At 40.9% G+C, this 288,358-nt stretch overlaps 15 protein-coding genes and 1 non-coding gene across 19 annotated transcripts in view; 8 read left to right on the top strand and 8 right to left on the bottom strand.

Moving 5' to 3' along the window:
• Window positions 1-3,714, top strand: part of LOC111237786 (T-box transcription factor TBX5-A-like) — an 18,580-nt gene extending 14,866 nt beyond the window's left edge. For both annotated transcript variants that reach the window (XM_022767014.1, XM_022767015.1), the window contains exons 7-9: window positions 440-531; window positions 2,167-2,399; window positions 3,122-3,714. In XM_022767014.1, the coding sequence (XP_022622735.1) occupies window positions 440-531; window positions 2,167-2,399; window positions 3,122-3,714 (918 nt within the window). The remainder of the gene's footprint in view (window positions 1-439; window positions 532-2,166; window positions 2,400-3,121) is intronic.
• Window positions 3,715-39,559: 35,845 nt separating this feature from the next.
• On the bottom strand, window positions 39,560-47,297 carry ddx54 (DEAD-box helicase 54). Its single transcript, XM_022767023.1, has 20 exons — window positions 47,178-47,297; window positions 45,745-45,871; window positions 45,531-45,601; window positions 45,246-45,434; window positions 45,088-45,137; window positions 44,950-44,991; window positions 44,770-44,865; window positions 44,545-44,666; window positions 44,319-44,380; window positions 43,738-43,869; window positions 43,429-43,639; window positions 43,184-43,315; window positions 42,828-43,049; window positions 42,582-42,655; window positions 42,279-42,479; window positions 41,524-41,666; window positions 41,281-41,394; window positions 41,051-41,158; window positions 40,794-40,930; window positions 39,560-40,408 (listed from the first exon to the last, which is right to left on the bottom strand). The coding sequence occupies exons 1-20, from the start codon at window positions 47,295-47,297 to the stop codon at window positions 40,146-40,148; spliced, it is 2,616 nt and encodes an 871-aa protein (XP_022622744.1). The 3' UTR covers window positions 39,560-40,145.
• Window positions 46,951-47,022, bottom strand: trnac-gca. The gene has a single exon. It is a non-coding gene; the product is annotated as a tRNA-Cys (tRNA).
• A 15,420-nt stretch (window positions 47,298-62,717) lies between the features above and the next one.
• On the top strand, window positions 62,718-75,360 carry rab14 (RAB14, member RAS oncogene family). The gene is made up of 8 exons (XM_022767010.1): window positions 62,718-62,819; window positions 68,072-68,130; window positions 69,502-69,555; window positions 70,254-70,431; window positions 71,387-71,453; window positions 72,926-73,013; window positions 73,460-73,490; window positions 73,612-75,360. Exons 2-8 carry the CDS (start codon window positions 68,079-68,081, stop codon window positions 73,787-73,789), a joined length of 648 nt encoding a protein of 215 aa, XP_022622731.1. The 5' UTR covers window positions 62,718-62,819; window positions 68,072-68,078; the 3' UTR covers window positions 73,790-75,360.
• A 928-nt stretch (window positions 75,361-76,288) lies between these two features.
• abl1 (ABL proto-oncogene 1, non-receptor tyrosine kinase) lies at window positions 76,289-109,575 on the bottom strand. 3 transcript variants are annotated; one of them, XM_022767008.1, is made up of 12 exons: window positions 109,036-109,575; window positions 107,913-108,280; window positions 86,623-86,784; window positions 85,328-85,623; window positions 82,610-82,882; window positions 82,288-82,372; window positions 81,768-81,945; window positions 81,067-81,251; window positions 80,727-80,879; window positions 80,543-80,632; window positions 80,239-80,367; window positions 76,289-79,768 (listed from the first exon to the last, which is right to left on the bottom strand). In XM_022767008.1, the coding sequence occupies exons 2-12, from the start codon at window positions 108,037-108,039 to the stop codon at window positions 78,093-78,095; spliced, it is 3,354 nt and encodes a 1,117-aa protein (XP_022622729.1). In that variant the 5' UTR covers window positions 108,040-108,280; window positions 109,036-109,575; the 3' UTR covers window positions 76,289-78,092. The 3 variants fall into 3 exon arrangements, with proteins under 3 accessions (XP_022622729.1, XP_022622728.1, XP_022622730.1); XM_022767007.1 differs by having other exon boundaries at window positions 86,623-86,787; XM_022767009.1 differs by lacking the exons at window positions 107,913-108,280; window positions 109,036-109,575 and adding an exon at window positions 92,558-92,642 and having other exon boundaries at window positions 86,623-86,787.
• A 748-nt stretch (window positions 109,576-110,323) lies between these two features.
• exosc2 (exosome component 2) lies at window positions 110,324-113,914 on the bottom strand. Its single transcript, XM_022767011.1, has 9 exons — window positions 113,780-113,914; window positions 113,138-113,239; window positions 112,971-113,016; window positions 112,792-112,881; window positions 112,561-112,626; window positions 112,396-112,464; window positions 111,916-112,092; window positions 111,502-111,630; window positions 110,324-110,707 (listed from the first exon to the last, which is right to left on the bottom strand). The coding sequence occupies exons 1-9, from the start codon at window positions 113,893-113,895 to the stop codon at window positions 110,627-110,629; spliced, it is 876 nt and encodes a 291-aa protein (XP_022622732.1). The 5' UTR covers window positions 113,896-113,914; the 3' UTR covers window positions 110,324-110,626.
• Window positions 113,915-114,863: 949 nt separating this feature from the next.
• ric1 (RIC1 homolog, RAB6A GEF complex partner 1) lies at window positions 114,864-148,251 on the top strand. The gene is made up of 27 exons (XM_022767016.1): window positions 114,864-115,081; window positions 120,412-120,519; window positions 132,221-132,300; window positions 133,516-133,623; window positions 135,685-135,830; window positions 136,084-136,220; window positions 137,083-137,174; window positions 137,874-137,962; window positions 138,996-139,140; window positions 139,269-139,317; window positions 139,801-139,971; window positions 140,089-140,301; window positions 140,545-140,583; window positions 141,176-141,286; window positions 141,687-141,776; window positions 141,882-142,042; window positions 142,855-142,993; window positions 143,091-143,207; window positions 143,412-143,819; window positions 143,955-144,266; window positions 144,472-144,630; window positions 145,116-145,252; window positions 145,415-145,695; window positions 145,843-146,055; window positions 146,254-146,431; window positions 146,528-146,716; window positions 146,966-148,251. The coding sequence occupies exons 1-27, from the start codon at window positions 114,941-114,943 to the stop codon at window positions 147,279-147,281; spliced, it is 4,329 nt and encodes a 1,442-aa protein (XP_022622737.1). The 5' UTR covers window positions 114,864-114,940; the 3' UTR covers window positions 147,282-148,251.
• A 2,146-nt stretch (window positions 148,252-150,397) lies between these two features.
• ermp1 (endoplasmic reticulum metallopeptidase 1) lies at window positions 150,398-170,184 on the bottom strand. Its single transcript, XM_022767001.1, has 15 exons — window positions 169,849-170,184; window positions 167,376-167,680; window positions 165,415-165,542; window positions 165,131-165,236; window positions 164,518-164,664; window positions 164,239-164,331; window positions 161,650-161,862; window positions 161,258-161,478; window positions 158,289-158,463; window positions 157,795-157,985; window positions 157,325-157,477; window positions 156,509-156,711; window positions 156,254-156,369; window positions 155,605-155,768; window positions 150,398-155,066 (listed from the first exon to the last, which is right to left on the bottom strand). Exons 1-15 carry the CDS (start codon window positions 170,121-170,123, stop codon window positions 154,890-154,892), a joined length of 2,667 nt encoding a protein of 888 aa, XP_022622722.1. The 5' UTR covers window positions 170,124-170,184; the 3' UTR covers window positions 150,398-154,889.
• A 4,396-nt stretch (window positions 170,185-174,580) lies between these two features.
• Window positions 174,581-180,958, top strand: LOC111237776 (ornithine decarboxylase antizyme 2-like). The gene is given in 6 exon segments (XM_022767002.1): window positions 174,581-174,777; window positions 178,541-178,592; window positions 178,594-178,680; window positions 179,089-179,261; window positions 179,603-179,688; window positions 179,832-180,958. Coding segments are annotated over 6 exon segments (654 nt in total). The 5' UTR covers window positions 174,581-174,652; the 3' UTR covers window positions 179,963-180,958.
• A 1,340-nt stretch (window positions 180,959-182,298) lies between these two features.
• On the bottom strand, window positions 182,299-213,180 carry uhrf2 (ubiquitin like with PHD and ring finger domains 2). The gene is made up of 16 exons (XM_022767012.1): window positions 212,926-213,180; window positions 204,452-204,847; window positions 202,480-202,799; window positions 193,635-193,853; window positions 193,229-193,338; window positions 192,938-193,124; window positions 191,841-191,964; window positions 190,015-190,122; window positions 189,721-189,825; window positions 189,482-189,588; window positions 188,836-188,998; window positions 188,431-188,568; window positions 187,923-188,157; window positions 187,471-187,619; window positions 187,045-187,143; window positions 182,299-186,944 (listed from the first exon to the last, which is right to left on the bottom strand). Exons 1-16 carry the CDS (start codon window positions 213,076-213,078, stop codon window positions 186,798-186,800), a joined length of 2,760 nt encoding a protein of 919 aa, XP_022622733.1. The 5' UTR covers window positions 213,079-213,180; the 3' UTR covers window positions 182,299-186,797.
• Window positions 213,181-217,030: 3,850 nt separating this feature from the next.
• On the top strand, window positions 217,031-227,389 carry kiaa2026 (KIAA2026 ortholog). Its single transcript, XM_022767018.1, has 9 exons — window positions 217,031-217,632; window positions 218,092-218,292; window positions 218,417-219,122; window positions 220,249-220,299; window positions 220,479-220,568; window positions 220,699-220,814; window positions 221,026-221,231; window positions 221,877-223,940; window positions 224,671-227,389. Exons 1-9 carry the CDS (start codon window positions 217,031-217,033, stop codon window positions 226,671-226,673), a joined length of 6,039 nt encoding a protein of 2,012 aa, XP_022622739.1. The 3' UTR covers window positions 226,674-227,389.
• Window positions 227,390-227,480: 91 nt separating this feature from the next.
• mlana (melan-A) lies at window positions 227,481-230,218 on the bottom strand. The gene is made up of 5 exons (XM_022767022.1): window positions 230,013-230,218; window positions 229,085-229,177; window positions 228,818-228,914; window positions 228,407-228,514; window positions 227,481-227,763 (listed from the first exon to the last, which is right to left on the bottom strand). Exons 1-5 carry the CDS (start codon window positions 230,159-230,161, stop codon window positions 227,695-227,697), a joined length of 516 nt encoding a protein of 171 aa, XP_022622743.1. The 5' UTR covers window positions 230,162-230,218; the 3' UTR covers window positions 227,481-227,694.
• Window positions 230,219-234,037: 3,819 nt separating this feature from the next.
• LOC111237789 (nipped-B-like protein) lies at window positions 234,038-254,871 on the top strand. Its single transcript, XM_022767019.1, has 46 exons — window positions 234,038-234,101; window positions 234,707-234,872; window positions 235,257-235,357; window positions 237,764-237,872; window positions 237,964-238,112; window positions 238,691-238,848; window positions 238,931-239,020; window positions 239,142-239,664; window positions 239,774-241,267; window positions 241,511-241,624; window positions 241,856-242,038; window positions 242,333-242,404; window positions 242,513-242,602; window positions 242,700-242,800; window positions 242,894-242,980; window positions 243,094-243,325; window positions 243,718-243,869; window positions 243,974-244,054; window positions 244,198-244,298; window positions 244,413-244,542; window positions 244,639-244,721; window positions 244,928-245,060; window positions 245,152-245,295; window positions 245,404-245,490; window positions 245,801-246,018; window positions 246,119-246,215; window positions 246,305-246,403; window positions 246,564-246,710; window positions 247,188-247,322; window positions 247,418-247,516; window positions 247,617-247,670; window positions 247,771-247,879; window positions 247,994-248,130; window positions 248,351-248,491; window positions 248,613-248,706; window positions 249,028-249,182; window positions 249,307-249,397; window positions 249,554-249,727; window positions 249,878-250,068; window positions 250,238-250,345; window positions 251,366-251,566; window positions 251,842-251,988; window positions 252,133-252,497; window positions 252,606-252,780; window positions 253,069-253,257; window positions 253,906-254,871. Exons 1-46 carry the CDS (start codon window positions 234,038-234,040, stop codon window positions 254,263-254,265), a joined length of 8,130 nt encoding a protein of 2,709 aa, XP_022622740.1. The 3' UTR covers window positions 254,266-254,871.
• Window positions 254,872-255,715: 844 nt separating this feature from the next.
• nup155 (nucleoporin 155) lies at window positions 255,716-269,581 on the top strand. The gene is made up of 34 exons (XM_022767004.1): window positions 255,716-255,841; window positions 256,073-256,239; window positions 257,077-257,214; window positions 257,356-257,452; window positions 257,648-257,718; window positions 257,800-257,892; window positions 258,237-258,500; window positions 258,593-258,666; window positions 258,781-258,872; window positions 258,976-259,073; window positions 259,182-259,349; window positions 260,003-260,103; window positions 260,371-260,541; window positions 260,657-260,767; window positions 260,887-260,981; window positions 261,073-261,158; window positions 261,408-261,549; window positions 261,690-261,756; window positions 261,846-261,961; window positions 262,589-262,692; window positions 262,938-263,071; window positions 263,252-263,443; window positions 263,727-263,865; window positions 264,001-264,136; window positions 264,237-264,390; window positions 264,479-264,583; window positions 264,869-265,023; window positions 265,247-265,376; window positions 265,475-265,588; window positions 265,736-265,856; window positions 265,960-266,070; window positions 266,427-266,563; window positions 266,677-266,783; window positions 268,171-269,581. Exons 2-34 carry the CDS (start codon window positions 256,098-256,100, stop codon window positions 268,307-268,309), a joined length of 4,104 nt encoding a protein of 1,367 aa, XP_022622725.1. The 5' UTR covers window positions 255,716-255,841; window positions 256,073-256,097; the 3' UTR covers window positions 268,310-269,581.
• A 612-nt stretch (window positions 269,582-270,193) lies between these two features.
• LOC111237791 (rhodopsin-like) lies at window positions 270,194-271,342 on the bottom strand. The gene has a single exon (XM_022767021.1). The coding sequence runs from the start codon at window positions 271,340-271,342 to the stop codon at window positions 270,194-270,196; it is 1,149 nt and encodes a 382-aa protein (XP_022622742.1).
• A 1,280-nt stretch (window positions 271,343-272,622) lies between these two features.
• On the top strand, window positions 272,623-283,118 carry LOC111237779 (palmitoyltransferase ZDHHC5-like). Its single transcript, XM_022767006.1, has 10 exons — window positions 272,623-272,899; window positions 278,688-278,809; window positions 278,906-279,063; window positions 279,591-279,763; window positions 279,871-279,973; window positions 280,062-280,153; window positions 280,260-280,380; window positions 280,495-280,609; window positions 281,210-281,322; window positions 281,416-283,118. Exons 1-10 carry the CDS (start codon window positions 272,796-272,798, stop codon window positions 282,730-282,732), a joined length of 2,418 nt encoding a protein of 805 aa, XP_022622727.1. The 5' UTR covers window positions 272,623-272,795; the 3' UTR covers window positions 282,733-283,118.
• The last annotated feature ends 5,240 nt before the right edge of the window (window positions 283,119-288,358 follow it).

Below are 288,358 nucleotides of genomic sequence, written 5' to 3' on the forward strand. Positions count from 1 at the left end.
ATAAATTATGCAATGAAAATATGTCTTATTGAGACACGCTTTTTATTGAATTGTTTAGGACCCCTCAGAGCATCTTCGGTTTCTGGAAATGTGAGCTATCGTTTCGTTCTCCTGGGTGACTCGTGAGCAGTTAGATGCATCCAAAAAAAACTTCAAAACTCAGCTCCACAAAAACATTTTGTAATACTGTCATTATATGAGCCTCAAGCTGAAGAGGACTCACTGTGAGAGTCTAGCAAATACTGAAATGTTGCATTTAAATAGCTGCTATTTTTGGACAAAAAAGATTTGTGTGAGTTCATTTTTAGCGTGGCCATACTTCTTTTAAAAATGCTTCAAAGCTGAAGATCTTGTATTGACGAAGCGCAGCCGGCGCAACAAGTGGTTTCTATTGCACTGTATATGTTACTATAAAGTCAAGTGTGTTTTGCTGTTTCAGATAACCCAGCTGAAGATTGAGAACAACCCATTTGCGAAAGGTTTTCGTGGAAGCGATGACATGGAACTGCACAGGATGTCCAGAATGCAAAGGTATAGTTCAAGAAACTTATATATTCGATGGGCCCTCTTGGAGCACGTGCATATCTATATTGTGTTAGCGACCTATTCCTTTAATTGATCCTGGGCTCTGATACATGGAAATGCTGACACAAACTCAATGATGTCAAATGAGTAGATAAACGTTAACCGCAATTAGGCAGGCATAGCTGACATCCTGGACACACTGTCACTTAACAAGCCCCACTTTAATCCTTCAATCGCCCCTGTGCGAGCTAGTTATGAGTGTTATTTTCAGTGATGTAAGTGTAGCTCTTGATCGTCGGCCAGTTTTCATGCCGAAGACTTTTATGGCTGATCTGGCAGAACCTCTGAAACACAACTGCAACATCTCCCTTCCTCACAGCTCTTTCTAGCAGGATGTTCCAACTGCTAATGCGTCTGCTGCATATGTGTGTGTGTGTGTATGCGTATGTGTGCGTATGTGTGCGTATGTGTGCGTATGTGTGCGTACATGCATGTGTGCTGAATTGGTGGTATCGCTTGGTCCAGCAGCCAAGGCAGTACACAACCACATTGCTCTCTCTCTCTCTCTCTCTCCCCATCTCTCTTTCTCTGTTATTCAGTCCAGATGAGGGATGGAGTCCATACTGCGTGGAAAACACTTTTTCAAAGGACAAAATCTGGTTTTGAAACTCACAGCCCACCAACCCCCCCACCCCACCCCAGCCCCCACACCCCCCACAACCCCGCCACCCCTCTTTGGGCAGCCAATCACAGACGTCGTGTGTATGTGTTTTCAAATGTAGAAAATCCCAAACCATACAACACTTGAAAAGCTGCTTGGCGTTTCCACAAGGTGCTAAAATCCCGCTTCCTTCCCATAACCTTCATTCAGAGCCACAGAATAAAGGTTTTGGTAATTAAGCATTTCAGATTAATGTCAGGATTTATCCTGCAGAGAAAAATCCCTGGACAGTGGTTAGATCCCTGTGCTTTCGAGTAGTTTTTTTTTTTTTTTTTTCTAAATTGCTCGCTTGATTGCATCAGACGCACGTTAAGTTACTTTAAGTAGGTGCGTGCCACAAGATAATACGGCTTTTTAAGTGAAATGCATTTCACCTATCAAAACTTGCAAATATATAGATCTTGGTGAAAGTCCAAACCACACTATCAATCTTGCATGCCATTGTCCAATCCGGCCGAGTACAGTAAGCCATGCACGTCTGCTCTTGGTTACAATTTTGAAGGGAGAGCTTATTGCAAAACCAGGTCACTGTTTCAACTGAAGCGATCCCGAAAATCAAAGAGGCAAAAAGTAGCAAAATGATCTATTGACGGATCCTGAGGATTAATAGGAGTGAAATACATGCTGGCATTTTTACTGGAAAGGGTTTCCCCCAGAGGAGAGTCTCTCTGTGTGTCCCGAGTCTGTGTGAGTCAGTCATGGTGAACGTAGCGGTCTCTGAGAACAAATAAGGAAATGAACAGGATTAAACTACAAGTTTTGTTGTTTTTGTATTTAACTGTTCACGGCAAGTTCACTCTTTAATGTGCACTACAATAGAATATAGTATGTATGCAATAATATTTCAGGTCAGTTCAGGATAATTACTAACAACTGTAACTCTACTCTGCGTGTGTGTGTGTGTGTGTGTCTGTACACAGCACTAAGGAGTATCCAGTAGTGCCTCGCAGTACAGTGCGACAGAGAGTGGGCTCCAGCCAGAGCCCCTTCAGCGGGGAGGTCCAGGGCATGGGCACCCCGAGCACCCTGAGCTCCCAATATTCCCAGTGTGAGAACGGGGTCACAAGCACCTCACAGGACATGTTGCCTCAGTCGGGCTCCTACCCCCTGCCACATGAGCACAGCCAGGAGTACCACTGCATCAAGAGGAAAGGTGGGAGACTCTGCTCTACAAGGTTGCAGTAAAAACAGTGATGGCGTGTGAGGGATGTTGTTTAATATGGGACACATTGATATGGATGACAGATCAAGTCTGCTGCTGTTAATGCTCTTGAATGATGCTATTATTAAGCTGAGGGATATACTGAGTGATAGACAAAGAAAATTATTTGGTCAAAAACAACCGATAAGTCAGTGTCAGATCTGTTGTAGAGTTTATAATTACCTCCTATGTATGAATATTTCTTCACATAGATAATTACCACTGTCATTCAGGTTTCATGCAAAATTGTGATCTGTGTGTATTTTTATTTTATTTTTTTAGAAACAGTACACAATGATCAAAATTAATTAAAATGTAAATATGCCTGAATTTGGCAAATGACAAATTTACATGTCTGGTCTCTTGCCTGATAGTTTTTAGTTTGTTACCACAGACTTATACAGTATTAGCAAATAACATATGTGTATAAAATCCAAGCTAAATATATTCAAACATAGTGTGCTTTATATGTACAGCATGTAAATGTACATTTAATAACACGTTTTTTATCATAGTCATTTAATTAGTGGGAGAATAGTGGATTTAATCATTTGTTTTGGTCTTAATAAACAAAATTAAAAGACAATATTGCATAATTTGTCATTTATACATTTTTTACTTTGCATAAAGAGATAAATTGAGTAACTCTGTTCTTTAACTCATTCTACCTGCAGTGGAGGACGACTGCCACTCAGGTGAGCACAGCTATAAGAAAGCCTACCTAGAGAGCTCGTCCAGTGAGGAGGACCATTACTACCGCCCCGTCGGCTACGCCCAGAGCCTCGGCCTGGCCGGTGGGCCCTACCGCAGTGAATCCAGCCAGCGGCAGGCCTGTATGTATGCCAGCGCATCACAGGGCGCTGAGCCTGTTCCCAGTTTGGAGGACATCAGCTGCAACACTTGGGCCAGCGTCTCACCCTATGGGAGTTGTTCTGTCACCACCATGCAGCCAATGGAGCGGCTGCCCTACCAGCACTTCTCTGCTCACTTCACCTCAGGGTCTCTGGTGTCCAGACTCGGCGGGGTTGGGGGCCACGCCTCACCGCAGCTGGGCGAAGGCCACCACGCAGCCATGTACCAGAGCTCCATGACCCACCAGACTCTGGGCCGCCAGTGCAGTCCTGGGGCTGGGATCCAGTCCCCAACAGCCGGTTTACAGGGAAACGAGTACCTCTATACACACGGCATCCCACGTACATTATCGCCACACCAGTACCACACTGTACATAGTGTCAGCATCATGCCAGAGTGGAATGAGAACAGCTAAAAGCTTTTTTTTTTTTTTTCACCCTCAACAAGTGAAAACATTAAAAGGAAAAAAAAAAAACAAAAAAGGACCAAAATAAGGCAGGGTTTAGATGAACTTATATTTATATTTTTAGAGATGCTGTTCATCTTAATGAGATCAATGTTGGTCCACTGAGACAGCAGTGGATACTGGTGAGATGATGTTGACTAGGAGAGCAAGCATCTCATCACTTAACCTGTTGCGATAGCATCTGCACTTATAAGAAAATGACATAAACTTGAACAAAGAGGAGCCGGACCAGAACTTGTGCAAAGACCTCTCAAGTGCAGAACAAGAGAACACAGTGTGGAAACGCAGACACTGATCAGAAGAAGAAAAACGCTTCATGCTTTGCCACCAGTCCGCTGGTTGATTGTGTCTTCGTGCAGTGGTGTTTTTTGGATGTCAGTGTTTCAAAGACAAGGGAATATGTTTTCATCATTTTTTCAGTACAAACGTCTTTTGTACTCATGTCCCAAATTCATGTAAAAAAAAAAAAAAGAAAAGAAAAAAAAAAGACATTGTCTTCTGTCACGTTAGCCTGAGTTCTCATTTTCTTTTTAAGTTTTTGTAGTTAAACAACTTACTTTGTAGTAAAATTGCTATGAGTTTTAAAAAAAAAAAAATGAATAAGCAAATGGGAGCTTTTGTTGTGGCTCTCTGGTGAATTTGCTTGCTCTTAAGTTTGTTACAAGGGTTATTTGGTTTCCTAAAACCACGCACGTCACAAATCTAATCTTAATGCCACGAAAACGGAAACATGACGGTAGAAGTCACAAGCAGGACAGCACTTCAAGTAGACCATTTATTCACGCACAGACTCTTCGGCTAAACGCTCTTCTTCAACATTCAAACTGGCAGCGGTGGATTTTTAACCTGGACCTTATTTTCCCCACTCATTGCCACCTTGAGCCAAGATTTACAGCAATGAACTAATATAGCCATCAGTTTGCAGGCTGCACTGCAATTTTCCCTGCCTACATCCAAATCTCCTGTCAACCTTTAGGTATATTCAAAGTAATATAATGAAACTCACTTACAAAATTGAGACAGATAAATACAGATTATTGTTGGATGCGGTCATTCCAACAAGTAAAATACAACACTTTGAAGTTGTAGCAACTAAGTCCTAATCACGCATCCATGTAGTACAATGTATACACCACGTAATTGCGTAGTGCATGGATTTTGATTGGGTAGTGTTGTCTCGAATCAAACACCGCCGTCGTGCACTAACTGGAAATGTTGATCGCTGCCGTTAGCTAGCTAGCATTCGGGTTATCGTTCACGGTACCAAATCATTTCAGACTGCTAAACTAACCCAATAAAAACATACTGATGGTTTTCTATCCAACAACAGTATTGTGGTACTAAGAAAAGAAAAAAACACTTGTGGTGCAGTGTTCACTGCTGCAACCAAACAGCTGCAGCTTCCTCTGCCACCATTTTCACAAGTTTGAAAATAGGTTGGTGCATTCTTGGAAGTTCAGAAGAACGTGAAATGAGACACGCTGATAGTCTTGTTCCTCCAGTATTGAAGAAATGACAGAGGACTGGCAGCCAGAAAAGTAAAGCAGGAAGTATGTAAGCAATCACAAATGAACTAATGATTATTTCATATTAACAACGATAATAATGAAATTACAGGTGATTATATGATTTAATCAGACCTCAAGTCATAAGGCGGCCAGAAACACAACACCAAATGAATGTAAATGTTTCTCTGTGTCTGCTGGATCTGTAAATAGGCAATGGGTTGCTAACACAACTTTATAAGGTGATAATATGTCATGCTGTGGGTTTGTCACCTTGTTGTGGAGTTCCTCTGCCCCCAAGTAGCCAAAATAACATTAAGGCGGCTTTAAATGTCATAATTACTCAATCACAGCTATATAATGATAAGTAGTTAGACAATGTGACTGTCATTATGGTGGAAGGGCATCATGTGTTGATCACTGTTTGAGTTTGACTTTGGTTTCGCTTGATAGTGAGAACAGCGCTCCCTGCAGACTGCGAGGGTGTGGGCTCCGCAGCACAAACACTGATGAAGTTCTGATGTTAACGGGGGGAAACAAGGAAAATAACACCCAATGTCCCACTTGGAGAAATGGGTCAACAACTTAAATCTGTTCCTTTTGGTTTATTGATTTATTTACAGGTCGGTTCAGCACTGGCTGTCTGCCATCAATAAAGAGAGCGTGCAAAATTACAAGAATTCTGTGATTTCATACTGCCCTCGTTCTGGTTTTGTAATCCACAAAAAAAAAAGCTTGATCGAACTAAAGTCATATTGCAGTAAGAAAGAGCAACAGTTTTAACTGTAAATGTAACACTGAGATCTTTTATTCGGATTGTAGCCAGTAACACAATACTTGACTTTAACCATCAGTATACAGAAATCCTGGTCATCCTTTGTGTTGTGTTGCTGCTCTGGATCATCCACATCTTATTTTGAAATATAGAGATAAACTACAGCCTTGAGGAATTACATTGTAGTTTCTGATAAGTTTAACAATGTTCTTTGCATCTAAAACACCATGAAAACTTTGCCCTCTTTCTGACATAACAGCCCTGCGATGTTTGAAGGAGATTTTTTTTTTTTTTTTTTTTTTACCTTTGTGTAAGCGCTGGTTGTGTGTTTCATGCAGTCTCATGTTGTACCCAGTGAATGTGTGTGCTCTCATATTTTTTAAGTATTAATCCTCAAAATGGCACTTCTCTGACAATCAAATCAAACCACCACGTAAAGTAGCAGCTGGACATCACATAGAATGTAAATTTGGAAAACGCAAACTAAATTTACTCTGTACACGTTGTAAACAAAAAGTCAGTTTTACCATACAAACGAGTGTATGTTAGAGGTATGTTTTACATGTGGACAAAAGCTAATTTTTAAATGCTTGTAGTCGATAGAATGTTATTTGTCAATAGTATTTATTTTTCAACTATGTAAATCAACCTGCTTCTGCATGTATCAAAGATAGAAGGTCCAATTTCTTTTTTTTTTTATAGCCTGTTTTTTATGATTGTTTATAGGATTTTCTATTCATATCAATCATATTTCTAATCAATCAAAACAGGAGATTACTAGACAGCTGTCAAAAAGTATCAAAATAAGATTGAAACACATGAATAACTTTGTAAATAAACATGTACATAACAGAATACCTGCAATAAATTTAAAAACATGAACACATTGTTCTTTTGTCTGTTCTTGCTGAAAAGTGTATTTCTCCTATCAAAAGGTGATTTTAATTATTTTTGGCAGACTTGGACCTCCTCTCTTGTGTTGGCATGTCCCGACTGAGCTCCACAGACATTTCACTGACTCGCCGCTTCTTATCTTTATCATTATTATTATTGATAGACGGAGTGTGGTGACCTATCTTCTCCCACCATCAACCTGAGCAAAGGTCTAATCAGAATAACTGAAATAACAGTAAACTGAACAGTGTGTATGTGTAAACCAAACATTATTTGCCTGTGACATGCGTGAGTTAACATCAGTTAAATACAGTAGTTGGCAGTAAGTAATTACACTCTAGCATCCCTTTACCCTGTAGATAATCCACAGGATTAAATGTCTGCAGTCTGGACAACCTCCTTACCCTCTACACCTTGAGAGCTACTACCCCTGATAAATCTCTTGCATGTGTGTGTGTGCGTTAGTGTGTCAAACCAAGTGTCCAATGTAAGAGTCAATAAGACTAATGCTGCACTTAGATTTGAATCATGAATTATGTTGTATTTCTGGCCTAAAACTAATTATTGATGCCACTGTTTTTGACAGCTGATGGGACACACCTGCTGTGACATCACTGACCGTGAAATTACAAGTCACTTTCCTCATTTGAGTCATTTCGTTTAGCTCATTTCACAAAGAGTTGTGGTGACTGACTACATAGTTCATTCTCTTTCAGCTAAGCAATCAAATCATCATTCAAACACATGCGTTACTGAAACATGATTGTTTCTGTTTTCTTTTATAAGGAGGTAATGAACTGTGTACCATGGCTAAGCTAACAATTGTGCTCTAAGTCACCAGTGAAAGGAGCTCCACTGCTAAAAGCTTCTGATTTGATCTGTGACAGTGGTGACTCAATATAGTCATATTAAAGTTTCAGTATTAAAAAAATTGTCCATATACTGTATGTACTCTGCACCCCTAGTGGCAGCAAGTGCAACATGCTAAAAAAAAAAAAAAAAATCAACCCACAAAAAGCAGCAGTTGTCTTCCACATGATGTGATCAGACGACATTTCGCCAGGCAAGTAAATTCACTTGTGGCGTATGGAAACAAGTAACTGTGACAAAAAATAGCATGGGTAGTGTTCTAAGCATAAACTGAAGGAGCTAGCAAACTCCTACTGGTCTTAACTTGTCCTTGCGCTCGCGGAAGCCAAGCAGCATCCTTCCTTTCCTACTGCTTATATTATTATTTCACCGCACAGTTTTATTAAGAAGGACATAAACAATATTACCTGAATGAGAGGTCAGTCACACTCCAACCTGCACCAATGCAAATGCCGGATCACTTTGTGACCAGAAGCAAATATGACTCTCCCTGTTCCCCGATGACATGAACAGCGTGTGAACTCTGGTCTGACCTCACTTCAAGAGTGGATTTTACCCTTTATTGCTGAAGCTGCTCATTTGTTACCTCAGAGGATGCTTTGTATAAAGAATTCTTTCTTGGTTGCTGATTCGCTAAGTGACATTTACTTTTCATGAGGAAAATTTCCTTTGACAGTGTGACAATGAGCTGGCGTTGCAAAACACCACAGCTCTGTAACCAAAGCAGCTAAATGCAATTCAGCCATCATTATTTTTTATTATTTACACATGTGTTTTTCCAACTGTGACATGTCAAAATGTCTATTTGAAAAAAAGAGCCTATTGTGTAACAATTAAGGAACTTTGGCATTCACCCTTTTACCCATGAAGTAAAAGCTGAACTGCCTGCATCAGGGGAGGAGTGGCAGAAGCCAGGAGAGGTTTTCCAGCTGGGACTGCTACTGTCACTGGTAGACTAGAAGGTGAAAGTTATGCAGCTACAGGTGCGTCGAATTTGTTCACCCCCGGCCAGCAAAACCCACAGTAATACACCTACAAGGTTTCACAGCGTCAAAACTCTTCTTTTCAACACAACAGTGGTATCATGTATTATGAGACTGCATTACAACCTTCTTGTATCAACTCCTTTATCTTCGCTCTGTTTGTGGACATTTTCAAGTAGTGCAGAAAGACTTGTGAAAATGAACAATGTACGGTTTCACTTTCCCCTATTACTTGACCCTCACAGTCTCTCTTCTATTTGTCTTTCACTGTCTCTACCCATCCCTCTGCCCCTTCATCTCCTTTCCTCCCCGTGATCCTTTTCCCAATCCCTCCAGCTACCCCTCCACTCTCTCTACCGCCCCACAGCCAAACACACTGACCTAGACTCCCCAGCCCGCTTTGATGTGAGCGATGTGACCCCTGCGCTCCAGATGCCCCTGCACCGCCGGTCTTATCCTCTCCGAGAGAGCCGACACAGCCCAGAGAGAGAGAGGGCCAGTCATTAACCCCGTACAACCCGGGCCTCCCATCCACTGCTTAAACACATGATGTATCACAACACCCACCCCCATGCATCCCCCCCTTCAGATTCACCCAAACATGCATGTGTGGGCGAGGACTGATGATGCAATAGGCTCTTTAAACATTTAAAGAACGGGTCAGCTTTTCAAAGGGAGGAGCTGGAACCTTTGGCCACTGCTTCAGTTATCATGGTCAGCGGCTGAAAGTCTGGTGATATGTCAGAAGGAAAACAAATGAACGTCTAATGAATGGAAAGCCTGGATGATGGATGAAACTTCACACTGGTACATTGCTGGTTTATTTGGATTATGAGTGTATATCTTTGCCATACCTGGGCTGATAGGATTAGATAGGATGAAAAGAACCAATACTTTTTTCTACTGACTAATTAAATATGATGAAAAGTAGGGAAAATGTGTATCTTAGGAGAACTGTTTACTACAATATGCTGAAACTTAAATGAGTACAAGCACAATGAACTGAAATCCTTATAATCAAGAATCTTTCAGTAAACCCCACATTGTTTTGTTTCTTCAACAGAGGGGAGATTAAAACAAGTCATCTCAGAGTAATGATGAGTCATGGCCTCAGTCAACCTTAAATCTGAAACCTAAACAAGTCATAGTCTGGGTGCCCCACATGACAAAGGAGAAGAGTGCAAGAACAAGAGCATTCCTGGGGGTAGAAAAACGAGGGAGGGGGATTACTTTATTAAGATGTACTGAAACACAGATCACCACAGATGGATGAGCGCCTCGCACAAAGAGGGTTTTCACAGAATCAAATCCATCTCATGCAGGAGTCGCAAACATCTGTTTGAAAAGTCAAACTGTTGCAACCTTAGGTTACTTTCATTAGAAGCTGGGAGTCCACTTTTGAAAACCTTTAGATGACAGGCTAAGGCATCAATGTCATAGGGTTCTGTCTAAGCTTAAAAAGATGAAGAGAGGAAGTGACAAAGAGTTGAGCTCTTCTAATAACCACAGGATTGTGATTAATTCATGCATGCAATTCTAATAAAGAGGCACCAAATGTGGCCTCAATCGACAGATCATCTGGGCCATCCACATAAGGAGTCAAATGCTAATATTGCTCTTGCAGGAAGATAAAACAAAGTCCAGTCTTTTCTTGACGCATTCCCAGGACAGATGTTTGATGCCGGGCCCGAGGCTTGCGGCGGGATGGCAGCGGAGGTCACTCTGGAATTAGGAGAGCCCTCCATCAGATAACACATTTTCTGGTTCATGTAAAGACGTCCACCATATCAACGGAGACATGCATCACCATGATGTGAAATCTGCATCTGTGCACTGCGGACGGTTTTTGCCCTCACAGCCGGTTTGGGACAGGAGCGCTGAAATGGGAGCACAGACCCTTCCATCTCCCACCATTCAGTCTTTCAGCACCACTCCTGGCCAGAGTCTTTGGAAGAGAGTGGGAGGAGAAGGGGGAGGGCAGGGAGCGTCCTCTGGGGGAGGCAGACAGGGATGGTGCAGTGTTGATAGGGTGAGAACGAGAGAGTGTCTCAGGACTAGAAAGCAGTGTAAAACCCCTTAAGCCGTGTCCATACAGTAGCAGGATAACTTGCTGAACTGCTGCCTGTCCAATTTTGCACATACAGTATATACTCTTGTGATTTAAATTATTGTTCGCCCTATTCTAATCTGTCCTTCACATAAAATCAGCTTCTTTGCATCATTGCTGGTTCAAATCCAGATGGTTTCCAATCAAGTCCTCAGATGGACGATGGTGTCCCACAGGGATCAGTATCAGGGTCCCTGCTATTTAATATTTATATATCTGCTAAAGATATTAGAATGACATTTACTTCCAACAAAACATTGAAACCTCGCTGTTCCTGCTGATGATACCATGTTGTAAACTGCCACAGTCTGGCAATGTTAATACTGTGGAACTGGACAAAAATAGCTCAAAAACTAAACATACAAATTGAATTTTTATGCCGGAACAAAGTTTCTTTCTCCTTTCAACAGAGAAAAATCATCATACAATCCACAACACAGGATTTACTGATGGAGATATCCTGTATGGTCCTGCTTAAACCACTAGAGGCCATTTAATATAGTGCCATACAATTCATACACAAGAAAACTCACCACTGTAGGCTATATGGAAAAGTTGGATGACCATCACTGACTTCTACATCAGTATTTATTTGTTTTCCTCTATTACTGGAAATGACAATGACAATGTTAGCTTAAAAAGTTCATCATAGCAACCCTGAACTATGGAGAAAAGTTTTATGTTACTATGCAGCTTACCGCTGAAGTGAACTGTAAAACGAACTGATGTGTAACTACATGGCTTTGAGACAAACGCATTACAAAACAGACTGGTATGAAGACAGAAAGGAAATATGAGAAGGGAAAGATACTCAATTCCTTTTCATCTGACAAGAGGCAGATTATTTTACTGGTGAGAAAAATATTTTTTTATCATGTAAAACAATATTGAGAAACCCTGTGTGATTGTGGGCCAACTCAATTTACAGTAACAGTCTCTCCATGACAGGTAAATTATGACTGTGCAACAGTTCTTATCCCAAAAAGCCAGTTAGGTTGAGTGAAATATTGTGCTGTACCAACCATGCTATCCAGTTTAGTGCAAAGAACACACATCTATTCATCAAATACACGGCGGACACTTTTTAATCATAGCCTGCATTAATCAGGATTTGATTTTAACATTATGTTTTCATCGGGAAAAAAAAAAAAAAAAAAAAGGATTCAATGTCCCCCAATGACAGATGATTTTTAACCAAAAGGCCGCTCTCAACTTCAGCTCTCCATGGAAGATAACCAAGAGTGAGTGAAATTATAGCATTTGCTCAGTAAAGCCATCATATCAGATTTGAATGGATGGTTAACATCGCAGAAGTCCCATTCATCCTTGTCATGGGGAGACTCGGCAGGGTAGAGCATAAGTGTTTCAATGTCAAAGCTGGACCCAGCTGGAAAATGGCCTCCAGCTTTCTCTTCATTAGAGCTGATAAGGCTATGGCCAGGCTCCCTCCATTCCTCGCTCAGTCTGTGGGAATTACAGGTACAGACTGTAGGTAGAAAGCGATCCTGTCTCTTTTCCACCTGGGTAGTAGTTTCCCCATATGGAACACATTTAGACTTGTGTCAGTCCTTTGAGGTCTTGAGCATGCTGGTTTGTTTCAATATAAACATCTCTACCTGCTTTGTCCTGGGAAGATCTCTACAATGCAGCCAGGGGATGTTTAAAGTTGGGGGGGCTGTAGTGGGAGGAGCATTTTACCCCAACCCATACAAATACAATATAGGCCTACAATACTACTACTACACACACACCAAAAAGCAGCAGTAACAACAAAAGCAGCCAGGTCTATAAAACAGACTCAGTAATGCTATTACACAAATAGCTCACAATAATGCCATAACACCAATACACATGTCCAAAAGCCCATTGCGCACAACACACAAGAATATATCCAAATACGCAAATTTTTTTTCAACAAAGGTATGTCAGTGTCATGTTAAAAGTAGTTGAAAAATTGAATATTAAACTTCTCGGCGGCAGCTCACAATACTACACCATCAAATGTATTCCTCTATTGTAACGAACAGGTCCAAAAGCCCATTACGCACAGCACGCAAGAACATATCCAAATACGCACATTTTTTTCAACAAAGTTATATCAGTGTGACGTTAAAAGTAATTGCCAGCTGAATATTAAACTGCTCGGCGGCAGCTTAAACTAAATAACTTACCTTGAGCTGCAGACGATGCTGGTGGAGCTGCTCTCCCGGGAAGGCTGGACTTCATTTGTGCTCTCTTTAGCTGGTGGTTTGCCAAAAAAATCTGCCATACGCTTTTCCTCCATTGTGATTTTATCATTCGATTACCTATCAATGCTACAGCACCCGGATGTAAATTCACGCACCTTACCTTAGAGTTGACATTACCCGCCCTATGCTGCCTCTGATTGGCTAACGATCGTTGCATTCGCTGGTTGGATTGGTTAGGGTCAAGGTCAGAAGTCATTCTGAGGCAGAGCAGAACTGGCCATGTCAACGGCCGTGAATGCAGCCACAGGTCACATTGTAGTCACAGAATACAGAACAGATAAAACACACTGAACATTAATATAAAGAGCAATAAAATGGTGAGAGAAGTCTTCTGACAGTCACTAACATAAGAATAGTTTGGTTTAAAATGACCATAAAACCATCTTAAAGAATAATTCTGATTGATTACAGCTGTCGTGTTTTCATAGGTTTGACCATCCTTTCCATTGGTGATGATAACATTGTACAAAACAAATTAATTGCTAGGCCCTGGAAATGCTGCAACGTCGCTAAAACAACTCAAGGAATGTGAGAAGTCAGACGATCACACAGGTTTCAAATAGAGACTAATAGAGATCTTCGGATACCTTTTTTTCCGTCCTCCTACCATTTCCGATACCTGAACTTGTGTATCAGCAGATAATGGCAACAGGTCGATTCCATTGCATTAAAAAAAACATTTACTAGCTGTATAATACCAACCTTGTATGGATATGATATGATTGCTATAATTGTTGAATGGCATGGCTCGGGTTAAAACTCTTTACTTGAATGCCATATAATTTAGGAATAGATAGCAACACGTACACAAGTTGTCCTAACTAAAATTAAAGCCTTGTATACTGTACATGTTGCCTTTTAATTGGTGGGACTTTCCAGCCTAACTGCAGGCAATTTGCTTACAGCTAATGTTACAACCATTTACTAGAAATCAGTTCCTCTTGGAGTCAACAATAGTAAGCTAAGACTGTGAAATGTTGTTTCAACTTACCAAAAGAATACTTTACTTGAATCGACTCTATTCCCATTACTTTGGCAGTTACTGAGTTCATTTAGACACGACAGATGGCCGCATTGTAAATGTTCAAATCGATTGGAGGTCTTGGTGAAGCAATGTTGCGTGAACACTGATCACACCTAATCCAATACCAGCAGGACATAGTGGGCGTAAATATTCTGGTCATACAAAGCTGTCGATTGAGCAGCATTGCGACAAGAGTGTACCACGCCCTCATGCAAAAAGCGTGCAGCGTATTGCGCACCAGCTATGGGATACCGCTGCCGTGATCACAGCCATGGCTCTATAGGAATACTCAACGGGGAGCCCTGTAACTGCTGTGGGATCAATACCATGCCCACAGAGTAACTGAACCCGAGGGTACTGAGGCAACAGCCCTGCCTGACCCCTCTGTGCCTTCAGAGACAGTGTGCCAACACAGCAGGTCAATACGTCTAGAGCCAGCAGTATGGGGCCATCACATATTGGGACAGCAAGTTGACTTATCAAGCGTGCCACAGCTGGTCTCCCAGTCATTTTGTGAAAGTGGCAACTTGTGTTATATCTTGCGTACAGTTAAATATGTTATACCACAATATTAAAAAAATGCAGTTGTTTGTGCTTTAATTACAGTTTCAAAGACATTTTTTCTATTTTCATCATTTGTTTGTTAATTGATTACAAACTACATCACAATAAAATACCATTGACCTAAATGCCTCAACATAATTAATACTGATAACAGTGTAACAATTACACTACAAGGTGACAGGAATGGTTGAGTCTCTTATGGGATTACTACAATTTTGCTTTGGAAACATAAATAGAGCCGAGTAGAGCCGAGAATATCAGAGATATTGGCTCTTTCTATTAACACCAGTTCCACATCAATAAATGTTATTCTCCTGAGGCACTCTTAGCTGTTTGTGGCAAGGTATTGATCCTTCTAAATGCAGGTGTCTGCATGTTGCTCTTGGAGAGACACTGTGGCCTGTCTGTGTGCCAGTATACCCCTCCCTCCTTCACCCCCTTTGCCCTTTGCTTTCTCTCTCTTGCTCTCTCTCTCTCTCTCTCTCTCTCTCTCTCTCTCTCTCTCTCTCTCGCGCCACCCAGGCTAAGCAGCCAGCGTAGCACCTCCGCAGAGGCCGATGTGTGACTTGATGCCATCAATAAAACCATCATCTGAGATGGACTTCCATCGCGCCCCACACAGTTAGTCAGGCCCTCTGCAATGAATCACCTTGATAGAGGCAGGCCCTTGAGGAGACAAACACTCAATATCTCACCAGTAGGTTTTCTCAGATCCATACCAGTTCATGTTTCTGCGTTTTTTTTCTGCTTTTTTTTTTTTCTGCTTTGTACTCTAGGTCTTCAGGGTTCTGGGTTAGTCAGCAACAGCACTCACCGGATAAAGGAGGAGAGGGTTTGAAAAGTATTAAGGTTTAAAGTGAGCAGTGGATGAATGACAGGTAAAAGTCAAGCCAAAGATGATTCCCTCTAAAGTGGAATAAAGAAAATGGATCGAGAAGTTATTGCAAGAGAAATATCTGGAAATTGAAACAGCCAATCAAGGCTGTTAGTGTGTTGGGAAGTTCAGAGTAAGTGAGCACTGCACATTACCAAGCTGCTTTTCGTGTCTGTGAATCAGCTGTTCTGTTTTTATCTTACCCCTGACAGGTTGTTTGGTTTTTGTAACAGCTTATTATCTACGCATGTGAAAAAGGTCACACTTTTGTGAGTGTGTGTGTGTGTGCGTGCGTGTGTGTGTGCGCTTGTGTGTGTGTGTGTGTGTGTGTGTGTGTGTGTGTGTGTGTGTGTGTGTGTGTGTGTGTGTGTGCGTGTAAGAGAGACATTCTGGGAGAGGCTGTGATATCATGTAGGTGGTCTTCTTCTTTCTCACACTTGAAAAACAAACTGGCCCTTTGGTGAGATCAAACCTCCATCTATGAAACTTTTACAGGATCAAGCATCAAGATGCCACTGAGACAGTTTTTGCAACCTATAGTACATGGTTTTCTCCCGAGACCGTGAGGCACAGTTTTCCTCTCTATTGCTGAGTATAGACACAAATCAAATTGGGAACAAGCCAGCACTTCATTTGTTGTAATTACAATTCATTTTCATGTTGAAAGCACTGCTTAATGGTTCGGCTAACACTTGACAGTTGACAGTAACAGTATGGAAGACACCCCGTGGTCCCATATCTTAACAGAGGGCTTTATCACGACGGATGGGTCTGAAAGGACACTAAATGGCTAAACTGACTGATAGGACAGCAGACAGACACCAGTCATGATAGCCAAGTCTTTAAGTGCTGCACACAAACATAACTGTAATCTCAGAGTGTCAATTAGATCATTTTAGTCTTTTCTCTGTGATACATGAGCCACCAGTTTTCATGCTGCAAGTGGCCAAAGAAGTAACCTCTGGAGTCTTTTGGAAGAAATGTGAGAAATTAAGTGCTGCAAATGTAGAATCTGGTGATTTATGAAGTCAGCCACTGCCATTAAAGACTAAAGCAACAGAAATTCCCATCATAGTCACTGCTATGTCTATGTATACCCTTGCTGGTGTAGTTTATACAATCTTTTTTTTTTCTCTCCGTCCAAGATGAACACTGAAGGTAACCTACTTCTGCAGTGTTTGGGCTCTCAGCGAGAGAACTGCTACTCCCGGCGTTGGTCCAGAATGTAGCCGAGATGGATGAGTGTGTGACAGCACTCTCCCTTTACTCTCTCTATGGGAGGCTCGCATTGAGCAATGCAGTGTGTGTGTCTGTGTGTGTGTGTGTGTGTGTGTGTGTGCACTGGCTGTATAAACTCACCCAGAGGGACCCCAGGCTTGGGGAAGATAAAGACCTCTCCTAAAATGTAAACACTCTCTGAAGTGGCGAGCGGGGCAGCTGTAGTTGCGCACGCACGCACGCACACACACACACACACACACACACACACACTTAGAGAAATGGAGTCCCAAGGTCAAGGTTAAGCGGTACACTCTTTCAAAGCTCACTTTCCCTCTTGGCCCTCTGTCTTGCTGTTGGATCTGTTCTGAAGTTTGGGCACTGAAACATGGGCCACTTTGACAAAAGAAAAAACGTGCAACAGTGCGAAGGGCTGGTGCTACAGAACATGTGGGTCTGTTGGCACTAATGTGACACAACACAAATTCTCATTTAGGTCCACCTCTGAGTAAAACATTAAAGAAACAAGGAAGCCGACACTGAGCTTTAAGATGAATACATATGTCTTTGAGCTACAGGTGGGTTAAGCAATGAAAGAGAGGGCTTCATTTCTAAAATGATTTCATGATCAAATCCTCCTCCTTATACCAGGAAAATTAAGCTAGAACCATATTCATCCAAAGTAAATTTTCCACAGTGTAGTGTATACAGTCCCAGTTCCACCAGGCATCAGAGTTCACAGGTTCTGCATTAGCCATGTACACTTTGTAATGAACTGCAGGTACCAACTGGAGCGCAGACCGTGCAGAGAAGAGCAACCACAGAGTGGGTCTCTAACAACAATCATTCTTCTAAGCATCACAAACAAAACCTTTTTCCACAGCTTGGCACTCAAAGGTTGAGGGTAGTAGCTCATGACAACATGAAAAAATAAACAGATCAGGAGTTTGATAAATGACCACAAATTAAGACCTGCAATGCAAAAGATAACACTGTGGCATCAATGATAACCGCCATTGTTTTTATTGACGCTCATTTGTGATTCAGTGGGTAATTTTTTTTTCAATCGACAAATTGTGCATGTTTAATTTCCACTGACTGTACCACTTGTGTAGTATCATACCGTAGAAGTTTGACTTTGTGATTGCTGTGTTATCCAAAGAGCTTCTGCATCAGCACACCAGTCAAAGTATGCGGACCAGAGGAGAGCCTTTCAACAGTTTATTCCATTCAGGCAGGCAGTTGACTGCTACAGGTGATTTTAATGGCTGAAAGGCAAATGAAAGTATAATCAGTAAACAGTGGTAATGAATCTAATCAAGGCACTTTACTATCGAGCAAAAGAATGACAATAACTATAACAAATATCAATATTTTACTTAATCTAAACAAAGAAGCAGCAATAACTTTATCAAAAATCATGGACTTACTCAAATAATACATCTTAAGCACAGCCAACTTCAGCAAACACAATTTCAATCACATTCAACTCAATATGCTACAAAGCAACAAAGGGAGAGGCTTAGCAAAGGCCAGGCCTTCAACATGCTGAAGCAAACAAAGAGGCTGAGCTAAGGCCTGATCCAGGCCTCTTATCAGCTCAGGCGTGACCTGATAGGTTGAGGGGGTAAATCCTGCCGTCTTGGGACCTGACAGAAGTCAGATTTTCAACACATGCATTAGGCCCGGCATTAATATTAAGTATGCATTATTTTACACTAAAACTGCCATAACTGAATGAATCCCTTTGCATCTCAGTGTCATGAAGTGGAAAGAACATGAGTCAGCTTTAAAAGTCGGTATCAACAAGTGTTTGACTTGCATGGCTCTGTGCATAGTTTACATGTGCGTGTGCAATAGTAGTTCACAGTAAATGTTGATCATCACACTCATTGTGATGCATGAAAACCCAAATGAAGTTGGTAAATGGTGTAAAGGTAAACTAAAGTGTGCTCTCACAGGTGCCCTCCAGAATAAAGTAGCATGGCTACATGTAATGCGTCTGAATAGAAGTGTCCAAACGATATGAAGATCTTAATGCATAAATATACACAACAATACTCGCACAAAACCTTCCAGTTGTGTGTGGGTGTGTGTTATTACCAGGGTGATGTTTATGTGTACAAAGGATAACACACTTAACAAGTACTTAACAAAGTACCTTCTGCTCAGTGAGAGTGCTGTGAAAAATGAGGGGGGCTGGCGGGAATAGCTGGTAATCTTCGCTTGAGTCCATCTTTATTATCTTGGTCAATGGACAGAAGTGGATCCTGAAGTAAAAATACCCAAGCCTGCTTCTCATCAATGCGATGCTCTTATCTGACATTTGAAATACATTCAGCAGGATGAGCGAGTGCATGATGAATGGAGCCACGGCTGAGATATGTCCACTGAATTTATACATGCTCATGTTATATGTGAACATATCACAGGCCTTTTCTCGTTTAACTTTCCTGATCATTCTCTCTTGAATTTGACATTACATTCATTCAAACTGCCTGTTAATTCTGGATACAATTACTCTGATATTTTACTGATACAACTCAGAAATTATAGAACATAGAACATAGAACACAGAGACATTTGCAGACAGTTGTGCTTTATTTGTATTCAAAGCCAGTAGATTATAAACACGGTGGGCGCTAAAGTCCTAAACAGTGGATTTTAGAGGTGGAACTGTAGTATAATAATTCATATTACAAATTACAATATAATCGCTGTAATTTACATACTCACACAGCTTTGATGATGGTGTTTTAAAGCTTACGTAGACAATATATTTCTAGGAATTTGTTACTTTTTGAGAAGGAAATTAAATAATTAAAAAAATCCTTTTTGTTGGTGTTTTTCATTGTGCTGTATAAATGGGGTCAGGGCGTACGTAAAGTTTATTTTTTTGACTGACAGACAAAGTGAAAGGGTTAATAGGAACAACCATCTCTATCTTTGAAGTGCAACAGATATCAATCCAGCACAGGGAGAAGACAAGAGGGAACATTAGCTGTGTTTCAGAACGACAAAGTGAGAAATTGCAGTTCACAGTCTACAATAGTTCCACTCTAGTGAGCTATTGATTTTGTCCCCAGTTTTTCTAAGGCTCTGGACTCTCTGCGGGCTTTGGTGGCACTCTCTCATCCTCCTCCGGGATGCGGGATGAAAGGACGCCGCCACTGAACAAGTAACTCAAATGTGCGGCAAATCGTTCAGGGAAACACCTCCGGTGATGGCTTGTCCTTGTTTTTAAACTGAGACAATAGTCCTCTTGGTTTGCTGGCCCCTTCCCTAAGCTGCTGAGGGATGTGAACACTTGCTTTGAGTCGGTCAAGTGCAAAGAGAAAGAGACAAGGACCTGAAAACAAATAGGAATGAAGGGAGGACAATGAAAAAGGCAGTAAGTGCACCTTGTATATCTGCACACATGAGGAAGAGTCAGTGACATGCAAAGGACTTTCTATAACAAAAGGCAATTCAGATACCTGGATGTAAAAGTACTCAAAGAAGTTTTAGTAGTTTATGCAAGTTAGTAGTTTACATATACAGTATAGAAATATGGTTTTCCTCACTAAAATGCAAGAGTATTAAGGAAGGCAGCTGGTGTGAAGTTTAGTGTATCATTCTTGAGTCAGTGCATTGACAATACATGCACAGGTGCCATCATGACAATAAAACATCCCCTTATCTATCTATCTATCTATCTATCTATCTCTCTGATATAAAGTATATCTATCTATATGTATATAGATAGATATACTTTATATCAGAGAGTTTTAATACAGTTATTATGCTGTTATGTTGTGAGGTTCTGTTTAAACTGTATCATCAAGACTCGTGATAGTATTTTTGCTCATATCTCATAATGTTCGTCTGGCCCCTTGTTGCTTTGTCATGTTTATAAAGTCACTGGAGGAAGTTACCAACAGTCACTGGAAAGAAACCGGGAACATTTCCTATACTTGCAGATGGAAATGTCAAAACTGACCCCATATCAGAACTAGTGGGGACTTTCATCTATAAGGAAGGATTTGTTCATTTCCTGTTTCAAAACAAATTACAAACAGATATTCGGCACAACGACAGTGATACCAGCAAATACTGACAAAGAAATAATTATTAGCACATTATCATTGAAGAGGAACTTTGACGTGTCTTAGCAACCACTGCTACAAATAGAGACAATGTTAAGATGCAGGTCCATTATCAGTGTTTGTCAAACTGTCATACCCATTTTGAATTTGTGACCACTGTCGACCACTTCGACATCATGATTTTCAGGACCAATTCCTCAACATCTTAAATCATCTGTTTGATGTCTCATCTACCTTGAAAGCTCACATCAAAGTGGCTGCTGCTTAAAATGTTCGATAGCTGTGTCTTCAGAGCTAAATTAATTTTCCCTGAAGTGTTTCAGCTATTTAATAAGAGTCTCTGTAGATGAAGTTGTCAAGGATAGCTTAGCTGAAAAGAAGGAATAATCAGTCACAAGTAACAGGCATGATCATCAGTGTTTCAGTGCTGCACCGAAACTAGCAGCAAAATGGCAGCAGGAGCAGTGAGGGCATTAAGGCACCAGGCAGGCAGACGGACGGGCGGCAGATAAAGAGGACTCTATTAGTCTCGGCTCATTGTGCCACTCTGATTTCTTTCTACCTCCTAATTGGCTGGCTTCTGTAGGCTTGGCAGCCATATTTCAGTTTAAAGGAGAAGGCTCCATGGGTCACGGGAATAAAGGGGCCCATTTGACAGGTCAGCAGGCTGATGTCTACAGCATAGTCTTAGGTCAAAGGTCAAACTAACATCAAGATAGGCCGTGGCAGTGTGGGTCAGCTCCTACACCGGAGAGCCCAATAAGTACGTGAGCAGACTGACTGGAATGTTGTATCGCAGCATTTTACCAGAGGAAAAAAAAAAACGTCTTAGTGTGAGCCATAGTTTAGACTCAGTGTTTGATTTCTGAAGGAAGATACGCAGGTTTGAAACTGCAACATAAAAAAAAAGTATAACTAAAATACTTTAGAAAGTCTTGTTGTGCCCACTGCCAATAATGCACATCATAATCAATTACTGAATTAATGAACTTGAAAAGATGAAATCATTATGATCCTCCAATTCTAAATTCATTATTTTACTGCTATATTATGTCTCCTGTTGGTTATAATCCGCTGAAAAATGTTGACTTACTAAAACATGCAGTTTAATGAATCAGCCTTTAGTCCTCCCAAGTTGTATCACCTCAGCTTTAGTATTAATCTACTAGCTAATAGCTGGTAGACGAAGATGAACCCATGTTCAGTGCTTATATTAGCAAACACACACACACACACACACACACACACAACATTTACAAGATTTTTGACAGTATCTCTGCAGGATGCAAGGAGCTGACAAGTTGTGTACTGCTCTATCTGATTCATGTAATTACAAAATTTGACTTGCAGCTGTAATACATTGAGGGTAGAAATAATAGCACTGAGACTTTAGGTTCAACTTAGACATGGTGAATTTAAATAAATTGTTGGGTTCACTCTTTTATTCTATACATAACCGGAGCAAAGTAAAACAAAAAAAAACTAAAGTAATCCAATTATGAGTAATCTATGAATGGCAGTAGTCGGAGAGCTTAAGTAACTGACAACAGTCTTTAGGAGGGATTTGGTTTGTTCAACAGATCACATTGGAATCAGCACCCTCCCAACTCGATTAGCATTAACGTTCACCTCCAGGAGATGAGTAGCCTGAAAACATGCACATTTGCACACACATACACACACACACACACACACACACACACACACACACACACACACACACATAGACATGTGCACACACACACACAAAACGCAGGACAGTCTGCCTGGCACCAGACAGCAGTGCACGGCCAAATGAGATGTGTGAGAGCCCCCTGCTGCCAAGAGGCGGACAGGAAGAAGAAACAAACCCTCTCTAATGGAGACATGACATGCTCGCCGGGGCGGAAACTCAAACAAACGATTAATGGGCCATGGAGCCCTCAGTACAGCAGCAAAATCCCCTCCACGGCTCCCCCTCTCTTGTACTCCCTCGCTCTCACTCTGTCCCATGTTGGCCGAGGGGGTCCGACATTTCAAGACCCAGGCCTCTACCCCGAGGCGACATATTTCTGCCACCCCCTTACCCCAGTTCTACTGAGATCCCTGCACTGAGGTAAGTGAACAACAGGACATCACTGTCGTTAACTTCTCAGAAGAACCTCACGCACCAAGGAAGAGTGATTTAGCAGTATAGGTCAGACTGACCCCTGCATGTCTCTTTACTGTCCTCAATCTGCTGCTAGTCTGAGTTTTAAGTTTTTGTTTTTTTTTAACAGGCCAATATCCAACTTATCACTTATGAGCTGGGTCTGTTTCAATGAGCTAGAGACGGAAAAGTTCAGTCCCTAATCTGGACAAGACAAGAGTCCCGTGATCACGTCTCCTGGTAAAGAGCAGCTCAGCCCTGTTTGGCCCCCACTGGAGACGGTGACCTAACAACGGTGACGCAGCACCAAGTGAGACAACAAGGCCTGGGAAAAGATAGAGAGTAAATATCCACACAGAGGTGCACATCCCCCGGCCCCATGTGACACAATTCCCAGCCACAAGCACGTTGGAAGGTGTTGGTAACTTGTTAAATGACAGAAGGAGAACTGAGAAAATGGGGGTCAAAGAGTTATAAAGTTCAACTTTTAGCTTGTAGCTTATCAAATGGGAATGTAACACTTACAGTGTCGCGACAGTTTTGTAACTTGATCGGATTTATCTCCCTCTCCGAACCTTTTAGACATAAACTAGCAGTATTTCATCACACAGTTAGTTAGCGGCTGCCTGAGTGAGTCCAGGAAGTGATAGAGTGTGAGGAGGTCCTCCATTTTCATGGGGCCATGGAGGTCCATCCAGTCCAGGAGCTGGTGCCGTCTACTCCTTTGTCTCCCCTTCCATCTCCTCGAAAGAGTAGCGAAAGAAGAGGGGAAGAAGGGAAGCCCCTTTACGTTCATGTGTTTTGATTAGCAGGTAATGATCTTTGATCTAATGCGCTGACTGGGAAAGTGCGGCTCCCATTGAAATCCGGTGGATGCTTGGCCGACCTGGAGCCAGTGTCACTTCTCGTTAGGGCCTGCAGCTCCATGACCTCCCCATTGCCAGTCCCTGCCCCCTCCTCGCAGCATGAGCACCCTGCGTAATGATATCAATAGCAGCAGGGGTGCAATGAATACAAATCCGCGTGCAGAATGTTTGGACAAGAATTCACTCCCAGCCCTCCCTCCCCCTGCCGCCCCACTCACCACCGTTCAACCTCTCTCCCCCACACAAAGGGCTAGGTTAGGCTGTAATCTGGATGGTTGATTTCACACAAAATAGTTGGCTACTGCAAAGAACAAATGCCCCCTGCTGGTTGGCTATAACTGTATATGTTTTCAAAATGTACCAGAATGATGTCTGTTCTTTGAAAGTTAAACCACACTGAGCTTTAAAAAAAAAAATCAGCGTGTGAAAATGTGTGTGGTTGCACTGAATTGTTTAAAATTATTCATGCATGCAAATAAAACCATTCAAGCTGCAGAGTATATGATAATGACTATTACATGCTTAATTGAAAGAAAACAAAACTCCATTTGCATGAAATAGGGCAGTTCACCAAAATCTTCTATTGTTTTTTTCACTCAGTCTCATGACAAACTGAAACATTTATAATCCATAAATTGATGTTACGGCCTTGCTACAGCAACATCTGTTCTCATTACTGCATTTTCATACCATAAAATATACAACACCGACTTGCTGTTGAAAAAAGAAAACTACAACTTAGTTCTGTGAGCGGGCACACAGCCATCACCCTACCGCACACTCTGTCCAGTGTTGGACCTGACATGGCAGCCACCTGACTTCCGTCTCTGGTATTGACACAGCCGTTTAAAGCAGCCTGGCCACCAGTGCCCATAACAAAGGTATGTTCATGGAACCAGCCAATGAAAACCTCAGTGAAATCAGGGGGAAAAGAACCAATGCATTTCTTTTCTGAATTAACAAGACTGGAAAAGCTATAAAATCCCTGCTATGAGACCTGTTTATTATCAATTACTGCGCCACAATGCAGCCACACTGTGAACATACATGCGTACGCTGCAGCCATGTGCCTCTCTACAGAGATTGCTTGCTATGTGCACATGCCCGCTGCACACAGAGTCCTCTCTTCTTCACTCGCCTGCTTCATTTACTGCTGACTGAACACACCTCTGTTGGTTTCTACAAAGCTCTCGGTTACATGATTCAATGTTTAATGTGCTGTGAAATGGAGCAGTGTCAAGAACAATGTCCAGGATGCCTTAGCTTTAATTATTGGTTTGGAAGAAGGGATAAATGAAGCAGAGGAATAATCCCAAAAAGGCAGACCTCAGCGGTTGCTGAACAGCAGAGTCATAAAAATGGCTAAAATTCTTCTGTCAAATTATGATGGTTTAAAATTTGGTGTTAATTATAAGTAAAAGTTCTTGTCATAAAAAATAATTACAATTATGTTTCAACGTTAGGTAGAAATTACACTCAAACTAGAAATTTGCCAGTGTTTCTAATCTGTTTTGCCATTTAAATACCTGCACGTTTATGAAAAGTCTTTCCTATACCAAACCAGTAAGTTATAAATACTGCATAACAAGAGCAGCTGTCAGGAGTCACTGACTATAGCCTCAAAAAAAAGATGTAAGTGCTTGTTGCCAGACAGTTTTGTCTCTGCGCTGTCAGTGTCAGTCCTCTCTCTTCTTATATTAGGAGTGAAAAGCACATGCCAAGAGATGACACTGCTCATGCAAATTAAAGAGCAGGTTCGCCACTCTTTAATTAAGGCGCGGTTTGGATTGTCATGTAGCACAGAAACAGCTGGCGTAAATGAATGTGTGCAATCTCCATATCTGAAGCGTGCACTCTGCCACAGTTTGACAGAAGTTTCATAGCTTGCGGTCTGTCATCACCGAGGATGACACTGTCTAAAATCTGTTAATTATAAACACACAAGTGTGCGTGCTGTCAATCTGTGGTGCAAGAGGCAGATGAATAACGTCTTGCAGGGATTGAAGCTTGTTGTGCTTTGACTGCCTTTTATTTCTTTCCAAAAAAGCCCTGTGTAAAAATATTTCTGGTTAATATCTTTTTTAATTTTGGTTACACTTTCATTTGTGCTTTATTAATAGAAATATGTTTGTTTGTTTTTTTTAAAGGTTTGTTTCAGATTTTAGATTTATATTCAAGGAGTCACAATACTGTCAAGAAAAACCACAGATGTGTCAAATGTGGCCTGTGTTGAATATTTAATCATGTAATATATAATGACTTAAAAAAAATAAATAAAAAAAACCCAGCATGACATTTACACCGGTGTGAGGAGCCTCATCTCCACTGGCCCAACACTCAGGGCATCTTTGTCAGAAAAGCTTTTTATTCAAGTACATCTCAAATGCATTAGCATTAATACGACTACAGGAAATTAAATTTTTATGTGTACATGAAGAGGCTTCCTGGGGTCACACATTTTTTGTCATACAGTGCGTCTAGAGTGTTTAAGTATAGAGTTATTACTGCACAGATTTTCCTATTATTTTTGTTATTTTTATATGCAATGCTGACAATATACTCAACACTTCCAGATTATTTTCTCATGACAAGATGTCCCTCTAATGTTTGATAATGTAATGAAAAGTGAAATGGCCTCCAACTACATCCAGACTAAATGAGAGGAAAGATTAAGATAAATAGCTACATCTGGCTCTCACTTGAAACTCTAAAGGAAGTCGAGATAACCAAGGAGGGTCTGGCTATTCATCACCATCCAGACATGTGCCCGTACACAACTGTAACGGCTTAGAAAAACAGACACAGACAGACGGAAACTCACCAGCCATGCATACTCGAAAGCAGCACCTGACTTTAAAAAAAAAAAAAAAAAAAAACATTCAGGGAGTTTTACTGTAGAGGAGCAGAAGGGAAAGCGATGGATTGACAGCTGGGCCAGGAGGGCACCTGGTTAATGTCACCTATCATCCAGACCCTTAGTGCCCCACACATCCCCTTACATCCCTCTCTCTCTTTCTCTCCACTCTGTTCCTCAAGGGAGCAACTTTTCCTCCAGATCCTGACTGACATAAACCTCAGAGGCTCAGACCCCAAACAGAATTTGCTGCAGACCCCGGGCTGCTTGTCTTCTTGTCTGCTTCATCTATCTCTTTTTTCCACGATTTCCATTCCCCTTAACCATCGCTGCCTTTGTTCTCGCAGTCGATCGATGCACCATAACTCACGTGGCCTCTGGTGTTTGATGTCTGAGCTCTGGATATCATTTCAACCATTTTTGTTGAACCAGTGAACCACTCTGATAATACCATGTCTCACGAACACAGGCGCGCAAATGACGTGTGCATACACACACACACACACACAGATGTTAACACACACACATTACACATACACATACTAATAAAAAAAAAATAGATATTCAGACAGAAGGATAACCTGAGTGAAAAAGAAAAAGAGACAGTAAGCCTGAGAACAGTAGGTGATGTGTTAAAAGACTTAACTTTAAGAGAAGAATAACATCAGGCAGACTAAAAGCTGAACCACTTGATGGTAAAGTGATGAGTATGAACTTTGCATAGAAAACCATATGCAAAGAAAGGGAGGTGATCAATTGCTTATGGTTCGGTTAAGTCTCCTTTCGTCACATCTGAACACCAAAGTTGAAAACGTGGCTATTGCAGCTACACTTTAAATAGTTACTCCAGGATACTTTTATCTAATGGTCAGTGCATTGCTCATGGGCACTCCAGCAGTGAACAGCAGTGAGCAAATACTTCTATGTCACAACACTGAACCCACGGTCTTTTGATTCCTCTTCACATCCGAGGATCCCAAACCTCCTGCGATTAACTTTTAAATTGTCCTCACTTGCTGAAACATAACCAACAGCTAGATACACCTCACGTGAGCAATGAGCGAATCGGTGGGTGTGAGCTACACTGATGGAGAGATGTGCCCCAACGGTTCACAGAACTACAGCACAATTCACCTGCGTTATTTTCCAATATTAAGAAATGTTTTCAAACTGTGTTTTTGCACGCAAAGCTGGAAAATCTGTTTCTTTGAAAGAACTTTATCTGCATCAACAACAGAAACGCTCAGTTATTTAGTTATGAATGTGAAAGTTATGAATATCCATGTTAGAATACTTTAGAATGTTTTAAAAATAATTTTCATCAAGGTTTTTGAAGTCTAATTATTATTTTAAAATTATTTTTTAAATGAGTTTCATTTTGACACATCGCCATACTTTTTTGTCTTTCGTCATAAGTCTCGCTGAAGTAAAAGCCGGATGACTTTTCTTACACACTGTCTGTAATATGTTACAATAGCAAGTATTGAGTGGCTCTGAACTTTAGCCAACTAACAGTGTTGGACTTTCCAAATCACAGAAAGAAATATACCTGTTAACAAAAACACCAGGAAGTGGGTTGTTGTGAGCTGGTTTCTGCTTGCATCCTGCAACCACGTTATTCTGCAAAAGTGTTTTGAGCAACTGCGGCACCTTTAGAGCTCCAATCATAAATAATGATACACGTCAAACTGTGGGGATTTACAGGGAGGGTTGGGAAAGTACTGACATTCTCTTTATCTAATAGGGAGGGAAAGTTATCAAGTAGCCCTCTGAAAGTTAGAATTTCTTTAATTTTCTTGTAAGTTGTGCAGCATTTTAATATTTGTACAGCATTTACATTTAGATCTACATTCAAATCTAAAATTACTTGTCTTTCATTTATTTTTACAAGTATTAAGGATTTCCACAATGCAGAGCACAACCAGTAAGAAGGTTAGTTGGTGCTTAAATTAACACAGTTATAATCACATTAGTTCTGTGTGGAAAACCATGAACCAAACATACTCAAGAATGATTATGTACAAGGTGCAATTTGATAGAAATCAGTAATCTATACAACTCCTACCTCAGCTCCCTTTGTCTTGAAGCAGGCTGACTTACCAAACCGTAGCAGTGAGAGATCTGATCTGACCTATCATGTCATGAGATAGAGGAGTGTGTTCAGGTGCAATGAGCTGGGAGGGAGTGCAGTTGTCATGTTCCCTAACGTGTAGCAGGATGTATTGCTGGCAGAAGCAGCAGGGGAGATCCAGAGTCTCTCCTGAACACTCACAGCCTCATGAAAGAATGATGGTTGATTACCTGCATGAGATGAGCTATACGCGGGCCCTCCAGAGTCACAGGATAGCACTTTAGCTACACTGCTGAAGATGACTTAGAAAGGAGGAGGGAGAAAATCCATCTTTGTCCTGTTTGTTGATTTGACTGAGTTTTTTTTTTTTTTTTTTTACTAGATGCATCCAGAAAATAAGACCTCACGCATTTAATGAGCTCATATCAGTCGAATTTCTTACCTAATGTAGTCATCATTTGATTTAAAGCATGATTTCACATTTTCATATTTGTTATGTGTGCGTCTTTGCACACATGTGTATTTGTTTTTGAAAGTAATTTCTGAAGTAAATGTGCTTCAAACAACAGGTTTGACCTAAAAACAGCGCGGTGTGTATAAACCAGCAAATGAAATGAAATGGCAGCTTTCTTCAGCAGGTTATTCGTGAATATGAATGCCTGAGCCTGTTAATGCTACACCGATCTTTACTTTCCCAAACTTTATTACCTGTTTACCATCAACACCTGTCAACACTGTTACCTAGCGCTGGTTTTCTTGGTTTTTAAAAACACGTCATATTTAACATAGTCATATTTTCCTTCTTAAATTCTTCTTCAGATGTCGCTGATGATACCCCCTTTTTTGTGCCACAGCCCCGCTCTCTGGGAGAACAAGGTCCAGATGGCTTGGGGGCCCCGTCAGTTTCCCCCCACCAGCCACTCTGCTTATCGGCAAGTTCACTTCACTTCAAGGAACCACTGACAGCTCTGTTAATTAGCACCTTTAGCCATTTTTTCCCAGACACGGACAAGACATTCATATGTCCTTTAATACTTGTCCTCTTTCCCCACATCTTTAGCTTGTTGGCCTGTAACTTTACTTTGATATTCTGTTATGTAAAAATGACCAAATAGAGAAATCTGACAACAGTTTTTTCCACATATATAACATCATATAATTGTCTATTTCTTGTTTCTAGTCAGAATTGAAGGAGCGAGTTACGTAAAAAGATGAGCAGGAATAAAATAAAATCATTAGGTGCAACTAAAGTGTAATCACAAATAGGGAAATCAGAGCTTGAGTTATGGATGATTTGTTCTTTTTTAATGATAAAAAAAAAATTCTTTCTCCCACAGCAACAGCAACACTTGTGCAAATTAGTTTTTGCAAACTTGAAGTGAACCCTCCATTACCTCCAGATGTTTGCTGTGATCACAATAAAGGAAACATTGACCATGGCAACAGTTTGCAGCACAGTTTTCATTTTGACCCCTTTATTGTCAATATTAACAATGATGTGATTATCACAGCATTGGATCCTAACACTGACACAATGCAGACAATAATAGGCTAAAGATGAGTCATTACAAATCCATCACCTCATCATTAGCATCACTACCACCGCCATGTGCACAGCACCACTGAACAAAAAGAGCCAAAATCAGACAGACTGCTTTGTCTGAAACTGAATGCCATAAGACACAATTCGCAGCAACGTGGCATCAGTCCAGGGTTAGTCCCGGACCCTTGGCCTCTACCCTCAGCGGAACTGAGTTCCTGACCTGTTGGTCATTTGTCCAGAGTGCAGGTTCGACCCTGGACAGCCTGCAGAGGAGGAAAATCAACCCAGAGCTTTGATCTGCTGTTACCACGGATTGGGAGTAATGAAAGTGCCCCTGCTAAATTACAGTGGGGTTCAAAAGACAAATAAATAATCATGTCCACCAGTTACAGGTGACTGGTGCAGATCTAGGTCACATTCTATAATTAGAGGATTACTAATGGATTAAGATTATTAAATTCATCAAGACAATCCAACAATAACACTCACACTGCTTCAAACTGGTAGAAATATTTTATCCAAATTGAGAAAGTAACCGTTCTTTTCAAGGTTTTCTATTAATGAAATAATAGCAAGATCATTTTGTGTCTTTTGTTTTGTTCCTTTTCTTTATTTTAGAAGAATTGTTTAGGTCATTAAGACTCAGATTCTTATTGACAGTGAGTGACCCTAAATTAATTTGTTAATTTATATAAAAGAGAAATAAAAAGAGCTGGTCATGGGTCTAATCCTCCCTTGTGTTTGAAGTGGTCGTTGGAGGCGGGACAAAGGGTGTTGATTGATAGCCACTTGGCCTATAGGGCTGGCTGAGCTTCCTCCAGAAGGTCACGTCCTGTCTGGCCCCTGTCCACTGCACACTTCCACAACATATCCGGGGTCTCGGCCCTCCAAACTGGCTGACGCACACACCATACACACATACACACACACACACAAACTCTGTACCCCCTCGGCGCCATGCTGCGGTGGTGGTCAGGGCCTTGCGTGCCATCCAGGGTCTGGTGTGAGGGGGGAAGGCAGGAAGCAGGAGGGAGAGAGATGGGAAAATAGTCCTCAACCAATCACAACCCTCAATTCTCCTTATGGAAAAGGTTACAGCACCCCACCCCACCCCCCCACCCCCCACCCCCACGCTCTCCAGTCACTTTAACTGTAATTTTAGGTCATTCTGCCTTTCACGTCTATATTACCCAGCACACCACATGTTAAAGTATATAACCTGTTGACTCTGCACCTGGCTGTATATGTAAATGTGTATTATATATTAGCTTTCAAGGGGAACAATCTACAACCACTCAAACCTACATGATGTCACTGAAAACTTAGTGGCCACTTTTCAAAGATGCTGCATCTTGGTAATTCGGAGCGATCCCTGATGAAGGGCTCTTTACACAAACTTTTCCACATTGACCAGTTCCGACATTACAGTGGTTTCAAACCCGCTCACAAACATTCAGGAGTCAGACCTCGATGGGAGGCCCAGAGCAGCTTGCTGGCCTTCAGGCTTGCCAGTCCGACCTTGGACAATGGCTGTAGCTCCATCTTTTGGGAAGTAAGTGAAGTGCAGCAGCAACAGAGGATGTGTGAAACAGCTTTTCTTTGGGCTTACACTAAAAAAAAAAGTTTTAGAAAAACTTTAAAGGTAGTCCTATAAAAGAGAAAATTCTTGAAAAAGTACTGCAAGGAAGAACATCTGAATACATACTGAAAATAATACATGGAAGTAAAGCAACATATAGCAGCAGATTTATTGGATGATATAAAAGTTAAGATTATGTGGCCTGAGGAAATAACATCATTTCACCTATTTATAAATATATATATATATATATATATAATTTTATAGCCACATATATATAAGGTTATAAAACTATATATATTTAAATTAACTCATTCTGTGTTACGTTTTTGGTAAAGCTGACAGGTTGATTAAAATATAATAATAGTCTAATAATAGTCATTGGCATTGTGAAAATAGTAAAATGTACTTAAAGTTTCCTGAAATCCTGGTTAAATGTGACTAAACAAAAGAATTGTTTGGCATGGCAAGCTTCTCAAGGGCTCTGTCTTAACAAGCTTTGTCATCTTGTTATCCAGGGTTTGTCTTGAACGTCCTACTACTTCACTGTCCAGTGATTATTTTGATTTTTTGTGTTTCTCTGATCCTGGGGAAGATGAATGAAGTGCGTAACCACAGAGAGACAGAGCGCTCACAGAGGGTGAAAAGAGAGTCTGGGAAAACATTCCTTAGACAAGGAAAGGAGAGAAGGGCATATATATATAATAAAAAGTGGAGGAACGGAAAGATGTGGTAATAACATTTTTCAATATGCTCAGACTTGTACAATATCAAATAAAATTTTATAACCCAGATTAGGATTCACTGAAAAGTTAAAGTGACTATAAAGAGTCTCAGACCTTATGAGCCAAGGTTTTTTTTTTTTTTGGGTATGACACATTCACTGCTGTAATACAAATGAGTGATTGGTGTTGTGTATAATCAGAGGTTTGACATTGTACATAATCACACTTATTCTGAATGTGCATATCGAAATAAGAACAGCGATTTTAGTCCCATTAACCCCAAGGTGTTGTCGTGAAAGCAAAACACATGTAAAACAGACGAGAAAGGGGAGATAAATAGGGCACAGAACAGTTTGGGGAGAGCATATATATATATATATATATATATGGATGACAAAATAATTATAATTGTATTTAGTGTGAAATTGAATAAACTGGGATAAGACGTAGTGGAGCACCAGCGGAAACGTGATAGAAGGAGATTTATTTAAAAGTGCTCGGTAAGGCCAAGGGTCGCTTTAGGAAGCCGGGGTCAGATCTGTGCCAGAGAGGGGCGGAAGGTGTTGACTAGATGCAAACGAGTTGGCCTCATCGAGGAGCGACAGTGAGACTGATAACCCACTTTCCACCCACCCAGAGAGGACCTCTTTATAAGGGCTTTCTGCAGGGGCCCCAGGCACCTGAACATCCCCAAAAATAACCCTCTCTGAGTCCAATGGGCTGCGGCTCCGTGCCAACACGTTCCCCCTGACGGCACAACGCTCTCCTGTACTCTCAGTCCTCTCATTTACCGTAGCTTCACTTAATTGTGGATTAATTATATGAATTAGAAAGAAGAAGTGTTTTGATTCTATAAATGTAACATCCATGTGTTTTTAGTAGATCTTTAGGATCACGTTTTCAACTTTCAAGAGACGTTGTTGAACTCTGCCCTTTGGTTGTATATTTAACCAACTTTACCACATACATATACATTCATGTGCAGTTCCATCGATGGGTCCATTTATACACACATCAATCCCAACAACGTCTAATTTCGGCGCATGCGGTCACAATGACACAAAGTAGAGAGAGAGAGTGTGGGAAGATGCGGGTAAGAGAGTAATAAAAAAGAAAAAGAGGTGCAAAACAGAAAAAAAAAGGAGGGGGGGAGGCTTTGCGTGCTGACTGTATTTCACTTTCATGGCACACAGGCAAGCAGCGGAAACACTGTCTTGCAGCTTGCTTTAGACGTAATAGTCCCTGCTGAAAAGCCTCTTTCCTTTCTCAGAGGGTGCATCCAGATTTACAGCTTGACAGCAGCAACAGATCATAGCAGAGAGACGCAGCTCTAAGGCCATGAAAGATGTTCTTTACATCACAATTGGCAGGTTGTGGTTTCAGACGGCATGTTTTTTCCTGTTTGATCAGAAAACAGAGAATTGGACACTTGGAGGGGATTATAATAAAGCAGCTGTCAAACATCTGTGAATTTTAGGTCATCTTAAATTGACCGTGACATTGTCAAATCCACATGGCTGACATATTAAAATGATCATTACTGTGGTGCTGGTAAAAAATGTTTTCTCAGCATTTCAACCTTTTACCAAACATCACAAAGTAATGATAACAGATGAGAAGGCCATTTAAACCCTACAGGTAGAGGGCATGTCAACATGTAGTTTGTTTAGCCAGGGTAGGAGCGTGCTGGGGGTGAATTTGACCAATTATCCGGAATTATACATATAAATTCATACATTCGTCCAACACATCAGGTTAGGTTTTTCATAGCGTGCTATACAGAAAGTGTAAACAAACATTACAGAGAAGTAGAAGACGGCCGCAGCAGGTTTACATCTGAACTGCCGTTTCAGGTTCATCACACTTCATCACAGAAATGTAAAAATTTTCAAAGGAATTCAGATCGGTGTGATCTTTTCCCCAGTCTGGTTCCTAGTCGGTTTACTGTAAATGGCCTACAGCCCACACAACCCCAACAGACATTTTCATTTCTAATTAGGAAGTTTCTGGCCCGAGACAGCCCCAGCGACTATGAGGTCCCTCCCTTGTGATCAAGCTAATTTAAGGTTCCTTTAAAGCGTCTGCATGGCAGGTTGTTCCAAACATCTTCATGAGCTGCCTGTTTCCAAAACAAAGCCGCAGGACTGTAATTACAATATGACAATAAACCGAGCTAACCAGCGTTTGACCCAACAACATCTCAGCTCCACCCAGTCTGAGAAAGCAGCACTGCATGACCTTTGTAAAAAAAAAAAAAAAAAAAAAAGGAAAAAAAAAAAAATACAACAAAAGAAAATGCAATTGGTGGTTTTCAGCTGGTAATGAGTTTTCAGCAGTTTTCTGTGTAAAAGAATGAAAATTGCTGAGGCGAGAGCAGCTAATGTCAGGGATGTTGGCCCTGTCATTCCTCAAGTGGCCTTTTGCCTCGGAAGCGATAGCCTGAGAAAGGGCAGCAGTCTTATCGTCGGACGGGGGGCATAGAGAGGAAAGGAAAGAGGGTCAGGAAAGAGACGACACACACACACACACATATCTGTAAACAGATAAAATGCGTGATAATAGATTCAGATTAATGAGATAACTATGGGGGAAAAGATCTCATTATGTTGTTCAGATAGGCTGCATCTAGAGGGCAAGCAGCAACAAAGTCACTGAGTGAAGTGGGTGGTTTTTGGATTGAAAGCATGTGTGCTTTCCCAGATTTAAAGGACCATACCGCTTCTTACCATGTCTTGTTCGCCTATTAACTATGTAAAGGTTTACATGATTGCTGACATTTAAGATTGGATTCAGCCATTAGATTCAATTTTTTCTTGTGTAGTATATATATATATATATTCCAATTTTTTTTTCAATTTATGCCACTTTCCATTGATTGTTCCAGACTGAGAGTTAGAACGACTCTCAATCATGCAGATCACAACCACCTCAATGATGAGTGTGTTTGTGTTTAGTGGTTGTTCTGATGTTTATTTGATGAAGATATCTGTGAGATATTCTCTGTTAAATTCAATTTACATGGAGATCTCAGGACAGTGTGTGTCTGACTTTTGTCTTTGTGATCTTGTACAGGTTTATCGGATGCGTGTGTTTTCACAATCTGTTCATTTTTCTAACTTTCTACATTGATTTTTCAATCCTCCAAGCAAACGCTGGTTATAGTTCAATCCACAATATTATGAAAATCTATTTGCAGAAAACCTGAAATGTTATTGGTGTAGCAATGCAGTTGCATGGGTGGGGAGGCTGTTTCGAAACTTTCCCAGCTTGGTGCGCTCTGTGACAAGCCGCCAAGTGTCAAGTAGTCAGCTCATGAGTGACGCCATCAGAAAAAAATACGAAGCAAACATGGATGATTGTGGAGGGTGGAAAAAAGCAGTGATATAGTGATATGCAACGTTTATACAGATTGAACAAAGAAATTTAGAACTTTATATATTTAAAAAAGAAAAAAAGAAAAAAGCTTGATCAAATATGTGGACAATGCTCAGACATTGTCCTCTATCACTACATACACACATATGTAACTACTGCCTATAGCATTTCTATCCCACTGTTACGACAGCAGCGGTGCTCTGATGCTCAGGCTCTTCAGCATATCTCAAGTGGATGCTGTGTCAGTCCTGGGAACCCTAAACAAAGATAAAGCTGCCGTTCCTGGTGATTGGAGGGCTGCTGTAGCACTAAAGAGCGCTGGGACGGGGAGGGGGAGGGGCAGAATATGAGGTAAAGGCAGGCTGTAGCTCTCTATCTCAGCATGAGGATTAACTGATATCGTAGGCAATATAACCCCCTACACTTCAGCCTGTTCTCGTCCCAGATAGTTCAGGGACAGACAGTACGAATGCTCTCTCTGGATGTTATTTCCCACAGATAACATTTTAAAGGTTTAGCCTGTAGTACACTCAGGTGTGTATTTCAACAATCAGTTGATATACAAGCCTCCGTCACTCACAGAAAGGCCTCTCCTGGCAACGTGCTCATAAGGATTAGAATGAATCAACTAGAAATATTTGTTTTTGATAAAGTCAAGTGTTTTCTTCACTGGCCTTATGTGCCTGTCTTTCTTTATGGTCTCTTGTCTCAGTCTCACAATAAATTGTCTTTATTGTTGCTCGATCAGCAAACAGTGTGCTGCTGAAATCTGATTTAACTTTAAGATAAATATACTCTAATCAGATGTCTAAATATTATATAAGGAAATCATTCACTCCAGTATTCAGGCTTTCGGGTGTGAACATAAACTGAAGATTCAGTCTGTCCTTCACTGGGAATAACCCACTTAAAAGAAGAAAAAATATTTGATTTGGATATTTAATATAAAGTGGCACATAATCAGTTCTTTTAACACAAATGTGGAGGAAAAAAAATCCAAATATTCTTGTTTGTAATTGTGAATATAAATTATTAAGTACTGGACACGTAGATTTCAAAATGTCAGTGAAAGCAATGAATGATATATCCTGGGAACAGGTTATATTAATACTCACATTTAGATTTAGATTAACATTAAAAAAGAAAAACAATAAATGAATTCATAATTTTTGGAATAAGCTCATATTGAAAAAATATTACACCTGCAGTAAGATATTGTGTACTCACTTCAGAATCCATCATTATTATACTATATTTGTACATTTATCTATATTTTGAACTTTTGTGGGATGTACTGTATGTACATATATGCAAATGCAGGCATAATACATGAACCTGTAATTCCTCTATATATTGTATTATACTGTATATTGTATATATATACTGTATGCTATATGCACATACATTACATGATAAAAATATACATGTGCTGATATAATTTTGAATTTGTTTTGTGTTGTTAATAATATATTAACAATATTATATATATTTCTTTATTTTTGTAACATTGTGTAGCTTTGTTTTTCTGTAGTTACAGTATATAGGCTAACATAAAACAACACCATAGTTATTAGTAGCAGAGTAGCAAAGAGTTATGTAAATGGGTGAATAATGCCTATAATAAGACATATGACTACTTTGGGAATATTGATACAGTTGTGGCTTTTATTGATCTGAAAAGTCAACTGAAACTTTATTTGCTCTACCCCCTGGATAGACTAGCTGCTTTATGAATGGATGTTATTTGGAAGATCCCCCTTCTATGAAATATGACAGTGCTCTGGTTTGTGTCCCGTGACAATCTCCATGGTGACTCTGCTGTGTTTGGACCAAATACATTACCCACCTACCACCCATTTTCTTCCATCTGTAGCAGCATTCACACAGACGACTGGAAGCACAAATCTTCATGGAAGAGCCTCGGCCCATGAGTAACTGCGGCCATGAATAACCTATGATAGCATGTACGCATATCATCAAAAAACAGTCAGCAACGTAACCACATCCAGATGGACTGAGCCACTTGTTTCGTTGGTGTGGTGCTGCTCCTTCCTCTGAGGCTGCTGTGCATGTGGTCATGTTTTGCACCTTCTCAGCAGCTGAGGAAATAAGAGAAGTCTCCTTTGCTGGATGATCAACTGCTGTATCTTCTGCAGGAAATAAATTACATGATCATTTGACATGTAGCCAGAGAGAGCAGTTGAATGTGATGCTTCTCAGATGTGAGAAAATCATTATTGATGACAGAAAAAACTCAAATCTTGTGTGATATTTGTGATATTTATAACAAAGCCCAAGATTATCGTTTTAAAGAAAGTTACACAATTGCAATGTACAGTATTTCTCAATGAATATTAAATTAACAAGACATTTTGTTTAACTTGGTTTCAGTTTAGCTTGGTGAATATTTTACCATGAGCCCTTGATATGAATCAAATATTATTAACAGACAGTATAAAAAAGTGATTGCATGTCATAAGCAAAATACAAAAAATGTAAACTTGAAATAACAATAACTCTTCATGCCTCAATCATAACACTTATCTAATATAAAACTTATATTAGATTTTTCTTAAACATGTCTGTCTAACTATCTTTTAAATTCCTATATTTAGGACAAATGTGGCTATCGAGTTCAGACTCCAAGTATTTGGACAGTTGCCGTTTTTGTTCTCCTGGCTCTGTGGGACTATTTTGGACGAAATCTCCAAGATAGGCTTTCTCTATATTGATGTAGACCTACTTAAATTAAAGCTTAGACTTAACACAAAATAAATAAATGATGTAAAAAAAAATACAAAAAAATGATGTATCAAATATATTTCTTGACTTCATGTGTATTTGTCCAATTACCTTTGAATCCCTAAACTTTGGGCGCTATGTGTTAAAAGGCTTGTATCTCACATATAGCTCTTTCAATATCGACGTAAACAAATCAAAGATGAAACTTGGCACTTCAGTGTAGTATCCATTATTTTCTTTCAGACTGAACACACTGAGGGACAGACTCTGAAGAAAAAAAAAAAAAGGTGCAACTGTCCAAATGCTCACTGTCTGACACTGACACTGTGACGAACAGTGAATCCCTGAATCAAGTTAACAGTTCTGTAGGGTTCAGTTTCCTGAATCTGGATACTAATAAATTGAGGCACGAATTGTGCTAATCACATTGCATCTTATAACATTAACGTATATAAGCTATGTCAGTTTCTTCTTCTTCTTCCCAATGAAAGTGACCTACCATGAGGTGTGTTGAGTAGAAAGCAGCAGTCCTGAAAACTCCTGGGACACTTGGTGACACACTCGCCGAACTACTTTCCCACCGATAGAGCGCAGTATTGTACCATTTAAAGATTAAGTTTCGACTTCTATTTCAAACCTGCAATTATGGATGGAAATTTTACAGAACCAGCAGTTTCAAGGCTTTTTACCAAAAACATTAACTTAATGGACAATAACATTGTCTTTACAGAGGAGATGAAAAATGAGAGGCGGCATATCGACAAACATGAAGGCCTGAGACAGTCACATCAAACAGGCTTTGGTGTTTGTGGTTACACTGACTGGGCACCACAACACCACACAGAGACCACAGTGCTTCTAATAATATAACCCCATTTTAATTGAGCTGTATTGTCGTCCTATATGTGGCTGGAGTTTTTCTCAGATGTGGTTGTCTGTTGGATCAGCGTGTAACCAACTGCAAATAAAGACATGACACAGAATATTGCCTCATTCACGTTTGTATTTTGCCATCAGTTAATAATGTGTATAGACATATTTTAGTACTTAAACTGATTTAAGAAGAGTATTCTGCCAAACATTTTTTTTTTTAAAAAAGAAAAAAGAAAATCCAGTTCAGTGGATCGTTCTTTACTTACTCTGTGACAAATATAAAGTTCAGTAAGTTATGAAGGGAAAAGATGAAGTGCATCTTTAGAAATGCTTTTCTCAACTCTCGTCCTCCTGCAATTCACAATCACACAACCCAGCATGAAACTCAAGGTGGACCGGGACAAAACCTGTATTCGTCATTCAAGCCCCTCGTGGTGTCCTTGATCTCCAGTCTCTCACAGAACCAAGCGTCCTCCTCACAGTCTCTTCTTCATCTTGCCTTTCTTTTGTCCGCCCCGTCCAAACCCTGACTTCTTAACTTCGTCGAGCCACTGTTTTTTCTTGGCACGGATATTCTTCATCCCTCCGCTCTGCAGGAACTGCTGCTTGTCCCTTTTCTTGCGCTGCTTCAGGATCTGATCGCGCGTCTTCAGCTCGGAGCGCACTCCTCTGCCGCCGGCCGTCTGCTGCGGTCGCACGGGGCTCTGGAAGTTAGGGCCGAGACGACCACGGCCGCGACCTGACACACGGGTGACAGGGAAAGGAAAGAAGAAAAAAAAAAAAGAGAAGAATTTATGACTTGTAATTTTTGATGGTACATGTACATTTATAGAAAAGATTTATAATGTAGTAAGAGACTTTCTACTTGGAAATTAAAGCATGTCTGTATGTTAGCTTAGCTTAGCACAAAGACCAGAAACTACCAATGAGATATAACATGTTAACTAATGATCTTTACAGAAGCTGGTAGGCGGAATTGGTCACCACTGGACGAAGCCAGGATAGTTATTTCCTCATGTTTCCATTTTTTATGCTAAGCTAAGCTAACTGGCTAACTTGTAGCCTTATATACAGTCCATCAGCTGCAATTCATTAGTTATTAGTGTTCAAGTTGTGACTCCTACCTCCTCCTGGCTTCCTCCCTCCTCGTCCTCCGCCTCCTCGTCCTCCTCCTCTTCCTCTTCCTCTTCCTCCTCCAGTTTCTCCGTCTGAGCCAGATCCTCCATCATCCACCTTGTATTTTTTCTTCCACTCCTCGTAACTGTCACGTCGTTAAGGTCAGACAAACTGTCCACAACACAGCCAAACATTGTCAAGAGTGCGAGGGAACAGCAGCAGTAACAGTAAATAAGTACATAGAGACATTTTGTTGGAAGGATACAAGTTCTTCTTGTTCTTCTTACTGATGACCTGACCAACATCTGTTCTAATCTTCTTCCTCTGGTCTTCCTTTCCTGTGTCCGTCACAAAGCGTTTCCTCTTACGGTCCCTAGAAGTGATAAGCGAGACGCTAAGTTATGGTACGGAATGGCAAAATAAGAAGCGTCTGATGTCGATAAAGAAGAGGAGAGAGACAGATTTAGAGTGGGTGATGGATTTGATAATTTTCACCATTTCATTATTTTTTTGTGCTGGTTCAACCGGTCTCCCTCATCTCCCATGAGGTCCAGGACAGCAGAGGAGGCCTGCTGCTCAAAAGCAGTGCCGTCTCCGGAGAGACTTAACCTAGAACAACACAGAAAAACAGTCACAGGTTAGAACACACAGATAATATATTTGAATTGCGTCTGATTTTACACACATTTAAAAAAAAAAAAAAAAGGAAGAAAAAAAAAGCCATGTTTCATGCCTCACCCTCTCTCAGAGTCGAAGTCTTTGGGTCTGTAGGGGATGTAATACTCCTCATCTTTACCCGTCTGTCTGCTTCTCTTTGACCGTTCTTCCTCATCTTCCCGAAGGCCTCTTCTCTTTCCACCTACCACTGCAGAGAACACCCCCTGGTGGAAACAGGAAGTATTACACTTGACTAAAGTCTTCTACTGTAGGTTGGCAAAACGAGGATTTGCCATAATCGACACACAGGAGAGATGCTGCTCTGTCTTATTAAAGTCTGTACACAACATCAAGTGAGTGCAAACTTTTTACAGTAAAAAAAAAAAAAAGCGTCTTTTAGTGGTGAAATGATTAGTCACCAGAAAATAATCAAGTATTTCTACTACTCCATTAATCGTTTAAGTAATTTTTCAAGTAAAAATGCCATAACATTCCCTCATACTGGCGTCTCATTTGTGTGGATTTGCTACTTTCCTTTTTCTTATGAGTTAATAAATGGAATATTTTTGGGTTGGAGAGAACTTGTGATTGTGAAAGCTTATTTTAAAAGTCTTTTGACGTGGAATTGATAATTAGCTTTTTTCCTTGTTGAATGTGGGACAGCGGTAAATGACATTACTTCCACGTAAAGACCAATGCACTAAATGTCGATCACCTGCGGTTAAAGAAAACACACATGCTCCCGCCACATGCAGAGCGCGTTCTGAAGAAAAAACAAAACTGTAGATGCTTAGTTTTTTGAATCAAAACGCCACACAGGCACGAGAGTCTCTAACCTTTAGAGTGTCCTCGTCCTTGCCTGTGTTGTCATCATCGTCAGCAGTGGTGGGGTTGACGGGCTGATGCAGGCGGCTGTCTACAGCCAGGTCCTCTCTATGTTTGCTGAACTTGTCCACCAACCGTGTGTCCTTGGAGCGTTTGGCGCGCATCACCTCACTGGCCTGAGTTTTACTGTTGGAGTTGATTTCAAAGATAGTCTAGAGGAATATGAAAAGAGAATTTTTGATTTAGGTTTTATTCCAGGCTAGCGGGAACTTGCGGCACTAGAGATATCTGCATTATTATCTACTGTTACTCACCGACTTGGATTTGTAACCCTTGATGGCATCAACTATTTGAAGGCGCTCCAGTTCCATTTTCTCCAAACCTGACCCTGAAACAACATCAGTTAAACACCGTTACCAGCTGCTGTCTGAGCATCATCAGCATCAGCATCATCATCATCATCATCATCATCATCATCATCATCATCATCATCATCATCATCATCATCATCATCATCATCATCACTGATCTCTTCATTGTCCATCCAGCTCTAAACTGACCGAGTAATGGATGGACAGCCATGCTGGACAGATCTGTGTTTTTGACCCGTCTGATTGACTCCGGTGAGGGGTTTGGTCGGGATTTGAGGTACTGCTTGTAGGCGTTCTCCGAGACGCGATGCAGGTTTTCCAGGTCCATGGAATTTTCGTGAGCCGTGACGAGATGAGAGCCTTCGTCATCCAAGATGCTCTGAGGGACCCGGCCGAACACACCCTCTGAATCTGCAGGAGAGGGGAGGTTTGAACGGCAGATAGCGATAGTGAAGACAGTGATAAATAAACTTTTTACGATTCTACTTGCAGCCTCAGATGGGAGGTAGTAGATGTGTAGTAGAGTTAATTCCTCAGTTCAATACCTTGTGCGTGTTCAGCTGTGGCGAACTGAACAGGCCTTCCGAGGAAGAGGTGAAGGTCGTAGACAAAAGGCATCTCATCTGGACAAACCATACTGTAGGCTGTGCCGCTGCGACCAGCACGTCCCACACGGCCTGATGGGAAAAGACAGATGAATATACTAATGCCTCAAATCAGTCTCATCACTTATTAAATGATCTTAAATTAAAAAAAAAAAGGGATATGAATTCGTGTATAAGCCACTCACCGACTCTGTGCAAGAAGAGCTTGGCCTTAGGAGGGAAGTTGTAGTTGATGACGTTGTCCAGCAGGGGGATGTCTATACCACGAGCAGCGACATCAGTCACAATGAGCACCATGGCTTTCCGATGCACAAACTTCCCTATGTTGATCTTTCTGGCAGTCTGATCGAGGGCACTGTAGATGTAGGCACACTCCAAACCTTCTGAAGAAAGCAGCTGGAGATCAAAACAAAAGAGGTGGATTTATGTGAGGGTTCGCCCAAACCTCACAGAGAGAGGGATGTAACCGACTTATTCCTCTGTTTGTACCTCACCTCCTTGATATACTCTACATGGTGCTTGGTGGCTACAAAAACCACCGTCTGCTCCTGAGGCTTCACTACATTTCGTAGGAGATGAAGCAGCATTGCCGGCTTGTTGTCCATGCGCAGATGGAAAAATGACAGCTGATGAAAGACGAAGTGACAAAGTGAGAATTTAGCTCTGATCTTTACATGCACATTTATGAGTCATTTCTGGGTAAACGGCGTGCTAAAGGTTTTGTTTACAGTTGTCCCACTCATTACATGAACAGGGGATCACCCCTGAGGGCATTAGCTGTTTTCAAATGCGTCAACAAATGCATGCACTAAAAATACAAACCACTTCTTTGTTTTTGTTAATAAAAAAAAAAAAAAAAAAAAAAAAAAAAAACATACATCGAGTAGAAGTTTCTCATAGCACAGTTTTGCAGTTAAATGTTATTATAATCTGCTCCAACAAGTACATTTGTCATCCTGTATTATTCTTATTATACCATGTAAAAAGAATAAAACGCACATTTTCCCTCTCTCAACAATCCAGAATCATTCATTTCCAGTTTTATCATGTTTAATAAGCAAAGTCCTGTCTTTACCTTAATCTGGTCACTGAGCTTAGAATCCACATCCAAACGAATCAGCACTGGTTCTGTCAGACCTGGGAAAAAGGTTAATTTAGTTAGCCTGGGCCTTAAGCACCAACACGCAGATGAACCCGAGATGTAGAGCAACACAGATTGGAAAACCCTCTTCAATCACAATGGATGCACGTAAAACAGAACTGACAATAGACAGGATGAAATATGTGAAAGTTGATCTCACCAGCTCTGGCGAACTCCACCAGCAGTTTGGGCAGAGTGGCAGAGAACAGCAGAGTCTGTCTGGTGTCCGGAAGCCTCCGGATGATCTCCTGAAGCTGGTCGGCAAAACCCATTTCAAACAACCTGAGCGGAGGAGAAGCACGGATACATTAACGCATACATGCACGTGAGTCTGTGCCGTGTTATGAAAATATGACAAATGTAAATGCACGGTTCCACTTCTCACCTGTCAGCCTCATCAAACACCACGTACTCCACGTTCTGCAGCTTCAGGTTCATCTGCGTGATGACGTGCATGAGACGACCGGGGGTACCCATGATTCTGGAGGGGAAAAGGAGTTAGAGATACAGTGCACGGATTGGGCACAAACAACATCAAGAGTCAGGACGACAGCGAAACACTCACATGTCAGGGTTTTCGTGAAGAGCAGCAAACTGATCGTCCATTCTGGAAAGGAGCAGAGGTGTTTAATGTAAATTCATTCCAGATTTAAAAAGGACAACTGTACAACAGTAAAGCTGTAAAGTAACAGGAGTCACGTACCTGTCTCCACCAAGGATCAGGGCAGTCTTGAGGCCAGTGAATCTTCCCAACTATAACACCAAAACAAAGGACAAGCATATTAATTCAACTATAAATTACACCAGCCACCTTGAACTCCTAAAAGCACAATAAGCGCTCATCACTCTGCTCGGTCTGACCTCTTTTGTGAACTTCATGGTCTGCAGGGCCAACTCTCTGGTGGGGGTCAGGATGAGGGCCCTGGCTCCTGTTTGGGCTTGAGGGGCCTTCAGCTTCTCAAACATAGGAACCAGGAAAGCAGCTGTCTTACCACTGCCAGTCCTGGCCATGGCTACTATATCCTTGCCATCCAAAATCACTGGGATAGTCTGAAGGCAGGGGGGGGAGAAGGGTTGGGCATGAAACATTGTCCATCTAGCAGTAAGAATGTTTGATTACAGGATCGTGAAGTCGCACTGACTGACCTTTCTTTGGATTGGAGTTGGGACTTTGTAACCTTTTTTCATGACCCCTTTGTATACAGGGTAACTGAGACCTGAAATCAGATGTAATGTAGTCAATTAAAGACTTAATATAGATTTTTTTTCAGTTCAAATGGATATAAACAGAAAGATTCACATGCAGTGAGTAACCAGTGGAGGTGCAGCCCTTATCTGGACACTCCTCTCTGGCTCTTACCCATGGATTGAAAGCCTCCGGACTTCTTTTTCTTCTTGTTTTGGGCTCTGACCAGCTCCCTGGTGTCAGGCTCCACATCTGACATATGGTCTGATGATGTAGGGAACCGCGGCAGTTTCCTTCCTGGCTGTGAGACCAATGAGAAAACACGATGTTAACAACATGACAGAGGTAAGACACGACGCCTAAAACAAATTCATGTAGAATCCTAATCTCTACGCAAGTTGAAAAATCTTTTTCCTTTTGGGGTAACGAATTATTTGTTTAATATAAATGTTATGCAGTGTGCAAGATTTTAAGAATGACTCAGGGGATACATGTACTACCAAAATAACCTGTTTAGCCAAGGTGGTAAGCCACGCTCATCTTGATGCATCCGCTCTCATGATTTATTCAAAAACAACAGTGACACAAATTGCAAAACAGTTCCTGTGCTCTTGCTCCCTGAAGGTGAATGTTTTATTTCATGACAGTGTATTCATTATTATGATGTTAGCAGAGAAGATCTTTGTTTCAGCTGATGTAGTTGACGTCTACACAGTGGAAAACCCTGCTAAATAAGTATTGATATATACTTAGGCTGGTTAACAATAAGTAATATTTTTTTGTTTTGTCTTTTTTCATTATCTATTAATTAACTAATCTGCCAAGCACATGTTCACATTTCTGGCCATCCAATTTAACTGCCCTGACATAACATCAAACAGTACTAAGTGAAAATTCAATTATATGGTAATACTGAGGTCATACTTTAAGGTGGTGTTGTACTTGGCTACATTATACTGAGAGGTGTTTCTAATTTTTTTTATCCTCCCTATTTACATGCATGAGAGGGGCAGAATATTAGAAACACCTTTCAGTATAATGCAGTCCAGTACAACACCACAACAACACACCATGACCTCAGTGTTAAATCATATCATTTAATTAACAGTATTATGACAGTATCAACAAAAACTCTATGCTTCAACTTTACAGGCATCAAAAAAAGTCGGTTTTATGGAAGAAAAATTGGACTGAGTTGCATTAGACTGATATAAAAATTAGTTCCTATATCTAAATCTTCCTGTGATCGCTTACTTGCTTCTCTTTCTCTCATATGGTGGGAAACTAGCACTTCAGTAATGTAATATGCGTTAGTGCAGAGTGTCTAATCTATAATCCATTATATATTGTGTATCATGTGAAGTTTGTTAAAGTATTTACAGGGGGCATCCGGATTTGAACCGGAGACCTCTTGATCTGCAGTCAAATGCTCTACCACTGAGCTATACCCCCAGCTGTATACACTATACATATATAAACCGGTTCTCTTACATACCTGTTACAAATACTAGTCTTATTTAACAGATTTAAAACATGTCAATAAGTCAAACGTGATAACCAGGAACAGCAGTTAGCTGGGTAAGTTATGTTAAAGTGTTGTTCCTTACAGAATCATCGTCCTTAATTTCAGCAGCCAGTTCAAAGTCCCCGCTGTCTGAGTCAGCCTCCGGCTCTCTGCCCGCTGTGTGTCTCTTCTTCTTCGTCATTCTCTTCTTTCTCTGAGCCATCCTGAACCTTTAACGCTCTTTTTACCTGAGGTCGATGACTTTACTGCGTAGATTAAGAAATAAAACAGCTCATGGCATCTCAACGCACAACAACACGGTAGGCAGACATGTTGGAAACACGTGTGCGCTTCTTCTGGTTCTTCTTCTGCTTCCGTTTTTGTGTGACTGCTGGTATTCCGTCCAAAGCTCAACACCGCCACCTACTGCAACGGAGTGTGAGTGTGATTATATTGTAGGGTGTTTAATTTCTCTTCAACTCCTCACAGCGCCTTACTTGTAACAATATAGCATTCACTGCATTTACTTTTTTTTTTTGTAAAAATGGAGTGACAAAACTTTTTAGATCATTTATTGCACAAATAGAACCAGAAAAAATGTTTTGTTTATATTCAGTTCCATAGAAATCAACATTTTTCAAAGATTTGTTTGGCTGGCTTTTCACCTAACACATGAGAGAGAATGTATAATACAGCATCCTCACCCCGTTGTTTTCTATGTTGGCACAGAGAATGAAATGAGTGTTAATTGCACCCTAATTTCCGCAGCAATGTCTGTGATGCCAAGATGTCACACAGCCACATACGTAGCCCAGTACTGATTTAATCACAGTTGGCCCTTTATTTCTCTTCCTTAGTGGACACAAAACTTTTCTTACTTGCCATGATCATTTTCTCTCTGTCCCCTTTTAACCGCACATTAAACAGAACTCTGTGATATAGTGTATCTGCAGAAAGAAAACAAGTCAAGCTAATAACATAATAAGCATAATTTGTCTTATCTTTAAAGTGAAATAAATTATTTATGTTCTTTATTAATCCCACTATCTGCATTTATTCACAATTTACATATAGCCCTGCAGTGCATGATGAGACAAGAGAACAGAAGGATTGCGTGTTCATAAGTAGAGGGTTAGTGACAGCACTTGTCTTGCAGTTCCAGTGTGACATTAAGATTTTTAGGTTTCACATTTTGCAGAAACAATCTCAGTTATTGTCTGTCTATCTTAGCTTCTGGAAACCCATGAAGTGGCAAACATTTCTTCAGGCATGTACAAATGAGAAAAGTAAAGCATAAAAGCATTAACCCTAATATGCCTTTATTCCAATGACTACATTATGATGACTATATATTTATATAACTCAAAACCCATGGGGCTGAGAACAACAATCAGTGCATTTCTTTGTGTTGCATAACTTTTCATGAAGTGAGTGCATAGGACACTTCGGCAGGCAAAGCTTACCCATCCATGCAACAACTGTCACACTTATGCTACTGGAATCCTGAAATATGCTACAAGATTTCTTCCAAAAAAAAAGAAAAAAAGGGATTTTAGTCCACTGCACAAATATAAGCTCAGAGACAGAATCTCTGTGTTTCAGCAGGCATCGTGTACTGAATCTGTCTTTAAATGCCAAATTTATTACATACACATGCACTAAGTAATTAGTAGCATATTAAACACGAAGCTGTATTCTGTCATTCCTTGTCAAATAACAACATGCTGTTGCTGATGACATAACAAAACAGAGCTTTCTGTCCATTCATAAATATTGCTCTCCAAAAGCTTTAGGAATATCCTCATAGCCTTGAATTAAAATTAGTCTTACACAACCAGTTGAATCTGTAAGGAGATCAAATATGAGATCCAATATGAGTTTTTTACTTCCTCGCTCATCCAGATTTAGCCTAAAATGGTTTAGGATAAGTCATTTTGTCAAATTTTGTCCCTGGTCGTCTCCAGTAATCTGTGCTTTTACTTCTTCTGCACATTGATTGTTGGGTAAATGTAAAAGTCAGTGACATATCATACATGTGGTTTCATTGAAATGTGAGGGCAGCCACTGCTCAAGAAAACAGCCGCTCAGCTTATTATTCATTAGTAGTAGTAGTAGTAATAAATATATTTTGAAAAACAACATATAAAAGTGTGGATTTGTTGTTGGAAAAAGGGGATAAAAATAACCATTGTCTACTGGTCAGTATGTCTTCAGCTTGCATGACTTTTTGCATTTGGTCACAACTTTCAGTTGTTTCTCACCAGCCACAGTTTAATTTTTTTTTAAACCACTCAGTGGAAATGTGTCCTTTGGATGATAACACTGACACTAATATGGCAGCCAAAACGTGTGCAGCGCTGTTTGAAGTCAGTGGGCTGATGTTCAGTAAATAAGTCAACACCATGGCAACAGCCTGGAGCTAATGCCATTCATATTCCCTCACAGAGCTTGGCTGCGGTGGCCTGGAGCCAAATCTGTTCAGGGAGCTGAGAGGGATGCAGGGGTTTGCGCGCAGGCAATAGGTGCAGAAAGGCCACCTATAGGATCCGCTTTTGTTCTTAAAGGTGATTTAAGTGATAAAGCCTGAGGGGATTAAGATATGAAGCTGGCAGGGATGAGAAGGTTGTGGTGGTTTCGACTTGGCATCCAAATAAACAGGGTGTTGGCATCAGTGTGCTATCAGGTCAGCCTCCAAAGCTCCTGGCAGTGTCTTAACTCTCAGTTTACCCACTAGTGTAATGTCAAACTCTCATGTTGAAACCACGCTCCTGACTCACCGCTTCATCTCCACACGATGCGGTTCAGGCAATTTATTTTCTGATGTTGCTCATTATTCATGCGACAAAGCTTTTAACGTTCCTCTCGATGCGTATCATGGACTACATGTGAAAGAAAACGGAGGAGCATGTTTTGATTTTCCTTTTGGGAGCATGGCTAAATAACGCCCCCACCTCTTACAAATCCCCCGAGAGCCCCGACATTGATTTCACAAACTGTGAGGATAAGATCTGTAAATGACAAATATAAATAGATTTATGTAGGCCAAGCTAAGCTGCATCCTGAGATATAGGGAACTTACAGCAGAGTGTCTGACCTTTAAAAAAATCTGTGGCGTTAAGTTGTTTCAGTGATGACATGGCTTTAGTTAGTGCACAAACACGCCGGTTCACCAGGCAGTCAGAGACTAAATGGGCACTAAATGAAAGTCATTAGAGAAACAGATGTCAGCATGTCTCAGGTTGGATTTTTATAAAGATGTTCTCCAGCAGTGTGTTTGTGTGTGTGTGTGTGTGTGTGTGTGTGTGTGTGTGTGTGTGTGTGTGTGTGTGTGTGTGTGTGTGTGTGTGTGTGTACACGTAGCAGATGCTTCCACTAAGCCTTGGAGATTGAAGGGAATGTTTAAATTAAGAGATTATTGAGCTGATGGTTTGTAAAGCTAAGCCTTTAAATGGGGGTAGCAGTTAAATATTCTTCCATCCTATCTGTGTCGATTTAATTATTTATCAACCAGCTCTTTAAAAGGCTGGACTTGGGTTCAGTGGACCTTTTAAAAATAGTCCAAACATCCAATTAGTATTGCGAGTGATGTGCTGCAGCATATCAGGCAGGCATGTCCCTCCAGCACGCCTCCAAATGCTGGTTTGATTTTCCATGCCAGACTCTGTACATCCAAAGAGCGAATTAATCTCAGAAATCTGATAACAGCTCCTCAAAAAGTTTGGGATGGCCATGTGAGAGGAAATAGCAGCTTTGGAGTTGCATCCCGTGAAATGATTACATCAGAATTGTGAAATGTGAGATTTAGTGTGAATGCTGAAACTGTGAAAACTTCTGTTCTTGGTGCTATGGAACTACTATGGTGATACTAAACAAATCACCATCCATAGTCTAAACTAAGGTCTGTGTATTGATTTACGAAATGCGTAAAAACAAATCCTCAAACATTTTGTCACTCAGCGGGGTTGTGCACAACACCTTATAATTTGTTCTTAACAATGAATCCTGCAGAATATGCCTCTGGATCTGCAACCAGTGTGCATCACGCAGCCGTGGGTAACCTGATGAGGAAGACAGTATAGGCCTTGGGGCAGTTGAAGAGAGGGTCACAGCCCGGTCTTGGGCTCTCTGGGCTGGCATGGCACTGTGAAGGAGGTAGTGCCACCCTTAGTGACAGCGGCAGATGGTGAGAGGGCCCCGGGCTTTAGCCCCAGGCTCCTGGGCACAGAGACAGAGCAGCCATGCACAAAATACCCGGCCACTGATTGGACCCGTGCCTCTTAAGATGCCATGGGGCGATAAGACGCTGAGAGGAGCAAGCGCTTACATGCTTGAGAAGACTTATAATTATGTTCACCCGGTAGTTACTTTGGACCCTCCACTCACCCATCATGGTATTGTAGCTTATCAGGTCAGTAAATAGTGAGTCTTACTTGGACACTGGCTGGATTGCAATCTGTAAAAAAAAGACAGGAGATAACTAATTCTATGATTTTTTATTCAGGGGATCATCATATGCACAAATATATAGAGCATTTATGGAATTATGCGCTCCTATATTGATTAGACACATGCAAGGAAGCAACTACAATTTGAATATTTTAATTCATGCAAAGCAAGAAAATATATAGTGCTGTGTTTTTTTTTTTAATAAATAAAATCATTACATTTCCTCAAATGTAAAGAGTGTAGGCTATTTTTTAAATTAATGCAGAAAATCAGCACACTGAAACCTGAATATACACAACTCATATAAAAATGCTGGGAGCCATAATTCAAAGGGCAATAAAGCAAAATGCTGAAGTGCTTACATTTCCACAACTGATGTTAAGCCTTGTGCTGAGACTTCTCCTCTGCTGTATAAGGAGAATCCGGCTTTGCGCTCCCTTTAGTGTAAAACTGCAGAGGCACATACATTCGGTCAAACTTTCAATTACTTGATATTCTGGGTGCTAAAAGGCAGTTTCCCTTCAAGGCTCCAGTGGTTAATCTTGCAGCAAGTGCCAGCATTAAGGCGATAATCATGGGACATGTGACAAAAGCACAAAAACTGTCCCTTGAGGGAAGCAAAAGAGACCCCCGAGGATTTCTCCAACCAACCAGCGAAATTGGTGGGGTATCAAAGTCTCAAACCTCATTGCTCTACATGTTTCTGGATTTTTGTTTTGATCTAGCCACACATAGCCTGTAGAATATCTTTCCATGTTGTGGAGTATTGTGGTCAAACACTGCTGGATTACTGCTCATTAACACTGCAGAGAACCCGCTGGGCTGTGGTTAATACACGAGACTTAATGGCCATTTTCAGTTTCATCTGCCCTACACTTTTAAGGGAGGGTTATATGCAGTGACAGATGCCCAGAATTAAAGCCCACAGAGCAGAATTAACTTTTCATGTATTTCCTCCTCACATCGTGGTTGTTTTTCTTTTTGGTCGTTGCTTGCACGGCCTCGGGCTCACTTCTTCTTCTGGTGTCTTAATTGCAATTTCATCAAGAATTTAAAGCCATGTAGGCATCCCTATTCTTGTCACTGTCACTCCAAACTAGCCACCGCAGGGGACTTCAAGGGTATTTAAAGCAGCTATTGTGTGTCATAAGATAAGTCAGGAGCAGCTTGGGGAAGACTCACTTTCATCATTGTAGTACCGCCGGACACCCCCCCTTCGAAACCATCCTTCTCTCACTCTCTCTTTCATGGCTTTATCACTCAGAGGCTCAAGCAGCTCAGCAGAATATAAATGAACAAGGGCTGTAAGATGGGGAAAGACGGAAAAGGTCGTGGCAAAAATTGCATGTGCACATCAGCACTCGGGCTGTTACAAGGACTGCTCTTTCATGCTTCACACCACTCAGTTCCGTCGCGTTGATGCAATATGACAATTTGGCATTACAGATTCATCACCCCACGTCCATGACAAATGGGAATCTCTGGATGTTGGGACATGAACCGAGATGTAACGTGTTAATTAGTAAGCTTTAAAGGAGCTGGTAGGTGAAGTTTGTCACCACATGGACGGAACCGGGGTAGCTGTTTCTCCTCTTCCGATCTCCAATCTCGACCGTCTTCTGGCTGCAGCCTCATGTTTAATGCACAGACACGAGAGCGGCAAGAAAAGCCCGAAATGTCAAGCTACTCCTTTAAAGTCACACTTCACATACACATACACAAGAATATTGATTATAGCTAAGGTTGAAACAGCATCTTTTCCTCTCTCACCCCCTCATACACACACACACACACACACACACACACACACACATACACACACACACACACATACAAACGCACACAGCTGTCCACATGACCCTCTCTACCTACCATATGCTTCACACAGATAGTACACACAGCTGGCATTTCTTTTCTCTCGCCCTGTTTTTCTTTCACACACACTCACACACACACACACACAAGCAATGACTCATGAATAAAAAGCACAGAGAGGAGAGGCCACTCACACACAGCTGCACACACTTACAAATAAAAAGAGGCACATGTATGTGCGTGCGGGAACACAGCAAAACGGTGAACTGCAGGCCACGGTTTCGAGGAGGCATTTGCTTGTTTTGTCAATGAGCTCTAATGAATAAAAAGCTTATCCTGCATTCCACCGTAATCAAAACATATGTGGAAAGATCTGCACTTGCCCCTGTAAATATGTCTTAATATGAATGACAGTGATCATTGGCAGCCATCTCTCAGGCCGGACCATATGTTGCTTTGGGTGGGGAGGGAATGAGGGCTTACTGCAAAGCCTGCCTTATCCTCTGGCATTACAGTCTCTAAGAAAGGATTTACTCTTTAATTCTTGATTAGATAGAATTTTCTCCCCAGTGTGCGGGCACAGTGATACACCGAGCACAGATAACCTGCCCTATTGGGGAAGTGTGTGCATGCGTTTGTGTGTTTGTGTGTCCTTTGGCATTGCTCCCTCTCTGAGAGGCACACACATGCACACGCTCACATACACACTAACCTGGCCCCCCTGGTGTGCCATCCCATTTAGTGCCTGGGCTTTTAACACATTGTGATAGGGCTATTATTAGAAGCAATGGATTATCAATCAGGAATTAATCCTGATTGATGTGGTTGCCCAAACTGGAAAAGGACCACACTCACAGCTACACTGTTTGTTTTTATCTCTGTAATGAGAGAAGGTGGTTCTTTCCTCTTTTTTTTTTCTCCTTCAGGAAGTGACATGAGAGATCCTTTTTTTTCTTCTCTGTGATCAAACCCCTAGTTCTCCCAGCTTCTCCCTCTCAGGACGTGAGGAGACCGCTGAGGAAGACATTCATTTATTTAGTTCCTTCGCTGGTTTATCTTCCTCCCCCTCGCCTCTTTGCCTGACTGGCTGCTGAGCTGACTGGCTGTCTGGATGGTTGGCTCCCTCTCTCACTGGACTCTCACTGGCAGTTCACTCACACACTGCGTGAGCTTCGCTGAGGCTGTGGTGGAGAGAGACAGTCGGGTTGCTCAGGCTTTGGAAAGTGGGATCTCTGCTAGATTTCTCCCTCTGTCTGTTTTGGTGGACTATTAGATGAGAGTAGAGGAACTCTTTGGATCTCTCTCCTCCAGCACTGACCACTGACAACCACTACTGTGCTGCATCCATGACTTTACATACCTGGCTGGTGTATGGGCTTGGATTTATCTTGGTTTGGGCACTCTTCTTGACACAAGGTAAGTGGGATGTATTTTGGCAGTGAAATGTATGGAGAATTTTGTAGTGCAAAGAGGCATATGAACAGGCTACGTGTGTGTGTGTGTGTTTGCGTGTGCATGTGCATGTGTAGCTTTGTAAGTAGGCTTAGCACTAATGATATCACAAATACAATGGTCAACAGCCTTTTGCAGGCAAAGTAATCAATAATAAATGCAGGTATTATATTATCTATACTCCAGGGTATAAATACAATACAAGTACAGTAAAAGTATTGAAAAAAAAAATCAACTTTAAATGTTTGCAAAATGCTAACACAGCAATAGAATTACAGATAATAGACCTGTGAATGTTCCAGACAAAAACTAACAAAACGGATGACATCATTATAATGAACGACTATGTTCAAAGGTGACGCCAATAAATATGCCTTTGTTCTGCATGTAATTGACCTGGGAATTCAAATCCAGGTCTCCTAACAATAGGTGATATCCATAGGTGGCAAACTAAATTTCCCTGTAGAGCAATAACGATTGACCTGACTCGGCTTGTCTGCAACCTTTGTTTCACTGAGGGGCCGAACATGAGGAAAACTGGGGTGATGTTGTGCGGTGAGATATTGCTTTGCTCGATTCATATCTCAGTGTTTGGTCGGAGTCAGATCACCTCTGATCCCAGCTCCAAACCAGCGGGTGAAGTGAGCTCCAGGGCAGATTAATGATATGGCCTTTACCAATAAGGCAACGTCCACAAACAGCTGGCCATAGATCCATTGTTGTGTATTATAAACAGTGTCAGATTTCCAGATTATTGTTATTTCTGTATTTCATGATGAGGATAAAATAATATTATAGTCATGTGATGTAATCCACCCGAATGTAATCCAACAACTGTGGTTTAAAACATACAATATTCAATAGGATTCTAAGTGAGATGATTGTGTTTGTATTAAATGTTTTAATCAACCATAACTGTCAAAAAACATCAACAAAGGACAATGACCTTAATACTATAATTGCACAATATCTATCGCCTATTAAGTATTATATCCTTATTGATTATAGTAATCATACTGCATTCAGTTTTAACATAATAAGACAGGGAAACAGTATTACCTTTCCTAAATTAAATCCAAATGTTCTTATGATACTTCTTAAAATCCTTTTCCTTTTTTTAAAAATGGCTTCTCAAAGAAAATCTATAATACATATAATTATGAATATAATTGGCTCCATGTTGAAATGCTGATGAGTTCATCATGAGCTCAAAACCAACAGTGCTTGATATTAAATACTACATCAGATTTAGGTCACAATACATTTTGACGTATTCAGTTAATCAACATTTGCAATGCATAGTGGGAAAGCTTGGTGTATACTCATAACAAATCGCATTGAACCATGGGAGCCCAATGTCTTTCCAATATGTCCTCATTATGTTGACAAATGCTCATACCGGGTTGCTCATCAATGTTTCATACGTGTAACAACATTGCATCTCAGTGAATTGTTAAATCAGGTCGTTCTCCAGATGTAAATGGCCATTCCGCTGCTTTTCATTTCCACTACCATTACCCCAGCTCTAATGAAATACTCCAGTATTTATGAGAGCTCTCACTGCATAGTGTATCACCAACAGGGGACTATCCGGGGACTATGACACATCCCCTAAAGGCTGGCATGTGCTCTCTGTCCCTGTGAGGCTTTACATTGATTCCAGCAGATTTCTAAAGTGATTTTTGTAAGAGCATTTGCCTGGGATTAGTTTGCTCCTGAAAGCTCCATCAGAGCTTTTGGTGGGCTATTTAACAGAGCAGTGGCGGCGAGAGGCTCGCGTCCGCTCCCTGCCCTCGTTCTGAGTCCACACAGGGCTGCACAGATAAAGAGAGAGGATTGGTTTCAGCCAAAGCTGATCGTCTATCTTGTGTGTGTGGGATTTTGGAGGTCAGGCACAGGTGTGTGAGGGGTCTGAATTTACAGATAATCCCTTTAAGCTCTGGTGGATTTGTTCTGTTTAGGCTTAGCCTTACTTTCTTGAGAGAGTTAGACATTTGGGAAGTGAGAGGCATGGGAGGAGAGGGAACTTGAGATGAAAGCGGTCTTTGGAGGACTTTTATTTCTGCAAAGATATCGTTTAAAATTCCATTGTATTGCGATACAGTGTGTGCCAGTGTGTCTTCTTTTAACTGCACAGGGAATAAAACCTATTTTGGCAAATGATCACGTTAACTGAGTCTATCCATTTTAGACATGAGTTGAGAAGGAAAAGTAAACAGCATTATCTGGCTGCGTGTTGGTTTAGTCCCTCTCAAGTCCTCCTCTGTGCTGTAGCTTCTACCACTTATAGGGTGTTGAGTGGTAGAGACACAGCTTTGAGATCACAAGCTGGAGCTGGCAGACAGACAGCTTGGGATGGGGTGTACTACTCAGGGTGAGTCACCCTTAAGCGCAAGAGAAGAGAAGAGAAGAAAAGAGAAGAGGTTATAAGTCAAGATGAGAGCAAATATCAAACTCTGGAACAATGTTCCTTGTTGGAACAGTGACATGTTGAGAGGGACTCTTAATGCCTTTGAGATGTACTTCTCTTGAAATACCATGTAAGATACTGGCTTCAGTTGAAGGTTCAGCTGAAGGCAGTATTTTTGCTTGAAGGGTTGTCTCATTTGCACCATTTAAGTGCTGCATATAGCTTCAGTAAGAAGGAAGATGATGATACAATTTAAGTCTAATTCTCATCTTCCTAAGAAGATCATTCAAATTTGAATCAGACTCAATGCAAATGATGTAGATTTTCAGTCAAAGTCAAAGAGGCTGTTTGGGTGTAATTCAGAACTTGGAAAACTGCAGCTCTGTAGTAACAATATCACCATTACCAACACTGCTGAAAAGGAGGGTCATTTCAGGCCAGCAGTGTACCAGCACCAAGAGTCTTAAAAAAAAAGTATGGCAGTTACGACACACACACACACACACAGTGGAATTATCCAAAAAGGCGAGATTATGTGCAGTCTTATATTCAGATGTAACAGTTTTTTTAATTTTTTTTTATTTTAAGTCAAATGAATGTGTCGTTTAATGTGTAAATGGGTACATAAGGAGAATAGTCTTCAAAATGAATGAGAACAAATTAGCATTATTATACAGTTTAATGGTATTTTGCTAAAGATAAGGTTTAACAGGCAAACTGCATCAACAAATCAGTCATGAATTGAAACTGGGATAAGATACAGAGAGGGCTTATGAATACCACTAATTGGCATGCAACCTTATGTGACCCTCATAATAATCAGGGGTCACCATAGACTCTCTCAAGATCTCCTGCCTGCAGTGCATACAGGCAAATATATGTGTTGATAAGGCTCACACGTGGTGTTGCTGTGTCTTCCCACCCTTTTCTGCACATACATTTAATTTATAATAATGATTCTATTAAGGTGATCTGCATATGTTGAATACTTCCATAGCCCAAAAGTAGCAGGGAATATGGTATTTCTTACGTATCCCAGTGGTGTCACACAAACACGCCATGTTGAATTGGACCCACAAACAAGTTGTCATGTACTGTGTTTCCCCTGCAGTCCAGGGGCTGCAGTGCTATGGCTGCAACATCATCCAGGGCCAGAGGTACGTGGACGTGGGCTGCTCCAACCCAGAGGTCATCACCTGCACCCACTCACACAAGGGCTTCAAACACCGTTTCTGCATTAAGACAGAGAGCAGTGAGTAAACCCCTGTATGAACAATACTGAGTGACTAATGAACTGAAATCTTTCTTCTCTTCTCTTCTTTTCTCTCCTCTTCTCTTCTCTTCTCTTCTCTTCTCTTCTCTTCTCTTCTCTTCTCTTCTCTTCTCTTCTCTTCTCTTCTCTTCTCTTCTCTCTTCGCATCTGTGTATGATACTTATTTGGAGAATATTTATGGGGTAGCAGATTAATAAATGATGAATTCACTCTGGCGTGCCACTGGACATTGGCATAATCATTTTTAATCATACTTTCATGTAAATGTTCTTTGTTCGCTGACGGGAATATTCTATTTCTCCGTGCACCGAGGATGGTTACATAACCCTACTTTGGTGTGCTTTGCTGAGTAAATTATAAGTCACTCATTGTTTGATGTTAAGCCAAATGGAGGATGTGGACATCCACGACAGGATGGTGATGGTCAGATGAGTAGTTCTGCTGATATCCATGGAAGCGTGGACAATCCAGCTGTTTGCTTGACGTCTCAGGGATCTGCTCGCGTTGAAAGGGCTGATGAGGCACCTTCGTCCATTTGCAGTGAAACAACAGGCTCAGACAAGGGCTGACAGCAGCCTGTCTGACACTGTATGACAAGCACTTTGTCAAAATCTTGAAGCAGTGTCTTGGTAGTAATCTGTGGCCAGTCAGCCTGTTAATCTTCATGTGACCCTGCCAAACCAAAATCAGACAGATGCTGGTGAAGTTCCATTAGGGTCTTAGAGTTCTAGCCTCCTTTGTGCTCAGATACAAGACATCTGTCCTTAACCCATAATCAGTCCTTCTCTCCTGAGCGATGTCCTCTCACATCTCAGTGGTCTCCAACCTAAACTGAAGTGAGGTCTCCTGACAGGCATAAAATGCCTTGATGAATAAGCACTTTATGTGATGCGATGTTAAGAAAGGCCAGACTAAGAATCATCATCACAATTTAAACTAGAATGGCAGAGCACATATCTCTGCCGAGGCCTAACATTTTCTTCGACCAGGTCCGATTCATTATCCAGATCTTCACCCCGTTGTACAAAGTCATAGATCTCAACACCATAAATGACACAAACAAACCAACAAACAAACATAGGTGAAAACATAACCTCCTTAGCGGAGGTAATGAAGAAGCCAGGCTGATCTTCTTAGGTTGGCCCTGCTGCCCTCACCTAGAAAAACGGGTCACTCTTTTGTTTTCAACTTGGATTTGGAACAACAACCAGTGAGCTGAGCTCCTGTTGTCTGGGGATGTCACGTTTAGATGTTGTCGGGTTCTAATCAACCGCAAGAGAGTGACCAGTAAAAAAAAAAAAAAAAGTTTAGAGAAGCTGAAGTAGGGCAAAGATTTCCATTTATTTATAATTCACTAATGCCAAGTGTTGCTGTTGTCACATTCAAATTATGCATTTTAATTCCACTGGTTCTTAGCTGCAGGGACTCAGAACACTCAAAATATCAAACAGGCTGCAATACAGTAATTATTGGATGCCAGTTATCAGTCCAATGCTTTTCTTCAAGACTATATATGACAACCAAAAGTGAGAGAGACTCCAGTGGGTTTGCAGCTCTTAGATAAGTATGGATTTAGGAGAGGCTAAACTGTCTTTGTTTGTATTTTTTTCCCTCAGTATTTGCAGTTAAATAAAGATGTTACAGATTTTTAAATACAGCCTTTAATGAGATATTCAGAAATCGGGGGCAGAATACAGATTGTATTTGTCAAAGTCTTGGTTTCTCATCTGTGAGGAAATATCCTATGGAGTGTGCCTTTAAGATCTCTAAGTGGCTTCCTCATTACACACTTGCAGTATTTGGTGCTTACTTGTGCTTTTTTTTTTCTTTCTTGCTGAGCCAAACACCAGCTCGTCACTCTTCGCTGACTGACTGACTGACTGTCTTCCCTCCTCTGTCCTTCCAGCGGCCCTGGGTATTGTCCTGACCAGTGGTTGTGCCACATCCAGACACTGCCAGCAACAAGAGCTGCCAGGGGTGCGCATCCACTGCTGTGACTCAGACCTATGTAACAGCGCCCCCTCCTGGCACCTAAGCACACTCCACTATATCTGTGCACTGTTCAGCCTCTTGCTGCTGAGGATGTGGTTGTGATACGGAGTCATTCTGGAAGAGAACATAACACGAGTGGACTATGGGAGAAACATTTTGTATGAGAAACTCTCATCTGTTCTCTTTGCTGCTGATGTTTAGGGCTGAATGGGAGTTTGACTCAGTGTGGTGTTACAGGTGAGCACCTTGAAATAGTAGCTTTTGTCACATTGTTAGCTTGGACTTGCAGTCAGAGAAATGGCAAAAATCATCCTGTGAATATGTTTGGTCAAAATAATGATGAAGCAGCTTGCAGTCATCAGTGAATTCATTGTGCACATCCACTTTCTCAAATGTAGCTTGAAGTATATGGGATATTATGGGACATTTTTGTTGCCAAGAAAGGAATATGTTCTTTAGAGTCACATGTCAGTTCATTAAAAAAAAAAAAAAAATTTCAGTAAATCATCCATATAAGCAGAAAAAACACTGACTTCAGTTTTGTAAAGGCTTAGATCCACATGTACTGTAAGACATAAATCCCTTGTCTCTGTTAAGGAGTTCATTATCTTTCTCAAGATCAAGTCTTTGTGTGCGGTTTGTTCTTTTGATGTCACAGGCTGTTTACTTTGCAAAATGAAAGATATTTTTTTAGTTTGCTGTCCAGTTCTCCAGGCTGAGCTTGGGAAAGCACACTGCATGTGGTTCTATGTATGACTGTGAGAAATATTGTACAGTGAAAGCATGTAATGTTGTGAATTGCTATATTAAATTATTTCATATTTTTCAAAAGAAAATCACTTTGAACTCTGCTATGTCTTTTATTCCAAAATGCACCATGAATGTCCTATACCACTCATGATCAGAGAAATCTACAATTACTTGCGATTCACATGATTATATGTGAGATAATTCAACAAGTGACTGGAAGAGTGCTTTCTTGTACATATGAAAATATGTAAATCTGACATGGTCATCATACAATAAATAGAATAAAACAGAAATGAAACATCCCCGGTAGGCTGATATATCATTATCATCATATAAAGAAATCTAATACTCACCAGTCGTATGGGGCCTTCACTAGTTTAGTGCCATGTACTTAAAGTGTATGAGCTTTACATCACAAATCTGCCATGTACAAAACATACTGTGTATTACCCAGTACCAGGCACACAAATTGGCAGTGGCAGAAAAGCCCCGCTGGAGCAGAAATTACAGTCTTACACAGGGATAAGTTGGCAGAATGGATGCTGTCCAACTCCAAATGTTTAATAAACAGCTTATAGCCCTGCTTTCCTTATTCTGATTGTTTGCATGAGACAAATGTCTACTTCCTCTGGATAGAACACAAAGGCCTTTTTTTAACACATTAACAGATGTCAACCTGGGCCTCAAGCTGTCATGCAATGAAAAAAAAAAAAGAAAACAAAAACACGTATAGAGCCATAATCTCACTGGGAATGTTTGCCATGCTTTATATCTCAAGAATCTACAAAACATTTTTGACAAACAGCTAAAGATGTTATTCTTGAATGCAGGGCTGCAAAATAAATAAGTAAAATAGGTTTTCTTTCTTTTCTCTTGCAGTATAGATGTTAAAATGAATTGAGATTATTTATTTTACCTGTCAAGCCATTTAAATTGTTTTATCAATGGTTTGCCTATTTTAAGGGGTTGCGGTTTTGATTAAGGTTCACAAATGGGTGCTATTGTGGTGCTATATTAGGCTACTTATTGTAGACTATGTAGTGTACATGTAAACATCTGTTTGTTTTATGTATTTTCTTTTAATATGGACCACAAGATAAGTGTTCTTGTAAAAGCAACAACTAATGGGGATCCAAATAAACAATAAATAATTTTTAGGTCCTAGAATGGTTATACAAAGCTAAAACTGACATGTCAGAATCAGTTTGATATAGGTCTTTAAAGTAAAAGGATGCTGAAACAGTACCTGAACCCAGGTCAAGCAGGAGCCCCTGAACACTCAGTCCTCTGGCTCATGATTTCAGTTAAGTGATGAATGTATTATCTGATGCGGCACTTAATTGGTGTTAAGTACCATGCCAGTACAGTATGCATGAATACACCTGTGCAGGTGAGATTGCCTTCCACGAAGGGGTGCACTCTAGTGGTGCTCATACCGCAAACCGCCGCATACGATGCTCTTTGTCCCAGAACCCATTGTACACAGCGGAGGAAACCCTGTGCCGCGAGCAGCCATCTTGGATAGACAGATCATACTTGAGCCAGGATAACCTGCAGACCTCCTCTGAGCAGATCAAGAACAGACAGCTCAAAAGACTTCATTCCTGGTAAGGACAGAAATTTGGCAATATTTGATCACACTCACACACACATGTACAAAGTGTCTAGTAAACGCGGAGGCACCGATATTCAAAGTATTAAACAGCTGGAACAGTTTAGCCAGCCTGTGTTTGTCAGGAATCAGCTAATTGGAAAGCTAACGAAGCTAGCTAACAGTTGGCTAACACTAGTTTGGTGTCTATCGTTAGTTTCCAAGAATATGAGATATTACATATTGAACTGTCAGAGATTACTAATGTGGACGAAGATGGGACTTGCTCAGCGATGACTAAATAAAGTGTGACAAGCAATCGAAGCTACGTATTTACCATAATCCAACCCTCGCAGATAGCTAGCAAACTAGCATGCTAAAGCCACCGCTAGCTGTCGTTAGTTTGGTGTATGGTGGCTTTTGTTGAATTATGCTGAGGCCAAATTGTTTTCCGACCGGGTTATGCTAATAACATGATATTGGATTGATTATCTGTGTGCTGATAGAGGCAATCAACTTACGTGTTGTGATTTATGTGATTTGTTGTCAAGATACATCCACTGATGTCAGCAAGCAGGTAACCAGCTAACGCAAACTTAGCTGTCAAAACAGCTAAGATAGGGCCGTGATATTTACTAGTCACGATCATCCAGCTAGTCAACCAAGTAAATGTCAGCTTTTACTTCTTCCTCTGCTTAGTCACATTTCTAGTCCTTTGAGTGCTAACTAACAGCAGAGAATTAACCTAACCGACCCTGTCATTTTGCCGGTTGTTAAGCTAAGATAGCCACCGTCGTAGGGGAGCAGGCGTGACGTTACAGTATCAAATTAAAGAGTTAACATGAGGCACTCCAGTCCGGTTTGTTTGGATTTGTGTGTGCTTTTAATTGTGTTTTGTGGTAAGGAAGTGTTGATAATACCGTTATCATCTGTAATGTAGCGTTGCGTTTAAGGTCCCATGCTAATTCCTTAGCCATTAGTACGTTAGCCTCCCCTTTGGTTTTTATTTTTTTTCAGACAACAGTTGTGTATAATTTCAAAACGGAATCTGGCTGCAAAGGAGACAATTAATGTCTCCAAGTGTTGCACAATTTGGATAGATCTTCCCTTTTCCACCATAAAATGCTGCATCATTTCTGTTTCTTGTGCTAGTGCTCTCTGTGTATTTGTAGGCTCGATTAGAAACATAACAACGTTACTTGTTGTTCTTTTGTATTGATTTTCATGGTATAAATGTTATAAATCATCATAAATTCAATTTGTATGCATTGTGATGGTGTGCTCTGCCTTGCCTGTAAACGGTAGTGATGATCTCATTATATTGTTTTCTAGGGTTTGAAAAGAGTCACATGATTTGAAAAGTGGGCCTGAACATCATGGAGGCACCGTGACTGTGTCAGGATTTCCTGATTGCCCAGATTTAAGATACACACAAGTCATGCGTCCTCCCCTCTATGGGAAGTGGTTGTTGAGCAGAGAAAAGGCTTTGACAGTGTGTCTCTGGAGAAAGATTCAGTTAGTTGAGAAGTAAGGCAGAAGTGCTGAGGCTGCAGCCTGGTCACATGGTCTTGACTTGCCTTCTCCTTGATAGATACTCATGTGGTTTATTTGTACATAATGAGCACAAAATGAGGTATCATAACTAAATCACATTTTGTGGCTGGTTGGTGATACTTTCTGTAACACCTTACCTTCCATAGCATTGAAAACTGTCCCACTGGGGGTAGAGGTGCCACATGAGGGTCATGTGACAGCAGGCAGCTAAGAAAAAATCCCTTAAATGTTATACCCAGATTTTGAGGGATATTAATGGTGTAATTTTCATGGTCTGTGTTTCAATTTGAAACTTTGGAAACCTCATTGATGTGTGGGACCTGCTCAGTGAAATTTCTAGGACTTCCTTCAGTCTTATCAGTCGGACTTAGTAGATTGAGAATTAATGCATTAAGTGATAGAAAAAATGACATATTGCAGTGTCATCCTTCACATTAGCACAAGTAACTTTGTAGTGTAAACAAGCTTGTGATAGCATGTTTACTGTTGTCATTGTTGTGATATCAGAGTTAGCCATATTTTTTTTAACAAAGTAATAAGTATCTAAGCTAGGTATCCAGATAGTGCATGATGTAAGTAGCAACTTCATACAGACTGCTTTTAGATTCAGTTATCCAGTTGTTGTTAGCCTAAGTACTTTTCAAATGTCAGGTCAAGTTGCAGTTTGTGGAGGACTGCAATGTGTGAGCCAAGTCTTTTCTGAGGCCACCAACCAAAAAACAGTTACAGCTTGCTCTGGTAACCCTGCAAGTTGTTTACATAGTTTGAAATTCAGCAGCTTCCTCTGTTATTAAGTCATATTTTGCTCCAGGAAATTTGAAATACTGAAACATACTTTGAGTTATTTAATTTTTCATCTAATTTATTTTCATTTAAGGGGGTTGTACCTGGAGTCAATATGAGTGTCAGCATGTGCCATCATGAAGGTACCTGAGCCAAAGTTTTCATTAAAACAAAGGTTTATGACATTGACCTGAATTAACCTCGACTATGTAGCCTTGCAGGCCCTCTTTATTTCCTGTCTAACAAATTAGTGTCTCCAATCCTCTATATTTCACCCAGTTACTCCATTTTCTTATGCTACTTTAAGTCTACTCCCCTTATCAGCTTTTTTCATCCCTTTTTCTAAATTACTTTTCCTTTTACTCACTCGCTCTATCTCTGTTGCTTGTCTCTTAGACTGTCTTATCACACCACATCCACATTTCTTCTGGTTGTGTCAGCATTAATCTGGCCAGTCATACATGATCACCAAACTGCAGATGCAGAAGTAGGAGCATAACACTAGCACTGGGCTCTGATGTGGCCCAGTGATTTCAGTTTCCAGGAACTGCTTTAACTGCAGAACAGTTTTCACTGAGCTTCAGACGGTTTAAGGCAGACTATCTTTGCGAGGGACATAGAAACCATCAGGCTGCTGAATGATTATTCTCCTGATTGTTATGCCTGAATTATTTACTTCTCTACAGCAGTTAAGCTGTATAGCAGCACCTCGTTACAGAATTATAAAGCAGCATTTATTCAGCACAAGTACAAAATAGCCTTAATGTCAGGAAATTGCTAAGTGAGTTTTACATTGACATTGATCATGAGGAAAACTGCCTGCTTTCCAGATCAGCTTCACTGATGTCGTACATGACCAGATCATTTATTTATGAATAAATCTGAACAAGTTCCAAAAGAGCTTCTCCCCATGGCTATTTAACTGTGTATTTGTGTGAATGCTCTTTTGATTTAGTAGTAGTAGAGGTGGTGATATTGTGTGGTAAATCTGATGGATTTTCCTTTGTCTATTTGCTGTGAGTGGAGTGTGAGCACTGAAGCATCAGTGGATATCAGATAGGTGTCGAGGCTATTTTTAGCTCTAAGCCTAGGATGCTGGAGGTGTTCTTGTGTACATGTAAGTGCCACACTGTTAACGTGTCACTGTGTTACAGTAGAGACAGCAGGATGATGTGGTTAGTGCTGTATACTGACCACTGTGGAGCTTTCCTCACCCCTGTGTTAAAAGTTATCCATCACCTCACTTGTCTACATGCCTACGACATGCCGTCGTTCTAACTCTTAATACCACCAATGGTTCTTCATCACTCTCTGAAGTGATGATGTAGCTGCATACAGTATATTTAATGAATGAATGTCACTTTAAAACTGGACTTGGATTTTTATTTTATTTTTTATTCAGACTTTTGATGGTTTGGTTTGTTGGTTATTATTGGGTGAAGAAAAATAAACTCTGACTCCCATGTAATTAACATAGACAGTATGGGTAATATTGTTCGGAATACTGTAATCACCTAGGTCCAGTGAACACTGGTGCAGCATGTGAAAGCTTTTTTCTTAATAGCTGAATATGAAGCTAACTTAAGCTGTAGTGATGATAGCTTACACAGTGGCTCTGCATCACCTGAGTCAGCTTGGACTAGGTGTAGGAGTGGTGGATGATATACTAAACTTAGTAGAAATGTATGTCTTGTGGATTGTGTCCACAGTAGCATAAGTTAGATAATGGGTATTACTCCTCAAATTTAAATCGATTAAGTCTTTGTATAGTAATTTCTGACTAATGATTAGTAGTTGCTTGTGCGCTGGTTGAAAGGACTCAATAGAATAAGTATGTGCATATATTTGCTTGCTGATGAATATGATAAGTTGAAATATGACTTAATGCCAACCAGTTTGTCACTGATCACCAAACTGTAAAAAAAAATACATGGCTGTTTTCTACATTTATTTATGTAAGCAGAAATGTTAAATGTGTGGGAAGTGCAGTCACAACACCTCCTAGTTTCTTACCAGCTGAGAAAGTATTTGTGTTCGATTTCATTTTTGGTTACTTGTACAGTCCCAGCTGTTGCATTGCAGGACATGGGAATGATTTTGAGAAACATACGCACATTTTTTCTTTTAGCGTTTTGATCAAGGTCATACTAGCTGGTATTGATGAGCACTGTTCTTATAGTTGGGTAATTTATAATTGCATAATAAAATTTTGTAATTACTCGAATGGTGTAACTGGAGTGTTTATAGAATGTATATAATTTGATGCGTTCAATCACATCCCTGCAGAAGATTTTATTGCTGTACTTCTAGTGTGCAATGATGATGGATGTGGCTGGCCTTCTCTGTCCTCATCACTATGGTCCTGTTGGTCTAATAGGATTATAGGTTTGGAGAATAACATTGACCCCAAGATGACAAGTGTAATTAAAGCGTGTACAATATTTATTGTGTTTTTATTTTTCATCTACACATACTCGGATTAGGGTTTAGCCTATCCTCTAGTATAGTATGTTTGTTTTTTTTTTGTCATATAATTGTGTGGAAATTAGCAAGATGTATGTATACCCTGTGTGCAGCATAAATGTCTTTTTTTGTCTGTTTTTGTTGTATTTTTTCATGTGTGAGAGAGAATATGTCCTGCTGCTGATATACAATAGCCCAGCATGAAGAATGAATGTGGTCAGCCATGAGTAGTAGTGCTTCACTAGACTGTAGACACTGATTGGAAGATAAAATAATGAACTTTTACTTAAAAAAAAAAAAAAAAACTTTTACTTAAAAAAATAAAAAAATAAAGGATTGTAATCCACATTCCACATGTAATTGTTGCTCTTACTTGCATTACCTGGAATTCCTATAGTTGAAAAACAGCAAATTGTCCTTACTGATAGTTTAAATGCCTAAACCTCCCCTGTCTTTTCTCTCTTTCAGAGCCACAATGGCCACTGCACCGTACAACTACTCCTACATTTTCAAATACATCATTATCGGTAAGTGAGCAATGCCAGCGACAGCCAGTGTGCAGTCTCTGGAGCAAGCTATGTTGATGAGACATATCCCCTTTTCAAATGAAGGTCTGATGAATGATCATCCATATTTTTTAATATACATATGGGATGCTACCCTGTACACTGAGTGGATCCAGCATATTTAATTTTTTGCTGTCTGTTTTAAAGCACCAAATTTTAACTGATGTTTCTTCACAACTGCATTAATTTGCTGATAGACAGTGATAAACAAACACAGTGACAAACACGATCAGTGAAATTGACAAATGCATTAGTCAAAGAAATCCAATGACTCTTAGTCCCCTAAGATTTTCTGTGATGAGAGTCAGTGTCTTGTTTTCAAAATTATTTGCTAATATTTTAGTGACATACTACTCTGTGTTGCTTAGCAATGAAGAGTTGAGCATACATTGTGAATATGTAATGCATTTTTCAATGCATCTCCACTTTTAGCATTATGTTCCATGTTTTGCTGACATGCTTCTCAACCCGTGGCCTAGAAGTAAACACATTGCTGCTTAAACTTGTACATAGATTCACAGCCATACATAAACACACACGCCCATAGCTCTGGGCTGTTTATCATCTTCTTCTGTCAAGCGTATTACACCCTGCCTGAAAGTTTAAGCAGGTGTTTGAATGAGTCTGTAAGAGCAGCCTCGAGGGATAGTGGCTTGTTACTTTACTTTTTGTTTATTCTTTTTTCTTTTTTTCTTTTTTTCTTCTCTCGAACAGTGAAGTTTTTAAGATCTCATGATCGTGTTTGTCAGAGTTGCACACAATTTTCGAAGCTACTTATGATTGTTTTGGCTGAGTAAAATAAACAGTGAATGCCTCAACATCAGTGCTGTTTGGTGTTTCTCAGCATTTTCTCGTGAGTATCTCCTGAAAACACCAGTAGTTAGATCCAAAATATTGGCACACTTAAAATTTCAAGATATTATGTCAAAACTATTGATTTTGTCGGTATTGCCCAGCCCTAAAACAGATGAATTTGTTTAATTTTGTTTGCTTGCAGCATCGTTTTTCTCATTTTGTTGAGCTGCAAATGAAGGGTTCATCACAGATCATAGATAATTGCTCAAACAGGATCGAGGCACAAAACAAATGCACCATTGGTGTCAAAATGGTTCTAAGCATAAACAGTATTGACAAACTCTGTAGGACACATTAAGGTCTTTCTGTCATTCTTCCACTACTCAACATGAAATTTTAAGTATCGTCACTGACTGTCACAGAGGGGCTGCTACATCATGCATGGGGGCAACACTGCAGGCCTGAATAGAGAATTGTTCTTCTGTTATTTCCTTGGTTGACCTGAGTTTCTCTCTGTCTCTCTCTCTCTCTCCACAGGGGACATGGGGGTGGGGAAGTCATGTTTGCTTCACCAGTTCACAGAAAAGAAATGTAAGTGCTGCCCTGATTTTTGACTCCTTTTCATCTGTCTGTGCGCCACAGTGTATACAAGGTTGCCAGGTTCAACTGGAGCGCCTAGACCACTTTAGATTTCTTTGTATGCCAGCGGAAGTCAGTGGCATAGAAGTCGAGTGTGAGCTCAGCAGTGAGACTCTTCTTCTGTGCGTGAGTCAGCTGCAGCCTCCCATTGCCATTCAGCCCTGTTTTGTTTAGCGCTACTATTAACAAGCCAGATGCTGTATTCCTCATTCACTCATCTACGATCACATCCTGCATACACACACTTACACACACACACACACACACACACACATACACACACATACACACACATACACACACATACACACACACAAGGGTGATTTAGAAAAGTTTTTCTGTGTCAGCTTTGAAGACATTTGTCACATTCTTAGTGGTGATACTTTCAATTTACTGAGTATAATGAATGTGATCAATTATTGATGCACCTGCTGCAGGCTTATAATGGAGATGTGTGAGCGTGTGTGTGTGCATGTGTGCTTTGTGGAGACCAAAATGCAGGAGGGTTTAGGGCGAGGTTAAGGGTTTTGGGTGAGGCTTTCAGTTGAGGGGAAAAATGTAAGAACATTCAGGATGTGGAAAACTAACAGCGGTAAAAAACTAATTGACACAAGAATTGAATTCACAGTGGCCTCACTTTCTCTCCCCAGTCATGGCAGACTGCCCCCATACGATTGGTGTGGAGTTTGGTACAAGAATCATCGAGGTGAGTGGCCAGAAGATCAAGCTGCAGATCTGGGACACGGCAGGACAAGAGCGCTTTAGGGCCGTCACCCGCTCCTACTACCGCGGAGCTGCAGGAGCACTCATGGTCTACGACATCACCAGGTACAGGCACGATTGTTCTGTGGTGATACACATTAACTACATGGTTTCCACTTTACACCGAAGCTTTCATGGATCACGCGATAACAAGTCTGGTGCATGTTACAAAAATATGTAGGAAGAAGAAGTTAAATGAAAACAAAAGCATGTGACAACTGCAGCTCACAGACTCCTTTCTGAACAAACACCAACAGGTTTACTGCTTGTGTTCAACCTTTGTGCCCGAACTGTTAGATAGTATCAGTGGCCTGCCAAGTAAACACAGTTCAGCATTTGGAATGTCCACACCACACCCAACTCCAGTAAGGGCCCCTAGGGTCCCACAAACAGTCAACTGGAAAAACTAATATGAATTGTTTACATTTCTGGCGATTTGCCTGCCCACAGCTGGTCTAATGGGCAAGAACGGGAGACTAAGATGAGTGTTCAGTGTCGTGCATGGTTGCTTTGAACACAACTGGTAATTCCTTATCCATATCCTGTAATTAAAGGGTGTGGCTTTAATAACTGGTTTTTTTTTTTTTTTTAATATTTGTATTCTCCAGTTTAGTGTACAGTGTCAGTGCATCTAACTTTGGACCTGTTCCTCTGTTACTTTGACTCACATCACATGGTGATTGTCATTATGATCAAACTGTAATGTTGAGGAAATGGGACATTTATTGGAAAATGGAAATTGAAATTGAGGCTGTAACTCGGAACAAATGACAGAAATGACCTGTTACAGTATTGTCAGATACAGAGAGAAAGCTGTTCGGTTGAGTTACTACACCAATATAAATCTCACATGTATCCGTAACCCCAAAATTTGTCGCTCTCTTTAATGTTCTGTTACACCATCCTGATGCTGCGGCAGCTGCCAACTCTTTTCTGATAGCTCCTCAGAAATGGCATGATGTTCTGTTATGCCTGTGCTCGTCGTCATAGTAACCTCTGCCCTTCTGTTTATGTCCCGCAGGAGAAGCACGTACAACCACCTCAGCAGCTGGCTGACTGATGCTAGAAACCTCACCAACCCCAATACTGTAAGAACACATTAACATCATTTCACTTTGCACACTGGAATTATTCTGCATACCCTCTGCTCTCTGTATATCTTTACCTGTGTAGTTTTCTTTCCCTCTGTGTCATCCCTCTTACTTCATCACCCCTGTTGTCACTTCCGCTGCTTTGTTTCCTCTCTATCCCCCTGTGTTGTTCTCCCTCTCCCCTGAGATTGTTTGAAGCCACAGAGCCCTGTCCCTCTCTTAAATTGGATTTCTTGGTAAATATGATTAGCTCTCAATCATACTGGTCTCATTTACTGAGCTCTGTGTTTCTTCAGAGAAGTGGGTTTCTGCAACATGTCACTTCTATTCCAAATTGAGAATGTTTTCCTAGTCTTAAAACAAAAATATTTCATGCAAATATAGGGGCCTCTTGTGGAACTATGTTTTCTTTTGCTCATCTTATGGATACATAAGACCACAAAGTATGAATATTGTTTGAATAATGAGTCTGTGTATTTCTGTTAAAATCCACTCTTTCTTTCATAATTTCAAAGAAGTGTTTATGTAAACATTTTCTTCAAGTGATGTTCATAGAAAACAGAGAAATCCACAGCAGTCTGTTAGTGGAGCCTGTTTTCGTGGTGATTGCTGTTTTTGCTGAAGCATCTTGTAGCACCCATGTGGTGGCACTGTTGTAGTCCAGTCATAGCTTGAGCCCCAGTTGTCAACATTTGCAAGTGATTTTTTTTTTTTTTTTATTCTGGCTGCTCAGCTCGAACTGACACAATGGTTGTCAATTGAGTGAAAAGTGTTATGTAAGACTTTATTGTTATTTAGCAAGAGCTTCTAAAAATCTGGACCTCACTTCTCCCAGTAACAGCCAACAATTCAAGGCGAAGAACTTGAAGTTTAATCTTTTGTAAATTCTATGTGAACATCAACATCAAATCAGCAGTGCTTATGTTTGTCTTAGTGAAATAATATTAATAATTGTGTTTTCCTTGTGTGTGCACTTCCATGCACGTCGTACTTTTGCTCTATGTATTCTGCCTGTCCTGGCCCGTGAAAGTCACTAGCATATCACAGTCGAATTTTCACCTCAACGCTGATAATGTGATAATGATTAGCTGTTAACATGGTGAGGATCTTTTTCTTTTTTCTTTTTTCTTTTATTTTTTTGAGCACACAGCAGTTCAGTGGAGAAGAGTCTGTCTCTCTGGTACAAAGAAGCTCATTACATTACACCAGTATATTACAAGTCTAATTACATCACAGTTGCTAAGGGGCACCGAATAATGTGCTCATATGGGGGTGTCTGTTCCTCAGTGTGTTTATCTATCGATTCCTTAACACACAAGTCAGTGGTATAACAGCTGATTTAGGAAGTCTTTCAATACTGCCCTTGGCTCTCTTATCTCTTGGAGGTTTAGAAAAGAGACTTCTCCCTGAAAGGCCATACTGTCTATCGGTTTGTCTTACTCTTCCTCTTCCTGTGTCTGTATTCTCAGGTGATCATTCTCATAGGAAACAAGGCAGACCTGGAGGCCCAGAGGGACGTCACGTACGAGGAGGCAAAGCAGTTTGCTGAGGAGAACGGTGAGCCAGACACAGAGCAATGCTTGTTGGGAAGATGGGAAAGAAGGTTTTAGGTGGAGGAGTCAAATAAGATGTTGAACCAATCATGTTTTCTGAAAACACATCTTCCAAAACTCTTGACTGTTCCATCCTCAGTTTCAACAAAACAATAATCACAGGAATCCTGACAAAATATCCAAATATTTAGAATTTGAATGAGAGTTAGCCTCCCTGTTCTTTTCTGAATGTTTATAATGAAAGCTCTTGTGGTTGATTTCAACAGACAAAATTGAAGATGAACATCCTTTTCTGTTTATATTACTAAGACAGAAACTAGGAGAAGGTGACTTAAGGAAAGATTAAGTGAACAGAGATTAATTGAAGGAGGGGGCAAATGAGGACTTGGTATGTGAGTGTGGAACAATGTTTTACTGACGCCATCATCGTGTCTGTTTTGTGTTCTGCAGGTCTGCTGTTTCTCGAAGCTAGTGCAAAAACGTAAGTCTGCACAACTGCAGTGCGTCAGTGACAGCAGAGTACGAGATATCCCTTTGCTTACTTTCTTTAGCTCCCATTTGCTTCCTTTTCTCACGCTTGTGTTTATGCTCTGTGTGTTCAGAGGTGAAAACGTTGAGGACGCCTTCCTGGAAGCCGCTAAGAAGATCTACCAGAACATCCAAGATGGCAGCCTGGACCTGAACGCCGCCGAGTCAGGGGTCCAGCACAAGCCCTCAGCCCCTCAGGGCGGCCGGCTAACCAGCGAACCACAGCCCCAGAGGGAAGGCTGCGGCTGCTAATGACCAAGCAAACCCCCTTCGCCCTCTCTTTCTCTCCCCATCTCTCTCTCTCTCTCTCTCTCTCTCTCTCCCCCTCGCTGTGTCCTGACCGCCCTCCCCCAACCACCACCACCCTTTTCCATCCATTTCTTCACCTCCGTACGTTCATCCACCCTCACTGCACCAGGAGCTGCATGAGAGCAGGGCTGCGGAGGGAAGGAACGGGGGACGGATATTGACTTGGGCCTGACTGAGCTGGGCTGTGTGGACTACATCTCTCCCCTCCTCCTCTCTGCCTGTCTGTCTCCCGCTGTTGCTGTCTCACTTCTCCTCTTTAAACTGTCAAGTGTGTTGTCGTCCCATAACGCTCCTCTTTTGCTCCCCTCCGCTCCTCTTGCACCATTCAGTGTAGTCCCCCCCCCCCCATCGTAGTATCGTAGACACCACCACGCATTACACGGGTTACTGACACTTTAGATAGATGTAATGTTCATACGATAATGATAAACTGAGACTGTTTTTTATGTTTGGTTTTATAGCTATATATGACATGTAAACACTGCATTAAGTTTCATCCACCACTGATAATTTCGTTATGAATCAAATCTAAATTATATTCCCAATCTCCTGGCAGCCTCTCCTGCATGGTTTACCAATCCAGCATTTTATCGAGACATGCAGGTGCGATATCTCACACGCGGGTCATTTTTGTGGGATCGGGCAGTGAAGGCAATGAAGTAGTGTATCATGCAGCCACGCAGGTAGAAGCCCACAAGTGTTGTTCAGAGAATGTGAGCTTTTTCAGCAGGTTTCAACCCCTGCTTGTGGCTTTTTAATTCTACTCCTGCTGCTCAGCACAAAGCAAATCCCTTTGCCAGATGTGGCAACACTGATGTTCTCAGGAGAGAGAGGAAAACATTTAGAAAACTAGGAATCACCTACAAATTCCTTGTGGGTGATTCCTCAGTCTCTCCTGTGAGATATCATAGGGAGGAATATTGGATGTTTTCCAGTTTGTCTGTGTGTGTTTGTGAGTGTCAGTGTTAAGAAGTTGGATGGGGGTTTCTTTTGACACTTAAACAAAAACAAACAAAAAAAGAAAAAGAACATGGCTTTTCTGTTTTTGATGGAAAGATTTATTCACATCAGTTTCTTTGCACCAGCTCTCTCCCTCCTCACCTGTCCGACCCCAAAACTCTCCCCCAGGTCATATCAACAGATTCTGTCTTTACCAGCATTGTCTTTGTCATTGTTTGTTGCCTTATTATAATTAATATGTTATTACTCTTTAATCTTTATAGTTTTGCTGCACTTGCTCTTATCACTGCTGTTGGACTCACCCCGACTCAGTAAATGATCTCTTCTTAGAATAATTATTGCATTTAACTGGAGAATAACATAAACACACAAGTGGTGGCTCACATGGTCAAAATATCAGCAGCATGGTCTGAAGCCCACATCTCGACTATTCAGATGTAAAAACAAACTCAAAACTTCAAGTGTAGCTGCACTGAAGAGCTGATCTGTTCATAAGGACAGTTGGTCCTCTTGTATAATACAACACCAAGCAGCATGCCCCCCTCCCCAAAAAAGATGAAATTCTAAAAACCCAATTGTTTTTTTTTTTGTTATGTTTTTTTGAGTACAATTTTTCTGTATCATAGTGATTCCCTGATTGGACAGCTGTATATATTGCTTCTTAACTATTGGTGATGACCTCGCTACTCGGGATTTAGAAATTTATTTGCTGGCTCTGCCAAGATCTGTACAGTTGATGTGCTAGTGGGTTGCCTGTAATTCATGCTTGGGAAAATTCTGTAACATAGTTTCTATTAATAAATGTATGTAAAGGACAGACACCTAAATACCCCCACCCCCCCCCACAACCACCCTGTCTGCACACTACTGAACCTGCTGATTGGTTGAGGGGAGAGGAAGTGGATTGAGATGATGTGCAAAGTAGTATTTATGTCTGCAAACTTTTGATTCCTGTCATTTCTGAATGGAGTGGAGAATGGGGCACTTTCATGTTTATATTCTGTTTTCTTTTTCCACCCCATTATAGCCCCTCCACATGGGAGGGGCCTGCATCGCCGTCTTAACTTTTGGGGAGTGGGGATTGGTTTGTTGTCGTGGGAAGTTGGTGGGCTGGGTCTTCCTTTTTCCTGTGTCCCACCTCTTTGCAGTCTGAGTGACCACTTCCTGCTTTTGTCTGTCCACAAGTACAAAAAAAAAAGTACATATGTATAAATTTTTAAGGAGCTGTGCTAACATTTAAATGCGTTCTTGCGTGTATATGATTTTAAAATGTTGACATTTTGATTTTAATGACAAAATACTCTAGACAGAAAAAATAAATTATACATAACCTGTTGCTGTGTGTCTGTTTTTTAAATCTGTTCATGTAGAGAAAAAAAAAAAACTGGCTTTGATAAAGTCTGGAATTGATTGAGAAAAAAAAAAAACTATAGGATCATGTGGAAAAAGCACCAGACTCATTAATGTATTTCAAGTAGCACAACTGCTTTGTATTTTATTGCAACAAAAATTGCACCAAGGCTAGAGAGAGAAACGGAAAGGAAAAAGGAAAAAGAAAACATATTTACAAAGGAAAGCAAAGTTTGTCTACAAAATTGGTGAGGAGGCTTAGTCACAAAGTGTAGTGGTATGGTTGATAAAGGGGAGGAATAAAAAAAAGAAAAAGCCAACACTGACAGTACCATGTTGAAGTCAAGGCAGCTTGCGGTTGACTTGTGTCCTCAGGCATCGCAGTCAGACAGGGCACATGGGGTGAGACGACTACAGCACAACTAGTGAAAATGTCCAAGAGATGCAGACAAGAATAAAGGAACGTATGATGTTTCAGTGGAATTTCATGGGTTCTTTTAGTCTATAATGGTCAGCTTCTCACTTATACATTATTTTGTAAGACAGCAAGTGACAGATCAATAAACATTTCAGTCCAGTGTTTCCCCCAGGATATATATTTTTTTTTTTTGCTGGGGTGGAAAGGCCTCTGAAACAGCATTTAGACCATGTGACAAACTCTCCATCAAAGCTAATTCTCTCTGGCAAAGAGGCCCTTCAGTGGTCAGAGAAACACCGTGTCAGTCCATGATCCCTCTTTACAGATCAAACAGCATGCTGCTGCTAGGCCAAGCTGCTACTGATGGCTTTTGTGACTGGCATGTAGAGAAAGTTGAATTAAACCTATTTAAAAAAAAAAAAAAGAAAAAAAAAAGAAATCCAGTCTAAGAACAACATAAAACAACAGTCAGATCCACTAAGTTGCAGATCACCCTGGTCCCTCTCCAGCACAGACTGGAGACAAAGGTTTTTGGTATGGCAAACGTTTCAATCCAATAAACAAATCAACACAGCTATTCTTGGACACTTGGCACAATTCAGCCAAAGCCACATTTCTGCACTTGTGAAGTGAGAAGTAATTAAACAGCTCCGTCAATAGTGTTTAAGGCACTATTTGTTACCAAAGTGTGCAGTGAAGCAAAAAAGGGGAAGGCCGGAGGCTCGTTCTCCCTCATTTGCTTGCTCCCATTATTATCTTATGGCACATGGTTGCAAATACTGCAAAAAGCATTCATACAGAACAAACACTGACACATTTTCATCACTCAGCACACAACCAATCACTGATGACACGGTACAAAGCGATGGAAAATGACGGGATGCATTGGACACAGGCATCAGGCTATAAACACTGTGCTTTCAGAAACCCCCCAGTTCTTATAGGTGAACAATATGGACAATATGACATCAGTCGTTTAAGTGTTAGAAGGTATCCTAGAACAAGATGAGGTTAAGTGTTTTGTTTTTTCTCATTGTCATCGGCATCAATGGAAAAAAAAAAATCAAACACAAACAGTGATGGAAACAGATATCACAGGCCTTTTTTCTACTAGTGTCATCGCTAAAGGGGAAAAAAACTACTAGCATACATAAGACATGATCATTTCAAAAATGATTGCTGAAAGGTCATGTTGATCAAAAGTTGGCCCCTCGCCCCCTCATTAAGGCCAAAAGACACTGTTCATTCATAGTTAAGGCTTTTCAATATTGCAAACTGTCTGACAACGTCTACAGACAGATTCCTTTGATTCCATCCACAATAACCACAGGCTTAAGTGTTTCAGAGTGTACTGTAGTGTGAACCTACACTCTGCTGCTGTGCTCCAGCAGGCTTTACCCTTAGCTCTCCCACGTGAGCTCAGGATGAACCGCGGTTCATGCACATGCTCAGAAAAAAAGGGGGTAGTGTAAGTTACAGTATCAGTTTTATGTCTTGGTATTATAAGCTTTTAGGGCGCTACCTCTGAACAATGTCACTTATTTCTTTGACAGAGGACAGCAGCTTGCTGAAGTCCTGCTGTGCATTGGCGCCCCCTGTGGCAGTGGGGCAGATTTGCAGCTCACGCAGGCTGCTCTCAAGCTTGTTGATGGCCTCACGGAAGGCAAACTTGTTCCTCATCTGTTGGATGGAGTCAACGTAGCTCACGCAGTATTTCGACAGGTTCTTGCCGGCCTCCAGCACGGCGCTATGGCTACCCGTCTGCTCCGAATTACGGCAAATGGCTGCGCGGAGCAGCTCGGTGCCCTCCAGCACCATCTCGCGTGTCACGGCTGAGTTGGGGGTGCGCTCGGAGGCCTGGCGGGGTGCAGTCTTGCGGAGGGAGCGTCGAGTGTTCACTAGCGGGATGAAAGCGGTGGGCGAGCTCTGATCGCCGGGAGAGGTGAGGGAGGAGGAGAAGCCTCCTAGACTCTGACTGGAGAGGGAGGTGGTCACTGAAGTGGAGGAGGTGGAGGTCTTCAACGGTTGAGGTTTGGAGGTGGAGCCCAGGGGCAGCTTCTTGGAGCCCTCACTGAGTGGTGAGCGGGCTTGGTCACTGGCAGTGGTTGTGTGGTGGGGCTCTGAGACAGAGGGGAGGCCCTTAGCTTTGATGTCTGAGGTGGTGGAGGAGGGGGAGGGGAGTTCTTGGGTGGGGCTGCGGGAGATCTTGCCTGTTTTGGCATTAGTGGGTGGTGGAGGTGGAGCCGGCTTGGGTTTCTGCAACTTTCCTCTTTCCCTGACAGATGAGGAGTCCACGGGGTGCTTGTGTCTGCGGGCCCTGCACTCCTCTCCAGCTGCCCCCAAAGCAGGGAACACATTGGGCTTGAGAAGCTCAGCATGGAGAGCACTGGTTTTGGAGTTCTCCAGCCCCGGCACACCTGGTCTCCTAACCGCCTTAGGTGTTAAAGCCTGGGGACTGGAACCAGGACTGGGATCAGTGTCTTTGCCTAAGAAGGAAGAGGTGGCATCTGATGAGGTGTTTAGACGTGGCGGGGGTGTCAGGGTGCCCATCCGAGGGGCGCTCTCCCCTTTCTGCTCGCTGGTTCTCTTGCGTGGCAGAGCTGGCTTTCCCCCAAAGGTACCTGAGTCAAAGTGGCGCTGGCCCAAGTCTCGTGGCAGTGTGACGGACTTCCATTCATTGCCATCCGAGCCAGAGGGCATGCTAGAGGACCAGAGAAAACGCTTCGAGTTGGACATGGATTCCTCCTCACTGGGTGGTGTGGTAGCTGCTTTGCCTCCCGGGCCAGGCACTGCAGGAGCCCCCTTCTTCCTGGGGAATAATGGCCCTGGGTAGGTAGGAGCCCCATTCGCGATGCCCCCTGCCCCATTATTGTTAGTACTCAGGAACCTGGAGGAGTCAAGGCCATGTGTGTTGTCATTAATGGCCAAAGATGCACCATTGTTGAAGCCATCACTGTCTCGAGGATCTGGAGTCACGCCTCTCCTGTCAGGGTGGACGTCCATCTCTCTGAAAGAGGAGCTGCGTTTGGGCGGAGCGGGTGCATTCTTTTTCTTTTTCTTGATGAGGCTGAGAAAACTTCGCGTCTTGTCTTTGGGTATCAAGCGGTCATCCTCATTCAGGTTGTTGTCCAGGAGGGGGCGCTCTTTCCTGGGAAGCATGGGTGACGACACAGCTGCCTCTGGCTCCACTGGATCTGTGGAAGTGCACAGAAGAACCAGGGAACCATTAGTGATAAAGAAAAATAAAATACTTACAATGCTTTGACACACTGAGAAAAAAAAACAAAACAATGGAGACTATTGTTCAAGAAAGGTTTGGGAATGTTTTAAAAGGAGACTGAGCTGGTTGGCAGATGTTCCCTGAGCCAAAGAAACCTGAGGGCGCAAACTCCACCAGCCTTAGCATGTTATGTGGTTAGAGTCAGATCTCTGACTGCAATTGATCTTAAAGGATTTTAAAAGCTCCTAACTCAAAATAGAAACTAAAAGGAAGTAAGTGACGAAGTTTAAAGTCTTTACAGTCCATTTTATCAAGTATTTGTAAGTGAAATTCAGTAACAATAATTCCCCCTGCATACACTATTCATTTCACATATTCCTGTAATTATAATAACAACTGTTATAAAGTTGTAGCAACAAGGGCAGGAGTGTGAGTGCGTCTAACCTGGACTATCTCCATCCCGGTTGTCCATGTTTTTGCGGAGGGTTCTGGTCTTGGTGGGCAGCTCGGGAGCCTGCTGGATAGAGCCTAATGTCGCCTTCTTCCCTTTCTTGCCCAGCTCCTTTTCCACCTCTGAAAATACACACACAGTCAAGATCTAACAGTTAACCAAACATGACAGTCCCACATATTAACAACTGCGAGAGGAGAACAGGTGGTGTGTTCACTGAAGGAGGGTATCTGTGGCTATCACAGAATATTACCCACAAGAAAAGATGCTTTCAGGAGAAAAGAAAGCAGCACTGACCATCAGAGATGCTGGACTCCTGGAACATGGTTTCAAAGGCTTGGTGCGTTTCAGCAAAAGAGGGACGTTCTGAAGGATTCCACCTCCAACCTGACAGGAAGACAAAACAAGAATAAAAAAACGTCCTTCTAATAGAGAAGAGTGCCTGTAATCATATTCTGGATAGATGTGTTTCGCTACTCACAGGCCCTCATGAGCTCATAGACCTTCTCGGGGCAGCCCTCTGGTCGGTCCATACGGTAGTCTTTCTCCAGCAGCTCGTAGACCTGGGACAGGTCAATGCCGGGGTATGGAGACATGCCGTAGGTGGCGATCTCCCACAGCAGCACACCGAATGCTGGAGGCGCAAAACAAAAAGATGTTCAGAACTCAATCTATCGAATGTAAAGTCATGGTACGAATATGTGCGATATGAAAATGAATACATGGTTTTCCCCTTTTTGAAAAAGAATGAAAGAAATTAGTTGTTCAATCAGGAACATAAGGAATAAATTTTAGTACCACTGAAACAAAATCAAACTTACCCCAGACGTCAGACTTAATAGAGAACTTGTTGTAGGCCAGACTCTCTGGAGCGGTCCACTTGATGGGGAACTTGGCTCCGGCGTGAGCAGTGTAGGTGTCTCCTGTCATTAACCTGCTCAGACCAAAGTCTGCAACCTTCACCAGGTGGTTCTCACCGACCAGACAGTTACGGGCAGCTAGGTCCCTGCAGGATGTGTTACAAAGAGGAGTATGACAGATGAACAGGAGGCAAAAGTGAAATCCTGACTTTCTACCATCAAAAATAGACAGTAAAATAATCCAGAAAATGCATGAGCTGATTTGAACACAGATCCTTTTGTAAGAAAAAAAAATATCAGCAAAAATATCAGTCTTGTTACAACATTCACTGAAGTGTTGGATTTCTACAGATGTTTTGTGTGGAGCAGAGTCACAAGCTGAGTCTTGTCAGGTTTAAAAATTAAAATGCAGTTTGGCAAATATGAGAGACATAAATCATCTTGTTGCCTCTAAAGGACCCTGTTAAACGTGCCAGAACAAACTAGCAATGTTACAACATCGACTTTTCTGAGATAAAAGTCTGTCCTCCTGTGAGAGCAGACGGTGGAGAGAGAAAGAGGAGAGCTGCTCAGAAAAAAATTTGTTTTCTCTGGTATTCACACAACTCTGACTGAGGACTCAGTTTTATTCCAAAAAGGAATTAGAAGATTTTTACACCCACCTGTGTATAAAGTTTTTTTTCTCCAGGTACTCCATGGCAGAGGAGATCTGTGTGGCCATGTGAAGCAGCACCACAGCGTTGACCTCCTCTCTGTTGCACTCTCTCAGGTAGTCTAGCAGGTTACCGTGGGTCATGAACTCTGTGATGATGTAGAACGGTGGCTCCCGTGTGCACACACCTGCGATAGAAACAAGTTTGCAAAAGAAAGGAATCGTTATTCACAAAATATTTTCTGTATGTTGCTTTCATCTGCAAATCTGGTTACAGCTTTTATACAGAAAAAAATCCTGAAAACATACACTTTACCTGGATTATACTGTATCTGTTTAACATGCAAACATAAGGACATCTGCATAACAAACTATCTTAATCCTAAAGAAATTCTCTGTTAATTAAATACAGGATTAGATGTTAGAAATTAAGCAATATTTTTATTATTATCCTATCCTATTCCTGTCAGCCAGATTTCAGTCTATCCACACAGACAAAGGGACAGACTTTTAAAAAACAGTTTACATACCCAACAGTTGTACCAGGTTGGGGTGTTTGATCTCTTTCATAACAGCAGCCTCCTTAAGAAACTCCTCCACCTCCATCGTATCCTCCTGGGCACAGTTGTTGGCAAAAAAAAAGTCAGCAAATCCATAGACTGGTTGCAGTTACATCCATATATCACCAGATGGTAGCATTATTCAGCCAAAATAAAGATTTATAGCCGATACAGTGTAAATATTTGACAACAGTAGGTGTCGAAAAGTTATTAAAATCCATCCTTTCCTCATACAGTCAAACACATAGGATTAAAAGCAGAAATAAATCCGATTTCCTTTTTCTTTTCTTACCTTTAGTGTCTTGACTGCCACAGTGAGGTTGTACTTCTTCCAAACACCCTCATACACCTCCCCGTACTGGCCCCCTCCCAGCTTGTGCTTCATGGTAATGTCAGTGCGCTCCATCTCCCACTTATCGTAGTTGGGAGAAACTCCGTAGATGGTGGGCTTGTTGCGCTTCGGCGCCGGGTAGTGCAGCGTGGTGATGAGGCCGTCGGCCACCGTGGAATGGTGGTGCACCAGCTCCGCCAGTGTGTTGAAACGGCTTTCTGACGAGACGTACAGCTGGGGGGGACAAGAGGTTCTTTATGTGAGTCCATGTACATGAGAAGTCAGTTCATCTTGGGATATTGACAGAGTTTATAACCAACTGTGATAACACTAATTTATGCATTCCATCAAAATACAAGATGAAATTATGTCAACTATGGTAACGTAGGTAGGTAACTATGTCAACCACTGTCTACGTATTTTCCAAAATAAGACATACAAGTTAAAAGTAACTTTTCATTACGTTTACATGACAAACAGTACATGGTATTATATCCAGCATTAACTGAAAAACCATCAAAAACAGACCATGAAATAATCCATTAAAGTCATAGTGATACAGAGAGGTCTCAGGCGAGTCACGAAACCCACAAGGCATTTGTCAAGAAGCTGGTGGAAGGGAGGATATTGGTCAGGGCTCAGTGGACACAGTCTTTTTCATTGTCCAAGTCTTACATAACACTAAAAATGATTTGCTCTACAATCTGCACTTTGCATTGCTTTACTGTTGAACGGGCTCTTTACGCAAGTTGAAGGCATGTGGAGGAAAAAGTAAAAAAGAACAACCTTGACTGTGGTGAAAAGACCTTTGAGATCTAAAGAGGATTTAATGGTCAGTTGGCTGCTCTCCTGGCTCAAACCATGACCATTTACGAAGAGGAAAAAAAAGAAAAAAAAGAAAAAAGAAATCAGTTTTTCTTACAAACAAACTTTAGCTATTCAGTGAGCGTGAGACAAAGCTGCAGCTTGGGGGAGTGCTGAGGTAATCTCAAATTATTGGAGAAGCCTATCATTCCAGACTCTTGAGTTGTAGCTCAGTAGGAGAATGGAAAACAATATGAGATGGGGAACCAAGTGTGTGTGTGTGTGTGCGCACTGTCGCTGTCTGTATCTGTATCTGTGTTCATCCATTTGTTGTGTGCGTGTGCGTGTGTGTGTGTGTGTGTGTGTGTGTGTGTGTGTGTTTGCATACTTGGCTGCAACTGTCTGTGCTAATGCATGTCTTAGCATGGGCGTCAGTGTCTGGCCCGGCCTCGAGTCTGCTGGCCATTATGAGCAGCACAGTGGTGGTTAGAGGCATTCTTGTCATAGCTAGCGTTCCTGGAGCTAGCTCACCTCGCTGCATTACAGACAGGAGGGTGACCCAGCCAAAATGGCAGCGGCTTCTTGACTGACATAGCAATTTGGGGGAATCCCACACCAAGATATTCAGCAAGAGTGAAATATGGCCTACACTAATCTATCATGACCATCGGGATGTGATACCCTGCACATTATTTAAAAGCTCTTAATCTAAATGTGTTCCAGATCACCTGCCATCTTTACCCAACCTGAAGCTCTTCACACTGATGGTTTCAAGTAATTCATCATGCAAAACCTCATTACATTTTGAAGGATTTTTAGGGAAAATAACAAAATAAAAATCATAATGTCAAATTCTGTCTTTGTGTTGGAGGTCTGTGAATGATGGAAACCTGTGCTCTAGTCAGCTTTAAGAGAGAATACAACACTGCGCTGGTCTGCTCTTGCAGGCATGTGTCACTTTTTCAGTGTTTGATACTTATTTTTTGCTATTCTTTGAATGACTGTATCTGAAAACTATCTTTAATGTAAATGAGCTACAGAAGATACAAAATAATTTAGAAGCTTTGGGCACATGCTGTAAGCGAAGTCCTGCCTTTATGACACAAGCAAAAAACCACAAAACCACATGATGGAGTTTAGCCATTAGATTCATTTAGACTCCAACATGTGTGAAACACAGTGTCGTAAAAGTATTGAACTCAGTTCCCTCAGAAAAGACCTTCAAAAGCATTTCCATTTTTGTTTTTCTTTCTAAGATAGTTACATTAGTTACAGCCTTTTTTTGATGTGGTTGCCAGTAGATGTTGGTAGATGTTACACATTTATAACCTACAAGTGAGATCAGTGCAGCAGTAGAATGTGCATGCAGAAGGTTGCTAGGCAAATGTCAATTTTAGCAAAAACTTAAATGGATTTAAATTACTTAATCACTTTTATAAATTGATTAATGTATCCACCATTTTCTGAAACATATCTGTGTCCAGATCATGTTAATTGATTCAATAGATTACTAGGATTATTGTTATATACTGCTGGGAGGTACTGACAAAAATGTGATATAAATGTCAAAGAAATTCATGTGCTAAAATAATTGTAAGTCTTACTGTCCCTACAGATTTTCTGCCACTGTTTGACTGGCATGACCATGGAAACTGTATGAAATTGCTTTCTACGTCCTTAAAAGTCTTAAATGTAATTTGATGAATACTGAAGAAACCCTGGTAAAAGTATTTTAAAAGACATTTATGAGTTTGTGTTGGGGTCACTTTGACAAAAAGTCACCAGTATTTTTTCAGATGTCTCTGCTATTTGATGAGTAGAAACCATTCCTGGTGTCTATATGCAGTGTGTGTCTGTGTTTGCACCGATGCCTACCTTGCCGTCAGACGCAGTGTTAATCCTATAATGGTAGACTCTCCCCTCGTACCGCAGAGAAATGGACCTCTGGCCGGGGCTGCTCTCACTCTCGCGAACCAGAAAGCTCCCATTGATGCCCGAGCTGAGCAGGTACTCTGCAGCGTTGCGTGATACAGGTCCATGGTACCAGCTGTGCTTCTCCAGGCTGTTGACTGGTGTGATATAGTTGGATGGCACCCAACCCTGGCCGTTCTTGGTCTGTGCCTCGCACCACTCGCCATTGTGGTTGTAACCCAGCACACGCAGCTTCTCTCCTAGTCAACACGTGAGATCAAAATGAATTAAAAAAAATATCCAGGCTAATTGTGGCTAAAGTACCTGGTTGGCTGCATACACATACTTTAATATTATTTCTAATGGTTACAGCGCATTCCTGCTGATTTTGAAAAGAATATTTCCACAGCTGGGACTGTTATAAAGCTTCCATATTCTTTGAGTAACAGGCTACCATAACATGGACACTGTACAAGAGCTGAACTCAGCATGTTTTGAGTCAGACATGCAGGAATCCACTGTATCTAATGTCATCTTTCCTAAGAACAGGAACTCGGGGGCTTTTCTTTTCCACTGGTCATTTGGTGACCTAAACTCAGGAAATTGTTTTCTTTCCTTTCAGTTTGGACTGGATACAACAAAAAATAGCCTTAAATGATGCATCTAAATTAAATAAATAAAACTTTGAATTCAAATAGTCATGTAATCCATGTTTTTTTGACAATAAAGACCCAAAGTAAAATGAGCCTTTCATGTGCAATGGACCATCTTAGAATGAAATGAAAACTAATGTTGTACAGGACATTTTCTTGTTTATTCCGGTGCATATGTTCTCTCCTTCCTTCCTCTGTTTGTCTGTGCGATCCATCTGTGGTATTGTTTTACAGTCGGTTCAGTGGAAAAAACAAAACAAAAAAAAAACCCACGGGTGAGACCATCGTCAGGAAGTGAGAGTCAGACGGGGATAAGGACAGAGAGGGAACGAGACAGGATGGGAAACAAATAAGCAGATTCCCAGTAAGATTCATAACCTTATCGAGACTTAAATGTTCTCCCGAAGTGCGTGTGACTTTACATGTCATTGCCAACATCCACTGATAGTGACAGTTATCAAATCTTTTTGGGATTACTGTCATATTTGCTCAACCATACCGTTAAACCCTGTTGCAAAATTTTCTGAATAATTCCTAGTTGTACTCAAGAACTACTCTATAGAAATATATCAGAATGAATGGCATTATTTTTTCTCTTTTCCTCACCTTTGGTAATGCTGAGTGTGTTGTCACCACTGGCAACGAAATCATAGAGTGCCACAAACAGGTTGGGGTCATTCTCGCTGGGTCCAGCCAACAGGTTCTCTTTCGAGTTCCACCGGGCCGCTTCTGTCAGACCCTGACCCTCAAAGTCTGGTCTTTGGAGAGCTTCTGAAAAAAAGAAAAAGACAATCAGAAAATCACAAAATCAGAACACGTGTAGGTGACGAGAATATGAGAGAAAACATCAAACAATGCGTTTCTGAAGGGAGACTGAGGGAGATCTGTAGGCGTGTGTTTGGTATGCAGCGACATTGTGAGGCCGTTTTCCCATACAGCTTCACACATGGTGAATGATTCAGCAACAATGTCAACCCTCAGCCTCTCCATGTGTCATTTATATTGTTCTGCATCCCCTTCTGCAGGTCATCAGCTGTGATCCCACTGTGGCATTAGAGTAATAAACCTGATCATGTGACTTGCCATGTCCCAGCTGTCTCTACAACTTTTCATTTCCTGGATTATCCTTGCCTCGTTTTCATTTCTTAAATGCCTAGACATCTACCACACATCAGACCATGAGAATGCATCCCAGCATGAATCTTTACTGAAAGTGTAAAATGGTTGTGCTTGCACTCACATGCATTGAGTTCAGAGAGCTTTAATTCATAGTTATGTTAATTACAGACACAGCAGTAAAACTAATGGCTAAATTATAAAATGTGAGAAGTGGAAAGAATGAGGAGAAAAGATAAAGACAGTGTTTAAGAAGGAAAGAGAGAGAGAAAAGGAGAGTGAAGTGATGAGAGAACTTTTAACCGTTCAGTTTGGCCTAAACATGAGCTCGGCTGCGTGGTTTGCTCAGCTGTTGTCACACATGTTTGAGGCATCTTCCATTTCAATCCCCACATGTATGTATATATATATATATTTAATTGATGTGATAAAAAAAAAGTCATTGCGAATGAGAAACACAACCAGAGCCTAAAAAAAGTGATGTGAAACTTAATTTTCCAATTCTCCACAATTATATTATGACTGGAAAAATTAGGGGCTAGCTGCTGAGTATTACTGGCCAGGCATAGCGATGCATATTCAAACATTTAATGCTAAATCAGCATTGGGCCATTACATTCCTTTGACTGCTTTGCATTTTGTCCAAATTATGGCATATGTATGTATTAGTCCTTTTAGGAAACTAGGCAAAATGCCCTGTTCAAAAGTTGCTTCAACAGCAAAACACAGCCAGACAGACAAATAACTGAAAGAGACATCCTGTGACCTGTGGAGTCTGGGGATCTGCTAACACTGGACAACAAATACTCACTTGCAAACAACTGTAAAACTACTGACAAAAGAACAACACAATCCAAAAACGTCTTTGTGCAGAAGTGACAGTTGAAGTAAGAATGAATTTGCAGTTGCAAATATGAATTTTTCACAAATCCTGATATAAATAACAAAAATAACACATCCTATGACAAAATATAGACTGGGCCTAGGAAGTAAACTATTCCCCAACATAAATGAATCATTCAACCAGGAAAAGTGGTCTGAGGAAAAGTTTTTGCTTCAGAGGATAAAGTTAGTGTGATTTATAAAATTGGAAAAAACCACATTGTGGGTTATCCTAAAGGCTAAAATGACAATTTATTTGATTATCACCCCTATTGGCAATTAAAGAGCAAACTTTTGTTATCCATGGACACGACGCGACACTGACTGGCTGTGATCTTTGTAGGTGTGGGTGTGTGTGTGTGTGTGTGTGTGTGTGTGTATTTGTGTTTGTGTGTGTGTGTGTATTTGTGTTTGTGTGTGTGTGTGTATTTGTGTTTGTGTGTGTGTGTGTATTTGTGTTTGTGTGTGTGTGTGTATTTGTGTTTGTGTGTATAATTAAAATTCCCTGGTAACAGTGGAGACTCCAGCGAGAGATGAGGTTTCACTCAGAGCATCCTCCTGCTGTCACAAACAATGAGTTTCAACCTTCACAAAAAAGGTATTTATTCCTAAAATAGAATGCCCAAATTGGAGCTAAAATGTCCCACTGATATGTTGAGTTTCACAGCTCATTACATTTGCAAAGATTATAAGCTTTTGCTGAGGATAGCTCAGTAGCATACAAAAACAGACCTTTACCAACATGACTGAAAACCAGTTGTCAATGACAGTTGAGTGAGTGCATTATATCAGGCCATTGGTGCCACAGGCAGGAAAAATGTGACCAACTTTAAGCATTTCCCACTCCACTAGACACAAACAAGAGGTACAGGCTATCTATTACATCATCTCTGTCAACTGAAAACCATATATCTCTTCTGTTTTCTTCTACCTCTTAAGCTCATAAAACCTACTGAATTCACGTGATTATGTCAGAAACACGTGTCACTGCTTTTCAAGGCTGCTTTTGTGAAAAGCTGATATATTGGTTTACAAGCTTTTCATCATATACCAGAAAGCACTGGAGCAAAATCAACCCCCGGCCACAGATCTTCAATGTGCCTTTGCAAGAAATAAGAAGTGAGATCACCTGATGTATCATGATAGACATATTTTGCCTGTAGAAGATGCTCTAAGGTCTGTCTAGTCTGAAGGAGACCGAGATGTAAAAGCAGCCAGAATTATCAAGAACCTTGACTTTGGGGGGAAAGGACAATGTGTACTAAGTGATAAAGACACAGCTGGTGGAAACAAAGCAGAGGGCTGATTGAGCATGTACAGAAGAGTCACATGCACCCTCTCAAGATGATTTTGATTGTTGTCAAATACAGAGCTGTGAGCAACTACCACTGTAGTACAACCACAAGCTTTGAAAGTGTTTGTGTCAACCCCAGATGAAGGGGCCTAAGCGTTCGAACCATAAATTACTTAAACTAGTATAACCCCAAGGAAGTAAACAGAACATATGTGGCCCACAGCCAGTCACATGACACTGTTGACAAGTTGCAGGCATCAATGTATTTATTAGTGGCTGGTGAAAGGCTTTCACACAGCGTCTTCTGCCAAGCTAGCTTCGCCAGCCTTAACACAGTGAGACAATCGAAGCCAAATACTGTGATTCTTTTAGGTCACAAACCTGACTGTGAGAACATGCCAGATTTGATTTTGTCTGTAGCACACTGCCCAGCTCAAACTCTCATATTTATGTGTGCTCCAAGCCTAAGAAGAGAGACAGACCTGTTGCTTTTTGGAGCTACAACCAGGGGTGCTTCACACAGTTGGCAAAGATATAGGCATCTAAGTGCCTCATGCAAAAATAAAGAGAGACTGTAGTCCCACATTCACATGGTTAAGAAAAACAGCACAACATGCCACTCTTCATTAGGTACTAGATCTAAGCCTGAGAATGTAGCCATGTAACAAGATCAGTTTTATAAGATATCTGTTTGAAATCAGAAAGACAAGCCAATAATATTCAATTCAATGGCATCTCATGATGTGTGACAAGGTTTTGCGTCATCTTCTTGTGCTAATTTAGCCAGTTTCACAGAAAAAAAAAACTTTGACTTGTTTGCATCCTGTCTTGAAATTGCAGTTCAGATTTCTTAAACATATGATTCATGGTTCAAGATAAATACTGGTGAGAAACTCATAGCACCTCATGGTAAAAAAATTTAAACTATCTGTTTAAGTGCTATACAATCATTTAATCCTTGTCTGACATAGAATGAAAACTTGTCAAGCACCCTCAGCCATTTCTTCATAATTACTAAGCCCAATTTTAAATTTAAAAAGATTACAATTTTCCCAATATAAAATCATATAAATGAGTCAAAAATTGTAAACATGGTTTCAACAAAGCTAGTATTGGTTTACATTGCGAACGGGCTTAAGATATGTTCACAATCACATTTGTGAATAAATGGCAAGAAAAATAGCAGCCAAAGATTTCCACTTCAGTGTATCCCTAGGTTACATAAGGAAGAGTAGTATGTTCCCAGTGAATATTTTAGATAGAGAAAAATACAAATAACTATGGATCAAGTCAAAAACACAGCTGTGTTTTGTCAGATTTGGGCTAAAGCTGAGGAGAGAGATTGAGCAAGATATAAAAGAACACTGATACTCAAGACCCAGACCTGAAAGCAAGCTAGACATACCATATGTCCAGAGTTTGGCCTGGTCATAAAGTGTGTGGGGAGCGCATTTGAGCAGTCCATGCCACACATGTCCACTTTACGGGCCACAAATACCACAGCTCTTTGTGAGAGGGTGACAGCACACTGACACATGGGCCAAAAAACACACAGTCAGAGAGAGAGGAAAAGAAAAGTCATATGAAAAAGGAAACTCAGGAGGTAAGTGAGAAAGAATCAGAAAGAATGAGAAAGACCTTTATCGAACTGCAGTTCTCCAGAGTGGGTGCAGTGGGAGAAATTACACCATGTCCTGGATGCATCACTGAGAAGACACTCAAAATGATTAAATATGTACGGAACTTGCACAAAATTCATAGCTATGACTGCACCAAAACTGACACAGTGATGCAACACAGGACAGAAAATTCTTCAAAAACCAGACTACTTAAAAAGAAAAAAAAAAGAAAACATCATGTCTGGTTTCACTTGGTGCTGGTGCTCATGAGAGACAAGAGAGCCCTGCTAGATTTGATTCCAGTCATTTTAAATGAGCTCATTTACACCTTGGATGAAAGGCAAATGTGGGCCCAACAGAAACCAGCAGCGAATCGTAAATCTACACAACAGCGTGGCGTTCACTTCCATGAAGTCAGCCCTTGTCCCAAACCACATATTTCTCAGGGTTGAGAGAGGGAAAACCTCTAGCTTACATATTTCTCTTGCATCACCTGTCATCACCTGAGTGGGAGGTGGTGGAGAACAAGGCGATCTGATTCCAATCTTGTGATATGGTTCTACCCGCTGTGGGAGCTATTATTTTAATGAGAGGATGTTCAGATCAGAGCCCTATAGAGGTGGAAACAAGGTGCAGGTGAAAACAAGGCAACTTAACATCACATAGAATAACTAGAAGATGTCATACCATTTTCCTGCTATTAAGCTTATAGATTTTTATTCTAAAATCTTACTAGTTGGAGCCAATGACAAATAAGGCCTCCAGCTCTAGTGGAGTATTTCAGGGCAGAAAATTAAGTGTGGAGTGGGACATCATCTCTGCATGAGATTTGCTATGCCCTGTACCATATGGTCTGAAAATTAGAGACTCTTTATAACTGTCATCCACTTCAGTGGAGAGCGTACCAGGACCATTATCTCTATTAAATCATTTGGTTGCACAATCTTTGGAACACATAAGACTTCACTGAGTTTTCCATTACGATTAAATTGCTGTGTTGATTATGTACAATGTGCCCTGGATTTCTTTGAATTACCCTCGTGTTTCATACATCATGGGCAAATCAATTACACACTTTATCTGTGACCAGAACAGTCTAATTAAAAGTCATGGAAAATAAGTTCACTACAAAGAAACATGAAATAAATATATGTACATCTATATCTATCTTCTAAGTTCATTATGGAAGCAGTACACAAGAGCCAAGTATTAGAACATGGCAGAGAACTGAAAAGGAGAGTGCAGACTGAGATTAGATCCCCTCTCCTCATAAACAAGAGTTAAGTGGGACACAGCCAGGAGTCAGATTTCCTTGTATTCTCTTCTCCGTCTCTTTTTCCACTTCTTTCCTCTGCAGCTAGCCAGTGTGTCTGGCCTCCCTCGCCCTCCCCTGTGCTTACTCTCCTCTTTCTCCTCCCCATTCTTCAGTTTCCACAGTCCAGAAATCATTGTTCAGACTTAACTTGCTACTTCATCTTCTATCCTTCTTCCTTTGTCTCTTAAACCCCAGAATTCCCTTTCCTGTCTGACACCTCTACTTTGATTTTTGTTTACATTTTCCCAAAGTAAACTTGAAAGTCACAGCCAATGCTTAAGAGACAACACTATAACCGTCAATAAATATTCTTACCTTCCAGGTAACAGCTGGAGGAGGACGAGAGGCCTTTCTTAGATTTACACCCCACCAATTTCAGGCATATCTCCAACATTTTCATTTGTTTTCTTTCCCTTCCCGCTTGAAAATTTTGTTGCTTGTTCAAATCAGACGTCCCTCGAACGTTTCCCCTCTACATGTGTCCAACGGAAGAAAAATTCAAACACAAGAAAAAAACCGGAGAAGAGGAGAAACAGCACCAAGCCAAAATAGGTGATGAAATATGCTAGCTTTCTTTTCCTCTGTCCTTTCAGCTGCTGTAAATCCTCTTCTTCTCCTTGCTCCTTTCTGAAACAAAAAACAGAGTCCACTGTCCGGCAAAGTCTACCAACTTTCTCTTCTGAGCGTCTCCATGTTTTTTTTTTCCCCCTCTTTGGCTTTTGGGCTTTTGGTTAGCTCCACTTCTGTAAGGCACAACAACTATCCAAAAGCGTGGGTCTGGTCCAAAAGCTTGCTAGACTTATAGATGTGTCAGTTGAGTGGGCAGAAGGACAGTCTGAGCGGTGCCATTCCTCTCTCCTGTCCCCTGTGTGAGTGTGTATCTGAGGCACAGGGACTACTCGTGCTACAGCTGCCAACAAAGGGCCTCTTTCAGGCTCAGCCTGCTGCACTCAATGACATCAGCTGAGCCGTCCCACCTCCAGCAGCAAACACACAATGAGAGGGAGAGACCGCTACCACACACACACGCACACGAGCATTCACCAAGAAGAATACAAACAACAGCACACCAGCACCCAAACTTCATGCCAACACTTGACATGAAAACTCCGGAGGTCTTATTTAAATCTTTGATTGAAGTTAAGATTCAGTATGGAACTGAAACAGTTCTCCTCTGCTTCTGTTGAAGTCATGAGATGATTACAAGAAGCCCCTCCCCCAACTTTTTAACCCCCCTTCCCCCCTCTCTCTGTCTTTCTGCCCCTCTCTCTCCTTCTCAGCCATGCTTTTTCCCTCTCTCCAGTCTGAAATGTTTACAGGTTAAAGAATCACTTCTGGAAACAGGCCTGTGTTGTTAAAGACATAGCTGAAACTCTCAATCATTGGCAGCTAGGAGGGACCAAAGTATAACCTTCACCAGTCCTCTCTGGACTTCACACAAGGCTCATTTGCCACAAGCTATTTCAAATGGGAATGAAGTAAGCAATATATTTTAATTCATCAAAATGAGAGTGTTTATTTTTTGATCATTAGAGAAACATGTCTAATCATGTGATTTTAGATAGCAGCAGTGGGTTGGCCTTATCTGTAGGGAACAAATAATCCTTGGTAGCAGGAAAACTCATATTGACATATTATAACTTCATATCCATCTCTTCTGTCTTTTATCTGCTATCTCCAAGTGTAGTGACATTCAACTTAGTCAGAAGGTGAGTCATAGCTTTGAACTAAATCCACTGAAAGCAAACCCATTGAAAAGTTTGAAATTAAGACAAAAGCAATAAGGACAGTTGTGTAACTATAAATGAAATTATAAATGTCTCTGTGTCTGAATAGATTGTGAATCAAAGCGAAATTCAGGCATTATAAAAGCACCTATTTTCCTTTAATACTGGCACTCTGAGGTCCTTTCTTCTCCCATTCTTTCTTATGGGACAACACAAGTCCAAATTGTGTATTTCTTTAACTTAATTAAATTATAGTAGGCCATCTACTGGGAGTCAAGAACACCCATACACCTAATGCAATTCAAAACAATAGCCATGCAACAAAAGCTTAATTTGTGGACCTCATGTTTTTATTGTCAGAGAGCTTATGAAACCCTTTAATAATTCATGAGGTGTGCTCTCTGTTTTACTGCCGGATACACTTGTGCGTTTCTGTTATTTTGTCCATTCGTGTTATATATATATATACATAAATAAATAAAAGGGGATTCACGATCATTATTACACTCAAGACTGAAACCAGAATAGACCGAGGGCAGCTGTAATCTACTGACTCTGTCTGGCAAATATTTCTCCATTTAAATGACAAACATCCTAGTCTGTGTGTACATGTTTGACTTCAGAGATAAGAGGTCCAGTCAAGTGGGTAATTACATTCTGGTGGGAGGCTGGCTTGATGACACCATGCAAATAACATGAGTGCCAACCCAGTTTACTGGCTGACCAATTCATTGGAATTTACGGTCAGGGAGCAAAAGCACTGACGACAAATATGATCCATCCAGGTCACAAGGTACAGTGGCTTTTACCGTTTTTAGCTTCAGTTCTCAAACAAAAAGTGAAAGCAGTCACATCTGAATCTTTATCTATGTCTGTAGCTGTTTGGTAAACTCCTGGTGTGTAATAGAATTAATTCTGAAAGTGAAAACGTAATATTTTCTCCATTCCATTTATATCAATCAGGGTAAAGTAAGTATAAAAAACACTTCTCTGTATAACAATGCAATTCAAGCAGCGTGACAATCTGCAGCCTCTAAAATGACCATAAAGTTGAATCAACACCTCTCATTAGAACATGAAGGTAAGATTTATCGAAGAACTCAACATGCATGCTTAAAAAACATAATGTAAAATTAAGTGAATTCATGGACTGGTTGATGCAGGAAGAGAGCTCTTATTCTCATTTTAACTCAGTAACTGTTGTAATAACGTAGAGTATGCAAACCTGAAGTATTCACACAGCTACAACAGTGACAGATGCAAATGAATGAATGTGGGAAGGCATGGAGTTTGGAAAAGGTGCAAATCAGACTGTCAGAATGTGCAGCCCACCTCTGCAGCAACAGGCTAGATGGAAAGATGGCTCTTCTTTACACAACAACTGGCAAGCTACTTCATTTCTGGTTGACACCTCACAGTTGTGAATAATCGAGACAAGGCAATAGATGTAAGGCAACAGGTTTGGAGGATGATTTCAAAAGCACAGTAGATGATGTATAATGGAGCCCTGGAACAGATAGTGATGACCAGAGATACGGCTTAAGGGAAGAAGTTTTGCAACTGTTCACTGATTCAAAGCTGCTACAGTCAAGACAAAAATATTAAAAACTGACCACGTTCACAACTATTAGTCTTGAAACTTCAACTTTGTACGCTTGTGTGTTTGGTGCTGGCAGTGGTGCTTTTGTTCGCATCTATGGGCATTCTTCAACATGGCTCAGTCTCAGTGGCTTTGTAAGTAATGACCTCAGTACCCTGACATCCAGTCACATGGCACCAGGCCCTACATCATTGCTGCAGTGCTGGTATGGCAAACATTTGTGTTCCTCTCATGCGCCACCCCAAACACCAATTAAGAAGAAATGCAGGCTTCCTCGAACTCTGAGAAAGGCCCATTAACTTACCGCAGTCGCAAAGTGTTGACGAGATGAGAGGATGAGGGGAAGAGGAGAGGGGCTATAAAAATTGAGGAGGGAAGAGGAAAAAAGGTTGCAGATGGAGAAACATGAAGCACATTGTTTGGAAGTGAGCTCATAGGAGAATCGCTCGCTCGCGTTTTATAATCCGGGCCTAGTATGTTAACAGTTAGCTGACGTACATCCACCCACGGGATGATTTTTGGCCCTTTTCCTCTCATGTACCCCCCTTCCTGCTTTCCTGATCCCGTTCTCCAAAACCTTAAAGCAGAGGACAGGTTGTATTCCCAAGCTCTTGACTGAGGCAGCAACAGTGTTATGATTCAAACTATACTGGTGTTACACATAATGTTGACACGAATCCATGTATCATATTTCATATCCTAACTATCAATTATGATCTGGCATTACTTTCACACTTAATAGTTTTTCACCAGTGTCCACTGGGCAAGAATGCACCTCAATAATTCATACCATTACATGATTAACTGCTGCTGACATCTGCTATTAACATTTTGACTTGTGGCAAGGCAGTGAAGGCAGAAATAGGCCATTAACTTGTATGATGAATTAATACTTGGTCTTGTTGATGCTGGAATGACAGAGAAATTAAGGAGATGGTAATAGGATGTTGTCTTTGAGTGTGTCTGAGGGATGCTTGATTTCTTCCCTACTTGCTCCATTCATGAGGGCGCACACACAAACATAATCATACTGTCTAACAATGTTAGAAATGTGAGCCAACCAGTGCTTGGCATAAATCCTGTTCATCTAAGTAATGAATTAAGAGTTATTACACTTTTAAACCAAGCAAACTTTGTAATTACAGAAGAGGAAAACAGTGGGAGACGGGGAGAGAGACAAAGCTGTGTTAGTTCCTAAAAGAGTTCATCCCGTCATTGCTGTGCCTCACTCTGCAGTCGTCGCAGCAATCTGCAACAGCCAAGTGTACTTAAATATCAGACACTCAAGAACCAGGTACCATGTATCTGGTGTATGTGTATGTGTGTGCATGTGGCTGTTTACTCAGGGCCCTCTGGAGAATGCAGCCAGAGTGTCTGGGGCATGCAGACCAGCAGATGAGGTTAAGGGTTTAGGGTTCCACATAATTCTCCACTCAGTGTTGTCCACAGGGAGAACAGACACAGACACTTAAGAACAAAACAGTGGCTGACCTGGTTCAAGGTTAAAGGCTCCGGCATCAGCCTGTGGTGGTAATATGTTACCAATGTGGATAGTAGTGAACATACAGAGGAACATAAGTAAACTTGAGAACGCATTCAAATATTTTCTTAACCAGTAAATACATACAGACAAAAGAGAAAAGACACAAAAACAACTTTCATTACGTTGATTCTCTATGCGCTTTTTAGTAGCTGTTCTCCCACTGTATTTTACATGGAAATAGTGAAACTGACCCACAGGTCATTAAACATAATTTGTGATGAAATCCATTTTATATGCACGCTCTTGTGTATCTGCTCACACACAATCTCTCTCCCTCTCGCTCTCTCTAGCCAAATCCCTCTCATTTGAGGTGACCCGTTAACAGTCCACTGTGTCAGCTCAGTTTTACAGCAATCTTTAATACAGACGGGCCCGGCAGACCTGCTAGCACGCAGAGCTGAGACAGAGGGAGTTAAACCCAGCCGACCTATTGGAACAGGACTGGAGGAACCATTTTACCATGATGACAGACACAAAATAGGGCAACACAAACCAGGTGACTAAGCAGAACCTTTGTTCATTTCTCCACACGATAGACTGCTATAGGCCCAGACAAAACTATGTAGTGCAAAAAAATATGCGAACCTGCAGAGAATTGAAATGTATGGATGTTAGCCCAGACTTAAAATTTCATACTTTGAGAAAACAGACAGGCAGGTCGAATGCACACAACTATTCCTCACTTGTCAGGGATAAAATGCTGTGCTAATAATCAGTGTTGAAAAGCTCTGAGAAAATTAGGAGGGCAAAAGAGAGAGCTCTACTCAGGAATAGCAACCTGAGTGTGTGCGTGCGTGCATGCGTGTGTGTGTGTATGTAGGGGAGAAGGTGCTAATCCAGTCATTTTCAGAATTTTAACTACTCAATTTGACCCAGAGTGCTGGCATAAAAGCACATCTTTTTCTATTCCATTGTTTTATGAGTGTGCAGACTAGGAGAGCCAAACTCTTTCAGGAGGGAAAGGGAAAGAAGCAAAGAAAAGTCTGCGTGTATATGTATGAGTGGGTGGTTTGCAATTCTACAGCAACTGAAAGAGAAGGTTACTTAGTTAGCACTAAAACCTCTACTATTATTTTTGGCTAACTTTATTAATTGAACAGCTTAAAATGACAACACTATGATGAGAGCAGACTAACAAAACAAACAAACAGGCCAGTAAATGCACTGTCGGCTTTTACAGACTATCAGTGTCACTATCAGTGATGTTATTTAGATGCCTGGAGAAAGACCCCATTTGTCTGTACGCCCATTGGGGTAAAAACAGAAACAGATACACAGAGGAGTGACTCTGGCTATGAGGCTCTCAAGCTGCAGCACTGGAGCTGCTTGGGCTCTTCTTTGTGTCTAAGTGAATCCAGATGCAGCAAGCATAGCAGGCACCCTCGTATAGCGCTATGAAGAGGAGCTTAATACAACACAAAAGGCAAAAGGACAGGACGGCATACCAGTACAGTATGGACTGGACTGGTGAGGGAAAAAAAATGAACCAGACAATAATGTAATGGCCAGACGACGCCTTGGTGGACAGGATTTTGCCTATTCTTGCTCAATGGACATGGAAAAGCGTAAAAGAAAAGAAACTGAGAGAAGCTGTGACAAGTAAAGGAACATCAACCAAACGCCCCCATGCAATACCATGGCCCCATGGACTTTATCCTATAATCTACAAGGGGACAGAGGCTTTCTGAACAAGGGGGGTCCATAAATGGCTGAAACTTTGAAACTTACAAACAGACAGAGCTGGCATCCTAGGTAGCAGGTTGTCAGCAGAGAAAGCAACAGCTGTGTCTGGAGCTAGGGCTGCCTGCTTGGGCATGGAGTGGGGAACTGGGGGTGTTTTTTTTTTCCCTGTGAATGTGCGCGTGTGTGTGTGTGCATGCAGACCCGGGTGTCGAAGAGCTCCCACGCTGCATTCCTAACTCAACTCGGAGGTTTTCGACATGCATGTGAGCATTGTACATACTGTATGTTTATGTGTGTATACAATGGAGGGATAACCACCAAAGAGAAGAAAAGGAAGTGGGTATGCTGGTGGCCTCTCACTGTGGGGACTTAACCTTGACAATTAAATGGAACATAACAAATATCGGCCCCGTGACTGGAAACAATATGAGGATGCCCACATAGTTAACATGAAAAGAAGGCAATGAAATTTTAAGCAGTATTTCAGTATAGAAAGTCTAAATTACAAACTGATACACAAGCTTTAAGGGTGATCGCAGGCCCAGATTTCAAAACATATAGAGTTGCAGATGCTGAAATGAATCTAAGCAACGAAAACCAGGGTGAGACTGGAGAGAGTCAATGACTCAACAGGACTGTTTGTCCTAAACCAACTGCTTACACTTTCAATTGTTCTGTGCAAAACACTGTGTACCTTATGTATATGGAAAAAGTTTTGGTTTAAGCTTTGGTTTGTGCCTTTGTGTTTCTTTTTCTTCCTTTGTTTGCAGTTGACATTTTTTTCCTTCAAATTAACTTAATTATAAGTGGCTGGTAATTTCTCAATTTCAACAGTTTAATGTTCATGCACAAGAAGCAGCTTGAGAATAAAAACACACCTATGTACTGTCAACTTCCACACTCTGAACAGTGATATACTTTTGCTACCGCCTGATGTTTATGTTCTGTTTACTATTTTAAACTGACATTTTTGAGTGCTCATTATTGTCTGCTGATTAATTTAGCCGGTTGCCCATTTTTGCTATTGTTTTCCATGTCTATAAAAATGTTCTATGCAATGTAAAATCCACTTAATAAAGCATTACAATGAGAGCAAGACAAAGAAATAGAGACACAACAACAAAGATAAGGGAAAGACAAAAAGAGGAAGGGAAAAAAGAAAAGAAAGAAAGGAGGTAGAGAGGGAGGGGGATTGCACCAGTTATTTGAGAGAGGAATGCACAAGAGGTCACATTCTTCACTCCACTGCTGTGGCTTGCCCTATGTTCAACTCTCTCTCTTTTTTTCTCTGTGCAAAATAGGCAATATTACTCAATACACCTCTGGTGCAACAGATCACATACAAACATATGTGATCCACCAGAAAAATATGAAGAAGCCATAGGCCAGGCATCCATTATTAATCTAGTCATACTGATCACATAACATAACACTACAGTAGGCCTTTTTCATGGATGGCATTGTGACGTGTAACAGTAGAAAGAGTAAATAAAAGTCTAAATATAATTAACTAACTATTTACTAGCTGAATTTCATGTAGTTATGCTTAGGCTTAGTGGGTCAGTTTTCTCCTAAAATGTCCTTAAACCTAACTTCTTATCAGAGTGATATCACAAAGACACTCAACAAAAACACTGGTAATGTTGAAATGCTTGAGTCACCACTGATAGTGTGAGCTTACTCATTAGCACAAGTCTAAAACCATTAAAATCACAGTGTAAACTACTCCTGTGAAGACAGAAAAATAACTGAAGACAGAATAGATGAATCTGGTTCATATAATATTTTGTCCAAACACCAATTTCTTTAAATGCTTCACAACAAATATAGCTTGAAATGACACAAGGTCTGCATTTGTAGGAAATGTGTGGTCATAAGTTTATTCGTGAAGAATTACGTTAATTTCATCTTTAAAATTTTTTGTCCATTTCCTGCTTCATTTCAGATCTGCACAAGATCAAATACTGTACATTTGTCATCCCTTTTCAGACTTTGTACACCAGCACATGACTGAAATTAGTGTCTTGAATTCAGGTCCTTGTGGACCTCGATTAAAGGGGGAAAAAAAGAGGGAACTTGAGGCATAGACTACCTTGATTTATAAACACAGCTGTTTTGGCTAGTCATCAGCTAGCATGGTAATAAAGCGGACTCCTTTCCAGGTGGTCAAGACTTGATGAGAGGGGGGAAACACTTACTAATCAGCAAGGTGTCATCCGGGAAGGGACAAATGTGTCTCACACACACACAAAAAAAAACACATGCTTTCTAACACAGCATTTAGACATTAGCACTAAATTTTGCAGGTAAACCTGTGAAAGTGACATGACCAAAGACCATTGAGCCACTATCAAGGTTAAGTAGTAAACAAATTAGATAAGGGAGAAGTCTTTTCAATTGAGTTTCTCCTGGTGTGTGTGCATGTGTGTGTGTGTGTGTGTGTGTGTGTGTGTGTGTGTGTGTGTGTGTGTGTGTGTGTGTGTGTGTGTGTGTGTCGGTGTACCCAACAGTGTGGACACATGGCCAGGCATAGCGAAGGACAAGCCACCAGGGACCTAACAGCTGGCCTGAATGAGCATTACTATGAGGCGCCTGCTGCGTGGGTATGTACGTGGGTGTGTATGCGCGCACACGCGCGCACGCACACACACACACACACACACAGACCCCCCCTCCTCCCATCTTCAGGACCCACAGGGATCATGGGAGGAGATTTGGTGTCTAGACTGTATAGATTCCTCGAGTTCCAGCCAAGAATGAGCCAGTTACAGACTAAAAGAGAAATGGATTCACTTACTGCATACACGCTGAACACAGATGCTGCAGGAAACACACACACACACACACACACACACACACACACACACACACACACACACACACACACACACACACACACACACACTAAATGATGTCACTGGAAGGCTATATTAGAGGAGGGGTTAGGAATACAACTTTATAAAGTACATTAACCACAATCACTCAAAAACTAGGCCTCTTCATTTGCACTGTCATACATAGTAGATCAAGGAATATCAACCTGTCACACATTAATGAGCAAGATGTCATCTTAATATAGCTCTAAGATATAAGATAGCTCTATCATTATTACAAGTCTGGCTTCAAATTAAGATAGTTATATGGACATTCATGCTATGTTCACGCATCTAAGAGCTAGGCTGCAGACGTTTATTCTAGTTTCATTGACCATGACATCATCGCGACAAGTTCCAGAGGTCATACAAATGAAGGGGAGAATGGAGATACAAGAAATGGAAGTGAAGTGTTGCTCTTACGCTCTTCCTGTTTTCTCCTCTGCACGTTACACAAACACCCCATGGCCCTGAATGGATATCAGCGAATTAAGACAACGGATGAGTGGGGTGTCATCTTCCTTCATCCCCACATTATAATGTGCCTTGAAAATACTTGAAGCTTTGCCAGGCTAGCTTGCAGGCGTCAACCAGAGAAAAATTGTGGGGTGAAGCTTATGAGTAAGAAGAAAAGGCCTGTTGTGCCCATACTGAAACCTATCCAAGCAAGAAGCGACATGCCAGAGGTTCCTACATTTCCTGCAACACAACTCATCTGGCTGATAACCAAAGGTTGACACTGTTCTCTTTTTGTTGTCTATAAGTAAAAGCTGGCTTGTTAAAATGTGTGACAACGAGGACAATCAGTTGCCAATCGCATGCCAAAACCGCCATCTTACACCGTTTCTAGCTGTCATTGCTTTCCAGTAGTTCAGTCGCTTCAAGGGGGATTCACAGCTAATAGGTTAAGCTTCATACAAAGACATATTTTCATGCACAAAATGACTGAAAAAAACAGTGCACTACAAACTACTCTTTTAAAGGCCTGTAATGATGTAATGCATCTACGATCAGAACACTGCCGTATGGTTTACATTACATGTTATATTACTGAAACTTGTCAGGACTGCATTTGTTTTGGGGTGATATAGTATTATTGTGTCAGAATGCACCCCTAGTAAGTCAAATTTCCATTTGTTCGGGGCACCAGTGATATACAATGTGAAACCGCGATCAGAGCCGATGATGATGTCTTCCATAAAACAGGAGTGGCACGGTAAAAGATGCAGCTTATCTTTATTATATGTTAGAGGTTTGATGTTTGCCCTGTGGTACGCAGCTCTTGATCTAACCTCTGATGTATTGAACAAAGGATGAGGAATTCCAACATGGCAGCCAATTCATTCCAAACAATGATGCTCACCAGCGCATAAGTCAAAAAAAGCTTCTACTGTCTCCCACCATGGACGCCAATCACACAGGCCCATGAGTCTTCTATATATGTATAATGCTGGTTATAAGTATTCTATACAAAGAGACTGAATGAGAAACACATAACATTTACAAAAGTATTCTTCTTGAATGAAAATGGTATCATAGCTTCGATATACCTTTTTAAAACACATTATCCCCATAAATAAATGTAACCACCAGGGGGCAAATTTTCCTTTTTCTACCATCAAAATGTGGGCACTGCAATTACCAACTTACCTACAAATCAGATGTTGTTTTTAGCCTTAAAAAAGTAGATCCTCTTTCCTTTAAACCCTAGAACCACCAGATCCCGCTCAGCTTTTCTATTTCCTTTTTCCTTTTCAGGGGACGGCAGGAAAACAAATGAAAGGCATCACTCTTTCATTAAGCACTTTTACACAGCAATTCCACTTCCTGGGGCTAGTCAAACTTGCTAGTCATAGGGTCATGGGACATACTGTTGTCCTATGTAATTAAAAATAAAATTCAGGGAGGAAGGAGACTGTCACATATTTGACGGAAGTGTAAAAAAATTTGCTTCACTAAGTGAAATAAGAGTGGCCACTAAAACATCTCCAATGACACCAATCACAGGTACACCACTTTTGCATTTTTTTAAATTCAGTTAAATTACTTTAATTGAATAATTACCAGCTGAATACACATTCCATCCATCCAGGATGTATTGTGGTAACTACAAGTAAACATTATACACAGGACGTACATTCATATGTTGTGCTCAGACCTGTTTTTTTTTTTTGTTTTTTTTTGTTTTTTTTTAATCAGGCCCGGTAATCTACTGTATCTTGTAATTTACTCCATAATCCATCGAGTTGCATGGTCGGTTTTTTGAACCACACACAGAGAAAACAGGTGAAAATGCAGCTCTTGAGCATTGTTTCCAGAAATCCACTACCGTGCTCTGTCCTTACAATTTGTGCGAGCTAGCCAGTGAGATCATACCTCCCCCACTGTACAGTACACAGAGGTGCCAAGAGCAGAGACAGGTCTTTGCTTGCCCTTCACTGCCTCTGTCTCTGTCTCTCTCCCAGGCAGCTGCATGCAGAGGTCTGAAACTGACTGTTGAGACACAGCATGATGCTAGCTAGTCGAGTGTTAACTAGCTGGGGCTCACCAGGAAGAAAAAACAACAGAGACGTAAAATCATGCGTTGATATTGCCCTCCTCTTGCACTATGACTCACATCCCCTCTCATGGTCTAACCTGCTCATCACAGGAGGAGAGGGGCAGAGAGGGAAAACAAATACGCCCCATGTCACTGACCCTTTGCCAAATTCGATCCATTTACCGGCAAAGGCTTTCATTCTGTTTTTCTGACCTTCCCTGTCCTGTCCCCCTCTGCGTTATGCAAGACTTAGAGTCAGTGGAAAGTACTCCTGCCAAGGCAATCACAGCCCTACAGACACATTTGGTAAACTTATCAGTTTAGCTGGATGCATGGCATGCATCCGTTTCAATGGCAAGCGATCATTTCAAAAGGCTAAAAAAGTTCAGCTTTAACTTTCTACTGATCATTTTTGTCTAAACTGAAGCAATTCTAACTGAAATTTTGTTTTGCATTAATAAATATATTTTGTGTTTACCGCACAAATTCTTTCCACTGATGTCTTGAAGTGGAATTTTATAATCTAAATTTTGTTTTTCATTGTCCTAGCCCTAAACTGAGTATTAATTACATTATTAAGCATCCAAACAGAAGCAGTTCAAATTCTATTAGTTGTTTATATGCATAAATGAAAAAGACATTTCTATCAACTTCTTTATTGTGATTTATGCTAGAAAACAATCCTCCTTGTATCTTGGTTATATTGTGTGTTGTACTATTCTGGACCATAAATTAAGGGACCACCACAAAGGCATTGTCATAAGCCAAACCTAGTAAATAACAAACCACTGACTATAAAAACAAGAAGTGAAATACACAATGATGTCACCGCTGGTTTCTAAAGGTCATGTTTGAAGCTACAAAAGTCAGCTTTCTGTGCACTGCCATGCTTTAAAAATGCTATTCAATGGGTGACTCAAAGGAACAAACGGTTCTAACCAGGAAACAGACACACTGCTTCATGTGGTCATGGACTTCAAGATACACAAGCCAAGAGAGAAATATCACCAGGTAAGACATCTATCTCCAACACCACACACTGGATAGTGGGTCACTGATTTGCAAAGCATATAAAGGTAGAATGCCAGCCCTTGCCCTGAGGCAAAAGAGGCTCCCTGAGGAGTGCAGTGAGGATGAAGTGAGAATAGTATCTGAAATTATTCACTCATTTACTATTAATTTCAGTTTTCCTTTCATCTGGCAGTCACCTAAACTTGCCTTTTCTCCATGTCATTTCATCCTTCTCAATTAACTACCAAATGGTCTCCCCGAAACCATCCTGTCTTATAGGTGTGCCCCTACCATCAGCCACAAGATGGTTTACAGATATTTGCAACCGAATGGAGGAAAGGAATGGTTGATAATACCTATGGCCACATATCAATATCATATGTATGTTTTGTTTCACTTGTCCCTGTAAATGTTTCAACACTGCATGAATAGAAGTTATTGAAGAATCCGTCAGACAATAACCTGCTGAATGAGGTCAAAACCGGTAAGCGTTTTAATCAATATACCCAACTAAATAAAGGCTTTTAATACATTTCCTCTCCTTGCTGCCTAAGAGGGAGTGAATAATGTTTTCTTTTCTTCACTGTGATCAGTTTTTCATTTTCAAGAGCACTTTAATGCTTCCTTGATTCAGTGCAACACAGTGATCCACTAAGACCACTAGACCGCTTCTTTTGTCTTTGCTTTGGTGGATTATTTGAATCCACTTTGTAGGGTACAATAATTTTCACTAGACATTCAGACTCTTCAAAATGCCAAACAGACTATATAATGGCCTATACAGTCAATGGTGAACGATTTTGCATACAGCCTGTATGTTTTCTGCCAAATCCAGGATATCTTATAGCACTCTGTAGTACCACACCACACACCATCCTGTACAAACACAGGGGGAGGCACTGTTGAGCTCCGCCACACACTACAGAAGCACACCACAGATGTGGAGGTTCTTTAATGAATGTTTCTGATTTCTTCTCCATCTGTTCTTCAGTCCAGGTAGGCTTAGTAAGAATAGGGGTAAGAAGTGGGAAAGACTAATCTTTTGCTTTGTACCCTATGCTCAAAGCTGTCCCTCATCTTTCTCTGTCTAGATCATCAGTCATAGTGGCCACACAGTACACAGCTTCATGGTGTAAAGCCTCAGTGCACCTTTCTCCACAAGACTCACCAGGCTTGTGATCTTACTAAGTTGTATTCTGTTCATACATGTTTTCCTGGTAGAGATGAGCACCCTAATGTAACAGTCTCCCAAGACGTATCTGTATTATGGAACAACAAGACAAGTCTGACAGAAGCATCAAATGTCAAAAATACACTAAGAACTTTGCACTGGAATTATCAAGAATGTTTAAATGTGGTGTTGTGGTCTCAAATGTTTTTTATGAGTCCCAGTTGCTGCTGTTCATTTCTATGTGACAAGCAAAAGACTAGGAAATCTCCAACCACAGGATCAAAAGCCCAAGCAAATGTGCATGCATTAATATCAAAACCAGTATATAATTCAAATCACTTTATATCAAAAACCACCCGTTTATATAGTAAACTAATTTCCAGATAAACACAAGAATTAAGTAGGGCTGCACAATATGCAAAAAAAAAAAATTTCATTGTCACTGATAATGTTTCGATTATATTTCGATTAATTGTGCAGCCCTAATTAAGTGTAATCAGCAGGCAACAAAATTCACACAAAAGTTACTTCTATTGACTTTGCTTAGATTTAACAGGCTTTATGAAGTTAGTTACTTTTAGCTGGTACCAGAAACTAGTAAGTCACCCTGTCAGGGTGTTAGTCAGTTGAAAATATTTTGTACAACATTACAGTGGATGTACCAGTAAAGAGCACAGCAACAGAGTGTGAACTGAAGCTCACTGTTGCATCACTGTGTCATGCATCACTGAGAGTAACTCAGTTGTTAATCAGTTTACTATGCCAAAGATACCAAGTGAATCAATATAACACCACAGTGGTTGCAGTCAATTGCACATTATATGTCTGATTAAAGTCTTCCTTGCAAGCAACAGTAAGTCATGAGTTGTTGTTTAACATAAACAAAAAGGAATCACACTTTCTATTGGTCAAGTGACAGACGACCAATCACGACAAAAACCAAGCAAGTGACCAATCATAGATACTGATTCCTCAAACCATCTCTAGGGTCAACCTGTGTCAAGTTTGACAGCATGGAATGGATCTTCAAGATGCTTGTGTTATCAACACATGGTAGGTTGAATTATAAACTATTAAAATGTATTATCGCATGCTTTAAAGTGAACATTTTCTCTTCTCCAGGTTGTGCAATCGCAAGTCTGTTATTCTGCCAGCAAGCTGCATTCCCGATGATGCAACTACAGTTGTTTTGATACTGTCTGTACACTCTTACAATTTTTATGTTTGCATGGTAACATCTTCCGCATTTTGAATCATTGTTCTTACTCAACTTTGCCACGATCAACTTTTTCCTTATCAATTTGACGGTCACTCCAGTCTACATTATGTGATTTACTTCATTGAAAAGTAAAGTGACATACAGACTAAGGGAAACAAGTCAAAAAGATACATTGGTATTTGATCCTAGGTCAGTGGGGGGCGCATGATACTCAAAAATATGAAATGCTAATCCCTCACAATCTAATTAAAAAAACCTATACAACTAATCAAACTGACTGCAGTGTGTCAATGTTTGTTCTTACCGTGCACAGCAAAAACGTTGCAGGGCTGGGTCCCATGGCGTGATGACTCTCTCTTCCCACCCTTTATAAAGGCTGGCAGACTGGGTCTCCTCTGGTCCCCGACAAACTTCCCCGGCTGCTGCCCCATAAGGGCAGGGTGCCAGGCCGCAGCCGGGACTCTCCAAGCTGGACTCAGTTGCTCACCGTCCAACCGTTGGCCCCCCAGGCAGGGAGGGGAGCCCCTTTCCCTGACTCCGTCTGTCCTCTCCTGGAGTATGGGTGATGCAAGTCACCTATGCAGATCCGTATTACTCCAGTATGTCTCTGTTTATCATGCATTAATGGAGCCTGAGTGCATCAGAGGTCAAAAAAAGGCATTTCACAGGAATCTAAAGAAAAAAAAACAATTATGACTCAATGATGATCTCATTAAGAGCGATACGATACTTTCAAACAGAATAAATGCATTTGAAAACTTTAAAAACAGTACAGGTGATTCTGACATTTTTAAACTGCAAACAACACTCTCACAGTGAATCAGAGGTGACTTAAACATGTGCATGTTGAAATAAACATTACAACTATTCCAAGCAAATTAATCAGATGTTTACGTGTCAAATAACTAACCTAAACTGGCTCTTACTTGTCCTACTTCAACTAGCCTATGTTGTCAGTACATCTGTATTATACACCATTACACCATAAATGTGTTTCCTAGTGTATACAGCCCCATTTCCCTCTCTTGCATCTAGGATGCATGTCCTCTGAATGTCCTCTTTATAACGTCAATCAAGCTCTTGAAATGACAAGCTAACGTTGTTGAACCTCAGTGTGCTGCAGGTTGCACGCATAACTCCCAATACGTTCAGTGCTAATAGGGAACAACAACAAAGTGGCTGATGCAAAAACTATTACATGGAGGACATACAAAGGAAGGTCACTGAAAAGCAGCAGAGCGTTAATTATTGTTATCATTAACCCCATTGTTCTTGGGCAACTTTTTATTACAAAAGCGATGTCAAAAACATCAATTCATGAGTAATAAGCACTTAAATAAAAAATGGCAGCTTTTAGACAACATTTCACAAACTTGTATCGTAGTCACAAACTTATGGAGTAAAGATAAGTGTGAACAGAAACTTACATGTCCAAGGAAACATTTATATTGATGGTTAGCTGGCGACCTCAAGCTAGTGTTGAAGGTAGCCATGGAGGCTAACTAACGTTAGCTGGTGGTAAGCAGCGCCAGACCCTTAAATGCACATCGAGCAGTCAACAGTTGGCTCTTGCTGGGTCGCTGTGAACACGCTGGTAATAAAAGTCGGACAAGTGCACTTTAATGCCTCACAAAAACATTTCTGGCCACCTCAATTCAATACTTTTGCAACTGTGCTTTCCAAAGCCACATAAATCAGTTTGTTTCAAACTTCCGTGTCCACTCTTCCCGTCTTTCGGAGCTTCTTCCCCTGTGGTACCCGGACTAAAGGCACTTCTATCAAGGAGGCGAAGAGAAATCGAGGAAACTCAGCCGGCGAGAGACCGACGACTCTTCCTGCAAGTCCTTTCCTCTGTTTACAGTCGCCGAGCTCTTCGTTACCGACTCCTCGGTCTCTGTACTTATTCATCGCTCTCACGTGAAAATCTGAGCAATAAACTTTGGCCGAGTAGTAGTTGTGTGGCTGGGGCCGCCATACTTCATACGCAAGGTGGTTTACAGAAATATGTGGGTGGGGCAACGTGTGACGTCACGTGCGTGCGTGGGCTAGTACATGGGATCAGAGCAGAGGTTCTATTATGCTGGGAGAGCAAGAGGAAAGAGTAATAATTCTACAACTCCACTGAGACAGACAGCATTCAAAGACAATGTGAAAGTACACACACCAAACCTTGCTTTGTTACTTTTTTTTTTTAAAGAATCATCTTTACTCTCTTCTTAATTACAGTGGATTTTGTCTAAGCTGTGTTATTTACAAGATAATGTTGTCTTCTAAAGAAATGAAAGCTTAAGATTTTTTTTTCTGCTTTGCCCAAACATATATGTAATGATGACACTGTAAAGTACATATGATGTTTTTCTACTAATACCAGTATAGGCCAATAATTTAAAAGTGATATATCAGCTGTGTTTGTTTAGCTTACTTTATCCAGTTCAATAGTAATAAGTTAGTGCTGTCTTTTGTATATAAACATTTTGAAAGTGCGCATAAATTTATGCTTCTACCGAATCAATGAGAGCAGAGAGCCTGCTACACTTCTGTACACTTCTTGTTATTGCTAATGGGGAAAGTTTGCATAAAATACTTGAACTAAAACCCATTGTGTAGTTTGAATTATCCTGACGTGCATCTCCTTTCTTACTGCTTCTCTTGAATCTTGTGTCTTCACTATTCAACAAAACATACCACACTGAGTACTGAAAATCATAGAAAATTTATTGCATACAACAGTTTTTGTATAACCTCCCACAGTATCAAAAGTGTTCCACTATACCTCTGTAAAACTTAAGAAGAGCTGCTCAAGTGATTTCTGCAGTATTTTGAAAGTTACTCATACTTATGATTAGCAGTCAAACAATGATCAGCAGTTTTTCTGACAAGACCTGAACTACCCATCAGGCTGTCACAATAGGGAGGATTCTGTGGAAAAAAGCCAGTTGAGTCTTTAGGTAGGTGGTCCGTCCTTGACATAGATACTCGGCATGATTTTGGGACAGGGTCAGTTTGGATTTGTGTTGTCTAACCTTCCTGTTCAAACAGCTTCTGTTGCGTCAACATTACAATCTCCTCCATCACCTCTGGTTTCAAGATGTCCTTGACCTGCAGAGAGTGTAAGGTGTAGAATAGTAGATCAGCTGCACTGAAATAAATTGGTTATTTAAACTACCAAATCTTATGGATTCTGATGTACAATATTTACATTGTTACACTGACAAAATGTAATAAAAAATTATGCATAATGCGCATTTATTCTTACACTTTGTGAATGCAGTATTTCCCCTCAATCCTCTTAGTAATACCAGTAAACATTTTTGTTGTTTTTGGTTTTTGTTACTGGGACAAACAAGGAACAAGAAACACAGCAATAATGTCTACTACTATGAGTTGCAGCTTCAGAGGCGACTGCTCAGTAACTCATACAACAGGTTAGTTTTGGTTAGGTACTGTAATTAGCAACCAAGAAACCATTGCAAATTAATATCTACATTGATAACTAATCAAGTATTGCCTGTGCAATGTGTTAACAACAACATGCTAATAGGAGATGAGCTGATATGCTGTTATATTACATAAGCGCAACATTTATGAGAAGCATTAGCGATTAAGTCATCAGTTCCCCACCCCAAAGATAAATAAAATAAACCATGTCTGTTCCACAATGTTACAACAGCAGAGTCAAAGTTGAGAACTGCAATCAATTGTTTACCTCGAGTGTTACCCAGGAGCTGTGGGTTTCCAATATGGCCACAAGATGGCACAATACATCATAGACATGTCAACTTTTTTATTGCAGTATCTTTTCATTGCTTTTGCTTTACATTTGTGAGATGGCAGGTGCAATTCAAAAACAATTGCATACTGGCTTTACTGATTGTCATTACAGTGCTTCTTACCTGATGTTGAAGTGAAGATTCATAGCAATAAAGAACACTGGTGTCATACAAAAGGACCTTGTGTGCAGCCAGTGCCAGCAGACAGTTTCTCAAACGGGAAATCACCTCTCGGTCTGACAGGTTAACAGGCTGAAAGGACAGAGACAAGAGATGCACAAAAAAAATGATCAGAATGTACACAAAAATAGAAATATAGACACAGTAAATTCAAATTAATACAAACCAAGTGCTGCATCTTTACAGTTCACTTACATACAGTACTGAAAGATATTCAAACAAGACCAGATACATTTCTCAAACAAACTGTGGATATCAATAAAGTTAATTTTCCCACTGTTCCCACCTCCAAACTAGTTCACAATTAGCTTCATAGTATAAAGATAAAATATTGTTCTTTGTGCATCCTGTACACACCTCCAAACTGGTGTAGAAGCCTCCAGCCTCCTCCTCCTGTTGACCCGGTGTGGGATACAACCACACAAAACCATTATTCCCGAGGATGATGGATGCACCACACGGCAGGTTGTGGAAATGTGTTTTCTGCCTCTTGATCAGAGAAGGGGAAAGCTGTACCAGCACTCCTTGACCCAACTAATGGTCAGAGAAAATACAGAAAGGATATCAGGTAATATGAAGACTGTCTCTAAAACAATAAGAATAACTACTGATTTACAGTATTTTCTTTTAATAATACAGTTTTACAATCCACATTACGTATTTAAACAAAGTGTAATCGCCAAGATAATCATTTCTAGGTTATAGGTATGTGATTTGTTGTGATGTTCACAATTATGTATAAGTTGGTTACTGAACCAAAAACAGTGAAAGAGTTTTAGACTAATCCACAATCTGGGTAGATACGCACATGTCACTGTGTACACTGGCATAACTTACCTTTCCATACTTTAAACTACGGGTGTGAAGCGACAGGGCTCCATCAGAGAAGACAGACTGCACCTCTGCCTAAAAGCACAGGAGAAACACACCAAAGACATTATGGATAAAAGAAAAAGAAGATTGATCAGCTTTTGAAAGATCATAAAAAAAATGATTAGTTACACTGATGAGATCGCCCTCCTGAAGGTATTCTCTCATGGTGAGCTCATCTTCTGCTGATCTTCTCCTCTAAAAGACAAAATCAAATAAAATATTTGAACAATAACTAAAAGTTGGCTTTTAATATCTTCCTGCCCAAACCAATTCCGGTATCCTTCCGAATAATGTTAGTTCAGCTAACAATGTAATACACGGACCACTTCTAGAAGTGAATCACATTTTCTAGCATCTCACCAGCTCTCCTCCAGGCAGATTGACGGAAGACAGCAAGAGGACAGAGTCCAGCCGGGAGTTGGTCTCCACCTTCCACCGTTTCTGTTGTACCTGAACATTAAAAAAGTCTTACTGACCAAAATATCATGTCAGAAATGTCTACCACCACACAGAAGAAGTGACATGGAGAAGCACCTTACCTCTGTAATTCTTCCGACCACCACATCTCCAACCTCACCATTGAATCTGCAAGTCAATAAAATACAACAGAAAAACAATTACATCAATTCACAAAAGCAGCAGTAAGTAAACCTATTAAAATCCGAGCACACATCAGTTTTTTTTTTACCTCAATTGAAACACTTACCTGGTCTTAAGTGGTCTGACACAGATCAGCTTGTCTACTCTCTGCACCTCTCCAGCGACTGAAGCCGTCAGCTTGTCTTCATCAACATAGGTACCATGACCCCTGGGGATAAATGGTGTATAGCACTGTTAATGAGTGATGCAGCCAAACACGATTGTTTTAAAGAATAAGCTGGGTTAACAATGACCTCCAGATGGTGCTCATAGACAACACAGCCCCTGTTTTAAAGGATCAAATTATGATTTTGTTCCTGTTAAGTGTCCATAATCACCATTTAACTTCAGAATTTGTAAATCAGCCTGAAAATGGAGGATTTACCCTACTCATTATAGATGGCACACCAGACAGGCTGAGTATAGGCCTATGTTTTAAATCTTTCACAAACTCGTCACCAGCTAAAGCAGTGTTATTATGGAAGGAGCACGAGTTTTAAAGAGATCAAGGCGGTGCAGACAGTAGGTTTTAGCTGTGTATGAATACTTTTATTTGCTGTCAATCTAAGACTAACTTTCTTGTCTTTACAAGCAAGATACCAAAGATCAGCAAGCTATTCAGTTTGATTTCCTTCAAGGGGGACATCATGTGGCAACCGTAGACAAAACAAGCTACCGATCAATCACCGGTAAACCAACCGGTACCTACCTCATGAAACCAGTGTCTGAAGTGATAACATCGCCGGGGACGACCAGATCTTTTCGATCGAAAGCAGAAATTGACACTGGTTTTCGAATAGTTGGTAATCTCATGTCAGCAGCCATGCTTACGTTTGTTCTTCTTCTTCTCCTACTTCCCTCTCTGGCAGTTGACAAACAGCTACACGTGTTCTACCGCCACCTATTGAAACAGGAGCCTCAATGTTTTTTCCTACCTAACGTTACCGGTACTTTAAACACTGCCTGATAACGCCATCAACACGGAAGAATAGAAGATATGATTAAGCATAAATCAGACAGCTCGCTAAGCTAGGAAATAAACAACACATAGACAGCAAAAATCATTTTGTCGTGTTCTTGTAAATACAGTGGTGATGTTGTTGTACCAAATTTGTTTACAAACGTGGAAGATAGATTGGAGCATGACTAGTTCAGTAACATTTTGTCAGTTTGTATTTATTGTTCTGCTGTAATGTGCTGGTGAAAATGTGTCTTTCTTGCAGGGTTTGAAGACATTTTATTCTTACACCACCAGATGTCAGTGACGAGCCACGTTGGCGTCGACGCAACCGTGGTTTCGCATAACGGTGAAATGACGTCAGATGTCAACACGACGCAAACTTCTTCATTGTAGCCAATGAGCTTAGAGTCTCGCAGACTCTTGTAAAGATGGCGACTGTGAGATACAGAGGAGTAAAAACTGGACGCTTTGCTGTTATTAAACATCGCTGGTGCAGACACCGTAAGGATTGATACGGCAGCGGGAGAGAAAGTTAGTCGACCCATCTGCCATCCGCAGCACGCTTTTTGGTGCTATATGGTGTCACCACGGGCCTGGTTGCTTTTGTTTTCGGTTACACTGTCGTTGCCTTGGACAGCTCATTAGCTTCAAGTTGGAAATTCGGTGCTAGCCCGGGGCTAGCTGTATAGCTCCGTCGGCTGCTTGGAAATTTCTGTATGGCATCTATGGATTGATAGCCTGACCAGGGTAAACGGTGAACTGCCTATACTTATTTAAAGTTTTGTTATTTTCACAGATAGAGGCCTCATGAGTCACTTGGATTAAAAATACATTAGGAGGAATAAGGGGCACCGACGATCTGGCATTGCGACACTGTTTGCAGTGCCGAGGCGCAGAGAGTTTGCCGTCATGTATTTTCTAACCGGCTGGCCCCGGAGGCTGCTATGTCCGCTGAGGAGCGAAGAGGAGCCATTCCACATCCAGCCCAGCTCCCAGAGGTTTTACTTCGCCGTGCTGTCAGAGACGCAGCTGAGCGTATGGTTTAGTCGGGTAAGTCAACCGGCTGCAGCTTCACTTCAGTCATGCTCACGAACTCAGCTGCACAGTCAAAAACAATGCGTGTAGCGCTGCTTTCATTTTGTTTAATGCTAGGCAAAGGTGAGCATGGTGCATTAAACCTGCTTCACACACTACAACCGCCATTATTTTATTTTCAGATGCGTAGCATTACTGCGTGGCAATCTGGCTGACTGCCTTTCATGTTTATTAAAAGGATAGTTGATAAAAATGGAGAGCAAAATGGTGTCGTTACTGAGGTATTTACCCTGATGTGTTGGCAAACGCTGCCACATACACACCTATCGCATAGATGACAGGTGACATTGTTACGCATCATAACAGTTTGTGTGTATCCGTATACGTGTGCCTTTCACAAAGACAGAGCAGAACAGTTAATCACTACATTGTATCTGAATGGAGTTCCGCTCATTCACTCTCTCATTCATGACAAGGCATTGGTGGCTTTTCATCTTTGTAGCCACAGGAATTGAAGTTCACCTGATGAATGCTTCATGTCAGGCAGAGGGCAGCTCACACCTCCCCCGGGGGGAATGCAGACAGGTTGCTTTTCTCGGGTACATTCAGTACTTGAGGTGCAATTTCCTATTTTTATCACACTGCTACAAACGGCTCATCAAGTTCAAAGTTTAAGTTATTATCAGCATGGGATTTCCAATGGGGTTTAAAACAAATACTCACTGAGTGCATGCTGTGGTATGTTCTGTCAGGCAGCAGCTCAACAGGCTGCCAGAGTTAAATGATTAATGAAAACAATCAAGCCAGCACATTTGATCCCTTTTATTTTCATTCTTTCCACCACAGCAGCATAAGACGAGAGGAAAATTTCACAGTAACTCAGAAATAAAGTTGCTTTTCTCAAAAAGACGTCTGTGTAGTTGAAGGCCAATGTTGACATACTCTTTTTTTTTTTTTTTTTTTTAAGACAGTCTTTTCAACAACATGATGAGTTTTGTCTCAGCCTTCTTGGAATTCTTGAGTCAATTGATATCAATTTAATTGATATGCCTTTTTCACAAAAAGGGTCCTGTGTTTAAACCAGTTCCTTGACCAAATCGTGAGCTCTTTCAAGCACCATCACATCCAAAACGGCTGGCTAAATTGATTCCGTTACAGGCCCTGCACTTGCTGGTCTAGAGCCAAGGGAACTATGATGTTACGTCATAATGCCATAAACCTTTCATTTGTACCAGCCGGCCAGAATCATTGTGACCAGTGATGTGACTTTTAAGGTGAGACATGGGAGTAAATTTACAGAGGTTAATGGAAATACTGTAAGCCAGTGGTTTATCAATATTTTCCAGAACAATGAAATAAATCATTGCCAAATTGATGCAAACTTTAAAAAATAGTCTATAGTGACTGCAAATGCAAAGACTTTAAAACATGGTGCTGAGCAATTCAGTTCAGAAAATGATGTCAATTTTGACTTGTTTTAGTTAGTACTATCAAACTGTCAACTCACCCGAGGTTTGAGGTGATGTGCAAGATGGTGGTAGCTACAGTGGAGTAACAATGGATCAGGGTCACTCATTTCCTGAGGCCCACACAGGATGTGACCATGTTTTGCTTCCCCTCTTTCTTAAGAACTCTACCTGCCTGTGAGTATCAATAAAGCATCCAGGATAAGGGTCATCTCAGGAATGTCAATTGGAACTGCCTCTTCCTCCTGTCATGCACCGTTCACATCTGTTCTATCCATTGTGTCTTTTCAGTTCACTATCCATTCCAACTCTACACACAGGGATACAGTAGAGGCATTTGTTTGCTCAATTTTCTCAAGTTCTGTATTTCCTAAATATATTTAAATGCATACATAATGCAAACATATTGAAAATTTAACAATATATAAATACAGTAGCAGCACTGTGACATTAAATTAGATATAGTGTAGGTAATGGGTTATTGCATTGTCATGAAATGCAATCAATACTGTCCTCTACTTATTCTAAATGCTGTTGTGACACAGTTTATATTACTGTTGAAGCTGAGTAAAGCTGTCATAATAAAGTATTTTATAAAAATCACATATTTTTGTAATGTGAAAGTAATATGTGTAATGTGTCTGTCGTGGTTCATATTATAGCCTAGCAGACATAGACTCTACATAGATACTATTTTCTGCTGCTTAATGTGGTGAATATAGGTGATTGTAAATCCACCATTTCTCCTCTATCATTTTGCAACCAGGTCTATTCTCTTTAATCCCATCTATCCTCAACCTTGGCCAGTGGAGCCTGAGCCCGGCTAGTTAAGTCAAGGCATTATTACTAATCCGTGTAGCACAGTAGCTCAGCCTAGTAGCCGTTCTGTTCTGTCACCCTGCTACAGCTGTATGGTATGGGAGGGGAGGGGGGCACTGCCCAGGATGTCTAGGAATAGAGGGATGGACTGTGTTGGTGTGGCAGTGCTATTATGCAATAGTAGCACCATAGCTGGCTTTGGTTGAAAATTAGCACTGTTGTGTGTGTATGTGCACATATGGTTTGCACATAGTTGATTGTGAGCAATTCTTTACGCTTCCCTGGGATTTCTTCAGTTTCCCCAACTGACAGCATGAAATTGTGGTAAAGCATGAGAAATGGCAATGCAGAGGAAATACATGAGCTGAAGTCCCTTCTACCCTGCAAACGGTTTCATCTTTAGCTCAGTAAGAATAATGTATTTTGGTTTTTTATTTTTTGTTGTCATGCAAACTCAGGTCCTTCTGGGTCAGTTTTTTTCTGTTGGCACGTCTGCCTGTGTATTAGTAGGCATTAAACCGGCCTGCAGAGCTCGGTGATGCAGTGACTTTTGTGAAAATACAATAACCAAAGTTATTGATGGATGATTTTACAGAATCCTGTCAAGTCTTTTCTTTTACTCTTTATAGTTAATGATGATTAAGTTTGATTTAGTTGTGTTTGTGTTGCAGTGACTGATCCAAAAAATTCTCAATAACTGTCAACAAGCAGTTGTTTTGAATTTTGAATGGTTAATTGTACAAAATAATAATAACTGAAATACATTGTGGAGGAAAAGTGAGCATTTTCCAGGTATAGGGAAAAGGAAGACAGGAGAGGACTATTTGCACAGTCAACTATTAGCACAGCTGCAGAGGAAGAGAAGAAAATGTAATTCATAAACACACCCATTATTTAAATTAATTTTTCTACCTGGAGACCTTTGTGGAAGAGGTTTTCTTTTTTTAAATGCAGTGAGGGTGTACATTTTTATTAGATTTTATTATTACAGTCAACAATAAACATTATTTATACATTATTTTTATCTTATAATTTCTTCAGAGGGTGTATATGTAAGAGTATATTGCCCATTGAAGCATTTCACCCTACATTCTGATTAGGTCTGCACTCCTAAAACCTAAAACAACACTGCTAAAATGAATCAAAAAGTAACCTGTGAGAGTAATGTCACATGTAAGTTTTGTTCACTTCCGCTGACTTTCAGACCGTTTGCAGTCGACGTCTGTCCATTTTTGGTTTTAAAGGAATTTATAAAACTTGTTGTAAAGCTTTTATTGTAATTCAAATAAGTGCACATAAATCAGGTAAATAACATAAATGTTTGTTTCTTTTTTTCTTTGGTTTCTTTGGGGTGTTGTAGGGGAAACACCGCAGTTTATCAGATGTAGATATGAACCTCAAATTAATGGTAAAATTAAGCACATTAACTCTTCTCCTTTTCTGGCATTAAATTTTAATTCTACGAAAGGAACACTGAAGGCTAGGAATACTTAAAACCCGCTCTCTCATTACAGTGACTGGGTACAAGGTCTAATGTTGCATAGCGGGCATTACATGAGCTATTTCCCTGCTTTCATTACCGAACTGAAACCATTCGGTTAACAGTGTCCTGGTTTTCTCTTTAATTTCAAGGTCTGTTACATGTCTCACTGAAAACAGAATTAGCTGTCAATAATTTAGTTTTAAAATTATTATGCTGCAGTTCCTTACTTCCTATTTCTGTGTCTGAAAAGAAAGAGGATCAACTGAATAAAAAGAGATCACCAGAACGGTAGCATCATAAGCTAAAAAAAAACATTAACCTGTCTCAATAGCAATGTTTTTTGCCGGGAAATAAGACAAATTAGCAGACATATTTATGTTATGATTAGGTATTAACTCATTTTCAGTAATAATCTGTAGTATTAAAATTGCATTGCATAGTTAAACTGTACAACTTTACAACACTGTAAATAAGCAGTATTATGCTGTGCCAGGTGTTGAGCTTTCTGGTGTTCAATAACTGACTTCATTACCACAGCACCTCTTCAACAGCTGTTCTAACACCTGCTGATGTCGCAATTTGCTCTTTGAACGTTAGTATAAATCATAAGTTACTCTCTGCTTCTTATTTTACTGCAGATCATAAAGATGAAGATGCAAGCATACAATAGTTAAAATCCAGTGTTATATTAGGGGACGGGAATAAACTGGTGATGATGATTGTTCTGTGATCCAGACAAATATCTGCCATAGTGATTCAGGGGTAGAAGCAAATTAAGGGCAACAGCCTCAGGCAAAGTCTGTTCATCTGTCTGTCCGTGTTGCATGGTATGAACAGTAGCCTGAATATGCTCTTGAAAGATTTTTTTTCAGAATAAATGAGCCTCGCAAAGTAAAAATGAGCAGTTTATCAGTGGCTATCGGAGCAATCACATTATTTTGCGACAGAATTTTTATCCGTATTGTTCCTTTGCCAGTGAACCTTCATTTAAGCAGTTAAATGAGTGGCAACAAATCCCCCTCCAGCACACTAGTGTTAAATATCAAATGTCAGTCATCACTGTAAATGTTATCATGCTTTTAAGTACCGCTCTTTCAGCATGTTTAAAAAATGATTCGGTTCAATAGATTTAAAAAAAAAAAAAATTGGTGGTGTGTTGCTGTGACCAATTAAAGGAACATTGCACCCCAAAATAAGAGTGTTATTTTCAGTCTAAGAATAATTACTTTTATATTATTTTTTGTTGTTAGCTATAGTGTAACAAAGATTTTAAATGAACAAAGATGTAGCTAAACATCTTAATACATGAGAGCAGTTTGAAAATCATAATAAGACTGCATTAAGACCGAATTTACACTTTTTTATTTGCAGCTAGTTTTGTAAGTCCTCTACATTTTTTTTCTACTCCAAGCTTTAGTAAAACTGAAATGTTTACATTACAGCGTGCATGCTTCATCTTCATGTGGTAATATACAATAAGTTGCTGGTGTTGTCATATGTGGCAGTTAGATGACTATGACCAGCAGGACATTTAAAGTATTCATTTTCTTTCCCATATCCCTGTTCCCCTCCCACAGCCCAGTGTTTTGATAGTCAGCTATATCGAGTCTGCAAAGGCGGCGGCCCAGTTTGGCTTCTACCAGAAGGCAGAATGGAAACCAGACGACTCCATGATAGCTGTGGCGGTAAGTGCACCACTCTACCATCTTATCTCATATTTGTTCACACCACATGAAGTTCTGACACTGAGAAATTTTATCCTCAAATGTTACAAATCAACTATAGTTCAGTATTATATTATGATAAAGCCACTAGACATCACCAACACTATGATTATGTTTCATGTGATTGTAATATTGATGTTAAATGATTCTTGATATTGGGCTTCCTCAAGCAGCCCATTTATCAATTTCTTTTGCCAGTTAGGGTCGATTAGAGTAGCACATCAGAATCACACAGTCAAAGTCATAATGGATAAAATGATTACTTGAATTATTGCACCCGTGATAATTTGTTCCTGGACAGTTGAGTATTTTTGGGAGCGGCAGCTTAAACTGTGGTGCACCATCAGTATTGTTAAAATTTAAAATAGGGTTGTTGATCACCCACATTATTTCTGGAAGCGACTTGTGGCCATATCTGACTCAAGTGAAGAATTCAATCATCTTTGTAATCCACACACAGTATGATGTTGTTGGTGGGAAAAAAAAGTTTATATAAACTATACACATCCATACAGTCCTCAACCCAGTCTCGGTACTTAGCACAGTTGAAATGAGAGCACCTGCACAACAAGCCGCCTTGTTTCACTTGTTGCAGGTGTTGCACTTATCTGAGGGTTCTTACCACCGAGCTACCACCGATGTGTCTCACCTCTTATTCACCTCTTTTCTTTTCTCACCTCGTTCTTTCCACTCTTTGTAACAGGAGCCATTCCTCTTACCATTTTGCTAGCACTTTGATTTATTGCATGTGGAGTTTCTGGAGTTAGCGGGTCGAAGATGCTTCAGTAATTACTCACTGACAATAGAACTTTATCTGGATTCTTCTGCTATACAAAAGCACGCCGGCAGTTTCCTTGTTGCTGTACTGCATAAAAGTAGAACGAGCATGACAAATGCTTTAAAGAGGGAAATGAAAGTGTAGCTGCACGTCTCTAAACAGCAGTTTGCCCTATTTATTTCTGTTCTGCTAAATTCCAGATACAAGGAAGGTATTCCCGTGGCAGTGAGAGCAGAACTGACACACAGTCTCTCTCTACAGAGCTCTCTACATTGTGTTACAACTTCACTTTCAGTCACACACAGATCGTACGATGTGCAGCAGTGGGAAGATAATGTGAAGTTAGAAGTTTTAGGTGCTGTAAAGTTACTGTAAAGAAAAAGAAAAAATGAATAGATAAAGATGATAGAGAATTGTAACTGATTCAGTGTAAATAATCTTTCCATTCCTAGTCTCATAGTCACATGGGCATCTTATTAATTAATTGCTGGTCATATGATCTGACTAGTCGGAAACACTAGGTACACTGACCGGACTTCTCTTCAATCAGGAAACTGTTAGGAACTCTGCAAAAGGAATGCGATACCTGAAGCTAGACACGCTTTGACTTGCATTGTCATCACTTCAGGTGTGCATCTCGCAGAAGGCCACCAGTAGCTCCAGGTTTAGAGCTGCCAGATTGGCGACTTAGAAAACAATATGAGCTCTAAATGTTGTAATTTGGTCATATACTGCACTATCTGAAAGTGCACAGTTGGCTCTTAAAGTTAAACCCAATTGGATCCAACAGGAACATCCTGAAATTGCCAAATGACAGTAATTTGTAGATAAATCAATAAGGGTCACTAAACAGACTGGCCTGTCACATTTCAAGATGATAATACTCAGTTGCTTCAGTTACACTCTGCTTCTTATCTACATCAGTGTCACAATTCGTCCTCTGCTGATCCCAGTACTTTCTGTCTGACTGTGAGTCAATCAACTCAAAGTGAAACAGTAGCTCTCTCTCAAACAGGCGGTTGTTGTTCTGGGTTTTATAACTGCACTGTCAAAGTAGCCAGATAGTCTCTTTGGTGTACAAAGTGGTGGTGAGGTGGGGCGTCAATCACCTTTGCCCTTGAACCTTGACCTCATTCTTAACAGGTCAGGCTTGTGGGTGAGCTTTATGTTGGGAACTAAAAGGATCTAAAGGATCTAGCTACCTCAGCTCTTTTGGGAGATAGAGAGGGCCTCATTTTTTGTGTGTGTTTTGTGAATCACTTGAAATCTACCCGAATGCTGAACATGATGGGAAGGGAACACACCGCCAGTTTTTTTTTTCCCCCTTTTTTTTTTTTTTTTCCTGTTGAAATGATGATGAAAATTCTCCTCCAGGATCTTCCTTCCTGTCGTTATAAATCCATCCTTGGGTAAACTCTGGAGATGAAGCCAAAACCAAAAGAATATGTAAATTATCAGCCCACAAAGCTTAAAAATTCATGCTCATTTCCATGAAGATGAAGTGATGATGTTCTCACCAGCATGTAAGCCCACACAAGCTTAGTGATGTTAGTTTAGCCAGATTTCTCCTCCGCTATCAGCCTCCAGTTGGATCATCATATCTATTGCAGTTCCGTTCCCTGACCATATCTATTTTTCCTGAAAATCTATAACATGAAATGTAGATAGTAATGGGTATGACTAGATTTTATGCATGCAGTAAAATATCCACTTATTATCATTTTCAATCAGCTGTCAATGTTTACACCTTTTTTTTTCCAGCAGAGTGTCCAGACCTACATTGCTTTGAAAAGTGAAAGTCCACTATCCATTGACAGCTATACTGACCTTGTTGTGTCCAGTCTTTATAACAGAGGCTCCACTGAGGTCAAGAGGAAATGCTGCACTATTTGCTCATAATATTAGTGTATAAACAGTGGTGGTGTTCATAGAGAGACAGCAGGTTGTGATGCCCACAGGCAGCAGAGTGTCCCTCAAGGCAGCAGAGTGCATCATGGCTGGATTTACTGAGATGCTATTTTCAGGATGGCACATTAATTATTTTCTTGGTGGAATATAAATCACTCTTATCACATGTAATCCCTGGTAATGAGTCCTGTGTTGAGCTACTGTCTTGAATACATAATGTGAGTTCAGAGAGGGAACAGGGGGATGCTTCATCTGCTGTGTCAAACATGTTGAGGTAGACAAAGGAGCCTGAGACGTGGTAATGAAATCAGCCGGTTTATCTTAGGATCATCATGTAAATAAACAGAAAGCTTATGTTTACATGTGAGTAATAGAAGCACTGATTCAGCTGGTTGCTGTTGCTTGTGGTCTAATGCCTTTGTTTGACATAAAATGCTAACTTAATGACAATCATTTAGTTCTAACGTTCATAAGAAACAGAAGCAGCACAGCGTTGATAAAGCCTTGATAAAGAATATCTCAGAAAGAGCACTTTGACACAGACGAGCAGTGATAATGAGAGCCAGATGTGTAGTGACGTAATGCACCGAAAAATATGACACTCCACCTTTTGCAAAATTGGGGACAGCTGAACTTCATGGTACATCAACCTCTGACATTTTCTGTTCTTGTTACCATTACTCATGATTGTTATGCTGAGCACCCAGCAGCAGCCAAGTTAACTGTGTGGAGGAAGTGTCTCATTTAGTAATCTCACACAAGGCAAGTGCCCGAGTCAGCAGATGACTCAATCAGCTTCCAAAGGCCATGTGACCTGCAACACATAGGACAACTGCCAACACACAGAACAGCAGCAGACGGCATCAAAACAAACCGCACAAAGAGAATCGATTAATTAGAATCGTTAGCGTATACCGCTTTGTGTTTGCTTTTTGTTTTGTATTTGGACTCTGCGAGCTGCCGGGACTGTATAAGTGTTATTAAGAAAGTTTGAATGAACACGGCTCTATTAGAGTCTGTAAAACCTGATCGTGTATGAAAATACAGCACGTGTCTGAGAATAATAAATTAGCCATGATTAATACCATAACTAATACTGGGTTTTCCTCATATAATCATGTGTGTCGATTTAGTGGGATAATCTGTCTTTTCATATTGTGGGACCATAATATTATTGTAAAAATGTTTGTGCTCTGTGGTTTAGCAGCTTCTCCATGAACACACCATATTATTTGACTTCTTGTTTCCACACTTACAATGTGCTGGGTCAGAGTTTTTCTTATATTTACATTTGGAAATTTAGCGTATGGCTGTTTTTTATATTAAGTAATTAAAAAACAGGGCTATACATTACTTCTTGCAAGCCTGTATCTGAGCAGTTCAGTGTAATGCAGTTTAGTTATGCTCATTAAATATTTCATCAAAAACCTCAACCGAGATAATTTTTTGTAAACACTGGCAGGAAATCCTGTCAAGGGCACAAGATGCTGTTTAGAAGTCAGTGTGTCAGGCAGCAGTACGTGTTTGTCCCAAAACACTACCACTTGTCCTTGAAGCCATTCTGTTGAAAATAATGTTGTTAACGTTGTTAAAGGGGCTGCAACACGTACAGGCCTCTTTGTGCAAAAGGACAACGTCAGTATGACATAAATGTTTCGATTCAAGTATTATTTAAAAAAAAAAAAAGAGTATTAATATACAGTATTTGTGGCTCGGTCAGAAAGGTTTTCAAAAGTCCAGAGAATGCCCTGGAAATTAAGGCTGTTGGAAAAACAATGGACGGAAATTTTCAGTGGGCAATGCAGTTTTCAGAGGTCTCTAATGGTGTCGTGTAAATGCTTTGACTGCTAGTTCATGTCAACAAAAAAATGGCAGATTGAAGATTGAAGTTGTGAAGGTTGCATCATTTATTAGAAAATATTAGTGGGTTAACCTCTTGGCCTCTATCTCTGCCTCTCTCTCAGTCCAATCAACCCTCCCTCTTGTAGTGGTGCCAAAGTACACATGAGTGAATGCTGTGAATGCGTCTGGGAAAGCAATAAGTCAGGCCCAGTCCCGGGCCCACCCAGCCAAACACAACAGGGAGCGGGTGCAGGAGATACCAAAAATACCAGGGCATACTTGTTCACTCACTCACCCGGGTACCACAAACAGAGTTTGGTTCTGACTCTGAAAACTATTAAAAGTTCATGCGGGTAGGAGTGGAGTTACTCTTTGCTTGTGTGACAAAAAAATGTGTCAAAATACCGCTGTCACAACCACAAACTGTGTGTCTTTTACAACAGAAATCCCTCTTCAATACCAACATTGTTGCTGGCTAAATGTGAGCCGCAACCTTAACTGTAAGGAAGCTTTCATGCCCTCATGATCATTAGTCCCTGACGATTGTCTCAACTTTAATCATTTCATTTCATCAAATTTGATTTGCCCTTTGGGAGAATGTCCTTCTCTTGTGTGGTGTTTTTACTTTTCTTTCTTTGGGTTCTTTGCACGACTTGCACTTGCTGTCAAACAGGAAATGCTTTGTTAAGTTTGACTCCAGTCTCATAACACTCAGTAGAAGTCAAGTCATTGTGAGATCTGCTGACTAGCAACTGTTCTTCTAACTCCAGTGACTTGAAGTTCTGTTTTTTAAATTTGAGTTGCATTTTCTTCGCCTGTAACTTCTACTGAGCTGCACTGAAGTAAAGCAGCTAAGCCTGAAATCAGTGTTGTGTCAATATATTTCCCCTTACCTAAATCTGACCCCAAACTTACCACAGCCCCAACCACTTCTACTCTGCTCAGCCATTAGAAGTGGGTGATACCACAAAATTTGGTTTCGATCATTACAAGTGGCGTATTAATATGAATTCACTCCACAAATCATGACATATTTCTCTTCTTTACATGACGCTACTTTAGCTGCTTTGAACAATAAAAAGGTATAAATATTGCTAATGATGTCAATGACCCTGAGCCTGGTTTTATTTGGTAAACATATATTAATCACCACCAAATAAAAAGGTCATCACTGGGCACATGCACACACCAGCAGGAGAGGTGCCACTAGTTCTGTGGAGCAGACCATTCACCCTGTCGCACAGTCACTCTCACTCACAGGATGACGCCCGTTTCACATGTGCAATTGACTCCATTAATGCTCCGGCAATTTTACATGTTAAAAAGAACCTAAGTTGTTTTTCTGTCCAAGCGCACACATGGTTTGGATGACATATAAAGTACATGTCTGTACTAGCTTCATTTTTTTTTTTCCATCTCCAAGAACCCATAACTTTTCTCACCCTCATTAGTATTGTAGTTTAATTATACGGTGAGCAGACTTGAAGAAGCCGGGACTGCAAAACAATAAAGTTCGGCGTTACCCAGGCAGTAGTCCTTACCAGCTGTTTCCCAGATGTTTGGCTGCTCACACACCCTGCAGACCTTGAGGCTAACGTAATCACCCTCCTAAACCGTGGCTAGGACTATCTTTAGCTAAGTGTGTGTGTCTGAGACAGAGTACAAGAGAGAGTAAAAGCAATTGAAAGAGTGAGAGGGATGGACATTTTTGTGTGGCAGGAGTCAAGACAGGATGAAAATCTTTAAACAGGGGAAATAGTTTTTAGTATTTAGCTCTTCTTGTGTGTTTTGGGATCTATCCGAGGCCAAAATGTTCCGTCTCTGTTTTTAGACCCACACAGCAGCACTCAGGAAAGTGTTTTCACCAAAGACTTTTTACAGTGACCAAGACTTGCAGTTTTTTGTATTCTGACTTTTTGTTTCTGGTCTAAACCAAATCCAATATATGCATTACTACTAGGTCTTCTTTTTCTGTAATATAATTTAATTTGAGAAACATAAAGAAGAAGAAGAAACATAAATTGATGGTAATGAGGCGTATCAGCTGTCTTATCATTCTTAAGCCAAGACTACCTGACAGCTGTGGGCTTTCAGACCATTTTCAGTAGGACTGCAGTTACAGATGCACATCACACATCTTTGCTCTGCCACTGCATGCTTGCTTACTTATACTTGTTAGCAGTCCATGCTGGTAGCTACTATCCCACAGCAAAAACACATGGGATATTCGTTCAGTTAGGAATGTTGCATGCTTTTCTGCCCAATATGTTTTTCAATGACAGCCACTGGGTTCCACTAACGTCTGTGAATAGTGTGAGCGATCACACTTTGTTTAAAAGTGCACTCAGCTTCAGGGAACCACCGCAGATAAATCCACATGCCCCTGTGTGTGGAAGTCTGGAGCTTGTTTAAACATGCCAGAAGGAAGGCTTCAGTACTCTATTACACTATGTATAGTTTTCTGATGACTTGCCTCTTTCTCTACTTTGAAAGACTTTCAAAGTCTTTCATTCTACTTGCCAGCCCGAACTAGAGTAGTTACCACCAGTCAGCGTTTTCCTCTTCATTTCTATTTGTTTGTGTTTTACAGCAGCATAAAGTCGGTCCTTTGATGTTCCCCTCTGTCAAATGCAGCATCAAATCCTGATAGTTGGTTTAAATAGTGTTAAAGTGCAAACTGAAGAGGAGGAAGTGTTACGTGACAAGAGCTAAGGCCCTGTCTTGAATCCTATAATTACAGTATCACTCTATTATGTGCCTCTCATATTCTAATTATTGGATATGTATAAGTGCCCACAAGTTATTAGGAGAACCCAGGTTAAAGCAGGACATCATTAAATATATTTTCATCTACTGCAGTAATCTGAAACCCACATGTACATACACTAAGACTCTAGTCAAATATCTCCCCTGCGACATCTTGCCCCACCTTATTTCTTAACCAAGGCTATAAGTGAGTAGCATGGTGTAGGAAAGCGAGGTTTATTGATTACATTTAAAGAATCAGGTTACCTTGGCTTGTTTACCACAAATGACATAATTTTAATATATGGGTTCAGTCAGGTAGTTGTTTTCTGATGTTGCCAGTATGAGGAAGCGAGAGAGAGGCCCGTCATATGGTTTACTGGCCCTTGACAAATCAGTGAATAAGCCTCTTGTTTGTATGTTTTGTAAAGCGGGGCCTCTGATTGGCATTGCGGTTCTGTATCTGCAGTAGAAACTGAGCCCGGTCTTGGCATTTGTGGATGCATCCTATTTTGCAGACTCATGAAAGGCTCTTGAGTGTGCCACCATCTGGTTTAGGAGCTGCAGTTCCCATTTGTCAGAGGACAGAAAGAGAAAAGTTTTTCAACTTCCTCAGTGCTGGGCCCTTTTGAATCTCACTGCCTGCGTGTTTTATTGGGCTTCAGTTGACAATGAACAACCGTCCTGCCTCTTCTTGCGTCATTATCTCTGCATGTGTGAACGTCCCAGGATCACCAAGAGTCCCGGAGATATAGGATGCGTCTCGACAGTGGCCTTCTTTCTTTATCTCTCTTCTCTTTCATCCACTGTTTTACACTTATCTGAGAAGATGAGTTAAAGTAAAGCTAATCATAGTCTCATGAAAAGATGAATGGGCGTGTAAATGCTTTCATGTATGTGGTGTGATCAAACTAGACATGAAAGGCAGGAGATGTTGAGAGTGGGAGACACCACTGAAGTTTTCCCTAGGTTGCCAAATAGTTTTCCCGCCCCTCCCCCTCCCATCTTTGATACTCCACTGAGATTCCCTGCCTCCTGTAATTGACATGCTTTTGAAGTACAGTAGCTTGCTAGTCACACTCACATTTCCTTTCTGAGCCCACACGGCCCCTCCTCTGGGAGGGAAGCCTTGTTGGGATGTGTGAGTGTATGGGCTCAGCTCAGCGGGGGGGCTCCTGGGATTGAAGACTTCACATTGAAAGGACTTCAGAGTTATGAAGTGAATTTTCCTCCCAACTTTTAACTGGTTATATGCTAGATACAGAGTTTCTGCTGGCCTATATGCGGTTTCTTTTACGGCTTGATTTCTGCCGCCCCCCCATCCCCCACCCCCCCCTCCCCCCAGTGATGATGGTTGGCAGTCAAGCCATGGAAAAAAATATGTATTCATGTGTGAGAGTTTTTGTGTGTCTATAAATGTCCCATTGACTTTTCTGTCTGTTTTGGTGCAGCTCTGGAAACAGCTGCAGTTTACATACTCTAAACTTTTCTTGTTGTTGAAATAACAAATCCAGAGAAATGCTCTGCCTTGATGGAGGTCTGCACTCCTTGAGTGCTTGTTATTGTTTATATGTGGACTGCATGAGCATATTGGGCTGTAATATCTAACTAGGTCATTGTAATGAGAATGTGTCCTACTGTGATCATATTAACTATATATAGTGCGAACATGAGAATGAGGTGGTTGTCGTATCGCTGTTACCTCAATGCACAATGGCTTATTTCAACAAACAGTGTAACAGTGACCTCTCCAGTCCACTAATCTCACTTTGATTCACTTACCCAACAAATCAGACTCTTTATAGACACTGATGCATGGGAAATCAAGTACAGCTTGTAATCAGTAGCACCTTGTTTATGATATAATTATTCCTCAGACCAAACCACTTAACACATGGTCGTTTAGTACGTTATCACTTGATAAGCAACAGTCCTGTATTTTTCAGTATGTTACCAATCCAGTGTTTCCTGCGTTATCTTAAATGTCAACCAAAGGACTGAATCAAAGTATCAGTGTTTACATAGAGAAGTGTAATGCCTGTAGCTGATGTGAGGTATGTATCACACAGGGTGTATTAAATCATGAATGCGTACATCTCTGCGAACAACTTGTAGGTCTCTCTTGAGAGGAGGTTGAGGTTTGTGTCAAGGATGCATTACATGTTTGCAGAGTGTTTTTCACTTTAAGTAAATATTGTCTTTTGAAAGTGGTGGTTTTATCTACAAGTGTGCAGTTTATCACTGTCATCGTGTTGAGTAGTTAAGCAATAACACGGAAATCTTTTTGTTTGTGAAGCATAGAAACTTCATACGACGGGAAGTTAATTTAACGCGTCACTGCGCCACATCTGGGCCCGTGTGGCTGATGTTTGACTTGTATGTTGACCCTGTCATCGCTGTCTGCCTCAACAAATATGTGAACTGTAATGTTTGCATAAAATTTCTGTGTCGGAGACAAAGCTTCGAATACTGTGCCGCAACTATTACATGATTCATGGGAATGACCACAACACCAGTTAACTTTATTGTTGTGTTATTACCATTATCAGTATTCAAATTATCCCAATAAATGATCTCTGTGTAAATTTTAAAAAAAAAACAATAGAACAAACTTCTTCAGTCGCTGACAAATTCTTGTCTTTCTGAAGTAGATTTTATGCCTGTTCGAGTGTTGTTTAGCAGTTTTTGTCTTCGTGTGCATCAGCAGCTTTGTGGAGCTCCAAGGCCGCTGATGGATTTAGCAGGCCTCAGTCTTGGCTCCCTCTCTCGTCTCTGGCTGCGGTTGCTCTTTTCTAGTCAAGCTTCATGTTGCTGCTGGCTTTATCCTCTCCCTGACTTGGGTTCTCTCATTGCTGTGGTGATGTGTTGGCCTGCTACCAGCAGCGCTGTCACCGCACTAGAAAAGTCAAGGGTTACTTCAGTGCGCTGCCACAAAATATGAGCAAAACAACGGCATACAGTGAAGCGCAGCTGAATAAAACATTGTCAATGGTCGAATCATGGTTTGTGTGTCGAACTCACTCTGGTTCTAGGTGGTTCTGTTACATGACAGAAGTGTTTTCATGCACAGCCGTTGCAAAACCATGGGACATTATTGCTGACATTGGAGTCTGAGTCCAGATCAGGTTTCGTGTCATGTTTCAGTCTACAGGCTCAATTTCAGCAGTTTCCCTGACAGCACCGTGTGTGTGTGTACTTGTGGAAAAAGTCCTCCTGCAATATCAGCATGCAAATATTGTACTTAACTATTATTTTGACATTATAGATAGTGTGAGCGTCTCCACAGAATGGAGCCTGGAGCGTGTGTGTTTCAGCTTTTTTTAGATGCTGACAAATTTGTTTTTGAGCATCATTATCAGTAAAAGCAGCAGTGTGTACCTGCATATATATAGTCAAGGGGTTGATGCAGTACATAATAACAGGCTAAATAGACTTATTTAAATGCAGTTTTTTAGCCTAAGTAAATTCAGTCTTCAGAATTAATGAATAGGCAGCTCAGCCTGTTCAGGCCCATGCAGTGCAGGAAAATGTCAAGCAACATTCCCTGTGAATACAAATGTTTTGTCTGTGACAGTGGTTGTGTTGCAAATATTATCCTTTATAGGTTAATACATAGGAGACATAGAAAACAAACTGAGCATGAAATACCCTAAAATACTGATCAAGACTCCTTGCTGATGAGCTTTGGCTAGTAAAAATAATGTTACAAAAAATGTTTGTCATGGGATTCAGATGGACTTTGCCAAATCAGGCAACTTTACATTGAATAGTACATGTGTGGGATTTTGTTTTCTTGAGATAACCAGCATGATCAAAGGTCCTGTTTTAACAAGGACGCACTGCCTCATCGATATGAAGCAGCCAAAACTGAGTCCAGCAAATATCAACCAGTTACAGGGGAGCAGTGACTGTTGTTTTAGACCCAAAGCTTTAATCAAACGCCTATCACTAAGTAAAGAAACAGTAGCAGCAGTTTAGACCTACATCTACATATGTATCTGGGGTTGTGTTGGTCATATATGTGCAGATAGCTTACTGTATAACATGTTCACATGATTCTTTTAACAGTGCTGTTTTTCAGTCTCCCTCTCTACTCTGCAGATGATGTTTATATTTACTGATAAACCCCTTTCCTTCCCTCCAGTCCCGTCATTATTTCTCTCCTTGGCTGCCTGAAAAGGAAGTGAAAGCATTTGCAAGTTTGTGATGACATTTAAGTGATATAATTTAATTTTACTTTTAAATTCCCAGTCTAATACCTATTCATTTTCACAGTTTCTCAGTGTCTTATACTTCTCTTTCCATCTCCCTGTGCGATAATAGAATAGTTGGAGAGCAAATAAACTGATCTGTTCTTTTAGTGACACGTCTTTTCTCTCTTTTTTTCAGACTGCCAAAGGCTACATCCTCCTGTTTGATGTGCTGGGTGGAGGGGATGACAAGTACCTCTATGAGCCTGTCTATCCAAAGTGAGTGCCGCACACACACAGACTGACACACACATTCATGCACACATGCTTATGTAAAATGAGCCGAGTGAAAGGGGCCAAGCTGTAGCTTTCAGGGACGCCACACCATCATAAAATCACGTGTCCCTAAAAGAGCCATTAAACCATCGTTATTATGAATGTTATGCTACCTGTAATGTTATGTTGGTTGAATGTTGCATGTACAAAACACAGCTACTGAGCAACACTCTTTATTTATTTGTTGTTTACATCAATCAGTTGAATCGGCAGATATCCTAATTTCTTGCTACTCTTATTACTGCTAATGAGAAATCATAATAACTTTGCCGTTATAAACAAACACAGGAATGAATTTTGACAAACATTTAGCTCCAGCTACTTTTTTTTTTTTCTTTTTTACCCTTTGGGTATTTTTTTTTTGCACTTTGAAGAAAGTGTCAAGTTCCTCATTACACCCAGAGTGGGAAGCCAGAGTAGTCTCATCAGCTGGCAGCTGTCCGTCAGCGCAGCTGGAAAACAATGCCAGAAGTAATACAAGAGCGCTTTACTACTAAATCCTCTCAGGTAGCGTGTGAGTTTGCTGAGGTTGGTTGATGAAAGCAGGTAGTGAAATTTTAGAGGCTAATTGCTGCAGCAGTTATCACAGCATTATTAATGTGACCTATGTGGACCACCCCAAGACTACACCCATATGTGGATTGGAGCCTGGCTGCAGGGATTAAGTGTATTGAGGTTGAGCCCTGTTGGCGCTGCAGTCCATCCCAAACGTGTTTATGGGGTTGAGGTCAGGGCTCTGTGCAGGCCATGTTATTTATGGACCTCGCTTTGTGTATGGCTGAACAAATTAGGAAGCATGCTGTTGTCTAAAATTCCCTTTCACACTGCAGCATGAAGTTCTCCCTTAAAACAAAGGGTATCCAAACCATTAAAAAATAGCCTCTCTGCAGGCTTTGCTGTGTTCAGTTCCTTTGTATCATTCAAGCATCCAATGTCGTGTGCCTGTATGCCTTTGTGTCTGCAGTGTGTGTGTGTGTGTGTGTGTGTGTGGATGTGTGCCTCTCACATTCCTAGACAGCATACCAGCAAAGTTTGGACAAGTCTGGGCATATCAAGCAAGCTTTTTTCAGCCCTATGAGTTGCATTTTGGGTGTTCGGCACTTCTCTTCACACGTCAGTAAAACTAATATATGTATCTGTATTAATGTGTTTGCACAGGGGAAGTCCTCGTGTGAAGGTGACCCCAGGTTATAAGGAGGAGCAATGTGCCCCCGCTCTGTCTTTAGAGATGAAGAAGCCTGTGGATCTGGAGGCCCCCATCACCAGGTAAATGCTCTACTATTGTCCTTTGTCTCTCTCTGGTTCAGTGTGTTTCTTCCTGTTGCGTCTGCCTCCACCTCACCCTCACTGTTGATCTTGCATGTGTCATCAAGTTCACGTGCACACATACTGAAACCAGCAAAAGTAATGCTCACTGTGTACTGTAATTCAAGAGAATGTTATTGTTTTGTTTACATTTTCATATACACGATGTTTCTCTCTTTAATAGAAAGTCTTCCATTAAAGGCTCTGAAAGCTACACAAGTCAAAACAAAATATACGTGTTATCCTAATACATTTTGTGCTGTAGATTTAAAGCCTGTAGCCTACACTGACCTCGGGATTTGAACTGCATTTACATTGTTTTTGTTCTGCTCCCCAGTGGGTATTTAAAGAAATTCCACCATTGTTGTAGCTTCTACTCGTGACCTGCACTTCGTGTCTCTGTGGAGGGCGTTTGGCTCAGAGTAATGGCTTGAAAAATTCTCTTCTTTGTCTCATGGGAAGTCAGCATTGGCAGTTAGAGATGGCTGAGGTGCAGTGAGAAGATATGCTTCTCTACTCTGTTAGTCGTAAACAGTCCTGAGAAAGAGTCCTGCAGAGGAATGTACGTGAATCTGGAGCATCAAGGATTCAAATCAACCTCGAACAATTTTTGAACAAATTTTTAGGCTTTAGAACAAAATTTTCATCACTGTACGTCAGTCTAGGTCATCAGTTTAATGAGACCCATAAGCCGCCAAGCTCATTAAACATAATTTAGTTATGACATAACCTGACTACGTTTGCTCGCAAGTCGATCTGCAACATTGCTATCATCCTGATTAAAGCGTTTCATAATGTTGAAGTCAGTATCACCGATGCAGTAGAAAGGCAGATCTATTTCCAGTCTTTTGGCCGTTGTAACACATTGTGCTTTTGTCAAAAAAACACCTTTCTGCACCCTGTTAAATCACAAAGGTCTCACACCGCTTTCACAGCATCGCAAGTTTTTCTTAGCAAATCATCCAAATTCCATAAAGGCCTATAATAAGCTAAATGCACACTGTGAAAAAAAACACCAGGAGATCCCTCGTTCATTGTTACCATAGAAGCTTGCTGTTGTTTAAATGGCATAGTTCTCAAATTATAATACAATTGATGAGAAGAAATAACTAAAGCCAAGGAACAACATTTATCTAAAATCTATTAGATAAGAGCCAGTGTCTGCTGTTTTCTTGTTTTTGTGCTTTATGGTGGTTTCAGTCTTTGCTAGTTTCAGTTCCTATTTAGTTTCTTTCCTCTTGTTTTTCACTTTCCCTGTTTTCTCCCCCACATCGTGTAACTTGACGTCTTTGTTTGCTGAATGACAAGAACTGTCACGCCACCAGCTTTCTGCTCAACTTTCTTTTTGTTCATCTCGTGGTTGTATTGTGTGCGTCCTTCATGCCCCTGTGTTCATCCGTCACATCTCCTCATCCGTCTGCACTAGGGTAGATTATAGGGTAGTCAGCTGAAGGAGAGCGCTCTGTCAGTATTTCACAGGCACAGCTTGACGGTTGCAGGAGATGAGTGGGTGTCCCCTGCTGTGAAACTGCCGTAAAAAGTCATTGCCTCCTCCACCGTGCTTTACACTCTTTGTCTCTCTGTGTGTCTCTCCTTTCTGACGTCTGCTTTTCTTCTCTCGGTTGTCCCATTGTGTCATCATCAGTCCTTGGCCTCTCACACTTTTTGGAAGACAATGAAGCGCTATACACACACACACACACACACACACACACACACACACACACACACACAGACACAGTTTGTTCTGTTGTGTGTTAGAAGACAGTAAGACTTGGCACTGTCAGCTATGTGGCCTCATCACATCTGACCAGTAAAACCTTCAGGCTTCACTCAGAGGGCACAGCTGGATGATGACTAGTCCACTGTTTTCTAACACTCTTCTGTTTGTTATCTTGTTCACACCCTTCCTACATACCGCCCCTGTTGTTTTTAAAATTTCTTTTCCTACTTATTCCGCTTTATTTTTTTCTTCTTTTGAATCAAAATGCGCATTTGTGTGTTTCTTCTTCTTCCCACCAGTCTGCAGTCCCTCCAGGAGGACTTACTGGTGTGTACGGCAGACGGCTACCTCCATGTGCTGCACTGGGATGGGATAGGCAGCAATGGACGCAAGGCTATCTGCCTCACTACAATCCCCTTCTCACTAGACCTGCAGTCTGCTCGAGGTTAGACACGTGCACGCAGCTAAACACAGGAGAAGACACCAGAACTGATTCTAGTTGACTGCAAACCACTTACTATTGTTAGGAAATAAATGATGAAGATTTCAATATAAGATGAACAACTTTGTCATTCCAAAAGCCCGTCATTAACTGCAGTTCCTGATTCAGCCTCTTTGTTGTATTGAATACTTCAAACTTCTGTTTGTGCGTGTGTGTGTGTGTGTGTGTGTGTGTGTGTGTGTGTGTGTGTGTGTAGGTGGTCCCTCTCTGGACCTGGAGGGAGTGTATATCCGTTGTATGGAGTATTGTGTGACCCTGGATGGATTCGCTGTGGTTCTGAGTGACGGACGTCTGGGCTTCATCACACCGCTCAGCAACACCATCACTGCAGACGTAAGGACTCTCACCCACTGTTGTTAAACATGCACACACAGTTTCCTAAAGGGTAAACGCAGGGAGCGAACCCAGAATATGAAAAAATGTATGATCATTTTTGCATTGAAAAGCTGATAAAAGCCTTGGCTTATGTTACTATGCAAATGAGCATATGACATTATGACCCCACAAAAACCCCAGAGACCTTTTTTAATCAAGCAAATCCCTGATAGAATAACAAATGTTCTGTTTTCTAATGATAACCAAGCTTTTTGTTTCTGCAAAGAAATTGAATGTTGTGCTGGGCTTTTGTGTAGGTAATAGAACCTGCTACATAGCCACGTTTCAGGGTATCTCAGGGTACAGATGCCCTCTCTGGTCTCAGTAAAGTTTGATTTAATGACAACAGCACCAGTTACCTCAGTGTTCCCGAAGAAAAGAGACAGGACCATTTCTAGAGGAAAAAAAAAAACTTTATGTGGTGATGCAACTTGTGCAAGTCAACAGTTTCTCATATTTTATAAATAAGGCTGCACAATATTTTTTATTTATGTCGTGAGACTATGATTCAGTACAGGGCCTGGAGCTGTTACTTTATCTTGGCTTGATTTAAGCAGTGATGGCTGAATCTGTAGGGTTTTTTTTTCTCAGCATTAACAAGTTGTTCTAAAATCTTGGCTCGAAATTATGTTCTTGAAACTGGAAAGTGGGTGTTGAGGTCATCATTAAGATATGAATGTGTCCAGATATCAATGTTAAGTTGAAATTGCAATCAAGCAGTGTGCTAATAATGTGTGTGTGTGTGTGTGTGTGTGTGTGTGTGTGTGTGTGTGTGTGTGTGTGTGTGTGTGTGTGTGTGTGTGTGTGTGTGTGTGTCCAGCAGCTGCAGGGCGTCTGGGCCGCAGACGTCACTGATGGCACCTGTGTGGCTGTCAACAACAAGTACAGACTGATGGCTTTTGGCTGCGCCAGGTACGTTTCTGTGCAACTGTCTGTCTGTATCTTTACAATACAGTGTTGGGAAGTAAACATTGGGGTGTGTTTGTTTGCATAAGTGTGTTACAGAGATTGATTGTTGTCCGTGTGGTGTGTGTCCACTGTGAGAATCTGTCAGTTTGTGTTTGCAGAGGCTACCTAGTGTGTGCTTGTGAGAAACTCCTCATGGATTGTGCAATCTGCCAGCTTGGCAGGAATCTCTCTTCCTCGCTGCTCCACGCTCTTCCTCTTCATCTTTTTTTTTTTTTTTTTTGTTTTGTTTTGTTCCTTATTGAAACAACATGCGCACTCTGTGCTACAGTTTTGAACTTGAGACTTTTGAACATTATTATCCGTACACCTTTGAAATTAAACTTCCAAATGAAAGTGCTGGTTACTCTTTGCTGTGATTTCTGCCACTAAATGAGCTTAGTGAATGAGTTTAACTAACATATCAGTAGGCAGCAGCTGAAGAAAGTATATTTAAGCCTCTGCAGTCACACACAGTACAAATAAATACCTAGAGCTTGTGTTGTTGGTTTAGGGGTATGTGCATGCATGCGTGTCCAAATGAGTGTGCAGTCAAGTGCTGGGAGTAGTTCCCAGCACAGAAGTGTAGCTCAGAGGTGTTGTGTCAAATTACAGCCACCGGTCACTTGCACTGTAGCTGTTAAAGTGTGTTTGTTCTCATTGCAGTGGCTCAGTGCTGGTCTATATGATAGACACCACAACAGGATCCATGCAGCTCTCCCACAAACTGGAGCTCACACCAAAACACTATCCAGGTATCACCCATATGTATCTCTGTCTTTCACCCTTTTTGTCTCCCTCCTCTCTTCGTCTGTCTCACCCCTACACAAATTCCTCTTTGAGATAACTTGCATTCCTTCAGCTGTCTCCCTCTTGGGTATACATCTTAGTTCACATCTGTTTTAGCCAGACTTCCATAATGGGATTTAAAGCCATAGCTCCACCTAGTGGTTGTAGATTTGACCATCACTGAATCTATTTGTTTCCAAGGAATCTTCAAAAAGCACTTTCATTAAGTTTCCTCAAAACCTCAAGACTTAAGAGTGTTTTTTCCAGTAATGCTAGTCATCAAATGTATTTGTATCCCATATTTATCTGCAATTTTAGCTTTACAAACTAAAAGTGGGATTGTTTCAACAAAGGATTGAACAGCCTTGTGTGAGCACAATCCACTTTTTATTTCAGAGTTCATTCAGTAAGTGGATTGAATTAATTATTTTTTAATTGGTTATTCCATCCATCCATGCAATGGTTATATCATTAGGAATTATGGTTATATATTGCTGGGAAGTATTAAAAACTATTTGATATAAAAAAATACAATAAAAAACATAATAAATCATTCTAAGATGCATCGTTTCCACTGGGTTTACATTGTACATTTCATATTTTAGCCAGTATGACTGTGAAACAGGTATTAAATCCAAGCTCTTTAAAAGCTTTAAATGTAACATGAACCTTGCAGAAACCCTGGTCTCTCCACTGTCTATACAGTGACGATATTATCACTTAGATAGGGGCACCGGCATAGTCTCATACACAGAGAGATAGTACACACAGTGCTCTCCTTCACTGCTTAAATTCTTGGACACTAACTGCAATGTGTGTGAGAGGAGAGGAGCGTTTCACGATTGAAGCTAAACCGTCACAAAGAAGAGCAAAATATCAATTGATTCAATGCCTCAAATACAACCTTGGCAAAAGCATTCAATTCGTATTTTTAACAATGCAGCAATAACCAAAGTGTTCTGAACTCTCCTGTCTTCTCTGATTTCTTTACCTGTTCAGACATCTATAACAAGACGGGTCCAGTCAAGCTCATCTGTTGGTCACCTGACTACAGCGTTGCCATGGTTACATGGGAGTGCGGTGGCCTATCGCTGTGGAGTGTCTTTGGAGCTCACCTCATCTGCACTCTGGGAGAGGATTTTGCGTGGGTGGACACACACACACACACACACACACACATTTATACAGTGTGTTTAATGCAATTTCATATTAACCTTTATTTCTTGTTTCATGTTTTAAAATTCTTTTTGTATTTTTGTGTCCTCCCCTCAGGTATCGTTCTGATGGTACCAAAAAGGACCCCATTAAAATCAGCTCCATGGTTAGTGGAGCTTTAATACTGTCCCACTGTCTGTGTCTTGATGTAAAAAATTTGAATAAAACTTTTGATTCGTCGAGCATATTGAAGACATTCAAGGCCTCAAAGATCATCAAACGAATTGAAATGATATAAAAATAATGACAGTAAACCCGAGTTAAAACAGGTGGTAGGGTAGTGGTTATGTTTTATGGCTAAAATTCATTTCCCACTCAACCCTGTTATTTACAAGCAAATATCTGTTCATTGAAATGGAACAGAAGTAACACAGCCTGAGCACCATTAATTAATTCCATCTTGTCCAATTACAGTAATGAGTTTTTTTGTCATTGCATGTTTTGCATATTAATATTATTTTCCTGCATATTGGTATGTTTTGGGGTTATTTTTCGTTATTTTAATGGGAAAAAAAGTTTGTCCATTACATGTACAATGTGTTTTCTTTCACCATTGTTCATACTGAAACTTGCACTCTGCCCTTTCCAGAGCTGGGGAGCAGAGGGTTACCACCTATGGGTGCTCCCTAACAAGCAAGAGAGGAGGAGGCAGGAAGAGCAGGAGGAGGTGGAGATGGTTGAACCCCCTCATTCCTCCCTGCAGGCCGGCATACTGCAGTTCCACTTTATCAAGAGTGCCCTCACAGTCAACCCCTGCACGGTGAGAGGAATGATCAAAACATAATATCGATTTTGTACACACTCACACTCACACACATACACACACACACACACACTAAACTTTCATGCTCTGTTTGTTGCTCTCTCGGCTGTACAGAGTAACCAGGAGCAGGTGTTACTCCATGGTGAAGATCGCCTCTACCTGACCTGTGGTGACCCCACGCAGGTCCACAGCACCTCTGACTCACACCCGCACACACACTTACACCCATGTGACGGCAGCCCGCTGCATCACCCCCCCAACCCCGACTCCGCTCTCTCTCAGGGACTCAGCACTTTACTGGGACACAAGCACTGGCACGTGGTCCAGGTGAGGAAGCGCAGTTATCACACCTGGTTAGGTGGGATTTATGCAATGGTGAAAACAAATTAAGAGCTGATTGCTGCCTTGATGAGATTATTGAATTACTTCTTGGGATTCAGATGTTTAAAATGCCACCAGTATGGCACAAGCAGGCTACCACAGAATTGAAGCCTCAGGCCACCATTATAAAATCACCAACAGAGGCTTTATTTACACTTTGTCGAACTCTTTCTTTTTGTTTTCCTCCAGATTCACAGCACATACCTAGAGAGCAACTGGCCTATACGGGTAAGTTTGTGTGTGTGTGTGTGTGTGTGTGTGTGTGTGTGTGTGTGTGTGTGTGTGTGTGTGTGTGTGTGTGGGTGTGTGTGTGTGTGTGTGTGTGTGTGTGTGTGTGTGTGTGTGTGTGTGTTTGTGATTTGGCTACCCGGTGCACCAAGTGAAGTATCAGGGAAGTTGTTAGTCACAGAAATGTGTGTTAAATTGTGTGTGAAACATGACATCTGGTAACACAAACGGGTTAAAACAAACATTAATTACAGTTATCGTTTCACCCAGGCCACATGTGTACTCAGACTGTAAAACCTGCAACATTTACAGCAGCAATAATGTTTTCAAAATTGACTAATTATGCTGCCATCACAAGTGTGTGTACATAAGCAGAATTATTGTGCTACAAGGCATGTGAGCTAGAGAAAAAGATGAGAGTATGGCAGGATACTGATGGTGAATATTAACTGTGAACCCTGTGTTTAGTTTTCTGTGTGTATTTGTAGTTCGTGTTAACAATTGAATGAAATTACAATATTGTCTGCATTGTGGACGTGTGTGTGTGTGTGTGTGTGTGTGTGTGTGTGTGTGTGTGTGTGTGTGTGTACAGTTTGCAGCCATAGACACAGCAGGCCAGTGCATGGCTGTAGCAGGGAGGCGGGGCTTTGCACACTACTCCTTATACACAAGGAAATGGAAGCTGTTTGGAAATATCACTCAGGTATGTGATGCCGTAAACTGGAGGACAAGAATCAAAATATGACCCTCTCTGAACGGCATTAGTGTAATTACCAATGAACAACTGTTGACTGGGAAGTGTTAACTTCAGGATAATACTGATTTTTATTTTGTCCTGAATGAATTATCTCCAATTACCTTACAAAAACTCTGCCAGATAGAACTTTTCATGTCTATGTGCGTCCTAGTATAATACATGCCATTATGTAGCCTGCACAGCTAGCTTCTCTATCCCAGGCTAGAATTCATAGTGACATTTTTATAGGCTGGCAAAATATTAGTCATATGATAAAGATAAAGACCCGTTATATTTGAAAAATATTTCCAGTTGTGTGTTTTTTGTGTCCAGGTGAATAATAATGTGTGTTTGCATTTGTGTGTAGGAGCAGAACATGACGGTGACGGGAGGTCTGGCTTGGTGGAACGACTTTGTGGTGGTCGCCTGCTACAATTTTATAGACCAGCAAGAGCAGGTGAGACCGAAGCACCACTCACGCCTCCATCGTCACATGATTTTAGTTGCGTTAGTCTCATTGCGACGTCTCTCTCTCTCTCTGTGGTCCCTCTCTTGACACTAGTTGAGGCTGTATCAACGCTCATCCAACCTGGACAACGCCTTTGCCTCGGTCACTAAGCTGCACTCAGACACTCTGCTGCTCAACGTCTTCAGAGACATGGTCATCCTGTTTAGAGCTGACTGCTCCATCTGCCTCTATAGCATTGAGAGGAGGAACGACAGGTGGGCGCTTTTCTATACACATTACGCTGCCAAGGACAATCCTATTTGTTTGTTTCCTGTCAATTTATTTATTCTTTTTTAAAAATTTTATTTGTCTGTCTTTTTCATAAATTGTAACATTAGGGATGATGTGACCATTTGCTTTTACAACCTATACGTTTATCCACAGCAGTGGGAGATTTTCAAAGTGTGTCTTCACTTCTAAGATCCCAGACTCTGAGTACTCAAAACAAATGCTAGTGCTGTTCAGAGCTGACTGTATTGTTTCTAAACCGGATAGCGTTCTGCACATTCAGCATAGTTTCTTTCTTTCACACACTCCCAACACCAGGGAAATCCCTGGCACCAGCAGTCAAAATAGTGTTAGGTAATAGTGTTACTGAGCTGCATTTTCCCTTGGGAAAAGAGGCTTTTAGTTAAAGCTACTGACCTAAAATCTATCACATGACAGAACTGGGCCTCAGCTTTACATCTGACATAGTTCGTCTGGCCAGTCTCAGAACTTCACAACGTTGTCTAAACTGTAATTTAATTAAAATATTTGTGTTCAATATTTTAGTCACCCTTCATTTTATTTCAATGGCTTTCCAGTGAGGTACATTGATTTAATTTTATCAGGAAACCAACCGGAATAAAATGTTTCAGTTTGCTACATCTGTCTTGTTCTGTGCTTTCTGATGCTTTCACCTCTCAAACTTAAAGATTTACACCTTATAGTTAAAACAGTCCTCTAATAGTCTTCCTCATGTTTTAAGTGTTTTTACCTTTAAGTCACGATTCTGACTCACAGTGTGTTTACTTCCACATTCCAGTCCAAACCCGTCAGCCAGCGTGGAGTTGCTGCAGGAAGTGTCGATGTCTCGCTACATCCCTCACCCGGCCCTCGTGGTCTCTGTCACACTCACGTCCGTGCGCACAGAGACTGGCATCACCTTGAAAGCCCCGCAGCAGGTAACAAGGGAACACTGACACACACACACACACACACACACGCACATTCTAAATAGGTAGCACGGTGATTCGTGTTTTATGTGCGTGTCCATTTCAGGCCTGCATGGCAGAAAGCATCATGTTGAATCTGGCTGGCCAGTTGATCATGCTACAGAGGGACCGTTCAGGACCACAGGTACGAGAAAAGGAGACACCCGCTAATAACAAGAAGCTGGTGAGTTGGAATTAATGAATTTTAACCTTTCAACTGTATTCACCTGGATTCAGAAATTGCATGTCAAAACTTTAGTATTCTGTAGCAGCTGTGTGTCATGGGGCTCATCTCAACATATTGTTCACACGTTTTTGGCTCAGCACTGGATTTAACAATGTTTGTTAAATTAAGGATTCCCTGTAACAGTTTTTCTCTCTCCCCCAGCTACCATTTTGTCCTCCTGTAGTGTTGGCCCAGTGTGTGGAGAATGTGTGGACCACCTGTCGCTCCAACAGGAAGAAGCGCCACCTGCTGGAGGCCCTGTGGCTGTCATGCGGTGAAGCCGGCATGAAAGTGTGGCTGCCGCTGTTCCCCCGAGACCACCGCAAGCCCCACTCCTTCCTCTCCAGACGCATCATGCTGCCCTTCCACATCAACATCTACCCTCTGGCCGTGCTGTTCGAGGATGCCCTGGTACTGGGGGCGACCAACGAGACTGTGCTCTATGACGGGCTGCAGGGATCCTCAGAGCCGCTGGAGGCGTTGTTCCCCTACTGCACAGTAGAGAGGACCTCCCAGATCTACCTCCACCACATCCTGAGGCAGCTGCTGGTTCGTAACCTGGGTGAACAGGTATGTGGAGCCTCCTGTCTCATCATGTCAGCTTATTAAAGGAGCGCCGGGGATACCAGAAAATCAACACAAATGCACAATTCATACACAGTCTGCACATTCTTCCCACTCCTTAATGTTCCCCTTCTCCCACAGGCTTTGATGCTGGCTCAGTCATGTGCCTCCCTCCCCTACTTCCCCCACGTCATGGAGCTGATGGTGCATGTGGTTCTGGAAGAAGAGGCAACATCGCGGGAGCCCATCCCCGACCCTCTGCTTCCCACTGTGGCCAAGTTCATCACAGAGTTCCCCCTCTTTCTTCAGACCATCGTCCACTGCGCCAGGAAGACGGAGTATGCCCTGTGGAACTACCTGTTTGCAGCTGTGGGAAACCCCAAAGATCTGTTTGAGGAGTGTCTCATGGCTCAAGACCTGGACACAGCAGCCTCTTACCTGATTATACTGCAGGTACTGACTTTAACTGGCAGTTTTTCACAACATGATGCAGAGATCATCGAACATTTTCAGCCTAGGACAGAAACATGAAAGCTTTGCCATAAAATGAAGTCTCGTTCACAGCCCCACCACAACTACAATCACTGTGTGTACCTGACTAAATCTGCTCACCTTCTCCTCCGTCCTCTGTCTCTTCCTCTGTTCCCGCCCTGTAAAGAACATGGAGGTTCCAGCAGTGAGCAGACAGCACGCCACCCTGCTCTTCAACACAGCGTTGGAACAGGGCAAGTGGGACCTCTGCCGACACATGATCCGATTCCTCAAAGCCATTGGCTCAGGAGAGATGGAGACTCCACCCCCAACACCCACAACTCAGGTGAGCAACTTCAAATCATCTCAAGATTTTTTTTCTTTTCTTTGACCCTGGCTATAGAAATCACTCATGATTGGAATTTTTACAAAATGTTCAGAGTTTCATCTTAGCTCATGTCCACTTTCAATCTGAAAAACCTATTTACACGTCTTCATATGTCCACATTGTCTAAAGGAGCCCTTTCTGCATTATGTACCAGTGTTAAAGTGTGTTTTCAAAACATTTGCCTCATTTGCCGTCTTGTCTTCAGTGCTTAACTTGTAATCCATTTGTAGTGAAACCTCCCGCTGTAAGAACACAAGAAGTGTTTTGACATTTAATAACAATTCAGCACAAACACATGAGTCATGGAAACGCAGCACGAGCGGCTGCAGACCTACTTTGCTGGGAGTAGGAAGCTGTACTTGACACATCATGTTTGTGTGTCCACAAACGTTTTACTATAGACCTGATGAAATTGAAACTAATGATGTGTATCTCTGTATCAGGAACCCAGCTCAACTGGAGGGTTTGAGTTCTTCAGAAATCGCAGCATTAGTTTGTCTCAGTCGGCAGACTCCATCACCACAGGAAAGTTCAACCTGCAGAAGACCTTCAGTATGCCTGCTGGACCCTCTGCTAAAGGGTATGGACACACACACATACACACACACACACACACACACACACACACACACAATGCATAATGAAGATTGCGAGTGACTACTTTTCTGTTTTGCTCACAATATTCACAATCCACATTTTCTTTTCTCTGTCTCTCCTTCTCTCTCCTTCGATTCCCCGACAGTCGTGACGTGGAGTGCGCGGAGAACATGTACATTGATATGATGCTCTGGCGCCACGCCCGTCACCTCCTGGAGCAGGTGCGCCTTCGCGACCTGGGATGCTTCTCGGCACAGCTGGGCTTCGAACTCATCGGCTGGTTGTGTCGAGAACGAAACCGCGTGGCTCATGTTGACGATTTTGTGTCGGCGTTGAAGAGACTCCATAAGGATTTTCTCTGGCCGTTCCCTGTTAATCCTGCGGGAAGCCTCAGCTCGCCTCTGAAGAACGGACGGTGTCGCACAGGTCAGTGACGGGATCCAGATAATGTAGGAGTTCTCTAGGAAACTACTGAAAGCTTTAAAAAGCTTCAAAATCCTTAAAATTGAAAAAAACAAAACACTTTTAACTTAATGCCAATATTTCATACTGCTTTTTTTTTTTTGCTTTAAGTGCTGAGCACTCGGCTGTTGAAGTCACAGTCAGCTGACAGCCTGTTGAACAGCGACATGGACACAGTGCCGCCTCAGGCAGCCCCCACCAACCACAACTGGCTGGACAGGCTTGGGCAAAGGCCCAAAGACATGGACACGGCCTCGTCCGCTCACTCCAACCAGCACTCACCACAGACACATGACGCCTTCCTGTCACTGCTCACCAACAAAGGTAACAAGACCTGAGGAGGTAAACCCTGTCCTCTCCTTTTGTCTGCGAAAGGTTCAGTCGCATTTCCGACCTGCCTTCGGCTCTCATCGACTTGTCGATGTCGTCGTCTGTTATTTTAATCACAGAATTGGTCACAAAGTTTTGTTTTTTTTTTTCTTTTTTTTTTTTAACATTTTCTTTCACTTCTCGTCCCTCTAGTGGAGGAGTACAGCATCGGTTCGGCCACAGACCTGACTGAGACCAGCTCAGTGGTGGACGGTGACTGGACGATGGTGGATGAGAACTCCTCCACTCTGAGCCTGAGCCAGGCCGAGCTGGAGCACATCTCCATGGAGCTGGCCAACAAGGGCCCGCACAAGTCGCAGGTGCAGCTCAGGTGAGTCCACTGTCGTCTTTGTTTTCGTTTTTTCATTTCATTTAACATGAAACCAGAACCAGTAGTTCGATGGTCGCTCCTCTCTGCGTCCTTCAGGTACCTGCTCCATGTGTTCATGGAGGCCGGCTGTCTGGAGTGGTGCGTAGTGATTGGTCTGATCTTGCGGGATGCAAACGTGATCAAGCAGGTGATCGGCTTCCTGGACAGCCCAGAGGTTCCCCAAGAAACTGTGCAGAGTGTCCGAAACGGCTTATTGGCTGTCGACACATGGGCCTCCACTGACTGGTTGGTATAAAGTGTCCAGATGTGTATTTGTTGCTCCTGTTTTTATCTCTTTCAGTTGTGTTAATCCCTTTTTTTTAATGTGATTCATTTTATCGTACCAGTTCAGGCTGCTGTGTCAGACGTGTCAGTGGCATGCTAATATTGTGAATGCTTTCATTGCGTAAATTTGATGGTGAATAATGTTTGTATACAGTCATGTCATGTTAATCCTTTTTTTTCTCTCCACCTCTCTCGCTCATCTTTTTCCAGCCTGGGATACAAACCTTTTCTCAACCTGATCCAGCCGCAGCTGCAGCAGCTGTTGGACTCTTCGCCCGAGCAGGTGCAGCCCGAAGCCTTCCAGCCCACCAGCCAGAGCTCCAAACTGGGCGGCGCCGAGGGGCTGGGAGGCGCTGCTGTGCCCCGACCCGAGGACAGCAGAGGAGTAGCGGCTCCTCTGGGCCTGGCCCTACCCTCCCTCGAACCTGCGGGAGGGTTTTCTCGTCCGCCCTCTGAGGACTGTCCTCCGGAGCAGACAGAGGAGCAGGGAGAGGAGGAGGGAAACTACGACTGCACCTTGTCCTGAACCCAGGGGCCTCCTCTGGACTCTAACCTGTGAACTTTAAAGAGAGGAGGGACAGCAGCGACAGCAGTGGCTGACTGGAATTAGACTTTATTTTTGAGTGTGCGCGTGTGTCTGTGTGTGTGTGTGCGTGCGTGCGTACGTGTGTGTGTCTGTGTGTGTGTGTGTGTGTGTGTGTGTGTGCGTGCGTGCGTGCACATTATGTACCTCTCCTGCAGGTTCTTTCAGTCAGTATTATCCACTCTTAAGATTTGCCCTTTGTGTTGACTAGAGCCCCTGTGGATACTGAGCTACCAAGAGAGCGACAGACAGCCCAACTGGCACAAAGACATCACAGCACAACCAGAAACAGGGTTCAGTCGAACAGGTCTCACCTTACCAAAATGCTCTGATAGAAAAAAGCTCCCCTGTGTCAGATTGATGTGGTGTTTGGAAGCTGTAGACCAGCACAGGAAGGCACCATGCTTTTCTTTTCCAAAAAAACAGATATTTTGTGTTTTTATTTTTTTCTTTCGCAATTGGAGAGTTTTTTTTTTTTTTTTCGTCCTCCCCCCTACTCTCCAAACAAAAAGCTCCATTCTTTCCTTTGGTTAATACAAACAGTGCAAGAATCAGTTCAAAGACAAAAAAATAAATAAACCTGAGTGTATTCGATCACAGTATCATGCTACATTGCGAAGCATAATGTAGAACAAAGCTCTAGTCATGCACCATTTACAAGATGCACTGAAGTGTGTCTGAGCGTGTGGTTAATTGTGCAGTTCTGTTTGTGTGCACAAGAGGTGTTTCATACTTTCATACCTCATATGATTTTAAAAATATTTTGTGATACCTTTTTCAATAATGTAACAGTGTACAAAATAACATTATTTTTCTATCACTTACACCTTGTCCCTCTTGAGTCTCCCTGTTAAAAAACAAAAAAAACAAAACAAACACAAATAGCTCATGGTATGAATTCTGTGTAATTCTCGCAAAGTGATGACCTTAAGATTTAAAAAAAAAAAAAAAAAAAAAAAAAAAAAAAAAAGTGGTCCCCTGAGAAGAAGAATCCACCTTTGCAAGTGGAGACTAGTTTCTTACCACTGATCAGTACCTCTGTTCATGTATTCTTCATGCACCAACACCCCGACCTTGCTGCAGTCCAGGCCCAAAAAAAGTGTCTTGAGGGGGGTGGGGGTGGGGGGAGTCTGAGCCAGAATCAGCTGACTGCTCTTCACCTTGTGGTCCAGGTTTTGACAACAAGCAAAGCAGATCAGTGTTCATGAGGTGAAGTGAGGTGAGGTGAGGTGAGGTGGGCGGGGGGAGGGGGGAGGGGGGGTTAAAAACCCATGCTATAAAAACCAAATCATACGATGCGTTATCCAGCTTTTAAAACACTCACTTGGATTTCAGTCGGTCTGAGAGTTTCAAAAATATGTTTCCTGTCGAGGCAGATCATGAATATTGTGTTATTTAAGCCATCCCACTCTGTAGATTTTTGTACCTGTCCCTTGTTGCAAGAGCACCGTTTGATTCCCCTGTCAGTGTTAATCCGTGACACGTCAGTATCAGTCCGACAAAAGAGGATGAAACTGATGTCACTGTTGCCTTGGCTGTGGTTGTGTAATGGAAGAGCTGTTGTGTAATTTAACCTTCACCATCTGATAAGGACTTAACATTTCGTCCAGTCCAACATGCATATCACATCCCTGAACCGCTTGAGACAATGATTACCGATTTCACTGCATGCATTCGTGTGCATCTGTATGGAGTTCTGAATGCCTCTACCACATCGTATCGATAATGTGTTGACATGTTTGGTGACTTTCATCACATGGAATTGATTTTTATTGTACTAGTCTCATTATTACTATTATTTATTGGCATTATAGCTGAATGATCATTGCTGAATTGATACCTGGAGATGTGCTTGGTTTGTTTTTAAGACTGATAACAAACTTTTTCCCCTTTTTAGTTAATCAAAAAGTTGTGTATTGGCTCTCTTCCATAAGCACTAAAAGGTTTATTCACAGATATGTCAGTATTATGTTGTGCAATGTATTGAAATGTTACTCAGCTTTATTTTTTATGTTCACTGCTTCTTTTCTGTTTTTTTTTTTTTTTCCCCATCTGTTTGCTTTTTACTTTTCACGATAGACCAAATCATATTTTATAGATAATTCTTTGCTCTCTTGTCAGTGTGTACAAGACGAGCTGGGTGTGGTATCTGTTGAAATTTAGATTCTTAAATGGTATCTGTTTTATGACTTGCCTGTATTGTCAGAACACTCTTCTCTATTCACAAAAGGGCAAAAATGACTTTGCGGCACAGTGCTGCTGTCGCTGATGTACTGTTGTCACTCAATGTAAATCCCGCTGCACCCTCGTTCCAGTGGGCCTGTCTCCACTCTGAACAAGCCTACAGCTACACTACGCTGCTCTGCTGTAAGCTTTACTTGACTTGAAAATGGTAACTTGATGAACCAAAGACTTTTACGTCCAGAGGCCTTCTGTTTTAAGCGGTTGCTTCGATTGAGCGCTTGAGTCATTATGCAGAGGGAACAAAACCTCACACTCGCGTGCGCACACACACACAAACACAAACACACACACACACACATATGACCCATCCCTCTCATTGGAAACATAACCATCAATGCTCAAACTAATGCTGACAGCATATGAGACAATTTCCTACGGAAATGAATATAGCAGATATTTTATGGTTTCCTTCTCTGCAGGCAAGGAGCGGTCGGTCAGGTGTGTCTCGTGGTACTCGGGTGTCACGTTCACTCAGACGTGGACGGCGCTCCCTCCCTCCTGTGTACAGTTTAAAAGTATTGCCTGTTTCCTGACTCAGAGTAGAGTTTTATTTCTGGGGCAGGAGCAGCACACATCCTCAATGCAGTGTAAAGATACTCTCTTGTACATTTGCCTTTTCTACTCATGTTTGGTTTTCTACTTCATTTTTTTCCCCTGTACATAAAAAAACCAATAAATTATTTTTAAAAATGGTTCGTTTGCCTCATTGAGAACAATTAAACCAGAGTATAATCTGATCTGCTGTTAGTATGTACATCCAATGACGTGACGTGTTGTAAATAGAGGGCAATGCAAACAACGTTAATGTAATAAGCATTTTAATTGCTGTACAGTTGCTAATTTAATTCAAGCTTTTTGCATAATGTAAAATCATCCCATCCATTCAAGAGATGGAAACCCTGTTACCCAGATCGATCCCAATAATCCCAGTCACAACAGTCACATCAATCACTTAATTCCAACTAACAGACAAATATGCATTAAAAAAAAAAAAAAAACCAAAACAGCAGTTCAGAAGAGAAACTTAACTGTTACAGTAAAGTGTCACATCAATCACAAAAAAATAAACAAAATGATCAGCATTGTTTAAAAAAACTAATCTTAATTTAATTCAACAAAAACTGAACTTCTAAAACAAATAGGCATGGGTGAAAAGTCAAGATGTTGGAAAAAAAAAAAAAAAGAAACTCGTAACGATAACAAAACCTTTAACAAATTAAAAAAAGAAACATCCTTCAACAAAAGGCATTAAGACATTCTAGCGTGTATGCTGGAATAGATTTCAGTTCAACTCTTTATTTCTTAAGCTGATATGGACATTTGTGTGAATGATTGTTAAATTTTTTTTTTTTTTGACTGTTTCATGTGATGAAGATAAAGCTACGTCCAACAACAAACACACTGCGGTGCTTGGTCAGCCTCTCAGTCTAAACCGAGTAACATTAATGCATTAGATCCTGTCGCACAGTAACAATGTGACTTTTTCGCTTTATCCTAAAAGTAGTTGTTTTTATTTCAAATGTTAAGCTGTCTAGCATGTGCTCAGTCAGTGTATGCTGTAGTCTTAACAGGGGGAGCACCAACGGCGTAGGATGAGCCATTTCACAGCACTTACGTCAAACGCCTCCCTGCTCCGTCCTGTAGTTCTGTGTTACTACTTCTTCATCAACTATCATCCCATTTAATGTTGTAAGTATAAACAAAAATCCAAGTAAAATGGTCGCATTTCTGCCACGACTTGAAATGGTCAGTAACTCTGGTTGCTTTTGAAGTCTTTTCAGCCTCAAACAAAACTACAGTACACCACTTAACAGATTTTTAGAAAAATATTAATGTACATTTGTTAATAAAGCTTTTTTTCTCCCATAGACCCTCCTGTATTTCGACTGAAATATGTTCTATATAACAGAATAGATGCATCTTCTGTCACTTCCGTCATCAGTTTCTGTTCCACTGCACTGTACAGCCAGACATGTGCACGCACGCACACACACACAAACACAGAGCAGTGTGGATGTGTGTTAGCTGGAGGTCCTTTTCAAATATATGGTTTACTTCAGCAGAAAAGACTTCATTCTAATGTCAGACTGTTATTTTTAGGTGCCTCTTCATCAGATGTTAAATCAAAAGACATAAGATAAAAGACCATCTTTAGGACGTCTGACATGTCTGAAAACACATCAGTTCCTGCTCCGTTAACTGATGAACCATCACCTACTGACGGACTACAGAAACTCAAAAAGAAAAATGCACTTTCAAAATGTCAGAGAGCGAGCTAGATGATCTTGATCACAGTGCAGGACACACCAGGCCAGCTGTGCAGTATGAGGAAGAAACACTTTGCGTTTCTGTTTCTGCTGCAGTAAATGCTGACTCCATTACTAACAGCTGTGGAATAGCACATCTGGTACAGAGGCTTAAATTATTAAAAACATTAAAAAGGACCATACTGGTGTTTTTTTTCCCCCCATGTTTTAGCACATTTAGATTACGGGCAATTATTCTCCAGTTGACTTCAGTAATCAAACATGCTTTTACTCTGAAATAAGACTTGTGGTAAAGGGTACAAAATAAACAGTTATGGTCCTTTTGAATGAGCAAAAAAAAAAACTTAATGACAATTACAATAAACTATCAAATCTCCAACAATTTCAAATTCATAACAGCAGGTATCTGATAGATTTGATGTTTTTCTTTTTTTAAGGGCAGGTTATTACACTGCAGTCAGCTGATAAGATCATCTGGTTTTTGACAAAAATAGTCTCTCCATAATATCACGTTATGTTGCAATTCCATCTGCTGGGGCATATCATGTCATATGATTGAGAAGCTACTGAGTGAACCTTGTGATGAGATTGTTTCTGTCAATTCCTGTTTCCAAACTTTCAATCTCATCATTTTCTGTTTTGCTCATTAGCCGTTACACAAAATGCATAAAGGAAAGAGCATAGTAGGACAATCTGTTTCCAAATTGCCAAGTGCTATTGAAGGCTGTGATGGATTTGAAGAAATGCTGTACAGTGTGGCACTTGATAGCTTTTAAGACCAGTGAGACATTTGTGTCCACAACAGTAAACATTTTGTGTGTCTTTGGAAGCAAAACGTTAAGGCCTCCTTCATGTCAGTATTTCTTATCTTGTGTGACTGAAGCCAAAACGGACAACATGGACGACAAGGACGCGTCACCGGGTGTAACACAAAGTGGAGAAAAGGCGATAACTTTTTATCAGTTGATCTCCTAAGTGCAAATAATCTCCCATGTTTTTACAACTTGATTCCACATTTGATTACACATGGAGGGAGCCGGGAAGTCTGGACAACCAACAAGCAGCTATGTGAGGCTTTTGTTTTTTTGTGTTTTAACAGATGTCATCAGTGTGTCGGACTGGAGGCGGCGAGAAGACTCTGATTCTCTGATAGCACCTCTACGCAATTCATCTATCAAAACACAAAACGGATCTGGCCCACAGACACACAATAATCTCTCTATCTCTTTAACATTAGTCAATGTCAGTTAGCTAAATATTATCTCAATCTTTCCCACAATAACATTCAAACTAGTCTTTACAAGACCATTAATAACTCTTATATTGGTGTCGGACGCGGACAAGTTTTGATCAATATGGAGGTAGTGGTGGCAATGACTATAACGTTCACTATGGGGTCCACCATGTGAAGTGGACACATGTAAAACAGTTCATACTAACTGGATTGTAGTTATGATACTTGGGTTATAAACAGTACAGATGCAGCTCCAATAATAGGATAAGAGGAAAAATTTGGAACACGCGCCACGAAAATGAGTAGACGACAGATAAAACTATAAGCTGTCTCCAGAGGTACCAATGCATTATTTGACATTCTTAAGTGCATTTCAGCACAAGTGGGAGAAGAATGAAATTAGATGAATGGGATAAATGATTATGTGGATCCTAGTAGGGTCAGCTTCACTCTAAAAGTTAATTATGAAAAGCAGAAACCAGCTTGGAGCCATGTTTCTGGCATTTTTGCTTGAAAAATGATAGAAATGTAAAAAGATATTAATCAATTATCAGAATAGCAGCAGATTAATTTTCTTTCTATTGACTGATTGATCAATCAATTAACCGTTGCAGTTCTACTTTCCTTCATTACAAAATAAGATATTCATTAGTGCTGCTGGAGACAACTCGTAGCACAGAGCTCAGAACAAGTATAAATACTATTACAGTATAAATGTAAATAATCAACTCTTGTGAGACAGAACAAACTGACACTGATGCAGTTAGTAATAAGTATGGAGTTGCATTGCTGGTTTCCCACCCAGCCACCCTCAAGGTTCAAGGAATAATTAGAAATCACAGGACGTGTACACAGCCACGAGTCTGTGTTTCCTTGAGAGTTCTGGCCTCATCAAGCTCAAACCTTGACAAACCTTGACATTTTGATTTCAGCCAGCTGTTTTCATTTAACAGGCACAGTGTTCTGCATCTGCATGCCAGGTTCTCTGACAATTAAAGCAGATCGTTGGCATGCCCCATTGAAACACATAGGTACGACTTGCTGCAAATCAGTGGTCTTTAGTGAGGAGTTTCACAGTTTGCTTAGCTAATACGAAAACTATTTGCACGTAATATAACAAGTGCGTGTTGATGAAAAGTGACTTTCAAAGTGTCAAAGTTTCCAGTTAAAGTCAGAGGAGGAGTCAAACAAAAACAGGTCTTTGTTTCCTTTCCCAAACAGATCCATCAGTATGTTACTACACCTACAGTGTAGATGGTGGTAGTGGTGTTATTTTAGCAGAGGAAGTTAGAGACACATCTAGTCTGAGGATGGCCCGAGTGAATTGCTGATAAAGACAGAGGAGCAGAGGGAGCCATGCAACATTATTCATTCAGGAAGAGTGTTAGCATGACAGAGGAAGAAAAGCGGGAGGACAGAAAGCAAAGGCACGACAGATTGAGTACAAAAAGAAAATCTTAACCCCTTCGTTTCACTACCCCAGGAGTGAGCGCAAGGCTTGTGGTGGCCAGTGCGTCGGTCGGTGAGTTATTCAGTCCGTAAGCTTTGGTCAGCTTACCTCTGGCATGCCTCTGCGCGTCATCCTGCTCGGTTAGCTACTAAGCCTACTGACACAGTGATGGGGGTCTCTCAGGCAGACCGGGAGAGAGCGTGAGTGTGTGTTAGAGTGTGTGTTTGTGTCAGAGTGAAAAGGCGGCAGGGCTGGTCCTCAGTATTGTTTCCTTGATATCGCTTTTCTCTGGCTGTCTTGGGGCCCCTGCAGCCCTCAGCCCTCCTCAGCATCAGCGTTCAGGATGCGTGCTCTCCTCAGTAGCGGTACATGTCGTAGGTACTGACCCAAGATGAAGGAAAAACCCATGTGGGAAACCTGTGGAGGATTTCCTCTAGCTGAGCAGTCCTCTGGTCTTCCCCAAAGAAATAGTGGGAGGAGATGGCGACGGAGATCATCCCTTCGGGGCCTGATGGGTCCGGGTCCCTGGGAGGCTGACAGAGAAAAAGAAAGACAACCATGAAATGTCAGCAAAGGCAAATGTGTAAGAGGACAAAACCTGACCAGCAGTTTTCCCAGGCCCTTGTCTTTAGCTTGACTACGCTGCATGTTTTTTAGCTTATGCAATGGATTTTAAGGACAGTCTTTAAAGGGTCGTGGAGTTCATTTCCTGCAGTCTTTAATTCAATTCAAAAAATTCAAATCTCAAAAACTGGAGATTAAATTTTCACATGACAGCAAGACTATGCATTCAAACACAGAACACAGTCTAACTGTGTCCTGGCAGGAGCTAATCTCCTGCAGAAACTCTCAGGTGATGTTTGGCAGAAATTCAGAAATGTAAGGAATGAAAAGAATGATACTGAACCTAGAATTACAAGAATTAAACCCAGAACTGATCACATTGAGGAACACTGATTCTTTCACAGAATTACCTCCACTCCCCTTAAACAGAAAGCAATTTAAGTAATTCACATGAATAACATAGCACAAAATAGATTTTGTAAGCTATTATTAATTGCAGATAAGTACCTGTATTTCAAACCAGAAGGTCCATGTGGGGGCATCAAGGCCGTGGGAATAGAAGACAAAATATTCTCCGCTCAGGTCAAACTGAGGCGTCCCGTCGCCGAAGGACCAGGTGGAGAGGCTGGCTCCTCGGTGAGGCATCAGATACAGAGACATGTGGCTGGGGCCTGCATGAGATGGAACAGGACAGGACATAAGTACAATCACATGTGCACAAGTTAATATGTACATAATATACACACATGCGTATTCAGATCGGCCAGATGATACTTAAAAAGAGAAATGCGAAAATCAATGAATAACAGTATTGAGTTTATATTGATGAAAAGTGGCTGTACTGTAATTGTTATGGACATGCAGCACTGGGAATATAACCCCCATAAAGATTCAATGCATTATAGTAATAAATGGCTTCTGGGTGTTATACCTGCAAGCAGAGGTGGGAATAATTGTTAGTAGTAGTAGTTGTTACTTGTAAACTCTTCAACCTCATTCAATGTGTCACTGGACTCATCTGCTTGAGACTGCTTGGCTCAGGTCAATGTGAAGCGTCAGTCAAAGCTAGGTTGGACGTCTACTTAGACTTTCTAGCATCTAAAGCCAGCAACTTCTGGAAAAAAACACTTTGACATCTACATAACATGTTCCTGACCTTTTGCACTGAAGGTCATCTTGATCGTCCCCCAGCTGGTCTCCTCTTTGGACAGAAGGCTGAACTCCACTGGAGAGCTGGGAGACACTTCTGGGGCAGGAAGGTACCAGTTCTTCCTGCAAATACACCAGAATACTTGAGGTGAGGAAGAAATACAAAGCATGAAAAGTTTGCACATGAAGACAGTTACATTATATGAATAATAAACAAAGAGCACAGAAACACTGCTGTCAGCAACAAAGCTGTGTTACTGACTTGCTGAGGAACTTCACTGGCAGGAACCAGGGGTAACCACAGAAGGGTCGGTCCTCCCGGCAGTGAGTGCGAACACTGTCGTTGATCTCAGGGATGTCGGGTGTGATGTGCTGTATGGCTGTGAAGTCAAAGCTGTTTATCCAAAGACCCGAGTCCCGGCTCTCCACCTGGCCCTGGAGATTGTGGAAGGTCCTTGTCGTGTGCTGCAGGGAGAGGGGTGGACAAAACATTTTCCTTCAACCTGCCTTCAACCATCTCCAGCTGTTTTACTGAGTGATCTTTAAATAGAATAACTTAATGAGGCCCTGTGTGATTTATACAAGCAGGTGCAATCAGAGAACTCTTTCCCCAATTACGAAAACATGTGGCAATGTGTCATGTTGTGAAATGTCCCAGATACAAAAAAGATGCTATAGGGCGATCTGTATTTCTCATGCTCCCAACAAGAGATTTTAACCATACAAGCTGCACTGCATGATGGTCAATCAAGACCAAACAAAGAAAGTGACCAAAGAAAATGCAAGGTAATCCTGCAGTAGAAGAGTTTTATTATTATTTTATTTTTCCATCTCAGTCACAAATGTTTACTCCATTTGAGTGAGGGCATTTTTCGCAAATTCAATATATTTTTTTTGCACAACTACCAAAATGTCTTTAAAAATCAGAAGCGGAAAAGAAAAATCTTTATTCCCAATTAGTTAAAGAGAAAAATGTGAACGTATGAGAGATTTCTCTCATTTTTGTAGCGCATTAGAATAAATTCATCAGTTTACATGTACATGTTTGTGCTTCTGTGTGTGTGCAGTGACTCCGAACCTGCAGGAAGACTCGTTTAGGCCGAGGGCTGTCTGGACTGCCTGAATAAGGAAATAGAAAGCCGCAGGACACCAACAGGAACATGATGATGAAGACTGAGCCCAGACCAGCCAGGATCCACTTAGTGCTCCGCACTAAGTAGATGAAATGCAGCTGATACAGTCAAGAAAATACTCTGTGTTACTGGGGGAAGAATATACACTGCAGTCTTTTACAACAAATGTGAATAGTATATGTGCTAATTTTACATTAAATTATATTTTATTGGCATCCTGTTGTCAGTGAGCTATACACAGCTATTAGTTTTGTTTATCTTAAGTCAAATAATTAATATCAATAAATCCTCTGCTGCTAAAACAAAAATGTTGCTGCCAGAAATTTGAAACTATGTGATTTCAAGGTGATTCTGCTGAACAAAAAAGAAATACAGATGTGTTGTTCATTGTTATACATGATGTGAGAATACTCACAAAAAAAGAGGAGAGGAAGATGGTTGTGAGGGTGACCAGGGAGGCCAGCACCACCTCAGGGGGTATCTCTGTGCCACTGCGACCCATGATGGGAGTGAAAATCTCAAACACCACCCAGATGAGGAACATGAAGTGGACGTATGGCAACGCCAGGCCCAACAGGTAGAGCACACTGTACTTCACCGATGCTCCTGCCGATAGATAGAGAGGTTAGCGTTTGTCAGAGCACACCATGGTCAGACCATCCACCTGTAATCTCCTGGCTGTTCCACAGCTTTGAGAGTCCCTCTCTAATCAATCATTAATTTATCAGTTTTCTGATGTCATTCAGACAGTCAGTGTTAAAACTGAATCCTTACATTCAACCGTGTTTCGACATTTTTGGGAAATAAGAACGCAAATAAGCTTGTTTCCAAAAATGTCAAACGATTCCTTTAAATTACAAACATGCTGATTAGGAAAAACATTCTTTGTAACTAAAGTTGAGTGTTTACCTCTGTGTTTAAACTCCTTAGCTAGCAGCAGTCTAGTGGCCAGGGGGAAGGCCACCATCAGCATGGGCACATAGGCTGAACACAGGCCCTGCTGGGTCAGCCACACCAGGCTGCAGCACCACAGAAGCAGGCTCACATCAAAGTAGAGATCACCCAGTTCCACCAGGCGGACTCCCTGCGCGGAAAACACACCCCAACACATCATATGATATGCATGTGCAGATTCTGGTTTTACACTTCTTATTTCAGATTTATGTTGCTTTAATGAGCGAGGAATCAGCAGATGTACATGTGTCTATATTCAATTTTGAGGACAGATCAGACATTTTTTTTCTTAAATTCTATAATGACAGTTATCTTTAAAATGTAGATGTCTAAATGTACACAAAATAATGTCCTGACAAACTTAAGAAAGTAAGACCATCTGCTACTTTTAACAACCAAATATCATAGACTAACAGAGCTGTTATTGGTTTTCCCTTCCTTTATTCAAGGCATCACAATTATCAGTATAGACAAATTCAAACTATTTGGGATTCAAATCTGTTGACGGATAGGAATGATTAAAGTTTTATGTGGTGGCAACTCTTACTCCTCACTCATCAGATAAGTGGCCCCTGAGATGCATTACTGTAATTAAGGAATGGCACAAAGAAGCTTCATGAACTTGCTATAGCTAAAAGCTATTTATTGGTAGCCTGTACCCCATGTACATTCATCACAAATAATATTAGACTTTTATCGTATTCTCACAGCAAATTAGATGTAATGTAATGTAGTGATTTATTCAGAACTGATGTGGAGGAACACTAAAAAGAAACAAAGAAGTACTGATATGACTTGGTACTTCCCAGTTGCTACAATGGGAACTTTTCACCATGGCCTCTGTTTTATCCTGAAACTAAAACTATTAACTAAAAAGGAACACAAAGCCAATCAAAAGGATTTAGGTAAAAATCTCTACTACTGCACAAAGAATTCATTGACCTTTCCTGTGCATGCATTGCTTTAGGCTGATTAAGAGGCTTGCTGCAATATTTTATCATAAAGCTCAACATCCCACCAGTACACATTGCAGATCTCTCCGCTTCACTGAGAAAGACTTGTCAAGCTCGTTTCTCACGTTACTTTTTGCTTGAATGATTTCTCAAAAAAAAAAACCAAAAAAAACCAAAACAAAAAAAAACAGCTGTTATATAGAAACCCCCTACACATACACATACATACACACCCACACACACACACAACTAATCTTTACAGCAGTTGATGGTCTCGCATAACTGCCACGCAAATGTACTTCTGTAAGGAAAGAGGTGCAGTATTACCTGCCAGAGAGTCACTCTGGTTAAACCAGAACAGTGACTCCCAAACAACTGTCAGGGAGTATGTGGAAATATTGTGGAGTAGTCCAACTAATGTGATAAAACAGAATCTAAGATTTGATAAAGAAAAGAACATATTCACATTTCGAGTCAGTTATAACACCTGAACAATACTGCCATGAACAATGCTAAAAAGAAATGGAACAATTGAGTTAGCTAAAAGTAATTGATAAATGGTTGAAATAACTAAAAATACTGGATCAATGGTAGAAATAGTTATGGTTGGAAAATACAGTTGCTTCCACTCCAAGTAGAAGTAGTATGAACGCACACTTAACCAACCTAAACATTGCCAATTCAATTGTTGTAAAATCCAATATTGCATCCATTTTTATATCACTATTAGCTGAATCATAATCCAGTTTAAAATGGCTTCAAATGAACACATTTGGCTGTGGGGTAAATCAAGCAAAAATGTTTGAGAACAAGTGAACCAGAATACCAAATTATCAGTGACCACGCAGTTTGTAGAAATCTGTAGAAATCCTGTGGACATCAGTCATTTCTATCTTCTTTCAGTACAAGAAAAATGAAGCCTTGTGTCATATGGGACAAAGGTTGGTCTGTGTCCTTTCTGGAAAATGGCCAGGATAAGCTGGAGTTCATAATGTGGTTATCTGCAGCTCTAGAATGAAAAACTACTTTCTGTAATGTTTTCAACCTCAAATAAACACTTGTGTTTACTAAATGTCAGACACACAATATGTCTGCAAATAGCTGTTCCTAACATGTACAGAGGACTGTCTGTAACCCTGCCTCTCAAGAATGCAAGAATTACACTTTACTATTAACAGGCAGAGATGCACTGACAATTAAAAAACACACTCAGACAAAAGAGCGTGTACGTGTGACTGATAGATGACATCATGTCTGACACCTCTACAGTTTTATATTCTTTCATGCGCACACACGCAAACATACACAAAGAGCTGCTGTTCTGTAATCACCAATGAGGAAGAGAAACTGCCTGGCTTTCTCCTCTCTGCACTTTAGTCACCATTAAATGTGAGCTGAGTGAGACATCATGAGATATTAGGCTCAGAGAAATACATTGACCTCCTTTTTATTTCAAACAATATACAAAAACAAAGCAAGCATCATACTGAACTAGATGAACTCCACAAAGAAATGTAAAAACCTGTTTCATGGAACAAGAAGTTCAGTTCAAGATATAAATCTAAGTCAAGCTGGTCAACATTCTTTCAGCTTCAACACAGCAAATATTTCTCTAACTCTCCTAGACTTCAGGTTACAAAAATAGTTTTCTCAATGTGATAGAAGTGTATGTGAATTTTTTCGTGTAACAGCTCACAGTTCATACTAAAAACAAGCCATTGTAAGCAACATATATTCATAAGCGTGCACAAAACAAGCAAAAAAATAAATTGTTATAAATATCAATTTGTAAAAACACCACGCAATTAGCAACATCTGATATTTGGAATAGACCTCATATCCTGTTTTTCTAATCTCTATAGTAAAATAATTTCACACAGGGAACAGGGTAGTTGAAATTCTGCACATACACAAAAGGTCTGCCCTTTAAAAGTTACTGTCCAAACTCAAAAGAAAAACTCCATCACTCACCCCGTAGTAGAGGTTCTTGGCGAGGGTGTGGATAAGGATCATCTTGCCAGTGGCTGCAGCCCCGTACAGGCAGATGGAGGCGTAGAAATGGTTGTACCAAAACATGGAGCGGCCCAGCAAAGTCACGAGCAGAGCTACAATCAGCACCGACAGCAGGGTGACGAACCAGCTCAGCACTGCTACACCCGTGGCACACGCCAGATCTCGAATATAGCGACCACCTGAGAGACACAGAGATGAATGTTGAATGACGACCTAACACACAAAAACACCTCATCAAATTCTTCTACAGAAAAATAAAATGAGTTTCACTATTTGGATTTGGCACAGGACTATTTTTCCAGTTCAGGAAATGACATAACATTACATCCATGACAAGAAATGCAACCTACCCCCGTTGCCAGGCAGTGAGGCTTTCTTAGCCAGATAGAGGAAGGTGGCTGTGGCAACCATATAGTTGAGGATGGTGCCAACACGGGCGGGGTACGCCACCACAACCACCCCTAACAGGTCAAAAAATACCATGTTGCCATGACGATACTCTGAGGAATCAGCCAACTTCTCTGACATTACCAGGTACTTCAGCACCGCCAGGATGTTGTCGCCTAAACAGAGGAAATGAGTTCAGAGGTGAAGCAGTTCAAGGCATAAATGTAACATAGTAACACTGTTGCATTTAGCTGCATTGATTTCAGCTTTATAGAATAAGAATACATCAGGTGGATAGCTGGAGCGTACAAGAAGACCATGATCTTGACTTGTAACCAGAACCCACTGAGAGACAGTAAGAATTCATAGAAATGTACAAACTACTTTACAAATATGTAATTTGACCCCTACAATCAGTGGAAGGAAATGGGGACCAAAAAAAGGATCATCCTTCATAGATTTGACACATTATGTGCAGTAGACAGAGTTTATTGATGACTTAGTATAACTTTCTGACCAGCCAAGCAGAACAGGCTACACTGAGGTAGTGGCCTTTGTAATTCCTGCATGGCCACGCAGACAGTAGTGATAAAACTACGTGCACACAACCATGCACATAATGTGTGTTGAGCCTCACAATCTGTACTTTAATTTTTTAATTAAAACATTTAATTTTATTGATGATTACTGTTTGACATTGTTACAGTTATGAAAGTGTATGGAAGATAATTCAGGCCATAAATCATACCTGCTCTAACAAACAGCATCAGGATCTTGCACATACAACACTATGCTCTCCCACTCAAACACACACACTTCTACACCCTCTTACATGTACAATAACACTCATATATTCACCATCATACTCACATACATTCACAACAATCCTTTTTAAAACAAGTATTCTCTTGTACTTACATCATAGCTTTTCCCATGACAGTATATGTAAGAGAAGATGCACAAGCTCACACATAATCATTCTCATTCTATCTTAAATCCATTATTGTGTGATTGTGTGTTGTGCGTATTGTTTGAGTGTATAATGGTGTATGTAAGAGTATGATGATGAGTATGAGTGAGAATGAGAGCAGAAAAAAGAGAACACAGTGGTGTGAGTGAGTGATATGATTCATGGTCCAAACGGTAGCGTGTGTGAAAGAGTATGGTGGTGGATGTGTGTGAGAACAAGTCTGGTTTATAGCCTGAATGGCCCCTCGTGGTTACATAACAGTTGAACACCAGTGTATGGGACACGTAGAGGACTTGCTGTGAAATTGGCTACAGTCATGATGTTGAATGTAGATGAGAAATCTGGCTACATCAAGGATTGGTAAGAGGTGTTGCTGTGTTGGTTCCTGCAGCCTGAGGCTACGTTTCTTTTATCTTTGCTGCTGCCTCCATGTCTGCACAGTTAACAGCTCTCACACACACACACACACACACACACACACACACACACACACACACACACACACACACACACACACACACAAGTGTAAAACAAAGCTCCATTGTTCTTCCGCCTGGTACTCTCACTGTGGCCTAAAAGTGTAAACAACTGAGTGTACAACATCTACTAGTTCATGTAGCGTTCAATGCTTGTGACTTACCCACAATTTTACTATCTGAATTTCACTATGACAAAGCTAAAATTATGATGAGATTAATTAGGAAAACTAATACGTAATCATTTTAGTCACAACACCATTTATAACGTGGTTATATTGCCATGCTCATTTTCATATATCTTTATGGTATCTTCTTTACAAAAAAAAAATCCAGGAAATATACATTTTTAACAAGAGTGAATCTAAATAAGAGCAATGCTAGCCTTGCACCTTGCCCCCACTTTGTCTGAAGGCCGAGCTGTGAAGCAGAAGATTTTAAAGAGCTAGGTCTGGCCAGAAACCTGCTGTGTCCATCACAGGCATCAACAAATCAGAGCTACTGGTGTATCTTCCTCCTCCACCGTCCCTGTGCTGTACCTACTCTCCACCTTACAAACATGCCTCCTTCTTCAAAGACTAAAAATACCTTCTACCTTCCTCTGAAACCTCCCTTTCTCTCTCTAATAATTCATGCCTTTCATGGCGACTTGCTGTTCACAGAAGAAGACAAAAGAGGTGTCCAGTAGCTGCTGAAGAAGAGAGGAACGATGCCAACGGGGTTTTTAGTGCTGACTGACTGGATTCTCGGTTAAGTAAAGCAAAATAATTCAGCAACACGGAGACTCAAGGTAAATGAGGGCAGGTGCAACAGTAAAAGTCTGTGGTTGGTATGTAATGCATGTATGCATGTCTTAGTTCTCCAGGAAGTAATGAGATTAGCAGAGTGCTTACTGGTCTGAAACTGGGGGACAAAGCACAAATGTACAGTATGGTTTTTGTGGCTTTGTCAACAAAAAAAATGTTGCTGTTTCAACCACACCACCACTCTCCTTGACAGTCAAACAGACACACCAACCAGCTAACAACAGATCTGTAATGAGTGTTAAATAAAAGCATAACATTAGACCTATGTAAGTATAGATGCAGATGTGGTTATTTGCATACCGGCTCTCTGTATCGAGTCTGTCAGGATCCTGTCAGCAGTGTCATACTTGGTATGGTAGATGAAACCGTTTTCAATGAAAGCCAGATCAATGCCTGTAAATGAAATAAATATGGTATATAAACATTAAGACATTTAAAAAAAAAAACAGAAAACAGAAAAGTTGGGAGTTGGGTGTCTTTGCTTTGTAGATCTATCAGCCACTGGATTCTGGTTTTGGTCATTGTTCATTGACAGTGTTCATTTCTATATTTCTATTCTGTACTATTATGGGGCCTTACCTGGGATGTTACCAAAGTCCCTGTAGATGCGGAAGTCGGTGTCAGAGGGGATGATACCACTCTGAAAGACCTCCTGGCCGACCACAGAGGCAAAAGGGTGTTTAGCTGCATGGACGTAGGCCTGGACCAGCCACGGGTTCTCTGGACCTTTAAGGATGAAAGTTTGATCACAGAGTAATAATTGTAGAGGCCAAGACATATTGTTTTATATCCTCTCTTCTGCTGTGTTTACCGGCTGCTGTTTGTGGTTTGTTGATGTAGGTATTTAAGCTTGTTTAATCTATTGCATGCATCAGCTGTGCCGAGTAAGCGCATCAGATAACGTCTAAAATATAAATGCAATGTTACATGCACCTCAGGAAGCATAATCAGGCTGTTAGTAATCCATAGAGATCCTGTCAGCCGGCCAGATAGTAAAAGGTTGGAGTAAGGCCACATAATGTAGGTACAGTATACATACAACACTTGACAGTGTCTCAACTTCGTCTGTAACAGCAAAAACTGCATTGATTTATTTTTTTGCAAGCTTTCCTAATTTCAGAAAAACACACACATATGCAAAACAAAAACACATAGCAAACCAGAGGTAAAGCATGCTAACCAACTGCTTTACCTGTCTGGAAAACAACCTCCTTGCCCCCAACACCTGCAGCCTCCAGGTTAATAAAGGCCCGCACCTGCTTGGCCCACGGATGCTGAGTAATGAAACCATGACTGGCCTGATGGAGAGATAAAGAAAACAGAGATACAAAGAGAGAAAGTAAGAACATACGAGATAAAATATCAAGTGACAGAAAGTGAAGAGAAGCTTTAAATTAACTGACAAGCCAATGCGGTGTGGACAAGCTAGTCTAGCACCCAACGTGTAAAATATGTCTCCCTGTCACTTCATTTTACCTGCAGGATATTTTCCTCTGCCCCATTAAAGAGGAAGATAACTCCATGGTGAAGAGGAGTGGACTGGTTGGCCAGAGAATGGAGGACTTCCAGCATCACTGCACAGCTCACTGCATCGTCACTGGCGCCTAAAACAAGCAAACCAGTGCGTTTTAAAATTCTAAAAACCTGCAAAAGATGGGCAATATGAGCTTATAGTTGCGTTTCACATTTGTATTAGGCAAAAAAAAAAGGGTGGCTTGGCTAACTAAGTGCCGCAATGTGAGATAAAAACACAGATGATAGTGCTGATAACTCTGGAGTGTACCAGAATAAAACAAATTCTAAAACACATGAAGGGGGTAGGCTCCATGTGCAAACATGCGAAGAATGCAACAAGACCAATCTCCCACTGCTTGTGCGATGGTGAGAGCACAAAGGAAGAGGGGTAATAGCCGGACGAAAGAGAAAAGAGCATGTGAATAGGACATGTGATGTGGAAAGATTAGACAGGTTAGTGGTGAGGGACACAATTTACTGAGAATAAATGCAAAGAAAGTAAAAAATGACCTAAAGATTAGGGAGCCTAACTGAGACATCATGCGCTCCGGCTTTCTGGATTGCATGTTTTTTCATGAGGTGGGGGTAGGAGCCTGTTGACTGTCTGTCTGGGCACCATTCATGCCCCTGTCACTGCCACTTATGTCAGCGACATACTAATCCTTGTCCCTAAAAAGCTCTGTGAGAGTTCACAAGACGGCATGTATTCAACTTATTTCAACAAAAATATGTGCAAGACCGTGTGCTGCCTCTTTATTCTTTCATTTTTCCATTATTATTTTTTTTTACAGGGCCAAATGTTTAGAATTCCAAGAAATCAAAGGCCTGCAGGCAGCGGAGGACATGAAAATGTATGTGTATCTTCCTGGTCCACACCTCTTGGATCAATTTCCTTTTGCCGGTGCAGCTGTGTGTGTGTGTGTGTACACGTGTGTTTATGTGTGTGTGAGAACTGGGAAACATGTCTCTCCAACAGGCTCCACAGTCTAGAGTGAAAGCGAAAAAGCAAAAAAATTTCTGGATTAAAACAAGACAAAAAAATCATGACTACATACCACCAAATACTACCTATTATCAAAAACACTATTATTACAGTGCAGCTTAGATACCATCCCCTGATTGCTCTAAGCAACTTCCTGTAAAAAGCACAATGTGGCTGTTTGTAATAATTTACAAGAAGCACTTTGGATCCAAATGTTCTGGACTGGCTTTCTATGGCAGTTTAAATTCCACTCTGCGTGGCCCACATGACTACAGTTCATAACAGGGGAAACAAATGAGGGTATTATGATCGTCACAAAACACCTGAGGACTTGCATGCTGGAAACCAACTGCATGGCTTCTACACACTGTTAGGAGAAGAGCTGCAAGATTTGTGAGGGTGTAATGGTTAGAAATGTTAATGGGAAATACAAAAAACAAAGAAAATGGCTGTAAAATGTTTTTCAAAATCAGTTTTAACCACCCCCACTGCTCCACTTCCAAGCTAACAGTATCCTGAAGTGACGGGACTATAAATCACTAATCAGTTTTTCAGCAACATTCACCACAACAATTAAAACCACAGATTCACCAGTTACGATGTACAAGAAGGCAATTGTAACAGTTGTAACAGCAGACTTGAGAAGTTGAATTGGTTTGAAGAAGATAGATTTGATCAAATATACAGGAACTACTGTAAAAATAAATATTCTGTTTCACTTATTCAACGACTGACATTTGAAAGTCCTCTCCCTTCTGGTAATTTAAGTTAGAAATGCAGGTGAGTGAAGATTTTCTGCATGTACCTACATGTAAACTGCATGCTACAACTGTTGATCTTTAAACCTTATAAGAAGGCACACCCACTTTCTATGCCTTCAGTAAAGCACTCACATAAGCAAGTGACAGTTTTTTATGGAGAAGGATGAATGTTATTATACCTGGGCTGTTGGCCACTGTGTCAAAGTGGCAGTTGGCGAGCATGAGATGGTTTGCGCCACCTTTGGTCTCCAGCCTGACAGCAATGTTGGTGACATGATCATAGAAGCTGGTGAAGCCTCCAAGAAAGTCAATGGAGAAAGAGCCGGTGGGACGCTGCACGTCCACCGTGAGCTGATGGGGGCCTGCTGCAGTCTCGACTCGGATGTTCTCAATCTGCTCCAACAAGTAGCCCACTGTCAGAACTTCATTCTCCTGACTGCCCACTGGTCGCGGGCCAACACTGGTGATCTGCTCCAAGTGCCGTCTAGATTGTGAGGTGAGGCCGGAGAGAAAAGAAAGGAAGAGAATATTGTGTTGATGTGAAACTGTGCAGGGGCAATAAACCAAGCCTACTTGTTCCATTACAACATCACAGCATATCTCATTAATTTCCTGTAGTTCAGTGTTATTGTTAAAGACAATGAATCACTGAATGTATGTATATGTATGGGTGTATAGCATGTATGACTTTCCTTTTAAAATCATGATGAGATTTCAAAACTTAAACTAGAATAAATACATTTCCTTTTAACGGCTCAGATAAACTTTAATGTTCCTAAAGCAAGAAAGTGGAGATAAGTTGCATTCACTCATTTCAGACAATGAATGGGGTGCTGGCTGTGTGGATTTACAAAATACTTGTGTGAGCCCTTGAACTCAAATACTGTAAGTTTAATGAGGTTTTATACAAGTTAGCAATGCTAAAACATGCAGTTTGATGTGGTGGCTCCAAAAAGACAGCCGCCCATAGACTGTATATGAAGGAATGTTTGCTTTCACCCCATCCAATAGAGCTGAAACAATCAGTCAATTAATCAATTAAGCAACAGACAGAAAATAAATAAAAAGACTATTTCATTTTTCATGCAAAACAAGTTTACAGCTTGAGGTTGAGTAACATACTGGTCAGCAAAATGGTTAACGTCCCCCTAATAAACAGAAAGGATGCTAAGGAGGCTTTGACTTATTTTTGATTCATGTCAAAGAAATTAATTTTAAAAAACAATCAGGTTGTAACCGATCTCTGTTAGGAGTCCTGAGTTACGACCACTGTCCTGACTCAGTCAGGTGATAGTGAGCCATGTTTCTGTATTACTTTGACCTTATTTTCTACACTGGCTCCTTTAACAGAAGCAGAACAGGAAATAAAGCAAGAAACTCATACAGCACAGAAAAAAGAAAAACAAATTCTTTTCTTCATCTTTTCTTTTAAAAAAGCAGCTGCTGGTGATGTTTGCTGCAGCTGTTTAAGAAATCCCAGTGCTGGCTCCACTGCCCACACCAGAAGAAGTCCTGCTGTCATCAATGATGCTCACAGCCACCAGCAAGTGAATTTTAGAAGTGGTGAGAGAATAATAATACATTCATTCATAATTCATGTCATTAAACTGTAGTGAGTGAAGTCATGTGTTTCAAGCATGGATTAAAAAAAGCTTCTGCTCTAGATCCCACAATCACAAAGTCCAATGGTGCATGTAGTTTTTTGCAGTGAAAAAGCAGTACCAAATGACATTAAATATGTTGTCTGAATTTCTGCTTTCACTCCATTTTTACAGAAACCTCTGAGGCACCATTTATGCATATAACTCAAAACTGGATTTGCAAGGCATGGAGTCATGAAAGCCATAATTGTGACCAAAGAAGCTCAGAGCCCTAATCAGTTCAAATGCAGCATGCCTGACTCATTTATGGAGCGACTAGCCAAATGATGGCAAATCCCATCGCCCAGCACTTTCAAGAGCTCAACCACAGTCCTGCTGACCTCAGATTCAGTGCCATAATCCTTGCGTCTCCTTCTCGCTACGTGGTTGTTTTATCTGAAAGTTTTACAGCTTCTTTTAATGAACAGGATGTTGTCTATGATGTTTTCTATAGTCACACAAACTGATTTTTCTTAACAATTAATTTGTCAGTTCATTCATGTTCATGCTTTATAAATAGAAAATACATAAATAATATCAATATATATTTTAGAATTCTTTTAATTTTAACAGTGGACATCATTTCATGAATATTGTGGCTTTCATATAGATTTATATTGTTTGCATGTTTTCAGCAACCTTGACCTTGAAAGTTGCAGGTCTTGCAAGTTTAGAATTCGAGTTTATGGAATAACATTCTTGTTTATAAATGTAGGGCTCATTTTAACAGGCATACAGTAGGAGATTTTTTACTCATTGGAGGGTACATCATTCATCGATCACTCCTGGAGGCTGCTGTGCCTCTTCTCTCCTGAGCCGAACTCTTCTAATCATCTCACACTGTTTAAACACCTGTACGTTCCGCAGGTTACCTTGGAGGTGGAGGTGACACCCGGTAGTGGTTTCTAGGCGGGTCTGTTGTCAAACTAGAGGAAAGGTTAGCCGGAGCTCTGCTGCTACGAGACAGTTAGCTTACATACAGCCAAAACAGGAGAACAGAGACAAATCTCACCTGGCTCTCACTGCGTTGAAGTCGCCGGTCGGCTTTCCAATGACAAGCTGCTGTAACGACAAATGAACCAGTCCCCACAGCACCAAAATAAACACAGACACCAGGGAAGCTGCCAACCCTTCCCTCAGCAGGTACAGGTTCACTTCGGGTTTCCTCTTCGGGTCACCACTATAGCCGTTATTCCCGCACAGGTCTCGGGAACCGTCGTTATCTTGCGCTACATAATTCTGTGTCCCGAAGGATTTTATTCTCCTGATAGTGGTGTCGCTCTCCATTTTTGAGCCAACGGTACATCAGCTGCAAGCGAGCGTCGCTCTCAGGCGTCGCTTTCCTTTTTTTCTCCTTCAATGGACGACCGACGGATAGCACTGAGGGACAAACTTGAATGAGAGGGCGGGCGGCCGAGGCGGTTGAAAATAACAAATAGAAAACAAACAGAGGAGGAGAGAGGTTGGCTTTACACTCCAACGCTCTGGAGTAGATTCGGTGTTGATTAAATCGGTTTCCCCTTTTATATGTGTTTCCTCTTTCTTTAACCTGAACCTAATAATCCCCCTAACCTCAACTCGAGTACCGGTCTTTGGAATCTGTTTGCCCAGAGAGGACTTTAACATTCCAGTATAATCACTCCCACGTGAGCATATCACAAAATTAACAAATTTTACAAAATTATTATTAAACAATTATTGGCAGATTTTGTTGACACATGAAGGAATAGGCTAGAGTTTCTTTATTAGGTGGTTGCTCTCGTGTCTATGTCTATATGAGGCTATACACCAGGCCGACAATTTAGCATAAAGACTGGAAGCAAGGAGAAACTGTTAGCCTTGCTCTGTCCAACAGCAACTATCTGCCTGCCAACACTACTATCAAAGAAATAATCTGGCATGTAATGCATGTGAAACCCCAGCCGTTGTTTTTTTACTCTTTTTGTTTGTTTTTACTCATTTTGTTTGTTTGTTTGTTAGTTTGTATAGTTTTAACAAATAAGATATAACTTGTTGAGTAGCGAGCTTTAAAGGTTGTGGTAAGTGGATTTTGTTAGCTTTGGAGGGAGTCCGGCTTGCTGTTCCCCCTGTTTCCAGTCTTTGTGCTAAGCTAAGCTAACTGACTGCTTGCTAGTTTCATGTTTACAGTATAGACATAATGATCTTCTGATCTAAACTTTGAAACAAAAGAGTGTGTATTTCCCAAAAAGTGGAACTATCCCTTTAACATGAACTCAGTGAACTCTCTGTGCAATGTAATTCGGTCCAACAGACAAGCTATGTAATACACCACCATAATGAAAAAATACCCTATTACAAGTACAAGTCCTGCAATCAGATATACACTCAAGTAAAGATATGAAAGTATTATGAGCAAAATGTACTGAAAATATCAAAGCATAAAAGTAGGGCAAGGCAAAAATAGTCAAGAAAACCTTTATAATGTGTCCTTTCATTGTTATATTATTATATATTACATTGTAGGACCATTATCCCTGATGGATTATCATATAAGCATTTTAATGTTTTATCTGGTCAATTTGGAGCTAATTTTAACTATTTAACCTACAGTTGAATAGTTTCATCTTAAACAATCTATATTAGTTAGTTGACTGATTTTATGTTTTCCATGCAAAATGTACAATTTGTATTTTAACATGTAGGCAACATTCCTCATTGAAATGTAATGGAGTAGAACTATAAAGTAGCAAAAAATGGAAATACATGTACCACTAAATTTCCAGTCCAGTAAATTTAATTAATAACATTACAGCACTGCTTATAACCTTCTATTTTCGGAGGGGTTGACTCAATATTTTATTGTATTTTGAAGCTGCTGTTAGTGGTGATGTTGTGTGAGAATGCAGTTTACTGAGAGATGTTTCTATTACTAACCTATGTCACAATTTGGTGCAAATTGTTTTCCAGATTCATTCAAGTATTTAGTTCATGTACACAGTGCAAGATTTTCTGTGGGTAAACTTTCAGGTTTTTGGATTCATCCTGGGCAAACACACTGAAGTGTGTATCATGGGTTGGTTATTTTTATATCTGAATGTGCTTGTTATCTTAACATACATATGTTATATGTTATGTCTATAGCTGTATACTTCTGTAAATGCTTTCTCTGCCCTGTCTATAAGTCTACTGAAAGCTACTGAGAACTGGAGTCAGAATCTGTCAACATGCATGGCCAATGATATTGATTCAGTTTAATTCCTGGAATAGGCTACTTGAGAAAACAAATTGTTAAAAGATTTACAAAGAGAAATGTGTTTTTTCCACTTAAATGTCAAATGTCATTATACCAACCATACCACCAAACAACTATACCCCCAGCTGAATCATTTATATATACAAACATCTATTTCATTTGGAAACATATAAGTACATTGCCGAATTCACTTTGATGTGAATCAGTTATTTACTTGTTATTGAAAACTGCATCAAGTTCATTAATGCTAATTGATTAATAAATTAGTTAATCATTGATGGCTGTAATGAAATCATGATGTTGGCTGTATGTGTTGGGTTGTAGCCTGTTGTTCTGCTTTGTCGCCATCATGTGGATGGTAAATCACTACACACTGACTTTTCTCCTATCACCATCCTCCTCAAAGTCTAGATGTTTTATTTCATCAAATTTGAATTAGTATGTTTGAAGCTCATTTAATCTAGGGGAGCTTTGTTGTCTTCATCAATAAATTGATGACAACTTGAGAATAGAATACAGTCTATGCTCAAAACCAAACACACAAGCACTATTTAAAGATGTTAAAATCTAACTAAGGTATTTCAGGTATTTTAGTACAATTTACAAAAAAAGAGATTTAAAAATGATGTTTATAATCTGACAATTGTCATTTAGGAGACATACATCCAGAAGAAGATTAAGTATTCATATAATTTAAGTAAAAACAGCAGTACTACACTGCAAATACAACATTTTAAGCGAAAGTCCTACCTTTCAAATGTTACTTGAGTAAAAGTACAGACGTATCAGAAACAGTATCAAAAATAGAAGAACTCAATGTGCAGAATGACACCCGTCAGTGTTATATAAGTCTATCATTGCATTATTTTTTATTGCTGCAATAACATGTAAGCAGTGCTTTAACTGTAGTTGGTCAAGATGAAGCTATGTTGAATTGATGTAAATACTGGTCAGTAGTTTCATCTAATAAATCATCATATTATACAAACTATATATGTTTTGTATGTAAATATTAATATGCAAAGTAAATATAGCTGTCAAATAAATGTGATGTAATACTTTGAATTGCGGTAGATTAAAAATGTAAAACGTAAAACATGGAAATACTCTAGTAAAGTAGAAAAAATAAAATAAATAAAATAAATAAATGAATAGTACAGTACTGGAGTAAATGTACTTATTCAGCACTGCACACTCAAATACATAAACTATGTACTTATTCAGCACTGCACACTCAAACACATAAACTAAGTGTCTACTGAATAAAGTACTTTATTGACAATGAAAAAGTATCACCAAGAGATTAAATCTGGTGACAATGGGAGTTCAGTAATCGTTAGTCTTTGTTCAAAGTTTTTTCTCTGTCCTTGGTACTTTTCCATTAAACGCCCCCCTGTAAACACACAGCCGCTAGCCTAACGGCAGCTAACATAACGTAAGCTATTTGTTTTCTAGGCTTGGCATCGATTTTACTCAAGGCGATAAACGGCAAGGACAATTTGTCCCTATATTAAAAATAACTGTCACATAAAGATAAACTGAACCTTTGTAGTGGCGGTACTCGAGATATTAACCAACGTTTTATTGCAATTTTATCCGTGGTCACAGGTCAGGGCCAGTCAATTTCCCTGGGTGAAGTTACGATCACAGTCTTTAGCATCTTTAGCTTTCCTGGTTAGCGTTAGCTTGTTAGCATAAGTGTGAGGCTACATATTAGCTCATTCTGGGCGTAGCTGTAACAATGTCTTCCGCTTTCATAATAAAAGTCTCCTTTTCTTCTAAAAGGGAAAAAGGGATTTGTGAAACCATGGTTTTTAGACATACCCTGTGCTAAACCAGGGATTACTTTTGTATTACGTTATTTTAGTAGGTAGAACAAAGTACTAGTTGTTAATTCTGCTCACCTAAAGTGACGTTTTAACACTTCAATTACGGCAATTATTTTGTATCGTCCTTGCGAAATAATTACGGCTAAAGGCAGTATGAGATAAATGACGTGTTAAGACGTCAATTATGTCGAAAAACGACATAAAAGGATTAACGTCCTAACAAGTAAATTATTTCATATCGTCTTTAAACGGAATTGCCCTCTTAAAATGTCAATTAATTCATATCATCTTTAGACGTAATTATCATGTTAAGCCGCCAATTACGGCTGAAGACGACATGAAATAATTTACGTGTTGGTAGCACAAAAATACAAACGCCTTAAGTCGTTCAAAAGTAGCGTGTTAACAAGGCATTGACCGACAAATTACATATATGCAAAACCAAGCATATATCTTATTATTTCTCATATAAACAGGAATTTTATTTTATAATAGGATAGCTGCATTCTTTAAAGCTACGCGATATTAATCCAGCTATAGAGTTTGAAGATGTAACTTGTGAAAACCCAATGAATATTTTCATGTTAGCAATGTGATGTTGCATTTTTTTCATCTATCCGACTTTTATTTTTGAATTGGAGAGGAAGTGTGTAACTGTCATTATGGGTAACTTAACTCCCTTCTTTTCTACCAGCTCCAGTTCTCCGACCGATCACTTCCCAGCAGAGCATAGCCGAGAGCAGTCAGCCCGTCGTGTCTCTACCCGAGGCCGGATGGTAAAATCCAACCTCCAGCGGATCCTAAACAGTCATTGCTTTGCTCGCGAGAAAGAAGGAAAACAGCAGTCTTTTTCTACCATGGCGGATTTAAGTAACCCCATCTGTGACATGATTGGAAAGTAAGTAAAGGATGAAAAATACCTCACCTGGCTAACTGCTAACCGTGATGTGGGGGAGGGGTGGCTAAGCTAACGCAGCTACTAGCCACTGAAAAGCGGAAGTAATATGCGTTTAAATGTATTTCATATGTAATACGCGGAATCACTGGAGGTCTGGCGTTACATTTTGAGACATATATAGGTACAACATTATTTTACAAAATGTCATGTTAAATGTACGGACGTTCACCTGCTGGTCCCAGAGGCAACAAGAGCAATGTTAAATTAGCCAACGTTAGCTGCGAACGTCGTCGAACTTGTTACGTGACTGTAGCTGACTACGCCAGTTAACGTTAACGCTTCAATTTAGTTAACATTAATTAACCTATCTTAATAGGGGGGGTTAAAAAATGGTTAATTGAATGTGCCACGCCAGGCACGGTAAAACATAAATTGATAACAGAGAAGGATTGTTTCCGATCTCTCGCGTCTGAGTCGGTTTAAAGACCAATCAGCCTTAACTAAGGTCAGTAGTTCTAACATTTTGTGACTCCAGGAAAGGTAAGATAAAATGGCACCAGGCTAAAAAAAATCTGCACGTGAAGTCGACAGGTGAGCATTTTCTGGCCACGTTAGTCTCGTGAGCTGATAACCGAGTCAGGTCGATTATTACGCAACTGACATGTCAGTGCAGTAGGCCTCGCGACGTACGATGTTATTACTGTACACTGCGATGCAGTGGTCTGCGTAGATAGATTACATTAAATAAATCTTTAGAGATTGTAGACGTTATTCTGACATTTTTAGTGATACATTATCAGTTTGTGCTTCATTCTTTTGTAGTCATAGCACAACCAAGTAATTGGGTGTTGAAAGAATGTACAGAAGGCCTGAAAAACCTTGTTTGAAGGGTTAACCAGGCTCTGCTGTATATACCGAGAGACTATTTATAACCCAGCTATAATGCATCCAGGAAGTATTCAGACCCCTTTCCTTTTCTTCACATTTTATGTTGCTTATACCAAAATCGTTTAAATTCATTTTTCCTCATCAATCCAAACTTGATACCCTATAAGGACAAAGTGAAAACAGACTTTTTGAATTTTTTGCAAATTAGTTGAAAGGAAAAACTGAAATATCACATTGAGTCTTTGCTGTGACACTTGTATTTTAGCTTAGGTGCCTCCCATTTTTCTTGGTCATCTTTTAGATGTTTTTACATCCTGGGTGAGTACACCTTTGTAAATTCAGCTGATTGAACACAATTTAAAAAGGCACACACCTTCCTTATACAGTCTCACAGCTGATAATGCATATCGGAGCAAACACCAAATCATGAGTCAGAAACAGGATTGTGTCAAGACACAAATCTAGGGAAGACTGGGGAAAAAATCTGCTACATTGAAGGTTCCCAAAGCACAGTGGCCTTCGTAATTCTTAAATGGAACAAGTTTGGAACAACTACGACTCTTCCTAGAACTGCCTGCCCGGCCAAGCTGAGCAATTGGGAGTGAAGGGTCATGGTAAGAGAGGGTACCAAGAACCTGATGGCCACTCTGGCTGAGCTCCAGAGATCCTATGTGGAGTTGGGAGAACCTTCCAGAAGGACGGCCATCACTTCAGCAGGACAGGGGGACTGATAAGGGTTGTGGGAAAGCTGAACGGAGCTAAGTACAGAGAAATCTTAAACGAAATCCTGGTCCAGAGCGCTCAGTACCTCAGACTGGCTTTCACCCTCAAACGGGACATTGTCCTGAAGCTCACAGTTAAGACAATACAGGGACAAGTCTGTTGAAGTCTTTGAGTGGCCCAGCCAGAGCTATGACTTGAACTCAATCAAACATCTCTGGAGACCTGAAAATGAGTGACCACCAACAGTCCCCATCCAACCTGACAGAGCTTCAGAGAAAAATAGCAAAAAAGAAAAAAAAACTTCAAATCCAGGTGTGCAGAGCTTGTCGCGTCATACCAAGAAGGCTTCAGGCTGTAAACGCTGCAAAAGGTGTTTCAACTAAGTTCTGATGAAAGGGCTTGGATCCTTATGTCTGTGTGATAGTTCAGTTTTTCCCGTTTGATTGCAAAAAATTTTTAATTCTATTTTCACTTTGTCTTAATGAGGTAGTGCTTATAGATTGAGGGAAAACAATTATGTTAGCAAAAAACTGCAACATAAAATGTGAAAAAAGTGTAGAATTCTGAATACTTTCTGAATGAACTGTATGCTAATAGAGCTACACAATTTGAGTCTAAATGCAAGAAAGATAACTTTAGCAATTGATCAATTGGTTTAGGTCAGGGCTGCAACTAACATTATTTTCATCGTTGATAAATCTGCCAATAATCCTGGCAAATAGAGAAAAATACCAATCCCAAATTGCAGCACCAAGTTTTGATTGAGATATAAATAAGCCAACTTGAGTTGATTGTTGCCTGTATCATGTTTACCATCAGCTTCAACAAATTAGCATATTTTCATTACATGTTTATTCCTGTTTTATCCTTACAGCCCCTTTTTTAAAAAATTTGTATATATGTCACAAAATACAACAGTTGCACGGATAAATTTCATCACAGCCGATTAAAAGTTTTTAAGAGACTGACTCTGATAACAATTTAAAGCAAACTGGCTGTTTCAGCTAACCACACAGAAATGTGAGTTTAAAAATTGGAGTCTGGGTTCGTGCTTTAACAGCAAATATTTTGGGTTGGTTGCCTCCCACCGCATCCTGCTGCATCGGTGTACCACTCTTTTAAAAGTTCTGTTAACAACTTTTTATACACAGCGCCATTGTTTGTGGAACATAAACTGTAAGCGGTCTAAATGAGCATCCAGGCCTGCTGATGTAACACATGTTGTGGAATAAGTACTAAAATGTTTGTAGCTGTAGTATTTGTTAAAGTTAACGGCTTGGAAAAAGTTACTTTGGTAAGCAGAATTGAATAATCTTAAATTTTATCACTAATAAAACCAAACTGAACACACTGGACATTTTGTTTCCCAAGCACTGTACCTTTTTAAAGTGAATATTAGTTTGACAGACACTTTTTTCAAAGTAACAAGCAATAAATGCTTTCAAACTTGACAAGAACTAGACGGCGTCATAAATGAGAAGTGCATTGCTCTCGGACAAAGAACTAAAAGTGTGTATAGTTCTACTGTACAGGTGCTTAAGTTTTTGTTTTTAAAAATAAGATGAGTAAGTGATAGCATGAGCTATTAACAATTGTTTGGATTTTGGGGGCTATAGGAAAAATTAAAATAACTGGGGTGTGCTCCCTAATTTTGTTATTGCCCCAAAATTCAAAGATTGAGTCTAGAGAACACAATTATGATGCTAGAAGAGTTTGTCCTTTTATGTTTACGTTGTTTTTTTGGCAAGGGTTCTCTGTTATTTCTGCTTGTATGTGCTGCGGGAAGCAAGGATCCTCAATAATTTAACTGAATGAATATGAGAATGTTGTTTGTTTTCAGTTGTACATGCGCATATTTGCGCAACTGCACGGACCCTGCAAGGTCTCAAACGTATTATTGGAAGAGTATTGTAAACATACATGCACAGTATCGCACCATGTGTAACTCCTGCAGTTCTTTTGGCACACAATGACAAAGTCGGCTAGAGTTCATATTTGTCTGTGCAAAGTCCCATGACATATCTTTGAGATTATAAATATGCATTTTGACACTTGTGCACATAGTAACATATGGTACATGTTTAATTATAGAAAATCTTAATTTTTCTGTTAGTGTCCTCACTATGTCTTCTCTCTACCTTCCCCCCTCTAGCCTGTCCCTGCACTGTAGTAGTACCCGCGGCCCGGGGCCTCTGTGGTGCTCCTGATGCCCCTCTCCCACCCCTGAAGATCCCAGGTGGGCGAGGGAATGGCACACGGGATCACACTCCTTCAGCTCGGCCGGTCTACTCAGTAAGTCTAGAAACACACACACACATGCATATTGCTGAAAAGTAGTAAGAGGAGCTATAATGCAAATGCGGAAATGAGGGTAAGCTGTCACTTGTATAGGAGCTCATTCTGTTTCACTGCAACCATTTTCTGTCATGTGATTATGTTTTTTGTTTACTCAGCATGGGAAGGAACACTTGGCTCTTATTTGATTCAGTCATCTACGCTGAACAGTGAAACACAATCCAGTTTCATTTTTTCACTTCATGTTTCAGTATATTTATAGGCTCATTTGCCTTTCTTGACCAAAGTTGCAAGGCTCGTGTGCATGTTGTTATTTTGGCCAAATTTCCATACTATTTACCATGACAGTGATACATTTAATGTCACCCATTGCTGTAAGATGCATTATTTGCTTTTATTTTCCAGGACCGAAGGTTGACTGTAACGGAGGAGCCAGCAGGGAATGGTCGCCCTGGGATACTCCACTTCCAAAGTCGTCCCACTGTTACCAAGGCAATACAGTGGGATGCTGTCTTAAGCAGCAGCGCGCTCTATGTGGAGATACCTCTTGACCCTCTTCCTGAAGGCAGCAAGGAGAGGTGAGGACATGAAAAAGCTCAAGTGGAATATAGCTTTAGGTCTTCGCATTGGCATACTTGAGCCGTGTGACGGGAGAGTTAAGTCAATTTAAGTTAGAAGAGGTGATGGCTGTGACCTCCAGGCCTTGATTCCCCGTTAATCTCAGTTTTTGGCTTGATTATAGACTTTGAAACATCTAAGAGGAAGCCAAAAGCAGTAACTAATCTGTAAAAACACATCCAATTGTTTGAGGATAAACTAGCGATTTAGTAAGAGATTCAGTCATTGTTCTTGTGTGTTTGTGTCTGCATGTTAAAATGTTCCATTTTCTAACCTAATCTGCCCTCTGTTTTCTCTCCAGTTTTGCGGCTCTCCTGGAGTATGCTGAAGAACATCTGAAAGTTGTTAGCGTGTTTGTCTGCTTTTACAAGAACAGAGATGATCGTGGTATGTTGCAAACAGCCCTGTTTTCCCAGCACATCTTTTTCATTCACAACGGCCACACAACTGTCATGTAATTTTTTTTTTGGATTCTCTGTCTTGACTCGTACTGCATCTTGACATTTTTTGTCTCTCCTTTACTCTTCCAGCTAAACTGGTGCGTACCTTCAGTTTCCTGGGCTTTGAGATTGTGAAACCGGGCCATGCCCTTGTCCCACCTCGACCCGACGTTTTCTTCATGGCCTACAATTTTGACAGGGACTCCTCGGACGAGGAGTAGCTCTCTGGACAGCCCCTCCACCCCATCCTTACTTCCCTTTTTCTTCCCATTGTATGTTTGCCCATCCTGTCCCCGCTTACCCATATACTCCATCGTCTGTGTTTAAACCCTCTGCGGTAGCTCTCTGTATGCAAGTATTCATTCCCCCACGCTTTTTGTGTTCAAGGGAATATGTAAGCTGTGCATCTCCTGCTTCCACCATCTATCTTTGTGTGTTTTAATATACTGTTTTCATTGAAGATTAATTGATGTTGTCACCTAAAAAGGAGGGAACCTTTGTTTTTTGGACTTATAATCATATTGCAGTTGTCATAGCTATAAGTTAAGTTCTTGTATAATTTCAGTTTCTTGTCAAGTCTTTGTTTTGTTTATTTCCTTTTATGATAGATTAAGATGGAGGATTCTTCATTTCTTGAATGTACAACAAAAGGTCATCAGGTTTACACTCGGGTACTCCAGCTTTCTTTTGATTGGCTAAATAATGACTTTAAAATTTGTTCCATATTTTCCTTCTCTCTGAACCGAATTACAAATACAATTCAGTGGGACCAGTTTCATTTTGTAGCACTAATATCCTCTCTAAAGTATAAGGATTTTTTGAAACGTTACTTTTAAGTGACAGCCCCAATAATTGGTACTTCATTGCTGAATAGTGAATCCATTTAGACTAGAGGTGGAGTGGCAAGATGAATGCTGTTGCATGTGTCAGTTTCAAGTTCAAGATCCTATGATGAGTGTATTGGTACAAAGTGAAAGGAAAGTGAATAATCCAAAGTGCTTTTGCTTCTTTCTACCATGTATATCTGATAATATTGTAGTATTTTGTTTTGGAGGTTGAAAAATATTGCTGTGATTGGATTTTTCTTTTTGGATTAGCATTCCTTTTCAACTTGTTTTTCATGATAGTAATGAGTTTGTTGTTCACCTGCATAGTGGTACCTGTTGTGCTTCTGTGATAATAAAACAAACAAATAAATTCTCTTGTCTATGTCTTTACTTAAGCCTATTTGTACATTTGTGAACCCCACCAACACATTTAAATTCTGTTTGTCTTTCCTTTTGTTTTTATTTGAAACTGAATAAAATATCCTGGACTGTGAATGAATTTGCTGCTCCGGTTTAAAGCCTGAGCTAGATCATTTTTCTGTGATGTAACTGCATATCAAGCAGCGCGCTGGATCTAGAGCAGACGTTTATTATACAACCACCTGTGTTGTAACTATATATATATATACACATATAAAACCAAGCACAATACACTATAAAACATTTAATGGCCCTTTGTGTAATAACGTAACAAGTACCCAACACAATGTAATCTGTGCTGCTCAGTGACGAAAATCAGGTCACTTACAAAAGAGCAGCAGGGCAGACATTCAGAGCATGTCATGTGTCTTCATACCACCAGGAGGCTCCACAGGACACTGAACTACACTACACAACCATTGTACAGCTGATTTTTAAGTTGCAAGTTCCGAACTGTATGCGTCAGTGTAAGGTGTGCAGTGATGCAAACATGTTTCTTAACTCTGTTTTGGAAGTTCTTTCTTTGATGGCTTCAGTTGTTTTAGGCAAGAATAAGTGATGAACTTCACAGTAGCTACACAAACGTGATAATGCGTCGATGCAGACTCCCTTACTATAACTTACATGTTTGTTGTCTTTCACTATCTTTGTCTTATTTTAATGTCACATTGTGTGTTTTACTGGTAATTTATGTTTTAATTTAATTTTCCCATGTAAAGCCCTTTGTGACTTTGTTTTGAAAGGCAATATATAAAAAAAGTTCTTATCATATGATTTATATTTCTAAGTAGCTCAATAGACCCGTGACAACACATTGCATCCACCAATGGCTCAGCCTACCTTTAAAGCAGAGCACAAGTCTAATCAGGAAAAATAACTCAGAACACCTGTGTGGGTGTGTAAGACCGCCAATAATGAGAGAAGCAACACCTGGTGCTCAAATGAATGCTAACGATGCTGATGATACTCAGAGATGAAGTGCTCATTTAAAGCCTTAGAAGTTTTAAAATTCAGTATGGAAAAGAAAACACTCACAATATAATGTGGAAAGAGCACCATGCTTATTTCTATAGAAAAGAAGAAAAAAAAAGTTCAAATATATATATATATATATATATGTTCAAAAGTTTTTCAGAATTTTATTCATCTTCTATTAAAAACAGTGATTAGTTGGCCTAATGTCAGAGAACTGTGATGAACCAAACTACATTATTTTGGGAGTGGTCAAAAGTCATCAGCGTCATGAATTCTGTCAAATACAAAACACAGGACAAAAAGAAGAGAAGCATTTTTTTTCTTGAATCCAAATATTTAATAGGTACATATCAAGTATTATTATGACATGTATAAAATTTCAGTTCACAATATGAAGCAATGGAACTCCTCAGACTGGCGTATGCTGCAAATGTTTGAGGCTGCCACATAAAAATGACTAATGATTAAAATAGTAGAGAAGCAACTAAAATGGTAGAAAAATGGCGTACGGACATAGATAATAGTAAGCATTCTAGGAAAATTAAATGTGACTTCTCAAACTTTTTTCTTCAATAGAGTGCAATAGAAATAAAAACAACACAGCACTGAAGCCAAGCGTCCACAAGACGTCTAAAAATTGTTAGTACTGTAGGTTCACGGAGAGCAGGAGACAGCGGAAAGAGAGGAGAGGGAGCGAAGGTCACAGCAGATAAAGAACGGAGGGCTTATAAGCTTTGCCAGTCAATGCAGGAAGAAAAATAATCTTTGAACAAGACTGAGCAACAGCGGAAGTAATGCACATCACAGTTAGCTTTAAAGACCATAGTAGCATTTGTACTTGCATGTTGTTGATAAAAAGAAAAAAAAAAATATCCTGAATGATTGAACAGAAACAAGGACATCACCACAAACAAACAAACAGCCTCATTTGAAGCCGTCATTGTCTCAGCTCTACAGAAAACATGGCTTTGCCTTGAAGGCTGTTACAGGTGAATGTGATGGTGTCGCGTGAACAAGGGCTACATTTTCCCACAAAATCAACTCAAGTGTTGAAACTATTTTGGATATCGTATCTGAGCCTCAGCACCCCAGGTGACCTCTGTCCAAATCACAGATCAGTGCAGAGGCTCTGCTGCTGGCTATGTGCTCTCCATGGGATGTTTTCGTTTGAGTTCCCATCAGACCTGCCAACCCTGGACATTTTAAAGTACCATATCAGCACTGGAAAAGATGCAAATCTCTGTTAGCTGCTCAAGATAGAAAAAAACGCATTTTTAACTCTTGGAAAAATGGACAGTATAATACATCCAATACTATACAGGCTACAGAGGCCTCTGTATTCAGCAATGCAAATAATTCTCCTTTGAGTCACTTATTATTGTGAAAGTACAAAAAGGAAGGTAAAAAGGAAACATATTGTGTACGGTTAGGTCATTGGTCCTCCTTGTTGTTGGAGGTATTTTTCTGTAGTGATTAAAAGACGGTTTTCATTTACGTAAAGCTTCCAAGTGCATTTCAAAGATATGAAGGGGGCAGTTTTCACTGGTCAGGCTGACTAGATAATAACCTATAAGAAAAGGTAAGTAATAAATACAAAAACATGGCTTGTTTAGGATTTTTGCTTAAACAAAAGTAGCTTAAAAATAGTCTAGAAATAGTCTTCAGCTCTGTTCAGACTTGCTGTCTGCTGCATCTGTGGAAAAGTCACATCCGATGGACCGTGGTGTGTTAGCCAGGATGATCTGGAAGACAAATGTGTTTCTAACGTTTCCTAATTTTTTATAGGTTACTCACTGAAGCCACACGGACATTGCTGCCTCAAACTAGTTGATTGATGATTGACACTTGATACATTGAACTTGAACATTCACCTCTGTCCAACTAATGTAGCCAGAAAACTCCAAAAAACCATTAAAAAAAAACAAAAACCTGAAGTATCACAGGCATTCGCTCTCTTCATTACAAGATCTTACCCTTTCCATGTCACACGTTCTTTATCATATAAACATGTACTATGTTATCCAGAATATCAACAAACAAAAAAAAATCCGCTTTCTAACACTGATCATGACCTATGACCTATTGATTGGCTGAAAGGGGCATGTACATTAAATGATTAACCCAGGCCCGAATCTATTCATGTCACTCCTCCAATTTTCAGTGTTAGAAGTTCTGACTATGGGGTGCTGTTGTAGGACACAATTCAAACTATTATATATTCAACGATTTGTTGTATTTAAGTGCAACGAAACACACGACCTATTGAAATATTCAATGGCATATTAATAAAGCTATATTATGCTCGTATGCACCAGTGAAATCTCAACACACATAAGCGCTATTGAAAACTAGTGTCTGTACAATACCTGATATTCGGTACCAAGATTGAGACAACACTAAGAGGAATTTCAACTCTTTTCTGCAAAACTTTTTTTTTTTTTTTTTTTTTCTCCATTTAACAAAAGAAGTGGTGAAATGTTTAACATTGTCTAAACATAAGCAGCCATGCAAGAACTAAAAAGATAGTCTAAAATAACTATTTTAAATCAGTAACTTCCTGATTAAAGAATAAGTTAACGACATTAGGAAACAGACTGGGCATTGAATGCCAACTTTTGGTATTAGATGTTTTTTTGTTTTTTTTTTACATCATGCTACAAGGCACTCTTATCCATGTCCTGTTTTCTAACAGGTCAGGACATTTACAATTCACGAGAACATTACACTGATCGCACTGTACATTTCTGTCTAGCTTCTGTACTGTATATGGGTGATCACTGAACATTGAGCCTCTGATGGTGTGGTTCCACATAACTATTATGTTCATTAGAAAGCTGTTTGTCCATTTTCTGGATGTAATTTGACAAAAAAAAAAAAAAGAGTAACTCACATCATCCTGGTTGTGCAGTCACTCATTGGATTACTTTATTTTTAAATGAAGGACGGGCAGATCATGCTGCATATTAAATTCTCTGGCGGACATTATACTGAGTCTAACAGGAAGAACAATAGCAGATGAATATGTGCTGAGCAAAATGTATGCTAACCATCTTTGTGTGAGGTCCTGCTTGATTGTGGTTGCTTGGTAACACCAGGGACGACCACAGTGTGCCCTTTCAGGCATCACTGAAATGAATGTGCAAGCAGCGCGCTTCAGGCTTTTCAAACATTTCAGAGCACTAAATCTTTGTGTAATCTTGTGTAAATCTTTAATTTCCATTACACCCTTACAGTAGATCTCTGGTAGACAAATGCAATACCAGAAAATACTCTATGTAATGTGTAAGGACAGTTTAGTCAATTTCATCTGACTGACGAAGTGAAACCGAGAAAGGCAGTACATGTGAAAACACATATTGATGTGAGAACTTCATTCACGGGTGAATAAATGTCTTCACATTAATATTTAATGAATTATTTCTACAGTGTTAGAGGTTTCAATAGCGCTTATGGGGGAGATTCAGTAGTGCGGCCTCTCTTATCTTATACATTTATTTTTATGTGCTTGGAAATGGGAACAAAAAGTGCCTTTCTAAAGAATGATCATAATTTGGTATGGTCCTGTTCGAGACTTCACAAGTATACTGTGTATTGCATTTTATTTCGGGTGCGATTACTCAACAGAAATTACTTTTTAAAAGCAGGTTTCTGAAGAATTTTGCCTCTTATTTGTTCTACACACCCTCATGTCTTTGGTATGTCTATGAAATACATGCTTTGTTTTAACTCCACATAAAATCTAAGGAGAGAGTCGTGGCTGTTGATCATTGTTGTGTTCACTTAAGCATATGAAGTTGCGGCTCTACTGAAGCCAGAAATCTTCCAACACTCCAAACAAACTGGACACAGCTGCCAATTTCTGTTCTCTGAAAATGCTCTGACAGTTGCCCCTGGTGAGACAGTTACTGCTCTTATTAGCTCATGGCGTGGCAATGGCGTTATTCCAAGTGACGTGAGCAGCTAGCAGGATGCTAACAAATGCTCCTGATTAAAATACTAAACAAGTCTGCTGCAAATGTCAGTAATAAAGTGCTCCAAGGTCACAAAAACGTCTGTGCTTTATTTTATATATATAAATACATATTGAATCTTGACTTTTCTAATTTTAGCTTGGTATATTTTAGGCCAACTCTGCGGCTGTCTCTCGGTCACACGACCTCCTCGCTCATACTGAATGTTGTACCGGGTGAGTTACCTCATCTGTGTGTCTTCAGTAACCTTGTGAAATTGCCAGTCCCGCTGTGCCTACATCACTGTTTAACCTAGCACCTTTATTTGCCAGCTGAGTCAAACACTCAGCGCAGCATTTTGGTGTAAAACTGCGTACATGGTACACAAAATGCGCACAGGTTGGCAGGAAATCTAATGGCTGATTTCATGATATTGCTGGGGAGAAATATGCACTCTTAACAATGTGCTGTATGCGAGTTTATGGAACCTGTGGACGACACAGTGGAAGTGGAAAACTATAAAATGAGCTAAGATCTTGAGATGGCAAGTGGGTGTGAGAGTTGGGGCTCCTTTTTGTGCGTTTTTGTGGCAGGAGTAGGGAGGTTAAAAAATGTCCTTGGTTGAATTTCAGGCTGGTGATGTTAATGGAGACAGTCCAAGTTCAACAGATGAGGTCAGTCCCTACTGAGGTTGTTTGTGTATGAATGATTGTATACATAAATGGCTGTATATGCAATATACATTTGCCCGTGGGTAAGTACAGTATGTGTGCGCAATGCATTTTAAAGTGGAGCTCTAGGTACTTGACGGTATACGTGGGTGCACAGAATGGATGCTTGTGTGCGTGTATGTATGTATTCTACTTATAAATGTGATTTCGACCTCATCGGCCCTTGCTGTAGCCGGGAAAGAACTGGTCAAGCAGCATCTGAAGCATCTTGTTTTGGGTCATGACGTAGTCCTTGCCCAGGTCGTGACGGCAGGCGGGGCAGGTGTACACCTTCGCTCGGAATGACCGCTGGAGACAAGTCTGAGAAAAGAGAGGCCGGCAGGAGATATTCACAAACAGACGACAACCCAGGGGGATTCTGGGTAGTGGTAGTTACAAACACACCCGACTCAGTTCTCACCTTGCAAACATTGTGTGAGCAGACGGTGGTGATGGGTTGGAAGGCCAGCTCCTGGCAGCACACGCACATGAAGATCTGCTCCATCTTGCGCAGGAAATTCTATCATATGTAAACGGACAGAGACACATGAAAGGAAGGAAAAAAAAGGAAGAAAAAAAAAAAAAACGGAGAAACATACACTGCAAGTGTAGAAACAACTTAAAAAAAGTATCATTACAATCTTGCCCTTTCAGAAATATGACGGCGATGCTGCCATCTTAACTTTTACAGGCCTTCATCTCTGCCAAACAAAAACTGTGACTGATTAATCTGGAAATCAGGAAATCAAGAGGAAACTGATTCAGGCAGTTAAGACCAGTGTCAGTAACGTTCAATGAGTTCTCTGTGTGAGATGCTTTGTGTGTCAGGGTGTACTGGGATTCATACCGGCCCCTCTTTAAGGTGTTCCATGGCTTCATCCCAGAGTTTCTTGTTGGCTGTGTCCTCTCGGATCAACTGCTGCTGCTGCTCTGACAGCTGGAAGGTCTCCTCTATCTTCACCCGTTTAGAGGGAGGCTCTGCTGCTGGTGACGATTCTGGTGAAGACACACAAATAAGACTTAAAATAAGAAAAAAAAAAAAAAAAAAAAAAAAAAAGGAGCTACACCTGGAGAGAATAAGAGAATAATGAAAATTAATATTAAAGATAAGCTGTTAAGAAAACAACGTTTGCAACGGTGCGTGCCTCGGGAAAATACGATCCTGATGGGGTTTTTAGCAAACAAATGTTATACTATATATCTCCAAGCTATCTTAAAAGCTCAGGCTGTTCTCACCTGTCCTCTTCTCACAACACCTTTGTCTGACCTGCTTTGAGCTTCAACTGTGAAAGCACCCACCACTATCTCTGGTTGTCTTCTGCTCTCCATTACTTTGCGGCTCCTCCTCTTCCACACTGGCCATTGGCTGCATGTCCTCCTCTTCCTCATCATTCTCCTCTTTCTCTTTTATCTTGCGTTGTCTCCGTGGCCTCCCCCTCCCGGGATAGTGCTTACTCCGGCCGCCGCGACCGGGTCTGGCACAGGCCTCCTTCTTTGTTTTGTTAGCCATGGCCGCCAAGTAGCCCGGTGGGTACTGCAGACACATGGGGAAAGATGCACACATGCAAAAGACTAACAGGGAATAGCTAACAGGGAATTGCAAATGGTTTTCACAGCGGCCTTTAGTATGAAGCACGAAAGACATACTACACGTCCTGTACGTATACAGACAGTACATGTTCGTATACTCCATTGTGTATGTATATGTAGCGTCCAAACAGAGGTTAACAATATAGAAATTCATTAGGGGGTATCTGTGGTGTCTATACATTGAAGTTCACACACAAACACACACTCACAGTCTAACCTGAACAGCTAGGCCCAGCTTCTTGATCCTCTCCAGTCCTTCAGGTGTCCACGGTGCTGGTTCCAGATCGTCCCGTCTCAACAGGTACCGCCACACCAGGTAACCACACTTTCCGATCTCCGGCCAGTACTTGACCACCTGAAATTCACACGGTGTGTAAATACATCAAACTCAGGACTATTTTTCAGTCTTTTGAAGCAGGTCAAAATTAAGATCGCTATATGAGGTAAAGCAGAATCAGACACTTCAGTCTCTAGAGTCAGTGATGGGAGCATGAGGTTAGTTACAGGTGTGGGATTTTTAGGATTTATTGTCTTCCCTACATTTCCTGTCCATATTTGTGATAGTATTCACTTCAATTAAGTAGATATCGGTTTACAACCCCCAGCAAAGACGCGTTTATACCTTGTAAATACCATCGTAGCGGTTCCCCTCCTCTGGAGCGTACTTGCTGATACGTCGACCTTTGGAACTGCGAACCACCCTGACCGGCTTTCCTGCTCGCCAGTTCCTGGACTCTGCCCCGTCTTTGTCATTCAGAGGTGCATCGCAGTTTAAGGCCAATGCCCTGCAGCAGTCAGGTTCCAAGGGAAAGAGATTTGTGTTTACCAAGTCTGTCTAAGGATTAGGGATGTTAATGAATAAGTTATCAGTTGCTTTTAAGAAGTTAATCCCTTAAGCTTATTTTATTTAGAAAAACAAACAAAAAAAAAAAAAACAGTGGAAAAATCTGTGAGCTTTACCTTTTTAAAATGACTTCTTCAAAAGAACCACAATTAGATTAAATGAGGCCCATTTGGAGTCCTGCCCCGGGATGTGATGATTTTCAGATAATACATCATATGAGTGTTTTTTTTTTTATTGTACAAGTTTAACCATCTAAGCTCGACTGAACTGACAGAAAATTAAATTCAGCCTGAACTGAGACAGGCTCCAGAAGAAGTCATCATATTTTTTAAATATCAAACTTGGATGGTGGACATTTCTTAAAGTAACGAGACATATCTATGAGCTCAAACATATGTAGTTCAGTCTTCTTTAAGTGTCATACCTGTTCATGTGTGTCAGGGTCTGGTCAAAAGAGTGCTCTCCGATCCGTTTGTTTCCCGAGAGGTCACGACCTCCGCTGCCTGTGTAGGTGAACTCATCTCCCCGGTCCTACGACAGATCACAGAAATCAAAGTGACCAAATGATAAAGTAATTGGCATATTATACCAGAAGAAAACCCCATTACGTCACGTGACCACGAGAATAAAACATCTTCATAAACAGAATACAAAACCACCCACCACTTCATCCTCGAAGCCCCCGGCCAACACCAGTGAATAGGAGCCATCGTTACTGCGCCCGTGGATACCGCCGACATGTGGCCTGTGAACACCTGCCTCGCTCACCTGAGGGGATAAAACCAATTTAAATTATGCTGATAACATAAAATGACAACACAGTCCACAATGACATTATATTGACAGTAAATAAAGTATAAGATGGGAAACTTTAAAAAAAAAAAAACTGATTTCTTGATTCTGTCTATAGTCAGAGGATATCAAATTAATATGTAATGCTCTTAAAAGACAGCTGACCTGTACTCTGAATTTCCAGGTGGTTCCAACAGGAATACCAGGTATGGGTCCATAGTGGTTTGAAGGAACAATTGTGCATTCTTTAGTACGCCCCACACAAGCCATACCCTGCAATTACATCGAGACGGAAGAAAAACAATCTGAGTCGTGCACAAAAATACCATTACATGTCCACATATATGCAAATGCCTTTAGATCATAGTTCTGTAATGTTTAACAACAGGGTGGTGATGTGTGTGTCAAATTTTGTTAAAACTTAAAATGAAATTTTGAGAACAAAGGATTCCATTCATTGAGCGCACAGGACATCAAAAAGGCAGAATACAAAAAAAAAAAAAAAATTGCGATAATGTGAAAGTCAAGTATAAATGCTGTGTGACTCACAGCACTTAAATGTGCCCAAACACACAAGCCAGACTGTTTTCAATTAGTCCACAGAGAAAGGGAGCATTCTGGTAAAGAAAGGAGTTATTTTCCGTTGGCAGTTCCAGGAAAGTGGCTAAGTCATGCTTAATGGCATTGTTCACATTACACCATGGAGCAGAGCGTCAGGGAGACAGCCAGGCCAGGATGGAAACCAGCCACACAATATCTCAAAGTGTTGCCATGAGAAGACTCTGAGGAGATTTTCAGGAAAATATTTAACAGTATGCTTAAAACAGATGCTTTTTTTAAAAAACAAATTTAAATACATGTCAGCTGTCCTCCTGTCCGCATTTTCTGCCTCAGCAACTCGAATGAGATAATTTTGCTTTTTGCCCTCTACCACCATGATAAAATGAAAAGGAGGAGAACAATGTGTTCATGAGTCATGTTATAATTATATGACAAGATATTAGACAATAATATATCAATATTTAGGCATTTGCAACCAAGTGCTGTAACTCAAGCTGGCATCATTCCTCAACTCCAGGAGTCTGATCTAAAATTAAGCAGATGTTGAGTAATGTTAACTGGATCAAAAACTTCTGATGTGATCATCTGATCTGAGAGAACGAGCGGCGGTGTTCTCAAGCAAAGTCTGAAAGAGCTTCAAAGAGGTACACACAAATCTCTTATGATGAAACAAACCGTTTATCTCTGATAGAGCACAACCCCAAACACAGAGCAGGCAATAACTTACATGAAATATTAAACACATAAATACAATGAAGAATAAACCAGTTTGCAGCAAGTGAATGGAATAAAATCCATGCTGCTGACTATAACCCCTGAAGAAGAAGTCTACGTCTTCTTCTTTTGGGTGACCTTTTGATTGATTTGGAGTTCCTGATGTGTTACACACTCAAATAGCCACTTGATGCCTTTGTGCTGTCTTGCAGAAAGACAAAAAAATACTCTTTAGTCAAGTGGAAAAATTCGAAAATGCCATTCCCAAATAAAAAAAATGTAGCATCTAAAAAATACTGACATGATTATCAAGTATTCTAAGTAATCTGGTTGTGTTGTGATGAATTTTTTAACTGATGACTTGCTGCAGAAAGTGTCACAGTGTAGAGCTGATGGGCGGAAGATGAAAATTCTCTTGTTCTGAGAAGGCCATTTGAGCCTACATGTGCCCAGTACAAGAGACTGAAGCATTTTTGTATTATTTTGGCATCTAACCAATGGCAGACTTTTAGAAAACAATCTGGATCACACAATGGATCAACAATCTTTTGACACAAACTTCTTTTCATATTTTTCCAATTAGTCTGCGCTCTGTCCAGGGATTCTGAAGAGGAACCACAGACCCTTCTCTCAGGTGTGAAGTTCAAATTTACTTTCAGTCTCACAGAGCAGCTGCCACTCCACCTGGTGGGCGTGTACGTTAGGCTGGGTCTCACCTTTCCCCAGTCCCTTTGACTCTCAGTTGTTGCCGAAGGCATCTTGGCTTTCTTCTTGCTGGCTTTGAGCTTCTCTCCTGCCTTCACGACCTCACTGGTGTCGTTTTTACAGGTGGGACAGTACCTGGCCGAGTGAGAGGAAATCAGTCATTTCTGAGGCTGTAGGCAGGTGTGTGAGTCTGATGACAACTTAACTGCTAGATAATAAGGTGGGTTAGAGATGCTGGTTTTAACATCTAAAATCCAGCAGTTACCACTCTGTGTAACTACGTTCAATATAATCTTAGATCTACGCCTTTGATACCTTCAATGGTTGGATGAGCAGATTTTTAAAATAATGCAAATTGTGCAAAATCACTGTTTTTTATGGGGATTTTGACATTTTGACATTTGGTAATAAGAACCTTATAGAGAGATACTGCATGAATAATAAGTCGCCGTCCACTCATAAATATGTTTTGCATAATGTTACTTTACTTGGTTGACCTTCACCGTGCATAATGATGTAAACGCAAAATATTTTCATGTTCATAGATTCAAAATTTTTCAATGAAGGAGAAAGTGTAGATGTAATTCTAAGATGTTTTTAAACAAGAAAATCAATGTCATACACAAACTATTATTCCAAGCACAATGTTTTTAGTTCTTAAAACGTGTGTGGATATGTTTAAACATTTTACTTGAATATTTACTAGAAAGTGGCAAAAAAAAAGAAAGAAAAAGGTTGGTCATGAATGTTGCCATCAATTATGTGTTAAGCTTTTTTTCTGCTTTAGCTATGTAAAGCAACACATGATGCTGGAAACAGAGGTGGTGGGTGTAGATCTTCCTTTCAGTGACTGCAGTAACTGCCAAAAAAACTATTATTTACACCCTCATTTCTAATTGGCAGAGAGACATTCAAAGCCGCTGCATTACAAAAACCCACACCTGCGACTGCATTCTGTCATTATTTTCTATTGACTTTCACCTCAATCACCACTTAAGTACTGCCTAAATGCACTTCAGCTCATACAAAAACACCATTAATAAACCTTCTTAATATACTGTTTATCACAGGATCTTGTGGCTAATTGCTCAGCAACAGTCTCCCTCACCAGTCCTCGTCATCTGGGATGGTGGCCAGCGGCGGGTTGAGGCAGTAGATGTGAAACGCCATGTTGCACTCGTCACACAGCAGCTGCATGTGAGCATCCTGCTTCCCGCCGCACACGCAGCAGGAGCAGAAGCGACACTCGGCGTCAGGGTCGGCCTTGCAGTGCTTACACTCCGGCCCGCTCTTCCCTGCAGCCAAGAGCAATAAGGAAACATTCATACACGCATGGTACAGCGGTGCTAAAGTATACCTTACCAATATACTCATTATGTGTGTATGACTGTGTGCATACGTTTAAACTGTCCATCGGCAGCTGAGAGGGCACGAGCTCCTGGTTTCTCCACCTGGTAAATCTCATCCAGAAACTGAACCTTACAATCCCCGATCACATCTCCAGGACCTCTGGACAGAGGGCGAGAGACACAGAGAGAGAAAGGCAGAGAGACAAAGAGAGACACAGAGAGAGAGAGAGAGAGAGAGAGAGAGGTGAAAGCACAAGAACAGAAAACCAAAGAAGAAGACATAAAGATGCGTTATTTAGAGTGTTACAGACAGGTGTAAAGGTGTTACACATCACACATCTTTGTAAGCAATGAAACCAAAAATTGGCTAAGCAGATATTGTAATGAAGAGAACAAAACAGCAACCCCCCCCCCTTCCCAACGCATCACCCTCCCACCGAGGAGGAAGATCCTCACCCGAGGAGGATCTTGACTCGGAGCTCCTTGTTGGTGCGAGAGGTTTGGTTGAGGATTTGAACCTCGGCGTCGAACCAGAAGCCCCTCTCATCTGGTGTCTCCATATTGTAGTTGACCATCACATGCATGCCCACCTGGAGCTGGTCCCACCGCAGCAGGGTCCTGGCACGTGGCCGCACATCCACCGGTCGCATCTCCACCACGCCGTTCTCTGGGTAGCTAGGGGAGACAGAAAAGGAAAGAGGGAAGGAGGTTTAGGTGTGTGAAATGTTCGTGACAGCCGTCATCACCCTGATTTTTCACACTGCATCTTATCTACTGTGAAGGCAGTTCTCGGGAGAATAACTGCTTCAGACCCTTGCGGCATTTCTTGTCTCTAAGAAGAAGGTTTTTGAATTTTTCACCATGAGGTCCATAAAATAAATTTGCATCTCGTGACAGCCACACTTCTCACACAACCCATGTGTTTTTTGGGGAATTAAAATGTGCTCACTTCTTTATACATTAGGTACATGGGCCATGGGAAGGGTTGAGCTGCCGACGAGCACGTGGCATCAATTGTATCCTAATGAACAATGTAAAAATCCCCCGGAAAACTTTGCCATACTCTAGCCAGTAAAAAAAGCAGCTTTTCAGAACAATGTGTTCTGAAAAAAAAAACAGCTGGATGTTAAAAGAAGCTATTTAGAAGCCACAGACTGCTCTGCTGCAATATAGACCTTCCCGCGCAGGAACATGCAAGTCCATGCATGTCGATGGAAGGCCACACAGAGAGGGAAAAAAAAAAACTCAGTAATACAAGTGGATTTTACACAGAAAGCCAAATGTTGAATATAACACACTCTCAAATGAAAGCAGTTGAAACCAGAAGCACAGCATGTAATGATGGTGTGACCTATTGCCCTAAAAGTTTTAGCGCAGGTCTCCTTAAAGACCAGCCAGGCTTTTAGCTTGAAACTCCACGTTAAAGAAGTGAAGCAAAGCCAAAAATACTTTTATCAATAAACATGTGGATTTAAATTTAGAGCAGTTTTACACATGAAGTCTTCAGGGCAAATTCCACAGATACAGTAAAGATACAGTTCTCCCAACACAGTATATGAGAGTGTCTGACACAGAAAAATAAAATGATCAAACATAAATGACTTTGCTCAATTTTCTTCTATAACACAAAACCCAGTCACGTACTGAAGATTTTCAAAGACTTTCCTCCACATACCATGAGACATTTGCACACAACAGCTTTCGCACTGGGTTTTTTGAAGCCCAGGATTATGATGGATTTTCACCACTATGGCCTCCTACCAAATTTAATTTAATCCAGCAACCTTACTGCCATTGGCAAAACACTATTCTTATTGGTTTAGTAAAAACTTGGGAGTCTTTTCCAAGATATTATGTATAGACAGGAATCAGTCCACAGCATTCTCCAAATACTTTTACTAAAATACTAAATTTCACAGTACCATCACTGGGGCCGTTGTTTCAAAGAAGCCAGGCGGCGAAGGAAATGATCATCATTCTCCACAGCAGCATCATTGTATTCACTGTATAACACTGTTTGTCAGACGTTTAAGTAAATAAGGAAAGTCCAGTCATCTAAGCTTAAGTCATCTACATCCTGAGCGCAATTTCTGGGAACCGCTGCACCCTTTGCCCCAGTCAACAGGTGACTAAAGATGACCAACAGCCAAGCGCAACAAATATGTACAATAGTAATGACTGAGTAAGGTTGAATAAACATCCACATAGATTTAGTTTTATTTATTTAATGTTGTCTCTTTTGAGGCTTTGGCTCAAACCTAGCAAACGGATACATATATGCACCTTATTATATGACCAGAGCAACAGGATACAGCATTCGTTATGGGTGTAACTAAGAACTTCTGAATGAATCTTATTTGCTTGGGAAATTTGAGATATAATTGGTGCTATTTAAACCTTTTACCTGACTGAAACTGACTGACAGGTCTTAAAGGAAAAGTTCAACATTTTGGGAAAAATTCTTATTCACCCTCTAACAACAATGCTGGTCTTGTCGTCTTTGACGTCACCTGAGGTTGCCAGGTAACTAGCTGAGACTCCAGGAAGTTTACTGCGCCCAGCCAAGAAACAGTCCGGCACATAACCCCCCCCCCCCGTATCATCTAACTGTTGGCAAGAAAGTGAATAAGCGTATTTCCCCTAATGTCAAACTGTTCATTTAATACAAGATCTAAGACTAACCAAGAAATACACAAGTCTTTAATGTTTCCTGATGGTGAAAAGGGTTTTTGCTGTCGAATGTCCATAAGGAAAACCAGTAGCACATTCTATACAATTTAAAATGATCCTCCTTTCCAAAAGAAACTTGGAGTGGATGAAGTGAGGTTAATTGCACAGGTTTCCTGCCTGCCAATCATGATTAAGCTGCAAGGACCAGGCCTGACCCACAGATGAATTGACAGCTTGCGTGCTTGCCAATAGCTGGAATTATGCTCGCAGATGAACAATGTGTTACCACTGAAGTTTAACTGCACAACAGCCTGCACACTCCGGTCTTCTCACACAGTGGGGGGTGAAGGGGGGTAGTAAAGAATTGTGTGCATGAGCGAGCAGCATGTGTTTGCATTTTGTGTGGGAAAGCGGAGCCTAAACTGGGTATTTTCTCAGACGGTCTGCACTGACGCAGAACCAACGACTGCCAGTTGAGCTCGGGCTAAAAGTGATTAATGTTAACTATAATACCTAACATTTTAAGATTTTATCCCATCAGAATACGCACTTAAGCTATGCCTTGTTTCTAAAAAGACTGTGCTGCATATTTTAAGCCATTGCAAATTGACTGGAGAGGGCCTACTGAGGCAGACTGTAAGAGTTGTAACTACCATACTCCCAGGAAGAAGAGGCCGGGGCACAGTGCAGGGATTTCCTTTTTTAGGCCCAAGGGATTACTGCGGTTTTGGGTAGGGTAGGGTGGGAGGGTGGGGGGTGAATACAAGCAACACAAACACACACACACAGGCACACACCAACATGCACATGCGTTCTCACACACACACTCTCACACACTCACACTCTCACACTCTCACACACACACACACACACACACACAGAGTAGAGGAATATCAACCTTGGAACACAATAGGACTCAGCATGAACAGAAGGGGAACACGGAGCAACACAAGGGGAACAGAAGTACCCGAGGTTTAAGACCACACACACAAGCTCGGACTGTCTGTACTGCTTCAGACTTGTGAACATCAAGATACATATGCCCCAAGAAAAATAATGAATATAAAATTACAATGCTGTAGAACTACTGTAGCCTGAAATAATTTAAAAGGCCTGATGTTATATAAAGATGACGATCGCATTTCGTTTTCACTCTGACCTACGATGACCGCGACAGTAGACTATGATTTCATTCCTTTCATACACATGTTAAAAGGCAACAGAATCACATAATGGAAGCACAACAATTATCTTAATGGGGAAACATGACTGCCCACTGTCCCAAATCAGACAAAGCTACTGGCCCTGCAATGTGCATTAAAAAGCTCTTGCTAGTTTTGTCTAGGTAATTTTTCTCATACTGAACAGTTACTCAGTGATTCAGTGACTCCCATTCTGACTGCTGTTGGATCAGTTTGGCCTTGACAATAGCTGCCAAACATTTTGGAAGTGATTCAACAGGAGACATCAGTACTTCATGCAAACTGCCCATGGTTGGAGGCTGTTCTATGGATGTTGCTTTCATGTTCATTCCAAAAGTGTGGGGTACGGTGGCCACTCCATTAATCTCATTTGCCCTGAATGTCCCTCAGACCATTTATGGACAACTCTAAAATAAAATGTTATATCTAATATTAAAGCAAGATTATGTAACTCTTTTTCACAATATACACAACTACTCTTAATATTTGTTGTTTTTTTCTCCTAATGTGACCAAGATTCATACTGAGCAGTTAACAGTTTTCATTTTAAGTAAAAAAAAATAAAAAACTTGTAAAACTTGTCCATGTTCACTGATAGACAAACATATAATATATATATAATGGAGATACTGTTTCAAAATGCCATCAAACCTAGTTTGGCATTTCTACATAGAGAAGGGAATTGATGAGATTTTATTGATACCAATGTCATTATTGATTCTGCTTATCGGTCCGATTCTTTATGGCTTCCCCTAACGATTCTGTTTCCCATCAACGCAACTACGTTATCACCTCTGACTCTGAACACAGCGTAGAACCAGAGTAGGAAAAAAGGCATGCATGTGAGCTCGCTGTCAATCATCATCTAAAATGGATGAAATGAGAGAATATTTGTACAGCGTTCATTTTCATTTAGGTAACAAAGTGCTGCTCAGTTGGGAGAGATCACTCGTGCGTAGAATGTCAAATACACGCCATTCCTGGAATTTAAACCCATGTTGCATAGAAAGAGTTTTGAGGATTTTGCTGGTGTCTCCAACATTGCTTGAAATGACCATTTTACAGACGTTACAACTGGCACTGTGGTCACCTTCCTTCATGACACACTTTGCACCGTTTCCTCCTCTCCGCCGTGACAAGTTTCCAGCAGTTTGGACGCATGAGTTTGTCAGAAAAACATGCTGGCATCGAAAATAGATTTGATAAGTTCGAAGGTATACAGCTCCAACGGTTCAGACAATTTGGAGCCGGTTCTCAAATGGAACAGGTTCTCCTATTTCTGTTCTACAATTTCTTGATACTTATTGGCCGACATATACACCAGCACCTGTATGTGTAAAAAGCTAACATTGGTTGATGTGTCTGCCAATTGTTCTTCAGGTCTGCTGCTACACATAAATATACTAATTCCCTTGGAAACAAATATACAGTGTTTTCCAGTGAAACACTGCCAAAGTTATTCCACCTGCAGATATCACACACCCAAAAAACCAAACTTCAGCTGCAAAGCCTGAAGGTCTGAAGCATCAGCACCGACTCTCCACACAGAGTTAACCTGACAATCCGCCTACACTGTCACTGTGGCTGGACCCAAAGTCTCATATTACAAAGTAAAGTACAACTTTCCCTGGAATTGAGGGAAGAAGGGAGAAAGACTTTCAGGCACAGAGGAGGTAAACAAGAAACCAAAATCATGTCAACACCTCTGTAAATGCATAGTGCACCTTAATGAAATTTAGAAACATATTAAATCAGTTGTGACAGTGAGACAACATGACAGAGGGGCTCTTAGAGTCTCCTCTGTTATGAAACCATCATTAGCGCTTTGTGTGCTTAGTTGAAGTCCCTGTAAAGAAGGAGAAAGGGAGCGGGGGAAAATGAGAAATCCTCAATTTACTGATAAGCTGCCGAGTTAGAAATACTCTGACACTAAACAAGCTATCTGAATATAATTGCTTCTCAGTAGCGAAGGAAAGTGGCTGCGGTCTCTCTTAACCTCGGCTTTGTGCGTAATTGAGGCCAAAATGAGAAGCTTTAACTTTTTAAAAAATATGTATCTAAATTACTTTAATCTTAAAATGACAAATCATAAAGTTCAGTCACTGACAGACCTTAGAAGACAACTTCAGGTATTAAAGGGCCAATATGCTGATTTTAAAGCAGAGTTATAATGTGTCTCTCCAATTCACTCCAATCCCCATTCCTCTGTAATCCATGTAAAATAAAATAACTTGAAATAGCTACATATTAAGCATGATTTTAAAAAAAAGTATAATAATAATAATAATAATAATAATAATAATCTGGATTTCTCTGAATAGGCTTTTTTCAGAGCAGAGATTTTTAGATTGTCTAAAAAGCACAGGTGTTACTGAAGCACTTGAATATAATGAAGCCACTGTTGTTCTTACTGGTAAGTCATGACAGTGTGACAGCGAGCCAGCACGCGCAATAGCAGGACCCTGAGAGTGAAGCAGCCTAATTGAATCCAGGCATTATTCATTTTCATATTTACACCTGTGCACCCTGCCATGTAAAAAATGTCTGTCACTAGGCCATGATCTCAGAGCTGGGGGTGTGTGTGTGTGTGTGTGTGTGTGTGTGTGTGTGAAATGTTCAAAATAACCCTGTCAACATGTGGATTCTGAAAACATGTCTGGGACTAATCATGTTGTCTTCTGGTTGCACTAGGGTTGAGTGATAGGGACAAATGTTATGGGGTTTTTTTTTTTTTTAGGCTTAAATCAGCGGAAAAAAAACGAAAAAAAGATCAGACATCAGTTCAGTCTAACCCTCATTCCTGCACATCCTACGGAAGGGAATTGTGCCTTTGCATAAGAAATGATTTAATTTAGGACAGATTATTGACAGAAAATCCGTTTTTTTAAAATCAGTTTGTATGTGTTTTATTTTTCAACCAGTTTGGTCAATTTTTTTTTTTTTTTAAGTTGTTCTAAAATGACAACTTTGTAAGGCACCATTAAAAAGAGGATGTCATTTTCTATTTGCATATAACACTTATATGGGTCTACTTGAAACGACATGAACATAAATTATGTTTGCCCATTTTATGTCTATATTTGTTATCCTCTCCACAGAGAATCTTAAACATATGCTGAGCTCAGCCAAGATTTAACCATGAAACCATATCTGAGAGTCTTGTTATGGAGCAATGCACAGACATCTCTCTCTCTCTCACACACACACACACACACACACATGTGCCACCTCAGTTCCTGGGAGCAGTACAGAGGAGATTCTCCCAACATATCGCTCCCTTTGATTTTGTGGCTCATTACATTCTGCAGAAATGCTGTCCAGAATGGCTTCATGCAGAAACATGGCGGTGTTTACGGGGAGGGGGGCAGTGTGTGTGCGCGCGTGTGTGTGTGTGTGTGTGTGTGTGTGCGCGTGGGAAGGCAAAGCAATCTTACCCACCCTCCACTTTTCTCTGGCAAACAAAATGATGGAAGAAGCCTGGAATGGCGCTCAGGACAGAGAGGGATACTATGCATTTAGTGGAAGGCAGAGGAGTACATTAGACAAGCTGTAGCTGTGACTTCTCTGCGGCACAAAAGCTGGGGTTGTTTTCGTGGCTCAGTTGCTGAAGACGCAAGTCACATATTGCTGTGATGTCCTGGGTATAAAACTAGCGTGGGACCTTTGTTGTCATTCTCATCTCCCTCTAGACTGTCAAATAAAGCAAATGAGGAACATGAAGAGAAAACATTAATCTGAATAAACAAACAAAAAGATAAATAATTAAAACCACTAAATTTGAATAAGAAGGGTGCCACAAATGGTGTGTATTATTGGAGTGTCCCTGCAGGAACACTTCTGTCCTGTTGCAAATGAAGAATCAACAAATAAAAGTGGAATACCGGGAATTTGGAAGATTGAGTAATGTCAAATGGGAATGACGTCTGCATAAGAGAAAACACACATTTACTGCTCAACAGCCCTTGATACAGTTTCTCTGGCACAACATCCCATGACTGAAACACACTCACGCGCACATGCACACCCCACGATAGACGCAGAGAGGAGGCTATGTCTCACCAGTGGCATGTTCACAGCAATTACAGACAAAGCTGAAGGAGGCAAGCAAAGAAGTAATGCTCCTGAGAACTCATGAGTTACCATGGAAACGTCAGCTTCTGAATTAATTTGCTGGAAAAGGGGAGCGCAAGAGATAGAGTCCAAATTGTAGCATCAACTACACAAACCCCCCTCTCTACATACCCTGGACTGCCAGGAGAAAGCAGAGGCTGCAATTCCCAATGCGCCGAACCACTGTTACTGATGCTTGCAGCCACTGGTGCTGTACACACACACACCACGCATGCACACACACACACACACACACACACACACCATGCATTTATGTTTGGTGGACATTTTTATCTAGTACGCCATACGACAGCAGCATGAGCAAATACATTTTTAACACTGGCATAACTAGCAAGAGTGAAGCCCTATTTTCTGTTACGCCATAGCACAGCGTATGCAGTGAAGAAGGCACACATTCGCACTATCCTATTTGAGGTGCAGCTCCGTGAATGCCAATCCTAAACAGCAATTTACCATCTAGGGTGACTTTGCTTCATCAGACCAAAAAAGCTGCCACACTGACGACACCATGCAGACGTCTGCTGAAATGCACAGAACACCATTTGTGCAAATAACGTCTTAGAGATTTTGATGAAGATGACATTAAAATGGGTGTTAACAGGTTGATGCTCCGCGCCTTAAGATGTTTCCTTTTGGCAAGTTATCATGCAAATCTCCATCTCAGCCAATGGGTTGTTCCATTCTTGTCTAATAGCGATGTTGAAAAGGAAGTCTAAGGCATAGAGATTTTTGTTTGTTGGAGTTCCCAATAGTTCGTGGAGCTCATAACCCTTGCCCTTGGTGAGCTATGATTGTCCCATTCAATTACAATTATAATTTCAATATCAATCATTTCCAAATTCTGTGTCTGTTTGTTAGGTTCTACTTCTGAATCTTCACCGTCCCCCACTGAAACTTTAAATTGGATTCTTCTAAACCACAGCCTCATTTCCTTTGCGGTGTACGAAGTTTAAAAGTGCAGAAACACCCACATCAGTTATTTATTATGTTGTTTGACATCACTGATGCAACCCTCCTCAAGAATATGTATGACTGCCTTGATTCAAGGTCCTCCGTTGGCCACAACCAGAAAAGGCAAAATGATTCTTGACACGGCCAACCTCTACCCGTTATCACGCATTTTAATGTCATCTAAACACAAAATCTCCGAGAAATTATTTGTGCAAATGGCGTTCCGTAAGTCAGATCTCCGTTTTTCACCTTTATTATAACCCATTATAATTCGTTTGTTGCCTTCGCAACCAAAGTCAGTTCAGCTGCAGCAACAACATTCACCAGTATATTAAGCCATCACTTACTCGTCATATTTAATGTGGTAAATTACGTCCTCTTCTCTCTCCTTGCTCTCTGTAGCTGCTGTAGAGTCTGTCTGAGAGGTGGAGGCTCCATTACTCTCCGAGTTTAACACAACATTATTCCTGTTACTGTCTATGGTTTGGCCCTGGCTGTGGGCCTGTCCCTGCTCGGCCTCCAGCTTTCCATTAGTCCTTTTTGGGGGCCGGCCCACCTTGCCCTTGGTGGGCGTTATCTGTCCTTTGGGAGCAAGTGTCACATTTTCAATGCAGGCCTCAAACCAGGCTCCGATGCTGACGTCTCTGCAGTCCACCAGCTCGTTAATCTGAGGAGACACAAAGACAGAAATAACACCTGGTCTCTTCTGATCCCATCTGTCTGTTGATTACAGAAACACACTGGCGTCTTGGTATGTTTTAGCCCATTTGCTACACATCACATACTTTAAATCAAAGTATTCCATAGACTACTGGATTCTTTAGATATTTTCCTCCCCTCGGCAGACAGTTCTTATAGCTGTTAGGTGTATAAATCAGTTTTCAGAAGATGCCTCCCAAGCATTGTGTTGCCTCTGTTTTAAGTTGTGTTATTTTTGCACGGTAAAGGTGGTTAAAGCGTGGTGTACTCTCTAACCTGTTGTGTCTTTTTTCAAACTGTAGCATTATTGACAACAAGTGGATCTCTTATCTGAAGCAAGTTAAAAGAGAAACTCATTAAAATACTAATGTGAGTAATATCAGTTATGGGCAATTTGTAGCAAATGGGTAACATTAAAAAGAGTTTATTAATTAATTCTCCGCATGACATGTTTTTAACATTAAATGAGTTTTCATGATGTTAATCTTCAAATGCGTGGGTTTGAGATGCAGTCTCGAAATGAATTCCATCCATGGCACTGGTTGTGTCGGGTTGTGAATACTGTAGTCTGTGGTGAATGCTTAACGCCTGTAGAGGCATGTGACCTTGATATCCAGCAAAGTTGCACAATTTCCAACTCATCTACTTAGTTACAGTATTGATCTTCCTGCATGCTGGACTGGACTTTTGGCAACAAAAGGAGCCCAGTCCTACACATATAATTCTCAGACATGTGGGTCAGCCAGCCTGCAAAGCTCAGTAGAACACAGTAGAGCAGGGTAGAGTCGCACATTTATTAGCTTTGACTGTAGTCTATTTATAAATCTGTAACTTGGTTAGTGACAGGGTTTTAAAGACCTATTCCTTATGTGTGGTTTGGCATGTGCCTTCCTGGCAAGATGAGCCGCATGCTTGTGTGTGCGTGTCATTAGTCCTTATAAATTAAAGGGATTCAGAGAACCAGATCTATAGACAGAGAACTTAAACAGTGAGAACGGGAAGGGTGCATTTGGCCCCAACACATGCACTTTCACACAAGGACACACATAAATACAAATAGGCTTCAGTTATTTTGGCTGGAAGACAATATCTACGCAGTCTGAAGTGCTACAGAACAACACAATGGGAGAGGAATGGAGGACTGCTGCTGAGTAGAAAAAAAAAAGAAAAGAAAAAAATCACACGCACAGAAACCAATATCATATTCATGTTTGCACTCACTCTATTGGCAGTGTAATGACAACAGCTGTATAGCATCTAATACTAGACATGCCTAGAGAGAAATATTAAGGTATAATCTAGTGTGAAAAATCGTGCACACTCCTTGTTTCATGTGAGCTAAATGATGCTACTGAGCCCTCCTTTTTTTCAACATTAAATGCTGACATTCCATTGAATTCATATTTACAAGGTGGTTTGGAGTTTTCAACAGCAGTGAAGCATGAGACACATTTGGTTTGTAATTTCATTTAACATCCAAACAAATAGGAGTGCCCTGCCCAAGAATCTCTGCCAGTGACTTGGCTTGTATGTCATTAAATTCTCTGTAATTTAGCTGAGACCCAGACCAGCCAGTTTCATGCAAAATCTTGCAAATAGTAGTTACACTCTCATCCTCACCTTGTACACACCAATTCCTGGGTCGGCTAGTGTGTTTCTGCTGGATGTTGGGGGCTGGGTGTCCCGTACTGGACTGGGGGACTTGAACCCATTTTTGGTACTGGTTGAGTTACTGGTAGCGCTGGTGTCCGGCTTGGTTTCGTTAACGGTGCTGGTAGTGATGCTGCTGCTGTCATTGTCTATATTGGTGTTGGTTTCCATAGCAGCGGGGGAGACAGGAGCTGGGGAGTTGTGGCTTTCAGACCTGGAGTCAAGGGGGGGAGCTGAACTACAGGCAACACCCGAGGAGTCCTTGGGGGCGGGGCTATCTGGAGGGTCAGTCTGAGAGCGAATCAGCAGCTGGACGATGTCGTTGAGACCCACGTTATAGTCAAACAGTGTCTGGCCATCTTCCATCTAAAAAAAAAAAAAAAAATTCAAATCAAAAAATCAAAAAGCCACTGAAATGTATGAACAGACATGTACAGATGCAAAAAGCCATACTGTGTAGTATCATTATTCATTAATCCACTGATTATTTGTTAATCAATCGTCTAGTCCACAAGATGTCAAAAATAATGATATGAGCCTAAATGTTGTCAAATTGCTTATTTACTAATAACAATTAATCCCACAGGTCTTCAATTTGCAAAAATATTTAAAAAATCTAATCAATTAAATTTTGCTCAGAAATCTTTTGATAACTTCACTTTAACAACCGATTATGAAATGTTCTGTCAAGTCGTCGTTGCAGCAATGACTGCATCTTATTTTACCAGGTCCAAAGATAGTGTATTTGAACAATTACACATATGTCCAGACTGATATCCTCCTTAATTTTTTTTCTCGCTAAATTCCTTTTCCTAACAAACATCCATGAGTTATGAAATGAACACCACTGCGCCACGGAGTGCCCTCGCACAAATACACGAGGCTGCTTGTCAAGGACAAACAAAGAACACATTAGACAGAGACAACATTGAGCACAGTGAGAGAAAACAACTGTGTGTTTTCGTGCACTCAAAAGAGGACATTAAAATACACACGCAGCACTTCAATAAATCTACATGCCTTTAAATCCACTAGAGGTTTTTAAGGATGTTGCTGAGGAGTCCACAGCAACATCTGTTGTCTGCTCTCAAATGAGCCAATGTTCAGCTACTGATTAAATACATTTGACTATAGGAGGTGAACTGTTCAAACAGCTTTGGCTATTTTGAGTGTAGAAAAACATCACAGGACTGGTATGCTCTTGGCACTAATGATTATCCACGTACTAATTCGTTTACATATCCAGTACAATAGAAATGAATGCTGGACTGCAGCTCCACTCGTATATATCCCACACCAGTTTCTCCAAGAAAAAATAAATAAAAGAAATGAATGCATGAATTAAAGTGATAGGAGATGTAGCTGGGGCAAAGAAATGACTGGGTTGCTATGACAACCAAAAGACAACCCCCACCCCCACCACCTCCATAAACCTGAATCATGTATACAATCTCTGTCGACACCACCACCATCATCATCACTGTGATCCTTTCAGGCTGTGCAGGGTATGGGCATCAGAAAACGCTTCTCTCAACAAAAACCAAAAAAAAAAAAAAAAACAAGCTCCTGAAAAAAACCAAAAAAACAAAAACGATGAGGGCCCATTACAAACCCATTTCTACTCTTTTACCGCAACCAATCTTCTGTTAAGTATACAGTACAGCTACTGCCTTAGGAACGGAGCTTATGGCGGACACGCCAACTCATTACAGACATCAGCTATTCATTTCAGCCCTCAACCCCACAAGCCCATTGTGCTGGAGAGACGAGCATGGCCGCCACTCTCGCTCTTGCTCACGCTCCCCTTCTCTTCTTCGTTATTTGACAGCGAGGAGGAGAGCGGTTGGAGGCGTAGCAGGAGAGCAGTAGAGGGAGCAAGCGCAATTTCCCCATCCCTCCCTGTTTTTAATAGTCTCATGAAATTTAGATCAGAGGAGCAGTGGTGCAAACACAGCCATACAGTGGTTGCTATACTCACCTGTCTGTCTGTCTGTCTGTCTGTCTGTCTGTCTGTCTGTCTGTCTGTCTGTCTGTCTGTCTGTCTGTCTGTGATAGTCTATCTCAGCATTTCTTTGTCTATCTCCATGCCCAAGCTCAATCTTTGATTTAGTCTCAGTAATTGTCTATCCTCCACTCTTTGTCTTTTGCCACTTGATACTGCATTAAGAAAAGAAGCATCCTAAACAGACAATAATATAGCTGGTAGGACCTGCAGCAGGCAGCTGCAGGTTAGACTCAAGCATCGGAACAACATACAGCAGAATTCCTTTCGCCGAGCCAAACCTCATAAATGATATCTATGCTGATTGTACCCGCTTTCCACAGTGACTTCATTACCATCAGTGTGATCAGCGTCTGGCTGCGAGGTGTTACAGCCCTGACTTCAGTCGAATCTAGCTGATCCTCAAAACAAAGCACCACCATCTAAACAAGCAATGCTTCATATATTAATGTAGGTCAAGAGCTCTTTGACAGAAATATCGGCATATTGACTATCTCTAGTGTGTAGCACGAATAACATCATCAAACACATGACATTTTCTCCTTCATCATAAATAATGCAGCATAGAATAAAAAAAAAAAAAAAAAGAAACACATTGCTTCTGGTATCTTCATTATGTGACTCAGTGAAATGTCATTCAGTGTTCCAGAGGGAGACTTCAGTCTCGAGCACACATCATAACAAAGCTTTAGACAAACCGAAGACACTTAACTTTAAGATTTCTCAAAAGGCTTGAACAAATCAGAGTCAAAAATCCTTGGCATGGCAACAGTGTGTGTGTGTGTGTGTGTGTGTGTGTGTGTGTGTGTGTGTGTGTGTGTGTGTTTCGCATTGTTGAGAGGAATAGCGTAAAATTAACACCTCTCCACAAGGTTAATTTCTCTGCTGCATTTCGAAAGGTGGTCTTTTAAAGACTAATTTCTCATTGTAACAGGCACCAAAGTAAAATGTCAGAGAGAACATCAAACAAAGACAAGAGGAAGACCTGTGGCTGCTGTAAAAACATGCTGAACATCTAGACTGAGACCGATCTTGTCAGATTTTAAAAATGTACTGCCTTTTCTGTATCAGATTATATCATCAAAGAACAAATCTGCTTCTATTGTTTCAAATCTATGACCAATAAAAGCCATTATGAAGCATAAACAGGGGGTGGAGATATATTTGGCTGATGCATTACATTTTATTATTGTGCCAACATGCTGTGACACAGTAACTTATTTAGAAGCTTTTAAAGCACTTAATGCAGAAATCATTTTGAAATTAAAGTACCTCAGCAATACCTACTTAGTATCTATACCTGCATAACAATGATAGAATACATGAGAATATAAGCCATTGAGTGGACCTGAAGTAATAAAGCATGAAGTCATGGTGGCCAATTTAATATCAGCGCCTAGTCCTAAAAAGAGCTTTTCAAGGTGTGAAACACAAGCCGGATCTGTATGGCTGGTAGAGAGGAGATTTCCAAGCAGAGAAGAAATTTGCCTCTTCTGCTTAGACAGGCCACCCAAACCCCTTACTCCTACACGATTTCTTCCTCGCCCTTTTCTCCGCCCACAGCCAGTCATAGCAAAGAGCTGAGCAAAATAGGTCATATTTCCAAAAACAATGACATGGGATGTGTCTGCGTGCCTGCCATCTACTGAGCCTCCATCTTTGGTCTTTTATCCCCACGTTCTGCCCACAGTCATTCAATCTTTTTCCAAAAATTTCCACTGCTAATGAACATAAATAACCTGAAAGGCGACAAAGGTTGTTTTGTTTGTTTGGTTTTTTTTTTTGCTCAGTTCAATGCAGCTTTTGCGCCTGCCTTTATGCATGTATGCACTGTGTAATAACTTCCACAGGGAGCAGGTATGACAAAATTATGAATATGAATGCCATTTACTGTAAGCATGGTTTTGCATTATTAATGTAAATGCGACCATAACAAGACTCAATTACTAAATGATTTAAAGGCCCACAAATCTGAGCTAAATTTATAAACATGATTGGGTTGGGTAATTCACTTTTTTGTTTGCTTGTTTTGATTTGATCATAACTGAAAATAGTTGCACTCCTCTGTTCCTCTAATTTTTTAGAAAGCATTGATAACGTAGATTTAATTATTGTGCAGTCTTACAATACATTTGAAAGAGACACGAGGTTGCAATCCTGCTTTTTTTAACTTGGTTATGAGTTGATCCTTTTGTTTACATGTAAATCAAAGATTGTGCTTTTCATTTTTAAATGTGAACATGTGCAATTATTGACTCAAAACACCCAAACCCAAGAAACATGAGACAATTTGCAGGTATAATAGCCCAGGAACTCCTCTGGTAATCTGAACTAAAAAAAAAAAAAAAAATAGTAGGGGAAACCCTACTGCTACAATGCAGGTGTTAGAGCTGACAGTTAAGAGATGGGACATTTGACCACTAAGCAAAGCTACAGCTAAGAGAAGAAGTGGCAGAACTATGAAAACATGCGGGAGTGTTAGAAAGCCTGCAGTTGTAGACTAGGTTTAGTGCCTCTCTTTGTCTTTGCTCTTTGTCCAGCCTATCTGTCGAAGAAGGGTGTGACTGTGTACATGCATGGCTGCAGCCAACTCCGCTTCCCCCGAAACTGTCTATGAAATTCTGCAGCTTAGCAATACACAAAGAAAACCCATCAGTCGAGCAGCCACAACATCAATGCATGTATAATCAAATTGTAAAGATATCTAGGTCACAGCAACTATCTGTGCGAAAGGGGGCAGGCCAGTAAAGCTTTCCTACGGCCCAACAATAGGCAACAGCTAATTGCTAGGAGGAAACAGCCCAACTATTTTTGAAACATGTTGCTGTCTCCGTAGAACGAAAAAAAAAACAAATGAACTACAGCGTTATATTTGAAGCACACAGACATTACAAGCTGAGCTTTAAACCACTTAATGAACAGGCCAAACCTCTTATAAAATTAGTAAATGAGAAGCCTACAGTACAAGTGAGTGTAGGCGTTGAGCAGAAAGGCCGCACGGACAGTGGAAGGTGTGTGTGTGTGAGCCTGCTCGTGAATGTGAGTGACATGAGACGTTGTTCAAAGTGAAACAGAGAGACAACGAGGAGTGCACAGGCAAAATGAAAAAACCCATAAAAAAAAACAAAACAAAACAAAACACTGAGGCAAAGTTGTGTGGCTGCTTGCTGGCTTGAGACCCTTCCGACTCAAGGGCAAGCATGACTTTGAACTGGTGAGGCAGCGTGCGCAGTGAGCTGGAGGGAAAAACAAGACGCCATTTTGAAAAGGAATTAGACTGAGTTATTCTGCTACAAGTCTAAGTCCTAACAGAGCGCAGGCACCACTGCGTGCATGTAAGGGCACTAGCTAGTGTACGGTGCATGTCACTGGCTCATTCCTTGCATTACTAAACACATGGAAATCCCCTAATCAACCCTCCCCACTTATTTTCCGGTGAAATGAAGGAAACACAGGATTTACTACATGGGCCTAGCCTTTGCAACCACAGCTCCGACAGTCCAGGAGAACTCCAGCATAACAGCTGATTAATTGTTAATAAAGCAAAAGGGGGAGTCTTGCTTTGTGCTTTGTGACTATGGTGTTTTATCACACAAGTTACACAAGTTGGCTGATTTTAGGAAAAAAGTGCTCAGAGCATTGAAATTAACTTATTAGTAAAATGGAGCATTGGTGCAATAGGTGCACCAACTGTGCTACCCAATATCTCCCATCTCCTTTCATCACAATGCTGTGCCATTATTAGGTTTGCCAACTACAACAAAAACATGTGCACCACTCTAAACAGTTCTTATTTTCATCCTCTCTTTTCCTGAGTCCTGCAGTATATACATCACACACAAACAGAGAAGAAAATGTACCCGTCATAGCCTGCGTGACTCAGAATCTAATATCTGCTAGGCTTAATGATCATTAAATTACACAACAGGAAGTAGGTTAGACAACTTGAAAATGCATAAGAACAGTTCTAAAGGAATTTTGTGGCCTATAACACGGCCTGACTCACATGAATGAAGGAAGAGTATGACAAAATGTAAACAATGTGAGATCAACACATCATGTATGCCGTTTGCATTCCCGAGGGCTTATTTGCCTGGCTGAGTCATACTGTGTTAATATCAGCTTTGTAATGTTGATGCTAAAATACTAAATAAATCATGGCGCCAGTGTCCTGTCGGCAGTAAGCATCTTCTGCTTATTACTGACAGAAGAACATCTGGTAGCATCATACATTTTAATACACTGTGGGTCAGTCTTTCTACGTTTTATATTGTGATTCTTTTATATACAGTATGTTAATATATTTGAACAAACTGAACATAAAACAGTGGAAACAGACTGCTCTGTCCAGACAAAATTTGATTATTACAGCTCTACACCTTAGGGCTCAGGATATACATTTTCCAAATATTGACTGCATCTACTACTTTAAAAGTTGCCGTTACAATGGGAGTTTTTGTGTGTGTGTGGTAGACCATAAAATATGCCCGTGTGTGTTTAAAAAAGTAAACCACAGGCGGTAAGGCTGCACGCTGCATGCGACCATCCGCCATGACACACACAAACACGTGTCCATCTCAGGCAGCAGCTTACAGTTCTCACACCTGCTGGTATTTCATGACATTAAACTTTTCTCAGTTTCTGTATATTAGAGAGAAGGTCCACCAACATCTGTTCACAATAAGATATGAATCATCACATTTACAACACTACATGATTTAACAGTGTGTGGAATTGCCATCCCCCCAGGACACTGACTAAATATTCTAGCCTCGTATTAGCCTTAAGACTCAAGATGTATTGTTTTAGTCTCATTTTTGAACAATTATTGTAGTTTTTGCACTAGTTTGCCAAAGATAAGGTGACATTATAGTGCTGGCCCAAAAGTATCTTTCCTTGAGTGCTGCTGGTCATATATATTACAAGTTCTGATAAATTTTATAGGATATAGAATGATGTTAATGTTAAAATTGTGAGAGTTCCAGTGTCCAGCAATAACGGGATTTTCTGACTGAAAGCCATGTACATCCTGACTGATACATTATTTATGAAGGCAATATGATCCAGTGTATGTTGCCTGTTCCATATCATAAAAAGGTGGGATGTGCAATATGGATGAAATTAGTACAGTGATTTTTATCAAAGTATTACCATGATATCAATATTACAGTATTGACTTAGTATTCAAAACCTTATGTTGATCACATTTTCAAAAACATTATACCGGTATTTGTTTATGAACATTTGCACGCTGTGATAGAAACTCTTACATCATCATTCAGACACAACAAGTGCAAAACATCAATATCTTAATATGAGGAATTTGTTATGATACAATTATGTGGGTAGATAAGTGCTTATAGGAGCTTAGGCATAAAGTGCAGGCTGCATTATTGACCCAAATCCAAACAACAAACAATTGTTGGTAGCATAGAATCAGAGAGGATATCTAAATGTGTGCTATGTACCTCATTTTTGATAAGAGTTAAAAGTGAATTGAAATAGAAAGATAATAAGATGTTTGCTGGATACATCAAGTTGATTATAGTATTACTGATGTTAATATCTCTTTGACAGGATTGAAAAATAATGAACTACAGCCTTGCAAACCAAAATCATATGGTGCTGAAGTAAGGCTTAGTGTCTGGAAACAGTCCTGGATTAAATACAAAAATCAGATACATGTGCACTACTGAATTGTCTGGCCATGTGAAGACAGGTGGGCATCTTTTACGGCAGACAGTCCTGTCTCTCATCACTGCACAGAGTGCATACTGTAGTGACACCAAAGTGTGAACTCAACTACACTTGCTTTTAGATGTCAGGGCACGTGGAGCCACGAGTCCCCTCCTCCCACAAATTATCATTAATATCATCATCATAACACACCACACGCACGAGCCTGATGGGTCCCTAATGGAATCAGTACAGTTCAGAGCTACTTGTGCCACATGTTACAAACACAAAACAGATATTCAAGGACACTGGCTGCTGCATGTGTGAATCAGTCTGCCGTTAATTCAGTTAACATCGGTGAGTGATGCGGGTTGTTTTGTTTGCACTGCACTACTTTAGTATACATGTGGAAGCAGAGGGCGATGTTCTCTTTTCTCTCTCGCAGCAATGTAAACAAACATGTCTACGGCGGTGAGACATTTGTTGCACGCAGCTCTCCTCAGCATCAACCCAAACAATGTGAAACGGATCCATTATAAGACCATACATCCGTGTTATATCGCCGTTTTCCCCAGGGGCTGGCACACCGCGTACCCCGGGCTCTTGCGCAAGAACTATTGGCGAATTCCTATCAAAACAGGAAGCTCGCATGGGTCCGAAACGGCTACAACACCAGAGGACCACTCACTCTCCACCAGCACCAAGCCCTGCCAAAGCACCGAAAACCGACTGGTGCATGACGGGATGACACAAAAATTGGGTTTACCTGCTTCCCTCGGTAGAAGAGGCGCTGCTGTTGTGGGCTTACATTGAAGATGTCCTGTATTTTCAACCGTAAAGACTCAATTTTGGTCAATCTAGAAAGATCCTCCACGGTTCGCGTCTCCTTCCCGTCTATAGTACGAACCTGGATCCACATCGTTGCACCGCCCTGTTACGCCTCAAATAAATAGCAGATAAAGCAGTATTTGGACGCGAATAATGGTTTCCAGGGGTGAAAGGAGGTGGAAATAAAAAATGATCAGGGATCCATTGCGTTTTCCTCTGCAGAGGTAACGTCGGACTGGCTCGCGCAGGAGGTGTCTCACATGAGGTCGCGGCGCCAAGCAAATCTCGCGAAACAACGTTTAAGCGAGCACAGTTTGCAGTTAAAGGCACAGCTCTCCCTTTAATGTAAAAACATACTAGACCATGTCTGAAGGCCTGTATGGTACAAAAGTATACTACTATTGTTGTGGTGCCATTTAACAATCCTATATGTCTGTGGTCAAGACATAGGGACCAGTAATTTTCATATGTGATGTTTTTTCTTCCTGTCAATAGAGTACCACCCCCTCTCCTAACCAAAAATAATATTTGTAGGCTAATAACAATAATCAGGACCCTCAGTTCAGTTGAATCTATGTACAATTTTAAGGTACTTATAGTTACTTTATTTCCATTTTTGCTACTTCATACTTATACTCCAATACATTTCAGAGGTAAATATTAAAGCTTTTATACTACTGCATTCTCTGCCAGCTACAGTTACTAACTATTTTAACTTGAAGCAGGACTTGTATTTGTATTGCAGTATTTCATTGTTTTATTGTTACTTTTACTTAAGGAAAACATTAGAATACTTCTCCCATCACTGTATCAGATTAATCTGCATGGAGCCCCAGGGCAAAATCATCCGCTGGGCCTTTATTAACCTTCCCCCCTTCCTTCCCCTCCCTGTGTATGATGTATCCCATGCTAGAATATTATGCCAGAATCCCAGGTTTGTTGTGTTGTTATTTGGTCAAACACAAATTCATTCATGCATCATGTAGGCACACTTTCATCTGATATAATGAAGGTCTTAAAAATAGATTTTGACAAAAGCTCTTAAAGACAAGGCCTCAGGATCGGTTAATGAAGCAGGGTTCACCTTAAGGCCATGTCAGTTAATATTGTTCTTTAGTAGTGTATATTCCCATACCTCTATTTTGCCCGGATGGTAATCCAGGTTTCGTTAAATCAGTGTACTAGTATATTATAGGATTAACCTACTTAAGACTAAAGATTAAGTCTCTTGTCTTCCCAAAAAGACAATTAGAAAACTGCACCGCATTGAGAGTGCTGCTGCCATAGTTCTAACAAGAAACAGTAAAACTGAGCCCATTGCTCTGATTAAATCTTTACAATGGCTTACACTTGGTTATAGAATTGATTTTAAAGTGCTGCTGCATGTTTACAAATCACTTAACAGCCTAAGGCCAAAATACATTCCTGATATGCATGAAAAATAAACCGATTAAGTCCCTTAGATATTTATATGAAGCACTCAGCTACTAGTACCTTGAATCAGAACCAAACTGGGTTCTGAAGCTGCTTTTATGTGCTATGCTGCACACAGATGGAACTATTTTTTACTGTGCCTGAGCCATAGTCACTTTCAAATTAAAATCAAAACCACTCCAGTTCTCATGTACCTTTGATTGATTAATTTCTGCAGGGCAATTTTATTTTTGTATTTCTATCTATCTATCTATCTATCTATCTATCTATCTATCTATCTATCTATCTATCTATCTATCTATCTATCTATCTATCTAATACCAAATAAAAAGTCAAATTAATCAATCAAATTTCATTTGTGTACACCACTTAAATGCACATCAGGCATTTTTTTTTCACCATTGTGTATCAAACAGGCCTTACCTATATTGGAATGAAAAAGCCCTTGTCTGATAATACCTCTTAGGTGAACTAAAATCACTGTAAAGCACAGGCCTCTCGTGGCATAATTGCTTAATTAACAATTGTCCCAGCTGGAGACCTCCTCGATGTGCCACCGGCAAGTCTATAGCTGTCAGAATGAGAGAATAATACATCTGCTCAGTTCCCTGATGCTGGGTGGTCTGTCCTTTGCTAATAGACATGACAGATATAATAAAACAATGACTGGTGCTTAATATGTTCAGGGATACTGTTTTAACACAGCAGTCTGGTGGTAAACAACTCTAATCCCCTTACATCCCCACTTCAATACAGCCGTGTAGGCCTAATTATAGTGGCCCAAACACAACAATCAGACTTTTGTACCCTGATTAGACTCTGTCAGGCAGTCAATTCTTTCGTGTAGCTTACAAATCCTGACTCCTGCACTATGATTGACAAATACTTGCCCCAAACACGGCCATAACCAGAATAGCCATGTGGTTGAGCTATGTGGGTGAGGTAAACGGACTGTGGTTAGGAGCTACCTGAGAGGTTAGATGACGGGCAAATTAAAGTTGTACTCGCGCTCATCTGTCCATGGTTCATTGGTGACTAGCGACATCTAGTGGTTGCAAGTGAGACATGTGTGCTGTTCAAGTTTACTCTGTATGAAGCAGTACCTGCTGTGTTTTCTGTGCATCAATGAAATACACTTAAGTTATGAATGAATGTTTAAACAGAGTGATGCTGCTGAGTCGTCGTTGCGTACAGTAGTCTTATCGATTACTGGCATTTCCCCCCCTTTTTTTTCAAATGACAGCTGTCTCGAGATGCCCCTCTTTCATTGACAATGGGTGACATAATTCCAATAAGGTTAATAATACAGTGTGAAGTGAGTGTGTGTCAGCATCACCCCCAAAACCAGAATAACAATTTGGTCTGACACGCGACCAGCTGGCTACGTCAGGCTGCGCACATTTGCATCTGGCGCACGCAGGGTGGAAGTGAAGTGGACGGTTCAGTAGTCTTCAAGCAAGCCACAGTAGTCCGTTACTAGCTTTTTGTAAGCCTACAAGGTTCAGACGATATCTGACACATGGCTCATTTTTTTCTGTAAAGTGAACATAGCAATTTTTAAGTGTCATAAAGTAGGTGTCAACTTGCAAACCTAGCTGGTTAGCTGGATGGCTAGTGATAATGAACAGTTATGCATTGTCGGACAATCAGCTAGTGTTACTCCGGCTAATGCTCCTTTAGCCATCTTGCTGTCACTGACATCACTCCGTGCGCTGACGACATGAGATGTCTGCATAACTTTGTATCTGCTGGATATTTAGTTGCTACAAAATTTTCACCATGGACAGCGAACGCAGCAATTGCAGGCCGCAGTTTGGAGACAATAGCAAGCTAACCTAGCTAGCAAACTGTCGTGGCTGCTAAGCTTGCTAAAAGCTGTCTTGCCTGGTGCGTGTCTGGAGCCGCACTGAAAACGTCGAGGTATGTTGTTTAACCAACCAAGCTCTGCCTCTGGTCAGTGTGTTTTGGTTTTATTTTGCACGTGATCAGGAGACAGACGTGATAAGGGAGTGCGCTGTGGATCTCTCTATGAGCAAGCAGAACAAACTTTGTTTACTAATTGTTTTTTAAACTACCGTTAGTGGCTAGCTCGCTATTAGCTAGTTAACTTCAAGCTAGCGAGTCATTGATCTAGGGAAAAGGAAAAGTTTGTAAAGATCAGGGAGGTAGATAAAACTAGTTCATCTGCTAGTTATTTGGATACAACCACATGAGATAAACATCGTAGTGTTTCATCATGTGGCTGTAATAATGTGAGCACCTGCCATGACAGGAATTATTATATCAGCCTAGCGATCTTAGGTTTGTTAGGTGTGAAACACCCCATTTTTCTGCTCAACTTTATTTTGGAACTGGTAGTATAAATGCTTAGTAAACACTGTTTGTTTGTCTTGTTTCAGTTTTCCCTTGCATCAAAACTATGTCGGAGTGTTGTTTACAGCATCGAAGTTCACCCTAGGTGACACCTGTTACCCATCTCAGGTGCCTGCACCATGGACCAGGGTGATATGACAGACCAAATCACAGCAGCTTGTAGCCAACCACTGTTCTACAACCAAGACTTGATTGTGATTGACCAAGACTCAGCGCCACAGCCCAGCTTCGACATAATGTCGTCTCAATCCAAAGTGATGAGCAACAGCACTGAAGACCCTGACCTGGTAATAACAGAGGAAGAGCTCAGTAATGGCGCCTGTGAAGTTGAGACTATGGTGGCATTACACTGTCCTGGTGACAGTGGAGATGTTACTGGTGAGGGTGACCATCTTGCTCTAAGCAATGATGACATGTCAGAGTTTTCTAACAGTGACCTCTCTCTCCCTGAGGTCTGCATTTCCACCAACAGCAATAGCTTTGAAGAGGATATGAACTATGAGGTGCAGCAAGCTTATAGGATATTCACAGGCTTTCTCTTGGACAAGCACAAAGGGATCACCAGCCCATTCCTCAATCCCATCGGCCACCAAGAGGCCCAGCATGGTATCGGAGGGGTCCGGGGTCGGGGTCAGGCACAGCTCAGGCAGTCGATGTGCTTACGGAGGATGGAGGAAAAGTTCATCAGCCAAGAGTATGAGACCATAACAGAGTTTGTTGCAGACTTCAGGCTGATGTTGGAGAACTGTTATCGCTACCATGGGGTGGACCACTGGATCTCCAAACAGGCTCAAAAGCTGGAAATCATGCTGGAGCAGAAGCTTACATTGCTATCCAGGTAAACATAATCTAATGATATTGTAAAACAAATTGCTTAGGTGATAAATGTTCAAAGTCGTTACACAGTTGCAATCAAAGAGGACTGTAATGGTGTTTACTATGGCATGTGCATTATAAGTTAATGAAGGCAACAAATATTTGTCTGGCAAGGTTATTAGCTCACAAGTATCTGGTAGATGCAATTTGAGACAGTAGTAGAATTACTTGATTGCTAGCCAGTATTTATACACTGCATAAAATGTCCATAGTGTGTTAATTATAATTATTATGATTATTATTGTTGATGAGAGAATAGGAGTATCTTCAGCAGCGTACATGACCCTATTATTGATCAAATACTTAGTTATATGGATAACACCAGTACTGTCTGTTTACTTCCAACAATCATGAAAGCTACCATCAATCAACGTTATTGTATATTGACACATCTGTTTTTCCCCTCCATCTGTTAAATGAGGGCGCTGCGAGAGAAGACAACCTTGGCAGTGACTTCTAAAGGACGTTTTGGTGCAGAAGAGGAACGGGGATCAGGGGGCACCTCCACAAGACGGAGACTGGCACCTCGAAGCCTGGCTACTATCACTGTTGGTGGGCATGAGTCGATCATGGTCCAGACCTTACGACTAGAAGAGCAACAGAGGGCCAAGGAGGAGAAGAGGTGAGAGAATATTTTAGTCATATGTAGATGTTTTTTTTATAGGGAAAATATTACAAGAAATTTGTTAAAATTTGGTGGAAAAGTAAACCAGCCAACAATCTACATATATTTTCTGACCTTTCAGGCAACGTGAGCTTGAGAAGAAAGAAGCAGAGGAAATGTCAGCCAAAGAGGTGGAAGAGTGGGAGCAGACTTTGTTGTCAGAGGCATCCCCCCATACCGTGGATACACTTTGGGAACTCCCTGCCATAGGGCATTTCCTCTGCCTGGCTCAGACTGCCCTTAATCTCCCAGAGATTGTGTTTTTTGAACTGGAGCGTTGTTTGCTGATGCCCCGCTGCAGCCTCCTGCTCTCTAAAATCATGTCTTCCCTACTGTCCCCACCCCAGCGAAGGGCCACTCTGCACCGCCGGCCTGCACTGCCTTACCGCCGCTGGGAGTCAGAGCTCAGGCAGCGGGTCATGGGTTGGTATCGAGTTGTTGGTGCCTCCCATGATCAGCCAGGTCGGGCTGAGCAGCTGGGACTCTGCCACCAGTTTTTTAGCACCCTTGGTGAGGTGAGTCCTTTGGAGGAGAAACCTTTTCACTCACTGCCCTTTTACCAGCGAGTATGGCTTCTGAAGGGGCTGTGTGATCATGTGTATGAGACACAGAAAGGTGTGCAGGATGCTGTGCTGGCCCAGCCCATCCATGAATGTAGAGAGTCTGTTTTGGGCTATGACAGCAAGGAGAATGCCTATATACATTTCCCACATTTCTGTGGTGCAGACTTGAGGATCTACTGCCAGAGCCCCAGCACACCTCCAGCCTTCCCTTTCCCTTCCGTGTGGGTAAAAAGGGTTGAAATAGAGGCAGGAACAGAGGGTGATGAGTCGGATGGGATGAAGGCTGAGGGGAATAAAAGTGACAGGGAATGTTTCGGGGGCTCCATGGACACAGGAGATTCTGATGATTTTGGAAAGGAAAAAGCTGAATCACTTGGAGTTTTCAAAAGGGAAAATGGGGATGGGGAGGAAGATAAAAAAAGGTTTAAATTGTGGTCACTGAAGAAGGAGGAAGGGTCTGAATCAGGGTCCTCTGATGGGGATTCCTGTGAAGACTCTAAAATGGACTTAAAAATACACACTAACTCTTTGACCCTTTCACGCACTAGTCTTACGGGAAGAAGTGGTGTGAAAATGACTTTTAAGGAAGAGACTGTAGAGTTGGAGCATCAATCCAAGAGACTTGCATTAAAACAGGAGCCGGGGTTCTCATTGTCCTCAATGCGCACCATTAAAGCAGAGACACAGGAGCCTTGTCTGAGTGTAGGGGAGCACAGCTACACAGGCAGGTCCCCTGCTCGCTCAGTGTGTCTGGCCTCCCCAAACAAACTGGTGGAGCTCAAAATGGAGGGAGAAAGTCCAAGTCAGGGACACCAAAGACCTTCCTGTTTGGAACGTTGCAATAGCAAAACTAGTAATGTTAAATCTGAGGAGCATGACTGCTGCTGTGGCACAACAGGGCTAGCAACACAGCTGTCTTCTGAGAGCACTCAAAACTCAAGTGAAGAGAGGGTGAATGACAAAATCTGGACTAAAAAAAAAAAGCGGAAGAAAAAGCGAGGGAGGGAACAGCTGCCGAGGGTGAAAGGAGAGCACAAGCAGCTGCAGCACGTGGACAGGATGAGGCTGTCCCAGGCTGAGGCTGCCAAGTCTGCAGTGCGGAGAGTTACCACAACGATCAAGAGAAAAGACAAGAAGAAAAAACATAAAATGGGTGAGAAATAGCTTGAGATCTAAATATTGATGTTAGTTTAGTGTTTTCATTTGGCATCTACTTTCAGTGTGCGTTCATTGCTACAGTGCCATGTGTGATAGTTTAGAAATTTGCTTTATTATTCACTTTTTTTCACAATTTTCTCAATAACAACTTGTTGGTCCAGTGACTGTTTTCTTTTTGACAGGAAAAAAACATGAATCTTCAAAGAAAATTAAAGATGAACCTTCAGTTGAACCATCATTTAAGGTATTCACTCTCATGCAAAATGATACACTAATTTCTATCGCAATATATTTTTAGTGCTGTATTAATTGAGTAATAATTAAAAAAAATCTATAATCATTTTGTCATGATTTAAGCCTCACCGTTCTTCTGCCCCTATTTTTCTTAAGATGTTCTTACTCAGTTTGTTTTTTCTTCTCTAGTTGGTGTGCACCAGTCTTGAGGAGTTGCGAGAGCTGATCAGTAAGACAGAAGACGAACTTGATGACTTGGAGAGCACCAAAAAGAGACTGGTATGTGACAATCATAGTTTTGTCAAAATGATGTACCAATATGCCCCAGACCCTTAGAGAATACAATGCACTCACACATTTTAATGTTGGTGTCTTGACTAAGGTTTCTTTTACATGTTTGAACTGGCAGGGCCGGTGGTATTACAGGAGAGAAGCAGTGAAAGACCTCCACAGCACTCTTATCAGACTACTGAATGAGCTTTCACCCTGGGAACCCAAACTTGTTAAGGCCTACCAAAGGAACAGGTAGAACTCATTTGACATTTAAATGAGGACTGGATCAGATCATCATAAAAAGCTGTCTCTTGATAACGGTGCTTAGTTTGTTTGTTTGTTCCGTTTGAGCACAAAGCTTAATAACCACAACATTGATTAAACTGCTTATTGTATTTTATGATCATTGCTGCACCAGAAAGAAATTCCTGCTTTATTATTTCTTCTCTTGCTTCTATATCAGGCTTCGTTTGAAGAAGGAATTTGATGATTTCAAGAAGCACCCAGAGTACAATAACTTTGTTCGTGAGGAGTGTATTTCGTCATCATCATCAGATGAAGATGAAGAGAGAGGTTTGGGGAAAGAGGTGTTTTCACTCACAGATCATTATAGAAGATCAGAAGAGGAAGACCTGGAACATATAGTACCCAGAGGTCTTTGGAGTGGAGGTAAAGTAATTTAACTACAATCTAACATTCGAATTTTGGCTACTGTAATGTCATGATAAAAATTCAAATTGTGTTTTCCTTGTTATGCCTCTGCACCAGTGACAGCCATTTTTTCAGGTTGTCACATTTTTTTTCAAATTTGGCACAAACATTCACTTGGACTCAGGGATGAACTGATTAGATTTTTGTGGTCATAAGTCAAGGTCACAGTGACATCACTAAACACATTTTGGCCATAACTCACAAATTCATATGCTAATTATGGTACAAATTTAACACAAATGTCTAATAGCATAAAATGAATGAATGAAGTGGTGACATTTTATGTACAAAAAATGGTCAAAGGTCAACTTCACTGGGACATCATAATGTTCTTCAAAAGCAATTCTGGCCATTATTCAGTATTGTTTCTCAGGAAGGGGAGATTGTGACCATATTTCCTACATCTTGGCTGGTAGGCAGAGGCATACAACCGTGATGCAGTAATTCTAGATCTAAAGGCTGCTGTGCCGTGACAAGTGACACAGTTATGATGTTATGTAACTGCCATAGAGGAGTTACAATGAATGTCACTACCTGTCTGTCAAAGTGTAGGTAGCTAATTTAGCCACACATCCCTAATAGACATCTCTATTGTGTTCTCAGCAAGCACTAGGGATTTTGTGGCTGACTCTGCTGGAGAAACAACGGCGACCTACGTACCTCCCATCCACCTAAAACACCCTCTGGCCAGCACAGAGAAAGGCGTCAGTCTGCTGTCAAGAGTTCAGACTGGCAGCACTAACATTACTTCTACACCTGACTCTGGGCCACAGTCTAGATCTGAACTGATCCCATCAAATCAATCCGGGGAGTCAAACTCAGCATGGGGAGCAGGATTTCCAGCCCAGACTTCACTGTCACCCAGACCCCCCATTCTCCACCCCACCACTGGACTACCTAAGGGCTACACGCCCATCCCCACCCTGCTGGCTAAGAGTGTGGGAAATAAAGTGACCTTAATGAAACGACCTGCTGATTGCCCATGGTTCAACAACATAGATAGAAAGAGCAAAGGGTCTTTGGTCTCCCTGCCTACCTCTGCAGTGGCTACTACAAAACTTTCAAATGCACAAAGTTCTCCATCCAGTTCCCAGCAGAACTCACAACAAATGCAGGCACAAGGACTACAACAGACGCATGTACATAGTCAGCCAGGAATGGCCACAGTGACGGCAGCTCCTCTTAAATCACCACAGGCCAAACCAACCCAGGCTGTACCAAAAAGTCCTGTTCAGGTGGTGTACAAGGTACCTGAGGGGCTGGGTCACCTTGTAAGAAAAGACAGCAGCAGCCCAGTTAAGATCTCTGTTCATCCTGTCATGAACCAGAACACTGGGGAGAAGGTCATGCAGCAAGTAGTGATTCTGCCTTCTAACCTTCTTATTCACAAAACTGAAGAAAAGGTGTCTTCGTTACATCAACAACAATCAAAGGGTATTCAGGTCCCAGTTTCTAAAGTGGCCAGCCCCTTATGTATGTCCACCAATGTGCCTGGGTTCACCATTCCTGAAAACAGAATCCCTGTTCAGCAAGTGGCTCCCCTAAAAGATGCCAGGACAATGAGAACCCCTTCTCCTTCTGTTTCCCCTCGTCAGCAACAGGGGACCCTGAACGCAGCAGGGTTCAAGGGGTCACAAGTCTGCAGTACCCAAGCTAGCACACCACAAGGTGTCACACCAAACCCCTCGCCCATCACAACTCCTTCCAGTGCAGTTTCTACTGAGTCTGTTAAATCTACAGACCCGAAGCAGGAGCTTAAGACTGTGTGTATCCGAGACTCCCAGTCCATCCTGGTAACAACAAGAGGAGGCAACACAGGCATTGTTAAAGTTCAGACATCATCAGACCACAATGCACTTGGCTCTCTGCCCACCAGTCCAGTCATCACCATCTCACCTCAGTTTAAAGCCTTCCTCGTGTCCAAGACATCACCAACTTTTTCTCCTTCTGCTCCCTCTCAGACTTCCCCTTGCACCATCCCAGCAGTGACAAATATCTCAGTAGCCCAACCTCAGAAGCAGGTTCCTTCAGTATTAAAGCCCCCTTCCACTGTTACAACCCCCATGCACACTGCAGTCACTGGTAGCATTCCTGTCACAGGCGCAGGAAGCCAGACTGCAGTCACTGTTGCTTTAAGTCAAGGCTCCAACACCTCAACTTGTTCTACAGTTGCAGCAAAGCCTGGCCAGCTAGCACAGGCAGCTGCTGCCGGTTCTCATTTTCAAGCATCATTAGTAAAAAACACTGTTGTTGTCCCATCACTGAGTACTTCTGGTGTTTCCCAAGTTCTTACACAAGCAGAAGTCATCAGCAAGAGTGGTGTGAAACGGGCCAGTACAGATGAGAGATCCCAAGTTACTAAATACATCCTGGTTACTCCCTCTTCTTCCTCCACCTCAAATGTAGCCTTACCAACAGGCACACCCTCTTCCACAAAATCACTTCCTGGTTCAAGAGTCATGTTCATCAGTCAGCCTACAGCAACATCTTCCACCACCTCCATGGGAAGCATTCCAAAGCAGACGATAGCAACAGGGGCAAGTGGACAGCTGCTGAACACGTCATTATCAACTCAGACTCGAAAGACTGGAAAAATCCCAGGCCAACCTATTGGCAGTGGCAACTCAGAAGCATTGTCTAAGGTCAAGAACATCAGTCTACCTTCAGGTGGGTTTGTTTGATGTGATATATTACTGGAATTCTCATAACTGCTGTATCTTGTGTTTGATTCAGTCTTTTAAATTTGCAAAAATTGGACATAATTAATTTGTTCATATTGACTTCATATGGTAATTGGAGAAATGTGGCACAAAGGTAACTTAAGAAATATTTTAGAGTATTACGACAAGCTATGAATAATAAGTCACAGTCTGTTTTTTGGTGTGCTTGTGCCGCTCATGCTGATCTTGTTCCCATCTATTAAAAGCAAAACAAGGATTCAGTTAGAAATATGGAACCATTAACTCACTGATTGTGTCAGTTTTACAGATGTTGATTATTTTATTTTATTTTTTTTGCCTTTATTTGATAGTACAGTGAGAGGTAGACAGGAAAGTCAGGGAGAGAGAGTGAGGGGATGACATGCCGCAAATGGCCGTGGGTCAGATTCAAACCCATGGCCGCTGCGGTTAGGACTAAGTCCATGTGGTACACGCTCTACCAGGTGAGCCACTGAGGCGCCCCACAGATGATGATTTGATAAGGTAGACAGTTTGTCAACATGAAAGACATGTATTGCAGCAGGGCCTTCTCTCAAGAAAACAAACTACTTTTAATAGACTAAAGAACCCATCTCAAATTTAAATATTGTATTAAATTTGTAATACTCACACCCCAAATACAGCCCCTTTAACAATGTTGGGTTATTGAGTAAAATATTTTTCTCATGTGTCTCTAGGCGTTCAAATCCAGTTGTCAGGGAAGACAACAACCATTGGACAGACTATTGGTGCCCTGTCATGTTCTCCTTCCAAGAGCACACCAGTGTCTGTCTCAGATACAGGCTGTCCAGCATCCACCGCCTCTGGACTGGTCCTGGTCGCAAGTTCAAATACCATCACAACCTGTTCTACCCAGCTTGCTACTTATGCTTCTCTGACCACCAGCTCTCATCTCCAGGGTATCCCTTCCTTCCCCATGATCTCCCAAACAGGCTTGTCCACATCTACTGGTGCCACCCTGCCTACAGGAAACGTGATAAAGAAGGACCTTGGAATGTGTGCAAGCGGACCATGCAGCTTTCCTGCTCAGCAAACCACTACTGTGCAGAGTAGCCAAGCCCAAACCTCCACACCCGCTCTTGTCCGTCAGCACTCAAAAATCCAAAGTGGCATTGGTGAGGAAACCTCTTCCTTCTTAGCTTCCACTCAAGTTGCTCTCAATAAAACTTGTACATCCATCTCCTCGGCAACAACCACAAGTATCCCATTCACCACCTCTGCTACCGGCACAATCCAGCAGAGGATAGTCATCAACACCTCCACGCCCCTTGCTGCTGGCACACAGATCCTTCTTAACAGTGCACGCTTTGTAGTCCCTCCCCAGGGTTTGGGTCCAGGCAGTCATGTCCTTATCATCTCTAGCCCTGCACCGCAGCAAGTGCCTAGTACCAGTGCCACTAGCATTGGAGCGTCATTACCTTCCCATGGGGCAAGCAATGTCACTGTAGCCCCTCGAGCACCAGTTTTACCCCAGTCCCCAGCCAGGTTGTCTGGTGTACCAGCCGCAAGTTCTCCTTTTGTAGCATGCACACCTGCTGTTGGTCCATCATTGCTAGCAACCACTCCCAGTGTCACACCAGTCCAACTAACTGGAACACCTGGCCAAGGCTCAACGTTGTTACCCAGTAAAACAAATGTAGTGTCTGCTCTGCCTAGATTGCCAGCTGTGCATGCTTGTCCCTTTGCATCACCTCATGTAGGTACACCCACTCTGGTCTCATCTCCACCAAGGTTAGGCAGTGTACCAGCGCTACTTTCCCCGGAGGTAACCACTGCTCCTGCTTTTGGCCCAGCACTGGCTGCAATCAGATTAGCTGTGGGTACACCCAGGCAAGCTGAATGTTCATCCAACATTTTGCCTGCAGTAGCAAACCCCTTGCCCAGATTGTCAGCACCGCTATCATCCTTGCCTGTTTTACCCAGCCCATCAGCTGTCTCCCTGCCCAGTCCTGTCATACCAGTTCCAACACCTCTCTCAGCTGCAGGTCCTCTGGTAGCAGGTACACCTTTGCATTCTTCTCCTTCTGCCCAGCAGGTGCTTTCAGTGACAACTCCGGGCCCAGGCATACAGCCCCAGCAGACAGCAGTTAGAATTGCAGCACCCTCCACAGCTCTTTCACAGGTTTTACTGCCTAGCGGACTAGGCAACACATCAGTCAAAAAACAGTTGCCTGCAGGCATGCAGCCAGTGCTTGCTGGCACACGAACACAAGTATTGCCAACAGTGGCTGTCCCACCAATTGTAAGTGCGGTGTCTAGGATGCAGACGCTACCCATTGCTACAGTTCCACCAATCGGAAGCACTGTTAACGCCTTTGAAACAGCACCTGTGGTGACCACACCTCCATCAAGCACCACTGTAATAATCACTCCAGCTCAACCTATCACATCACTGAAGACAAACAACACCATCCACCCACCTGTCATTCTGACCAACCAAGCACTTGGAAAGCACTCTCTGCAGACCTCAGCCTTAGGTATGCATACCAATGTAGCATCAAAGCTACTAATTAGCCCTGATGGTGCTGTTTTGAGTACAGCTCAGTGCCAGGTCAATCCAGTAGAGCTGAATGCCTGCCCCAAACCACTGGATGCACTGGTGGTTTCCCCCAACAGTTCCACTGGAGCACTACACACACATGATTCCTCTTTACAGCCTTCACAGGCAAACACAAAGTGAACCAATTAACTGAGACTGCTAGCTATGCGAGAACTCAGACACCACTTTTCAGCTGCTTAGTTTCGGCAGGGCTCATATCCATTGCTTGTAGTAATCCTGGGTTTAGTTAAAGAACTGTTTTTCAGCTGTACTTTGACTCATAACTTACACTTAGGATATAGTAGGTTTTACCCTTTGGTTAGAATATCCTATAGGTAAAATGTATGCTCACTCAAACATACTGGAAATGTATACTGTGATGGTTTTCTCGAGTGAAAACTAATGAGGTTTGCCTCAGATGAATGTTATAGACTCTTGACTTTCCTTTTTTTAAACCTCATGGCCAGTAATGACAACCATTGTAACAAATCAGTAGATAATGGGAGGGTAGATGAAATGAATTTCAACTCAAGCTTTTGTAATACTTTTCAATGCCATTAGATATTGCTTGAAGAAGTAATAATTGGGATACTATTCATTGGTACAACTTGCTCTACTTTATCTGTCAGTTTGAACAATACAACTGTCTGTATCGAGATTTTGTCACATTGTCCTTGTAACTGTTTGAGAACTACATTTTACTTTTTAGCAATATAAATAAACTAATAGATGAATTTGTACTACATGTTTGCGCCCATATAAAATGTTTTGAAGTCACATTTATTTATTTTTACCATATAGATTTTTCAAAAAATATTTACTAGGTACATTTTCATTGAACAAATGTGGACGTTATTGCATGGAAATAAACAATGCGACTGTCCCCGACAAGTGTGTTTGAACTGCTTACTTATACACCGTTTCCTTGTGAAATAATTTTTTATTGTTTATTGACAGAACCTACAGTATATACATTGCATTCATACATGTGAATAATTTTACAAAGTGAGGAATACAATAGTTTCACCTATTTAGCTATCAAGCATAAGGAACCATAATGACGGTGACAGATTAGATATCAGACAACAGATGAGGTTTAGAGTTCGCTCTCTGTTATTTTCCTTTCTTCTTCAGACATCTGTACATCATCTACAGAAGTCCGTCAGGGGGAATAGGGAGGAGGCAGTGGCCCTGAGGCAATCTTTTCATAGGCTGGAGGAGCATTAGGAACCTGGAGAGGGGTGCGACAAATACATCTAAATGAAACAGCTGAAAATTTAGGAAAAAATCCCATTATGTTCATTCTATCACATGTATAATGTACATATTGCACATATGGAATTCAGCATTGTATCTGTAAACTTTAGACATGTTAAAACAATCTTGGACTCTCTACTGATGAGCTCTTAGAACTTGTAATTGCCACAGGAGAACAGCGGAAAGGAACACAAAGGGATGATCAGCACCATCTCATATGATCTGAAACCAACAGCCCCACCCCCACCCCCCTTTTTCTGGCACACACAAATGCAGACCTCCTTTGGGAATGAAACATTTTTAATACCCAGGTCTGGTGACATAATAATCTCTCCTTCAGGCATCCATTGCATCAACTTCACGTGCTCTACACTGTGTTCAGGGCCCTGGGGCTCAACAAGTGCCCTCTGTAATGGACTTTGTGTTGTGCAGGATTTGAGTCAGTCCACTTGTTAATTGTTGATTGGTCATATTAATAATGATAGACATTATTACTTACTGTCTGTCCAGTGGTTTATTTTGTTATAGTCATGTTATCTGTTATCTTTTTCCTGGCATTAAAAATACTAGTGTCAGGTAAAAGGAGGTTGTAATTGAGGGCCTGTAAAGTATCTTACCACAGGTCGGAAGCTGCCAAAGTCAGTAAGAGCCATCTTGTTATCTGCTGAAGGTCCTGCCTCTGAGAATTGGCCTGTTGTGTAACCTGGTGACCCTGATCTGGGGCTCTGCAGGAGAGAGAAAGATGAGTTGAAAGTTATGGAAAAACATTGAGAAATGAGGACAAACATCCATTAGGGAAAAAGGAGAGAAAGCAGAATGAAAAGATATACCAAAGGCAACAAAGAACTTGAAGATTATTATAACGTATTTATGGAAATTAATTGTGGAAATCACTTTATGGCATGTGTGGAATTGTGCAGAAACATTCAATGTCTGCTTTTGTTTGTCAGAATAACACAGATTAATCATCCCTTTAAGTACAAAATGTCAAGGCTAATGCTTCATTAAAGGGAATATGATTGTCTCACCCTGATTATTTTGTAGCCACTCCTCTTCTTGAAGTACCAGCAGCCCAGGAGGAGCAAAGCTGCCAGGATGACCACCAGCAGAACTATTCCCACTGCCCTGGATTTGCAAAGACATACAGAAACGTTCAGTTTATAGCCTTATCTCTTACTTTGGCATGTGAAATTTACAGTGTCCATATCAACATAGTTGATTCATATTCATATAACAAAGACTTTTATCAGAATACTAAAGCTCCATGGTACAACCAAATAATAATAGATACATACTCCTCAGCTCTGACATATCCTCGTCTGCTGCTGGCAAAATAAATGTTGAAGTCTCCACGAGGCATTCCGTTTGTATGATTACACCGCATCAAGCTAAAAGTCAAGAGAAAATCATTTTACCAACTGAGCAACTACAATGCAGTAACACAGTGATTATTTCAAACAATGTAATAAAACACATTTTCTTTCAGTGGGACACATCATATTCATTTTCATCATGTAAATGAGGATGAAGAATTTCCTATATACTCTATCATGCCAGGTGTCAAATCAGTCTGCTGTATTGGATTAAATATTAAATATGCATTTGTTAAGAACAACACTCAACATTATTCCCACACCAAGATTCATATACTTAATATAGATTCAGAAACCAAACGCAGGACATAATCAGTCTCAACACACTTGATGCTGTGCACTGTTAAACTGATTTGTTAGCCCTTGGAATATAATAATTTTTCTTTTCTTCCTCTTCTCATTAAGATCCATTAAGATAAAGCAATAGGAAAATATGAAAAAGTATTATATTTAAATTACAAGTAGAATTAAGTTGAAAATGTGACATCTGTGCAGTTTAAATATAAAGATTACGAATCAACAGGTTGTTAAGACAGCAAAGCAGTCAGAACAATAACCTATCAATATTTCAAAGTGGATCTACGCTAACTGACAAAACACTGTGTCAGTAATGTAGTCATTCTGCATTACCTGTTGCAGTAGATGTAAAGAATCAATTCATGCAACAGGCAGCATACTGCAGCATCTAACCTCTGCAAGCTGTCTGATCAGGTAACAGGCTATTTCGAGCTGACAATAACGTTACTTAAAAGTAGGCTAACTCTTTGCACAATAAAAAATATTCTCCAGTATACACAATATGACTACCTCTGCTGGAAGAAAAAAAAATGCGAACAGAACCAAATCTTACCAAATTGGATAATTAGATTGAAGAGAACCGTTCTTCTGGTTGGGATGGCTTCTCAAAAAAAGACTGCCTTCTCGAAGTTCTGTTTTTTCACTCCTGAAATATCTTGCCTCAGTACTACCGGAGAGCAGAGAGGGGCAGAAAACCCTCATGACCGTCACGGGTTAGAGGCTCATGGCTAAACCCATTGAAGCGGAGTAATTACCGTGAAACCCCGCGGCCCTGAACGCAACAACATTATCCACTCGTGAAAATACAGGCGTCAGCTGCTGGCTGTTCATATGAAAGAAGTGTGTGTGTATGTTTGTGTGTGTGTGTGTGTGTGTGTGTGTGTGTGTGTGTGTGTATGTGTGTATGTGTGTAATAGCTACAGTAATAGTAACACCTTCAATAATGTAAATAAACTAAGTCATAAACTCCTGATTCAATAATTTACTGTAGCAAGCTAAAGATGCCATGGGAATTTTACGGTTGTATGTAAAGTACAGAAAATTAAAGATTCATAGCTGAAAAAAAGGCCTATCACAACTTGTTCTAGTGCTAAAATTATTTGCTGTTCATTTACTCTCAGTGGGAAGGATTACTGAAACTTGTCGTCTTTATAACATTTCACTTTGAGGCAAATAATTACATCACAATTCAAAAGATAAATATTCAAAAATAAATACCAGTCACGAGGCTGATCATTGGCTATAGCCGTACTGCCATACTTTCAGTGTACCTAACTGAGAGAACAGTAAGATGTACAGGCTTTGTGGAACCAAAAGTTAATGATTCAACAAAATGAAAATGTCTGAAGTAAATTGTTACCACATTTGGAAATAAATCCAAAACTTCCCACACACATTGTTGTTGCACAAGGGTGTAGGGATTTTTTTTTATTGTTCAGCAAAAAAAGATGGGAGATGAGATGAGATCCTTCAAAAACACAAGGGAATAAAGACACTACATGCCTATAAAGTGTCACCAGTCAACAGACTACATAGCAAATACTACCCATATGAAGCAGTTTGGTGTCATTTGAATCTCCAAAAAGTGAAGTCATCCTTTCAGGAGAGCGGGGAGCTTGGACTCCTTTTCTTCTCATTTAATCTTCAGCTTGGTGTGGAGGAAAAGTTGAGGCAAATGTGTTTGTAGATTGTGATTGGCATGGAAGAATGACGTTTTTCATTTCAGTGGATTTAGTGTATCATTTGAGTGGAGTCCATCTCCAGACTCATCAAGCTTTATCTGTTTAAAAAAAATAATAAAAAAATACCCAGTTGAACTTCGATGAAGGCACCAATAAAGGATAAATGTCACTGTATAAAACTGTATTTTCTTACAGCCATTCATTCTCAATTGGTTCTTAATGTTTTTTTGTATGAGTTCATCATTCAATCTGTTGCCTCTGGGCCTGAACTGTTGTGTTGCACAAACATTTTCCTAAGATGATCAAAATGGAAATGTCACGGTCTGAGAGGGTTAAGCTGGACAAGAAGGCATTCAGAGAGAAGGCAAGGCAAGAGACAAGGTACAGCAAAATGTTTGTCTAGTCTGCAAGAACATTTCATTTTTCTCCACAAGAGGGAGACCAAAACCTCTTTATGAAATTGAGTCAGTCTTAACTTGTCTTCAGCTGAAGTTCGATGCTTTTAGAGAATCTTAGATGCTATGGATGAGTGAATTCCTTAATGGAGATATATGTATACCCACTCATTCCTGAGTAATCCGGAGCATGTGAGAAAATCTACGAGGGAGAGGGGGACTTTTGTAGCCCTTGGCAAGACTTGGTTAAGTTTTTAGTAGGAAGCAGTCAGCTGATTGGCTGATCGTTCATGTGTTTGATGTGATGTCAAATCTACAAGCCGACATCACATCAAAGTGAAAGTGAAGTGAAAAAATATAAATTTACCTTGCATGGTGGAAACTATTATACTCCCCTGTTAGTGCACTGCAATGGGAAAGGCAGGTAGTTTAGTTCTGCTGGTCAAAACTTTAAGGACCAGATGTAAACATCACAGTTCCTTTATGCTGCTAAACGTTAAGAAGACTCACATCATGACAGGATTTTATTATTTTCACGCATAAATCTATGTATCTCCGAAAAACTGCTGTCGGCAAACCACCACTAGCATCACCGAGAAATCAACCAAGGATGCAGGAGCTTCTTGTGATTTGGGACATATAAGGGTCATGAACGTCAGTTAGGCTGACTCTCCACCGGTTCCCTTTAACGATTCTTCCAATTTGAAAGAAATAGGGGGGTATGGAGGTACTTTGTGGGACCCCCTTTTTTGTCTATGTTCCCCCGAAAATTAACTGTACCCACAATTATAACTTCCAACGTCCGATAAAATCCTCTCATGAGGCCGTTTTGAGGGGATGCTCTCTCCCTTCCAATAGATATGTACGCCGTGAGAAAGAGAAGTCACCCCCCCCACCCCCCCGGTCCTCCCGACGGGGATTACTGCCGTTGTGTTAGCTATTACTCGGAGGAGCTGTTTGAACAGCGGGACGGAGAGGGAGCTAGAGACTCTTTTCCAGCTCCAGCTGCCATCCTACTCCTGCTCCTCCCCCTCCTCCTTCTCCTCCTCCTCCTCCTCCTCCTATTCCACCAGAACCACTTCTCTTTCTCATCCCATCCAGAGGTAAATAAGCCAGATTCAAAAATAACTACCTCTTTTCAGACAAATTGTTTACCTTCCTGAGTGTTTCCGCTCTGTCAGACACACAAGGCAGCCGTTGGGAACCGTTAACGGGATCAGACAGGGGGATAATTCTGATTTGTGATGGGGTCTTTGCTTTGTACCCCTGCCTCCCTGGCGTCGGGTCGGGGTTACGCTTCCTTAGGCAAGTCCGAGGTCCACTTTGTGAGCTAGAGATGCATCGATGAAGGCCATAGCAAGTGTTAGGTGAAAATATAAACCCATACGCGACCTGTATGATAAGAACAGCGGCACAGAGTCGGCAGCCCACGGCTAAATGGGTTCGATGCACTCCCGGTGATGCTAGCTTAGGCAAGTTACAGATAGACCTAGCCAGCTAGCTTACGTTAGCTGCATCTCTAGTTGTTGCTAGCCGGCTAACCCCGAGTTGATTTTAGTCACTTTCACAATCGTCGTTACCTCGCTCGTCCCTTTAACAAGTGTCTACGATGCCATAATAATAATAGCGCAGTAATAATACGTTCACTTCTGGTGTCATGTTGTGCTAATGTCGCTACTATGGTTTGGGCAGCCCGGAAACCTTAACTGACAGTAACAAAAGACATAATTCGAGATATAACTAGCTACAAAATTTTATTAATTGCTCTTTGTATAGTATGTCTTAGCTGCTAAAATGAATATAAAAACCCCATACAAGCTAACGTTAGAGGTTATACATGCAGAGACACAGAGAGACAAATCGTTGTAACTTTTTTATCATTAATTATATCAGATAGATTTGTCACCACCCGAGTGTATAAGCAATGCACAACACACTGCATCTGTAAGAGAGCTAAAATTGTTGACTCTACGCTTCTGCAGCCGTTGCATGTTCGACTTGAGGAGGTTTAAATATCACAGTTAAAAAAATGCACGTAGTGAAGGTGTGAATTTATAAAATGATAAAAGACCAATGGAACAAGATGGTTTGGACACCAGAACCTTCTGGTTGACACCAGAAGCTGCTGCAGATCGATAACTTGTAAAGACGTGCCCAGGCTTGCTATAAGGCCGGTATAATCTGTCTACGTCAGAGGTGCAGTTATGTTGGCACTGTAATAATGCACACTCATGAGCTGACACAGTTTTGAATCCCTATCCTACAAGAAGCACACTCTAGTTACATGGAAAATATGTGACATTTTTTTAATATTAATGATCTTAATGGGAACAGTGCTGCATGTAATGGCATCAAACCTTGTTGACAGTGAGCATTCTTTAAGACTGTCTGTTGCCACTTTTTTTTGTCCCTGCAGCATTTTGGAGATGTGAGGAATAGGAAGAGATTGGTGATATTGAGCAGCCTGTGCATTGACACGACCTCTCGACCTCATCTTCAGCATGAATGGTGATATGCCTCATGTCCCCATCACTACTCTTGCTGGAATTGCTAGCCTGACAGACTGTAAGTGCAACATCATCTCTCTAATGCTGTTCACATTGCCTAAACACTAACATTCAAACCAAGATGCGGCAAGGCTAAGGAATACTTGACTGGTTGTGTAATTATATCAGAAGATGGTTAATTGTGATGCTTCTCACTCTTGGTGAGTTCAGGGCAAACTGAGATGAAGTTCATGTTTCTGAAGACGGGAAGTTTTAGGCTCAGGTACCTAAATCAGTTCTGATGAAAGAAAAACATGAAATAAAGAATAACTGTTTAAACAACAGAACATTATACTTTTCACCAAGATATGATTTATTGCAGAACTATTGTATTTGATCTCATTAGATTGTAAAAGTTTACATAACAAAGGGGTGTCATTATGAAAATAGAGACCGATGGACATTTCTTCACTCTAATGTTACCATATATGTAATGCCTTTTGATAAAAGGACAGCATGTTCATTAGATTATTACAGATTTTTTAAATCACACATGGAAGCCTTCAAACTATTAATTGTGAATAGAAAGTTGTAAACACCAAAATGAAAGTTTTATTTTGTGATTTCATCCTGCTTCTTTTAATTTTCCAACGAACCTAACTTGTCTTTCAATCATCCTTTTAGTGTTGAACCAGCTTCCCTTGCCTTCTCCTCTCCCTGCCACCACTGCTAAGAGTCTGCTCTACAATGGAAGGATCTCTGAAGAGGTCAGCAGCCTGCTGGTGTGTCGGGATGAGAATCTGGTGACTCAGCTGGCACAAAGTCTTAACCAAGTCTCCACTGAACACATGTAAGTACCATGTACCAAGTAATGTTTCACACCTCGCTGCACTACCAGTTTAAGAGAGAAAACCTTGCCAGTAGTAGCTGAAATCATTGTTACAGCAATATGGTTGTCAGCAATGTTATTGTGAATGTATTACAAAGTGTGATAACATCATTGTTTATCAGTAAAGCCGGGCATTGCTCATTCAATTTCAATGATGACATTATAGTTACTGTTTTACCAGATCAGTAAGCTCATGCTCTCGGTTGTCAGGATCATGACGGGCTAGTCTAAACTGCACTGAAAGTGGTAGAGGCATCAGAATGCTATAGTCAAAACTGCATTTAGGAAAGTGGGCAGCTATTTCCTGTAATATGACTCTGGACTGTTCTTTTGTTTGCTTTCCAGAGAGTTGAAGGACAACTTGGGGAATGATGAACCCGAGGGTGACATGCCAATGCTTCTACAAACTTTGCTGTCCAGGAACCCCAAAATCTTCAGGGACAAAAGTATGCCAACCCAGTGCAAAGTTTGGGGTGGTGAGGAGGCATTGAGTCATTGTTGTTGACTCTGCAGTTGAGCTCAGTGCATGCTCTCTTCCTGGCTGTGCTTATGGCTTCCACACTAGCTAATTATTCATCTGCGCATTTCTTGGGTCAGTTGCATTACTTGTCCATAGTTTCACTACATGCGTGGTTCCCAAATTGTGGGGCAGAGCGACTGCATGAGGAAAAACAGAGTGAAACTTTAGACACACTTTTACACATCAGCCATTTGGACCCGTCAAACATAGGTGTATCTAATACGGTTATTATTGCCATCTAGCAGTAATCATTTAAACTGTCAGCATTAATGTTATTAGTTCCTCTTCTGTTTTTTTTCTGCTATAACAAATCAAAGGGGATTTTTTGGCTTCCCAAGGGGGGGCGAGACAAAAAAAGTTTGGGAACTGCTGGCAACATCACAAGTTGTGTTGTTTACTGTTTCGATTCAGAAGTTTGTTAGACTAATATCTGCTTATAATTTCAAAGTCTAGTCTTAAATGATCAGTATAAGCAGTAAGGAGCAATGCAACACTTAACTACAGATGAGTAGTCTGTGAAACTAGCGAAACTAGCCTAGCTCTGTATAAAACAGTTTCTTTGATAGCTAACATATCGGTATAGTGAATATGACATTCCAATTGTCCACTCTTTGTGCTGGGGTTGCCAGGTTTGTGCAGTGTTGTGTTGCGGTTTGTCAGAACAAAACCAGGGTGATTCTTTAATGTATTGGTGACCATCTTCCCAGCTAACAGCATACAGCATGTTGATAAGATGTTAGTATATTATAGTATATTATAATTATAATATTATAGTATATTCTTCATTTTTGACAGAGGCTTACAGTTTCTTCCAGTTGTCGCATTAAGCTAGTTTAAAGGGTTAGTTCACCCAATTATACATGCTTATTAATTATAAATTCTACAAATTATTACATATCCGTAATCGTTGCTAGCCATGCAGCACATGCCAAAGAAAGTTGTTCAGGTCTGTGGATTATCCAAAGTAATTGGGACATGATTTTCCAATATTTTTATGCCATTTTCCAATAATTTGAGCACCTAACTTGAAATTCAATTCTATTTCATTGTTTTGTGGTGGCTGAAGGAATCTGAGAGACAGATGTCTTAAAACCTGGCCAAACACTGTTTAATAGATAAGTTTATAAGAATTGAAAAATAATGGTCTAGGGTTAAAACTCAAACTCAAATATAGTTCTTAAATGCTTAGCAGCTTTGCTTTGTAATCAAAAATTACATAATTAATTGCCATAAACAGTTTCATATTTGTCTTTAAGCCTTTGTTCAGGAAAGCCTTCTTGTTTTATAAGCAGCTGTACTAGCTTGCAATTACAGGTAATTATAAGCGTATAGTATGCATACGCACTTTCATACTGAATCATTATTTGTACTAAAGAGAAAAAAAAGAGGGAAAAGCTTCATACACCGTGTGAACAGCAGAGTGAGAGATGCTGGCAACTACAAGATGGTCATTAGTCAGAAAAATGATGATGACCACACACTCAGCCCATAAAGATATAATCAAAGATCTTTTGTCAACATTGATGCATGAGCCTGATGACGTGGTGAGCGAAACGTGTTGCTTAATCAATATATGAGCAATTTTAGCCAGCAGTAACAGCTTCTGATCCAGTGAAATGCTATTCCAAAAATGTGCTGAAGGTGGGCATCCTGTCACCAGACAGGATGTACATAACCTTGCACCTTGGTAAACCCTCAGTATTGTCCTGTAGCTATAACCTCCGCCTTCATCACTCTGAACTCCAAATAATTTTCACAAGTATTCACAAGTATACAAAAATGTATTGGATGGCTTCATATTGAATGTGTTTCTAATGTTTCATCCAACCACATTATAGTTTAGAACCAGCTGGACACAATAGTAGAAACACCTTTTACTATAATATAATCCAGTACAATACCACTAACTATGGCCTCAAAAAGGACCATAGAGTTGAAGTAAAACCTCTCTGACAAACTGTTAATGGAAAAAGGAAGGCAGGATTTATAAGATTGTATTATGTGTACCTACTAAATTGGGAAACGCATTTTGTATTGCCATATAATTACCTGGCACTGTCTTAATATTAGCACACATTATTGCTACTGAGTAGATGGTGTTTGGTTTAGCTGGAGACTGTTACACAGGAGGTGTTATTCTGTTTCACATGAGTATTTCGTTGAACCTGAGCTACCTACCTAGAAGTGTAGATAATACCGGATATGAAAACCTATATGACTGAGTTTCCATTACCTTGGTACACAGGAGAGTTTTGGTGCTGCAGAAGAGTATATATTCAACTCATTGTTTGTATAACCTTGCTAATAGATTTTTGTGATTGTTATCTTTTAGGTGTAATGCAGCAGCCACTGATGCAACAGTATAAGATATCCCAGAATCAGGTGCATGGGAGTCCAGCATCAAATTATCAGCAAACCACTGTCCCTCAAAGCCCCTCTGGGTAAGGCGGTGCCAATATACTGACAGATGATGAAAAAGCAGAAGCATCTGTATTTCTGCTAAGACGACTTCTTACCATTCTCCTTTTACAGATGTTTTGCATCCCGACAGTCTGGGTCAGCTACACGGTTCGTACCCCAGCAGAACAGCCCTATACCTAGTCCCTATACTCCTCAGAGCCCTGCAGACTACATGCAGTACAATCCACCCAGTTATTCCCAACACCAACAGACTCAGCAAGGTGAGTACAAAGTGAAGTCAGGAGAAACATGTCATTAGCTGCCTGCCAGCACTCTTTTAGGAATAACAGCACACAGCAAACATTGGATATCATATAAGAGGTTTTGAATCTTAACTTTGTGTGCATTTGTACTGCTGCTGGCAGTCAAGATGGATAATATTTAACAATTCTCAAGTCAACAACCATTTATCAAAATGTTGCAATTGAAGATATGCTTTTCCATTTTGATAAATAATCTTAATTACGTATAAGTACTGTGTATGTTAAGCGTAAGTTACACAAGTATTCTGCCTAAAACAAGAAGACTTCCACAAGAAGACTACATGCTGTACAGTACATTCTCTAGTTGTGACTGTGAGGGCGTGATCACTCATTGTTCCTTCACAGAACATTGGTTACACTCTAACCATGAGCTATCTGAATACCTTGAAATTCCTCCCACTAATTTTTAGAGGAAAACAATCATTCTTTTTACTGTAACATGGTGAAACTACAGCCATCTGTAAAAGTGGAAAAGCAATCTGTTTATCTTATGTGTAGATGTGATGCATTGCCCATTGCAAATAATGTAACTGGAGATTTTGTTTTCTTGCCCTCTGTTTTAGTTTCTGGTGGTGTGAGAAACAGCCATGACAACAAGGTCTCTGGACAACTATCAAGTAATTCATCTAATCATAATGCCAGATTAGGCTCAGATGAAGAATACATGAACGTGGCTCACAGATTGAGAAATGAGGTAATGCAGAGAATCAAAATATCCTGAACTAGACATCAGGAGATGTTGGCTAAGTGATGATAAACGTCTTGTGTTCTAACAGGAGAATGAGCCCTCCATGAGGGTTGCCGCATTTCCAGTTAAATCACCACAGTCTGTGTGTTCTCCTGCTGGGAGTGAAGAGACTATAGAAAGTATGCTGCCTTAGCAACAAGTCAATTATTCTTCATTTTGAAGTATCAAAAATAATACACTAGCAATTCATTCTTTGCCAAAACTTATTCTCTGGTGCTCACTTTTGCTTGAATTTATTTGCAGGGTCCAGGCTTCCTCTTATCAGGCAGTCACCTCTACCTGGTGTGCCACCAAGTGCAGCACCTGACCTGCTCCTCACCTCTGCTGACCAGAAAAAGAAGCAGAGAGAAAGTAGTAAAGAGGAATATGACCAGATGGACCAAAATACCTTGTACGACATTGTTAGTTCTCCATCAAAAGACTCTGCCAGGCTGACTTTAAAACTGTCCAGAGTGAAGATGCCAGACATGGATGAAGCTGGAGAACTTCCTCCCAGGGCACATATGGACTCAGACCATGAAACTGATTTGATGAATAATAATCAGTTGTCAAGGGATGCCCAGGACTTGCCACACAGGTTTAGTGCTGAGGAGCAGGTAAACTGTCAGCAGCTACCCGTTCGGCCAAATACCAAGGAGGTCGGAGTCATCAGTGGGGTTGTGTATGAGGATGCTGAGATAGATGCACTTGCAGAGATGGACAGAATAGAACGTGAGTCAGCCAGTGAGAGAGAACGGTCGTCTAAAGAAGTCCAAGATAAAGGTGAATTTCTGTGTGTCTGCTTTTGCCCTGTGCCTTCTTGCATTGTTTCCCTGCCCCTAAGTTTGTTTGTGTATGTAGAGAGGCTAAGCTACAATGTTCTTGATTGCAGACAAGCCACTGAAGAAACGGAAGCAAGACTCGTATCCTCAGGAATCTGGAGCCGATGCAAGTGACTGGCCTGCTGTACAAGGGGGCCACACGGGCAGCAAGATGACACCCAAGAAGACAAGTGCTGCAAGTAACGGTGCCAGTCGGCCAGCTCTGATGGTCAGTATTGATCTGCAGCAAGCGGGCAGAGTGATTGGACAGCCTGTAGTGGTATTGGAAGCACAGAAGTTGTGTGAGGACCACGTACAGCACTTAAAGTCAAAGGCGGATGCAAAGGTAGACAGAGTTGTTGAAAACAAACCGGGGATCAACAAGCAGCGTTCGGACTATCCCAGAAAGTCTGGCTCAGATGAGCAACAAGAAACCCCTAAACAGAAGCAGGAAAGCCGGCGGGACTCCAAACACAGGCATGAAAGCAAAATGGACAGTGCCAAGGGACACTCGGATGACCGACGTCCAGACACACCACGGCAGAAACATGACAGGCATTCGGACTCGCGCCACAAAGAGGATAAGAACCACAACAGTCACCGAACCCATGTCAGCCAACCTGAGACTCCAAAAACCATGAGCAAGGCGGAGCGCAACTCCAGACATGGAGAAGACAAAGCCAAGGTTAGAGAAAAGGATAAGGACAGAGACAGAGATAAAGACAGAGATAAAGATAAAGATAAAGTCAAAAATAGAGATAAAGATAGAGATAAAGACAGAGATAGAGAGAGAGATAGAGATATAGTTAGAGACAAAGATAAAGACAGAGATAGAGACAAAGATAGAGACAAAGATAGAGATACAAATAGAGACAAAGATAGAGACAGAGATAGAGATACAAATAGAGACAAAGAGAAAGAAACAAATAGAGACAGAGAGAGAGATACAAATAGAGACAGAGAGAGAGATAGAGACAAAGATAGGAACAGAGACAGGGACAGAGACAGGGACAAGGAAAAGAAACACAAGACATTATCAAGGGAAAACTGCAACCGGCACTCTCCTGATCGTCATACTAAATCTGACAGCATGACAGTGAAGCAAGATGGGAGCAGGAAATCCACTGACCTCAATGGTCGTCAGAGGACAGACAGTTCCACCCTTCAAAACCCCCAAAATAAGAAAGAGAAGAAAGGTGGGGATGGAAGCATTAGATGCCAGTCTGGTAACAAACAGCAGTCTTCTCAAGCAGCAGAGTCAAAACCTAGCGAGTTCCCCTCATACCTGCTGGGTGGCAAGACAGGGAGTCTGAAGAACTTTGTAATCCCAAAATTGAAACGGGATGGGAAAGACAAAGAACCACAAGTTTCAAGCAAATTGATACAGGGCTGGAGTGAACCCCTGGTCAGACTGGAGAGAGTGTCACTGATAGAGAACTTAAACAAAGGAGCTAAGCCTGTCGTTGTGCTTCAGAAACTCAGTGTTGATGAGGTAAAAAGGATCATTAAGGAAAGCAGGAACACACACAGCTCCAGATACTCCTCCTTTGATAAATCAGGAAGAGGTATGATTTACTTTGTTTATTAAAATATCCATCCCCAAAACTGTAGGGCATGGACATGAGTAATGTGATTTTGCCCAGTTTCTGGATTGTTTATTTACTTTAAACCATTGTCTCAGGAATCATTCTTGTCACAGACCTTATTTCAAACAAAAAGCTGTGGATAAAAGTGGTTGGTGATTGTGTGTTCTTTTGAATTATAAATTATTTTTGTGCTTACAGCTCACCCAGCTCTTGTGCTTACAGACATGTCATTTTGTGAGAAGACAAACAAGCGAAGGCACTCTATGATCAGTAAGAAATCCAAGTATGCTGAGGTGGACTCAGATGATGATGATGACTCTGATACTGACAACAAGTGTGAGCATTAAACCTAGATAATTCACAATGTCTGGTCATACACATCCAGAGTGTCTGTCATCACCTTTGATGGAATAATGTTTTACCTTGGAGTAAGAAGAAAAATATGTACCTCCAAATATTGGATATTTTTTATTACATTTTATAAAATTACTTAATAATGTCATAATTGGTCTTTAAAGTTCTTTAAAACCTTATTTTCTGACTCATCCTATTCTGCTATTGTTTCAGCTGCAAGGAAAAGGTCCAAGAAAGACCATGAAAAGTCATGGAAGTCTGAAGAGAGGAAAGGTTCTGGAGAGCACAGTCGAAGTGGTGGTTTTCATAATGCTCGTAAGGGGTCTGGTAGCCGTCATCGTGAACGGAACCCAGATGAATTGAATGAAGACTCTCCACCACCAAGCCTAAGTGATGGTGAGGATTTTTTGCTTAGTCTGAAGGCAAAATGATTTTATCTCAGTTATAACCTCAGACAGTGGACAAAAAAAAGAAGAAATGCGTAATTTTTGTCAGACAATTCAAATTGTGATTCTTGTTTCTGAAAGCTGTCATTCAGATAATTGCTATTTGAAACCATAAATCAGACCATTTCCCTGGATAGTTGGATTACTGCGCCCAAGTCTTTCTTGATTAAATATTCCATGATTGAGTGTTTGTTGCTTCTGTCAAGGATGTGACTTGTTGTTATGGTGTTTTCTTTTCGTGCAGTTGCCAGAAAATTGAAGAAAAAGGAAAAACAGAAAAACAGGAAGGCATACGATCCTAAGCTGACACCAGAGGGTATTGTTTTACCACTTTGAATTTGAACATCTTCAACACAAATTCAATACTAATTAATTTTAAATGTACATATTCTTATGTATCAATTTATTTACATTTGTTTAACAGATATGATGGACTCCTCCACATTTAAGAGATTCACAGCCAATATGGATAACATTCTTGAGAACCTTGAGGATGTGGATCTTGCTGGCACAGGTAAACATCACAGACAGCACAGTTTGCAGAGTTCTTGACATTTCTGGAATGGGTGAACTGAAAAATGTCAACATTATAACTTTGTACCCTCACACAGATGATGATGACATACCTCAAGAGCTCTTGCTTGGAAAGCACCAGTTGAGTGAGCTAGGCAGTGATTCTGCTAAGATTAAAGCTATGGGCGCCTTTAACAAGGTAAAAGAAGTATTTTCGTGCACTGTCACATGATTACACACAGGTACAGAACTGCGTTCTGAAAATAATCATCGTCATCTGTTTGATCCACAGCTTTCATCTGGAAAACTGGTGAAAATTTTGAATATCCTGGAGAAGAACATTCAGGACAGCGTCAAACTTTCCACATTAATGAATCATGTAAGTTGTCAGCAAGATGATATTTTTTTAGCTGCGGAATGATAAGGATTTTCTTTCATTTTAGAGCTTCTTAGTTGTTTTATTTTTTTACCAATTGTTTTTGGAATTCATAGGATAATGATTCCATGGATGAGGAGCGGTTGTGGCGTGACCTTATCATTGAGCGGGTGACTAAGTCTGCTGATGCCTGTCTGACTGCACTCAACATTATGACATCTCCACACATGCCCAAGGCTGTGTACATAGAGGACGTGATTGAGCGGGTGTTGCAGTACACCAAATTCCATCTACAAAACTCTGTTTACCCTCAGTATGACCCAGCCTACAGAGTGGATCCCCACGGAGGTTAGCACAGTTTTCTTCCAATCTTCTCAATTACGTTACAAAATTGCAATAATCTTGATTTCCAAGAGCTATTTTTATTTGTGAAAAATGTACATAATAACAAGTAGATGAGGCTGATCCACGTTGGACTTCTTAGAACTGATCGTGTCTTAAATCATCTTTGGGCTTGTTTAAAAATCTAGTGATGAGCCAAAACTGGAAGCAGTTGCAAAACCTTCAGGCATTTATTTCCAAAAAAGTGCAAATACTTGCAAATATGTGACACATTCAAAGATAAATATTTAAAGAAAATAATTTCAAAGACCTGACTCATATGTCCTTGGTATTTTTCATCTGATGTTAAAAGTGGTTTTTAATCAACTTTTATTTTCTATTCATCTTCCACACTTCAGGTGGTGGGCATACCTCAAAGTCCAAGAAAGCAAAGTGTTCCACCCATAAACAGAAGGTGGTAGTCAAGCTCTACAACAAAGTGTGTGATATTGTTAGCAGCATCTCAGAGCTTCTGGAGATCCAGCTGCTAACTGACACCACAATTCTCCAGGTGAGACTCCTAATCTAGTCTGATGTCATTTAAGTTTATGTTCCAATTTAACCATTGACTCCCGTGCTCTAACGTACCTGATTGCTTCTGTGCCCGACTTTTAGGTGTCCACTCTGGGTATTACACCGTTTTTCGTGGAGAATGTCAATGAACTGCAGTTATGTGCAATCACACTAGTGACAGCAGTAAGTCTGCCATGGCATGATATTTCAGCATTTTAGCAGTTTAGCATTTTTCTCTTGAATCAGATTGGTGTTTTTTTTTTTTTTTTTTTTTGATGACATGACCCTGCACGACTTCTCTTACTTTGCATTTTACTCTTCCCCAGGTCTTCTCTCGTTATGAGAAGCACAGGCAGCTCATTCTTGAAGAGATCTTCACCTCTCTCGCTAGACTGCCTACTAGTAAACGCAGCCTCAGGAACTTTAGGTAACTACATCTAGAGTGAATATTTGTTCAGTGAAATGACAAGAGCGACTGATCATTGAAGTCCCCTGTGCTGCTCAGTAAACTTAAGGATACAAATGTCTCATTCTGCCCCAGGCTAAACAACAGTGATTCAGAAGGAGAGCCCCTGTATATCCAGATGGTCACAGCCCTGGTTCTTCAGCTCATCCAGTGTGTGGTGCACCTTCCCTCTGAGAGAGATACAGAGGATGAACATCATAAGAAGGTAGAGACAAAGGATTTAATTGATATTTAAAAGATATTTATGAGAAAACATGTTTTGATTCAGAAATTGTTTTACATATTGCGTACTTTTTCCTAGGTGGATAAAGATGTCTTTATCACAAACTCTTATGAAACTGCCATGAGGACAGCTCAGAACTTCCTGTCTGTGTTTCTCAAGAAGTGAGTCTCGCTATACAATACCGGATTTTATCCACTCCTTATTAACCTTAAGCCACAATCTATAGGTCTGTTAGCTCTGTCTCTAGATTGTTAAAGAGTGACTTTTACACCAAGTGTCCTGCTCCTGCTGTGGAGTAGGCTCTAATATTAAAAGGCTCAGTGTTAAACAATATATTATGATAAAAGGTTGTATCTGTGTGTGTCAGGTGTGGCAGCAAGCAGGGAGAGGATGACTACAGGCCTCTGTTTGAGAACTTTGTTCATGACCTCCTGTCTACAGTCAACAAGCCTGAGTGGCCTGCAGCTGAATTGCTGCTCAGTTTACTGGGTCGACTTTTGGTGAGTAGCATCATTCACATCTGTCCAATAGAATCTGTTCAATAGAATTAGTTTTTCGTGTGACATTTTACCTCCACTTCTTGCGCTCCAGGTGCATCAGTTCAGTAACAAGCAGACAGAAATGGCACTCAGGGTAGCGTCGCTAGACTACCTCGGCACTGTTGCTTCTCGCCTGCGTAAAGATTCTGTCAGTAGCAAGATGGATCAAAAGGCCATTGACCGCATCCTCAGAGAGGTAGACAAAATAATTACAGAATCATTTGAATACCTATACATTTCCAATAAATATACAGTGCTGCTGAACTGCTTTTGAGATGCTCTTTGCTTATTGATCTCCTTACAGACTCCAGGCAGTGATGAGATCCAGCAACTTCAGAAGGACTTACTAGACTACCTAGATGAGAACAGTGACACCGATACATCTCTTGTGGTGAGTGTTTTATTTTCTTTTTTTTCTTTTTTCTTTTTTCTTTTTTTTTTTTTTACAAAAATCATTATGGTCACATTTATAATTTCCCATAAGAGTGGATGCCAAGTGTTTGCATGCAGTAATATGCACCCTGTGTACTCTGTGTGTTACATGAAGCTCTTAATTGGTTTGGCATAGGACAGGTTGTTATGTTCAGTGTAATAGACACATCGGTTAAACAGTGTTCCTTGGTGTCACAGTGGTATTATACTGTAAAGCATGCCTAAAGTAATCAGCATTTTCATCATGTTTATGCCTTTCTTTCATCCAGTTTGCCAGGAAATTTTACATTGCTCAGTGGTACAGGGACACAACAAGCGAGGCAGAGAAAGCGATTAAGTCTCAAAATGAGAATGACGAGGACTCCAAAGGTTTCTGTCTCTCCAAGAATGTTGACTCAACTGGGGAGATTATGCAGAGAGCCGAGGCACGAAAGAAATTCCTTCGCAAGGTCATCAAGACTTCAACATCACATTCCAGTTCTCTGAGGTGAATACTACTTCACTCTGGATCACTGCACTAATTTGCTATGCTGTTTGGCTTGTTCACTCATCCTGCTAATAAACTGTCCTCTTGACTTGTCTTTCAGGATAAACACAGTAGACTATGAGGACTCCTGTCTGATTGTCAGATATCTGGCCTCTATGAGGCCGTTTGCACAGAGCTTTGATATTTATTTATCACAGGTAAGAGAATTAATTTATCATAAACAAGAGTGAGATATAATATTATGTTGCCTGTTGCTAAGATTTTTTCTTTTGTATCTCATGTATAGATTCTGAGGGTACTGGGTGAGAGTGCTATTGCAGTCAGAACTAAAGCCATGAAGTGTCTGTCTGAAGTAGTGGCTGTGGATCCAAGTATTTTGGCACGGGTAAGTCATTCTGTGCTGGCTGCTACACAACTGTAGCAGCAGATTCTGTTAACAGAGCATTGTGGCATTAGCAGACACCTTTGCCAGTTTAACACTGTCAGACTAGCAGCCATCATGTTTATCTTTTGTTGACTGCTAATGCTGTACTATTTGTTTTCAGTTGGATATGCAGCGTGGGGTTCATTGTCGCCTCATGGACAACTCCACCAGTGTGCGAGAGGCAGCTGTGGAGCTCCTGGGCCGTTTCGTGCTAAGTCGACCTCAGCTCATTGAGCAGTACTATGACATGCTCATTGAAAGGATATTGGTAATTTCTTTTTCTTAAGCTTTCCTCTTCACTTTTTTGACACCCGAGTGTGAGGATCTGTATCATACACAAGTGTAACAGTTTTTTCCCTGGTGGTAATATTTAATTTGATTTGGTCACTTCATGTGCCCTCTTAGGGATTTGAATACAGTGTGCAGTGTCTATAATAAGGCAGGGTCAGTTGGATCTTTGCACTTGACTTCTGAAAACTATGACCAAAAAGTTCATGTAAAGTGCAAAAGTTCAGCTGAGGTTAAATCATCTTTTCCCCACAGTGCCACCTAAAGATCAATTGAAGAACTGCAAACAATTCTCACTTTCTCCCATCTTTCATTGTTAGTCCATCATCCACACAATTGCTTTCCATGTTTCATTTTTGCTTTCATATTTGCTATGAAAACCTCACAATAACCAAAAGATGGACTTTATGTTAAGCTTGTATTGAGTTGTTCTTGTACCCATTTTGTTTTTACATAGGACACCGGTATCAGTGTAAGGAAGAGAGTCATTAAGATCCTAAGGGATATTTGCCTGGAGCAACCAGACTTCCACAAGATCACTGAGATGTGTGTGAAGATGATCCGCAGGGTCAATGATGAGGAGGGGATCAAGGTTTGTATTTATCTTTATGTGAAAACCTCTTACAAGTGGCAGTTTTTAATTTATTAATATACACTAAATATATTTTAATGCCTGTGCCCGTGCAGAAATTGGTGAATGAGACGTTCCAGAAACTCTGGTTCACCCCTACACCCAGCCATGACAAAGATGCCATGACCAGAAAGATCCTGAACATCACAGATGTGGTGCGTACTATTCAGACTTGTGACAGAAGATTCTGTTCCAATCTTTGACATATGAAATATCTTGGCGTTTGACATGTCATGTCACTTGATTTCATAACAGGTGTCAGCATGTAAAGATTCAGGCTATGACTGGTTTGAGCAGCTTCTCCAAAATGTGAGTTGTTTTAATTTGTCAAAACTCTCAAAAGCAGCTTGTGTGTCTTTATGATAGTTATTGTGTGAGCTCATTTAACTTCTGTGTGGCAACTGTTTAGCTACTGAAGTCCGAAGAAAACGCTTCTTACAAACCTGCTAAGAAGGCCTGTGTTCAGTTGGTGGACAATCTTGTGGAACACATACTGAAATATGAGGAGTCTCTTGCAGGTAATAAAAAGAAATTTAATTATATGTTTGCTTATAAAATTCATATTGCAGTTTTATTGTGTTACTGTATTGTTACAAATGCCGATGTTTATTGAGTTTGTTTTTGTGTTTTAGACTGTGAGGACAAAGGGGTCAACTCAGGTCGTCTGGTAGCATGCATCACCACTCTCTACCTGTTTAGCAAGATCAGAGCACAGTTAATGGTCAAACATGCCATGACCATGCAGCCTTACCTGACCACTAAGTGCAATGTAAGTACAACTTCATTGTACTCATATATTATTATAAATATAAAATAATATTTTACTTGCCTGAAAGTATGAGAAATCATTTGTTGAGAGTGGTGCAGGGTGCCTGCACAAATTTTTATGTCATGCTATAGGAACATATAGTGGCAGCAAAATGAAAATACATTTTTGAGCTCAGCTTCAGACTGTGCCGCTGACATGTGTCTTTGTGCTGTCAATTCAGACGCAGAATGACTTCATGGTGATATGCAACGTGGCCAAGATCTTGGAGCTGGTCGTGCCTCTGATGGAGCTCCCAAGTGAGACTTTCCTCACTACCATAGAAGAAGACCTGATGAAGCTCATCATCAAATATGGCATGACGGTCAGTCACGTTTGCCATTTATAGCTTTCACAGAGAGCTCTCTGAAAACATGAACAGCATAAATTTGAGACAATCGTTATGAGCATACAGTTTAATATGATTAATTGTGCTTGCTTCTCAGGTTGTACAACACTGTGTGAGCTGTCTTGGTGCTGTTGTGAACAAGGTCACACACAACTACAAGTTTGTTTGGGCTTGTTTTAATCGTTACTATGGTAAGGATTATGCACTGCAACATTAGTTTGCTGGTAGCAGAATTCTCATACATCTTAAAATGGAAAAAAGGAGGAAGAATTTAATAACACGTGTATAGGGCTTATTAACCTGTTAACCTGTTCATTCACCTTAAATTTAAAGGTTACATTTTAAGCTTATACTCACCATCTCATCTCACATTCATATGAATAAGAGTATTGAACACTCACCGAATAGTGTTTTATTATCCAGATTCTTAGTTAAAAGTTATTGTTTGAACTAGAAGAACAACGCCCGCAATTGTTTTTTCTTTAGTTTTCACTGTCTGTATGATTTTGTAGGAGCTCTGGCAAAACTGAAGACACAGCACCAAGAGGACCCTAACAGCTCCACTCTGGCGACTAACAAACCTACTCTCCTGCGTTCACTGTTTACTGTGGGGGCTCTCTGTCGACACTTTGATTTTGACCAAGAGGAGTTCAAGGGTACCAGCAAGGTAAACACCAGCACTCTGTTGTATAAACATAAACAAGATTATATAATGTTGCTCGTATGCAGAACTGCCGAGGAACCTGTTTTGATGAATGACTCCTGCCATGCCCCCCCCCCTTTTATCTTAGATTGTCATCAAGGACAAAGTGTTGGAGCTTCTGCTGTACTTCACCACTCATGAAGATGAAGAAGTCCAGATCAAGGCCATCATAGGTCTAGGTATAGTGCAGTTCATCTCCGTTTAACATAAGATGTATTCGCTATATTTATACTGTCATTTATTGTTGACAACTCTCATCTTTTATTAGCTTGTGTCTTTGACGTCAGTTTCCTCAGTAATGACATCTGTAATTAAATTGTTTCCATGGTCTCAAGGTTTCCAGTTCATCATGCACCCAGAGCTCATGTTCGTGCAGGATGTGAAGGTTCTGTATAACAATACTCTCTCAGATGAGAACAGTTTGGTCAGTCTGAAGATCCAGGTGCTAAAAAACCTGCAGACATACCTGCAGGAGGAGGACTCTCGAATGCAGGAGGCTGATCGTGAATGTGAGTTTTACAAATCCATTTCGTGTTCTGTTACTCCCATTATCTTAGGATCATTATTGAATGTTCATGTGTTAATCTACACGTACGTTGTACGTGTCAGTTAGGTATAACAACCACAGACTGATCAGTGTGATGCTTTTGTATATTTAGGGAAGAACCAAGCCAAGCAGGAGGATCTGAAGGAAATGGGGGACATCTCATCAGGCATGAGCAGCTCCATAATGCAGATTTACCTGAAGCAGGTGCTGGAGTCCTTCTTCCACTCACAGTCCACTGTTCGGCACTTTGCCCTGAGTGTCATTACACTGACTCTCAACCAGGGCCTCATCCATCCTGTACAGGTATGTTCACAATCTCACTCCACCGCACTTTGATGAGGATCACCTTAAATATTCTTTACATTTTACATGCAAGATCTGTGTGAGATCTTCTTTTTATCATACACTGACACTGTTATTTTTAATGCATCATGAGCTGTTCACAGATTGGAAGCAATTGTTTTTTTTTTAGTGTGTGCCCTACTTGATTGCCATGGGAACAGACCCTGAGCCAACGATGAAGAACAAGGCTGATCAGCAGCTGGTGGAGATTGACAAGAAATATTCAGGATTCATCCATGTGAGTGGCTTACTGGTTTATAATCACCAGAAAAGGTAGAAGCATAAATAAGATGGTTTGTTTTAACAGTTGCTAAGGGAAGTAGAGTGTAGACGTTATGAAAGGAGAATTTAAAATGATTTAGGCTACACTGCAAACGCTATAAGGAAGGAAAACTTTACAGGAGTATATTCCACATTACACAAATAGGTTTTTAAAGACACGTAACATTACAAACGTAAAAACACAAAGAGAAACATACTAACAACAACAATAAACAACCAAGGACCAATCCAGAATTATAGACATTAAAACAGATAAGTTGGGCCAAAAATGCCAGTGAATAAAAATGTGTCTTAAGACTAGATTTAAAAACAGACATGGGGGGGGGGTATCTAATTTCTAACGGCGACTGGTTCCATAATCGTAGAGCAGCAACTCCAAAGGCACTGTCACCTTTTATTTTTAGTCGTGACCGTGGGACGTGAGAGATTTGTTGTCAGATCCAAGAGACTGAGGAGCTGAGTGCCAGTAAATAAGGTCTGTGTTATAAAATTGGGCCTGACCATTTAGAGCCTTGAAAACAATTAGCAAGGTCCTAAATTGGATTCTGAAATGAATAGGGAGCTAATGAAGAAGCTTGGACAGGGGTGATATGCTTGCACTTCTAAGTACCAGTCAACATCCTTGTAGCTGTATTTTGTACCACCTGCATTGAGTTATTGAAGACCGGGGAAGGCTCAACTACAGGAAATTAAAATAGTCGAGATGTGATGTAATGATGTGAATTACTTTTTCCTTATCATGGAAAGATATAATTGGCTTGAGTTTGGAAATGATCCTTAAGTGATGGAACAAGACAGCGATCAGAATCAAAGATAACACCAAGATTTCTTGCATGAGACTTCACATATGGGGTGAGGTGGTTTAGCTTACTAGTGATACATCCTCTGGACTTAGAGGGACCAAAGACCAAAGACTTAAGGGACTTACAATTTGATCTCTGCACATGCTAAGTTGTATCTCTCCGTGAATTCACAGATGAAGGCAGTCGCGGGGTTGAAGATGTCTTACCAGGTGCAACAGGCCATAAAGGGAACGAAAGACACAGTGATCCGGGGTTTTCGTCACGATGACTCAGACTCTGCTCTCTGCTCTCATCTCTACACCATGGTCCGTGGGAACCGACAACATAGAAGGGCTTTCCTCATTTCTCTGCTCAACCTGTTTGATGACAGCTCTGTAAGTTCACCGCTCTCCCTCAGATCAGTTATCCTCTCTGTGTGTAGATTGGTAGTTTTTTGTATCTCCAACCACCCGTCTGTGCATTAGCTAGCTCCACTGCTGCTCCCAAAGTTTTACACACAACCACATCTTTGCATACCCTCAGAGCTTTGACCCACTTGATGTTTGAATTGATGCAGTCCTGCATAGGAATCAGTGAATTGTAAAAAGAATTCTTATGTATATGTGTATGTAATTTAAATTTTGGATGCTTTATTCTTTGTCCCCTGCAGAAAACAGAGGTGAACATGCTGCTGTTCATAGCAGACAACTTGGCCTGCTTCCCCTACCAGACCCAGGAGGAGCCTCTTTTCATCATGCACCATATAGACATTACTCTGTCTGTCTCTGGTAGCAACCTTCTCCAGTCTTTCAAGGAGGTTAGAAGCTTTGTTCAATTTTGTATATGAGTCATTGTTCTTAGTTGTTTTATTCATCATGATATGCAAATCCAAATGTAATATAATAATATTACATGTCTGGTATATGTAGTTTGTCTTTGAATTATTTTGTTTTCTTTGCAGTCTTTACGGAAAGAGCCAGTACCGCAGGAAAAGAAGATGAAGATAAAAAAGAAGAAGAAGAAGAAGAAGCAGTCTAGGAGGAGGAAATATAGCTCTGATGACGATGATGACGACGATGAAGACGAGGACGAAGAGCAGAGCAGTAGCAGCTCTAGCAGCAGTGACGAGGATGATGAGGTGGCCCACAGGCGGAAGAAATCTGTGGTTTCTGATTCTGACTCTGACATGGAAGATGAAGATGCAGTGATGGAGCGTCTGCCCGAAAACCCCAGCCCTCTGCTGGACTTTGCCAGTGCTTCACAGGGTATTCTGATGCTGCTGGTGCTCAAACAGCACCTGAAGAATCTCTTTGGCTTTTCAGACAGGTAGGCCACACCAAATACGCCCATTCGACAAATCTTTCACTAACTCTCCTTTGTAGTGTAGTTGTTAACAAGACACAAGCTCAGCTGAACATTTTGTTCGTGTTACAGCAAAATCCAGAAGTATTCACCGACGGAGTCTGCAAAAGTGTACGACAAGGCTGTGAACAGGAAATCTAAGGTGCACTTCAACCCTCGTCAGACACTGGACTACCTGAAGAGGGATCTAGCCAACACAGATCTCAGCTATGAGACCAAGAGGAATATTGTGAAACAGTATTTGGATGTAAGTGTTCTGCTCTATGCATTTCCTCATTCAGAAAGTTTTGAATTTGTTCATGTGTTATCTTAATCTCAGGGATATGTAGCAGACAAAAAGATGTGTGCGTGTGGGAGAGAGTGTGTGCAAAACACAGTATGTTACCGGAATTTCAGGTTCAGATAGTCCTGTCATGTATTAGGTTGTCAGCTAATGCAAATGAAAATCCAATGTGCAATGTTTTCAGTGGCCACATGATGAATAGCCAGTTGCTCTATTTGTCCTCACTAACTTATGCCTGCTTTTGTGTCTTAGTTCAAGGTACTGATGGATCACTTGGATCGTGACGAAGAGGACGAGGAGGGTGAAGCAAGTGCCAATGCCAGAAACAAAGCCATTACTTCACTGTTGAGGGGCCCAAAACCCCAGAACCACAATCACAATAATCACACTGCTCCAGTGGAGACAGATGATGAGGAAAGTGAGGATGACGATCCACCTGCAGTAAGAATTTAAAACTCCTTAAATTTGGGATGTCTATGTTAACTGTTCTGTAATGAAACTATTTTTGCACAGAAACTTTTCACACTTGGCCTCTGTGAGGCCATGTTGATATCACAGTTAAGCTACACAATAGAAGTCACTTATTATTGCTTTGGGAAAATGTGGAAATGTGGGTTTCTTAAAATTTTGTCATGTAAGGAGGGGGAATTTTTATTAAAACCATAGAAATTACAGAAGAACTGAACCAACACCTCCCTGACACAGTCTTAAAAACTCAACATCATAGGTTTCACAAAGCAGCACTGTACACTCAACTGGAATGAATAATGATGAGAAAAGGAAATATTTGACCCTGTTTAAATATATATATATATATATATATATATATATATATATACTGTATTCCTATATAGAATGTCTATACAACACAATATGACCTTCTAATGCTTCTCTCCTCCAGTGTACACAAACATTATAATGTTTTTTATGCAATTTTATTTTGTTATCAGCAAACAGATCAACTTAGCTGGCATCTCTGCTGTAGCTCCATCTCACATATTATCCCAACATTAAAAACATCTGTGTAAGATTTCTGTGTATAAAGGTTTCACGTTGGACACGCTAACACTCTGCGTCTTTTATCCACAGCGCAAACCAAGAAAAGGCAGGGATTCCGCAGAGGATTCAGGTCACATGAATGAGAAAGTGGAGGCCATGGACGTCATTGCCATCTGCTGTCCCAAATACAAAGACAGACCACAGATTGCCAGGGTCATCCAGAAGACCAAAACTGGCTACAGTATACACTGGATGACTGGGTCTTACTCCGGGCCCTGGGTTGTGGCAAAGAAACGGGACGGTCGCAAAAAGGTGCCTTGGGTTGACACTATCAAGGAGTCAGACATTATTTATAAGAAAATCTCCTTGACAAGTGGACACAAGCTTACGAACAAAGTGGCACAGACGTTAAGGGTGCTATACGCTGCCAAGGAGGGGACTAAGAGTTAATCAACTGAAATTACTCAGAAACCCCTCACAGCCCAAATCCTTTTGGATCCAATATGTTAAAACAGAGAGAGGACGAAACCTCTTTAGATTTAAGGACCTGATGGAAGACAAGCATTGTGAACACTGATCTGTGTGAATACAGAGATGTTTAAGTTAATCACAAGAAAAACACAAGAAGGAAATGTTTTGGAAAACATTGTGTGGGAGTTCCTTCGCTGTTGTGCAGCAACTTGGTTGTTTGATTTTTACTCCCACTGTATCATAGTTTAACACATGTTTATATCTGAACATAATTCTGTAAAAAAAAAATTAAACTGAATGTTGGAAATTAGTGTATTGATGATGTTCTTAATAAAGTGTTTTTTGGAGTTTAAACTAGCACCAGATGGATTTATTCACTTGACCTGAGCGCCGACAACTTTTAATTGCTTTCATTCTTCTTGTTTTAAACATTTTATTGTTTAACCACACTGTGTATATCTTTGATATAATTTATTTATGTTAAAAGCAGTGCAGTATCTGTGCCTATATGCAGGGGAAGTTATATTGTTTTTAATATAGATTTTGATGTTATAGAACAAAGAGCAAAAAAAGTGAGCCCCTGCTCTTCTGGTGAAACAAATACTGCAATAAAACTTTCTTATGTCCTTGGTACTTGCTTGGGTTTATTTTTGTGAACAGTCCTGTTGTGACTGCATCTGTGGAATCAAGCCGATAAGGACTCTCAGCTACTGGAATACCTGTATACCTATATATCAGAGAATCGTTTCTGTCTTGGGTCTATATGAAGGCTACCAAACCTTAAGCCAGCTTATAATTGTATGTGAGAAGTTATAACCATCATATGATAATATGATCTAGACAAGTCATACACAAGTTCCACCCTTTAAAATACAGCAACCATTTTGAATAGGAGCAAAAATGAAAATTGGGAATTTCAAAACAAACATCGATTTTAACATTTCAGTGTAATAAAAAACGATGGCTCTCACATGTAATGTCTTTCTAGGGGAAATGTATTTTTCTTATTTTTTGTAGCTGAAATGATAAACAAGAACTGGCTGTCATTTATTTAATTATAATATTATATTATATATATTATATAATATAAAAAATATATCTGTTCTGTTGGATAATGTAAGTAAAACTATTGAAATTTATTTTGTATAATACTTGAAATCCCAAAATGTGTTATATTATTATTTTAGATTTTCTTATATTTTATCCTATTTTTAACACATATATATTTAATATATGTATATATATATATATTATCACATCTATATGTTTGTGTGTGCAGATGCATTTCTGTCTAGTGAATATTACACCCAAAATTACATTGACCGGTGGAGGGCAGCACAAAGCTTCACTTCGCGCAGTCTGCGGGAAATTAAGGAGACGAAGAAGAAGATGATTCACCGGAAAAAACCTTTCGCCTCTGCCGCTGTGCATGAGGTTGGCGGGCTGCTGGTTGAGTGTGCGTGCTGGATGTATTTGTTTAAATCTTTACTGCTGAGCTGGTGAACAAGACTTCTTAGCTAAATAACTCAGTATCACGCGGAGTCTTTTCAGTCAGGTAAAGCAACGAGTTCACTTTAAAATGCTAGTTTCACACTTGCTAGCATTTAGCTTGTAGCTAAATAGTAAGGTTGTAATGCTAGCAGTCAGCTAACCGGCATTCCTCTACCAGGCAGCTTGCAAGCATTAGCTAACTTATAGCATAGAGAATTTGGCAGTATATTTCTCTATTATTCACGTATGACACTTCGGCTAACTTTGCTAACACTCTTTACGATTATCTCTGTAGATACGTTAGCGGTTGTAGCTCAGCCATGCCGTCCAGCGCTGGACCCAGCAGCCCTGCCGCTGCACTCGCTGAAGCGCTGGAAAACTCTGCCCGGCTGATTGATAAACACCTGCAGGATGACCGCTGCTTTCCTGACCTATCGGAGCTGCTCAGTGTCCCTTCACACAGTAAGTCATGTGGAGGAATTGAGCAGTAGGGGAGGGTGAGATCTAACAGTAGCTACCAGCCTTAAGTGTTTCTGTTTACCTTAGGGCTGCCATGCCAAACTACTAATTGTTGGGTTAAGCAGGAGGTTGGACGATGCTGATAAAAGCAAATAGCACAGTAAGCTTTGATGCATATAATTAGCGTCAATATTGTTACTTTTCAAGATAGAAAGATTTGAGACATGAGTCTGAGTAATGTGGATATGGTGACGAAGAAGGTCGAGATAGAGGCCTGTATTATTTAAAAAGAAAAGGTTGAGATAAAGTGTTTGTGGTTATACAGCTTAAAGGAAACTGTAATTTGAAGATACAAAAAATTATATTGATTATGCTTGTTAATAAGACATTGATCTTATATCAGTTTTCCATTCAACTGTGAAATGACGCTTCTACTGTTTACACCTGAGTCTTTTTTATAGCTGTCAGAATCATATTTTGTCTTTTCTGGCACATAGGTGGAATGCTTGGAAGCGTATGTTGACATGGAACAAATACAGACTACCAAAATATTAATTGGTCAATATTCTCCTCCAAATAGGCAACAATAGAAATGGTTCAGACCATTTATAAATGGAATATAAAGATGAAGAATCAAGATGGTTAACCAGCTTTCTATCGTGGGTTATAGAGGGAAACATATATCAACAGATAGAAAACATAACATGCTAAAATATTTCCCCTTGTCATATTTCACACAGAATATGATTGTATGCAAAGGAAATGTGATTATGATTTGACTTTAAAAATCCTAGGATAGCGCATAATCAAACTTACTGTGTTTGTTGCATGTTTTGACAGATATGCCGTCCCTCTCTGGAGTGTCAGACATGGACTACCCCCTCCAAGGACCAGGTTTACTGAGTGTGCCAAACCTTCCGGAGCTCAGTGCAGTCCGTCGAGTCCCTCTGCCACCTGAGCTGGTGGAGCAGTTCAGCCGTATCCTTTCGGTCATTCAGGAAAAACTATTCCAGTGCTTTGAGTTGAATTCTGAGGTTTCTATCAGATTTATAGTAAACATTTAAAGTTGATTGTTTTTGTCACCCAAGAAAGTTGAGTTTTAACTTGACTGTTTCATAGATATGCAATGTAATTGCATGATGGGAGTTTTTCCTGAGATCTGTCGAGCGTGGCTTACTATTGACAATGACATCTTCATGTGGAATTATGAAGATGGGTGAGTATATTTAGATTTTCAGGGATAAGATCCTTGAAAGAAAAAACCTTTTTATCCAAGCACTTACTCAGTGCAATTAGATGCATTGCTCAGTGCACTGAGAATTGTTTTTTTTACTTAACATTTTAAACTTGCATGAAGACAAATCTGGAGTGGAGACAGTTAATTTGTTTTTGTCTGTTGTGTTCCTTGCAGAGGAGATGTGGCCTATTTTGATGGCCTTATTGAAACCATTCTTGCAGTGGGTCTAGTAAAACCAAAACAAGGTATGTATAGATGCAGAAACTCACCAATGGCTTTCATTTACTTTTTATTTGAGTAATATTTATTTGTGTTTTCATTCTCAGGGATTTTACAGCCACACATTCACTACCTCTTAGTATTGGCCACTTCTGTGGATGTAGTAATCCTCGGGCTGAGCTTCCCCAAAAGCCAGGCTGGTGAGTCTCTCATACAACCCAGCCACACTGCATTTTAGTTGTTTCATTTAGCATGCAATTTTATAGATGTCTGAAAAAGTTGTTCTGAAGATTCTCTGTTTTCAAATTGATTGGAATTTTACCTTTAAGAGTTGAACCTCTTATCCTGAGATTCTGAAATCAGAATCAGTGCATAGATAAATGCATTGGTTAACTTAATATGGTACTTATAGACATCAGGGTGGGAACTGAGGTGTCATATCCCATATTCTTGCAATGTTATTTTTACAACAGTGTTATTAATACCCACATACACCTGTAATGGTTTATCTGGGTCATCTTTGTTTCTCTCTTTTTTGTTGTAGGGTTGAACGACAGCATGTCTGGCGGGATGCAGCTGCTACCAGACCCCCTCTTCTCAATCCCCACAGACAACACCTACATCTTGTCCATTACCTCCACCGACCTGGGACGCATCTTTATGGCAGGAAAGGACGGCTGCCTCTATGAGATAGCTTACCAGGCTGAGGCCGGTTGGCTAAGCCAGCGTTGCAGAAAGATCAACCACTCCAAAAGCTCTCTGTCCTTCCTCATTCCCTCTGTGCTCCAGTTTTCCTTTTCTGAAGACGGTAAGGAGAGCAAGACATTACCATGTGGAGTAATGATGTCTCTGATCTAAATAAACTTTGATTTAACTTTTTGTTGTCCTGTTGCTCTACAGACCCCATTGTGCAGATTGCTATTGACAACTCCCGCAACACTCTATTCACACGCTCAGAAAAAGGTGTTCTGCAGGTATGACATTAGCTGGATATCATCTAAGTTTTTCACATATGGGTCTGTTTTTGATTAACGACGAAACTGGCAAAACTGGTTATTGTCAGTAATTAAAAATTTGCCTTTTTTTAGGTATATGACCTGGGTGCTGATGGGCAAGGGATGAGTCGTGTGGCAACCATGTCACAAAGCTCCATCGTTGCGGCTGCTGGAAACATAGCCAGGTATGTCCAGATTTGATGAACCTCAAATGTTTCTTTCACATTGGTCATTAATTGTCAGTTAAGAATTTTTTTCTGACTCTTTGAAACTCTTCCTCCTTTGCAGAACAATTGATCGTTCTGTCTTCAAACCCATTGTTCAGATCTCTGTGATTGATAGATCTGAGTCCTCAGACTGTCACCTACTCGCTGTCACTCATGCAGGTAAAGATTATGGAACACTAGTGAAGATAAACAAAATTGAAGGTTACATGTTGGGTAACATGAAATGTCTGTTCTTTACGTGTGCCTGCACATATTATGTTTCTGTAGGTGTACGTCTCTACTTCAGCACCACACCTTTTGCCCCTCCACACCAGAAGCATGCGGCAGTTCGACCTAGCCTCCTAGCTTTGGTCCATGTCCGTCTGCCACCAGGGTTTTCTGCATCTTCTACCCTGCAGAAACCTTCAAAGGTCCATAAGGCACTACACAGCAAAGGTTTGCTATTTCCCAGTTTACCAGTGACAACGTCAAACCTTTTTCTTGTAATTTTTTTGTTTTGTTTTAAGTGCTATGTTCAGCCCACTGGCATACAGGACTAGTGTTGGCACGAATACAGATTTGCTTGTAATACTGTCATTTGTGCTGAGGAATTGTAGGTTCACTCCATTTTATTTAATCGAGTAAATTTAATGTATTTTATTAAAAATATTTGATATACAATTTTTATTGTATTTAAATTGTATTGATTTAACTCAAAATTTGAGTTAATTTAATTTATTTGAGTAAATTTAATTTAATGAACTTGAAAAAGGGTTGACCGTCAGTTGGTCCATCCTGTTTTTGTGAATGTGATATCTCAGGAACAACTCAAGAATGAACTGATTAGAATTTGGTGGTCAAAGGTCAACATTATTGTGACCTCATAAAACACGATTTTGGCCATAACTCAAGAATTCATACATTGATTATGATAAAATACATGTATTACCTATTATTACCCATTATAAAATTCCTTCAAACTCTTGACTACCTATATTATATGAGTCTGGACAGACATGGATGTAAATTGCAACTTGACTGGTTGGCAGAGGAATACAACCACAAGGCGGTAATCCTAATATTTTTTGGTCTTTTGTTAAATCCTGCAGGCGTTCTGCTAATGGCTGCTTCTGAGACAGAGGACAATGACATTCTGTGGTGCATCAATCATGACTCCTTTCCCTTCAAGAAACCCTTGATGGAGACTCAGGTTGGCACATAAGAAGCATGTAGTAAATGGATTGCACATTAAGTTTCTTTTAGAAATAACATTACAGACCTTAAAAACACTGTAGCTGTTTTAGAATTCAGAGAACAACTCATACGGAGACTGCAGTATCATTTTGCTAGCTTATTGATTAATTGATTTAGTTGTTATGTTTTTGGATGGCATTATTTTTGTTTTACCAGCTAAAAGCTGTGAAATACTGGCTAATAAAATCTGTGAATTATGCCTCTTTCTTCCCTTCTATTGCAGATGATGTCTAATGTTGATGGGCACTCTTGGGCCCTTTGTGCTCTTAATGAGGAGAGGCCAACCAAGATTTTTACTCTTCTAAACAAGGAACAGATCCCTATCACTGATTCACCAGTGGTGGTCCAGCAGCACAATATCCCGCCGCAAAAGTTTGTCCTTCTCTCTGCAAAGGTTAAAACTGCTACCTTGACTCTTCATGTTGCATACATAGTTTTGTCATACTATAACAAGATTGAGCACTGTCTTAATTTTGTATACTAAGCGTGAACGCCTTGCTGTCCTGTAGGGGAGTCATATCTTCCAAAAACTGCGGCCAGTTGATCAGCTCCGTCATCTGCTGGTGAGCTGTGCTGGAGGAGAAAGTGAAGAAATTGAGCGCTTCTTCAAGCTGCACAGGGTACAAAGCATGATATTCATTGTTTAATAGGTTTACGCCATGCAGCCACAGACCAGTGTGCAACTGTGTTTCACTCTCACACATACAAAACACTTATTTGAGTTGTTTGTTCTCTACAGGAGGAGCAGGCTTGCGCCACAGCGCTGATCCTGGCTTGCTCCAATGCTGCTTCTGACAGAGAGGTTTCACAGTGGGCCACCAGAGCTTTCTTCAGGTCACATAACACTTTCTAAACACAGATATGTTTACACTTACTTGCACTGAACACAAACTCAAAGCAACTCTTATTTTGTTGACATGATCAGATATGGAGGAGAAGCACAGATGAGATTCCCTGCAGCCATGGCATCGCCCAGTACTGTTGGACCTGTGATGAGCTCTCCAGCACCTGGTAAATGCCGTCCACTGGGCCTGTTGGGGTCGGTCTAAAGATAGCTTTGATAGCCTTTGTATGTGACAACTCCTGTCGCATACAAATCCTCATACACACATTACATTATAATATATCTGACTAACTGGGCAGTCAGGTTTCACAAACGGAATGTAATACCATTTAAAGTCATTTCATTCATGACATTTGATAAAAACCATCATAAAATACGTGTTTAAAGTATTGCAATTTACGTTACTCTCCCTTCAGGCATCGTACCCCCTGCCCTGGCCACTCCTTTCGCACCGATGCACTCAGGGTCTGCCCCCATCACACCCATGTCAGCTGGCCCAGAGGTGATTTTCTCAGGAAAACACAATGGCATCTGTGTCTACTTTGCTCGCATTCTTGGGTAAGTAAATCCTGTTTTCTGGGTGAGAGCTTTAATATGTGGGCTTCTCTTCAGTCAGCAGAAGCGTGAATGCTGATGTACAATAATGGCGTCCATACTGAATAACATGTCTCTCTCTCTCTTGTTCCTGCTGACCTCAGAAATATTTGGGATGGGAGCCTTGCTGTTGAGAAAGTCATGAGCAAAGGAAATCAGACTGTCAGTATTGTAAGTAGCATTAGCATCAGCATACATGTTTGGAATAATTATGTTAGCAGTGATCAATCAACATGAACTGTTACCCGCCATCTCCACAGTTGGAAACCAGTGTTGGATCGTTTGATCTGGAGTCAGTCCTCCTGGAGCTCTGCGGTTTAAGGGAGTTTTTGGATAAAAACTCGCAGTTCAGTCCATCCTCTCTCGGTGCTGCAAGGTAAGAGCTCCCTCTGTGCTTGCTTAGTCTTACGTAAACCTAATCGGTGTGTTGAAGTTCAAATAGGTTTGGCTAGTTCTCATAACACATTGGCACACACCTTTCCTTATCTGTTCACTGGCTGCAAATTAAAGTTAATCAGCCGTCCTCACTGAATCATGAAGTATCAGAGACTGCAGTCAAATGTGTTCCATTACTGCCCACGCATTGGTCAGTGATGTCACCTAAAGCTTATTTAAAATATTTTTTTTAACAATGCCAAAACACCTGATGTTATGTCGAACGTTTGGCTGTGACCAGAATATTTCTGTCTGTGGAGGGCAGTTCAGGTGCAGATTTTCTGTCCTGTGATTCAATGTTAATTTCTTCTTTAGGCTCACTTGAAATTTGTCAACACATTAGCCTTGTGTCAAATTGACAGGTAATGTTGAGTTTAATTTAGACGTGTGTAATTCTGTCTGTTTTGGGCTGCAATGAAAAATACATCAAAGCTGTATTTTAAGGAAGAGCTGAAACTGAACATGATTGTGTAGCTAATATGAAAATATAGTTTTACTGTTAGACTCTTCTGTACCTGAGTCTTGTTTTCCATCCCTCTTGAATAACATCTGTTCTTCTCCCTGTTAGTTTCAGCTCTCCTGCCAACCTGCAGCAAAGGCTGCTGGGATTTATGCGCCCTGATGGAGCCAACTCTCAGCAGGTTCAGCAGGAGCTCCAGAGGAAATATCAGAGTGAGTTATGAGTGCAGGTTTCCACATTTTCCTGAATATTGTCCGGGGCCTTTGTTTGATCTATAGTATATATAATACTCTGAATCTTATTCATCATGAATGAATAGAATATACATATTTGATGTTCCAACAATGTAGAAAAATGGGACAGACTTTGTGTTCACCCTTTCTATGTTACACCTGATGTGTTTTATACTTTCTAATTGCTGTGTTTCTTGTCTCTTTGTGTTTCCATCTGTATCCAGCCAAGGCTCAGGTCTATGAGAAAGTGTCCCTGCAGGGCATCCAGCAGTTAGTGCATCGCTCCTATCAAACTCTGGCCCTCTGGAAACTTCTCTGTGATCATCAGTTCAGCCTCATTATGTCTGAACTGCCAAAGGTAAATGTGTGCACAGACCCTGCATTACAAACAGATGCTCACACATCATCACTGTGGTATTCACCCACATGCTTTGCTGAATGGAACGCCTTTTGTTTACACCTGATGCACAATGTGAGCTCTTCATTGCTCCTGGTGTGCTTATTTCTCACTCTGCCACATTGTTTTCTGTGTTTGTAGGAGTTTCAAGAGCAGGTGAAAGGAGCAAGTTTTAAGGATGTTGTGATCCAGGGCAAGGAGCTGTCAGGAGCGCTCGTCACAGCACTCATTAATGTCTACATCAAAGATAATGCCCCCGTGGATGCCATCAGCAATCACCTGCGGGACATCTGTCCCCTGCTGTACAGTAGTGATGACAGCGTTTGCTCCAAGGTACATGCAAACAAAATGTCCTTGAAAGTTCTTAAAATTTTCCAAGTGTAATTATCTTAAAGCCTTCAACAGTACTACGTATGGTTAATGTCAGTCTTATGTCAGTATTACATTTTTAGGTGTCTGCAGTTTTTATGTTTGGTGCCTGCCTCTGTGTCTTGCTCTCACATTTCTTGCAATCTTGAGCATAATTGGGGGGCATCAAGGCCATTAAAAGGTATTGATTCACCCTCACTGATTCATTGTTACGGCATGTAAACTATTACTTTTCTGTTCCACTCAGGCTAATGAGTTGCTGCAGAGCTCCAAGCAGGTCCAAAATAAACCCGATAAAGAGAGAACACTGAGAGAGTCTCTACGTCTCTATCAGCAGATCAGTCAACATACAGACCTGCCACTTGTCTGCAACCAGTACAGGCAAGGTAGGGACACACAAGAGCCCCCTCCGCTTTCTGTTTGTGTGGTTGATATAGTCATTAAGGCACATTTTACATTTTCTTAGATCTCCTGTTTTATAAGTCAGTGCCTCCAAAACTAATTCTGTTAAACTGTGTCAGTGCGTTTCTATGAGGGAGTCCTTGAGTTGTGCCTCACAGCAGCAGACAAGAAAGATCCACAGAGACTGGGGCCCCACTTCTACAAGAACGGAGAGCCTGAGGAGGACAGAGTGGGACAGCAGGCTTTCCAGGAAAGGTAACGCGGGAAAGAAGTAGTACACACATCAGTGTTATTGATGGTTTTTGTGGCTGATTGTCACCAACATTTTTCACACACACCCCCCTCTCCACTCTAGACTTTCCTGTTATAAGTGCATCACAGACACCATGCAGGAGCTGGTGAACCAGAGCAAAGCTGCCCCTCAGTCCCCCAGTGTCCCAAAGCAACCTGGGCCGCCTGTCATGACCTCTGACCCCAACATGCTTAGTAATGAAGAAGCAACAGCCCACGTGAGTAAGAAGGGGACAGTCGATCCTTATTTCTTGCCGCAGCAGTGTATATGATCTGCATTTCTAATGAAAATCTGTTCCCTTGTAGTTTGAACAGATGCTCGGTCTGGCCCAGAGGTCTCAGGACGAGCTATTTCACATTGCTCTGTACAACTGGCTGATTCAGGCCGACCTGACTGACAAGCTGCTAGAGGTAGTGTGTTTGTGCATCTGTTATCACTTGAAACTTGCATTTTATTGTAGTTTGTTTGTACATATTGCGATCAAAGTTATTCCCCCATCTTTATTGAAAAATACAAATATTTTTCAAAAATGATTACATCAGTTTAGACTGATTTTCACCCAGATTTTATGGCCCCACACACAAGTTTTCTGACAAAAAGAGACACACTGTAAATTAGAAAAAGCAGGAGATAATGCAAAAAAGTTCCTTATGTCTGTCACCATTGTTTCCTTTCATTCGTCTTCTGTTGTCAAGGTGAATTCTCCATACCTGGAGGAGCACCTGATGCATATGATCAAGCAGGACCAGAGTAAGGTGCACAATATGGACCTGTTGTGGCGCTACTATGAGAAGAACCGTAACTTTGGCAAGGCAGCTCATGTACTGGCCCGCCTCGCTGACATGCACAGGTTTGGATTCACAACAACAGGATATAACAGATTCATTATGGTAGAACATTTTTCACTTAAAATGTCTCCAGACCTGTGTTGACATCTGGCTCTTTTAGAAAACCCTGGTTACCACATATACCATATACAGTACATGGACCCTTTTAATTGTTTTTTTATTTTTTCATTTTTTAAGTGACATGATGGAAAAAAAACCCTTGTTGTTCATTCTCTTGTCATGCAGCACTGAGATCTCTCTGAAGCAGCGTTTGGAGTATATCGCTCGAGCCATCCTGTCCGCTAAGAGTTCCTCCTGCATCTCAGCTCAGGCCTCTGATGGAGAGTTCCTTCACGAGCTGGAAGAAAAGATGGAGGTATGTGTGTGGTGGTGATCGCACTGAGGGAAATGACCATGATATGAAAATTGACATTGTCATCACTCTGGGTCCTTTTTTCCTGGTCCTCTTCCTAGCTGGTGCGTATCCAAGTGCAGATCCAGGAGACCCTGATCAGACAGTACTCCCATCATCCCTCAGTGAAAAATGTCATCTCACAGTTGGACTCAGAGCTCATGGACATCACAAAGGTAACATGTAGTATCAGAAAAATGATGATCTGGGGTTACAGATTTAAAATAGCTGTTTAGGGATGATGGATGAAGTTTTGTTTGATATTTACTTATTTTTTCCTACAATGAATGGAAACTTTTTGTAATTTTTTTTCTCCTTTATAGCTTTACGGGGAGTTTGCTGACCATTTCAAATTATCTGAGTGCAAGCTGGCCATCATTCACTGCGCAGGACACTCTGACCCAATCCTGGTGCACTCACTGTGGCAGGAGATCATGGAGAAAGGCAAGTGTAATGTCAACACCATGCAAAAATTTAACCTGAGCCCTTCCTGTGCTATAATGTGCTATTAGTATCAGTTACGAGTTTTCTGAATCTTGTCTTTCAGAACTGGGAGACACCGTGGCCATGAGTCCAGCAGACAGGATGAGGTCTCTTAGTTTAAAACTGGTATCACTGGGAAGGATTTATGCTGGAACACCAAGATATTTTCCTCTGGGTAAGCATTCAAGCATTGCTGCAATTATGTCCAGTTAGAATTTTCCAGCTTGCTGTTCACCATTTTGTTAACAGTAATATAATTAGACTTCCCTTTGGCGTCATTTATGTCAGCATTTCTCTGGGGTGCAGGTCTGCAGGGTCATGCAGGTGCTCTAGGTGATTGCTTAATTATCCTCCCATTACAACTGGCCCGTTCAAACTTGTCTTCTCTGCGGGGACTAGTTCATTTTATATACATCCTTTGGTACTTGCATGCATGCCCAGATTCAGTTACAGTGTGTCAGAGCCATTTTCCTCAGTAATGAACATACAGCTATGAAGAACTAACAAGTGTTGATGTGTGTGTGATTGTAGAGTTCCTGGTTAAGTTTCTGGAGCAGGAGGTGTGCCGACTCAACTGGGATGTGGGATTCGTCACCTCCACCATGCAGGAGATTGGAGTACAGTTGCCACGTCTTCTGGAGGTCTATGACCAACTCTTCAAAACACGGGTACATGCTTCACGTAAAATATGTTTCAGTGCATCACTTCTATTCAGTTCTTGTCATGAGGACCGCCTTGTTTTTTACTTAAATGTCCTGCCTCGTTGCCTTTTCACCTGTAGGATCCCTGCTGGCAGCGACTGAGGAAACCTCTGCACCTGGTGGAGTGTATCCATGTGCTTCTCTCAGGATTCGTGGATGATCCGAGCAGAGTACCAACCTATGACAGGTAATCATCGTCTGAGTAGGTGTTCAGCTGCTGGCCTTTAGTGGGCGCTGCAGCGTTGGCCTTGTTTTAACAAAGACATTAGCATGAGCCTGAGGCCCCTGATTAAAATTCCTTTGACAACTAATGCTGTATCCTGCCAAAGTGTCCCTCCCCTACTTGCTCACTTTACTGTAAGCTGCTCTAGATAAAATCCTGTCATTGTAAATTGTAATTATAAATTGTGATGTTGGATAAAACCTTCCAGTGTGTGCATGGGAGATAAAATGCTTAAAACATTGTTAGTGTGAGGATCTCTGAGGAACTCGGGCTTTTTGAATGACTGGCCTGATGATAAACATTATCTTTTTCAGAATGTGTCATTGGTGACTACCTGCAGCTCTGTGTAGAACACATAATTAGAAAAAAATAAGACTTAAACCCAGAGATTAGAATCTGCAGTGAGAGCAGCAAATTTATTACAACTGAAGTACAACTCTGGTCTTGATCACACTAGGATGTGTGTTTTTTTTTTTTTTGTTTTTTTTTGCAGCAGTATATTTTTGCTGTTTCCAGGCAACAGATCATGTCTGTCAGTCACTTGTGTATCACTGTCACCACCAACTACATGCAGGCAGACAAAGACACAGCACCACTTTAGGTCTACCTTAAACTCAAAATGCACACTGATGTTTGTGATGTTTGGCCAAGCTTGATGTTTTGTTTGTGTCATGATCATTTCTCTCTGAGGTGAGATTGCTTCAGATCACACCTGCTCATCACGCTGGGCCATTGTTCAAAGAATAGGCTCACACTTTTCAAGTCTGTCTCCAAACAATACTCACACGGCCATATGCACACTGAATATCGGTTGCTATAATTGCTGTGATGAACTTCCTTCATGAAGGGATTTTAATTTAAGTGATGGGGAGACAAAATGCATGAAAATGCATTCCAAGTTTAGCTGAAGCGCCTACAGTCTGAGTCAGCCAAAGCAAGTGAATACATCCCAAACTTGTGGCCTTTTCAGTACAAATTACCCTCTTTTGTTACTGTCCCTCCACCTCAGCTCAATGAGGAATCTCACCAAGACAGAGTTTTGCAATAAAACCACTAACTTTGGAGCATCCCCACTTGATTTAACAAAATAAGACTGTAGCTTCAGCTTTGCTTTGGAATGCATTTGTGTAAAAGGCTGAGGACGGGATTTTTACACTGGAATCATTTTAAGACCAGCGTGGACAGAAGGGACAGCTACAGCAAACCAATCGAGGTTTTTTCGGGAAAATGAATACACTGAAATTAGTGAGCTCAGAACAAAGTTCCAAGTGTGTGATTAAAACTCTCAAATGTTTACTGCAATAAACAAACAGTAAAGTTAGTTCAACAGTTTGTTCTCTGCCTCTTTCAGACGCCGATTCACTAACGTGTGTCTCGACAACATCTGCGGATACCTCGTGGAGCTGCAGTCTCTGAGCCCGAACTCGGCCCTGCAACAGACCATTGGCAACTTCAAGTCGCTGCAGGCGAAGTTGGAGAAACTCCACTGACGTTACTAATAACATTGATCATCAGGAGAAGGAACAGGTGACCTGGATCTCACACTGCTGGCCTTAATTTAACAGCTGATTTAAGAAGTGTGATTACATTATCAGCACGCACAACACGATGATGTTTGTATTCCACAGCAGAGTTGGCCTCTTTCTCTTCAGTCTGATGTGTTACCACTTGGCAAGTGCTTGTTGTTAAGGGACAGTGGGAGCAGGTGATAGTTTTCTGGTAAAGACGAGAGAGACTGAAGAGACACATTTTATAACTTATTTAATGCATTTTGTTATAAGTCTAAACATTATGCTGAAATACAACTTTGGAAAGCAAGAGCCTGTTGGTTATTTGCATTGTGTGCAAATAGCTATGTCAGATATCTGAAAATTGGATATTTGAGTTACCTATGTTTATATATTATTAAAAAAAACTAAAAAAAAACATGAAATCTGAATTTTACAGGTTAGTTTTCATATATTGCACTTGCTGACAATTGATTGGGGATATTTTCATATGAATACACTTTAGGACAGGTAAAAATATACATGACTAAAGCCTTTTCAACACGGGGGAATCATTTTGTTATGCATTTTCCTCCAAACAAACAGTTCAGAGTTGGATGTTGTAATTATGTACATAACTTGGCCATAATGTCGTCCCTTCTGCCAAAGGTCATTCACACACTTAAACATTATTTTCACATGTGTATTATTTAGAGTGAGCATTTTGTCTACTTGGCTGATAAATTTAACAGTGCTGTTGTGTATGAGTGCTTTTGTGGTTGTTTTGAATGTAGAACAATTTTTTTAACACAGTGCAGTTCACGGTGCCGCACTGACAACTTTGGCCTGCGTTGAGGAAAAAAAAAACTGATAAAACATTTTTATAAATAAATAAAACTTGTCATTGCTTTTTGTATTTGAGGATGTTTTGAAAACACTACACAGCAATTACGTGTTTCCTGTGAACCAACAATCTCCTGTTCTTAGGTACAAATTTTGTGTTGATTTTTTTTTATTTTAAATTACAGCAGAAAGGAGGATTTGATTGCTGAGTGATGATGTGACACTGCAGAGGGAGTCCAATAATGGGCCTAATGTCGTCCCTGTTTGTGTTTTTGTAATTATCTTTAATTTGAAAACAGCACTCGGGGTTTCTTACAGTCATCACCAACCGGGCAGTAATTGCTACAGGTCTTTTTCTCCAATTAGCTGTGCACTCTAGTATATACTTGTTTAATTTTTAGCCTCATAAAAAATAAAACAATTTTGACTTGATGCTGGGTTGATTCTTCTCTCAATTGTGCCAGGAGCAAATTTACTGAAGTGCAAATAAAAGTGAACATCAACTAATGATAGAATCAGTGTGAACAGTCCCGACACTTACATCAAATCAAGCTGCATGTTGTGCCTTCATACTTTAATTTACACCTCTGAAATATTCCTCCAGACATAATGCTCCTTTTCACCTCAGTGTCTTAACAAGAAATGCATTCAAATTTGTGATAAAATAGAGTGTGGGCAGAATAGTAGCAGAATAAATGAGTTTTTTAATTTTACTGTGCTCATTTCAAAATAAAAGTTACAAGGTGTTTTATAGTTGAGAAGTAAAATACTGAACAAATGACGAAGCAATAAAAAATGGGACAAGCAAAACAAAATATTTCATTAATGAATCATGTGTGCTGTGATTCATGTCAGGAAAACGGCAAATAGAATAAACATCTTAATGAGGACAATAATGTCTGATATTTCATTTAGTTTTCCTCCAGGTTTTTTATGGTTTTCTAAGTAGATATGAGAGACAAACAATAGACGTTTAGAGACCACTTGAATATTAGATTAGAGAAGCACTACAGTGAGTATAAAGTGGATGTGTTACAGACATTTCTACCTTTTACATGAGCAAGAAAGCTTTTTCACTCCATGCAGGAATATGTAGGGGATGATGCAGGTGTAGGAGGCTGCAATATAGCTGGCCACCTCCACCACTATCGAGGAGGTGTGGATGTTGTTGGTGATTCGCAGAAGCAGATGAGTCAGCCAGCAGACCAGGAACACGCTGGCCACAGCCACCACACTCTTGGCTGCCCTCACCTGAGTGCTTGAGTTCGCACTGGGCTTAGCCGGCATCTGGCTGGGCCTAGAAAGATTTGGTTGAGCTCCAAATCTGCTGTCAGTGTTTGTTTCCCTGTTGATGGGAGAGCTGTGGGAACTGTGACCAGGCAGTCCTCCATTTGGACAGGAAGAAGGAGGAATGCCAGTATAAATGTCGTTTCGGGACGCTGAGTCTTTGACATCTTTTGAGGCGTCTGGTCCGGTATCAGTGCTGACAGATCCCTCATCATTTCTGTTTTCAGTGCTCTTGTTTTCAGCTTCAACAATTTTCTTGCTGTGGTCAGAGCTATGACCCTGTATGCGTCGCTGGTTTTGAAGCAGAGTGATGACAATTTGGACACTGGCGAACACAATCCCAGCCACAGGGAGAGCATTAGCCAGGGTTAAATAAAAGATTTCATAGGTTTGCCTGGCTATTGCATTAGGGAAGACATCTATACAGTCGTCATGGCTCTCATTCCCTCCCTCGACCGTGACAAAGAAAAAATGGGGGATGCTGAAGACCAGAGCCACCGTCCAGCTCCCGGCCAGCAGACACCCCACCAGACACAGACTGTCCAGCCGCACCGGCGCCCCCCCACGTTTCAGGGAGCCGACCAACTTCTGGTGCCAGAAAGCGCTGATGAAGAAGGTCGTGTAGATGCTGCTGGTTTCAGAGAGGTCGGCGCAGAAGCGGAACACGCCACAGTAGGTTTCCCCCAGGAACCATCGGCCGGCAAAATCCGCCATGGTGTCGGGCAGGTCCACCAGGTAGTTGGTGATGAGGTTGGAGACAGCCAGGTTGATGAAAAGGACCTCGTTGGTGCGGATGCCAGATCTCCGCTCGGGCAGGGAGCGTATAGCTAGCCAGTTGTTTCCCAGGATCCCTGCTATAAACATGAAAGCTCTGATGATGGACTCAATCAGCTCTTCTGCGTCCATTGTTTCAGGTGACAACTTCACTTTATGACACAGCCTCACTGGTCTCACAGTTCCCCCAGCTTATGATGTGGGATGCTTTGGTCTTTTGACACTTATAAAGGAGGGTTAGAAGCCCAACCCAATCACATTTAATGTCTTATCATTTTGTTTTCCCTCAAGGAGCCTTAATCTTGTAGTCCCAATGACATGGAGTTGTTTTTTTTTCTTTCTCATGACACCTCCCAGCCAGCACTCAGTTCTCTGATAAATGACAAAAACATACAGACTCACTGCTCTCTTCTATACTGTGGGATCACTTAAAGGGGAAAGCCACATACTATTTTATTTCACCATAGTTATTCCTGTGTTGTAGAGCAGTTTAGCTGATGCTTCTTTGCAAAAAAAAAAAAAAAAGTTCTTGCATGCAAATAAGATCTTAATTTCTGTCCAATTCCCCTGTTAGGTTGTGCTGCGTACAGCTGCACAAATTGAGAGCCTCATTTATTCTCCATGCAACAGCACTTGACTGTACACTTCAGCAGCAACACTAATTTTGGATTTCTTTTATTTTGTGATTTTTTTTTTTATCACTCTGGTTGTATTCTCTTAAGTGTAAGAGGCTGTTGTCTTAATGGCAGCAGAACTTTTGGTTCTTCTTTCTAGTCTGGGGTAACACTCATTGGTTTCTCACTTTCTCTCTCGAAGCCTCCCAGTCTGCAGTTGTAAATGTTAATAAGAAGTTGTTAATAAATGGATTTTGGCCCAGATGCTCTGTAATCTTCTTCCAGATTGTAAGTGGGCTAACAATCCATTTGTTTCCCTGATGAACTAAAAGTTCCATAAAAAGACAAATGAGTGAGTGTGATGCTGCAGGAGGATTTTCCACAACCTGGCAACCCCAAACGCTGTTCTTATTGATGTCATAACTCAGCCGTAAAAATTGATTGTGGTTAGAGTTAATTTGATTGTATTGAACCTGCATTAGTGGAAACTTTGGATTGCAACATCATTTATTGATGATCACTTCGCATGTTATTGATAACTTCTGACTAACATGAACAACAAATGTCAAAGAGAAAGAAATAAAAAATGAAGTGAGTGCTGATCAGACCACAGCATGGGGTCTCAGTCAGTGTAGTAGTCTGCTGCTTCACGTCATTCATGTGTAAAAGCTCCACCTTTGGGATAAACCAGAGGCGGCATCTGTGCTCTGCTGCCTGCCGGGACAGACAGGACGGGCTGCGGGACTGTGCTCAGAGCTGCACGGTTTTCTTTCTTTTCTTTTTTTTTCATTTTTTTTTTCATTTGGAGCTTCAATTCTTTTCACGGTTTTACTATGATTTTCGTTTTCCGGCGACCTGTGATTTATGGGGGGGGGGTTTGTCCGAGATACACACACAAACAACAGCGACAACACTCCTCCGGTGTGTTCGTTAGTATGAGACGCTGGTGAGTGTGGAGGAGAGGACTCAGGATGCCCGCCGGCGGCGCCGACTCGCTGAAGCCCAGCGCCTTCATCCCGGTGTGCACGGCCGCCTGCCTCCTGGTCGGCTCTACCTCCTTGTTCTTCGTCTTCACGTAAGTGCGACCACAAGGATTGAAAAGTTGGTGACATGCACTGTTGGTTTGCTCCGCGGAGAATCCATACCCATCCATCTGTTTCATCCAGACATCCATCACTCTTCAACCATCATCCACCAGGTATCCTTCATTCAAATAGGCCTATCTCTGTATTTGTTGCATGAGGAATTATATTTTGATACTATAACATTTTTAAAATGTTTTGCGTTACCTTCTTCTCTAACATCCCTCAAAATTCAATAATATTGACTCTACACTTTTACACAAATTTTTTATTTTTAGTTTTCTATATCCTAAATTATTTTTAAGAAAAAAAAAAAAAGCAGGCTTAAATACTGTTAAAGAAAAAAAAAGCACCATTTCTTCTTCCTCTTCCCTCACTTCACTGTGAAGGCAGAGACCAGCAGGGGCGGCTAACATCTGACCTGGTTGGCTCACTGTGTGGGCCATTCTGGGTGCCTGCCCAGAGCACCCACAGGACTCAGAGTAAGCACAGTTGAGGGGATAATCAGCACGTATCAGCATGTCATTTTGACCCACATGTGTCATAAATTTATCTGGAGGGAATCAAATACACACCCCGCAAAACCTTCTAAATCTGTTTTTATTCATCGTTAGTTTGTGTCAGGATCGTATTGAAATTCAATACAACATTTGGTAAAAGTGTCTCGTTATTTGGACCTATTTGTGAGACTCCACTGGCATGCAGCAAAGAACCAAATACAATATCCCATAAAACCCTAGAATCCAATTTAAATGATGACTACAGGTCTGGTTGATTTATATACATTATTTCAAAGCCGTTACTCAGTGTATGTAGGCCTTCATAAAGAAATATAAAGAAAGGATAAAAAGCAGATATTTTAACACCCTCAGATATCCATATCTGATATCATAACAGATCTCTACTTATTGTATGAAGGCTCCCACCTCATCAATTCTATTCCAGTCTACTGACCCTTCACCTCCGCAGCCATATCTGTCCTAGTTTCTCCTGTATTCTCCAGCGGTGCACTGTTTCCACTGGAATCTGACACCAGATTGGGAGTGTGGGATTAGGATCCTCTGGCTGATGCCATGTGATCCCCCATCTGGGAAAAATGGAGTCTGGGATCTTTGAATTTACTATCAGCACACATTTACTGTAACCTCATTGCAGTGTCTTTCACTTCAGTTTCTAAGCTATGATTACACCATATAAAGCGAGAAAGTATCAGTATATCAACACATTTAATGACTCTTATTACAGAGTGTCTCTCTCCTTTGGGGCTGTCTAGTCTCTGCAGATGTGGTTGTAGGAATTTGATTTGTATTTTTAATATTTATATTTAATATTGGAGCTTTCACCACACAGGAAGATAAAGATATGTCAAAATGGAATTGATTTGACAACTTGACAGCTGTCTATTTGCCACGGTCATGAGACTTTTGCACTCAGAAACAGGTTGGTGGAGAAATCCTGATGAACTCCATCTATACTCTGTAGGAGAAGAAAAAAAATCAATGGCCTGCTGACGTGATGGATTGAAAAGAGATCGCTTAATTGGGACTGCAGTGCTAAACCAGCAAAACCAGGACACTGCAAATGATTGAACGAACGAGTGATGAATCTGCGTCTTATGGGACGAGGGTTGCATTTGAGCTGAAATGACCTTATGACGTGAAAATGTTTTTTAATCAAGACAGTCCAGTGGAATACAGCTTAAAATCTTCTGACCTCATGGCTTTACCATTTATTGACCTTAAAAATAAAATAGTTAAAAACCTCACCCTCTAGCTGACCACCAAACTAGTCGAGCGAGTGTCTACTTGCCTTTATATTGAAGTCCGTACAGTAGATCTAAAGACCATTCATATCAGCTTTAAGCAGGAAGTTGGAAACATTTTCTCTTCAGGAGAACATTGGCAGAAAGTCAGTGTCAGTCAGCTGCCACTGAATATCACAGTTTTCTGATATGAGCAATAACTTCCTTGATATCCTGTGCATCTGCCAAGTCAGCCGCTGCAGCTGGAGTGACTCCCTTCCTCCAAAAGCTGAGATGGGCAGGTGCCACTGCTCTGTTCAGCCCCGACTTGGTAACACTGAGTCAAAAGGACATCGCTTGTCATCTGCCATAACATCACCCTGGCCGTTACCCTGGATAGTGTGAATCATAGGAACATACATTAGTCAGTGAATGTCAGCCGTGCATCCTCAAAGTGTTGTGCTTGGAATACTCTCACGCACACTCATGCTGTGTCAATACTTTTGTTCAAAAGTGCACATCTTTCTTTTTTTTTTTTGTTACCTTTTATATTCATGAACACTTTATTTTGACCCTTTATTTTAACACTGCAGACAAAATAAACCACGATTCTCAACCCTGCAGTCAAGTTATACATTTAAAGTCCCAGCCCCCTGGTAATGCAATCATCACTGTTGGGGCCTATGTTTATACATTAGTAGTACAAGCATGCATTTCCCCATTTCTGTTTCTACTGCAGGATTGGTAGAGTCATAGAACGACCTTTAGAACTGTAGAGGCTCTTTTGTCTTCCTCTTCCCTGATAAAATTCATCAGTTACCGGTTTCCTGTTTTTGTTCCCCCTGACCGTGAACTTTTGTTTGGGTTAGCGCTGCCGGCGTTGTGCATTGTTAAACTCAGACAGGTCAGACTACGCCCAAACAAAGCCCAAAGACATCAGAGGGACCAAGAAAAATGTCCCTTGTTCATCGAGTTTAACTCTGCCCAGACTCAGAAAATCTCCCTTATCTACTGAGTAAAGTTTGAAACACCGAAAAAATATATTGAAACTCGAAAAATAAAATGTGCTTGCTCATGCTGAAAATTGCTAGTGTAGATTGCAAAGAGTTTAAAATGTCATAAAATGTTGATTGTTTGCATGTGAAATGTTGTATGGGAGTCGCAGTTGAAGTGCTGAAATTGTCAGTTATAGTGTAAACACTGAACGCAGTTGATCTAAGCAAAACTATGTGTTCAGAACAGAAACATATTGAAGTCCATATTTTAAATGTACACTTACTGTTTATTCCACTCATATTCTTTACTGATTTAAAGCTTAGATGGCTTTGCTTGCATGCATCAAAAGAAAATGTCCATATCTTTGTTGCAGGGGAAAGATGAGATTTGGATGACACAAGTCACAGATGATGTGGGAAAAAAAGGTTGAACCCACGACATTGTGCGCACACGTGGAGATTTATTGTACAGTCGGTGGTTACTTATTCACCGCTGGCGTTTTCTGCTCCGATGTTGTGTCTAGAAATCTGACGGATCACCTGACAATGACGTCACTTATCTAACTGCTACAATATTTCACACAAAAGGAGCCCTGGCTGCCAGCCTGTAGTGAACTTGCTCGCTCCGACTGACGACTGCGCGGTGTCTGCTGTGCCACTGACCCACTGCGGGGACGTGGGCAGTGTGCAGATTGCAGAGAGCAGCTTACTGTTCCGTGTGAATTAATACAGCTCTGCCTGGGCCGTTTCATTAGGTGGGGCTTGTCTTGCCACGCTGCAGTGTAATGAACTGCCTTTCCCCGCGGTCCAGATGGTCTCAGATCAATGATGTGGGCTCACTATCCATGCAGAGGCACCCACTGTGTAGTGTTGTCCACAAGAAGTCAGACCCATCTATCTATCTATCTATCTATCTATCTATCTATCTATCTATCTATCTATCTATCTATCTATGATACATGTTTAACTAACCAGCTCCAGTTTCCCAGCTTAATGTAAGTGATCAGCTATGACAATTTAAGCACATGTCAAACATGACCTTATTTAGTGAGAAGAACTTGGACACAAATCCTGAATAGCAGCCTTAGGGAGAGGGGGGGGTCCTTAATCTTTTTATCACATGTTCACTGCTTCTGAAGATTCTTATAATTTCATTATGCTAAATTTGTTAAAACTCTACAAAGAAATTCTTGTCCTACTTCTAATATTTCCTCATCTACTGAATAGAGCCTGTGAATGTCGTGGCGTCATCACTTGCACGAGGGGGTCCTGTGCAGCTATACACGGCCATTAAGTGAATCGATTGGATTTATCTCATAGTGTACCGTGTATAGCGGTGTACTGTGATATATGATGAGCCTTGACTGCACGCTCTATGTGTTTAGCATCTAATGTGAGGCATCCACAATGCACCGGACTGGCAGAAATGGTCTGTAATCCAGAGTTCATAATCCCAGGGATTACTGGGTTTGCAGCTGGCACGGCATCAGCAGGCATTCCTCTCGGGAGTGTGTGTGTGTGTGTGTGTGTGTGTGGGGGGTGGGGGGGTGGGGGGGGTGGACCCCTCCCCCATCAGACTAAAACCAGCCGGGGGGTTTGGGGATTGGAGCTGCACTGGGATGAAGCGCATAGTTGAGGCAGATGACTCTTAAATGTTGTTAGTGTTTTCTACTTTTGATCAAACTTGTGTTTAATCACTTGTATGTGTTTATGGTTCACTACTTCCTCATATCTGAATAATTTGTATGGAAAAAAAGTAACTAGTATAACACATTTTCTGGTCCTCACAAACAGTTTCTATTCAACAGTGCTATAGAGCATGTATGATATTTTATTCTTTATCTGTACCTATACTGATACCACACCAAAAACTGTAACGTGTAAATTCAAACTGAAAATTCCCATACAGTATATATGTAGGTTAAACATGATGTTCAATCAAACACTGTTAATATAATCCAGTGAATCTTTTCCTCTCTGTCTACCACCCTAACCTGATTACACTGCCCCTCCCTCTAATCTCACACAGTAGAGATACAATCATACTCCCATTCAGTATAGTTCAGCACGTACACACGTACACACACACACACACACACACACACACACACACTGGGTTGGTGGAAGAGATAAGTGATGGTTCTCTAAGATTTTAGGGCACATAAAAAGATTACTGGTTCAATTCCTGACAGGGCACAAAGATCAATACTGTGATTTAAAAAACAAAAAGCTTCACATTAGTTTTTTTAGTACAGTATAGTTTATAACATTCAAAAAAATCTATTTGTATGATTAAAAACATTAAAAGTTCAAGCTCCACTTATTTGAATTTCTTGAAACTTTTTTATTTAATCTTCTTGCGCCTTCACTCATGTAACACTTGCTCTAACTGGATGACATTATTATGGCTATTTGACTGCTTATTATAGCACTGCGCCAAACTTTATTCAAACAAACTGGCCAGGCGGATAAATTGGTGGACATCAGTGCAGCAATACATTACACAGTCCTCCAATGGCTTTTTGGTCATAACACAAAAGTAATGTGTCTGTTTTATATTGTATTGTGAATATCTTTTAGTTTTGGACTGTTCATTTCTCAAAGAAGAGATCCAATTTTTTTCACCATTCTCGGACTCATCCGATCAATCTGAAAAAATATTCAACAGATGAATCAATTCCAAAAATAATCATTAGTTGCTGCCCTGCATGTGTCCAGACCTGCTTCACTCTGTGACACAGATGCAGTTTGTGCATCACTTGGTGAACGCACATTAATGCATGCTTATCTTTCACTGTAAACAAGTACTTTTGGGATCCACAGGTCCCATCAGAATAAATAGGATGAAGGTTATCCCTTAAAGTCTTTGTCGTAGCGCTGAGTTGTGTTAACATTAACCTCCAAGTGATGGATATGTGCTCGGCTCAGAGACACCGTCGAGCGCTTGATTTACATCATGGATTCTGCTTTGAATGAACATTCAGTGACAAGTGCAGGAAACAGTTTTCCTAATTTTTCTTCTCCTGCGTGTGTGTGTGTATTCAGATGCCCGTGGCTGGCTGTGACCATCTGCCCTGCTGTGCCACCATGCTGTGCCATCCTCTTCCTTTTTGTGCTGGCCAACTTCACCATGGCAACCTTTATGGATGCCGGTGTTCTCCCGATGGGTTCGTAATTAAAGTGACATTATGCTTACGGTAGGAGAAATAACTTTCTTTCTTTCATTCGTGGAAGTGTCAATTTTCGCAATGACTGTTTTCCAGCTAATGAGGACGAGGACAAAGACGATGAGTTCCGCGCGCCGCTGTACAAGAACGTGGACGTGAAGGGCGTCCAGGTGCGGATGAAGTGGTGCGCTTCGTGTCATTTCTACAGACCCCCGCGCTGCTCGCACTGCAGCGTCTGCGATCACTGTGTGGAGGTGAGAGCGTGGAAAGATTTAAACTAGCGGGGAGAAGGGGCACGTTATAGAATACTAGATACAGGGGAGGGTGACGACAAACATGGGGGAATTTAAATGGGGGGGATGAGTGGTAAGAGTGAGATAATATAATGCATGAGTGGACAGATCAGAGAGAAACGTGAACAGTGTTTGAGCGAGTGTAGCAGTGTGTGTGGGGAAAGTCAATAAAGGAGGATTTCTGCAGTGAATGATGGACAGAGTGTGATGGAGGGGGAGAGAGTTCTCATTAATCAGGTTAATCCTTTTCTCAGATCCTTTGTAGTCTCAGTAGAAATGCAATTTGAAAAACAGTTCAGAGAGCCTCTATTGAGCGCAGTGTATTTAGAAAGCACTGTGGATATTCTACAAGCGACGGAGCCACCAGTGAATCTGTTGTGCAAAATATTTCATATAGGCTGAGTGATGTACGTGATTTCTTTCTTTTTTTTGTTGTTGTTGCTTTGGTGAATTTATTTCCTTTTTTTATTCCCACTATCTCCTCCCAGGACTTTGACCACCACTGTCCCTGGGTGAACAATTGCATTGGGAGGCGCAACTACCGCTACTTCTTCCTGTTTCTGTTGTCACTGACGGTTCACATGATCGGCGTCTTCACCTTCGGCCTCATATACGTCCTGCACCACATGGACGAATTATGGAAGCTGCACTGCACTGTCACGTATCCTTATTTGCACTGTGTCCGTGCATCTATCTGCGCTTTTATATCTTTGAATATTTATCTAATTGAGACTAACACGAAGCAGTTTTCCTGATCAGTGTTTCCAGTTTGGTAGTGATCAGTATATCAGGGCTGTTTCTTATCCCAGTCCTGGGTCTCACTGGATTCCACCTGTACCTGGTGTCCAGAGGGCGCACCACAAATGAACAAGTCAGTTTTTATTTAATTTTAAGTCTAAAACATGGTGTATTGACATGGACAGTATTGACATTAACGGGTGCACTTTTATCTCCCACAGGTCACTGGGAAGTTTCAAGGTGGAGTAAATCCTTTTACACGAGGCTGCTGTAACAACCTGGAGTATCTGGTTTGCAGTCCTATCTCTCCAAAGTGAGAGCCTTTTTTTTTTTTTTCCTACTTTATCTTCATCATTTAAGGGAAGCCAAATAGCACATTGGCTGACTCCTTGCTGTCTCTGTCTGTCCTGTGACACCAGGTACACAGCAAGGCCCTGTAAGAAAATGGTCATCCATGTTCAGCCTCCGTTCCTGAGACCGGAAATCAACCGGCAGATGCCAGTGAAAGTCAGGGATAACGGGATACATAGTCAGGATAAAGTATGCACAAGCATTTCAATATTTTCTCACATGTCATATAAAGATTGTGCGCTCATTTGTCAGTGGATATAATTAGATCTCTGATGTTTTTTTTGTTTTTTTGTATCCCGCCAGCAGACCTCAGCTGGAGCTGTCGAGCTGTCAGACATCAAGCAGCTGAAAACTCCACCACCACTGCCACCGAAACCAGACCACGGCCTGCTGAAAGGCCAAATAGCTGCCATGGATGGTACTGTAGAATGACAGATATGTACCAGACACAGCCCTGAAGCAATATTTTCACAGTCTTTGTATTTGTAAAGTGACAAAGATACTCATAACATCGAGTCTAAGTCGATATATATCTGCAGAGTAAATGAAAGCCTGGAGAGATTCTGTATTTAAGTCAACAGAAACCAACAATGTATTGATTCTATTAACAACTATTATCTTTGTATTGTCTGTTTGTTCATTACGGTGAACGTGGGCACTGTATTTTACTTGGAGTCAACCCCACGCACACATTGTGCTGCGAATACTTGCTAGTGCACCAAATGTGTATAAATCCACGCTTGAAAGTAGTCCCCAGCCACTGTGCTGTTAATGCCTGTTTGAGTAAAGTTTACTAAAAACTACAATGCCCTGCTGTTTTAGGAAAGTATGTAGCATTTCTAAAAACAATTTTTGATCCAATTTTTAAAAAAGATTTAAAGATTCATTCATATGTGCCACTAGCTACAGAAGTTGTAAATGTCTTTTCATGGGATTTGTTGACAATAATAATAAAAAAAAATAGATTATTGCCATCCGTATACTTTAAAACCCTCCTTTATGGTGACCTGTTTTTCAGAGATGGGACATCATACCAAATCCATCATTCCTGTATCCATTCCCACTGTGCCACAGCTGCGGCCAGTTCTGGAGGCCATATCCAGAGGTTCATCACCCATTCCACCAGAGCAGGTGCTTTTCAGTCAGATTGTAGGAGTTTGATCCTTAATATCCAGCTCTTGGTTTTGATCCATGTCTGACTGTTTTTTTTATTGTGTTGTTTAGTTGCTGAGGACATCAGAGCAGCAAGGGAGCAACAAAAGTCCTGACCTCCGCTTTGAGTCTAGAGAAAGCCCTGCGAGAGGCAGCCAGCAGGTGGGTCTACCTGTCCAGTCTCCCCGCCAGACCAGCACCGCCTCCAGCTCCCTGCAGCTCAACTCTCTGACGCTCAACTCCCGCTCCCTCACCCTCAAACACGGCAGTCGGCATGGTAGCAAATCCCAGCTACCGGCCATGCATGCTGACGGTTTTGGATCCAATCCCCCGCTGGGCATCATCTCCTCCTCCAGCCTGCTGGCCAACCACAGCAGCAGCAGCAGCAGCAGCCTGACCTATGATAACCTAATAAACCCTGCAGAACCTCAGTTCCTGGCTCAGAGAGGGGCGCCTCCAGTCGGCTACCACCCTCACTTTATGGCCCTGGGCACAGATGGGACTGTGGTGCAGAGGCCCCCTCCTCACGCCTACAGTCCCGTGTTCATGGGCGTCACCAGACAGTCTCCTCAGCCTCGAGACCCCTCACCTTCTTTGCAGGGTCTCACCTCAAGGGATCACTCGCCCTCCTTCCAAGGTTTCATGCAAAGAGACCCTCCTCCTGCTTTTCAAGGGCTGATGCCAAGAGACCTGGCAACCCAAAGCGTAACATCACGAGACGTTCCCCCTCCAGGTCTGACCATGCGTGAGCTGACCTCTCAAAGTCTTCGAGACAGCTTTCGCGATCTCGCTCCACAGGGCTTGCCACCTCAGATGTCTGCTGCTGCGCGCTATGACAACTTTTCAAAAACCATGATGGCATCTATCCACGAGAGACGGGAGATGGAGGAGAGGGAGAGGATGCTGCGTCTGCAAGCCAGATCCCAGGCGCTCTACGGCACAGACCTTGGGATCTATGACATCCCCAGCAGGCGGAGTCTACCGCCGGACAACATCCGAACTCCAGGCTCACGTGGACCAACTCCTCCCGCCTACGGCTCCAGGGAGTTTCTGATGAGCACAGGTATTCTTGGTTACGGCATGAGGACCTCACCCCTCTCCAGCTCCTCCACGTCGTCTCTGACTCGAGGCCCGAAAACCTCCAGCTCTCCTCTGCAGAGCAGCAGCAGCAGCAGCCTGCAAAGCAAGGGCAGGTCTTCCTCTCCGGCCTACTGCCCTCCTGACAGACAGACGCAACCTCTTCCTTCCTCTACGTCCACCCTGCCCCGCTTACCCTCCTCCTCCACGTCCTCTGCCCCTTCCTACGCCTCATATGCCAACACAAAACGATCCTCGCTCACATACTCATCTGAGGGGAAGGACTCAGTCGCTCTGGGAGCCCTGAAATAAAAAAAATAAAAATAAAAAAAACTTCTGATGGTGTGAATGAATCATCTATGCAGCGTTAGTCTCAGTTCTCACAGCTCCAAAATACTTTGTAAATAAGAGGCCATTTGGGACTTTCCTGTGTGGGAGTAGGTGTGAGAAACAAATAAAGAATAAACTTGGAAATATTCTTGCAAAAGTCATGTAACTTTGACCAAATCTGAAAACCGGTGAATCTCAGGATAGTTGTGCCTCCTCTTACAAACAGAGCGAGCTCTATAAACTCAGTCAAAGCTTAAGAGCTATGTGAAGACTGCAGATTAACTTATTATTTGTTTGTACATGTTTTGATATTGCTTTTGTGAAACTATGTTATACCACACCATCAAATTTTCCTCCTGCTGAAAAAAAACCCCTTATTTAATAGATTTTTGTAGTTGTTTATATGAATAAACTTATTTTGTAATTTTCAGTTCTGTTTTTATCTTATTTTCTGGTGTGAATGGCTGTCAGTGAATGATTACAACTTCTGCAAGCAAAGGGAAAATTGTGTTTTGCTGTTGATTATCAGTCTTGCTTCAAAGATATTACACTTGCACTCTAGTTTTTTTTTCTTCCAAATCACAAAATAATTTTATCTGATAACTTGACAGATGACATGCGTTAAGGAGAAAGAGCCAAAATGTATTTTAACAAGTTCAATCATTCACTTTTAAAACGGCTACAATGAATAATAGCATACATCTGTATAGCAGAGCTGACTGCACTGCTGGGAAGAAAATGAAATTATGACGTGATAGAGAGTTTAAATGCAGCTCTGTGGTGGAGCGATTTAACCCGCTCTGCGATGGCAGTTTCTGCAGTGAATTTGTATATAGCGCCCTCTAGTGACCAGTTTCAGAAGGTGGTGTGATGTCAGTGGGGCAGCCTGCTCCAGTAGATGATGCTATTGTGTGTAAAATGCCTGGAAACAGGACGTCGTCGATGGAGGCGCTGTAGCGTGCCTTGCTCTTGAAGAGTTCCTTTTTACACAGCAGATTATGATCACTACAGATATTTCATTAAAGTTAAATAAATAAAGTTAAAATTAAAGTAATAATATTTCAGGGAGCTCAGATGAGGAATCCACTGACAAATTTTTGCATTTTATTTTTTATTTTTTCAGATTGCATCAAATGCTCTTTTGGCTGGCCTTCACTCCCAGGTCTGGCTCATGTGTCATTCAGATTCTTTTTATTGGAAATATTTCTAAAGACAGGTCCTTCTTTGAGCCATGATAGAAAACACATTTTTGTTTAGACAGTCAATTACTCTGAGGTTGGAGCTTTTCATGTGAGTTATTGTCGGACCTGAGCTTACAGCAGGTGGACGCGCAGATATGACGAGAGAGTTTGAAAGGCCCGACTGATTTAAAGTGTCGGCAGGAAATTCACATCACAGCTGAATAACTGACAGATCTCTCACCAGACTGGGAAATTCAGAGGGATTTAAAACCGACTCATTCTCACGAGCTTAGCTAAAGATCTGACAACAACAAAAGATCTGGAGCCTGACCAAAAACAAAAAAAGAAAAAAGAAAAAAAGAAGTGTGCCAGAGAGCAACACGCATTGTTCAGTAGTCATCAGAACAGTTGTTCTTGCCAAAAAATGTCTATCAAGATTTCAGATTCTATGAAACAGTCATTTCACTGAAGAGACTGAGAGCACGACAGTGAGGAATTCAGAGAAGGATGAGGACAATTCAAGGCATTAAAAGCTTTATTAAAAACCCAGGAGGGACGTGAACAAGCTGCATTCATATGAACCTCCTCTCCTCAAGTTACTGTGAATCAAAGCCCAACAAACCTTTTAAATTTTTATTTTTAATCTATTATATATTTTCTTTGTATGTAGCATCAACCAATACCCCAAACCACTATGCTATAAAGTTAGCACTGCTCAGCTTTATAACAATACACTCAGCTCAACAAGAAAAAAAACAAAACCATAAAAGACCTAGTGAGATAGTGAGATCTGATCATCCATGACTATGTGTCTGATCCCCCTTCAAAGTGTTCAGAGTTTCAACTTGAATTTAAAAGGAGCCTGCGTATTAAAGGATAAGTTGGCAGTTTTTCCAACACCGTCTTTAAACGACACTCACGTGCCAACATGTGAGCTCAAACAGTTTCTCCTGTCCATATCTATTACTGTATGTCCACATGAAGCTAATTAAATTCAAAAACACATCTTTTTTTCTGTCAGTTTCAGCCTCTTGTCCGCACGAAAGCAGCATTTTTCTCATGCAAAAAAACAAGTTTTTCCAGATGGGTCTGCAGAGTGGATAAATCCTAAAACGCCGACTTGGTGTTTTACTGTGTTCAAGAGCAGGAACCTGTGTTGCTGTTGATTTTGTCAGATGAAGTTGTGATCATAAAATAAGGTTTTTATCACAGCAGTGCAGCAGCTTCGGAGAGACTGCTGGTTGACATGTAATATTTATGAGGTGCGATTCAATCACTACTTTATATCTGTTCTGTCTGACAACAGAAACAGAAGAAAAAAAACGAGAAAAACTATGTTGTGAATTTGGCTTTATTAAAACAATACACAATACACCACAGAGAGGTGGAGACTCAGCACTCAGCAGCTTAACCTGCTGTGTGGTGGTAAAGCTAAGAAGATACATTTCTAACTTTTCCTGTGATCAATCATTTTAAATATTGATAAAGCTGTCGTCATAGACCTGGGCAGCGTCTCAGTCTTACTCCTCACCAGATGTTGGCTGCGATGTGTCGTTTTCTCACTTGTCAAATCTTTGAAACTTTGTCTGAACCATCAAAAGTTTCCCACGATCTTCACATTGTCAGTTCGAGTGAGGGAAGCACTGATGAGTTTCCTTTTTGTCAATGTGTTCATCATAGAGAGAAAGAAGCACATCATCATCACAAAGAAACAGACACATCATCGTCCCAAAAGAACAGAAATTGAATTAAAAATATATATTTTCTAATACATACCTGTTACCTTTTTGCCCCATAGACTCTGTTATTCTTGTATTGTTGAAGTATAGGTTGTTGTTTTTCACAGGGAGATTATGGTGCTGAATTGTCAGTGTTATTTTGTTCTCTCGTAGAAATCACTCTCCTATTTTAAATCCAGCACAGTCTTGACTTTTTCCTGTGTGGGACTAAGTCAAAAAAAAAAAAAAAAAAAAAAAAAAAAAAAAAAGCACTTACACAAGCTGATGTTGTAGAAAATACTCCATGGCAGGATAGGCATTTGGATGATCTGATGTTTTCTCTTCCTTTACTCTCCCCCTTGTTGTTTTGCACTCCCCCTTTCCTGCCCCTCCCCCCCCCCACACACACACACACACACACACACTCATCTTAGTTTCTGTAGCTGGGGAAAGATGGCAATGATGGTAATGACAAGGCTGCTGTGCAAAGAGGGATTGCAGGTTGTTGAGTTAGAGGAGTGGATCAAAAGTACTCTTTGCAAATAGTGGTGTCTGAGAAGCCCCCCATCTTGCATCATGCTATTTTTACAATGTTTTACCTCATAACAAATACATGTATGTCTTAGAAGAGGCTGCTGTCCTCATACTCTCATTATATTTATCTCAATTATATCCCAAGCTGCAACTATATGATATGACAAATGCTAAACATTAAACATTAGTTAAAAGGTCTGTGTCCATGCAGATAGTTTTGGCTCATTTGCCCCAAGTTATGAGGTAACCATCTCTCAGATTTCTGCCTCCATCCCAATGTAATGCAAAATTTAACATCAACACACAGTTCAACTGTTTTTATAGAGAGGGTAGAGAGTGATTTCAATGAAAACTGTCTTATGTGTTTCCATGGACAGTGTTTCCTTGTTTTGGTGGGGGGTTAATAACACAGAGAGAAATAAATAGTAAAAAAGACTTTATTATTTTATAATATTATTATTATATTTAACTGACACAATGGATAGGAGGAATAATTGCAGTGAAAAACAACTCTTTCATCATATATTTAAGAATGTGAATTGTGTATGAAGACAGACTTGAAAAAAAGAGAAATTTCAGACGGTCAGAAATCTCAAAACTTAGACAAATAAAAAAAAAAAAAAACTGAGAAAAATTTGAAATTAGTTGTATTTTTTTTTTTTGCAATTTGGGTAAACTGACTCTTTAAACCCACTAACATTACAATAGTAGAAAATTTCTTACAGAACATAACCTTTACCTAAAATTATTTTGTGTGTATTCCCTGATTAGCTACCAATGATAATGTTCTGAACACAATTAGTTTCCAGTCTTGTCACTGCCATGGCCAAAAGCGATGTTACTTCACAAGTTACTCCTAATAATAACAACTTGATAACCTGTGATTATTGTTCAATAGCTCAATCACACTCAGTGTTTCCTGCTTCTGGCTTCACACACTCCTCTGCGTTACCATGGATCCTCTCAACATCTTGAAACATGCGAGGCTTCATGTGAGGAATATGGACTCATGATAACCTCTTGACATGAGCTGATTTCATTCTAATCAGTCTCTAAGTCACCTAAATCTTTCATGATACTCCTTCAGATGCTGCAGACTGACCTACATTTGTGCCGCTGACTCTCTCTGTAGCTGTGGGTGTATCTCTCTCCTTCTCTCTCTCTCTCTCTCTCTCTCTCTCTCTCTCAGTCTCTTCTTCTCAGCTCATTGATATGCCTGATCATCAGAGGCATCGCTGAACTGGCTGATTGTCATTTTCAGCTGCAGTGCCACTGATGCATTTCATTTCCTCTCTGGGCTCTCTGTTGGTGTGATTAAGCACTCGCTGCAGTGACACTTGACAAGAAGGAGTTGGATTAATGGCAACCCTGTGTTGTTTTCTGCCTCAGAGGGGGGGGGGGGCATGTTTTATAATATTTACATTATTTGTCAAATCACAGCGGAGGGATGCATTGTAGTGCCGCTTCAGGAGAAGTTGTCTTCTATATGGGTGATCCGCACTGCCAGCTATTGCTGTTCCTGTAGCTCGCCAAGGGGGTGCAGCAGTTAGTCGATGTGAGAGCCAGGACGTCAGGTGTTGCTTTGTCATTTATAGTCTGAGGGCAAACTCTCAATCTGACAGGATCCTTTCCAGAAACAGCAGCATTTATACACAGACTTCAGGTTCACTTCATGCAAATGGAGCAGTTTGTCCGCACTTAACTTAAATGTGTAGCCCCTCTTTGAATATGAAAAAGGAAAGGTGACCTTTCTCTTCTGAAGCCGATTTGGTGACCTTTCCTGGTATTTCCAGAGTTATTATGCACTCTGTGTGGCAGCGCCATCTGAAATACAAGCAGCATTCAACACGCCAATGGCACCAGTCTCCCATTTTTTTTTCTTTTGTAAACGCTTCATAGATGTTTTGTCTCTGCCTTAAATGGAATTAGCCTCGGATGCACATGCCAGTCTGAACAGAGCAGAGGTGGGCAGCGCGGGGGTTTAATTAGGACAAAATTTTGCACTGAGTCCACAGGAAAGAGGATGTGAAAATGCCCTGCTGGTCGCCAAAGACTGTGTGGGCATTACATTGCAATTAATACAGAACCGTACACATTGTAATGTAACGTGTCTTTTTCTCTGTGGGTGTTCGTCGACAGATCCTGTTTATTACACTGTACTGTGCACCCTCTGTT

Source organism: Seriola dumerili, unplaced genomic scaffold (assembly GCF_002260705.1).
Source record: "Seriola dumerili isolate Sdu_G_001 unplaced genomic scaffold, Sdu_1.0 BDQW01001092.1, whole genome shotgun sequence".
Classification (NCBI taxonomy): domain Eukaryota; kingdom Metazoa; phylum Chordata; class Actinopteri; order Carangiformes; family Carangidae; genus Seriola; species Seriola dumerili.

Bases quoted from the DNA above. Each gene is read 5' to 3' on its own strand.
- ddx54 (XM_022767023.1), bottom strand. From the start codon at position 47,297: ATGGCTCAGAGAAAGAAGAGAATGACGAAGAAGAAGAGACACACAGCG. The intron at 44,381-44,544 runs GTGAGATCAACT...CCTTTTTCCCAG, and splicing joins GGTGGAGTTCGCCAGAGCTG to GTCTGACAGAACCAGTGCTG. The intron at 42,480-42,581 runs GTGAGTAACAGT...ATATTCCTCTAG, and splicing joins AGGGTTACAAATCCAAGTCG to ACTATCTTTGAAATCAACTC.
- rab14 (XM_022767010.1), top strand. From the start codon at position 68,079: ATGGCCACTGCACCGTACAACTACTCCTACATTTTCAAATACATCATT. The intron at 68,131-69,501 runs GTAAGTGAGCAA...CTCTCTCCACAG, and splicing joins TTTCAAATACATCATTATCG to GGGACATGGGGGTGGGGAAG. The intron at 71,454-72,925 runs GTAAGAACACAT...CTGTATTCTCAG, and splicing joins ACCTCACCAACCCCAATACT to GTGATCATTCTCATAGGAAA.
- abl1 (XM_022767007.1), bottom strand. From the start codon at position 108,039: ATGGGGCAGCAGCCGGGGAAGTTTGTCGGGGACCAGAGGAGACCCAGT. The intron at 86,788-107,912 runs GTAAGAACAAAC...TCTTTTTTTCAG, and splicing joins CAACGTTTTTGCTGTGCACG to AAGCTCTCCAAAGACCAGAC. The intron at 82,883-85,327 runs GTAGGCATCGGT...TGTCCCCCCCAG, and splicing joins ACACTGCGTCTGACGGCAAG to CTGTACGTCTCGTCAGAAAG.
- exosc2 (XM_022767011.1), bottom strand. From the start codon at position 113,895: ATGGCTGCTGACATGAGATTACCAACTATTCGAAAACCAGTGTCAATT. The intron at 112,627-112,791 runs GTGAGATGCTAG...TTTGTCTTTTAG, and splicing joins ATCTGCCTGGAGGAGAGCTG to AGGAGAAGATCAGCAGAAGA. The intron at 111,631-111,915 runs GTGTGTACAGGA...CTGTCCTTTCAG, and splicing joins GCTTCTACACCAGTTTGGAG to CCTGTTAACCTGTCAGACCG.
- ric1 (XM_022767016.1), top strand. From the start codon at position 114,941: ATGTATTTTCTAACCGGCTGGCCCCGGAGGCTGCTATGTCCGCTGAGG. The intron at 140,584-141,175 runs GTAAGTTTGTGT...GTGTGTGTACAG, and splicing joins AGAGCAACTGGCCTATACGG to TTTGCAGCCATAGACACAGC. The intron at 141,777-141,881 runs GTGAGACCGAAG...TCTTGACACTAG, and splicing joins TTATAGACCAGCAAGAGCAG to TTGAGGCTGTATCAACGCTC.
- ermp1 (XM_022767001.1), bottom strand. From the start codon at position 170,123: ATGGAGAGCGACACCACTATCAGGAGAATAAAATCCTTCGGGACACAG. The intron at 167,681-169,848 runs GTGAGATTTGTC...CTCACAATCTAG, and splicing joins TTCAACGCAGTGAGAGCCAG to ACGGCACTTGGAGCAGATCA. The intron at 158,464-161,257 runs GTGAGTGATGGA...TTTTCCGCGCAG, and splicing joins CCAAGAACCTCTACTACGGG to GGAGTCCGCCTGGTGGAACT.
- uhrf2 (XM_022767012.1), bottom strand. From the start codon at position 213,078: ATGTGGATCCAGGTTCGTACTATAGACGGGAAGGAGACGCGAACCGTG. The intron at 189,589-189,720 runs GTGGGTGGTTTT...GATCTGTCGTAG, and splicing joins GGGGCTTCGAGGATGAAGTG to GACCGGGGAGATGAGTTCAC. The intron at 187,144-187,470 runs GTATGAATCCCA...TACATATGATAG, and splicing joins AACACCTTAAAGAGGGGCCG to AATTTCCTGCGCAAGATGGA.
- kiaa2026 (XM_022767018.1), top strand. From the start codon at position 217,031: ATGTCGTCTCAATCCAAAGTGATGAGCAACAGCACTGAAGACCCTGAC. The intron at 220,300-220,478 runs GTATTCACTCTC...TTTCTTCTCTAG, and splicing joins CAGTTGAACCATCATTTAAG to TTGGTGTGCACCAGTCTTGA. The intron at 220,569-220,698 runs GTATGTGACAAT...TTGAACTGGCAG, and splicing joins AGAGCACCAAAAAGAGACTG to GGCCGGTGGTATTACAGGAG.
- mlana (XM_022767022.1), bottom strand. From the start codon at position 230,161: ATGAGGGTTTTCTGCCCCTCTCTGCTCTCCGGTAGTACTGAGGCAAGA. The intron at 228,515-228,817 runs GTGAGACAATCA...TCTCTCCTGCAG, and splicing joins GTGGCTACAAAATAATCAGG to AGCCCCAGATCAGGGTCACC. The intron at 227,764-228,406 runs GTAAGATACTTT...ACCCCTCTCCAG, and splicing joins TTGGCAGCTTCCGACCTGTG to GTTCCTAATGCTCCTCCAGC.
- LOC111237789 (XM_022767019.1), top strand. From the start codon at position 234,038: ATGAATGGTGATATGCCTCATGTCCCCATCACTACTCTTGCTGGAATT. The intron at 238,849-238,930 runs GTAATGCAGAGA...GTGTTCTAACAG, and splicing joins CTCACAGATTGAGAAATGAG to GAGAATGAGCCCTCCATGAG. The intron at 244,722-244,927 runs GTGAGTCTCGCT...TGTGTGTGTCAG, and splicing joins CTGTCTGTGTTTCTCAAGAA to GTGTGGCAGCAAGCAGGGAG.
- nup155 (XM_022767004.1), top strand. From the start codon at position 256,098: ATGCCGTCCAGCGCTGGACCCAGCAGCCCTGCCGCTGCACTCGCTGAA. The intron at 264,584-264,868 runs GTAGTGTGTTTG...TCTGTTGTCAAG, and splicing joins TGACTGACAAGCTGCTAGAG to GTGAATTCTCCATACCTGGA. The intron at 265,377-265,474 runs GTATGTGTGTGG...TCCTCTTCCTAG, and splicing joins AGCTGGAAGAAAAGATGGAG to CTGGTGCGTATCCAAGTGCA.
- LOC111237791 (XM_022767021.1), bottom strand. From the start codon at position 271,342: ATGGACGCAGAAGAGCTGATTGAGTCCATCATCAGAGCTTTCATGTTT.
- LOC111237779 (XM_022767006.1), top strand. From the start codon at position 272,796: ATGCCCGCCGGCGGCGCCGACTCGCTGAAGCCCAGCGCCTTCATCCCG. The intron at 278,810-278,905 runs GTTCGTAATTAA...ACTGTTTTCCAG, and splicing joins TGCCGGTGTTCTCCCGATGG to CTAATGAGGACGAGGACAAA. The intron at 280,610-281,209 runs GTACTGTAGAAT...CCTGTTTTTCAG, and splicing joins CCAAATAGCTGCCATGGATG to AGATGGGACATCATACCAAA.